This window comes from Ambystoma mexicanum, chromosome 4p (genome assembly GCF_040938575.1).
Source record: "Ambystoma mexicanum isolate Mex_15411 chromosome 4p, UKY_AmexF1_1, whole genome shotgun sequence".
NCBI lineage: Eukaryota > Metazoa > Chordata > Amphibia > Caudata > Ambystomatidae > Ambystoma > Ambystoma mexicanum.
In genome coordinates, this window is record NC_090927.1 from 755700617 (window position 1) to 755988974 (window position 288358).

Sequence of the window (288358 nt, forward strand, 5' to 3'; positions counted from 1 at the left end):
ATGAACAAAGTTGGCAGGGCTTTTGGCGGTGCGATCAGAGGGCTGAGGGGACCCAGGTTAGCGGAGAGGAGAGAATTATCTGACCAAGAGAGTGGTGTGACCAGTGGGAGGAAGAGAAGAGGGTTAGAAAGTATGGAGTGCGTCCAGCCGAGGGAGTTGGACCAGTAGGGAGAATGGAGAGGGATAGAAAGTGTCGAGGTCAAGGAAGAGAGTAGATGCTGTTACAGGGGAGTCCAACTGGATGCTGAAATCTCCCAAGCAGAGGAGTATGGAGGTGGTTGAGGAGAGAGGAAAAGAAGTCAGTCCATTCAAAGAATAACAGGATGGTAGTGCCGGGGGAGGAGGGGCCTGTAGATAGTGGCAATGGTCAGAGAGAAGAAGAGAGAGATGACCAACTTGCAGACCATGCTCTCAAAGGAAGGGTAGGACTGGGTGGGTTTGATGGTGGAAGGAACCCACTCAGGGATGATTAAGGCAATCCCACCACCAGCATGGTGAGGTCGTGGCTTTGAAATGATCTTGAAGCCATCTGGGAGAAGGCAGTCAAAAGCAGTGACTGAGCTGGCATTGAACCATGTCTCTGTAACAGCGAAAATGTCAAGGTCAGTTTCTTCAAGAAGGAGGCATATGTCGGCAGAGTGTTTGTTGGCTTAGAGGGAGCTAAGAGTAGGCAGGTGAAGGAGGTCTCCGCCTTTGATGGTTTTCTGAGGTGGAGTACAGGGACGTGGTACACCAGTCAGAGGGGGAGGCAGGTGAAGGAAGGAAGTTAATGAGGGATGGCAGGTGCCGGTCAAAGGGAAGGAGATTGGGTTAAAGGACCCTGAACCAAGATAGCGCCTGTGTGATAGACAATAATGATGCAGCGTGATGAGGAGAAGCCAGTCAAGAGGACTTGCCACTTGGTGTCACCATTAATGGGAGAGGATGTTAGAGGGAGAGGGTGGAGATGAGTTGAGGAGTCCATAGATCTGGGGAGGGGACAGAGAAGAGGATATCAGTGTAGACCTGTCTGGAGGTTGCGCTGACATAGGTATCTGTGATGGTAGGCCAGGGTTGGCACTCAGGATGTCTTTTGTGTACTGTTTTCTTCCAGACTTCATAAGAGATGGATGGTAGGTAATAGAGTAGCAATTAGAGAAGATAGGAGAGATGATGAGTGCCATCAGGGTGGCAGAGGATAGATGAAGGAAAGAGGAGTGTTTGCATTGCACAGTCGTAGCCCAAGCTACCAGGTGGCCTAGATTACAGGGGACACAACATGCAATGCAACAGTAGGGTGCAAGATGTTACAAGCACACACCCAAATTCGAAATTTAAAAACAGGGTACAGAATGCAGATGCAGCAGTGGGGTGCAAGATGATATAGGCAGACACCCAAATTCAAATTAAAAAACAGGGCACAAAATTCTGATGCAGCAGTGGGGTGCAAGATGTTACAAGCACACACCCATATTTGAAAATGAAAAACAGGGCACATAGTGCAGATGCAGCTGTGGGGTGCCAGATGATATAGGCAGACACCCACATTCGAAATTCAAAAAACAGGGCACATAATGGAGATGCAGCAGTGGGTGCAAGATGTTACAAGCACACACCCAAATTCGAGATTCAAATAGGGCACAGAATGTAGATGCAGCAGTAGGGTGCAAGATGATACAAGCACACACCCAAATTTGAAATTCAAAAACAGGGCGCAGAACAAGCACACGCCCAGGTTCGAGATTCGAAAACAGGGCACAGACAGCAGTGAAGGAAGGGAGAGGTTGAATTTGCGAGCCAGGGAAGGCAGATTGAGGAAGGCACATTATGAGTCAGATTGTGAATTAAGAAGGCAGACAAGTTTGCACATTGCTCACAGGTCAAGGTGCAGGGGCCCAGGGTTGTGTGCAATGTCCATCTGCATCATGTGGCTGCATCATTGTTTTGCAAGACAAGGGAGGGTGGGGGCCTTCTGGCTCTACTCGTCCCATAAAGGAACAGACAGAGCATTAGAAAACAGGACATTCGAGATGCAGGGGCAGGCTACCGCCTCTCTGTGAAAGCGAATGACTCTTGAAGAAAGTAGGCAGCCAATCACTGAGGAGCAGCCCAAAGGTGTTGGTCTGCTCGCTAGGGCAAGGAGGTGTCGGCTAATGTAAAGCTGATGTAAAACCCAAGTCGATCCTGTAGTTGTTGCGCAATTGCCGGTCACCAGCATCCCAATTGCGCTGCAGTGAGGTGAAATACCACCTCGCTGTGGTGAGCATTCGATCAGCTCGCTTTTACAAAAATACATATTTTTCTTTGTTAATGACCCGACGAAGCCCACAGGACTTACCTTGTCTCCTTCTCTGTCAATGCGAGTAGCACGCTGCTCCTGCAGTGATCAATCCAGTGAGGAGCTCCTGCCCTCTCTGAGTCTGGATGTGAGCATGTGGATGGAGTGGGATGAAGGCCAGTACCTAACAGAACACAAATAACAACTAAAATACATTTACCCACATACATGTTGCTTTTGCAAGTGCACCACACGTCAGCAAAATTGTTCTGTTATGCAGCCTAACATTGTATTTGGAGGGTGCAGGACAAAACTTCTGAAAAAGTCAATCAGCAGTTTTCAGCATGTCTGATCCATTCTCATCAGATAGCCAACATGGTGGAACGATCCCAAAATAGAGACAGCGCTATGCACGCTGTACCAAATACACAAGCGGTCTGTGAGTGGATCACATTTTGATCCCTTTGCCTGGTGTTATTTTCTACAGATTATAAACCATTGTTATGCGCCATTATAGAGCAGACTCAATCCTTTGGTATTAAATACGGTGGCTGCCATTGCTGATCTCTACCATTAATGCAAGTGAGAATGGAAGAGATCAGTATGATTTCATTGCACACAGGGGTCAAATGCATGAGGGCCTACAGTCTGCCTGATTTCTTTTGCATTTCACTGCTGCATTCAGAAAAGGATGAGAGGCAGATGTGCTAGTGGTTCGGGTCTCAATGATGTCCACACTGGCCTCTACAAAATAACATCATAATGGGTGGAAGGGTAATAAAAGGGCTGTATTCAATGATCCTGTGGAGGTTGTCATTATGTGTGAGATGTAAATGGTTAAAGTGGGCATTTTGTGATGCACTTTCAATGGTTACCTTCCCAAAAAGTAATAGTTTTAAAATAAACCCTTCCATATGATAAATGTATGTCCTGAAGATCTGCATGTAACATCGCTGGCTGGCTTACAACATGTGTGTTTGTTATTTTATGTTAAAATAATTGGTAAAGCATATTTTCAAACAATGGCCTCTGCTCAATGGCGCCTGTTAGTGAGTTGAAGTAGAATGATATTTAGAGAGGAAGAGATCCCGTTTTCAACTAATGTCTTGCAGATAATGTGTAGCTGTGGGCAGTACACAACAAAAGTTGCATTCAACTAGGTTGCAAAAATGAGCACTAGGTCAATTGTCAACCCTAGGTATTTTACCCACAGGCAGGAGAGGGAAGGTTCGTCATCTTGGGATGTCAAAATAAAGTATCCCACAAGCTTGTGCCTAACCTGACTTAGAAAAATGACTTTCTTTTTAGTTGGGATTGCAGACAATGTTGTCCCATCCACTCCATTTGATTCATTAGGCAGTTCCAATAGATGGTAACCAATGACATTCTTCTCAATCCAGATGAAGTAAGATTAGAGAGTCATCAACATAGGCATACATCCAGGGTTGAAATGAATAGATGAAACTGGCCAATTAATAAGGTAATTATTGAATAGAATGGAGGATATGACATGCCCAATTGGATATTGTATCTGTGTGGTATGGGGTCTGATACAAAGTTAGAAATCATATCCACCTGGCATCATTGAGTCTGCGCAGACCTAATGAATGTTCAATACTATTAAATGTGACCAACGGATTCAGAAGTATCAAAGCCAAGACGCATCCATTTGCTAGTAGTCTTGTAACAATGCCAGAATGGATTCAACTCCACGGTCAAGGAGGAATACAGTTTTATGGAAAATTAGAAGATTTGATAAACTGCTGAATGTGCGTTCAATTTGCATCTTGACTCCCTTTCTGCAACTTAGGCAAAATAGGGAAAAAGCAAGATCAGCAAAGATTGGCAGGGTACACTGCATCTAGGGTGGAATTCTTCAAAAGGGGGGCTACTTGAAATTGTTAAAAAGCGGGCATATTGAATAAGATCAAAGGGATAGCTTTAAAACCTAATAATTGCTAGGATCAATATATGCAACTTTTCTATTAAGATTTTGGCTGGGCTTGGCTTTAGTGGGGGGTTCCATTCTAGGTCTGTATGACAAGTACTGGTGTCCCTCATTCTGATGAAGGGTTAAACCTGTATTTTAGATTTGAATAGTGCACACTATCAGATTGCGGGAGAGTAATGGGAGATTGAACAAGCCATACAATGTTGAAATAGTCCTGTATTGACTGGATGTTTGCATTAAAGGAGGCTGCTGTTTTAGAAGAAATATGTGAGGAAGGAGACGCATTTTCAAGTGCTGTAGAACAGGTTGGTTCGTACATAATGCAGAAGACTTCCTTGTTGAACTCCTCAGCCTTGAATATATGTTATATCCCTTTTTGCTTGGAGTATGGGATGTTAATAACTAAGAAACATTGTTATTATAAGCATTAACCTCAATTTCATAATGCAGTTGATAATTTGCACTTTCAAGAGTGGGTAGAAGTCTTCTTATGTTTGAGGAGTGGTGTGCACAATTCAGAACTCATTTGGGAGTCTTGAATGCACTCTGGGCTTAGTCATTACAGAGATAATATCCAAACTGAGTGGTGCATTGCGTTATCCAAATCCAGGACAGATGGGAGTGCAGTGGCCAGCATGGATACAAATATGGTGAAGTGTGCCACACAATGTTCGGACCACATGGAGGAGGATGTGTACACAGAATCTCCCCTGGGTCCCCCCTAATTTCGTTCCTGACCAATGTGGTTTTCACCTCCATTCAAATCACACATAATTAGATGTCTTTTTCCAACTTTGCTCGCATGTGATTCTCCTCCTTAGTCACGTATCTTAGTTCATCCTGTTAATATATAAGATATATAAGACATCCCATAGATCTAGTAGGTGTGCTAGGGGGGACATGGGTAGGCTGAGCGAGAGAGGTGACCAAGGTAATGGAGATTACTATGTGTAATCTAGAAGTAACCACAGCAATCCCCTCATGCCCTTACTCACAAATGAGGAAGTATATCATGATATGAAAAATGAAGGCAACTGGGCCTCCAACCCCGCAGAAACCGCAATATCATTTTAAAAGCAACAAAGGTGTTTTATTTACTTTCACAGGCAAATTCAGCTAGCATTCTGAGACAAAATGATAACTGAACCCATATTCACTTCTGGCAGAATGCTTACTTGCATTTTTGAATGAGTCATGGAAGTACTTGTGAAGCCTTAACAGTGGCATGGCAAACATCAATGAGTGGGGCGGACACATCTTCTGCACATGCAGCATCAATATCCTGTGTCGACTAATGCTTAACAATCTGCGGAAGAGGCACACCTGCCAATTTATACATTTTAGCAGTGTGCTATCATGTCCCACAATCTAAGGTAGCCACAGAAAGGTTCTCCTGCATATGCTGTTCTCTCAGTGTAAATGAGAACCACCCTCTTTGCATCCAAAGGGCATACATTGAGATCCTATGTCCAAAATATTGTTGTCATCAGATCGTTTAACTCTACATCCTGATTTAGATGAAATAGTGAACAAAACTTTGGAAGGAATTGAGGCCCCACCTTTAGTACCGGTGCAGCCAGGAAAATGATCAAATAAGAAGGGCAATATGACAAGGCAGCTAAATCACTAAAACATCTGACAGGTTACATTACCACCAAAAACAAAGGTTTGTAGAAGAGAATGTTCATATCAAATGCCTGCATGAGTTAAAACTAAAGCTCATGCGGGGCATCCAGTAACAGATTATGGTCATGCATAGGAAGCTATGTCTTCAAAGGAAAGTTGAGCAGTAAAAACCCCTGTAGGGACTTGAGTCCTCCAATTCACCCAATGGTTGCAGAAAACCTTTCATAGTTTCCCACTGAACTTTTATAGTTGCCACAGACAATCCTTTCTTTTAACCATGCAATGGAAAATCAAGTATCAGGGATCAAATGATTATTGATTTAAACCCATGGCTCATACCAAGACTGGAAGGGAGACCAGTGATGGGACTGGGCCTTAGATATAGCTGGTCTCATTGAACTCTGAACGTCTCAAAAGATAGATCCAACTGTTGGAGGCCAAACCTTTCAACAGCCAACTCGTTAGGCAAAATCTGACCGCTCCCAAAGAGATAACTGTGAAAACTCTGGGAGAAAAGAATAATAAGGAAGCCTCAACACTGGGGCTACAGCCAACTGCTGTACCACTAGGAACCCACATCCCCTTAGTGAAATGGGCGCCTCCAGTATAATATCCAGTGTAAGAGATTGTCTTCTCCACCATTCACAAAATGAGTGGGAACGGGAGAACATTATAAAGGAGACCTGATGTCCAAATCGGATTTGGCATCTTAATCAGTTTCCTGGTGCAGCAGCAAGGGTACAAGGTGTTGAAACTGTCTGGAAAAGGAGTCCTAAAGAGAAATGTTCATGATGGCTTCTATTGATAGGCCCATGTTCACAGAGTAAGGGAATGCCATGCTCAGGCAATATGTTTCCACTTTCAAGGTGCCTTATCTAATAGTCACGTTAGGGTCTCATTAATGATTCAAAGCTCATGCACACATTTGATTTAGTACAAGTGCTAAAGAGCTGGACCTTACTTCTCCCTGGCGATTCCCATAGGCCTTTGCTGTGGGGTTGTCTGTCTGAATTATTACATTCTTTTACAGGATTTAATAAGAACATGTAGTACAACAAGGTACATAGCATGTCATTCTTTGCAGTTGGATGATGTCTTACGTTCCTTTTTTGTCCATTTCGCTTGGGTGGCCAGGTTCCTTCAAAATACTGCCCAACCCCCCATTCAGTGTGGCTTGCTTCTACAGCAATCATTTATGGGTTGTCTAGACTGAATTATGCTCCCCTTTCCAGATTGTCCTTCTTGATCCACCATCAGAGTTCCTCCCTAGCATGATATATTGGTATACTTGTCTACAAAAGCACAGAATGATGACTCCAATGGTGGTTCAGAACATGAACAATTAGAGGGGTGTGTATGTTATTTTCTCTATGAACCAGGAATATTATGGTCACCATGTCCCACTGGACTTTGAGTCATTCCTATGCACTGGAGTGATAATGTTGCAGCAAAGCTTATAGTCTCTTCTTCGGCATAGCATTTCTCAAAGGAGGCAGGGAGACTGTACCAGCTTCTGCGGCAAGTCATGCAAATGAAATCCAGAGATTGAAAAGCGATGACGGTGGCTTGCAGTGATTTATCAGGAACCTCATATGCTTTATAAATTCACAGACTCTGATAACTGTCTGATGAAATAACACTGCTGAGTAATTTGAGAGGCCACCAAGATATAGCCAATTGTTGTGTTAAGGGTGAATGCTTATGCCACTGGATCGATTTCCTGCCACAGCAAACTGATGAATGGAGAAGTGGTGAAAGGCAACCTGTAGACATGTATAGTCTTTTCTACAACCACTGGACAACCTTCTGCAAAGTCTCCATCATGAACCATGTTGTTTAGATATTTAAATTCAATGCGGGGCAAGTTTCCACTGATGACTTGGGATGCAAGAACACTGTGGGCCTCATCACGAGTTTGGCGGTAGCCGGGCGCATGTACTGCTGAGCGGTATTTTCGTAAATGCTGTGTTTTGTGGCACAAACAATACCCCATCAGGAGTTGGCGGGCACGCGCACATGGACCTGGCCTTAATGCAAATAGCATCTGGCGGTAACAGCAGCCGTGAATTCGAAAATGCAGCGTAGATTACGTTACCATGGGCGTCCCACGCTATTAGCGTCGCAGCAACTGCGTCACCACCGGAACGGGAAAGAAAGCGGCAGCCATTTGGGAAATCATAATCCACCAAAAATCACAGCCCCTGGAAGCCATCCACACCAAAAAAGCCAGGAAAATGCATCAGGAGCGTTTCAGGGGCAGGTCTGCCTGGACAGGGTGTGTTAACCCAAGTTTTCAGACTCTGAACTGGGAATACTGGTGGAGAAGGTAATTGCCCACCAGGATGAGCTCTATGGCCCACAGCAGAAAAAGACAGGCTCAGAGTGATGCACATCCATCCGTGTCCCCAGGGATGGAGAGGACTGCCACAAGGGATTCAATGACCTGCGGGTTATGGGACTCCTGGCCCAGCACAGGAGTGAGTCCGTGGCGACTAGCAGAAGGCCACCACCACCACCACCACCACCGTTGCTGACACCATGGTAGGAGCAGTGCACCACCCTCATCGACATGTCTTCGATTGAGGGAGTGGGAGGAGAGGAGGCAGGCACAGCACCCAGGAGGTTGTAGGTCAGTCACCCCCCCCTTCCAAATAGCATTGTGACTGGTCCACCTGTCCATTCCTGGTGTAAATGTCTGACACCCAGGCACTGTGAGTGGGTGCAGTGAGTGTGACGTACCACTGCCACCCATGACTGGACTCTTGTACCAGTGCACCTAAGCGACCCCAGGTATCCAGACTAGTCAGTAGTACATCCAATTTACCAATGTAAGAACCATGGCACACACATCCATGGCCTGGGCACAGCAACCTCGGGTGTGCATGTGTATTACCAACCACCCCTCACTGACAGCATCATGCCAGAGGTGCATTCACATCCGACACATGAAAATGCCATCCAAAAAAGTCAGAAATGTGCCCCCCCCACATAGTATGCCCCGGCAATCCCAACATTGTGAATACCAAACAGGTTATGTCAAAGCATGATAGAAACTGTCCACTCACCCCCAGTAAACCTTACAATGAATTAAACTAATTTGAGTTGGCATGTCCTCATACCATACCCTATACCCTATGTATCCCACAGGCACACAGGCATTATTGGAGGGCAACATGGATGAAGAGGAGGCAGGCCCATCCTGACGTCCGCCCAGACGCGCCTCCATGAGCACCACCACCCCACAAAGGGCCCGGCACGATAGGCCAAGGCGGAGGACACACCCCACACCACCCCACCGGAGCACGGCCTCACCACCTCAACGGCCTCAAGCCACCAGGAGTTCACCACCGCAATGACAACAAGCCAACAGGGGGGTCACAGGATGAAGAGGTTGCCACCAGTGCAACCATCCCAGATGACGGCAACTCATCCTGTGATGAGCAGCATGGTGTACCTGTGTTGTCACCCATTCACAGTCCAGAGCACCAAATGGCCACACCCCAAGGGACCCTGGAGCATGTGCTTAGTCCAAGACACAGTCCACATGCTTCTACGTGCCGCTGTCATGCACACACACTAGTGGTGGATTGGGACACACCCTCACATGGGTCACCCGCTGGCAGCCCCTCCATCCACGGCAGCCCCACCAGACAGGCCACCACGACAAGCAACAGCACCCCCATCACCCTGCGTAGACCTGCCAGGCCAATCAGCCCGACACATAACAGAACCAGAGCTCCGGGCACAGCAGTCATGGGATGCCTGGACATGATTGAGGCACATCAGATGCGTATAGAGGGCATGGCGGTCGATCACAATCGCCACATCAAGGCAATCAGAGCTGCGATTCGGGGGGCAGCAAAAACCATGGTGCGGAACAATGCCTGCAACCGCAAAGTGGTGGAGGGATGTACTGCGGCTCTCACAGGGATTGGGCAGAGAGTCTGCGAACTATGTGATGTGCAATCTGCGCATGCAGAGCAAATGCGTGGCCAACAACCTCCTGTGCCAGCAGCAGCAGTTGGCTGCATCGCTGCCATCAACCTGTATAACCCCCACCGAGGGATCCCTACAGGGTTCACCCAGGCATTGCTACCTGCACCATTCCCAACAACGCTCACCTGGGGGTGGTGGACGTGGAAAGCGACAACATCCTTCCTAGATGGACTTTACATTGTTGGCCTGAGTGCCGGGCACATGGACACAAATGCACCGTGTTGGGCGGGGGGGGTTGGATGTGTGCTGGGGAGTTGGTGGGGGAGGGTGGAATGTGTGCTGGGGTTGGTGGTGGAGGGGGGAATGTGTACTAGGGGTTTGGTGGGGGAGGGGGGAATGTGTGCTGGGGAGTTCATGGGGGTAGGGGGGAATGTGTGCTGGGGAGTTGATGGGGGAGGGGGTTTGTTCCACGCTAATTAAAGCCTGTTGAAAATAGACAGAAAGCTTAATCTTTCATGATTGTGTTCAAGTCCAGTTTATTTGACAAGTGATCTTCGTGACATGTAACCATCCACCAAATCAAAAGAAATTGTCAATCAACGCCTGTCTGGCCAGCCTCCCCTCCCTCACCCCATCCCTGTGTGCATTAGCCCCGGCAACGTGCACATGGTCATCATCACTCCCATTTCCTGCCTGTTGGGCGTCAGCATCAGGGGGCAGTGGCACATGCCTAGGGTAGCAGATGTTGTGCAGCATGGCATAGGTGAGTACAATTTCCCCTACTTTATCTGGCGCATACATCGGTGCCCCTCCAGTACGGTGTAGGCACCGAAAACGTGCCTTCAACAAACCAAATGTCCTTTCCACGCATATGCAGGTACGACTGTAGGTATTGTTATATGCCAGCTCTTCAGGAGTTTGTGGATTCTGCACAATGGTCATCAGCCATGTGAACTGTGGGTATCCAGAATCACCTGGAGGGGATGAAAGGTGTACATTAGGCCTAGGTTGATTCACTGGGTGTGCAAGGGATACGCATCAATTCACTATGTACTATGGTCCTCAATGTGTTCAATGGGTACATGTTATGTCATTGGTATATTGGTATACATCGATCATGTTTGGGGACATGCATGATCAGAACCCTACATGCAGCCTGAGTCCATGAGTAAGGTGTTCTGAGGCAGGTTACATGTGCATGCACTTGGTGTGAATGGACTTGCAGCAGCGTATGATGGAATATGTGTATGGAGATGTGTTTAACACTAATGCTGAACAAGTAACGTCATGTTTCCACTTGGACTTGGATTATGGTGTCTTCATGTGCACCGGGATTACTCTTCAATGTGCACCATGCCCCTGTGGACATCTATCAACATGCAACACCCTCAGCGTTTGTTTGGGAAAGTGCTGCATCCGTAATGTCAGGATGAGGCTGTCGTCATGTCTGCCTGTTCACAGACAATGTTTACTGATAATGGGTTGTGGCTGTCATCAAATGTCTGCCTGTTCACAGACAATGTTTACTGGTAATGGGTTGTGGCTGTCATTGTGGCTGGTGTGCCATTTGCAACATCACACATTATTTTGGATGTAGCATGCTTGACAATTGACATTCGGAGATCACTGTAACTGGGATGTTCATGGGCGTGTATTTTTCAGCACATCTGCAGTGGTTTTGTGGATGACTTTTGCATTGATCTCACTTAGCATTCCTGTGTGGTGCCCTGGGTGAGGTTGCTCTTGGGTGTCCGGGTAAGAAGCAGCATGGCAACACAGACAAGTTGCATTGTGGTTGTTGTGTTTCCATATGTAATGGTGAATTCACAAGTGTGTGCACATCACCTTCTGTGGGTTCTGGTGTGGGGGACGTGTGCAGATGTCCATGTGTGCCACACATGCAAGTGACTTTTGCTGTGATGGTTCATGGTACATTTGGTGTACTTTGGCATGCATTTCTGGCAGGATTTGTACTCACCCACTAGCCATGTGCGTTGGCCTCGGTGCCTCTCCTTGTAGGCTGGCAGTGTGCTGTTGCACAGCACCATGGAATCGTGGGTGGATCCTAGGTAGCAGGCACATCAGTGGGTGATAGGTCAGGGCTACAGGTCATCTGCACATTGAGAGACAGGAAATGCTTCCAATTCCTGTCGGCTGCCTCATGGTCCCGGGGTGCTACCAGTGCAACATGTGTGCAGTCTAGGGCTGCAATCACGTTCAGGACTTGGGCAATGGCATAGAACTGTGACTGCAAGTCTTTCACCTGGGCCTGGGTGGCAGGCAATGCTATGTGTTCATTCACATGGCACAGCAGCATCCAGCTACTGTCCCAGCACGGCACTGAATGTGGACCATACCATGCATCATAGCAAATGTTTGTTGAAGCTGCCAGCACTGTAGGACTGACACAAGCTTCATGATTGGGGGCACAGCGGTGCTGATGGCAATTCTGATAGCTATGTCTCCTTGGATTGTGTCCAGCAAGTGGGTAATGGTTGTCATGTCCAGCCTGTACTCAGATACCAACTGAAACAAAGGAAAACTGTGTCCACGGTTTGTGGAACAGTCATGTCCCTTGCACTCTCAGAGTTTTTGTCTACAGACAAACAAAAGCCATGAAAATATATTTACCATATGGAGAATGTAAATTTAGTGTACAGTGGAATACCCACATATGTTATATGTAAGCTAAAAAACACTTACAAGTATTACTTCTTCAATATTTACTTAAAACTTCTATTGTGTTAATGCTAGTCCACAATATTATGTTTATATTGTACAATATAGTATTCTGTAATTAGTTGTATAATTGTGCTTCAGATACAAAAAGGTCATCCAAATAGACACAACAATATTTCAAGAAATCTTTCAAAAGGAGGGGTGCTTTTCCAAAAAGAAAAGGGTGTTTGTACAAAGGCTCAACACATTTCGGGATCGTTATTCCTTCTTCAGGAGCAGGATTTCATATTAATCTGATTGTCTTTTTCTTATTATACACAATGTGTTAGATGTAAGCAAACAACAAAAATAATGTCTGTTGGCTGGAGTCTTGTATCATAATATCTTTGTAATTCAAATTGCCTCCTTATTCATACCTCGTGGGTGCCGACTGGCAATCACCAAGGGTATCTAACAAGTAGAGTAGTAGTCCTTTAACAAACTTCTCAGGGCGTATCATATGTTGCCCTATGTATAGGAAACCTGGAGAAATTATTGAGTCCCATTTAGTTGATGCATTCTATTTATCAGATGTAACATTAAATTTGGACAATCATGTACGGAAGTAGCGATCCTACCTGTCTTTAGGTGGTTGGACTTCAAAACCCTCCGATAATATCGCTTGTTCACAATACGTGTATTGCAACACGGCCCAAGGATACAATAGTCCCCCTGTCCATAATATTCTGTGTGGGGAACAAGAAATACACTCAGTATAGGGGCAATGTTTAACTGATTAATGTAATTTGTAAGTCCTGTGCCAATATGTCTTTATATGAATTCAAAAAGAAATTATCCTACCTGGTTACAGGCAGGTTGTGAATTGTCACGTGCGGGTAAAGGTAAAAAAAACTTTTTGGCTCTCGATGCTGATCAGAAGCTTCTAACAGGAATATGGTTCAGTGCTGTGATCTGTCCCTGATAACAAGTCAGAAAATGTGTAATTACTTAAACACTGTCAACAACTAAGTCTGACAACGTGTCTGACAACTTGTCTCGCATTCCATCCTAGCCTACCGCTGTGGATAGCAGAATCAGAATCTTCGTGAGCGGCGTCCTACATCCGCCTAATTGAGCGCCGTTTTTAAGCAAGAAGAGCCATCAGACTCGACCGAAGTTATATGGCTTCTCTAGTAACTGGTATCAAGGAAGCGTCTCTCAGCGTGGTGACGGTGCATGTGTACATGCAACGTCATCACGCGGAAGCTGCGCAATTCATTGGTAGTATGTCCTAATGCATTTCTGAGAGGGATACGTGTCAGATAAATATTAGCATATCGATTTAAAACACCGTTATTTTAATCTACTTAGCATGTTTAATCATCACTAAGTATGTAAATTTCATCACCGCTAATTTAAACTACTTGGTGTGTTCAATAATCACTACATATGACGAATGAGATTTAGTAGATCACTAATCCCAAGATCTATGTGTAAGTTAACAGATGATGCCAGCCGCCACCCACGTTCACAATCTAAATGCATGAGGGTGTAAAACATTTGAATGTTACATTATTGCAACCGTTCTCTCCTAGTAGAGAAAAATTAACCTCACATAATTAGTCAGTCACATTTTCTGTCACAATAAATCCTTTATCGCTTTCACTCATGGTTCTAGACTCAAGTTTTCAGCACGTGCAGATTTACTTGTATCCAAACACAACTTAGAGTGGTGATCTCATTGTCTCATTGCATTTATGAGATCCATTCATTTGTGTATTGAGCTCAATGTATTCAATTATTCATAACGTAGTATCTGTATACATAGAGTGAGTCCTCACCGATACTGATTGTTCCTCAGAAACCAACTGACCATCAGCCAGGGCCGAGGGTGTTGGCCTGACCCTGGGGGTGGCTTGTCGCCTTGCTGGAGCTGGTCTCTTCCTCCTCTTCCTCACCCTCCCCTGTGCTCCCTGTGCCCTGGGTAGGTTGTCAGGCCCTGTGACTCCTTGTGCAGCATATAGAGGTCCACATCAAGGCTCCCAGCTGCAAATGGCAACATGGTGTTGGGAAGGGCGTGTGGAGCGTGGGTGGGTCTTTTGTAGGCCTCTTGCGTGCATTGTTTTGAAGAAGCCGTCTGCCTGGGTCTGAAACTGATGGCAGTCGCAGTAGGGAAGGATATACCTGTTTTGAAAACATAAAAATTATAATTAGTCTCGCCAGCCAATCTTTATTAATATTATTCATTTTATTTATTACGGCCGAGCTGAAACTATTTGCTTTCAAGGATAATGCAATGGAGTATGTTCGGCTCTAAAATCAATGCGAAAAGTAACGAAATAAATCGAGGTTAACACACAATGAGAAACGACTGTTTGCCTACATGCGAGTGGAATGTGGACCTGCATGCCCATGTGCCCACTACAAGGACGATCCCACTAACGTTTTCCTAGCTCTTCATTCATTCATTTATTCATGTATCCATTCATTAATTCTTCATTCCGGTATAAAAGCGTCTAAAGAGTTACTTAGATTATATTTGCAATTTCCATTGTGTCTCTGCGTAATGCAGTCTGTAAATCCCACTGTGCTCTTGACAACGATTTTTCGTATACTGAACTAACATGAAACTCGGTCTAGTTTCAGAATTTTCTGCCTTATCGTCTCTTACGTTATTGCACCCCCCCTTCAAATGAAGTTCTTTCGGCATGGTCCCTGTCTCTCAAGGTCAAAAAACAATAGAACCTTATACTGTCAGTGCGAGTTGTGGGCCTCTTCAGGCCGCGAGCTGAAAATCAAAGCCGCTGACCTTCACTAGAAATGAGTATACATTCTTTCTTTGCAACATCCCGTAGTAAAGCCATCTGTGAGAACTTGAAGTTTTGAATCCATCTATGCACTGCGCTTCAATGTGCAAATGCAAACTGGCTTCTCTCCCATCTGCAACGGCTCGCTTGGCGCGTTCTAAGGCCCCCAATTTTGTCCTTGTTGTCTGCGAGCTTTGCAGCCCCAAAGAACCATAACTATTGAGACTTTTAATTTTTTGGGGAAGGTCAGGGAAAGTATAAAGTACCCGAGGAGTTGAGTTGAAAGAGAGATTTATTGTTTGTTTGTTTTATTATTTTCAACATGCAAGCCTCCCCTCGGTTAACAGTGCGCAGCATTTATATGAGATTGCGAAAATTAGTTACATCAACAAAAATATATACATACACATATAGACAAGGTCAGCAATATGAGGTGAATAGAGAGAGAATTCAAAGATGACACCGAGGTTGTTCGCCACCCAGGATGGTGAAGGTAGGGGTTAGGGTTAGCATACTTTGTATGTACACTGTACAATAACATTTATTTACAAAATGACAATCGTATTACAATTATTTAAACCGGGATTTGTACTTCACAACCAGCTCTCCTTTGGGTGGACATGGCACAGTGGCAATGTTTGGTGGCAATGGATCAGTGCTCTGCACAGAAACGTTCAAAATTCCATATCTGTGCTTCTCTAATACAGCAACAATAAGGCTTTTGACAAAGGCGAACTCCATTTCCTCATAGACTGGTTTGATCACCCATTGCTTACTTCTTTTTGAAAAGGCCTTAGTGTAGCGAGGCATCCTTACATTACCCGTAGTCCTAGATTGTTCACGGCCGAGATTCTCGTTATGGGCCAAGACGGCAAGTAGAGTCCTATGCTTATGCTCTGTATGCTGAAATGCAAGCGCTTTGGCCTGTACTTTAGGCACATATTGTGGAACACCTCCAAACCTCCAGTGTGACAGAATTCTGTCAGTCCCCTCAAATCTCTTGATAGAGTTTTATCGAAAACAATCTTCTCAATGGCTTTGTGTGTCGGTGAAGATGGAATCAACCACTTCTTCTTCCGTGCCTCCACTGGGGACAAAGGGCCATGTTCACATTGGTGGAAATGTAAGTTTTCTGACCAGCGGTGCACGTTGGTACAGTCGTGCATCAGTGACCGCCATTTTTCAAGTAGTATTTCCACTGACCCTTCACAAGTTTTGGAGCTCCACCAAAGATGGTTGCTGATAGACTGGGACCACTCTGAAATACTTTCCAAACCTTTTTTTTCCCTGCAGCCGAGATTTTCTTATTGATTGATTTAGCAAGATGCCATACGTCAAATTGATGTTTAATATGTGAGAACTGCTCTCTCATTGTCTTGGCAATTGAAACGTGTCTGTCCGTGGCTATGTGGTCGATGTGCATTCCCCTCGATTGTAGATATTCCAGTGATTTTATAAATCCTAGTTTCTCCATGGCCACTGAGGATGTACATTGTGTTACCTGCACGACCACCGAACTCACAATTTTCTTACTGTCCATGTCCTGAAAGTGGTAGGTGTAGTACTTGGCAGAAAATCCAGGGCTGTCGCACTGTCCATCGCCAGCTATCCTGAATTGTTTGCCTTCGAATGTACTTGCTAGAGACAATTGTTAAATTTTCCAAGCATCACTAATGACCGGAAACAGATAATCATGTTGGTATTTGTAGTACTGCGTTTTTTAAATGAAATGGAGTCCCACAAACTAAAAGAAAGACTCTAACTTTCTAAAACTGGACCCACTAAAAAGTGATGCAGCTGCACACAGTAGATTGCCTGCTGGCAGTTTCCCCAGCATCGGTTGTGCAGACCATGAGAACGTATGATTTAATCTACAGGCAGCATTTATTTTGACGTTACTGCCTTTTTTTTGACGAGTGACATGAATCAATGGCTTCCCACATACTTTCCCTCTAACGGAATGCCCACATTTCAGCTTACTTATAATATTCATCAAACAACTGTCGAATACTATGTATTTGCCCTCTTTTATTAGACTGTCATACGGAGTCAAAGTTGTTTCGGCCTGTGACGTTGAGAACATATCACCACATTTGAAAGAAATATTGCTGCTATCAAGTTCTGATGCATCGGTGAATGCTGCTGCTGGTTCATTCTCTGTCATTTCAACATCTGCTACTTCAACATTGATGGGAGAACACAACAATGTCGACAGCTTTTTTGGTGGCAATTTTTTGGCGGGTGTAGATTGTGTGAATTGATCTGCGACTACTTCAGAGCTATCTTCAATACATCCAGTATCATGTTGTTGTGGTGGTGCGGTCGCACTGTAGCAATGGTCCAATACAACTTTGCTGGATTGTCCTGACACATTCATTTCATGTTCTGGCCATTGGACATGAGCATCTCTAGTCTCAACACGCTTCGTCTGAATTAATAGTTCCTCCATAGTGTAAATGGTCTGGCAAGCAACATCTCTCATTCGCTTCACTGTCTGTGTATGTATAGTTCGGACACCCACAGGTAACTAGAGGAGAGATTGGAAAAGTGATGTTCAGTTTAAACACAAGATAAAGTATAGTACAATTGACTGGAAAAAAACATAAAATAGTCCCCAGCTCAAAAAAATTTCTAAAGTTATGAACTGTTTGTAACTAACCTTATTTTTGTTTCTTTTCTTTGCAACTTTTTTGACTCGACCTTCAACATCTGCACGCTGTTGCTCCGATGCGTATCCGCATGTCTCCCCTTCCTCTTACGCTGCAACGACTATATTTTCTGTATCCGCATAGACAGCACGGAATGAGGCTCCATCGACTCCCTGAAACATAGTATTTTCATTACTGTGTATCAAAATATTGTTAGCATAAAACACATGTGAGAACGAACACACAGGTACATCTCAATAGCCAAACATGATTTAAACATTGTGTGGAACAATATAACGACAAGTATTCGAGCTCTGATGACCTAGTTCGATGGAGCTGTCAGTATCCATACCTCTGGCTCTGCGTGGACTGCCACAAATGATTGTATTGAAGAGGAGGCATCAGCAACTCCCTGAAACACAGTACTTGCGTTAGTATGGTTTTCAATATTGTAAACATAACACACACTTGGGGTCGACGGCACAGGTACATATAAAGATATAACCACAAATGTTGCATTGTCTAAAAGAATCAAGGAATATTTAAATATGATCAGATTCAATCGACTTATTTCTCCGATTTCTTTACATCTGCATCATCTAAATGGGATCTTGTGATTGTAGTGGACGCTCCATCGTCTCCCTGAAACACAGTACTTGCGTTAATAGGGAAGAAATTATAGCAAATGCAATCACGTTATATGATCACGCTCGATGGAGCTGTCATTATCCATACCTCGTGCTGCTGAAGAATATCTATGGATGTTGTAAATGTGGTGCACACTTCCGAAAGCTGTTGCGCCGATTCGTATCCGCATGATCCCGCTTCCCCTGGAATTACTTGAATGTCAGGCTCTGCATCAAGTGCGTGGGTTGATGCTTCAACAACTGCCTGAAACATAGTATTTGCATTAGTAAGGATTACAATATTGAAAACACAACACACACTTGGGGTCGACCGCACTGGTACAAATCAATGGCTAACCACGAATGAAACATGGTGTAGAACAATCAAACAACAAGTGTTCCAGTCCTGATGATCATGGTCGATGGAACTGTCAGTAGCCATACCTCGTGCTGCTGAAGAACATCTAAGGCTGTTGTCAATGTGGTGGATGCTTCAGAATCTCCCTGAAAGACAATTCTTGCATTAGTACGGATAACACTAATTATAACTGAAAACAAACACCAGGGGACGACAACTAACCAAACAATTGGTAATGTAATCACACGATACATAAAAACTATTACTTGACATGCATAAAACAAGTCTATAGTGGAATAGCCAAGTATGATTACCTGATACGCGCTAGAAGTGGTTGATAACTGCCGGCACGTCACAGATGTAGAATGTTCTTGCTTCAGATTCAGTGGATAGTCAAGCAGTTGTAAAGGTAAATTATTGTTTGATGATGAAATGCAAATATTAAAAAATTGCCATGTAAACCGACAGAATACTTGAGAATAATGCTATTGAAAATGCACAATATAGTACAGTTCCCTGTGCCCATAAATAGATTTCCTTTGGGGGTTATAAAATCGAAAAATAATTTATTGATAAATGTCATTATTCAAAAAGCTATACACTCATATCAATATCGAAAGTATTACAAGGGAGTATTACAAGGGACACAACACCTAAAATATCAATTAATCCATTTGGCTACCTACACACTACCGCAAGGCCTAAAGCTAAATCCGGACACTTGACTCACCAGTGGTGGAATGTGGACGAATAGAGTTGGAATAGTGTTTGCGAGCAATTTTCGTGTCGTTCGTCGTTTATTCTTCTTAGTTACCCAAGTTGTGGCGTACATGTTCGAGGAAAAGTGCCGGCTGCAGATGCAGTATCGATCACCCCTCTTGTCCTCTAAGACTTGTTGGACTCTACCTTCCAGCTCATCCAGTGAATATCCGCAATGTCTGACCCATTCTCTTAGTCGATCAACAATTTTCGGGAAAACATGCATTGTAGTGCCTTCAGATTTAGCATGGGTCTTCGAAGGGCAACTGCTAATCGAACAGGCAGGCATTGTTGGAAATTCTGAAAAGTAAATATCAAGATTATTATAAAACCTTGATGAATAAAAATGTCATAAAAAAGTAAATGAACCATACCATGCTCAATGCAAGGTTTGTTTTGGTCACCGGAACTATACCAGTTCATCATGTGCGGCTTAGTATTTGCATAAGTTACAGAATTATTTTTAATTATGTGACTCGTCCCTTGGATGTTCTGTCTTGCACGAAAAGGAAACATGCTTACATTATAGACTGGACCCCCAAAGGATGCAATTCGATGACAATTGACACATATGAAAATAAATAGATCTATTGATAGCATAACAATTGAAACTCAAGTCAATAGCAATGAGACCAATGACCATAGCTCTACTGGGTATTGGAATCGCAAATAGATAGAAATGTAAAAATGACCGAAATATGACTAGGATACATGGCCTTACCTTGACCAACAAACAGTTGGATTCAGCAGGCCGAGCAGTATGTTGCAGGAGAACAGGTAGATGGCCACAGGTAGCACACTGACGAGTTTGCTCGAAGTGGTCACAGATAGCACAACGACGAGCAGATTAGCATAGATCTCAGTGCTTCTCAGGTAGAAGGTTCAGGAGTTGACTTGCAAAGCACAAAGATGTTCTCATGAGACATATCAAGTGGTTTATAAAGTATTAGAAACAGGGGTGTGTTTGTGAACGAATGACGTCTGTATGTCGTGGTATTATGTGGATTGCAGGGGGGCGGCCTGCCTCAGGGGAGGCCTGCCTGGAGACACGGGGTCTGAGGAGGCCATGTGAGCGATGGCCCCTGCGCGTGGGATACCTTTTGAAGTGTACATGCTGTTTGGCACCTTGGCCGTTTGCGCCCGTGACAGCCCCCTATGCCAGCGCTCATTCCCGGGTGCGAACCGCCTTTGATAGAGGGGGGTGAGATGGATGGGCCGGTGGGCGTGCAGATAAGGCACAGGAAGACTGCTGAATGGAGACACACTTATGTGGATTGCAGGGGGCGGCCTGCCTCAGGGGAGGCCTGCCTGGAGACACGGGGTCTGAGGAGGCCATGTGAGCGATGGCCCCTGGGCGTGGGATACCTTTTGAAGTGTACATGCTGTTTGGCACCTTGGCCGTTTGTGCCCGTGACAGCCCCCCATGCCAGCGCTCATTCCCGGATGCGAACCGCCTTTGATAGAGGGGGGTGGGATGGATGGGCCGGTGGTCATGCAGGCAAGTGTGTGGGAGGGAGGGACCATCAGGCCCCTCTCATCCTTTACTTCTCAGTAGAAACTCGGACCAAGTGCCTCCAGTAGTGGGTTCGCCGGTTGGCCTTATGTGATGTTAACTTTGGTTGACATTCGCGTAGATGGGACCACTGAGCAGGACACGGGGCATCCATTTTTGTACCACCTTTCCAATCCATCTTGGTGACCAGGCCTCACTGCGCACAGCACATGGCCCCCACCCTCGTTCCCACTCTGACTGGAAAACTGCAGTGGTATTTGCAACAGCTAATAAATGTAACACATCACTCTTCCTCTTCGATCACTGACTTGCATGTGAACCAGCCTGAGCTAAGCACATAGCTCGTTCATCTCCACAAACGTGTCCTCAATACCTGCATGCAATATTGAGAATATATTATTAGCTTAGATAGTGACCACCATGCTTCACAGCGACCTGACCTTCACCCATTCGGAGCACAGATGTCTGACGTCCATCCTTGAATGGAGACACACTTGATTCATTTAAAAAATTGAAACAACCATTGTTAAAATATATGTGGTGTTTTATTTTGTATCTTATTTTGATGACACAAAAATACAAGACTTTACACATAGTACAGGTCAGGTTGCAGCACAGTGAGAGAAAATCCCCTGTACTGACCGCTGTCACTCAGGAACATTTCTCTTATGGCACGAACGGCACAGGCGGGTATTACTCTTCGAACGCTGTGTCCAAGCCTCCCGTGAAGCCACCATGTAAAGGAACGATAGGCCACCAGCCTGTACCACCTGTGAAAAGGAATGAAACAAACTGTTTTTAAATGACCAAGATAAGTTTAATAAACGTTTGTTGTCAATGACAATTCTTGTAACTAATGGCATTATGCTCGGACAAATGCTATCTAGACACTGCACACTATTGAACGACTTTCATGCGTTACAATGATATGTATATGTAATTTTGGATATAGTAGAAGACCATGAAATAGGAGTGGCATTACAAGCAGAGTATACTTACTCGTTACTCGGATCACGAGGACGAACAGTTGCACGAAGATTGTACATAAGCACCATCATTATCCTCAACACAGACCGTGTGAGGCAGGCTGCCCTGAAGTCTGGCTGCTCGGTGATGCATTGCGGTCGTGGCTCGCCTTCCGAAATGTAGGCCATGCATCCCGAGTTTTCACAGCAGCAGCAGTTCTCATCCTCGGTTGGCATTAGCTCGCACCGATTGCATGTGCACCAGGTGGAAACACCGTCCATGCGACTAGGTCCAGGCTCTTCAGCTGTTGAATCGTCCTCCCAAATGCCGTCCGAAGCCCCATCGTTTTCGCGTGTTTCCCTTTCCAGTAGTTCCTCCTCGGTATACTCGGGCTCGTAGGAATGGAATCGAAAATCTGCTGCTGTGTGTTGTGAAACGGTCTGTTTATACTTATTGAGGAAAGAGGCGTCCTGCCATTTCCATGGCGACACGTCATTAGCTGAAGCGCAGGGAATGTTGACACGAGACGTGCTATGGCGTTGTGAAATGGGCGGTACGCGTCTGCTGATGACAGGCTCAGGGGCGGGGGATATGATTTAGTGCCGCAAAAGCAGGTCAGCCAGGGCGATGGGGGAAATGATAGGATTATCACAAAATGGCAGCTCCCTGATGCCTGTTTTCGTGTGCGTTTAATGGATGCAAACTCGGGTAAGGTCCATAGGAAATCTTTCTAAAATCGAGCGACTTAAGCTTAAAAACACATGGCCGACCCGTAGGGGCAATAAAAATTTTTTACCGAACCATTCCTTTAATACTAAACTCTTGTGTTGCTTGTGTTGTCAGGTGCCCTCCGGCACCATGAAGTGACGTACATGCAATAGTAGTCATTGATGTAGGACTACGTTTCAGGTCGCTTCATGACTTCTGTTCCATAGGTTACTGTTGCTGCATATCATTGTAAATGGAAGCAGCAGTGCCCTCTTTGTGTTGTTTCTCTCATTTGATCGCGCATGTATACAGTCTAACTAATGGGTAACCACTGGAATGGCCACTTCTATGCCATGCATTAAGGGAATATTGTTGTAATCACTATAGATTGTAGCTGTTTCCACAGTCCACCAAAAACATCATGTTATATGAATTTGTTTTCCATTCTCTTCAATGAGATATACATGTTGCCATTACCTTGACAGTCAGTAAGAGTGTGATATGCACATTTCAAGCTGTACAGGTGAATACATCTCATTCATACATGATTTAGAGATCCCAATGTGGATCCCAGTATTGAGGTGGGTGTAACCATCCCCACTACGATGTCTTGATCAATTCTCCCTGAAAATCAAAATGCAATTATATTCATTTATGACATTTACAACAATCATTTGCTTGAACCTATGAAGTGCTCATTCTGAATTAATATTGATAAATTCAAGCATGGCACAGAAATCTTATAATTTGGATATTCATATAGAAAGATGATTTTCAATGGATTGTATTGAGAATACAGGAATGCACTCAACTCTCGTTGCAGAGCCTATGCTTTACACTTGTTTTAGATGTATTACTTGTCATGCACATGTTATACTCGATCTTCCGACTGTGAGTTCAGTTCTGAATATATCTCTATTAGCTCAATCATTGATGTCATGTCTCCTGGGTACATCTATACAAATTGAACATTTTGGTCTATGATGTGTCTCACAATATAAGTTTACTAGGTCTGACTCTGTGATATGCCTATGAATAAGATACTGGGCCTCATTACGAGTTTGGAGGTAGCCATGGTGCTACCTCCAAACTACTGCTTAGTCCAAGGTCGTCCAGTCCAGGGGCTGTAGGAGGATGTCAAGCTCTGGGGTCCACCCTTGGGACTGTTGCATGTCAGTGCCACAATGACTGTAAGCGCTGGAATATTTTGACCCTGCTTATGGTGGCCCCTTGCTGAGGGATCCCAGCATTAAGGCCTGACTGGTCAAGCAGTCATGGACATTGCCAAAAGGGGGGGGGGCTGGAATCTGTTCTCTCTTTTGCTGTGCATGCTGTTTTGCTGTGCTTGCAATTGGGTTCCCATTGGATCGGGGAGTTACCTGGGGAGGGACTACACCAGGGGTAACCTGAAGCCCAGCTGTAGTTGGAGGGACTTTGGGCTTCTCTGGTAGAGGGTTATGTTTGTGGAGGATTCTTTGGGTTGGTTTTGGTTGAGTTTTATTTGTTTGTGATTTTTGTTTTTGTGTAATGGCGGGCTTGCGGAACTAGGTTTCAGAGAGAGGGGGAGAAGGATTTTTATTTGTTTATTATAAGGTTAATCACCCAGGGGTGGATTTGTAGTTTCATCCCTCTTTTGGCAGGTTTCACTGACCATGGCAGAACGATTTAAAATAACTTCCCTCAATGTGCAGGGTCTGAACTCTCTGGTCAAGAGTAGCTCCATGTCGAGTAGGCTCCAGATAACCGAGATCCACATGGCTATGCTTCAGTAAACTCATCTGCTGCATCAGAATGAAAGTAGGGTATGTAGTGGTCATTATCAAGGCAGTATTATGCTTCAGATGTGGTTAAGAGGAGGGGTGGCATTATTACTGCTAGGGACATTCGGTTTGTTGGTGGGAGAGTCCTAAGAGTTCCAGAGGGTCAGGTCCTTTTCCTGAAAGGCACCCTACTTGGCCATCTCATGACTATGGCTTGCCTGTAATTTGCTGAGGGGAACTGTTGATCAGCGTGACTTTCAATCTGATTCCACGATCCCGCTGGATATGATGCTTCCCCTCCACAGCAGACTGCAGGAACAGCTTGTCCTTGATGTGGTTCTTGCGTGAATTTGGTTTGGTGGATGTCTGAAGGCTCCCCCATGAGAAGACAGGGAATAATGATTTTATTTGCATGTACACAAGGGCTTCTCTCGCATTGAACTTTTCCTGCTCTCGCCTTCTTTGTTTACTTATATCTTGGATTCTGAGATCAGCCCCAGGATGTCTTTGGGCCACTCTATGATCTCACTGCGATTGAGAGTTGACAGGCAACAGCCGCTGTCCATCTAAGCCTTGGAGCTTTATGATTCATTACTCCAAAATGTGGCAATGTGTGCTGATATTGCTGCGGCTATCGATCAGTGCGGCGAGGGGTCAGAAATATGAGAAGGACACGAAAGTATAATTTTCTCAGAATTTGCCATTTATTAAACAATAAAAGGTGAGATAAACTCTTATCTTTCCCTATCCTAATGAAAATGCCCATCCCTGGCAAACTAAACTAAAGAAGGATGACCTAATGTCCAAAGGTTGCTGACCCTCACACTAAAACAACCAACTAAATAATACAAGGAGTAATTGGCAATCTTCATTTTAACACCCCAGAGCAAAAGAGCAAACATTTAAGTTTCAAAGAGCATTCCTTATGATCAGAGTTGTGTTCCCTTCACCAGGCTCAATACAGGAACACTCAAAGACCAGCTCTGATTCTACAAATTTCCTTTTTAACTCAACACAAAAGTTCCTTATCTCCCGATAGGACTTTCTCTTTGCTAATGAAAAATGTCTTTTCATGAACATTTCATTCCACAAACAAAATACTTGTTATTCTTCCTGCTTTTCTTTTCATCAAGGCAACTGTCTTTCCTTAACAATCTTCTTCCACTTTAAAGTATTTAATATCTTCCACAATATCATTATCATCCAGATCAATGGCAGTTTATAACTCAAGAAAATGTTTCTCTTCAGGACATATAACAATTCTTGACATATCACACTGTTCTTCCACCTGAAAACTTATGTCAAGATAGCAAAACAAAGTCTTCTTGTAAAGCAACAGTTTGTAAAGAAGTGATTATTGAGATAACACTTTCTTTCTGCAACACCTTTTGCCACCAACACCATGTTTCACCACATTTTTCTCTTCTTTCCTGGCCCACTCCCCTGCCAGGACTAACTACTATAAATCCACTTCCTGGTTTATGCGCCTGCCAGGATAAAACTACTACTACAATTGATCTCGGTGGCAATGTTTGTTCCTCAGACTCTCCACACCTACATCATATGAGAAGAGAGTTGAACAATGATTACTTTCCTTACAGTCTCTTGACTCTTAACAATTTGGGTTGCAAACTTTCCTCCTTTGTTATCCCAACAAAGAGGAGGGAAACACTTGTTTCTCATATGCTGCTTCTGTACAGTCTCTTGGCTGTGGGTAATGCAGGTGTTACCTTTCACCTAATTTGTATCCTACAAAAGAGGAATTAAACCCAGGTTTCTGATATACTGCTTTAGCACAGCCTTTTGGCTGTTGGCAATGTGGGTTACAAATTTCCTCTACTTGGTATCTCATATAAGAGGAATTATACCCATCTTGCCGTAATGTCACTTTCTTGGTTCGATATTCAAAATTGCGTATTTCAGCTTCAAAGGGCCTCATTCAAAGATTGGTGGTAGTCATGGCGCTATTTGAGGCATGACTGCCTCCAATAATGGGTCCGGCACCGGTGTTGTTCAATGGAGTCCACATTGAACAAACCATTCCCCATTCCCATTGAGCCCTCATAGGGCTCAATGGGAATGGGGAGGGCGCTAATAACGGGCTCGTGACTTACAAGCCCGTTATTAGTGCCCTGGTCCCTTAGCGGGACCCGTAAGGGACGTGTGGTCAGACCACACGTTCCTTATGGTCCCTGCCAAGGGACCTTGGAATAGGGCAGTAAGGGATTACCGGCACCGGTCTCCTTACCGGTGCCCGGTATCCCTTAGCGCCCAGGTCGTAATGACCCCCAAAGTCTTTTTGGAGTGCCCCAGGGTCACCTACACATTTAGACCAACTCTGCATCTCCTCTGCCTAAATAGTGGAGGCTGCATACCTCTCGTGGTCTGCCCGCACTCCTGCCAGCGTCCGTTTTTCTTCAGTGGACCACTCCTTCTGATTCTGATGCTCCAGTGTTTCTCTGCTACGCGGCACACTTTAGAATAACGCCTGCCTGAATGGGAGAATGTCTCCCTGTCAGTCAGCATCCCTCTTTGGATGCCGGTTCCTGCTGCTGACACTGTGCATGTTCCTTTGGCTTCCCAGTTTGCATCAGCATCATCAGGGCTTGTTTCTGTGCTCACAGCAACCTCTGAACACTGGTCTGCTACATCCATGCCATTCTCACCTTCTTCTCTCAGCGGCATTTCATTTCTCCATTTAAATAACCCACTCTAGTGTTTTCCTTTGTAGCAACTAGACCGCTCATTTGTATTAGTTGTACTTTGAATCTTTACTACCTCTCAGACCATCTTCCTTGTTCTGGTACAAGAGGCATTCTGGTCCTGAAACACTTGGTGGTATTAACACAATCTTCTTTTTTACGATAAGCCATACAGTAAGCCATCACAATTGTAGGGAGATTGGGGAAATCTAGGTTTAAGTGTTTCACCATGTTATCTCTGGCATTAGTCCCCTCGCACAAAATAAAACCCCCAGGGTCAGGATCAGGTAGCAGCTGCCTTTCCCTGGCCATGTCAGAGGAAGCCAATACCAAGTTTTCAAGACGAACTCGCTAGATGAATCACATTACTTTGCTGAAAACGACAGGGAAGGGGTGTCCCTGGGTATACTGTGGGACACGATGAAGGCAGTCCTAACTGGGGAATTTTTCAGCCACTCCATGGCCTCATTTAAGTCTGGGAACTCAGTTAGAATGGATCTTGAATCCTGAGTGCATGACTCTGAGAAGGCCCACATGCAGACACGCTTGATGAAGGCTCTCAGGGAATTACGTTTGGCCGGGTCCAAGTTGGAGGTGCCAATGGCATCTGATACGTCCAACTCTTAGTTGCATATGAAGCAGTATAATTACACTTGAGGAAACAAGGCTAATCAGCTTCTGGTCTATAAGTTCATGAAACTGAAAACTCCTAACTATGTCACTGGCATCAGGAACGGGGAAGGTGTTCTCCAATGTACTGATGTCTCAAAATTGAGGTATTTTCTGACTTCTATGAAGATTTGAGGCGCAGAACTCCTACCTCGATCTGTCCACACTCCCTTTGTTCTCCCAGGAGCCTCAGCACCGTCTTGAACTTCTGATTACGCAGGGCAAGATGGACCGCCTCCCTTTTCAATCAAAAGACTAAGGGCCTGAATGGTTTCACACATTTTATTTTATCAAACTCACCTCAGGGACCCCTTCAAGACCCTTCTTAATTCTTTCCTTGATTCCAGCAGAGTGGCCGGCTCCATGGAGCAGTCTCTGCTGACACTCATTCTGAAGTCTGGGAAAGACACCACTCATTGTGGCTGTTACCCTGCAACCTCCCTTCTCAATACAGATGTGAAGATTTACTCTAAAGTCCTGGCCTCTAGATTGATGGAAGCACTTTTTTGAAAATGTGTTTGTTATTGATGTGGTTGAAAAGTACAACCTTTCAATTCATATAAAAGAAAAACGTGAAAACAAATTACGATTAGTGAAAAAATGGATGAGTAATAGCAATGAAAGGAAAAAGGTGAGAAGAAACACAAAATTGGCTAAAATTCACTTAGGTATGAGCATATGAGGATTCAGGACCTGCCAAAGGATATGGAAAACAATGTCATTTACAATTGAACTTAGTTAATTTCAATGTGGCACATTTGCGCTAGCATGTTTGTTCACCTTAATATGAAAATAACCTTAAGGAGAAGAGAAGGGAACATGTTGCAGTTAAAACATGAACACTCATGGGGGTATAGTTTAAGAATCATCCATTGGTTATTGAAGACACATTAGAATTAAAGGAAGTTAAAACATCTGTTGAAACAGTGATATGTATAAAAAATATGAATAAAAATACATTGACTATCCCAAGTTTAATGATAAAAGAAACTTCATAGTTGCAACGCTGATGCATACTCGCTCACCATTAAAAACGCTGTACCATAATTCTTCACAGGTCAAATTTAAGTATTCTCTGAAAAATAATTGTAGAAAGAGAGTTTTCCTATGAGATAAATAGGGACAGAATGCCAGCACGTGCTTGAGTGTTTCAGGTTCCTCTGAATTCTGACAGAATCTGCACAGTTGGTCCACTTTGGCAATTCATTTTCGACAAGACAAGACCTCTTTTGTAAGCCATAAATTCAGTCAAACTCGAAGGAATAGATTGCTATACAATCGATAAGGGAATTTGACAAGATAGGGTTCTGGCTCAAATAGTCTTTTTTAATTGTGTAGTAGCCGCATACAAAGTGTTGATAGGACATACATTGCTGCATGTTGAAATCAAGTCAAAGCACCATCATTTCCGTTTGGCGCAATCCGGGTTAGTTGCAAGGAGCAAGATTGAGATGTCCGCTCCCTTTAAGACTTCTACAAGGTGTTGTTTCCAAAGTCTCATGAAATTATCCTTACTAGTTTGTACATAGAAGGCCAGATTGAACAACAGTGAATCTAGGTCATGGGACATGAAACACTTTCTTAGCATATTGCATAGTTTCCAGAAATGTGAAATGCCAAGTGAGAGCAACCACAACTCATGTCTGACTATGCACATGGGTTGGATGGCAGGCAAACAAAGCACCTGCTTCCAAAAGGGGAACTATAGTCTTTTCCAGTGTCTCGTCTCAGCACCATAAACAATGATTGGCACGTCTTTCTGTCTATATTATGCAATTAAGGGTAAGGAAGAACATTTGCTGTACTTCCTATGGATGATGCGAGCCTGATGCAACAGATGTCTGAAGTTTCTTCCTTAACACCAAGCGCTAAATCAGATGGATGGTTATTAGAATTGAGACCCAAATATTGATATTCACTCACCACTTTTAGACAAGTACTATATAGATGCCATTTGTAGGAGTAGTGTCTAGTCTGATGAGCGGTCGCACAAATCATGATCTTTGTTTTTGTCTAAGTTTATTGTTAACTTATTTATGTTAGTGCATTCTTGTAGAGCTTTTAGTAGTCTTTGGAGGCCGTTTGGCGTCTAGCATAGCAGCACCAGATCATCTGCATATAGCAGCCAGGGCACAGCACAGTCTAAGGGGGTTAGAGACAATCTTTGTGAAATGACGGTGCATATCAGATTTAAAAAGTTGCATAGGGCAGAGGCCAAGATACAGCCTTGTTTTAGGCCCCCATAGGTTGGGATTGGCACTGATAACTGTCCGTCCAAGGATAGACAAATTTGGGCAGATGTATGAGAATACAGCTGAGAGACTAGAGTCTGGATATGAAGAGGGCAAGCTGATCCAGCCAATTTACTATCAACATTTCACGAGAGACAGAGTCAAACACTGAAGTCCACGAAGGCTATGTATATTGGTTGTTTCATTTTCTTCCCATGCATTTTAATTGTGGTCATGATCAATACATTGATAGCAGTGCCTAGCCCTGGCACAAAACCTGTCTGAAATCGATCATTTAGGCATTGATTTGGCATCCAAAGGTTAAAATCCCACAGGATTAGGTGGGCAAATAGTTTTCCAGGGGAATCTAAGAGGGCAATCGGCCGAGAATTCTCTGGAAGCTCACGGTTGCCTTTTTTTAAAATGGAGACTATGATGGATTTTTGTCAAAATGGTTGGACCTGTTTGTATTGGACCACATCTGAGAAAATGCTTTGTAAGATTACAGACCAAGCCTCTGGATGGGACTTTAGCATGATATTGATATTGGATCCCTAGAAGAACTTAATTAGGACATTCAGTATAGTATATCACTTTTGTCAAATTGAATGGTGGTGTCTGCAGGCATGCTGTTCTGTGATGTGGCACATTGAGATTTGGGAGCTTGGGCATTCAAGAAGTCTGATAATATTGAATCCATGCTTGCTCTTGTACTGCATTAATTTGTATGAGAGCTTGGAGTCATGACTTACGCGACTTGAAGCTCAAGGGGCAACCTGGTCAGGTTTCTAAGATTATAGCATAATTCAGCTTTCCTGTTGGGAAGATCATGATCATAGATGTGCTTATGCTTATAAATGGGTTTGGCAGAGATGGACTGTTGTAATTTCATTTGAATATTTATAGGCTGCTACATAGATTCCACCGGACTTGACCAAATCAAGGGTAAGCAAGTTTTGATGATTTTGAAGAAGATTATTAAAATGGGGTAATGATTTTGGTGTCCATCTGAATCTATTCCTGCCACCAGTGATGGTAACAATTGGCCTGACCTGTCTGGGAGATAAGTCATCATCCTGCTCACCCTCTGGATGGAAATCAGAAGGTGGAGGTGGCACAGTACCCTGACCACGCCTATGCGCATCTTGCCCCTCAATGGCAGCAAGTCTGCAGGGCTGGTAAGCCCGGTCCTGTGTGGCGATGGCACGTAGGTCAGCATGCAGCACCTCACCTGATACGTGTGCTTCCTCTTGCAAGGTAGCACGTGTAACACAGAGTTCTGCCTGCATGGCCTCGCATGACATCTGGAGCACCTCCCAGCATGCACCTAGCTCAGCCGAGATGGTATTCTCAAACTGCTCCAACCTCTCCTCTGACCACTTCCTCTGTAGCTCTGAGGGATTGATGCTCATCCCTCAGGGCTTCCATGTGTGCCTCTGCGTGAGCAGCAAGTGCTTGATGCAGAGATAACATTTCAGCACAGCGTGTCCTGCTGAGGCCGCCATGCCCAGCTTGAGTGAGCGGGCCGTGGACTGCGCCGCCCGCTGCTGGAGCTGTACCTGCCTAGCAGGGGGGAGCACGGATTGGGCCACACATTCCGTGCTCTGAGCGATCTTATCAATAGCTGTCCCCTGTTGTTCTGAATTGGAATACATGTATTGCTCCCACTCAGTATACCCCGGTAGCGCACGGCCACCGCATTGCTGGACATGACACCCGTGGGGCCCAAGGAGCCGTGGTCCTCGCTTGATTGACACCGCCTGCGGCTGCAGGATTACATCCCTCCGCTGACATGATGTCCCAGGTACATCAGCAACTGGTGTGGAGTGTGACCGTGCGTCCCGTTCCACCACAGGCAGAGGTTCCAACACTGTCTGGCCCCTCAGTGCAGGTGTCACAGACAGAAGATCGTCCACATGAAGATCACTCACCGTCGACGAATGGACATGACGCGCATCCAACTCAAAATTGTGCTCAGAGTCATCATCAGAGCTCGACTGATTGCCAGCCCTGGACACGATGGTCTGGAGCACAAGTGGATTCTCGTGATCTACCACCCCACAACCCCCACTTGTGCCGGGTTGCTGATGTAATAGCAACCCCATGTCTGGAATGACATCACCATCCTCTGGCTTCATTGCGTCATCATCTGTAATGTGAAAAAAACAAATATGTGTACACATGTCAGAAGCACATAACCCACACACATAGACATCACATTGACAGCCAAAACATGAAGCAGACATGTCACACACAACTGAAATTCTGGCATGCATCCAGTGGCATTGATTTGCAAACACACCCCAAAAGCAGGAATGGATGTGTGCAAATTGCAAAGCCTACACATGTACTGAATGTAGTATATCACCTCCATCACACACCACCTCTGTCAGGCACATGTCACAGGCAGAAATGACAGAAAGCAACAAAGAGATGACACATACCATAAGCATGTCTGAACAGCCAAATGGCCACAGCTTCAAGTGAATCCAAACACACCATGACACACGTAATATGCATGTACACCTGCATCACTAAATCATTATCACCAATATAGCTTCATCCATCTGCAGCTCGGCCCGTACCGGGCGTCATGGGCCATGGAGACATAGTGAATGTCCCGAGCAAAGCAAGGGCCTGCAACCAGGCATGAGGGACCATAACGCCCAGTACGATCCGAGCTTCCGGTCCATGAAGCCTCCAGAACACCGCTGAGGCCCTGATTGAGCACATTGTGCATTGATTGTGCCCTAAAAAATTATTCAGTGTGTCAAATCATCACGGCCAGGCCCCACCAGATTAGCTAAGTGGGTCTAGGCATACACATACTGCACAACAGTGCACCTTCAGGATTGTGCCAGTTGAACATAACGGGAGCAATGCTGAAATCTCAGCAGCATTAACGTTAATCAACTACATATTAGTCATTCAAAAAAAAAGCTGCAGACAACTTTTCTGGCTACCCTCGGCCTCCTCCTCCTCCTCTCCTTCCCTCATCTCTGACTGTCTGTCTGCCATCCAGGATTGGTGTGCTGCTGATGACCTCTGCCTTAATGCCAGTAAGACTGAGATTCTACTCATCAGCACACCCACTCCCTCCTTCCCTGCAGCTCTCTGGCCGGCCTCTCTTTGCCCTCCTCCCTCTCCCATCTGCAAGGCAAAAAACCTCGGGTCTTCTCCGACTCTGCACTCTCCTTCTCCCCTCACATCTCTGACCTCTCGAAGAGGTCACACTACCAGCTGCACCTCCTTAAAGGTATTCTTCCTTTCCTATCCTTCCCCCAGAAGCTCACTGCCTCCAGAGCCCTGGTCCTCTCCAAGCTGGACTACTGTAACAGCCTCTATCTAAATCTTCCTGCCTCCACTCTCCGCCCACTGCAACTTATCCAGAACAGGACTGCGAGAATTGTCCTTGGCCTCAAGCCCAGGGATCGTATCCCTCCAGGACTGAAATCACTGCACTGGCTCCCAGTGGCTGCGAGGATTAAATTCAAAACCCTCTGCATTGTACACAAGGCCTTCTGGGGTCTGGGGCCGCAATACCTTCAACTCTCTCTTCCTAAATGTCTTCCTTCTCAAGCTCTTCGCTCATCTGCCTCCAACTCCCTCAGGGTCAGTCACTTCTCCAAGCAACGAGTTGGTGGCAGATCACTCTCTTCGGCAGGTGCCTCTCCCTGGAACAGCTTTCCTGCCTCTTTGAAACTTGAGGAGAACCACCTCCGGTTCTGGAAACCCCTCAAAATCTTCCTCTTTGCTTCTGCTTTCTCTCCTCTCCTCCCTTGCTGAATTCCTGACTGAAATTGCACTGGTTACCTGGCCACCATTTCTGATCTCTGGCCCAGGCCCTGTCAACTGCCCACCTGCACTGCCTCCCTGGCAACCTCTGCACTTGGGGACCGTTTTCTGTATCCCTTCAGTCCCCTTTCCAGCAATTTTTCTGCACTTCCTTTCACTTGCCTATTTTATGTGTTTTCTTAATCTTATTTATTCCACTTCCCATGTACTGCACTTTCCCCTCTCCCTTCCCCCTTGCACTTTTCCTCCCCCCCTTCCCATGCACTTGCGCGATCTGAATGATACATGGCCTAGTAGGATCACTGTCTGTCCTCCCTTTGTTCCCCCCGTTGCCTCGTCGCACCTTGAAAGACTTGTGTATAGGCGCTTTATAAATGCCATATCATGTCATATCATATCATAACACATGTAAATGAACACTTTCACACACACACATAAGTGAGTAGCTGCAATGTTGCACTACACAACGTTGAAGCTGCTTGCATATGTACATGTGAAAGTGTTCAAAAACACCTGTGTTCATATACACCCGTATGGTGATAATGAACATCATCCTATACGGCAAATCAAGCAGCTACAATGCTGCTTGCTATTATGTATGTGAAAGTGTACACATACACACATGCAGGCACCTCCACAGTCATTACAACCCGATTGGCAGGCTATAATCAATCTGCGACCTATACCAGATGCAGCGTTGACTGATGAAGAGGGCGGAGACGGTACTGTGGAGCACAGCGGCAGGGATCCCACCGTCAGATGGAAACGCAAGGCCCAGCTCCCCTCCCAGGTAGTTATATCTTCCGGGAGTGAGGGGTCTGGTGCCGTGTCCATGGCCGCAGCTGCCGAGGGAAGGTCCATGAGGCGGAGGTTGGAGGTGGACTCCTCGGCAGCAGTAGGGGCAGCTGAGCCCCTACAGGGGCCTACAGAGGGAGATGGCACGGAGTCAACCAAGTTGGTGGGGGGTTTGGTTGAGGAGGAGGCCGTGGAAGCCCCACGCACAGGGCCTGGAAGGGGGGATTGCACTGGTGCTAGTGGTGCAGTCCAGGGGCAGGGACAGGAGGCAGCACAGGCCACCGTGGAGGTGCCTGTGTGTAATCCTGTCCCCGATCCTGTGACTACATCATCCAGCACCAGCATGGATGCCTCTGTCCAGACCCGTTTTCAGGGAGGGGATGCGCAAACAACAACTGGCCTTCCTCTCCCTGCGGACTTTGCAATCCGTGACCGGATTCAGCCTATCCTAGCTGGGGTGGCGTTGCACCAACATGTTATTCGGGATGACGTGCAGGATTCTCGCCTGGACAATGCACGTCATTTTGAATACCTCCTTGGCCGCATCAACCTACTAGGACAGGTCATCGGCACTGGGTTCATCCATGTGCTGGATTGTCTTGTGACCCCCTCCTCAACTGAACCCCCTATGCGCCAGTCATCCCCCGTGCCATCTTCCCACCCAAGTATCACATGGGCCCCCTGTTGAGCTGCCTCAGAGCCAGCAGCCAGGCTGGTAGAGGACACATCACTGCCACAGTCGGGAGTCGGAGGTCCAGCAGGGCTGGCCACCCCACCAGCTGGACCCCAGCAAAAGGAGGATGTGCAGGCATCAACAGGCAGGGCACATGCACAGCAGCAGCAGGCTCAGGGTGGGAGCGATCATGGCTTTGGGCCATCAACATCCCAGGGGCAGGCATCGACCGGCGGGCAGGAGGACACAGGATTGGGAGTGTTTTCTATGTGGTAGTGGTTGGGCCAGCGAATACATGTGGAGCGGCAGCAGGCGGAGAGGGCACGGCTCACAATGGTCAGGGTGGAGAACTCCATGCACCGGGCGTTGAGGCAGGCTGAGTGCCTCGGGGCAACTCGCAGGGAGTTGGAGGAGGCCATGGCTCCCTACTTGCGAGACCTCTAGGCCAGGGAAGAGGCCCTCCTCTGGGATATTGAAGTGGAGTTCGATGATGCTCTGGCCCGGGACATCAACGAGTGAGTCGTCGGACTAGCCCGCCGCCTTTGTATATATTTATTTAGGTTTAGGTTTCATTTGGTTTTTATTATGATTTGGAGTCCACGGACTTTGCTCCACTTTTTGCATATAGTTGTATTTTAGATATGGTTTTTGGTAGGTTTCAATTCAATTTTACGGACATGTACATACTTTCTTTTTTTGATATTCACATGGAGTAATGTTTTTTTATGCTTTTCATCTTCGGATTTTTCATGTTTTGGATTTTTATTTTTCCTTGGGTTACACTTTCTTTTTCATATGGCAATCATTATTTCTTCATTTGCATGTGTGGTTTTCATTTTGAAATTTGTTTTAATTTTTAATACATTTCATTATTCTTCATCATTGGTGCAGTGTACTATGATATCTTTTGTGCATGTCTCCATGAGCATTGGCTCAGTCATGTGTTGCCACTGTGTGGCTCTGTACGACATTTGTTGATAGGCATGCTGGTTATTTTCAGACTCTCATGGCATGGGTAATTTACTAAGGAGTGGGTGCAGTGGATCGATGGGTGTTTTTACTGGGGGTTTGGGGGTGGGATTTGGGTTGGCATTAGGGCCATGGGTCTGTATAGTTATGACGTGGTGTTTGGGGGGACATGAGCGGGGGCCTGCTGGTAGGTTGCCGTCAATGGGGGAGACGTGAGGGGACATGAGTCGGGGCCTGCTGGCAGGTTGCCGTCAATGGGGGTGGAGTGGGGGGAAATTAGTCGGGGCCTGCTGGCAGGTTGCCGTCAATGGGGGTGGGGGGACATGAGTCAGGGCCTGCTGGCAGGTTGCCGTTACTGGTGGGGGGGACTTGTGTTGGGGCTCACAAGTGCATACTGCTATGTGGGCTGCCTGTGGGGCATGGGGAGGGCACACCCGGGAGGGCACACACTGCCAAATCGTGAGTAATTCTCAATCGCGTACCCCGGAATACACGTACCCCGCTCGTGCAAACATAATCGCGTGTTATTCTCACTCGCGTACCCCGGAATACATGTACCCCGCTCACACCAGCGGAATCGCGTGTAATTCTCACTCCCGTACCCCCAGATTCACGCAGCAGTGTGGTCAGGAGCCACATGCACCCCTTGCAGCCAGACCACACCACAGGGGTCCACCCTACACCCCTGCACAGGCCCATCAGGCAGCCCATCACCCCTGCACATGCCCTGCAGGCAGCCCATCACCCTGCACATGGACCACAGGCAGCCCATCACCCCTGCACATGCCCCGCAGGCAGCCCATCACCCCTGCCATGCCCCAGAGGCAGCCCGCACCACAGGCCCCCCACCCCTCACCATGCCCTGCAGCCAGCCCATCACCCCTGCACATGTCCCGCAACCAGCACACACCCACGGGGGGACTTTTTTCATGCTATTTGCATGGCGCGAACAGGGTACACGTATTCTGAGGGGTTCGCGGGTAGTTTTACACACAATAGGCCGGGCGCGAGCGGGGTACGCGTATTCCGAGGGGTGCGCATAGAGTTTTGCACGCGATTCCCCTGGTGCGAGCGGCGTACGCATATTCCGAGGGGTGCGCGGGGAGTTTTACACATGAATGGGTTCTCACGTGTGGGCTGTGGCGTATTTAGCACGTTTTCGTTGTTGGGGGGCTGTATGCTGGTCCACTGGCCTTTGCGTCATGTAGGGGATTTGTGCGGATGTTTTTGGTGCACAGAACGGGGTTGGGGGCGTAACTGGCGCTGCTGCAGGTTCCCTGCACCACGCTGCACCACGGCTGGTTATGGATGTAAGTATCCATGAATGGGTTTTGGCGCACGCAGCTGGCGCAAGCTGGTGCACGCTCCCTATGTGCGCCAGCTGTGTAAGCCACTTCTGCGCTTGATTCCATGAATTAGTTTCCTAAATTGTTTTTTAATTTTCAATGCTCTATTGCAGTAACTAGCAACTGCAAATAAAGATCCATTCAGTAGCCTACTATTTATATGTTCATCAATTGTGGATGCGTCATGTGGTCCTGCTGAATGTACAATAGTAGTAACATACAATTGAGTACAATTATCATCAATTTAGTACTACTTTACTGCATAAGACATTATAATAGATAAATATATAATACCTTTATAAATGTACTGATCATATTTTTCATGTTATTACCTTAACATTATAAATTCTAATGTTTAAACACTTTAATTATTAGTTGGCTTAAACTTAACTCTTTTTTACTTAGTTTTTCAAATATATATGTGGAGAATAGTCCATTTAAGCCAAGTCACACATTCCACAATGCCACTTAGTAGCCATCCCTGGAAGTTCTCCTCCAGTTCCGGGCCACATCAGCTAGACATTTTTGGTATACAAATTAACCTGGCATATCCAGTGTAAAGAAATATAAACCAAGACAAGTAGAATATTCACCCCAACAATAACAATTCTACAATAAAGAGCTAAAGTGAAAGTGGTGCATAATTATTGTACAATTTAAAAACGTTTGCATACAAAAAAATAAATCGCAATCAAATTCAAAGGCATAGAGACAAAATCCAGTGGATCACACAATAGTTCAGACATGAAAGATATTGAGTATATTACTCAACTCACTTATAATACTGAATATTAAATGTTCAAAATGGATCTCGGTAGGAACATCCTTCTTTTACAGAAGAAAACGAGTCGTACATATACATTTCAATTGCAATATAGATGAAACATGCAATTCTTCATCCCCATTCAATCTTTTAAGATTCAAAGGGCCTCATCACAGGTTGGGTGGTATCCTGATGGTAATACCGCTGGGATACTGCCGGGGCTATTAGCGTTACCACCAAACCCACCGGCGCTATTAGCGCCTGATCATCGGTTTAGCGGACCGGTAATTTCCCATTCCTCATTGGGCCCATTCAGGAATTTCCCCATTCCCCATTGGGCCCAATGATTTGGCGGACCCTTAAATGCAGTGGTAATAGCGTTACCGCCGCATTTAAGGGTTACCACCAAACCCGTGATGAGACAGAAAGTATTTCATTTCACAATTAATTTGGATTCTAGTTGTTGTAACTGAAGCTCCTGATCCCCTTTCCTGGCATGCTAAAGTAGATGAGTTGAAGCCAAAAACCTCATGGTATCTACATTACCATCATGGCATTCTGCAAAATGCAATGCTAATGGATATGCTATGGCTTGATTCTTAATAGCCCTATAATGCAGATGAATACACAGTTTTAGTTGGCATATAGTAAAGTCTATGTATAACAAATAATAAGGACATAGGATGCCATATACTAGAAACTTGCTAGTGCATGTTAACATGTGATTATCTTCCACACTTTCTTGTCATCATTATAGATCAGAGGATCAGTAGCAATAGCATATTGACATATTTTACATTTAGAACAATTGTAAAAAAAAACATTTGAACTCTTATGACCTGAAAGCCAATTGGGATCTGATTTAATTGGTGTAAGGGCACTAGGAGATATCTTGTCTTTAATAGACAGAGCTTTGGAAAAGGTGATCTTGTGATGGTTGCCCATAATTTTGGCCAGATCAGGGTCACTTTTAAGAAGAGGACCATTTTTGGTGAGAATATTTCTAATGTTCTTCTCCTGGTTGTCATAAGTGGTGATACATCTTATTGATGAGTCATCCACTCTATCACATGTCTTTAACAGGTCTATTCAACAGTAGTGCCGTACAATTTCAGTAAAATTATCATCAATTTAGTACTACGTTACTACATAAAACATTAAAATAGATAAATATATTATACTTTTCATAAATGTACTGATAATATTTTTCATGTAGTTGCCTTAACTTTATTATTTCTAAAGTTTGAAGACTTTAAATATTTATCAGTTTAACCTTAACTCCATTGTTATTTGTTTTTTAAATATAAATGTGTGTAGAATAGTCCATTTAAGCGAAGTTACACATGCCATCCCTGGATTTTCACCTCCCGTTCCGAGCCACATCAGAAAGGCATTTTGGGTATGCCAATTAGCCCAAATGCAACTACTGGATGGAATATACCCAGACCACACCCCGAAATTGAGTCAACGCTTCATGCCCAAGTTGCTTCGTACCTGATCCAGTCCCATCCAGCAGTTTTGCAGTGCACTGCACTGAAATGTGGACTTTTTCTCTATGGGGAAATTAAGGCTAGAAGGCCGGAAACAGTGTTGTATTACTTTCTTAATAGCTTTTTCATTTATTACCAAATCTTTCCCAGAATATCCTGTCTGTGAGGGTGGGTGTGACAGACTTCTTGTTTGCACAATATCATCCAGTGATCATAAGACACAGAGTTGTATTTAAAAGGGAATCATTGGCTGGCACAGGGTGATACACCAGGCAAGTGCCAGTTGGTGCAGCAGAGGGTGAAGGGGTTAAAGAGTCTCCAAGTGGATTCCAGACACATTATTTAGAAGTTATAGTATAGGGGGGGTACAAAGTCTACATAACCAAAAACTCTCCAATGAAAGCAATGAAGCAAAGGCTTTAGGGCGTTCACGTGAGCATAATCTCTGGTACCAGTTTGAAGTGTGACAAAGGATGTTTTACCTTAGAGTGTTTCCCACCTTTGGAAAAAAAGTGACAATAAAATGTGTTTCCTTCCTACAGTTTAGACACAAAAAAATGAATTTGGAAAGCTCAATCCAGAAAGTTTCTATATGAAATGGAAACTGTTTATTTTGAATTCAATAGAAGTTAATGGGGGAGCTCGTGCAAACATGGCAAGCTCTTAAAAGAGTTACACATAATAACATATTTCTCACACGGAAAGATTAATTAATTAACAAAGTCATTGTCAAACAGCTGATGTAACGTTACGATTGCTGAGACAGAGAGGACTTTTGAAATTAAAGAGCATGTGTTAAAATGGAAGTGTGCTTCAATGTACACTGGCCAACAGAACTCGTGTACACTTTTGAACACCTTCCTTACCTTTTTACACAAGATGGAGAGCATGGAAAAGCGGATAAATCAACAATCTTCAAACATCGATCAGTGTGAAATTTGATAATTGACTGCTTTGCACGACGACCTTTCTGGGTAAAGGATAGTGTACTAGCAAGTTAAAAACGTCATCTCTCTCTTGAACGTTTGAATAAAGGTTTCACTTGTCCAATAGAGAGTGAACGAAACAGGGTTTGGACTCTGTGCAAAACAGTTTTTTGCCTCAGATTTCTGGTTGAGTCAGATGTTGGACTAGCCCGGTTGTCCAACTCCATGACTTGAGGGCCGGATCCATGTTGGGGTTTCGGGATACCCCTCATTAATACTCATGAGATACGTTTGCATAAAATGATTCTAAATGTATGCACACTTTTTCTCATGAATATTAATGAGTGATATGCTGAAAACCTGTCATGATCCCAGCAGTTGAGGACTGGAGTTGGACAACCCTGGGGCATACAGAAGTCATGGGTTCAAAAGAGACCATTCTGTAAATGTTTGAGAATCGATTGTCTGTCTTTTAGTCTCTTGCAGTGAAAAGCCAAATAATGCCTATGTGTCTTATCGTTGCACATTCTATAGCTACAGAAAATGGACATTACAGGGAAAGTTCATGATGAAAAGGAAGATGCAAGGAAAGCAATGTTCCTCTACATGCTAATGGAGAATTGCCTTGCAACAATGTTCAAGTACTGTTTTATTAGCTTAAAAAAAGACTAAATGCTTCCTAGAAAAATGTTAAATAATGGTTTTGAAATATTACATTGCAAACAATTGATACATTTCAGATTATAGTGAGTCTTGAAACACAGTCTTCCACGCTACCCTGTAAATAGCTTGTGCATGAAGTGAAGGGAAACATGGTATATTTAACACTTGATATGAAAGAACATATTCTGAATCTGGGTGTCAACCGACAGCTTCAAGATTTCATTGTTAGTAATAGCAAACAGTGCTTCTACAAAAGGAAGAACAAATGACAACAGTGTCAAAGAAAAATAGGCTCACATTTCCATCTGAATAGATGGCAAACAGGTGCTTTTTTGGTTGGCTTGCAGGTCAAGCAGCAGAGCATCCCAACCCAGACCAACCCACCTAACTACCTTATACTGCCAAACACCAAACTTTGGAACAATTCATAAAAATAGACAGTCCTGTCTTGATGTTCATAAACAGAAGTGACGTTCTCTGGCGTAGTTCTGGTGAAATATAACCTAGAGATGGGTGGAGACTACTTCTCGGGGAGTCCTTCTAATACTGCCAAAATGGCCGAAGGCATACATCCTCCACCACCATGACGTTCATTGACAAGCAACTGTCCATTGTTGGTACCAATTATGGCTGTCCGCCGGATACACTGAACAAGGGACCTCGGCCCTGCTCTGATAACCCCAGAGAGAAAGGAACATGTCTGTCTTTCAATATTGTGCATGTGCCCATTATCAAGATTTGCATTCAGCCAACAAGGGAACAGGATACGTAAGTCCACTAAGAGAAAAAAAACTAAGGACATAAAGGGAAAAATATCATAGGACTGCACATATTTGCTAAAGTTTATACAGAGCAGTCCCGATCACTCCTGCAATTGAACCAGCCCCCCATCATTTATCTCAGTGTGAACATTTATATATATATATATATATTTATTTATTAAAATCCAGATCCCCCCCAACACTATTGCCCTTAGAAAAGTAAACACAGCACTGGAATATTTGACAAAAGAGAATATACAGTAAGCTGGTGTTCAAGTTGCAGAAGACCTTCCAGTTATTATATGATATGATATGATGTGCTATTTATAACGCGCCTGTACACAAGTGTTTCTAGGTGCGACGAAACAGGGAGGGGGCCCAGAGGGAGGGCACAATAAGGATCTTACTAGGCCTTGTGACATTCAGATTGCACAAGTACAGGGAAGAGTGAAGGGGAGAAGTGCCAGGGGGGAGGGGAAGGGGTAAGTGCAGATAACCCACAAGTGCCGCCAGCGGGTGGTTCATATGTGCAGAGAGAAGAGGCTGTAGGTTTCATATACAGACCCGTACCAAGAGACCCAGGGCTGGCCCATAAAGTCAGGGTTTGCTCTTCAGCACTTTAAAATGAGATAGCTGTACCTGGCGATGGATGGGGATGCAGGGTCTCTTACTCCAACACCAATCAATAAGGACAACTCAATGGTTTGGCAAAGGGGAGTCCATTTAATGACAAGTACAAAAAATGGGGAAACATGGAAATCGACAGCAGTGTGACAGCCCATCTCGCTTCAACTCCCTCGAATTTCATACAAAACATAACTTTTATACTCAAAACGTGTCATAATCTGACGTGTAACAATCAAAAGTTAACATGTAATTCTATTGGTTGGAAAAAGGGAACTTTAATATAGGTGCTATATCTGTATATGGTAACAGAGTGAGGGGATTGGGTAAATACTGTCAGGGGGGCATCTAAACCCTTCCTTCATAAATGACTACTGTAAACGTCACTAAAAGTACAACGTCTCATTGGTTCTCCTAACTATAGGACCCTAGATTATTTGGTCCACTGTGATTGGGTTGGCATCAACCCCATGCATAACTCTCCACTTTGCCTAGCAGTACACAGAATGGTGAACCAGGTGCCCGGCTTTCCTCCATTTAAAGTTGCAATCAATCATAACTTCAACAACTATGTGTCAATTATGTTACTGTGGTTGGCCTCGAAACTGCATCTTCTGTCTGGAAAGTTTTGATATCTCTGTCTGGACGGATGCCAAGCATAGGTGTGAACTCGTGCCACCTCTCGCTCAGCTGGTCACGTGCTAGTACACCATGAATTTGCCTTGTTTCTCTCCATTTGTGCATTTGATTTTTGCTTCACCCTGCCACCTACCTTCGCTTTCTTATCTCTATTCTTCTGAGAGAGCATATTCTCTTCTTTGCTTTAATTAAAGTAGCTACTGTCTACAGCTTCTATCTGTGTGACCTCGGCTTCGCTGGCACGAGCTGCCTCTGCCGAGTTTCGATTCAGCCTTTTTCCTCTTGATGCTAGAATATGGAATTTCTTGCGTTTGGCCTGTAATAACTGAGTTGGTTCTGCTTCTTATGCAAAGTGGACCCGCACTTATAATATTGTGCTTCATTTTTTAGGCAGATTATATACAATGGCGCTTGCTGCTCTATTCTTCTACTTAGCATAGCAAGCCGCACTGTTCTCTTTAGCTTCTAACGGTTCCAAGCATATGTACAGGCGTAAACAGATTGACTGTCTTTATTTTGCTTACAGCTCAACTCTCTTTCACTTTGATAGTTTTATGTCACTTTAAGCTCACAATCTCTTTTCTCAGGGCGTTTTGTCTCTTTGTGTCATTCTTGGTTCGTCATTTGTTCTATCTGTGAGTCCGTCCGGGCTCTCGTGATGTCACCATTCACCCTCCATTAAGGATTTTCTGGTTTCTTCCTGTACAGTACTTAAACAATTTTCATTTTGTTTCATTTGCTAGTAGGGTTTTCCCAATGGGTACCTTACTGCCCATAGTTGTCTTGTTATTGGTACTTCAATAGGTATTGTTCTTCTAATAGGTACTGGGCAAAGCCCACTGCGGTTCTCTGCTGGATTATTTGCTCATCATACGTCACATATCTCGGTGTGAAAGTTCCTGGTACTTCAAAATGGCCGACTGGAGTGCAGGCTATATTTGGGACCTCTTCTACACTCTCCCCTCTGGTCGATTCATCAACCACTTCCTCTTTTGGATTCATCTTATTTGATTCCTCTGTATTCATCTTCATTTCATCTTCTGGGCTCATTCCCTCTTCATCTTCTGATTCTAGACATGATGGCTTGAAGAAGTGTCTTTTTGGTGTCCATATCTTTATCACTCCTCTTAGATTTCCTACTGTCTTTACATGTTCATCTTTGTTCCATGTCATCAGCTGACATTGTCCATTTGGGTTGCAAGAAATCCATCTTCCCACACAATTTCTGTGCTTCCTGGGATAGAGAAACTTTGTACCTTCTGGTGCGTGCTTGCTAGCCTTCACAAAGTCTCTTATTTCTTCATGAGTAAGGTCTCTGGGCTTCCATCCTGGTTTGACATCAATCATAATCTTCATCCCTATGGCTTTCTTCGCAGTTTTATGGTATTGTGAGATTATTATCTTGATAACACAAAATCCTAATAATATCATCACTAGTAGGGCTCCCAAGAATTTGAATGCATCCGTCATCCATTTTGGAACACATGAAAACAGTGATCCAAACCAGCTGTCATCATCAACTTCGTCGGTTTCATTGATCATCTGGTTCTGCAGGTTTGTCAGCATACCTATGGCTATCGTTAAAGTTCAATTTGATTTGTTGTGAGAAGGTATAAATGTGCAACATGATTCTCCTATTTTTGCACAAACTCCTCCATCCATAGCTGTGATCATGTCAAGTACATATCTATTCTGGAGAGTCAACAGTCGGATGGCTCTTAGCTCTTCCTTGATTGCATTGAATCCTTTTATGGCCGTGTTGATCATCTGCAGTAACTCCCATCTGGTTATCTACAACCATTTAGTATTTGCTCCAACTTGAATCTTGCCATGAAGATTGTTGTGAACACTGATGAGGTGAGGCTGAACAGCCTGTGTTCATATGGGATTGCATGAAATGCTTCTTCTGATTTAGCAGAGAAGTAATTCTCTCTCTTTAGTCGAGTTATCAGTTCCACAGATCTCTTCTTCCTCAGGTGTGCATCTGCTTTCGGGAAACTATCAATGTTCAGATCACTTTTCGGGATTACTAATGCTGTAACGTGGACATTCACAATTGTACATATGCCTCCCCAGTCTCTTGGCAGTCTAATATATGCTTTGGATCCGCATGCCCAATAATGATCCATAATTCATCCACCATCAGATGCAGTTCCATGAACCATTCCTGGAGCATCAAAAACTCGTCCACAGTTCTGATTCTCTCCCATCTTTCTTGTGCCATTGTTTCTGAAGCAGAAGTTTGGGCTTTCCAGTGGTACAATCTGCAAGGGTCCTCCTCTGTATTCAACCCATGTCAGTAGTTTTGCAAGTTTTGGCCATAATGGCTTGCAGCCTTTTTGCACAATATCAACAGTTTCTTTGTAGAGTCCAGTGATCACCCATGCTCTGCAAATCACCACTCCTTTTTCCCATCCGTCGGGTGAAAGCACTGTTCCCCAAATCTGCATCTGAGCTCTGTTCTTCCACTTTTGAGCTTCCTCTGGAGTTCTTCCTTGGACATTTAGTCTCAAATTTACTTCCCATCTTATTCCTGCTCCTTTAACTCCAGGCTTCTCGTACCTGATCACATGATTCCTTGTATGAGCTCTGTTTCTTGTCTTAATGTCTTGGACATAATCATTTTCATCGGGATAGGCTGTGTCAGTTGCCCATATTAGGGAAGTGTCACTTCCCATAAATTGGCCTCTAGTTCTGCACATGGCTACATGTGAAAGACAGTGTGCTGTCTAGACATCAATTTCTACAGCTACGAAGATCTTGGACTTTCCTATGCTGTATGGTAGGAGAGCACAAACATAGCATTCCCCTTCGGAATTTCGTCTCCCAACTTCCTTCATGTGCTGGTACCAAATGCTGTTACCTAAGTGTGCTGTGCTATCCAGGTAATTGTTCAGTTCATTGTCATCTTCATGCATACTTCTCTTAATTCTTGGTGTTTTCATGTAGTTTGCTATTACTACATCTCTCAATGCGTCCGTTTGGCTCTTTCTTGATGGAGGGTTCTCAGGTATCCTGGTCCAAGGTGCAGGCCTTCTCATCTGCGCCATTTGGGTGGACAGGATTCTGGCATCTCTTCCTTTTCCTTCATGCCAACCAGCCTAACACTGGTTCGGTATATGGCTGTACTGTGGAACTGGTAATTGTCCCTTGTGTTGGAACATGTATGCTTGGTGATACAGTCTCTGCGGTTTTATATTTCGGCTCCTCATGCAGTTTCCTTGCTCTGGCTATGTGCGGGAATAGCAAGTCTACTAACATTTGCGTCCTTGCGGAGAGTTTTTCTGAGGCCACTTCTGTTTTCTTAACGGTTTCTGATATGACTGCTTCTCTTGGTCTTTGTAAGGTTTTTGTGGTAGGCAGGCTCTTTCTTTCTGCTGCTTTAGTTTGTGGTTCTGCAGTCATGGATGCTAGGCCTGTTTCGTGTACATTCAGTGTTTGTGTGCGTGGAGTTGTCAGTAATTTTTCTTCATTTAGTTTGTGCCGACCCTGTCTCCGGATTTCCTGTCCATTTGTTACCACAAGAGTGTGAGTATCATTGCTAGTCACATCCATTTCAAGTTCACTCACTCCACCATCAGATCTTCTGGGGACTGGAATTACTATGTAGGGCCTGGGTGCCTTTGTGGGTTTCATGCGTATATCATCAGGTGAGTGTACTGAATTAGGAACGCTTTGTGCACCAATGACAGTAAAAATGGTGATAAATACAATGCATAAGTACATTATGGTTTGATATGTAAGGCGACAGCATTTCCTTTCAGAGAAGCTGGGGTGCCACTCTTCTTGTGGGAGGTCCAGGTTGCTGCTCTGGGCCCCCATCTCGATCATTAGCTGACTGTCGATGTTATTGTTTCCTTATCTAATATCGTCTTTCAAGTTCTGAGTCTATGAGTGTCTGGTGTTTAAAGGTGCTCCCCTTCTCCTTTTTGCAAGTGGCAATTGTCTTTTAATTCAAGATACAGTTCTGTTGCTAGACTATGGAAAAGAAATCAAATTAAGTAATACTTCAATGTGTCCTTTTGATGTGCATGTTCAGAGTACGTGAGTTCCCAATCCACCCCCCGAATCTGCTTCAGTCCTGAGGACATGCTGGTCACTGACTGGTATGAAGAAATAGGGAAAAATAACAACAAATGTAACAAATGGAGTTTTGGTCTCTGCTTCTTCGATCTGTCCCTCGGCAGAAGGTTTCACGATCTTCTCAGAAAACTCCTCTGATAATTGGAAAGTTACAGTTGCAGCATAATTCCGTGCAGTAGCGTTCCCATTTGTGCAATATTAGCTGGATCTCTGATGAATGTGAGAACATCAACATCGATTGGTCTCCCCACTAGCTCTGGAAAGTCAGTGACTAGACAAAACAGAACATTATGCACCAGCCTGCTGTCCTCTGGTGATAGAGACATCAGTCCAGTCTGTGCTGAGATTCAGGATCATATGTTTTTTCCTTGATGTAAACAATGTCTGCACTGTCCATTTGCGTGAAGTGCAACCAAAAAGATTAGGTTGTTCAGGAGACGACTCAGATTTTCTGTATTCGTTGGATCTTGAAGGAATGTTAACTTGTCTGTTGTTCTCCCGACAATAGATGGACAGTCTTCAATTATACGAAAGAACAGTGTGTTGATGAGCTCATCTTGGGAACATTTGCTTCTTTCTCACTATACTCAGGGAGTACAATGAATTGTTCTGCACTGACAGTAAGCAGTTGCCTTATTATTTTTTTGTTTTCAGGATCTTAGAGAAAGTCTGCGACACTTGTGATCCTTCTTACTAATGACGGGTATGATCTTAGCACTAGGTTGAAGTAGGTAACTATGTCCTTTGTGATGTCCCTACTGCGGGACACCATAAGTGACTTCAAATAGGGTTCCGGTGTGGAACGAATCGCAATACTGTATTTGCTTTCAATTAAAATATCCTCGGTTAAAATTTGTCACAGTTTATTTCTTATCAAGGCTTGAGTGTGCCTCCGTTCCAAGTTCAAATCAACAGAGTTTGTTGTGGCTTATACGTGCAATTTTCTTCTTCACCCTGCTACTAGGATGCAGAGAGTGTCCGTTTTTATGTCCTTATCCCCTTTTTTGCTTAGAGGAATGTCCAAAATGAAGCCACAACTTGTAAAAAGTTATTTGTCTTTATTTTGCTGGTCATGCGTGCTTCCTCATCAACATGGATCTCGTCTGCACATGCTGTGGTTCTTCCCTGTTGCTCGTCAATTCCTCTCGTTGGGGTGCAGGCAGGGGGCTTCTCCGATGTAAGGTTTAATGTCACCGAGAAAAATCCAAGCTCTCCTGCCCTGTAGCTTCACAGTGGACAGAGTGCAGTCCTCTATGATAAAAGGACCATTGAATCTTCGTTCGTCCCACTTTTTCTTTGTATTATTCCTCACCAAGACGGCATCACCAGGGAAGACGAGTGGAACACATAGACCTTGAACTGAGTCTGATGCAGTGTCTCCTTCTGTGTTCTGTGCTACTCTGCACCCTGTTTGTCGTCGCTGCAGCTGGTCTGAAATTACAGTAAGGCAAGATGTCGTACAGTTCAGATAGTTTTGCATTTCGGATCCGAAAACCTCTCCTGTTGACAGGGGATCACATCTAGCTATGTCTCGGGGTGTGAGGGGAGTTCTCATTCTTCTTCCTGTGGCTATTTCATGTGGCGTAAAATGATGGTCGGAGCCAGGTTGGTTCCGAAGAGCATACAATGCCAGGGGAAGGCAGTACAACCATCCCTTCTTTAGAGTAAGCTTCAACTTGGCTATCCTTTCCTTTAACAAGCCGTTGAGCCTCTCACAGATCCCATTACCTTCTGAATGATACGCCGACGAGAACTTGTGCTTTATACCAAGCAGCAAGCTAATCTTCTCAAACTAATGACAAAGTGAGCCCAATTATCCGATTTCATGACTTCACACCCCCCCCACCTGGGGAACATTTCCCTCACTAGAAATTTGGCCGCACTGGTAGAGTCTGGGTACGTACATGGACCTGCTTCTATCCATCTAGAGAATGTACACACCACAACAATTAAGTATCGGTACCCGTTCCATACTTGAATCATGTCGATGTAATTGACATGCAAGTGCTCAAAAGGCCCATTTGGCCTGGGGATGACTCCTCTCATTACTTTAAATGTGTGCCCATCGGTGAATTGCTGACAGATTATGCATTTCACCATAAAAAATGCAACGTGCTCTGCTAAATTCGGTATGAACCCGTCTTCCACAAGCGTTGCTGCTAGATTCTCTTTTGTCATGTGCGCTGGGTAATGCAACTGCTCCAGAGCTATTTTTAATAGGGCTACAGGCATTACTGGTTACTAGTGCTGTCTTGTCGCCACAAGCTGTCAGAGGGGTTTAAAGAAAACCCTCGACGTTTCCGTAAGTTCTTCTCTTCCTGTGGTGCCTCCCCTTGGAGCTCCATCAATTGTGTTTGCCGAAGATCGTTATAGGCTTCCGATGTCGCCCATGCAACCATCATCCTTTCATTGGTGCACGCCACTTCCATAATCGTCTCACGTTTGGATGCCATACGTTTGGCTTCTGTGTCCGCTGCTTGGTTCTTGCATGAGGCAAAGTCTGTCCCCTTGGTGTGGGCGGTGCATTTCATGACCGCTATACCCACTGGGAGCTGTAGTGCCTTAATCAGCCTGTCCAATAAGGCTGCGTGCTGCACTGGCGTGCCGTCTGCTCGGAGGCATCCCCTCCTTTTCCAGCGTGCTAAGCCTGCATGCACTCTTGACGTCACATAGGCAGAGTCACTGTACACCGTTACTTCCTGGTCTGCGTGATTCTCAATGGCGAGTATCAATGCCAATAATTCTGCAGCCTGCGCTGAATAGTGAGATGGTATTCGTGTACTAAGAAGTACTTGAAACTCTCCATTTGCAGTGTGCTTTATCACAGCAACTCCTGTGTATCTCTGCCCATCACTTTGTTCGATTCTTGATGACCCGTCAATAAAGACGATCTCTCCTCCTGCCAAGGCATTTTCTTTCACCTTGGGAATTTCATCATAGAATTCTACATAGTTCGTACAGTCATGTATCGGTCCTGCCTCAGTCACTGGTTCTGCGATGAACATGGCTGGGTTTACTATCTTACATCGGACTATCTTAATCGCTTGGTTTGATATGATCACTTCATAAGCAAAAGCTCTCTGAGATGTCAATGTGCCCTTTGGTTTCTCTAGAATAGCAAATAGTGAGTGCTCGACGTACAACGTCATGGAGCAGCCCATCACAATGGTTGTATCTTTCTCTATGGCGAACGCTGCGGCAGCTAAACTTTGTTCGCATGGGAAATGGCCTCTCATTAATGGGTCCAGATTCCCACTGTAGTATGCTAGGGGTTTGTACCCCAAAGAGGTTCTTTGAGCGAGTACTGCTGTTATAACGCTGCCATTTGTGTGTGAAAACAGGTAAAATTCCTCTGCATAATTGGGAATTCCGAGAACTGGAGCTGTACAGATTGCTCTCTTGAGTTCAGTAAACCCTTCCTCCATGGCTTCAGACCATTCAATCCTTTCTTTTGTCACTTGGGCCTTCTTTACAGCCTGAAGTAAAGGCTTAGTATAAGAGCTGTAATCGAAAACCCATGCTCTTACATAATTGCATAGGCCTAGAAAGCTCTGCATGTGCTTTATCGCGTGCGGCTTAGCCGTGTTCATTATGGCTTCAGCCATTTCTGGGGTCACTTTCTTGGGGTCACTTTCTTCCCTTCATGTGAGATCAACTGGCCTATTTACAGCACTTCTTGCTGACAATATTGTAACTTTTCCTTGTCAACTTTATATCCTTTCTCAGCCAATATAGTCAATATCTGAACAGAATCGTGCCTGCATTGTTCTTCTGTGGTGCTGCAAATCAGGATGTCCACATATTGTAAGACAACACTTTCTAGTGCAATGTTGCTTAAATCCATTTACAGGACTCTGTTAAAAATAGACAGAGACTCACAGTACCCTGTGCTTTTCAGATGCATTTGCCTGAATGTGAATGACATCAGATCTTGTGAGTCACGGTGCAAAGGGATTGAGAAAAATGCATTTTTCAAGTCAATCACCGTGAACTATTTTGCCTCAACGGGTATATTACAAAGAATTGTAGACGGGTTAGGGACTAAAGGGAGCTTGGCCTCAACAATGTAGTTTATCGGTCTAAGATCTTGAATTAGCCTCCAAGACCCCCCCCTTTGATTTCTTGACAGGATAAAATGACATATTACATGGTGACTCTGACGTCACTTAGATGCCCTGGTCCATAATGGCAGAGATTGTCTTAGAAATCCCTTCATCTGCCTCTCTGGACATGGGATATTGTCGGGCTCTTGGTAGGATTGCTCCTGGTTTCAATTTCATTCTTAATTCTCCCACCCCTTTCAGGAGACCCACTTCATAGGGTCTGGTAGTCCACACTGAGATAGGCACTTTAACTATATCATCATCAAAATATTCAGGACGTTTTAGTGCCAACATCATTTTCTGAGGTACTTCTCTTTTAATCATCTTTAACCAAAAGGTGAGACTCACTTCCATTATTGTCTCTCCTATATCCAGTTGTTCTTCAAACAGATCATCATTGGTGACGCCAGTCACTCGATATCCTTCTTTGATGGCGATAATCGCACACCATTGTCTTCCCTCCTCATCGTAACCGTCAACCAAAACCACTTTCCCTCGCACTGCAGCTGTGTGTATCATCAAGGGAAATACTTGTCCCTCCTCCTCATGTATAGGTATTCTTGGTCTGAATAAAAACTTATCAGGGGTTCTCATGATTGTGTCTGCAAGGCCTGGTAATCCCGCCATAAGAACACGCATGCCATATGCGAAAATGTCTGGCTCTAATGGTATGGCCATCATGTCTATGTGTCCTGAATATGCCCTAATCATGTCACATATATTTGAGTGGTGCATTCCTGGAGTGGAGCATACTATGTCCTCCTCCGTGAATGAAATTGTCATGTTCAATTTTGTCATTAGGTCTCGACCCAAAATGTTTACTGGGATCTTACGTGAATACAATAAAGGTACATTCATTTCGCACTCTCCTAGGAGACTTGGAGTGCATTTGTAAAGGGAACTCGACTGTGAGCTCCTGTAAAACTCTGAGCATCTGTGGCCTCTCCGGACAAGGGAAACTTGCCTTCACGTATGCATGAGCGTGTTGCACCTGTGTCCACTAGGAAGGAATAATCCTTGCCCCCTGTAATGACATGCACCCTAGGTTCCCTATGAGGGTCCAGTGTCACTGATAGGATAGAGCACATCAGGGTTCCCAGTGAGTTGTCCTAGTTCATATACAATTTTGGCCCACTGTGCACTTGTAGATTTTCCCCATTCCCATTGTTGCTTCCCCTTCCAGGGTTCTGGGTCTGTCCTGGGTCTGTCCTGTGCTCATTGTCTGTGACACTTGACTCTTGCAATGGTGCCTGTTGGATTAGTCCTTGCAGAAAACTTCCCCTGCTCTGAGGTTGCGCTCCATGCTGCGCTCCTGGCGCCTGTTGTTGCACCGTGTGATTCTGTGCAACGCCCTGTTGTACACCTGCAGGTGGATTCACCATGCCTGCTCCCATCCCTTGGCCGTTGTGCATCATGCCTTGATTTCTGCTGGGGGTCGGATTATTTGCCCATTTGACATATCTGGGTTTCCATTTTACACGTTTTGAAAGCCTCCATGATTATTTTGGAAGTCTCTCTGACTGCTGTGCCATCCTCTTCCCCTAAATCCTCTCCCCCGTGGGTAAAATCCTAGGTTACCCTGATTATTCTGTTGTGGACTAGCCACCTGCTGCATGCTTTTTTCAGCTGCGTTAGTTAGCATGGCTCCTGCAGGAGCGTACTTTGATAGTTTCTTCTGCACCAGTTTCGCTTCCTCACCCTTTTGAGTTGCTTCCTTCTGTCAATTCTTTTCCTGTAATAGTTTGCAATAGTGTGCGATAGTCAACTGTATTTCAGCCCAAGGTTTAGCCTCAACTCCCACCAATTTCTTGAGTTGTTTCTGTACTGGTTCTGGCAATCCTTGGCACAATATATGGTAAAACACAGGTATGGATTTTGTACAAGATTCATGCGTTTCGAGCACCCACGCTTCTTGGAAATTCTGTATATAAATTAACGGATCTTCAGAATCCTTCATTTTCGAGTCATTATAGCTCCCATATCAGAAGTGTCTGGGTAAAGTACTCATAGCGCTTTCCATACTGCTGCTCTGCAATTGTTAAATGCCGCTCTGTCATGTGCGGTATTGATTGTGGTTACACCAGGGTACCCTGCCCATGCCCAGACGTCGTCTGCTCTCTCACCAAGCATGGCGATTAGGAGACCCTTAATGTCCCCTATGGCTAACGTATTTCCCCTTGTCATTTTTTCTAACTCATGTATCAATTTTCCGTTCCCAATGTCAGCATTGGAAGCTTGTTTTTCAAGTTTTCCGATCCATGTGTGGCCATGGAATATATTGTGGTCTTACTCCCCCCTTCTCTAGTAGCGGAAACTGGAATGCGTAGCCCTCTTTATCTTCTCTCATTGTTCTCCTGTCTATTGCAGGGGTAATATTCTTGCATCGCCGTCTACCTGTCAATGTCCTTAGTCTGTCCACACAGGGCGGTGAAGACACCCCCCTCTGACCGCGAGACACTACTTCTTGTCGGTCAGACCACGTGGCTGACTCAGATGCCCTCGGTGCGGACTCGCTAGTATCTGACCATCGTATCCCTTTTTCTCTTCGGAGTCGGACATTGTGTGTTCCCAATTTATGCAACTTCTTGTATCTTCTTTATTCCTACATATTTCTAGTCTATCCAGGGATAGGTCTTTATTCCTGCTACTCCGGGTGACATCCTCAGTGTCATACAGTTGAGTGCTCTCCAGATGCTCGTTTCCCCCTCTCATTGGGGTATTTGTTCTAAACCCATTTCATCATATATTCTATTGATCGTTTCTCCAATTCTTCTGGTGTCGAAGTCATTGTCATTATTTGCCCTAGACGTGCCTGGTGCTGAATCGTACACAGGAAAAAATTCTTCAATGTCTTCCCAGTCTACAACTGGATCAGGTTTTTTAACCTCCCTTTCCAAATATTCAAGATCGCGTGCTCTCTGTCTTCGCTTACGTTCGATATCGTCATCAAATTCCTTGCGCTTCCTCGCCTCTTCTCTGACCCTACTAATTTCTACATTCATCTGCCCTTTGTATTGCCTCATCTTTTCATCTTTATATTCTTTTCTCACGTATTCTTTGCTCTTCTTCTAACCTTTGCTGTTCCTGTCTGTCTCAATCGTAGGCTGCTCTTGGGTTTCGATCAAGCAGTTTTTGTTGCTCCTTGCGATATAGCTGTTCTCGCCTTTGTCTGTCTTTCCTTCTTATCCTTTCATCTCTTAATTCCTTTTCTTTCCCCTTTCTCTCTGTTTCATCTAACCTCTCCTTTTGTTTTGCGTCATCAATTCCCTTACCATCAAATTTCAATAAAATGTGTCCTCCCATCCTTTCGTCCTTTGCGAATGCTATCTCATCAGTTCTGTCTCCACTCCCTTTCCATTTCTTCCCTTCTCTCTCCTTGTTGAGCGATGAACTTGTCTGTGCCTGGTCTTTCCTTTCATCATCGCGCCTCCCCTTGTCCTTGTACCTTGGGACTGTGGAGGTGATATTCTTGTCCTTATCCTTCCCTGGATTTTCGTCACTACTATGTGTAGTTGACTCATATGCAGGGTTGCTGTACCCCATGGCTGCTTTAAGTTCCCTCAACGGGTATCATCCCTTGACCTTACTTCCTTCATCTTTCGTTTCGGGTGGAGCAGATGGTGCAGTAGGCGTCTCACCCCCTCAGTGCATACATTAAGTGCCCAATCTGTTGGCGGCTCTTCCTCCTTTACCTGTTCGTACATTTTCCACAATTCAAGAATATCAAGGCGTTTTTCTAACTTTGTGGCATGCAAGTATGTTGTCATATGTTGTCATATGTTGTAAGACGGCTTTAGATAAAGACCCATATTGTGGCCATGGCATAGATATCTTATGGGCAGTACCTTTGACCCACTCGGTGCTATACTTCTTTAGCTTGGGTGCGTGTTTTGGCAAATGCTTGCATAAGTGTGCTACTGGAGTTAAGTCTTCCATGATTAAATCTGTTCCCTTTCCTTTTATATAACACTTGCCAATGCTTTTGTGTGGCTTAAACAACTCGTGACAATATGAGTGAGCATCAAACACTGCAAGCTCCAATCCAGATTTTCATGAAAAAATATTTATATTACCAATTTGCTCAAAAGCCATAAATTCATAGGCGATTCTGTCTCAGCTATTGAATCGCGCAAACATTTTTAAATCAGTTCTCTTAAAAAATGTCACATGTGACGTCACGACAGAAAACATGTAAGACAGACGCTTAATAGACTAGACAGACACCAGCTGGACACAGATATCTCTGCCTCTAATAATTACCCCTTCATGGAGTGTGAACAACGTCTTTAAATGTTGTGGTAGTCTCTTTGTTCCCCATTATGTGGGACACTGGGAACACGTTTCTTCAAGCCGCTATATTTAAGCGCAGGAATAAGGCGAATCCTCTCACTTCTCAGGTGTCCGCTCTGGTAACCTCTCTCTTCTCGGGTGTCCACCTAGAGTCATTATCCCCTTCAGGCCCTGACTGCAGTTTTCTTGCTTATTCTACCATTGTCTACCGGGAGCTTCACGGTCTATTCAGCCGAATGGCAAAGGACTCGTGATATTGCCGAAGGCCTAGAGTTACTTTATGTCGACGGTCAATAGGTGTCTTACTTCCATCAATAATCGATAGTCGATAAACCATCAGATCTTTGCTACCAATTATACTGTCATGACCACTGTGAGGGGGCACACGTTGTGCCACAAGCAGGCTCCCATCAGAACCGTGAAGGCCTTAAAACCACTGCAAAAGGGCTCCTGCAGCTAGTCCTGGCACCTTTGGCACCAGGCTCATATGTAGGAAGGAATGGCTGTTCAAACTAAGTCCCATTCATGTACATGGGCCTTTAAATCCAACATGGAAGCACCTACACAGTCTAGTTCTAAGAGCCAAGCCATGCGGTCTAGTGTTTTGGGTGTGGCAGGCCTGGAACTACTTTCCCTGGTACTACTTTACCTGGGCTATATAAACCACAACCTGACTGCAGAACATGCTTTGTGTTATTCTGCAACCAGCAGCCTAACGCTCAACGTGTCCAGCTCCTGGTCTTCAGCATCTTCCTGTAATCCTGCAAGAAAAACAAGATTATTCTGTTTTACCTGAGAAAACACCATCCGGCACTCAGCATCTCAACTGGGCTGCAATCTGTGGAAACAGAGAGAAGAAGAAACATCACTCACCTGTGAGTACTAGCTTAAGGACTTCCGGCGAACCGCTACCACAGCTGCTGTTCGAACATTGCGACTTGCAAAAACGATAAAGGGAAAAACAATATTAGAACGCGCGGTTCCAAAACATCAAATTCCATAGTCTTAACTGAATTCCATCACGCTACGCCACGCTTCCATCCGGAGCACCACAGCAATATCTGCAAAGGAAAAGAGACATATTCAGGTTTGCTTTCAATATTAAACAACTGCACAGCGCTGTACTTACCTTAACAGATTTCGGGGGCCTGTTTTTCATTGCGTTCTCATTCACTTGCAGCACCACAGCGGCTTATGAGGAGAAGAAGAAGAAAACACAGGTAAGCTTTAAAAGACAATAAAGGCGCTGCACTTCGCACTTTCTCTCACCTAGAAACGTTCCTCTCCATTCGGCACGCCTGTATCAAGACCTTCGCACCTGAAAAGAAGGAGATAAAGACATTAACGAATCCCACCATAAACAGAGCAAAGACTTACAATTAACAAACCTATCTGCCTACCAGCAGATTCGAGGTCACAGAAGGCCTGGGCCCAAGGAAGGCGTACTGCACCAGTGAAGCAACTCGTGCAGCTCGCCAACAAACGTCAAGCATCCCTGCACAAGAAAAGCAGGACGGGTAGCTCACCCTACAAATAACTAAGATTCATTATTCAGCACTAGCCCCCGGGGATATCAGCTGAGCGTAACACCAAGAGACCCCCGGCCGGTCCATAGAGTCGGGGTTTGCTCTTCAGCACTTTGACGAGATAGCTGCACCTCGAGATGGATTGGGGTGCAGGGTCTCTTACTCCAACACCAATCAATAAGGACAACTCAATGGTTTGGCAAAGGGGAGTCCGTTTAATGACAAGTACAAAAAACAGGGAAACATGGAAATCGACAGCAGTGCGACAGCCCGTCTCGCTTCAACTCCAGCAAATTTCATACAAAACATAACTTTTATACTCAAAACGCATCATAATCTGACGTGTAACAATCAAAAGTTAAGATGTCATTTGTATTGGTTGGAAAAAGGTAATTTTTATATCAGTGCTATATCTGTATATGGTAACAGAGTGAGGGGATTGGGTAAATACTGTCAGGTGGGCATCTAAGCCCTTCCTTCATAAATGACTAGTGTAAACGTCACTAAAAGTATGATGTCTCGTTGGTTCTATTAACTATAGGACCCCAGATTATTTGGTCTACTGTGATTGGGTTGGCATCACCCCCAAGCATAACTCTCCACTTTGCCTAGCAGCACGCAGAATGGTCATCCAGGTGCAGGGTTCCCCCTCAGCTATCTGGCCTTCCTCCAATTCAAGTTGCAATCAATCATCACTTCAACAACTGTGTGTCAATTATGTTACTGTGGTTGGCCTCGAAACTGCATCTTCTGTCTGGAAAGTTTTGATATCTCTGTCTGGGCGGATGCCAAGAGTAGGTGTGAACTCGTGCCTCCTCTCGCTCGGCTGGTCACATGCTAGTACACCATGGATTTGCCTCATTTCTCTCCATTTGTTTTTTTGCTTGTTTGTTTGTTTTATTCATTTATAATGCGCACCAGACCCGACGGTAAGAGAGCACAGCAGTAAAGGATACGCGAGGCATAGGTTACATAGTTGCATAGTTACACACACTGCTAGAAATATATATAGGACGTAGCAGTGATACAGTAGATTATACAGTTTAGGTTACATGGTTACAAAATTACACATGATGCTAGAGATATATACAGGTTGTAGCATTGATACAGTAAACGATATACATAATATTCTACAGTTTACAGGTATTATATCAGCAAAGGTGAGGGGGAAGGAGGTATTGGCTAGTTGATCGATTGCTTCAGATGGTTGATGTAGTAAGATCTGAATTTAAGGTAGGATTTCTCCTCACGTATATTGTGGGGCAGTGAGTTCCAAGCTTGGGCCGCCTAGACGGGGAAGCTAGCGCCTCCAACCTTGGTCAATTTGAATCTAGGGATGATAAATGTGTTGGCATTGGAAATTCTACAGGGTCTGGAGGATCTTCTTTCTACAAATCTATCTGTTAGATAGGGAGGAGCCATGTTGTTCACGGCTTTGTGTGTAAGGGAGTCAACTTTCAATAGGATTTTGTCTTGGCTGTTGCAAACAGCCAATTGTTATTTCACCTTATCATCGTAATGTGTGATCGTCTAGGGATACCAAGAGCTGCTCTCAAGGCATTATTTTGTAGAATTTGGAGTTTGTGTAGGATGCGTTTGTTGGCTCCAATATATAAGGCATTACAGTAATCGAGTCTAGATAGAACGGGGGCTCTAGCTAGAATCATGCAATTGTCATTAGAGATAAAGTGTTTACCTGCTCTGATGAGCTTACATGTGTAAGCTGTGGCTGAGGCCAGTGAGTTCACCTGTTTGTTGAAGGAGAGGGTGGCATCTAGATGGAAACCTAGAGTCTTCACTTCCTTGGCTACCTTAATAGAGTTCCCATCGATCTCAAAAGCAGAGTAATCCTGGCCTAGTTTTTTGAGATTGGAGTGTGTGCCCAGGATAATTAGCTCTGTTTTGTCATCCTTCAGGCATAGACCGTGAGTAGCCATCCATGCCTGGATGATGAAATACACCCTATTCACCAAGGCCAAATCCTTGTTGCAATCCCCAGAAAGCGTGAGGAGAATCTGGGTATCATCTGTGTAGTTGGTGTAGGTGATACCAAGAAGGTCCAGATCATCAAAAAGGAGTTAGTTAATATGTTGTATAATGTCGGAGATACACAAGAGCCCTGGGGAACGCTGCATGAAATGGGGATCTGGTCCGCTGCGTTTGAGTGGGAGAACACCCTCATGGTCCTTTCACTAAGGAAAAATTCAACCCATTTGATGGCTTCTTTGGAGAAATGTGCAGCGCAGGTAAGGTGGTTACAGAAGGCTTTGTTATCTACATGGTCGAATGCGGCCGAGAGATCTAAGAATAAGAGAGCTGTTTGACCTTTGTCAAACAGCTTTGTCAAATGCACCTTTGTGCATTTGATTTTCGTTTCACCCTGCCACCTGCCTTCGCTTTCTTATCTCGATTCTTCAGAGGCAGAATATTCTGTTCATTGCTTTAATTAAAGTAGCTACGGTCTACAGGTTCTAGCTATGTGACCTCGGCTTCCCTGGCACTAGCTGCCTCTGCCGAGTTTCGATTCAGCCTTTTTCCTCTTGATGCCAGAATATGAAACTTCTTGCGTTTGGCCTGTAATAACCTAAGTTGGTTCTGCTTCTTATGAAAAGTGGACCCGCACTTATAATATTGTGCTTCATTTTGAGGCAGATTATATACAATTGTGCTTGCCGCTCTATTCTTCTACTTAGCATAGCAAGCCGCACTGTTCTTTTTAGCTTCTTGCAGTTCCAAGCATATGTACAGGCGTAAACTGATCGAATGTCTTTATTTTGCTTTCAGCTCAACTCTCTTACGCTTTGATAGTTTTCTAGTACTTTAAGCTTACCATCTCTTTTCTCAGGGCATTTCGTCTGTTTGTGTCATTCTTGGTTCGTCATTTGTTCTATCTGTGAGTCCGTCCGGGCTCTCATGACGTCACCATTCACCCTCCATTAAGGATTTTCTGGTTTCTTTCTGTACAGTACTTAAACAATCTTCATTTCGTTTCATTTGCTGGTAGGGTTTTCTCAATGGGTACCTTACTGCACATGGTTGTCTGGTTATTGGTACTTCAATAGGTATTGTTCTTCTAATAGGTACTGGGCAGAGCCCCACTACACCTCTCTGCTGGTTTATTTGCTCATCATAAGTCACATATCTTGGTGTGGATGTTCCTGGCACTTCAAAATGGGCGACTGGTGTGTATGCTATATTTGGGACCTCCTCTGCAAAACCTTAAGTGCTGGGGTGACCGGAGGCAGTGCAAGGGCAACTGGACATACAGGAGCTTGGGCCCACGTTCAGAGGGTGACCAGGTGACCATTGCGCAGAGCAGTCAGGTGTATCAGCAGGGGAGAGGAGGAGAGGAAGAGAGAAAGCGGAAGCAAAAAGGAAGGTCTTGAGTTGCTTCTGGAGGCGTAGGTGGTTCTACTCAAGTTTGAAAGAGGTAGGGAGGATGTTCCGGAGGGAGGCCCCAGCCGAGGAAAAAGATTTGGCATAAACTCTCTGCTTGGAGAAGCATCTGACCCTCAGAGAGTTGGAGGTGGATGAGCGCAGAGCTCGAGAAGGAAGATGTTTTGGAAGGGAAAGATGGAGGTGTAGCTGTCTTAGGCCCCAGAAAGCCTTGTGGATGATGCAGAGGGTCTTGAACTTGATCCTTGCAGCCACAGGGAGCCAGTGAAGAGATTTCAGAGCTGGAGACATATGATACCTGGGCTTGAGGCCAAGGACAAGTCTTTCAGCCCTGTTCTGGATAAGTTGTAAAGGTCAAAGAAAAGAGGCAGGAAGATTTAGAAATAGGGTGTTGCAATAATCCAGCCTAGAGAGGACCAGAGCCCGAGAGACAGTGAGCTTCTGGGGGAAAATGAGAAAGGGAAGAATACCTCTGAAGAGGTGCAGCTGATAGTTGGACTTCTTACAAATGTCAGAGATGTGAGTAGAGAAGGAGAGGGTGGAGTCAAAGATGACCACGTGGTTCTTATCCTCACAGGAAGGAGCAGGAAGAGAGCTAAGAGTGGGCAGCCAGAGAGAGAGGGGAAAGGAGGGAGCAGGTGTCCCAATGTGGAGTATCTCAGTCTTACTGGCATTAAGGCAGAGATCATTGGTGGCACGCCATTCCTGAATTGCGGCCAGACAGTCTGCTATGAGAGAAGAAGCAGACGTGACTGAGGGGAGCCTGAAAGAGAGCTGAGTGTCATCCACATACCATTGAAAATTGGAGCAGAAAGTAGCGATGCAGTTGGCAAGAAGTGCCAGGTACTGGTTGAAGAGCCGGGGAGAGAGGTTAGACCCCTGGGGAACACCACAAGTAAAGAGAGAGATAGAAGAGAGGAAAGATGCCAGTTGGACCTGAGAGAATCAATCAGTTGGAAAGGAGGTCATCTGGGCCAGGGCCTGATTAGTAATACCAAGGTTGTTGTGGAGGAGATTGAGTAGGATGACGTGGTTGACTCTGTCAAAAGCAGAGGATAGATCAAGGAAAATGAGAACAGAAGGGAGATTAGAGTTAAGATTGGTGAGCAAGTCTTCACAGGTGTTCAGGAGAGCAGTTTCTGTGCTTCTGGCAGCTATGAAGCCAGACTGGTGGTCATGGAGGCAACCAACAGGTTCAGTTTGCAGATTAAGCTGGGAGATGGCCAGCTTTTCCAAGAGTTTGCTCAGGCAAGGAGTGATGACTCGGGCGATAGTTAGCCGGAGAGGACGGATTGGCCGAGGGCTTCTTTAGAAGCGGGTGCACAAGCGAGTGCTTAACGGGGAGGGAACGTTTCGGTGGCAAAGGAGTGATTGCATAAATTGGCCAAGGCTGGTGCAAGGTTGTCAATGTGGTCCTTGATTGTTCTGTATGAGCAGGGTAGAACCTGCTTTGACAAGATTTTCATAGATCTACTTGTCTAGAAACATTGTCAGGGGTGAACAGGGGAAAGGAGGAGAAAGGAGAATGAGAGATGGCCTTAGACTGGCCAGGAGTGGTAGAAGAGGAGGAAGAGGAGGTGGAGGAAGAGAGGGTGTACAGAGGTTTTAGTACTGAAATGAGAGGCCAAGGCCGTGCAGAGAGCCTGGGAGGGAACAGGAGAGGTAGAGACTGCAGCAGGATTGGCCATCTCCTTGCACATTTTGAAATGTTTGGCCAAGTTGTGTGATGCCGCAGAGATGCAGACTTGGATGTAGGCTCTCTTCTTAGAGAGGACAGAGAGTCTGTACTGTCTTTGGAGCAGGCGGCAGCCCAGTTTGTCAGGGGGTGCACCTGATGCCTTCCACTTCCTCTCCACCACCCACACTTGAGTATAAGTAAGGGCAGTGAGGTTGGAATTGTACCAAGAGTTGCATTTGTATTTGGGCTTCAAGCAGATCCTCATGACGGGAGTAAGGACATCCAGAGTGTTAGAGGCAGAGAGATAAACGTTAGAGAGGGATGTGGCAGGGTGTGAGTCAGCAAAGGTGCAGGAGGAAAGAAAGTAGCGGTGAAAGCCTCAACTGTCTGACGATTCATGGGTCGGATGAGCGAGAAGGTATGTGGCAGTGCTGGAGTCAGCTTGACCTGCGGGGAAGAAAGAGAGAGGTGGGAAGAAAAGAGAAAGGGATCACTCCAAAGGAAAGGAGTGGTGAGAGGGTTAGAGAAGGGGAGGTCTGAGGAGGTCAGAACATCCAGGGTGTACCCTGCAGAGTGAGTCAGGCCGGAGAGAAGAATAGAGAGAGAATCACAGAGGTTGAGAGAGAGTCCTGAAGAATGGCTGGAAGCATCCAGATGGATGTTCAAGTTTCTGAGGAGGAGAAATTGAGAAGTATAGGCAAGGAGCGAGGAGGAGAGGCCTGCCCACTCAGGGAGGAAGGCTTGGCGGCCTGTAGATAGTGGCCATAGTGAGAGAGAAGCCAGGAAAGATAGATAGCCTGCAGACCAGGCATTCAAAGGAGGAGTAGTGCTGCATTGGAATGATAGAAGCAGGGATGCACTCCAGGCAACTTAAGGCTACAACCCCACCGGAACATGTTGTTCTGGGTTCGGAGAGGATCTTGAAGCCATTGGGAAGGAGAGTGTCAAAACTCGTGACATAGTTGGCCAAGAACATCCAAATCAAGCTCTTCCAGGAGACAGCAGATGTCAGAGGAGTGTTTGACAGCTGAACGAGAGTTGAGAGTATCGATGTGGAGCAGCTTGCCACATTTGAAGGACTTCCGGAGAGGGGTACAGGCCAGAGGTGCACCCTGCGGAAGCTTTGGAGGTGCCAGTGGATGGGCAGAGGAGGAAGGAAGAGCAGGCAGGGTTGTCAGAGAGGGAGAAGAGAGTGCCAGAGGGGTGGCAGAGGAGGAAGGTGACAGGGTGTCCAGAGAAGCAGCAGGAGAGGAGAGGAATTGATAAGGCGCATGAAGCATCTATGATATGATATGATAAGATATTATATGATAGTTTATTTATTTAGAACCTACCCTACACACAATGTGTTTCAAAGCGCTTCAAGGCAAGGGAGGGAACACAGGAAAATACAATGACATTCTTAAATTAACTATCGTACTCGGCCTAGTGACATTTCAGATAGTACAAGTGCTAAGGAAATGGGAAAGAGAAAGGCGACTACCGTACTGGGCCTGATGACATTTCTGGTAGAGCCAGAATATAAAAAAGATTTGAGGGAGAGGGGAGGAGAAAGGAGGGAGAGGAACAAAACAAGCGACTATCGTACTAGGCCTGATGCCATTTCAGATAGTACTGGATGGGGGGAGAACAAGTATGGGAGAGGGGAGGAGACAAACAATTGCTGCTATTGTACTAGGTCCAAGGACAAGTCTAATAGAGTAAGTGCAAAGAAAAAAGTAGGAGAGGGAGAAGGGTGAGGAGGAGAGAACAGAGAATAAAACAGTGAAAAAGACCAGGGAAGCAGAGGGGAGAGCGAAATACAGTTGCAGAGGTCAATAAAACACAAAATGTTGCCAGGAACAAAAAAATGAAGGCTGGGATTCAAGCAGACGATGGGCACAGCATGAATCAGGGCCAACCTGAGTATGAGATCCAGGGAGGTCCAGCATGAGAGTCGAGAAGCACCAAAGTCAATGTGTCCATAAAGTCAAATCCAAGCGTAGGCAACAGGTCGGAGATGGTAAAACCATAGTGAGTAAAGACAGCTCCTGCAGTGAATAGGTGATGAGGGTGGAGGTGGTGGAAGATGGTAAGAGGGGGGGAAGCAGGAAAGAAGAGAGCTGGAAAGCATGGGGGGAAGGACATAGGGGTAATAGAGGGGGGCACAATGACATCACAGGAGGTCCGGGGGGCACAGAGAGACATCACAAGGGACCACAGAGAGACATCAAGGGGGACCAGAGGGGGTGGGGGGCACAGAGAGACACGTGGCAGACTAGTGGGGGGCACATAGAGACATCACAGGGGACCACAGAGAGACATCATGGGGGACCACAGAGAGACATCAAGGGGGACCAGAGGGTGTGGGAGGCACAGAGAGACATCACAGTGGACTAGTGGGGGGCACAGAGAGACATCACAGGGGACCAGAGGGAGTGATGGGGAGCACAGGGAGACATCACAGGGGACCTGAGGAGGGGCGGGGGGGCATAGAGAGATATCTTAGGGGATCCGAGGGGTGGGGACACAGAGAGACACCAGGGGGGACTAGAGGGGGCTGGGGGCACAGAGAAACATCACAGGGGACCAGAGCGGGGTGGGGGGCACCAGAATACATCACAGGGGACCAGAGGCAGTGGGGGTACAAAAAGACATCACAGGTGACCAGAGAGGGTTGGGGGCACAGAGAGACACGAAACCAGAGGGGGGTGGAGATTGGCCTGAGGGCCCTAATCCAAGACAGTGCCATTTAAGTAGACATTAATGATGGTCTTAGAGGAGTGGAAGGGGGCCAGTAGGGCCTCCCACCGGGTGCTACCATTAAAGGGAGAAGAGGAAAATGAGAAAGAACAGAGACCATGTAGGTGTCCATAGGCCTGGAGAGGGAACGACAAAGAGTATGTCAGTAAGGGTCTGTCTGGAGGAAGTACTGGTATAGGTGTCAGCAATAGGGAGGTCTGGGTTGGAGACCAGGATGTCCCTTTGAGTTTCTTCCTGTCAGACTTAGTGTGAGGGATAGGATTGTCCATAGAAAAGCAGTTAGAAATGATAGGTGAGACAGAGAGCACCATAGGTGTTTCGGTGAGGATAGAGGCGATATGGAGAGGGGATCCGAGGCGCATGAGGGCGAGGAGAGGTCACACGGGGGGCAGACAGGAAGGAGGCACAGGGGGGACACGAAAAGGGAGGGGGCACAACAAAGAACAAGAACAACAGACCTACAAATCAGATGCAGTACAGAACCATCAGCAAAGAAAAGAGCACAACAGGGAGCCTAGAAGTAGAGAATGTAGGTGTAGTACAGAACCAGGGCAAAGCACAAAGCACAACAGGGAACCTGGAAGTAAAGAATGCAGATGCAATACAGGACCAGAAGCAAAACACAGAGGTCAGCAGGGAACCTAGAAGTGAAGAATGCAGGCAATTGCAATGTGATGCACAAACCGTGGCTATAAACACAATAACTGTAAAGAGCTAACACAAAGTCAATACAGTCAACAAGGCACAGAACACAACAGGAACCTAGAAGAAGAATGCAGGCAATGCAAAGTAATACCAGCAAAAAGGGGGAGCGCAAGACAGTGTCAGAATAGTACACAATAGATCGAAGAGGGAAGGGCTGAGATGTGAGAAGAAGGAAGGGAAGACAGGAGGGGGGCATGGAACAAGATGCGAGGACCTACGATGTGAGGGAGCGCACGCAGCTAGAGAAGCAATGGAGCGCACGCAGCCAAGCTGTGAGGAAGCACACACGCAAGAACAGGATGAGGGGACCTACGATGCGAGGGAGCGCACGCAGCTAGGGAAGCAAGTGAGCACACATGGCCGAGTTGCCCAGGAGCACGCACGCAAATAGTATGAAGGGACCTACGATGTGAGGGAGAACACGTGGCTATGGAAACAAGGGAGCGCACGTGGCCTGTAGTTTTGGGGGAACGCACGTGGCCTGAGTTGAAGGTGTGCAAGAAGAGGGGGGATGCAAGCTTGTCGGGGTGGCAGTATTGGTTGCAGAGGGAGCAACGCGTATGCAAGAGGGGATGGGGTGCAAGGTCAGGGGGCAGCGTGGAGTGAAGCGGAGCTAACACTCCCAAACCTTGTTACCTTGCGGCCGCAGACAGAAGGGTGATGTTGTCTGCGCTCACAGTCTGCACTGCTAGCCTATCATTACTAAACACCTGCATCGCTCAACAATGTGGCCTTGTCCTGCGAGGGCTTTGCCACAGAGGGTCCATACCTCGGTTCTTATTGGCAGTGAAGCGTGCTACGTATATTCGGGCAGCATCTCCTGTGCACTTGCATCGCTCAACACTGCGGCCTTGTCCTGTGAAGGCTTTGCCACAGAGGGTGTCAAAACACCCAGATTCGACTTTCCCATAATGGGAAAAAAGGCACATTTTTTAGCAAAGCACAATATAACACACCCAGATTCGACTTTCCTAGAAAAGGAAAAAGGTTATGTTTTCGAGCACAGCACAAAACAACACACCTAGATTCGACTTACCTGATCAGTCGCAGCAGGTCGATGGCTGCAGGCTATGTGCTACCACGGCGGACATCGGCAGACACCACTGGAGCTGTCCTTAGCCTCTGGTCCTTGGCTGAGGGGGATAGCATGGGGTTCCTAATTTAAAGGGCCGCCAACCAATGGTAGCATGGTGGGAGGGAAGCAGGGAGGGGGATGGCCAAACAACAAGGAAGAAACCAGGACAAAGGTAGGGGGAGCGGGCACACATGTTTAGGGTACTTAAGAAGGTCCTCCCAATGATCCCAGAAGCTATGCGCCCTCCTGTGGTAGCCGCACTAGTCCTCTCACGATTGGACTATTGTAACTCCCTGTATCTCGCTCAGCCAGTGGGCCTTCTTGAGCATCTCCAACGCATGCAAAACCTGGCAGCTAGACTGGCCACAGGCTCTCTTTATGGAGCACATATTTCGCGAGTGCTTTGCCAACTTCACTGGCTCCCAGTGGCTCAGCGAGTTGAATTCAAATCACTGTGTATTGTCCACCGGGCAATGCAGGGCGTAGGAGCAGAGTTTCTTCAAACCAAATTTGTCTGATATATCCTGGAACGCAATCTCCGCTCCTCGACCACCAACCTGTTGGTGGTTCCTAGGTACAACCGGGAAAGACTCGGTGGCAGAGATTTTTCCATCTCTGCGGCCAGGTTGTGGAACACCCTCCCACCGTCACTCAAGTCTACCTCTAACCACCTGGCTTTCAGGAAAGCCCTGAAAACAACTCTTTTTTAGCTCCCTGCCTACTATTGTTCTCCCTGCTCGGTAGCTTCCTCATCAGCGCCATGATGCCTTCGGGAGACCGTGCGCTTTATAAGTGAAGGTAACATAACATGTACTGCGGCATGAGAATACAACTTTTACAAATGCACATCTTTATGTGCCAAGGAGCACCTGTCCTCACCCCAGCACCGGAGAAGTTGATGTTGACATTGCCTGATGATGGTGGGGATGGCCTGTGGGGATAGAGGGAGAAATAACATGTTTGTGCATGCTTACCTGAGCAGGGGTTCGGGCCCTGGGTCCACCTGGTCCGAATAGGTCCAAACAGCAATTGCCTTTTTTTCATCGGCACTTTGCTTCGGATGCCCGGGCGAGAGATGCCCTTGATCTAAGAGTTAAGAGCAGAAAGGAAGAGGCAGGTGTCAAGAAGCTCAGGTGTAAGCAACATCAACAAATCATAGCCACAGAGCACATGCAGAAACTGTGTCTGTTTACCAAAGTACACATTCTTGGAAAAACGTAATTCACTTTGTGCTCCCTAAAACAAAAGTAATTCAGGAGAGATTTTCTCAATTGGTATACTGTCACATGCCACGTGCATTGAATGGCCTGACTGAAATCATTAGTGGCAAATGTGATGTTTGTTGGGAGACAGTTGAAAATCAAAGTGTTTTGAGTGAAAACCATGCAGATTTACTTTAGGGTGAGTGATCAAAAAGTATTGTGAGTATTTTGCTTGCAATACATGTGTGTGATTGTTCAGTGCAGTAATTAAAAATCAGATTGATTCAAACACATTTTTTGGGAACAAATTATTATATAAAAACACAATATTTGTTAATTCTCGGTAATTTACTTTTAGTAAAATTAGTTTTTTATCAATTGCATAATTATTCTGAAGAAAAAGAAGTCAAATCAGAAATTGCTAAAAAGCGCTTTTATGCCTTTCAGTCACATCATGTCCCATTTTCACGTATTTGTATGGCTGAGAGAAGGGGTAGATCATAATTTACGATTTCATCGCCACTTTCTTCTCCACAATACAAATTCTGTAGCGTTCGCGCTGGCATGGGTTTTTCTGCTTGCGCAAATGCTGTGGATTCCTATGGAGTCCGCTGGCTCCCAGCCAAAACAGGCGGCTTCATAGGAATCCATTGTAAACACTGCCTGCCATGCTTACACGGCAGGCAGCATTTACTTAATGTTTGAACATCAGAGTGCAAAGGGGTAGCATATAAACGTCTACACTACGTTTTGTCACAGCTGTCACCTGACATGGTGTGTAGTGTCTCACTGTGTCCTTGACAATGGTGTCCATATATGGGAACCACACTTAATTGCATACGATCTTTTTCGTATTTGCTATGCACATGTGTCCTTCATGCGCAATGATGTCTAGTGCTTTCCTGAGACTCTTGGGGGCTACCAGCCGATTTCCTCTCAGCAGTGTCCCTTGTTCTGTTGTGGACAGTTCTCTCTGTATCTTTGCCTTTCTCTGCAGGCCTCCCCTGTCCACCTCCCCCCTTTCAAAGCATTCCGTGGTCACATGACGACATCTGTTGGTGTTCGTGAGATGGATGGCTGCCTGAATGGTGGGGTCAGTTCTGCATTTCTCGGCAAATTGCTCCTTTGTGATGGTAGTGGGTAGGGCATTTAGGGATAGATATGCAATGTATGATTCTGCCTCTAGCTGCATATCAGTGTCTAGGGCACTGCCGGGGTGTCGAGATAAGTAGTCTGCGGGGTTGGCTTCGCTGCCCGGCTTATGGACTATGGTGTAGTCATACTCCTGGAGGAAAATGCCCCACCGTTCTATACGTGGGGGCATCTTGATTTTGGGATTCCCGAAAACTGGCAGGAGTGCTTGGGGGCCAGTTATGAGTACAAAATTTCTCCCGATTATGAAATGGTGACATTTTCCGCACGCACAGACCGCAGCCAGGCTCTCATCTTGTGCTTGGGAGCAGGCCTGCTCGATGCGCATTTCTGTCTTCTGGTGTGGGTTGGTCTGGATAAGGATGTTGCCTAGTCCGACTGGGCAGGCGTCCACTGTAATTTCGGTATCCCACTCCGGGCTGAAATATGTGAGCAGGCGGTTGTTCGCTAGTTCCCTTTTGATTGCGTAGAAGACGTCTTGACACTGTTCGTCCCATGTGAAGGGGTGGACTTTCTTGAGGAGCTGTCTGAGCGGGCTGGATAGTGTTGCGTAGTGAGGTAGGTATCGGACACAGTAACCCGCCATCCCCAGAAAGCATCGTAATTCAGACACCTCCTTTGGGGAATCCAGATCGCCAATGGCACTGGTTTTGTCTGGGTTCGCCCTGATGCTTTGCTCTGAGAAGATATGTCCAAAGAAGCACAAGCTGTGCTTGTTAATGGTGCATTTTGGACTGTTAAGGGTGAGACCTGCCTCGTGGAGAATAGTGCACACCTGTCTTAGTGCGTTGTCATGGTGTTCTTGAGTGACTCCAAACACTAAGATACCGTCACTATAGTTGAAAGCGTTGGCGACTGTTGCTATCAACCTGTGTATCGTCTCCTGGAATATCTCGGTTGCCGAGGATATTCCGAAGTTAAGCCGCTTATAGCAGAATAGGCCTTCGTGTGTCGTGAAGGTTATCGGTCTTGAGGCGGAGTCGATGACCAGCTGCTGGTTACCTTGGTTCAGGTCCAACTTTGAGAACCGGGTAGCCTGGTTGTGTTTTACCAGCATGCCCTCGATGTTAGGTCCTGGATGTCTCTCCCTCTGTTTTGTGGTATTTGGGATCCTCATAGCGACGCAAAGGCAGAGGTGTCCATCTGGCTTGGGAACCACCAACAGGGGGGATACCCAGGGGGTGTGTCCTTCGACTCTCTCGATGATGTCGTTGTTCATCAGAAGTTGTAGCTCGTGTGTCTCTTTGGCTTGTAAATGGAACCCTATACTCCGCGGGTGTTGTGGGATGGGCCGTACCATGGGATCAATGTGCAGTTGGATGACCGTATCCTTCAGCATGCATACACCCTTGAATAAGTTGGGGAACACCATTTTCAGCTCATCTATGTCCAATGCTTTCTCGGCCGGGGTTTGTCTTGTTTCAGACCGTGGTGGGAGGCCTTGGATCATCTCAGACTGGTCGTACTGAATGTTGATGAGTTGTAGGGAGGTGGCCGTCTTGTATCTCAGGAGACATCTCCAAGTCACTAGGCTCTAAATGACATGAATCATGACAGGGACTTGTCGGCACCTGTGTACTAGGTCACAGAAGAATTGTCCTTTGGATTGTAGCGGTAGGGGCACTCCCCACTGGAAAATGTGAGCTTGAGATGGTTGAAGTGGGTATGTGCCTGCCATGGTCTCATATGTTTTCTCATTCATCACATTGAGGATGTTGCCTGTGTCGATGAGGAATGGTGTGTGGAGTCCTTCTATGTGCATTGTAACCTTTGGGGCTGTGCTATCGTCGGATGTGTAAGATATGAGCCGGACTTATTCCTTACTGTACCAGTCATATTCATAATATGGTTCTGCGCCTTGTGGCTCTTGCTCTGTTGGAGGGTTCTCATAGGGGTCCTCTGTGGAGAATTATCATCAATGGTCTTCCCCTTGGCTTAGTTGTGTGTGAAAGGGGAGCTCCGGGCTGTCAAAAACTTGGTTGGGCATGTCAACATGTAAGTTCTTCACTGCTCGGATGAATCCAGGTTGTGTCGCATATGGTGCAGTGTTTCTGTTGAAGCCGGTCCTTGCACTGTCTCTTTCAGGCTATGGCCGTGGTTTGGGTGGCCACATCAGGTCATATCTCCTGGAGGGAGTCGATTGTGGTAGTGGCCTGTATGCCGGCAGTAGTCGGACCCTCTCCCGGCACATGATTTGAAAATGGTTCTCCTGGCTGTACCTCATGCACATTTGGCCGATGTCGGGGCATTGGCCCTTATGTGGGAATTCGAACCCGCATCTATAGCATTGTCTTTCGGGCTGAGCTTGACGGGTGGTGTTCCAAGTGTCTTGGCGGGATGGTGTGCCCATCTGTTGTGCCTGCTTTGAAGGGTTGTTGATGATGGCGGCAACTGTGTCTGATTTCTTCGGGTTCTCTGTGTGTGCCGCCTTTACATTGACTTGTTCGTAGACCCTTGCCAGTTGGCTATTTCCTGCAGCGGAGGAGGTTTCTTTAGCAGGTGTTTCTTAAATTGCGAGGATACACACCCATCTATCACCCTCAGTTTCATCATCATTAAAGTTCTCAAAGTCACAATACATCATTTTTCTCTGGAGACGTAGAATGATCTGTCCGATTGTCTTATGGGGTGCCTGGGTGCACTGATTGAACGTGTATCGTTCATAGTCTTGGTTGGGCAGGACTACCAATTGTCCATTGATTGCGGTGATGAGATGTGGGTAGGTAGACTTCTCTTGGGCAGGATGGTCTTGATGACGCCTTTCATCTCCTTCCCTACCAGGTTGGTGAAGATGTCTAATTTGTTGGGTGCGTCTTGATTCCCTACCGCCCTCATGAATTCCTCGAACTCGTCCATTCACTGCTGCCATCTTTGGCCTTGGTCTTCTTGTGGCTCCAAGGTGAAGGGGTTTGGACGGCATAGGAAGTACACTGGGTCGGTGGGGGCTACTCCTGCCTAGATTTGTGCAGCTGCATCCGCTGCTCCTGCTCGGGACATATTTGCCTCTTTTCGTCATACATATTGGTTGCTGTGCTGGGGTTACCCTTCCTTGGGTGCTGGGACGTCTTTGGTGCCCTTATTCTCTTCACGACGTTTCGGTATGTTCCTGAGCACGTGCTGATGCGCAGTGGGATTTGTGCACGTGGTATCACTGGCTGGTGCTGCACCCGTGGTGCTGTGCAGGCTATTTTGGCCTTTGGGCCACTCTGTGGTGTCCTATCTGTGGACTCCAAGTGTGTTGGAGGTGCCGGTTTTGGCGCTTTGCAATCCTCGCTTTCTAATGGGTTTATATTGGTGTAGTGCACATGCAGTGTGTGCGGCATATTTATGATGTTGTAATCCTCGCTTTCTAGTGGGTTTTAGTAAAACGTTTGTCCGTATCATAAGTGGCACTGTGATCGCAATACAATCCTCGAGTTCTAGTGGTTTTAACTGTGCCGTCTCCACGTGTTACTTGTACGGCGTTGTTCTGATGCGAGATCTCCTCTGCTGTGCTGTGGCTGGCTTCTCCACCCTCGTGGCCTCGTTCCTCCCTGTGCACACTGAATGGGGGTGTCTGGGCTCACTTCTCACTGCCTGCTGAGTTCCTCTTCTCAACGCTGCTGTCTCTGTGCGCCTCTGACGCAACGACCTTTGTGTACTGGCCATTGCTCTTCCAGTCTCCTCCACTGTCAGCGAACATTGGCGTCGGCCCCCTCCGCAGGCCACACTGGTTCCAGCCTCCTCTGTCACCGGCAGCACGGCACCCATGTCTGTTGGCGAGCTGCCGTCCTCCTTCTCCTCCACGCCTCTTCCTCCTAGAAAAAACGGGCGTGGGCATCTGGCTTGTCGCCAGTTGTATTCTGCATACGGGCCTATGATCAAGAAAGCATGGAGAAATGCTTCACATCTTACTTTCTTTATTTACATACACTCACTGGTCCCCCCCCCCCCCGTTTGTTCCCTCCCCTTCCTTCCCCCAGTCCCTCCCCTTGTTCCCCTTAAAGGGGGACAGTGTCCAATTAGCCCGTAACACCTTTTGCACTTTGATGTGCCAATGTGGAAAATGTGGCCCAGACCTGTGGACGCAAAAGTGCAAATGCGTCCACAGATCCGTGCTGCCGGATTACGGGGATTTAAAAAATAAGCCCATAAATGTAAACAGAAAATGCACTTAGCAGGACAGATCATTTCTGGATCACTGCTCATTACGCTATAACAATCATTTTTGGATTACTACTACTGCTATCAAATAGTTTACGACCACCGACGACATGTATTATCAGTATCATTTGTTTATAGCTGAACACAGTGAGTACAGCCAACATTCGCTCTACGCCAACAAAATTACATTTTCTGAGATGGTTCGACTCCTTTGTATATGAATGTATTTACTGCTAGCATTGTAGTGATGTTATATTTGTCCACACCTGTGCATTGCCCTGCACATCAATGCTCTCAGTCAATGTTCAGTTGTAGCAACTACTGTAACTGTGGCAGACGCCAGCACAATAACCTGCATTCCTTCCTGTCTACCTCCTTCACCCTCTCCAGCCAACAGACCGACACAGAACCCAGCGCTTGCCCAGAGTCAAGGAAAATAAACACAAGCTCCCGGTTCTCGGAAACCGAGGAAACCCCAGTCCAGCCAATTACCGTAATCAAATGTAGAGGGAAAAGTCATGTCAAGCAAAAGCGCATTTCTGTCAGAGGAAATAATCATTTATTTTTCCTTTGAAATGTTACTTGTTCATTGAACTCGTCACTTATACCGAGCGGTCCATTTAAACGACAGTCAGTGGGAGGTCGTCTACGTACAGACACACAGTGTTAGCACACTATGCTGTGTCTAAAGTGAAAAGGCATATTACTAAGGTTAAAAATCCATTTGACACATGGCTCATGCAAACCGTTTTCATAACATTGGGGGCATATTTCCTCATAAAAAGGTCTATCGTACCTCAACTTTGTGTTGGCTATTTTGCAACACAATGGGGTTCAAATCAACTGAAATGATTCAAACCATCTGGCGTTCAAACTTGAAAAGGCTCAAACCCTTTATTATGCATTGCACTGAAAACCCATGAAACCTGCTCATACCTGTTCAGACCGCTGTATTCAAAGAAACATGTGGAAGAAGCTAGAGGGGCAGGTGTTTTGAAGAGAGGAGCTAAGACCAGAGTCATACCCACCCCTGTCTTCCTACAGTGACATACAACGTTAGCTGAAGATCCTTCTGGTTATGAAGGCCATATTGCACTGGCCTGTGGAGCAGGAGAGGAGCAAGTGAGGTACCAGCTGGTAAGCTAGCTCAGCAGGTTGAACGTGTGTTGCTGTGATTTGTGTTTAGTCTGTAGGTCGCAGGTTCAAATCCCAGCACGGTCTACTCAACCTTTCATCTTTCCGAGGTTGACAAAGTGAGTACCAATTTCGATTTGGTTATAACAATGTGTAACTATGTTCTATGTAAAGGACATTGGATAAAAGCACTATATAAATGACCTATTATTACTACCAGGGTTCTCGAAGCTCTGGGATCAATAATGGGGGATGCTGTGGGATGAACTATGCCTAGCAACGCTGATTTACTAAACAAGGCACTGGGTAGCAGCATGACATAGGGGAGTAACACTGTGGTTACCATATGCCAACAGCCCCACAGTAACTGAGGAACACAATCTCCCTACACAGGGTAACTCGGAGCTGAAGAGAAATAGTAGCCCTGCTCCTCATAATCCATCTCCAAAGCCCCCAGCACAAGCTGATTGATCTATTCCTCAATGCAGTGCAAATCAGTGTAACTGCCACATGCCTATAGGGCGTTCTATCCACAATGTTTCACCAACATATGTTCTCCTACTGCAGACCACACATGTGGTGCTCCGATAAAAAGAATGCTGCCTCAGGGAGAGGTGCACCACTGATCTTAGAACACCGGTGGAACATCCTACAAACCTACCCACGCCTCAGCAGTGCATCAGCTGGATCTCATCGCTTTCCTTTCCCCGACAGACTCCTGGAGGACTGCCAATCATCTCAAATGTAACCGGCAATTCTAGACCATTTATTATACGGAAGAAATGAGAGCCAGGACAACCCCTCAGCTTGGAACCACAATTTAAAACAATAGCCAGTGGGTTTTTATTCCATCTAAAATCCCTTAAGCACATCATGCCACACCATTCTTTCCTTATTAGAACCCGGGCCCTCATTGGACTAGTGGTCCCATGAATGGACTACCCCAACAACCTTTTCCCAAGATTTCCAGGCAACTTATTAAAGTGTCTACAGAGAGTAGAGAATTCAACAGACCCAGGCTGATACTGGACAGGAGGGACACACCACCTCTTAACTCCTGGCCCTTCAATGCCTCTCAGCTAAATGGGTAATCCGTTAAAAACCTGCTGCATCATACGTACAGCTTTTCATGACAGGGGCCTAGAAGCTGCTGGAAGGATCTTTTCCCACCATGCACGTGGTAGGATGCTTCGGTCCAGCTAGGGGGCCTTTGCCATAGTTCCAATCTAACAGGAAACACCCGTGGGGGATTTCCTTTGGATAGCTAGCCACCAACCTGTGGGATTTTACAACCAGGTGACTCTGCACACTGGCTGACCATCTCCCATTCCAGTAAAAACGAAAAACATGTCTGTTCACTGGGCTGCAGGAAGTTCAATTAATCCATATCCTCCTAATATAACTTGAATTTACAGACATAGTTTGGTTTTTGCCCGTGCACAACTTCCAGTGGCGTTGGGATAAGAAGACTACCTTTAAACTCCAGGGCATGACACTACACAATTAACCTTATCCTGTACCTCCAGCTCGGCAGTAAGGTTAATTTCAGGAGCTGTTTCACAGGATGCAGAGAGTTGATTATTTCCACTATCAAACACAATGAATCAGGGAAAACAAGACTCTTCCCCTGGAACTAGGTTATAACCCAATTTCTACAAATCCTGACACAACCAGTTCAGAGATAAACAGGATCCACTAGCTTTCTGCAGTCCTGGAAGTGCCCACAACAGACATCAGCAGAGCAAACACAAAACCATGGCTGAGAACATCCGGCCTGGAAAGTTTTGGTGCCTGACACCTGTGCTCTACTCTGCCACTTCTCATTAACCTTCCCACCACTCTTCGTTAACCTTACTCTACTCCTATCAGCCCCACACTGTCACATATTGCCTGCAAATACTCCATAATGCTGCTGGCATCAACTATATGCAAATTCTACTCCTCTTCCACTTATCACCACACCCATTCCTGCAACAAGCCTAGCCACACTCACTCTCAGTTAGACTTCTGTGGTATCGATGTGAACAGGATGTCTAAACCTATCGCTTCCCACACCCCAAGTGCCGTTAGCACAACCCACTAGAAACTAACAGCACAAAGAAAATGCTGATCACCAGTTATCAACATTTCAGTTTGCTTTGTTTCTTCCACTACTCCCCCTAACTTCCCCTCCTCCTCTCTTATGTAGCCGGCACATAGAAGCCACCAAAAATGGTGTTATGTGTACAACATAAGACGGAATTATACAAAAATGTTGCCCCGAAAATTGCGATATGTTAATTACTGCGCCTACTTCCATCCTTGGCTCACGTGACAGGACACCACAATTTGGCTCATTTTATAGCATTTAATTGTCTTGTATTAATAAACTTGGCACTCATGGTGTTCCTTCTTTGCATCACGACGAGGGATAATTCAGCTTCTCACGTTCACTCTTCTTTGAGGATAGATAACCAGTTCTTGGCTGCCTTTAGTCTTGCCACCAGGCCAGGCAACCCTTCTCACTTCAAGTATTTAGTTTAGGTGCAAGCTCCTCCATGAACATGTCATACAAATCAATGGGTAGCCCTTTCGATCCGGGCACCTTGTTAGCATGCAAATGGCCTCTGTTATTTCAGCTATAGATAGATCACGTTCTGCAACCTCAAACACCCCCTGGGGGATGTGTGCCTTCCGTGGGTGGGAAGTGCTGAGCAAATAGTCACCAATCAGTGTAAGAGTAGGGGTGGCATCTGGGGTGTAAAGAAATTCGTTGAATTTTGGAAACTCCCATGCAAAATCAATGTCCTTGCACAGCATACCCGCTACTAAGGCTGAAATCTTATTATTTTGGCTTTACCGTAACTTGCCAGCAAGGTTTCTGCCTTATTAGCACCTCCAAAGAATTTGGAATTGCACTTTAAGAGTACCCCAGATGGCCTATCTGTACTAGCTTTATTGTAAGTACATTTCTCTTTAATTAGCTCCCTTAGTGCTTGTTCCGAGGGAGCCGTTGCATATTGGAGTTCTAATGCTTCTAATCACTCTAAGTGCATCCAAGTAGCCCTTTTCACCAACCTATTTTTCCCTGCAACATACCCAATAATACATCCCCTAAGTGTGGCCTTGTATGTATCTCATATTATGCTAGGTTTTGACCCCCATCTCAATTGAGCTGGAAGAACTACCTTGTAAATTGGTTTATGGAATCTCTAAATTCTGGAGAGCACAGCAGATCCATTTTGAGCCGCCACTTCCCATTCCCAGATATGCTCTCCCCCATTCCAAGGCAGTCAGCAATGGAGTGTGATCTGATATTACTGTGGCCAGTATTTCCACCCTGAACACTCTCTTCACTAGAGCCTTACTTAAACACACATAGGCCCTCATTATAAGTTTTGCAGTGTGGGAAAAGTGCCAGTAAACGTGGTGGTAATTCTGTGACTGCCACTTTTCCTACAATGCAAAACTACAAGTTTGCTGGTGGGGGTTACCTGATTTACCTCCAGCCAAGAGCTGGAGGTAAATCAGGCCCTCACTGGCAAAACAAGAACAGGTATTTCCAGCACTGCTAATACCAGTGCTGGAAATACCAGCAATTCCCCCCATGGAATCTAATGGGACACCATGGAATGGGGAATGACTGCCGTTGCTGGCACCAGGAATATCTTGGAATTACCGGGATATCAGACACTGGTAACAATAGGACTGTTTCCCAGCATCCCACCGGAAATACTGGTGGGTTATCAGGAAATGTATAATGAGGGCCTAGTCATTGATTGAGTGAGAAATCTGCATAGGTGAATAAAATGTATACTCCAGCCCGAAGGATTATAGAGCCTCCACATATCTTCTAAGTTATTGCACTGGATAAACTGTTGAAATGCCTTGTGCATGGTGTAGGGTTTAAAGCCGCATTGTGATTTTTTATCCATGTTTGGATAAGATGGGAGGTTACAATCCCCCCCAATTATTATAAACAGGGAATTCAACCTTTGGAACATTGCATTCACGTAATGGCAAAATTCAGGATCTGCTTGATTAGGGGCATATATGTTCAGTATAACTACAGGACCCTTATCGACTACCCTTAACCTTCTGCCATCTTCTTCAGTTCTGGTTCTCTGAATGCAAACTGAGTGGCAACTCCACCTTTTCGGATAGCAGCTGCCAAAACACATACCTATCCGACCCATTGCTTCTTCAGTCTCTCTGCTTCTTTTTTTGGAAGATACATCTCTTGAATATAAACTATATGCGCTTCCAGTCTCCTCAGGTGGAGGAGCACTTGCTGCCTTTTAATGGGGGCCCGAAGGCCTTTTACATTTCATACGACACCGTTAATCACGGTACCGAGCCAGCGTTGCTGGAAAGCCCTTGCTAAATCCTGCTGCCACCAGATAAGTGGTGGGCAGCCAGACTGTTCACCTGAGGAGTGCGTAGTTTGAAACCCCCGACCACACACTGATCCTACATCACCAGCTAAGGTGTTCCACTACAAGAGATAGGAATGACACACACAGACACAAAAGAAGAAAAAAACAGAAAAACCAAACAAGTGAATCCATACAAAGTAATCACGATCTCTCTTCCCAATTCCCATCACCCAGCACTTCACCTCTGCACAACCCAAACGCCCTCTGCTGTGCGAGGCCAATCGCAACTACAAACCAAATACAATCCCATATCGCCTAGAGCCGTCAGCTCACTAGATACACTGTGGTGACCCGAGGAACAGGGGTAGCACACAAGAGCAGTGAGGTTTATGCTGCAGATTTCCCTGCTTTTAGATGAAGCCCAAATTAAGCATGATAGTACTTGCTTGGCTCCTGCTCCAACTCCTTTGCGAATTTCACTGGAGACCAGGTTTTATCCAGTGTTTCGCAATCAGCGAGCAGTGTGGTAGCATTATCAAGTGGTCCAGACTCAGACCTGCCCATGGGGCCTTTTTGGTATCTATAGAAAACCCAATCTAGCTTTTGGCTCATGTGGGGGACCTGGAAGTCACACTGATGCAGACCAGGAAGAAAGACCACGAAGAAGGTCTGGTGCCCTGGTCAGCATACAGAGGAGGAACAGTGTCCATGGAGTGTTCCTCCGTCTTCTCTAGAAAGCACCACAGGTCTTGAGGAACATCAAAGAACTTTGTGGCCCGAGTTCGGTAGTAATCACTATTTTGGCTGGTGCCAAAAGACCATAGGGCAACACCCTAAAATGTAGCTCTGGGTAAATTGCAAGGAACTGTTTTCATGTGCTCACTGTTCGTTGTAAAAAGTCTTGGGGTATGCACACTTGATGCCCTTCATAGGTCAACTTGTCTGGCTTTTTCTGCACTGCCTCAAATATCTGGATCGCCTGGTTTGACAAAGTAGGATTGCTATTAAGGGTCTTGGTTTCTTGCCTCTGTAGTTCTCTTCAGTACCTACTCTGTGGGCTTGAATTTCAAGGATGGAGAAAAATTAAGCATGAGTGTAGGGCCAGCCACTTCTCCATCCACTGAATCGGGTCATCTCCCTCTACGTTTTCTGGAATCCCGAAAACCTGATGTTCTTCTGTCAGTTCCAGTTGCGAAACAGCTGACTCAAGTTCTCCAACCTTACCCTGAATATGCTCAAGCCCTTTTAATCTATCCTCCAATGAGAATATGCCTTCTTCAACATGGTCCAAGCGCCCCACAAAATTCCCCATGTCCTTTCTTATGGACTTTATCTTGTCCAGTACATCCCGGGTATGCTTGTCAATAGAGGACATTGTTTTTTTTTTGGATGCCATTCCGTCATTATATAAGTGAATTCCCCCTGTAGCGGCTCCATCTACATGTTACATGGTGCTGTGTGGTGTACTTGGTGGTGATCTCATGACGGCCTCAAATTTCAGGGCTTTCTTGGACGACATAGCACTTGTAAATTGGTCGATTTCCACTGCGTACGTAAATTGAGGACTGCTTGCCAACCCACACTGCTTGCATTCAGTGCTGATACTTTAAGTAAAGACTTGATAAAGCAGATGCAGCCTCCAGTCCAATGGATAACAACAAATAAGCTATACTATAGACGAATGAGCCAGTCCTTAAAGAGGGACACTTCGAGCCGAGGCCTCGCCTCCATACTTATCCCCATGTGAGACGCTGACATTCGGTCAGCGAGATGTGATCCACAACTCGTTGCCCCCGCGAAATCCTCCCTCATCTTGCTCCATGCACCAGCTTCACCAGCCCCTGTTTATCAATCAGCAGTCATGGCTTAGTTCTCTGCGCCAGCTGGCCAACTGCCACTTAATATGTACTGTAGCTCTCTCCATCCGGACCTCCTTAATCTACTTTACCTGCCCTCCCACTGGGACACCGCCAGCCCTGCGCGACCCCAGAAATCAGTAGATCAGGAATTTGGAGAGCAGGTAAGAGAAAATAGTGTTTGCCCTCGTGTTATTTAGGTGTAGTGGACATGAGGCCAAGAGCTTCTCAGTTAGGTGGGCCTCTTGCACATGCCTTGCCTCCAGTAATGCCTTTTTCAGATTATTTACCTTATTAGTAGGTGTAATTATTGTGTGGGAGGGCATTGTAGATTAAAGAAGAACATCATTTGGATCTAAAATTTGACTGTGAGGTGCAGACATCAACAATTTCTCACCTCCTAAACGATTGTCCAGGGTGAGTGGGTTACATATTAGTACTTGAGATGCATGGTGGGCATGCAGGAAAACATAGAAAGTCAAATAAGATTGGTTATAATATTAGGGCAAACCAGCAGCTAAACTACAGACTAAGGGAGACCTCTATTAATATCGTAATGCCTACCTCGCAAATCTCTTCCTTAGAGAATCCCAGCAGTCCACAAGCATGTAAGGAAAACAATAATCTAAATCAGAGTTGTTACTTTGGTTATTGCTGGCTTTCTATTAAATAGCACTTTCGTTTGCATTGTTCAGTGTTTCAGACACTTTCTTCTAATATATGATTTATTAAGGACGAGGTCCAGACTTCAATGATTGCTATCAGGTTAAACAAATATTGGTTAGGCGAATTTGAGTTCCCTTGTGATTACATCACACATAGCAAAGCAGGGATTCCATAGGTGTCAGCCATTGTGCAGTACACTTTGGTGAGTGTTTGTGTGATTACTTAATCCATATGGGGACTGACAGGTAAATGAAAGAAGATTCATTTTTTAAGTATTGATGTTGTTTAGCTTCGCTAATTAAGCAGAATCTACTCCTGGTACATCACACTAGACCCATCATTTGCAAGCTGGACCGTTACACTCTGGATTTTCTGGCAGATGAGGTGCACCAGATTCTGTGCTTCCCATGTTATTATCTATAAACCTCATCTTGCGATGGGAATGGAGGAGGAGTCACTGAGTTTGATAAGAAGTGTAGGGCTATGGATAGCCCTGGCAAGCACACACTGAAAACTGCACCACCACCAAGGAACACACTGAATGCACCTTCAGAATGCCTCATTCAGATCCATTGTCACATAATCCATAAGGCTCTAAAGTTGTGGCAGCAGTAGTGAGCATGTACAGTCCATGGGAACAGACCAATTAAATGTCTGAGCTGGCCAAACTCATTGCACTTGATGATGGACATGTCCCATTGAGTCAATGCTAGTATAATTTCATCCAGTGAGTGTGCACCTTTAGTGATTCATGTCTTCATCCTGCTACTTTAAGACATAAATGGCTTTGATCCACTGTGTTCACTTAATTTATTTGTACATACCTTTAAAAACCTTTTTGTTTGTTTTTATTTAAATTGTTTGATTTAAATACAATATTAGGTCTTTGTTCAGATGAGCATATATGCCAACTGATTTGAACCAATAGGAGCCTACTGTTTGCAATAATTTGAACCAATTTGGGCCTCAATGAGGTAAATGGACCTCAATGAGGTAAATACGATTATAAGGATCCACTCTAATCCCTGCCAATTCAGCTCTGAAATTGTTGACTACTTTACATGATTCAAACAATGATTGTAATTATTCAGGCCATGATTTGCATTGTCATCAGCATCCACATCTACGGTAGGAAAATGTCACTGTTACATCCCAGGCTTTCGGAAGGTTGATTTTACAAAGAGCTCAGATTTCCTTGACACCTCAGTCAGATTGTCCACTCTGTAGAATTGTGCAGGCTGTGTGTAAATGATTAAAAGATGTTGTGTGAAAATTATGTGATTTTTGAGTGTTGTTTTAACAGTGGTGGCTGGTGAATTTAACTGGAGGAGCATAGCGAGGCAGCCGGAACCAAACAATGAGTATTCGGGGGCAATGGAGGCCTTCTGTCGCTGAAAAATTCTTTTAAAGCATGGATTAAAATGGGACATTTTACAGCCCTTTCTGTGGAAAGTTGGATAGAAACACCACACAATTTGCAATCCGTTTTGTATCATAGCACAAGACAATAGACGCAAGTCACCAGTTGTGCACAGGAACATTTTCCAATGCCTTTTCATGATGCCTTTGACCACCAGTAAATAAAACAGTAAATCCAGTAAATAAAACATTTTTATGCTTGCTGTGCCCATACAGGTGCATGCATGCTGCATCAATATATGCCAGTATTACCATATACGGACTCACAGCGAGTAAAACACTCTATGCCAAAGAAAGAAAGTATATCCAGACTGGCCAATCCCAAGATAGGCCAGTATAGCAAGTAATTACACTTATGTTTGCTTTTACCCTTGATGCAAAGTAGAAAAATTCCATGACACACAAAGAATGTATAGCTAATTACCCTTGATGCCAAGGAAAAAGTAATAAATGCTATGCCACAGTAAGAAAATAAGTGCACACTGATACCATAAACCAAGCTAGCGACCTAATAACATTTACCATGTTTTCTTTACCCTGATGCCAAGTACAAATGTCAGTCAACATTAACAAAGTAAATGCTAAGTATAATGACAAGTATTATTATGTGGCTAGACTGGCCTAGAGTAAATGTAGGACAGTCTATCCATGTAATCAACAACATCATAAAAATGTTATTTTGGTGTAGCCATAAATGACTGAAACATACAGTTTCTGTTCCAAAGATTGCAAATCATTTACACATGTTTTAAAATGATATCAGGTTCATAACTGATCATGCAGTCATACAAATATCAACTAGTGTCATACTTCAGCCTCAAAACTTAAAGCACATGTGCCTAACAAAGACAAGTATGGCAATATCCCCTTAAACAAAGGTCGGGTACATTACAAAGTCACATCATGAATACAAAAATTAATTGGACCAATGCCAAGCGATAAAGTACATATATTATATAATCATACAATCAATCATTTTAAAATGACACTACACTGTTTTATAAGATGAAAATGCTTAATTATTATTCCTGTGAATTGAGACCATGCCCCAAAAACAATTGTTTAAGTGTGAGTGCTGTAAAAAGGGGAAACCCCATTTATAATAATAAATATTATTGTACGCGATTAAGACATTTATAACCAGGATATACCAGGGCCGGTGCTGGACAGCAGACATATATGTTGTATGAACCATTAACCTAGAATTACCTTTTTCCAGTTTACTACTTATAAAATGTAGATTCCCCTCCCAACATACTTCACTGTGGAAGATCCCAAGAAAATTGTTATTAAATGGCTAGACTGGAGACTGTGATATAGGGCAGTCTAGCCACTTGTCGTTTTTGCTTTACCCTTGATGCACAGTAACTGTGCATGAAGTATCAAGCTAACATGACAAGTGTTGTCACTCGCCTACAATGAATGTAAGCCAGTATATCCAGGAAATAACACTTATCATAATTACTGTACACTTGATGAACAGTTATGAGATCGATTCACAAAGATTTCAGCTGGAGCGAATCACAAATGCCTCTGAGCATCTCTGATTTGCTCCTACTACCTTGCACTATATTTCCAATGTATAAAAGTGGAACAAATTTGGAGAGCCTTTGGGCATCTTTGAGATGCACTTGAACAAACATCGTTGTGAATCACATTTGCAGTTGAGCATTGCAGAGATGATCCACTCATCTCCTGATGTGTTCTCGTTTTAGGCTTTGTCAATCGTGTGCAAGGTAGCAGTGCAGCAAATCAGAGATGGGCATAGGCAACTCTGATTTGTTATACTATACATTTTTGAGGATTGGGCCAAACATTTTGTCACTGGCATACATTGAATGTAGGCCCGTCGAGCCAGGTAATACCACTTAGCATGTTTGCTTCACCCTTGATGCACAGTAACTGTGCATCAAGAGTAAAGCAAACATGACATGCAGTATTACCTGGCTAGACTGTCCAACATCCATACATGCATACATAGATACATACACATTACATTAAAAAACATACCTTACCTCCAAATGAACCTGTGCCATTGCGCAAAGGACAGGATAGCCCTCCTCTTCATTATGTAAGCACGCTGACTGATGGGAGGGTTGTCCTCTCATTTCAGTCAGCCTGTTCACATTGTGGGTCTCCAGGAGAGTATTTGTCTCCTGTCAGTTAGTGCATCTATATTGCTAGTGTAATAATGAGATGCAGCAAGTCCAGTCTTACGACACCCCACCACCTGCCATTATTATGCCAGAAGGGCTCCACAACAAACAAAAGAATTGTAGTGAACCTGCTTTGAGGCCTACAGCACAGTCCTCTGTTCCAATAAAACGCACAGGGGACTGTTTCGCCTGTAACTCATGCAAGGGCGTGGCCTGCTACTCAGCCAAGTGGGTGTATTTTGTATTTGTATTTACTGAATTGGTATAGTGCTTTTGCCAAAGTGCTGAACAAAACGAGACAGTACAATAAAAGGTGACAAAATTAATGCAATTAGAAGAACATTAGGAACATATCAGGTGAGTTTTGTTGGGAAGAGCAGGAGGGGGCCAGAGAAGTAGAAGAGCGTATAGTGAGAGGTCAAGCATTCCAGTACGAGCAGAGAGAATGAGCAAAAATGGGAAGATGAATAAAAGGGTCCTGGGGGACGGTAAGAAGGAAATGAGATTGAGAATTAAGTGACCAAATGAGAACATAGAAAGAGATAAGGGCAGAGGTGTATGGGGAAGCAAAGCCAAGTGTGCATTTAAAAACAATGCACAAGAAGTGAAAGAGTAAATGTGATTGAAAGGGAAGCCAAGAGATGGAACGAAGGGAGCTCGAATTAGATGTGCGACGAAAGAGCATGAAGAGGGTGCGAATATCGGAATTGAAGATTGAACGTAGAGTTGCCAAATGGTAAGCAAGGAGACCAATCAAGAGAGCAGAACAGGAATCAAGACAAGAGGATCGGAGTAGTGATGAGGAGTTTAGTGGCTTCAAAATAATAAAATGGGAGGGCTTTGCAAATGTTACAGAGCTGACGCTGGAAAGAATGAGCAACCTGGGAAATGGGAGTGGAGAAAGAGAGAGAAGAGGCAAAGGGGGCTTAGAGGTTACAAGCGTGTTGTGAGAAAGGAATAAGTGAAGGGGTAAAAGAGATTAGCAGAGGGGTCTGGGGTGGAAAACTAGAGGAAGAAGGAAAGAAAATGATGTAGAAAGCAAGGGTTCATCCAAGATTCAATGGAGAGTAAGCAAGCAGTAATCGTAGCATGATTAGCATCAGTAAAAGAAGAAAAAGAGAATGGTCAGCATGGAAACAGCAGGACAACACCACAAAAGTGAGATGGTATAGAGTGAGAACAGTAGGGGGCCATGGAATAGTTCGAAAGTGGAAGAGGAGTTGCAAACCCAAGTAACAGAAATAGAACGATTAGGGAGATAAGATTCAAACCAGTTCAGAGCAGAACCAGATATAGCTATGGAAGCTAGAGAAAAAAGAACAAGTGAGTGATCCACTGTGACGAAAGCAGTAGGTATATCAAGGAGGATCAAAATCGAATATTGCTTAAAGTGATGTGCCGATAGACAGGAGCTGGAGACACTAATTAGAGCAGTTTTGGTGAAGTGGGGAGGTCGGACTGCACATTGAAGCAGAGAAAGGAGGGAGTTATGATCACAGGGTGTTTTGACCAGTTGAGCTGAGATTTGAACAACTTTTGAAGTTCTAGTAGATAGCTGTTGTTTTTTTGCATAGCTTTTTGTGGAGTTTTAATCCAGGCTGGTAGAAATTTTGGTAATATGGGAAGACAGAATAGGCACGGAATAGGATCTAAGGGAGGGACGGAGGGATGAGCACCAGAAAGGGAACAGACATTGTCAGAGGCAGAGAGAAGTGAGAAGGCGGGGATGGTCAAGGGAATAGGAGAAGGAGAAGGCAGGCCTTATCGGCAAAGAAATGAGCCAGTCAGATGGTATAAGAGAGGATGGCAGTGATGGATCAGGAGGGGGAGAGGTGAGAATACAACCCAGCATCTAATAAAGCTGACATGGGGAGGAGAGAGAGAAATAGAGAGGGAGAGGGAGAGGAAGAGAGAGAGAGAGAGAGAGAGAGGAGAGAGAGAGAGAGAGAGAGAGAGAAGAGAGAGAGAGAGAAAGAGAGAGAGAGAGAGGGAGAGAGAGAGAGAAAATCAGGGACATCATTTCACCAAAATGCCAGGGGCAGCGGAAGTGACAACCCACAAACCGTGACCTTGGATGACATCAAAGGAAGTGATGTCATTTGACTTGACCCTGAAGTGACATCATGGGAAGCGACGGAACACAACCTTTCACCCACTGACAAAACAGGAGGTGGCATCATATAGCATTGTTCCTAAGTATCTACGAAAGATATGGTTACGATATCACTCAAATGTGATATACATGTCATACAAGAATGGAACACCGTATGTATCGTTAATACCAGTGCGCATAGGCCCATATTACCAAATCACTGTGAATGCAAGCAGACGTTCAAGGCCACATGATAATTATGTGTTATTATATGCCACTTGCACTTAAGCACTTTATATAGAACACATAAGCATACAATATCACCCAACCTGTGTTGGTACTCATTTATCAACCTCAGAAAAAGGAAAGGCTGAGTTGGCATTAAGAGGATTCGAACCTGAAAATCATACACACATTGCAGCAGCGAGCACTTTATGCACTGTGCTATGTTCCGACTGTAGCAAAAAGAGCAATTACATGTCTGAAGGTGTTCAAAGTCAAAGTCAGAAAGCAAATTACGCTCTGTAGTGGATACCATTAAACTGGTAACTGAGATTTAACAGCAAGCCAGTTCATCTGCAGGTCCGGTGCAAGGTTGGCCACATGTCAAGCCTGCGTGCATCTACTTTTCAGGCTTCAGATGTTGTCCAAATACATCTCACTCACACGCCATCCCATACTTGTTACCTCATACATGCAAATAAATATCCTGAACAGCATGCCATGGAGATAGGAAAGATAGACACATTACAACAAAGCATTAATTGTGGCACAATTAAATCAAGGCTAACTGTATGTGCTATGTTCAAACATTCCTTCACTGTACACAAGCTTTTAGGCACAAGGATTTTGTCAAGTGACCGAAACCGAGATGGAATGTCTTGTGATGATCGTAGCAGAGACAACGGCAGAAAAGAACATGCTATAACTTCAACTTGCAAAAAGGGAAATACATAGGGGTCATTACGACCTTGGCGGTAAGGGGTTAACGGCACCTGTAAAGGTGCTGGTGCCATTAACCCCTTACTGCCACATTACGAGGTCTTTTAGTGGGTCCCGTTAAGGGCGGCTGGTTTTACCAGGCACCCTTAGTGGGAGCTGCTAAAGGACCAGGATGCTAATAACGGGCCCGTTAATAACGAGCCCCTTATTAGCATGGTCCCCATTCCCCTAGAGCCCTATGAGGGCTTGAATGGGAATGGGGAAGTTCCGGGTCTGGGTTCCCTGAATGAGGAAATACCAGGTCCTCCAAGGTTGGAATGGCCTGGCAATTCCCTATTCAGGGAACCCAGACGTGGTATGCGGGTAGCCATGGTGCTAATAGCACCATGGCTGCCTCCAACTTCGTAATGAACCCTATAGTCCAAAATGGATGCTTATTCTACTCTAAATGCTTTTTGGAAGTTTTTGTCGGCATTGTGAATCTGAGGTGTTTAAGAACAGACTAAATCATTGACTCACCCCCTGAAGTGTGCCTGAATAAACCTTTAATGTGTCTAGCAATTATTGTATAGAATTCCAGAAAGACACATTATTTTTTGTTATTCCTATTGTTTCTTATTTAGGGTCACTGCTCAAAGTGTTACACTTTGTGGAACCCCCCGTTTTTTAAGAGGCCTGAACAAGAAATACAGCCACTCCAGAAACAAAGATTTTAAAACAAAGAAGTTGTGTTTTTTTAGGGGTAGCAAGGGAGTCCACAGGGGTAGCAACGAAGACTCCAGGGACACAGGTGCGACCCCCTGGTGATCCCCATATGACGTCCCTGGAGAGAATGTGATTAGAGTAGTAGAGCCTTTTTGAGTTCAGTAAGGAAGAATCACAGGAGGAGTGAAGGGATGACTGCAGAGAAGGCGGGTGGAGGATTGGAATTTTCTTCCTGTGATGTTTTGTGCGACAAAGTGAGGAACGGAGCAACAAGAGATCAGGTGTCAGCCAAAGTTGAGGGGGACATGAAGGATGGAGAACACCAAGGGTGTTGAGAAGAGCAGTGTTAAGAGAAGAGGCGGCAGAAGCTACAGGCTACAGAGATGCTAGAGAAATTGGGTAAAGAAAGAAGGAAATTAGAAAGAGTTTTAATGAAATTAGGGGCATTGAAGAGATGGAGGTCCTGATGGAGGAAAGTGGGGGAAGGGATAGGAGGGGTTGCAACCTCTTACACAAAGTGGTGGGGCACCACTGCTCCTGCATGGGTTCTTTTTTTAATCCTGTATATTTATGTATTGGTTAAACTAATAACCTTATACATTAAATATACAATTAATATTATAATCCATTATATAATTACACATGGGATTAAAAACAAACATTATACATTCTTTTAGCTTCTATAGAAATAGTAAAAAAATACATCATTTCAGATTCATTCAAAGTTAAAAAGTTCAGAATACAATTCAACAATCATACTTTTAGGTTCATCTAGTTAATCTTCATAAATAAAGCAGAATGTATGCATGGGTGTATGTTTGTCCGGCTATACAAATACACACCGTTGAACTCACGTCTACCAAATTTAGCATGGATTCCTCTTTTATCTGGTGCAAGATCATAGTCTATGTTTGGATGCAAAAATCTTATATGCAAACAAAACTTTGGAGGTGTGCCTGTATGTTAGTCCGGCTATACAAATCCACACCGTTGAACCCACGTTTACCACATTTTGCATGGATTCCTCATATGTCTTGGGCAAGATTGTAGTCTATGTTTGGATGCAAATAATTCACTCTGTAGACACCCTCATTTACTTATACTCACCGCGATTCACTGCAGTAGGTACTAGGAGGCAATATTTTGAAAAGTGTCTGAAGCAAAATGTTAATGTGTTGGTTATTTCTTTGAAATGTATTACTACTGTATACATCTAGAAAGTGTCTACTAAAGCAATTTTAAAGGGAATTAAAAAATTATGTTTTTTTTATCACGCCACTCAATTACTTAAGTACATTCACGAGAAGAGAGCACAATCAATCAATCAATATTGGACATTTTCTCAAATGCGCTGAACCCATTGAGTGACTGAAACATGCCGCACAAAAAACAAACATCCCTTGGAAAAGCTCCATCTGATGCAAAGCAAAAATCAATATCAGGAGATTTTGAAACACAACAAAAAACAGCATGACGACTTGATGACCAAAGGACAAGAGCAACTTTTTCCAGGGCAAATGAGATGCCAGAGCAAACTGAAGCAAGACTTGCTGACTAGGGGACAAGAGCAACATCCTCCAGGGCACATGAGACACCACTCGATCAGGATACGGGCAATGCCGGGTATCCCAGCTAGTAGCCCCTAAAAACTTTAAAACAGCAATGGTCAATGCATTTTAATTTCTGCTTGTTATTCTAGACCAATGGTCCTGAGTACTGGGCCAATTAACAATATGCACGTGTTGTCCATACAACTGCTCTATCAAGCTTATGTAACACAGAACAATACATTGATAAGTGTTCGAAAGATTGTATTACATTATCATTATATACCATACAGAATTTTGGGATGGTAGTCAATTGATCCCTTATATAACAAATTTGACCAGTGGGGATTATATTTGATCTAAATCTAAGGAATAGCCCCCTACAATAGGAATTAGGGGATTTTACAAATAATGGGGGCAAGCACCCAGTGGTTTATCAAAGATTGATAAACTGTAATGAACTCTTAAATACTGCATCTGAGTAAAAGTATATATTTTATTTATATTAACGGATCCTCAGACAGTGCTACCTTTGTCTGTTCAATCTTAACTAGAATAAATGTGGCTCTTCTTAGGAAATTATTAATAGTGGTATTAGAATTATTCAGCATTCCATCTTTTATATCCATATATAAAGATGAATTTGTTGGTACCAGTGTGTTCCTGTAAAACACCAAAACCTTCCACTCATGCAATCCTTTCTTGGATGTCAATCACAATTCATGTCTTAGTGAAGCCATTGGTAGTGAACAGAGCATATTTAACACCTTCTTCCAAATAGCTGATTCAATGACTTCCCAATTAATTTTATTCAAAGTGTTGAATATTTCCTGACAATATAGTAGAGCAGGAATTACTATAGCCTTATAAAAAATAGTCAATGGAGGTATTGTGAATTGACAATCTCTAGAATGAATCCTCTTTATCTGCGCAGCTTTATCTTTTAGTTTTGCAAACCAAAGTTTAAAGGACATACCAGTGTCAATGCTAAACCCCAAATAAGTTATTATTGTTGACAACACAGTCAGTACCTTATGCAACTTCTATGTGTATCCATATGGCCTTCTTCAATTCGAGGTGAATCTCATAACATTGAATTTAGTGGGTTCGATCTTCAACTCATTTAGCCAGGCATACCGCCCAATTACATCTATCAAAGATTGCAAACCACGAGGAGTGTGGACTAAAAGGACAAAATCATCCACATATGACATCCAAGTTATGTATAACCTTCCAATGTTTGGCTTAGTGAATGAAACTGGAAGTAAACTTTCATTGAGATCCCCAAGATACAGATTGAAAAGGCAGGGAGCGAGGACACATCCCTGTCTGAGTCCTCTATGTACTTCAAATCTATCGGTTAATCTACTCTGCCTATTCAATCTGACTTATAAATATGTATAATTATGCAGGTGGATCAATATTTCTAGCAAATAATCTGGAATGCTCTAGGCTTTCAATTCTTTCCACATTAGGGCCAGACATACCGTAACAATAGCCTGTAAAAAATGGATGGATGCTATGTATACAGAGAGGCCGTCATTAGCCAAGGATTTTTCCTGCAGGCAATTTATAAGAAAACAATTAAATCGGGGTCCATAAGTTTCCTAAAACCGAGTTGATATTTATTTAGTCTGCCGTGTCCATCGCCAAAACTCCATACATCGCAAGACAAAGGCCACAAAGATGTTACTCTTGGCGCTGATAAGTGCGATTGGCCGATAATGAAGAGGGTTAAGAAAATCACCTTTTTTGTGGATTGGGACGATTATTGAGCATTTCCAAGAGGTCAGAGTAGAATTAGCTTCTAAAACATTGTCAAATAGGATTGCCAATTATCTTGCTCATAAGGAGGGATCAGCATTAATAACATGATTACTCAGGTCATTCAGACCACGGGCTCTAGAGTTAGCAAGTTTTATTTTCTGGTCTTCCATCTGAGGTATTTACATTTTTAGGGACGGCACAGCTGTAATCACAGGGACAGACTAGTTTCTTTCGGAAGGATGATATATACTCAAAAAATGTAATTTTCAACTATACTAAGCAATCAGATTGGATGGTAATTAGTATTGCTCTTGTTAAGATTATTAGTGATATCCCAAAATCATAGGAATTGTTTTAGATAACAATCTGCATTATATGCTTGCTATCTTCTTTTTTCACAAGGTAGCAATACCCTCTGTGCCACATTTTATATGTCTGTCTCAGTTATGGCCATTTTGTATTCCTCTCTTCTTCCGGGAGGAATTGTTTTTGAAGTTGTCTTAGATTCCAGCTCAGAAGTGATTTTTTTTCTCTTGCACTATTTCATCAAAATTGTAAATGTTTTGCCTTTGATTGTAGTAAAACTGTTGCCTCCATATGTTGATGTTCAATAATGGAGCTCACAAAACCCTCTATTGACTTAGTGGATAATTTCTATTCCAAATGACTTTTTTCAAATAAATGAGCGAATCTCTCATTAAACACTCAAGCATTAGTGACTCTCTTATCAATCCGGTTACCAGAAATCAAAAGATGCAGCCAACAAATTGTGATCACTAGTATTGTTTTCTACCACAGAAACCCTAATACTGATATTAAATAATTCCCTTGTTAATACTAGATAATCAATACACGTAGAGAGCTGCCCATTTTTCCCGGTACATTTAGCAGGGATGTCACCCATAACACAACCCTTCACCACCTGTAGATGCCAATTGTCAAAGCAGGGTCTCCAAATTCTGCAATTTTTGTCACTATTGGAACTGCAAATTGTTATACTGTCATTTCAATGGTGGCGCCGACAGTCCAAATTAAAGTCGCCACCTATCACCAGGTGTTTCACATCAGCCTTATCCATATAGTTAATAAGAATTTTGTTATGAAGTGATCCTGAAGATCTTCGAGTTTACACACAGCTGGATACCAATATAAATTAACTAGTCATGTGGGCGAGTATGATGCTTTGTCCTTAAGGGAGACCTTTTACGGCAAATAAACCACAATAAGCGTTAGAATACATTTCATATTTTTATATGACATTTGACTTTATGACTTTTATTAGTCCTTCAGAAGGCCTTCCACGTTTAGATGGCAACTCGCCCTGTTGGATTATAATATACCCATCCAAGATAAGTGGATACTTCACAAAAGTTTATTGTAAGCGAATTATACTGTGAAAATCGAACATTGTTGCAGCTTCATTATTACTTAAGGAACTGTTGTAGCCTCTCGAGTTCCATGAGAGGACTTGAGATGCGTCACTGGCTTGCAGTAGGTTAAAGGCCCGTTCCGACTTCACCCAGCCTCCTAAACTATTAAATAGAGTTCTTGATGGCCAAGTTCAATCATCTTCGGGTTCCACTTGGAGGCCCAAAGAAGAATCTCCTATGAGCTTAATTTTTATAGTCTCTCCCATACGAAATGTATTTGACTTGAGTTGCAACAAGGTTTTGTAGTGCTCTTTTGGAAATGATCCATCATCGTGGGGCAAAGGGTTCATAGTCCATTTGATTAATAGTGTCCAATTCATACATTAACACAGTGCAGACAATTCGCAAGCTAATTGAGAGTCGACTATATCACTTTGAATGTCTAATTGGAAGAAAATTTGGACTATATCACCTGAGGTTAGCAGGCGAAGACGAGGTATTTGATGAAATAGTGCCAGCACATTTGCATGAATCAGGCCAATTTTTGGTTCTGTTTCCAGCAAAAGTTCTGAAAACAGATGCTGAATGCCATTATTTTTTGTGATAAAATTCTGGTCAGGATTAGATGGTCCCTGCAAGCTGCAATGGCAGTAATTAGGTTTGAACTGGGTCTGTTGTTTAGTTACACCAGACGCAGTTATGTTCTCCATCTGTTGAGCTTGAACTGAGGAAATTGAAGGTGGTAACTGGATTTCTGAATGATGCAATATATGCGCTTGTCTCGCAGGAAGAAAGGAGGTGGAGGATGAAGCAGCCAGGATTAAAGGCTCTTTCTACTCAGTATAGACTTGAGTTTGAGTGTGTTATCTACCATAAGTACTAATGTGGCCTGGAAAAGGCCACCAGCTTCCTTTGGCAGATTTGATGACACGTCAGTGCATGTTATCAATGGAGTTGTCCCCATCACACTTTTACCAGTCCCCAATGTAGTTTGCACTGTCTCCATGGACGTTTTGTTAGAAGATATACTGAACAGGGCTTGATTTTATTGTCTAGCTGGCGGAACGTATCATGTAAAATATGTGAGGATGCTGATCTTACCAAAAAAAGCAAGTCCAGCCCCCCCTTCTTGCTATGTTAAAAAGGAAAGTACTTAGTCATCATTTATATTTAGAATGCACTACTTTTCCATGACTTTTCCATGCGGTTGAGTGTCCAAGCTAGTGCTTGCCCTTGGGTAGAAGTCAATAATCATCTTACAAGGACTATTTATATTCGGGGGTTTTGCCGTTGGACCTTTTATTATTGGTGTTTTAGCTTCTGTTGCCTCGCTCGCGTGTAGTATGAGGACGCTGTTAAAGTTTGAGAATTTACTGATTGAAACTCCTGTTCCGGTAACGAACAACATCATCTGAGGCAGGTAAGTTACCCCTAAACCTTGCGAGCAGGAGCCACCACCCCCATATCCTTTAGATCACACTGAGGACCGGATGCAGTCAAGAGGCAGTACTCTGAGAGTGATTTACTACCAAGTTGTACATCGTGCACAACACAGTATGTTAAGGAGATATTTAATACAGGCATTACCATGCATAGTCCAAGAAGGCAGAAGTAGTTATAAAAAAGCCATTTTGCCTCGAACTGCCTCGGACTCACGACTTGAAACAATTATGTATAGGCTTGATATAAATAAAATATCATATCATATCATAACTGTGTTGTCACTCTGCACTGCTCCACTCTTGGAGCAGGGATTTTAAAGGAGCCAGTGTTACTGCCAAGTACTCCCTCCTTGAAACTGCAACCATAGAAGTGAAACATTCTGCTCCAATGTAACTGCTGAGAATGCTGTAACTTCCGTGACTCTCGCAAACTGTGCTGTCACTCTGCACACTTCACCTACATAGGTCCTCCACATTCTCCACATTCCCTTTCCCACCTTGCCACATACGTCAATCTTTCCCACCCCACCTAGAATACATTCCAATCACACTAACCAACTCCCACCAGAACAATCTGCAGCTCTAATTTCTGTTTAGGAGTAATTTTCCTTCCCTCTTCCTCCATCTCATCTTTTCTCCAAACTGACTTTACATTGAAACACTTGAATACCAAAACTAGTTTTAACAAGACCTGCTTTATGGTTTTAGTTGTTTCCCTTCCCTTTTAATGTTTATGTGTTTTTAACATTTATCAGCTTATGTAACAATGATTTGATGGAACATATGTTTAGTTTTTGGAGCTGTGTCATTAAGGACTGTATACTGTATATTATTTTATGTTATGATGATTTTTGATGGATTTCTAATTGTAAATCTAAATTAATTACTGCTACAACTGACATTACAGCTGCTTCTAAAAGTAGCAAAGCCCTTTTTGTAGCAGTCAACCACTGATCAGATCGCACACCAGACTCAGAGGTTAGGATAGTTGTGACTTTATCAATGGCTACTTTATCAACAAAATCAATCCCATCAGGCTCCACGTCAAGGAATCCAAATTCTCTGACCCTTCCTGATTAAATCCCCCTAAATGCCATTCAGCCACAGACCGACTTCTCCCCCCTCTCTCGCAAGGACTGACCTCTTACACCAATAACATCTTCCTGGCCACCATCCTTAGAAAATGTACCGGTCAAGCCTTTACTGCTCTTCCTAGGATAGTCAACACCTCCCTCAGAAAGAGTATATTCCGAGACACCCTAAAAGTAGGGCTTATATGCCCGCTCATGAAAAAGCCAACCCATGTCCGGGAAGACTTAGCAAACAACTGGCTGATTACAAGCCTCCCATTTCTGAGGAAATTAATTGATAACATAGTTGCTACCCAACTACTTACAAGCATTGAGCAGCTCGATCTGCTCCGAGAAGACCAATCTGGGTTCTGGTCCAAATGCAGCACTGAAACAGTCACCATCCAGGTGATCGACAATGCCCTTCAGGTTATCAGCAAAGGGGGTTCATGACTGCTAGCGCTCCTCGTCCTCTGTGCTGCATTCGACACAGTCGACTATCACACACTACTCACCCTTCTTGAAACACATGATGGGCTTTTCTGGTACCACCCTGAAAAGGTTCACATTCTACCTGTCTGGCAGAAACCACACCTCTCATGCCTTGCAACCATTCAAATGTGGATGAATAGTGGATGCTTAAAGCTTGACCGCACCAAGACTGAATTTGTATTCCTGCAGCAATCCACCTAGCAGAACCAACTCGAAGGTGGCTAGACAAAATGTACCTCCATGGGTTCTACCTTCAACTCACCCTCTCAGCAAAATCTTTATGCTTCATTGAGGATAGCATTCTATTCTTTCAACAACACACCACGAAAAAGGCTAAATCAAGCCATTCCTCCTATCACATGGCTTCAGAATGGTGGTGCAGGCACTCAAGGTTTCAAATATCAATGAGGGGAAATGGTGTCCTTAAAAGGCATCCTTGAAAAGCGCCCAGCTGCTCACCTCAATTCCTGAAAGTGCCCAACATGCCCTGGCTCATCTCATCCGTGGCGCTAGGAAATATCCACGTCACTGCCACCTTGTGCAAATTAAAATGGCTCACCATTCTAAATTTGTATTTGTATTTTTAATGATTTTTATAGCACGTGACCATTAAGTGCTTTACAAAATAGACAGAAACGGTACAAAAAAGCAAAGATAGCAATTGAACCAACAAATCAGTGAGACATAAGATACGCACTAAGTCAAGTTTTGAAGAGTGAAAAAGATGTTTTATAACATAGAGGGAGGCAGAAGGAGTTCCAAAGTTGAGGGGCCTGCAGAGAAAAGGAACAAAAACAAAAAAGACCATAAAGACATTTAAAGACAAGGCAGAGGAAGTTGATAAGAGGTGAGATTCAAAAGAAATCTAATGTAGGAAAAGCAAAGCAGAAGAAATAGAGTCACAAGTAGATAAAAGAAAGAGGACATGAGCAGAAGAATGAAAGACAGACTTAAGGGGAGCAAAATGTGAAGAAGGGAGGCCGAAAAGAAGAGAGGAACAGTAGAAAAGATGAGAAAAAAACAAAGATGAAATGAGAAGTTTAAAGGCAGAGAAAGTAAGATATCGATGGGATAAGCAGATGTTGAATAACTGATAGCGACAGGAATGAGAAATAGATTGAATATAGAGAGAGAAGGAAAGTAAAGAGTCAAAGATAACACCCAGATTACAAGCAGAAGAGAAATAGGCAGCATAGAAGGAGGAAAGGAGATTGAGGGAGGACCGAGTGGAGAGGGGTTTGTATTAGCATGAAAAACTATACCTTAGCTTTTGTGGGGTTAAGGTGAAGAAAATAAGAGGACATCCAGGTTTTCATTTCAAGAAGACAAGTCAACAGGGTGGAGTGAATAGAGTCAGTAAAGGAGGGAAATGACGAAATGATTTGCAAGTCATCAGCATATAGAAAACCCAAAAGAAGAAATAACAGAACCAAAAGAGGAGGTGTAGAGGGAGAAGAGAAGGGGGCCGATGACTGAGCCTGGGGAAACCCATGAAAAAGAGGAAAGATAGGGAAAGAATGGCCATCCCAAGAAACTGAGGTGTGGCCAGAAAGATAAGAGTTGAAACAATTCAGAACAGAGTACCGAAAACCAACATCAGAAAGAAAGTATAAAAGAATAGCGTGGTCTACTGTATCAAAAGCAGCCAATAGATCTAAAAGAAAAATAAGAAAAGAAAGTTTAGAATAGCAAGAAGAGAGAAGATAGTTAGTGACTAATAGAAGAGCCAATTCTGTAGAGTGGTGAGGCCTAAAAACAGATTGGATTGGAGGAAGAAGAGAATTTAGATTAATGTAGGAAGAGATCTGAGTGTATACAATCCATTCTAAAAGCTCTGTCTAGAATTTAGTTCAAAACTGCATGCCTCACCTACTGTGAGGAATTGCCATGTGGCAAGGGTGTAGAAGCCCTGGCTTTTTTGATTTATATTAGCTAACAAAATGATAATTCCATCTCACAAAGGGTGACCTGCAAACCAGGTCCACCTTTCCCAAAGCTCCATGCCTAAAGCATGTTGTACACCTGCACTCTGCTGGATCAGTAGCCTGATCTGCAGTGCCTGCTGTACCGTAGGCACCTTGACAGAAAAGTGGGGATTGAAAGCCCCAATGGGTCCTTACCTATGTGGGAATTGCAAATGTTACCAACAGACTAAGAAAACAGCAGAAATTGATCTAGGGCTGGAGTCAAAATGGAAACAAGGGAGATACACGAATGTAATTCAACATTCGTGATACATTGCATTTGGTGCCCGTGCAAGATGCTCTGTGGGGGAAACACAGAAAGAAAGGTGAAAACAAGAATAACAGAGCACAAGAGTTGCATTAAGAACTGTGTCCATACAGCACCATTAGTAGGACGCTTTGTAGAAAAAACACGCAGAGCAGAAGAATTGACATGGTGAGTTATTTTCCAATTGAAGGTAAGTATTGATATTAACATGGATCGCAAGAGACTCCTTAAAAAAGAACATTTTTCTCACAAGAAGCGTGGAAATCGGCCCAAATGAAAGATCTGAGTAACTTAGGAAACAACAAAACATTTTTAGTTTCTTTCATAACGAACAACACATGGATATATCAAACATTGTGGAACTTACAGATCACTTCTTTGAGGTCAGGGAGAATGTGTGTTGTATGGAAATCAGTTTGGCGGCTTGATCCACTATGCAGCAGAGAGGAAAAAGAAAATGAATGCAGGTGCTCAGGCAATGTCAAGCTTCGGATAGTAACCGAGGAAACAAGAAAAACATAGAACAGACTTCGAAAAAGGACCCAAAAAAATGTAAACATGACATGATGATGCCATTGTAGACATAAACCATGCGAGAATACGGACAGAATAGATACAAGGCCTGGAATACAGACGTCAACAGGCAGCGGAAGGGAAGGCGGAAGAAGGACCCAAACGAAGATGTCGCCTCCTCCAACACAGACTCCAGTGAATAGGCAACAACAGGAAAATGGGACGCTCAGGACAAGATAAACGCCAAAAAGAAGAGGGCGGACGAGAGGAGAAGTACGCAGGAGGGGAAATTCCCAACTACGGGACACAGTTCAGGAAGAGGATGTGAACCATCAGTACAGCTACTGAAGGTAACAGAAATAAATAATCTGACCAGAAGTAGCCAGTAGACTAGGATGACCGAATGTGCATTAGAGTTAGAAATATCAAATAAATCTGAATATCTCGCCACTACAGGGGATATAAAACCTATCCGCAGACCCACTGAAAAGTTACTAAAGAACCGCTGCAACCCAAAACGAATAGTTACTAGATGAGAAACATAAGAACTACTATACAACCACCGAATCAAGTGCCGCGAGAAAGGGCCACTTATAACGAGGTACAGGAGAAATGATGAGAAAACAGGGGATACTGGTTAATTGTATGAATAGTAGACTAGGATGATAGATGACACCCTGTTCTTTCTACTGGTACACAGACAAAAGAAAAAGTGGAATACCCCAAGAAAAGCTTCAGAGCAATAGAAAGCCTATCCAAGAATAATAACTTGCAGACATATGAGTGGAAAAAGAAATTCACAGTGAAAATATCCCACAGGTAATTATGAGAATTAAAAGAACTGGAACAATAAGAAAACAATTTAATGAGAGTGAGGAGGACATTTAGGAGAGAGTTGTGCCAGTAACATGCTGTGACAGTTTGACAAACAAGATTGAAAAGGATGCAATAGTGAAAAAGAAATATGATAGGGACTAACAAACCCATCAGAAATGTAATTAAGATATTTAAAAAGATGTAGAAATTGAACTACATTGAAAGACTGGTCACTAAAAGAACCGTCTTTTTACCTTCCCTGATTTTCACAGACTATCATCCGGAGGTTGACCCAGAGCTATAATTGAATGGACAAGAAAGGAAACCTAGAGACCAGGCGAATATTGAGGACAAGCAGCAATTTGGAAACAAAAAATTGTTTTTTCTTATTGTGTTTTCTTTCCCTGAAGAATTTCCTGAAAACAAGTATGAGAGTTGAGATGAGGAATGAAACAAGTCGGTATGTTTTTTTGAATGATGAAAGAATGGATGAGTGAAAGGCAATCTATGTGAAAGCAATAGTGAGACTATCAGTCAGTATCAGATAGCATATGAGACTGACAGAGAAGATCCCTTTGTGTGATAAAAATCAAGAGCACAATAGATTGAAAATGAATTGCTTCTTAATGATTTGCCCCAGAGATTGGTTGTTAGAATAGAAAAATGCTGTACCATAACATGAAAAGATAGTGAGAAAAACAAATGTTTTTTTTTCAATGAAGTGTGTGTCTTTTAAAAAAAAAGATGTTATATATAGTTTTACATGAAAATAAAATTGTTTTTGATACAAAATTGAATTGTGGTATGTCTAAATTTAATTGGTAAAGGCATGCGTCTATGGTCAAAAACTGGATGAAGATGGAAAAACAAGGGACCCTTTGCACATATGATACCATATAGTAGGCTGTGTACCGAAGAGGGCTGTTGCAAAGAAGTCCAAGACAAAAATAAACGTCACCATCCTCTAGTCTCTCATAGGTGTGAGTGTACCGTAGGCACAGAACAGATTCAGAGGTCACAGGTGCCCTCTTGACAGATGCAGTGGCTGTCACGTCTCGGTAGCATAGCGGTTGCATTTAAGATATGCGTCCCTGGTCCAAAAAAATACATAAATATGTGAAGGCTGTCCTAGTGGCAAACTAAACTGTAAATATAACCCTAACTATGATTAGGATATGGTGGTCAGCATATCTCATATTTATCCAAGCCACATCGAATTGATATCACACGTATGTCAGCCATATGAGCCCTGTTCAGCTGTGAGATGGGCATGTGCATTATCCACAGACAGGCTTCCTTGCTGCTGCTAGTAGGACTGTAGATTTAGGGGATTGTCACGCTTTATTACTTTGTGAGGGCATGTAATATCCTCGCAAAACAGACAGCCACTACACAGGAAACTGTCTTGGGAAGAGGAATCACAGGGCACACCCATTCTGAAAAGGATTAGCCTCATACCAGAGTGCTGCATACCAAAAGGCCTTTGATTCTATTGAGAAAGGAAGGGGGTGGGGTTGGTGTAGACAGAAGGGGCTCTTTACAGATGGAGAAAGCTTACACCATTTTGTTTCACTCTGCCTCTATCTTTCCTTCCTTTCTCTTCCACGTCCTGTAGAAAAAAGCACTTTGGGTGTGACAGGGATTGGACCCTTAAAGAAGGCATGATTTAAAAGAAGGGGACGCATCTTTGGACTTCAAACCCTGAAGAAGATTTTGTTGGACCCTGTTGGGAAAGCCGTTCTTTCCAAAATCCTGCAATTGTATAGTGAAGGCAGGTGTTCCAAGGCAGAGGCATGCTCTGTCCCCTAACCATCACCAGGGAACATTGTCAGTGAATCTGCTGCTGGATTAAGACCTGCATTTCTGCCAGCCACAATACTTCCCAGGGCCTCACTGTGCCCCCATGTCTGGAAGCCCAATAAAAGGATTCATCCTGTCCTTGAGTCCCTGGAGTGGAATCTCACAGCTCATAAGAGCCAAGGTAGCCGGGATCCCTTCCATTTCATTGTTGAACCGCTGCAAGACATGCTGTTTGACTCAATCCGAACCAACAGGACCCTCCAGAGCTGCCTTTGGCATTCTAAGACACTCAAACCACAACTCCGCCCAGTTGAACCAGTTTGCCATTATACCACGCAAGCTGAAGCACATTGTGGCCTTGGCTTGAACAAAAAAGTTTTGCTGCACTTGCATTACTCCAAACTGCTGTTCGAACTGTCAGCCTCTTCAATGACAATTGAATCAATGACCAAAGTGACCCTGCTGTTCCCTTTGGACTGCATCTTTCGGGCGTTCGCATCAAACTGACTCACCTGTTCATCCCGTCTCCAGTTCACCCGGAACCGGACCTCGACCTCCAGATCTGTGTACCTCTATTATCTGCATCGCTGGAGTAACGCTTCGAAATGCAGCCTTCATCAGTTCGACCCCGTGTCAACATTTGCCGGCTGCTGGACCACTGCGACTGTCACATCTTTTAACCCAACCAAAACATTGCTCAGTAGCCTGGTTTGCAGTTATCGAAAAGTCAAGATGCTGCTAAATGTATTATTGCCCAATAACTGTCCTTCCCGTGTCTAGTTTAGACCCCAGAGATTTGGTAGGTCACTTCAAACATTTTGCGCGTCTCAAGAACTTATCCTTTTTGAACATTGTGATTTTTAATGCCCTTTCTCACCCTGTGTCATTGCCCAGAGTGATGCATCTTGATATACTGCATATTCTGTGTTCTTTCTACAGGGGTGGGTTTTTGTAATGTTTTCTATTTAGTTATTATTGTACATGTTGTGTTTAATTAAATTACATATATTTGTATAGAACCTTGATTGGACATGTCTTTATTATGGACTGGTATGGGTTGCTACTGTACTATATCATACCCCTCTTGAGGGTATAGACTTGCCTTGAACCACGTTACCACAAATGGTGTAGTGGGTATTTATCTTAAATGTGCCTGGTTTACATTTATGATTGTGTTGGCTGCTGGTTTGTAGAAGTGTGAGGGCTGAATAGGCACTTAAGTCCTACTCGTTTTTGTGCTCCTGCATGGCAGAAGTCAATTTGTCACACCTACCAAGCACCACCAAGGCATGTAGCCAGCCTACCAAAAGGTCAGAATAAAAACAGGGGGTGGCACATGGTCATCCCACAGTAAGACCATCTCCACACTTGACTCTAGACAGACTTGCAAGGGGAAAACTCGGAAACTGTGTTTCCCATGCTACTCTCTACTCCTCTGGAATTCCATTCCAGTGGCAATGCAGACTGCTCCAAGGCTCCTTTAGGGAAGGGAATAAATAACTAAAGATCTGGCTCTTCAAACACGGTGGCGTAACCTAGATGCTGGATCTCTTGTGCACACCCTCATACATATATCGCACTGTGATCATTACTAATGTTTACAGAATGGCTTGTGAAATATTCACTACCAATGTTTTGAACTTTGACCTGAGCAGTGATCCCTTGCTCCCAAGCTAGCTTAGCGCTATGACAATGCATAATTATAATACTAATAATAAAAATAATGACTCTGTGTTTCAGGAACTGCTCCTCATATGTATGTTAAAATCTGCTGAATGCGCCCAGAGTCTTTTTTTTTTTTTTTTTACAACCCTGTACAAGAGTTATCAGTGGTGCCAATGAGCAGTGGTTGTCGGTCACTCAACCGTAGCACTAAATTGTATATAGGTTCACCCATTTATTACAGCACAACTTCTACATTATATTAGAATAAGCACTTTGAATTACCTGAGGGTCCAGCCATCTATATAGAGATTTTGCGGTTTCGTCGAATCTGCATCCCAAAGACAGTGACATACCGTGTTCCGCACCGCGTATCTAAATTCACAGAAACAAAAAACGGACGCCTAGGTCTCCTTGCTACCTGTATTCATTTCATCCAGGAAGCGCAGTGACTTTGAATTCAATATCTGTAACCACTTACATGCCAAACATGCTCATATAGATTGCCATTATTTTGAGAGAAAATTCCTGCTTCTCCACCTAACCAGATATTCAAGGCTTATTTGGAGCAGGTTCTGAACAAAAGACAAAGGGAGGATTTGGAGTATATTTTCATAGCCCAGGGCGAGAAAGTGCTGGCACAGCTAATACATTCACGAATTATGAACAGAACAAATTAGGAAATACAATACAATAATGTGTCTGGCTGATGTTACATGTAATTGCTATAATTATCGAATGTGTGTGTGCCTAAAGGAAACATGAACGACGTTTGCCAGCTATTCTGCAATCAAAAGTAATTATGTGATATTAAGCCAAAACACTTACCAAGGATGTCAAAATAATTATTGCTGTCATTTATACAAACAGTGCATTATTTCACTAATCTAAATAGGTATTATCTTCCCGAGTGATTTAATGTTGGTTTTTCAATAGAGAGTATGGGTGCTCAGAAGGGGTGGGGGGATGCTCAGGGGCAACGCATTTGGCTTGGAAACAAAACAAGCAGTGTAACACAGGCGGGAATACTGATCCCGCGCTTAAAAACACTCTCTGGTTATAAAAAAAAAAAGGAATTAGAATGGGTAAAACGTAGAGCCATCCGTGTAATTGAATCGTGCATAGTTAAGGAAGTACATCATCACACCTTTGATGTTTGTTGTCAAATGCCTGCAGATCTGAAGCAAGTGTTGAAGTAACATCCAGCCTCTAATTAATGCATCACCTTTATATTAGTAAACAGAGGCATGCATTCAGGGTTATATTTTTCAAACTCAAAATTTGAAATGATATCGCAATCAATGTCTACCCTTACATAATGCATCCAGGCCTAGGAAACATACTCTGAAACGTTGCTGCAGGGCAGCACTTGTTCTTTAGGGTGCTGGGCAAGAACCACAATGATCTTTAAAAACACTGGTGTGGAAAAAATTAAACACTATTTAAAATCTATTAAAATGAAAAACTCACTTAAAAATCGATCACACTGTTATTGCACAAAGAAAGATTGTTGAAAAGTAGTGCATGTTTGACTGATAACAACACTGAAAACCTAAAGTGGTTTAAACAGGACATTGATATTTTCTTCCAAGGAACTTGACATACGGAAACATATCAAATAATTCCATTTAAAAAACATGTTTTTGAAATCACAAACACCAAGCTTCAAAGAAGTTTGCTTTAAAGATGGTCACTTTAAATGAGGGTGGGAGTGATGCTGCAGCAACATTAGACAGCTTTTTAATTTGAAATGGCGAAATCACATGCTCAAACTTTGGGGGTCATTTTCATTAAAGGCCTATGCTCTTTAGTGGGGGCAAATACCACGATACACGTTTCTGTGTTGCTCTGCTGCTCCACTGAAGTGGGAAAATGGGAAAACACACTTCCCCCATTCTCATCCAGACCCTGGCCTAGAGGATCACGGCTCAAGCACCCCCCGCGAGAGGAGTTTGACCCGCTCACCTCCTTACCAGACAACAAGGTACCATGTGTTCGTGGCCCACATGCACGAGGGGCATGCCCACTACCATGCCCTGGTCAAGCCGACGCCTAACTACTCAACCTGACTTTTTCACCTGTCAGAACCGCAGGCGAATTCCACAGTCTTCACAGAAGATGATGCTTGCAACGCGTTATTTGCAGGCAGCATTCACATTTTTCCACCACGGATTGGAAAAGTGAAGAGTAATTGGCGATTTCACATGTGTTTTAGTCTTGACATGACATCTCCGTTCTGCAAATGTACTCGATTGCATGAGAAGGAAATCTTCCCCTGCAATGAAGGAGGGTTGTAAAGTGACCACCCTTGTATTGCTCGCCAGATACAGGGATGAATCAGAAAGTCGCTTCATATGCGAATTGTATGCAAAACAGGGATGTTCAGACCATGACAGGCCGATGAAATGAGATTTACAGACACAAAGGACAACATTCGGTGGGTCAAGTAATAGCACATGTTGTGCTCCTGTTTAGGCTAGCTTGTGTTGTCCACTTAAAACTGTGTGGGCCTAATTCATGGAACGTTTACAGTGGAGCAAAGAGTACTTTTGCAGTGCAAAGTGACTTTTCGCCGCTAAAAAATACACTTTGCACCGCTGTGTGAATTAGCCCCGTAGGAATGTGTTTGTTGGCACTGCAAAGTCACTTTAATCCGCTCAAAACTTTCCATGAATTAGGCCCCTGAAGTTAGAAAATGAACTCAGGTAAATGGAAAGAAACTATACGCCTCCATGCATAAGCAAGGACCAGGCAAAGCGTATGTGGTTTTGTGATGTGCTGGTGTAATGCAATATTTAAATGAATGTGTTATAGTTCCAAGGACCTTTCACATATAAGTACATCATAACATATAAAATTCATTCAAACAAATTATAACACTTAAATCTGCAAAAGTAATCCACATCCATTATTTAACTTTCACAAATAACGAATACAAAACACTATAAAATTAAATTTGATATCAATAAAAAATGTAAAATCTAATAACGTGCAATACCGCCACTTTCTCTTAATCATTTTTGGACTGTTTGAAGATGTGAGATTCAATTAGGCTTCCGCCACCCTTCTCACAGCAAGAGTGCTTGGACATGTGTGTTTGTTATATGTGTATTAAATCCTTCATCTGTTGACCTTGACATGGACCTTGCGGAAGGACTATAAAAAATGTTTTTTTAAATCAAATCATATCTCTAATAAAATTTGACTTTTCAGCATAAAAATTCATTTTAGCTAAGTAGCAAACAAACTGGATATTTTGCTGCAAATCCACCCAGTAGTTCAGGGGCCTAATTTACAGGAAAAAGCGTTAAGTTCACCCAATGTAGTTAGCGCGAGCGTGAATATTGCGCACAGCTAAAGTAATGTGCATGGAGAAGATTCACAAAATGAAGTGCCTTCAGAGAACTGAAGCACAAAAAACAAATATTAGCACCTGGCACGCCCACAACAGGACCATAATGCAAAACAAGCAATTGCTGCGCGCAAACCGAATCGTGAATAGGGCGTAGCGTGGGGCAATCTCTGAAAAGTAATTGAGGCACACTTACTGATAATACCCATTTCTTCTGCTCCCAATCATCATTGTGGCCGGTCGCTTAACATTGAAGAACCCTAAATACGCATTAAGCCGACACCCACTTTTCTTGGTCACAGTACCTGCACTGAATGCAGATTTTGGGTGCCATTGTAAGTTCAAGTACTGTAACCATTAAAAATGGGTGTTGGAGGCATGAAGAACTGGGGGTGGGCAGATTGGTAGTGTAATGATGTCCTGAAAAACCCAAGATTGTGCACTAGGTGTGCAACCAGTAAAACTCAGACTCAATGACGGAAACAGTCAAAGTGGAAGGCAAGACCTAGCTTTATTGACATCCAAAATAAAGCTGGGACAGCATACAAGCAGTAGACTCACAGCTCTCAAAGGTTCTCATACAAAACACCAGATTATAAACCAAAAACACATCATGATGATGACATAATATTAAAAAACATATTGGACGACGGGATAGGTTAGGGGAATTGACAATATATGGACCCTATATGTGTTAAACATTTGAATGGGTTATATATATCTGATTGCTCCACCTGAGAACACCCCTAAATTGGTGATAGTGAATATATGTGATCTCTAATGAACTGGATAACCCAGCCCTTTAAGATGAGTAGCAACTACCCTATAGATGGATGGGATGCAGATTTGTATTCATACATCAATAATCGAAACGACTCAGGTAGTTGGCAAAAGGAAAGCTGTTTTAATATCAATGATCTAAAACAGGAAGTACAATGAACATCAACGCACTTGCTTGATCCTCTTACTCAATGCATGTTAGTAAAAGCTGAGATCTTATACACAAACCTCGTCATTAATGACGTTAATCCATGTTTTACTAACGTCATCCTTGGTGGCAAACTACAAAAACCCATAATTATAGGTGATTGGCTCTCAGTGAACATTTAAGTATACGATCTATACTAGTGTATGAAAGTGAAAGAAAGTGATAGGCTTCTTAACATCAGGTGGGGAAACTAAGCCCTCCCCAAAAAATGACTACTATGTACGTCACTAAATACACAACGTCCATGGTTACACAACTATAGCACCGTTAATTAAACAGTCCTCTATCATTGGTTGGCACTCTAACCTTCATCAGTACATTTCCACCTACATCGAGCAGCATGCAGGCTGGCCATCCAGGTGCTGGTGAGCTCGCCTTAACCATTGCTTCCCACCAATTAGCGTATCAATCCATCATCACCTCAGTGGTCTACTGTCAATTAGACATTGAAGCTCGGCCTTGAGTGTGTTCTTAGCTCTGAGAAATTCAAGGAGTTAAGGCACGGTCTGCCCTCATGCATAGGTGTGACCATCTCGCTTGTCGAACTTCATTCTTTCACATGACTGGAGACCATGAAATCGAGCTTTTTGTGTATTTAAAATGCTGTTTTATAATGAACCTCTGACATCTTACTTGTTTTGTTCATGCTTTCTGAACAAGAGTTCTCTTCTTTCACACGATTTATATCCAATGTCAGTTTACTCCAGTTTGATAAGACCTTGGCTTCTTGGCTCATCCAACCCTGTCTGCTGAGATTCACTTTGTAATCCCGTTGTTTTTTAACTGTGACATACTAGAAATTAGGCCTTCTTGCTACTGTCCTCTGCATCTCTTCTATGCACGTCAGTTCAGCTCTGTGTGACGTATACTGGTAATGGTTGGTGACGTTACCACTCTTCTCTGCCATTTAGTTGCTCTGCTTTTTCGGGAATCTCATTTAAACAACTATCATATTTCATTGTGTGCAGATATGGTTTTCTAAATGAGAACCTTGCCCCAATGATTCCCTTTGGCCTTTGTTGTTCCAACTGATCTGTGTATGTCACATACTCTGGTTTCCAACAAACTAGAGTGAGAGAGGTCCTCAAACTGCTTTCCTTCAATTGAAAAAGATACCATCTCTTATTCCTAGGTCATGAGCCAGATTTATTCCTCTGTAGATGGCCTTGCATGGCAGCTGGTGTCTGGGAATGTGCACAAAGAGTGAGACAGATGTCCTATCTGTGTCTATGGCTAATGAATGTACTTTGTTCTTCAAGCTGGGTCCCATGTGATGAGACTGTGTATTTCAGTGAATTCAGCAGTTTGATGGCTTCACATTAATGACACGTTTCTATGTTAGCGAGCTATATATGTGTGTAGTTCATGTGGCATTCAACTTATACATTGCTTATGTTAATCTTCTTCATGTCTAAATGGATACCATCGATATTCTTTGTGTATAAAGGGATAGGTGACAAAACGTTTGTGCTTCTTCGTTGTGAGTGCATATTTGCTTCGTGTCTATTGCATGCACGTGTGTTATTTCACTGTATGTTTGATTATTCTCACCATTGTTAGTTACATTATGTCCATTTCTTGCTGTACCTGCCTGGAATAAGGGTGTCGCCTTAGTGAGTAAGGGTTTTTTTCTCATCTGTGTGATATTGGGGTGAGGGAGGCTCAGTAGCTATGGGTGATATATTCATCTGCCTCTCAACAGTAGGAAGCACTGTGACTATGGGCTGTATGTCAGAGGCATGAGGTTTCGGGGGTAATTTTCATACCTCCGACACCCCCTTTCATGGTCACAGTACTTCCTACCAATCTGTGCACCCCCAAACTTTCATGCCTCCAACACCCCCATTCATGGTCACAGTAGTAACTACCAATCTGCTCATCAACAAATCCACATGCCTCTGACACCCATTCTTCATGGTCATAGCACTAGCCCTAACACGGTGTAACAATCACCTTGTTAGAGCTTATAAATGCATCCCAAATACACATTACCCCAATGGCCACTCTTCTTTTGTACATTACCTACACCAGGAGTTGGATGAAATGTCAAAAGTCTGAGTAAAGTCCTTTTGAATCAGCTCGCTGCAGAGGTCCATTATGAAGCTCCAGCCCACCTTAGTAGGCCTCTTCCACTCCCATGGCATTTGTACAACAGTTTACTGGATATCCCCTCCTTACCCTTTGCACTTAGGAACACAATCATTGGATTCCCACTGCCATAATAATCATCCTGTTGGCTGGTGAAAACACAGAACTGTATGCTGGCCCTCACTCAGGATCTGTTGTCAAAAGTGTAATCTCACATACCCAACAGTAATGGATCTCAACACCTAGTCACAGACACTAGAAAGTGCAGAACAGCTGGGGGTCTTGCTCTGCACGACAGAGGTGTCAGACTTACAATGTCTGAAAATGCAAGGACACTTGCCAGTTATGCACCTGTTCACCCATGGCCCAGTTTAGTGTTAACCATTTAACTTTCCCAACCCCTACCCTTGTGGCCTGCGTCTTCCATGAACTAGACCTGCCCTATTTCATCCGCTTGCATGATCAAGTGGAAGCAGTGCTGGTGGTTTGAGCGCAATCACATCTTTCACGGCTTCCCCTTGGATCACACTCAGCTGCACAGCAGCTGCTTAGCACATGGTTTGTGACGCTACACTGTGGTAATTTTCCCTTCAGGTGATATAGTCCTTAAAGGAGATGTAAAGGCTATTGAATTAAAGGGATCCAACACCAATTTTTATCATCTAGAATGCTTCTAATCTAGCAAACAACCACATAAACTGCTGTGGCTGAATAAGGGAACACTCTGTAGAAGAAATAGCAATCTGTAGAAGTGAATGTGAACGTGCAGAGCAGAATGAGCTGTCTCCAGAATCCTCAAATATATCGGCTCTGGAGAACACCCCACCAGACAAATAAACAACTCAACAAGTGTGTACCGGTCTTCAAAAAGGGACACAAAAACTCCATAAAAATGTATGCTTGTACAAAATGGCTACCCACATCGGCCCTGTAAGAAACCTGACGGTGTCTCACCCGTTAGACGCCGGAGATCTGTTGTCCAGGACACGGCCATCGCTATTGGATCCAGTTTCTGGAGGTGGAACAGTGGGGGAGGATCACCTGGATGCAGGTCTTCGGGGAATGAAAGTGGGAAGTGGGAAGTGAGACGCAGTACCCCCTTGCTTGTAACACCCTTTCCCCATCCTATCCCATAGGATAATTAGAAGCTCTACACCCCATTTTCCAACATGAACACTTTCTTACACCGTGAAAGACAATGGACTAACACCAGAGCCGTTTACCTGATATGTCCCAACAAAAGGGTCAGGCAGAGTGAGGCAAATGACAATAACTACACACACCCGATGGCCCTTTCCCTTCCCCACAGGGATAAAAGGTGGAGCACAAGAGCAGACTTTGAGCAAGGCCAAACGCACAAAGAAGCAGTTATTCCACGGCGGCAGTTCAAACGGAGGAGAAAGGTGGCGAAACCTGAAAGGATGACAAGGAGGGAAGTGCCCTTGCCCTTTCAAACCCATACCTGCGAAGCCTCCGTAAAAGTAATCATAAGACCAGGAACTACAGCTGGCGTGTGGTGTGACAGATGTAAGCGGTGAACGGGACCCTCATGCACTGATAGCCAAGGCAGGGAGACACGCTTGCTACCGGGGTACCGTCTTTGAATCCAGAGGCAAGAAACGCCAACAAGTTCAGCACAGCCGGGGAGTCAGGGAGAGCTGATAGTAAGCTGGACTTTGTTGATCCCAAGGTTGCAAAGAGCAACATTATACGAGGAAAGATCTTATGAACAAAGAACTTGTGTGTGTTTGAACTTTTGAAGAAAGCCCAGTGAAGGACCAGTTGCAGTGGCTCATTCGAAGGACTCAGGCTGGTCCCCTTTGTTGAAACTACAAATACCAGAAGGTCCTAGGAGGGGCCAGCAAGGTGTCAGAGTGGTCATACAAAGGGCGAGTCAAACCCCTTGTACAATCGAAAGTCTCTGACACGTATTAAAGAGGAAAGCTAAGGGAAGTGAGTCGCACATTGTGATAAAGCAAACCGTACTGTGCATTTGGCAAATGTGAACCCAACTGAGGGATGACTGCGAATTAGGTTGAAGCATAATACACCCGTGAACATTGTATCGACAAGAGTGAACCCGACCGAGGGATGTCCACAGTGAATGATTGTTTAAACAGATATTGAGACTGTTGAATGTTACAAACTGCTGATATTTTGAATTAAAGACCATAGTGAACTCGACTGAGGGAGGCCCATGTTGCAAGAAGGATCAGAGCACTGCTGAGGGGGATCCAAGGGCAAAGAGCAATCACCCAATGTAAAATATTGCCAAAGTAACTTTTTGTTTATTTGTTGTTTATGGTCCAGCAGGCCTTCTAAGGTAAGAGACTTTGCAGAAAAGAGATTTGGCCCCAGAAGGTTCTGATATCATTGAAAGGAACTGTAACCTCATGCTGGAGTGGCCCAAGAGTGTGCTGTGATCAGGAGTCCTGCCTTGTCTCATGCTAAAAACCATGGGGAAGGGAGACACCAGCTATACCATCCTGACTTATCATTTTGTGAATCCTTCTTTTTTTTCTTGTGACCATTATCCAACACTACTTTATAACATGGAGGTAAGGATTGGCAATCATTTTTTTTTTAGTGTAGGTCCTTTTTCATTTGACAAGACACCACTAGGACTGCCTTATTATTATTTGATGGTTTTCGCTTGCTCTCATCTTAGATTTAGATTTAGATTTAAATTAGGCGTTTATCTCACCCATTTATACAGTTTAATAAACACCCTTGAACTGTGATCACTTGTGTCTGTCTTTACTGTTACCACCATGAGTTTGTTACACCCCCCAGTAGACACACAATGTTACAACCTACTCATCCGTGACTAACACATCTAAAGCAAACATGCAATGACCTAGCAACGAAAATGCCATTAATCAACCATAGCTTTCTACCGACACCCTTGCAATGATCCCTTCTCTACTAAAAAATGTTCTACTTCAATAATAGTCTGTTAAAGGCAAGAAACATTTCTCATCCTCATAATACTTTCATCAGGATGGCAAATAAATGTGTTTCCCACAACACTGGTTGGAATACAGCAAAGGAAATTTTCTCCTAATTTTCCGGTTGACCAAAATGTTCATTTTGAAACACAGTTTTATATGACGAAGTTTCTCTTTATCAGCGTCAGTTCACAATGGGTTTCAAAGTGTACTCTGCTGCTAGGAAGCTTCTCAATTAAATCTCTAGATATCCTGGTTTACCCCCCTGCCAGGAATATCTCCCTTTTGGCTCATGCAAGTCTCTTGGTGTACTCTCCTGCCAAGTTTCTCTTCCAAAAACATTCACTACCTGATGTGTATCTCTCAACACGTCTTTCTGTAACATTCACATTCCTCTTAGGTATAACACAATTGCACTTCTTAAATAGTAATGCTCTGTCTGCCATCCTTTCTCTTTATATCTCTTGGCTCTTGGCAATGCTTGTTCCAGTTTTCCCCAAATTGACATCTCATATTAGGAGAAATGTACACATTTTGCATTATATTTTCTTCTGTAATTTCTTTTGGCTTATGGCAAAGCTGGTTTCAGGTTTCCCCAATTGACATTTTGTATCAAGAAAATTGTACCATGTTTACCTTTGCTTCTCAATTCTTTTTGGTCAGTATTCAAAAATGCTTCCCAAATGTTCAGGGCCCCCTACTCTTTTAGCTTGGCTCACCGGTGTAACGGGAAGCTGCGGCAAAGAGTTTCTGTTTGGCAAGCTTCTAATCCTTTCCGATGAAACCATTGCCGCTCTATAGGAGCGTATCTCCTCTGGTCCTCTGCGCACAGTTCACATTCAGCAGTCCTTTCAGGGCACCCACTTCGACTTCACCAGAGTTCCTTTTCTCCGGTCCTGAATGCTTTCAGTCCGCAACCGACAAATGTTTCTCCCTCTCCCCATTGGCTCTTCTCTGCGAGTATGCATCTGCCTCTGGACCTGCTTCCCGCTCACTCACTTTGCATCCTTTCTCTTCTCTCCATCTTTGATCTGATACTTGCAGGTGATGTCCAAGTTTAAATGTCCTGCACAGCTGACTTTGATCTGGGCAACTAGACTGCTCGTTAAACTTGGAGTCACATTTCCTCCACAGTGACTCCTGGCTTGGAGTCCAAGGCAGTTTCAGATGATTTCAAGATACATTGGTGGGCAGTTCTAGTTAAATTACAATCATCATAAACATTATATGTTAGTTATGTTCTAGACTTATCATGGACACATGAAGGATGAATAGAGTTTTCTTTGAAAAAAAGTAGGTTTCAGGTTTTTATAATTAAATGGCCCTGAATAATGACAACATGCCATCAACAACTCTGGAATTAAAGCATCTTCCTTGCAAGAAAGGGAAGAATACCGCTCTTCTCCGGCTGGAGTCACCACTCTCCCTTGACGGTCATCTCCTCCTATGTGATCCACCCTCAGAAGACCAACCCCAGGGTTAAGATCAGGTATCAGCTGCCTTCCCCCGGCCACAACAGAGGAGACGTTAGGCTGGGGATCAGTGATGACTCCACAGGATTCATCACACCTGCAAGACTCCTCCATAATAAGAGCCCACGCCTGCACCATCCTTTTTCGCAGCCTCCTCCCTGGCAATTGCTGTCTCACGTGCCTCCTGCCTCTCCTCATTCTGCTGCCTTAGGAAGTGTACATGGAATGAAACCATGACATGCACCCACTGTCTTGTCTCCCGCCTTGCTTGCTGGATGTTGAATCCATGTTGCCTTCTCCTGGAAACAATCCTTACAAGGATTTGCCTCCTCAGCACCAACATCTCCTGCTGCTTATCAATGTGTCTCCTGTTCAGGTAATCCCTATGATTGGATGACTGCCTGCATTGGGGTAGTAATACACCAGAACTGAGTTCAATTACCTGGCATTTCTCCACCAACTGTTCTTCTGTTGGTTCCTGGGCAGGCTCTGGGACCACCTCATTTCCCTGTTTAGTGACATCCACCTTCACCAGTGACACAGTCACATCCAGACTCTCTAATGGTGGGACAGAGGCAGAGGAGGCCATGGTGTTGGCTTACATTGAGGCCTTAGTTGAGATTGACCGAGGCACAGATGAGGAGGAGGATAAGGCCTGCAGTGGCCTGTACAGAGAGGCCACAGCCAAGCAGTGCTGTTGGCAGTTGTGCAACGAGGACCACCTGACAATGATGCAGTTGAAGCAGCTTATGAGCTGTTTGAACAGGATCGCAGAGAGATGTCTGTCACCTCAATCCACCCACCAGCACTGCATGGCAGCATTGCATCCGGATGGCCTCATTGAATGGAAGTGTTGTACCTCGCTGGATGGAGGATGGCCCTGGGACAGGGGAATGTGCTGACTCCTCCACGGTGACCTGCTCAGCCTCCTGTCTCATGACCAGGTGGGCAGCCTGCAGACCCCCCTCTGTAACCCCACCTGACACAGTGGGCAGTCCTGCAATGGCCTACATTAATCATAGCACATCAACTGAGGTCTTCATGCTGCAGGGCCCTTCCATGCTGTTGTCACCAGATCCCTGTCCCTCGTCTGCTGCTGCACAACAATGGTACCCAGGTCCTCTCCTCAGCAGCAGTGCCATTGGATGTTGAGACTCCCTGAGGCACATGCTCCTCCGAGGAGTTGGATGATAGTGGGTGCGCCTGGGATCTGCAATGGTGCTTCATGGCCATTTCTGAGGATCAAGCAGCAATACTGCTGATCCTAATGCAAAAACATTTTTGCATGACGTACCATGTATGCCCTCTCATTCAGTGGCCTCACTGACCCAGATGGTAAACCACAGTGTCATTGGGCATGTCAAGAAAATCCTACAAATGTGTTAGTCCTCTTTGCTGAGCAGACATGATGGAATATGTATTCCCTAAATGTACATCAAATAGAGGATCTGTATAAAGAACAATTATGCAGTGCTGTGAGTCACAAATGGGCAGTAGGATGCACCCCTCAACTGAATGACATAAAGTCTCACATACTGGACGAGAACATGAGGACAATAGTGATGTGATGATGTGAACATGGACTAGTCCATCAGTCCGCATCAGCTGGAGCCATGGCCTTGTTGTGATAGGAATAGGATAAGGGGATGCTTAAAAGTCCTTAATATTGATTGTCAACATTGACACATGAGGGTGTATGGGTTGCATTGCAGGCTCAATGACGGTGTTGTTGTGGAAGTGTCTCAGACTGCCAGCTCTGATATCTAACCATCAGGATTTGCACATTGCAAAGGATTCCTACTGGTGACATGCATGTCTCATTTGTGACATATGTGGCGCATTCTGGTCAATAGTTCAGGGGAGTGGTTGACCATACATTGCAAAATGGATACAGTCACGTGATCTTGCAAAACACAGGTGTCTATATACCCATCGGTCTGGTTTGCTCATCAATCACCCATGACATCAATTGTACATTTGCCCATATCAGTTACAAATAGCTCACATGTTTGTGGGATGGAATTTTCAAAACATTTGTGATTTTGGTCATGTCTGATGTGATTCATATCACCAACAGTAGCATTGGCGTTCAATGAGCTTACACTAAATGGCCTCATACTTACAATCTATATTGTGTCTGTGTACATGGGCTTGCAGTATGCATTTGTCATTGCATGCACACAAGGCTTCTTTGTCACCCAAAGCTGCCTGTCATGACTTCTTCACTTAGCACTACACATATGTATGCCATAACATAGTTCCACTGAGTGAATGTGGCTACATGCTAATCACCACTTTTGCCACACACTCGCAGTGGAAAGCATTGTCTTGCTTACTTCATGCATTATCATCCAGGACATTGTAATTCAGTGGTTCTGTTCACCCCCTTGACAACTGACCAGCGCTTGGATGCAGGCCTGCAGGTCAGGCACCTGGGCATGCAGCACTGGAGTTTCCCTCTCCAGGATCCAGATCTGGTGTCACTCGATGGCAGCCTGCAGAGTACACCTCAATGGAGGCTCCTAACTCAATTGCTCCCCTCACCTTCTTCTGGCTCTTGATTCTGTCATCACAGCACTTCTTGGTGCTGTTGATAGTATGGACTGCCATCCCCTTGGCGTTGATGGCAGCCGTGATATCTTTCCAGATTCTTTGATGACCACAGGTCCCAAGCTGCTTCTGCGGATCGAAGAGGGATTCATAATGGGTCAGGACCTTTTCACCCAGGATGCCAACTTCTGCAACAGAGAAGTTGATAGCCCCGAGCCTTGCCACTTTGTGGGTGCTACAAGATGGTGCTGATATGGAGCATCTGAGGCTGGTGGGGTGAATCTGGGTCCTGACCTTTCTAGAACTGTAGAGCTGTAATGGTACTAGGGAGGGGTTGAAGTCTTAATAAGGCAGATGAGGTTGTCACAGATCCTGCCAGGAAGCCCACAAAAGAACTGGCTATGGAAGACAATCAGGCATTTCACAGTAGTGCAAGTGGTCAGCAACCAGTGACACACTACCAGGCAGCAGGAGATGTTGATGAGAGAAGGCAATGTATAGCAGGAGGAGGCACAAAATGGCAGAAGGCAGCAGGACAAGCAAGACACAGGTGTCTCCAGTATCTCCGCAAGGCAGCGGATGGAGTGAATCAGAGAAATGGCCCTATGCACGTAAATTCTGCGCTGCACACACATCAGGTGCCTTGCATGTGCAAATCCACTGTGTAATGCTACAAATAGTGTGCATTATCCAAACAGACATGGAGTAATTTAGGGCTAAGCAGCGGAAACACACCTTATTTTGGACTCTTTGCTAAGTTGTTTGAGTGAGAGGGATTCACAGAGAGGATTGGGAATGAGGGCACAAGAAGGGGCCACCTGAAAAATGTAGTAGTAAGGTTGCAGGAGACCCAGTACCACTAAGGCCCAATAGGGCAAAGAGGGGCCAGTCTACAGATCAGGCACTGGCAGGAGCCCAGGAACAACCACAGGTAGGGGAGAAGGGGCCATCCAGAAAGAATCACTTCCCAGAAGAGGAATTGCAGATCCTTAATTATGTCGACAAACATCAAGTCAACCTATACCCTGGGACTGGCAGTACTCCTTCTGTGACATAGCAGGGGGAGGCTGTGAAAGGAGGTCACAGATATAATACATGCCTGTGGGGTGTCGAGCAACACAGAGGAAAAGGTGCAGAAAAGGATGAGAGATCTCACTAGGTGCACTAGGTGCCAGTGGCCTCATCACAAGTGAGCAGGTGATTGGCGTTGGAGGCATGGACACCTATGCGGCCACATCAGGTGAGTGACACGTGTGAATGATATATATACTTTCCTCATCACATGACATGGGACCAAATGTTGCAGTACTGGCCTTCTCTTGCAGGCCTGATTACTCCAGTAAAATATCCATGGTAATTTTGATTAAATGGTGTGCAGTGTTTAAGGTGGATGCTTTATCTCTGGTTTCATTTCACATCCATATTATGGCACTCATTACTGTGCACTGACATTTCTGTAAAGCCAATACACCAATATATGCCATGGCCAATCAGGCAAAGAGGGTGATGGAGATATTGGTAACACATGTTCCTGCATGCATAATGTTTCAGTAGAAGAAGACCTGATACTTTCATATTTTACAAGTTTGCATGAATGATGTGTAGAATGGGCTCAGCAATTAAGTACAGAATTCAATTTGTCTCCTATAATGTCTTCCACTCACATGTATGTATGTGTGGTCACCTACTCCTACAATCCCTGACCTGATGGAGGACCTAATGTCCACTGATATTATAGCACTGACTATTAAATGTTGAGTACCAGTGCATCCCACATGTGTAGCTTACATGTGTCCCTGCATTTTATGTTGGGAAGAACATTCACACACACACATCCGTACTGCCTTACTGTGCACTGCACATATGAAGTCATGGTCAGTCCTTTCAGGCTGTACAGTGGTAGCAGCAAATGAAAGTCACTGTCTATTAATTGATGTGTCCACAGTCAGTGCAGGCCTTTCACATGGCTTAGTGTGTCAACTCCCGTATGGAAATACCACAGCAAAAACAGTGCCAAGGCGGTGTGCAGCATATGTATTGAGTGCTGTGAGTACACAGCCATGAGCTTCTTGTAGTGCACATGAGTGGCCAGTGCTCACTGTACCACACACCTACTTAGCAGTGCCAAAGGGACTGACAGGAAATGTTATATGGAAGGTACCAAAGAACAGTATGTGACATCCAATACATATTGTGTAGCCTTTCCTGTCATGCTCAAGTGCAATAAATAACTAATTGCATTAACAGCAGGATTGCATGAACAACAGGAACGTTAAATGTAGTGTATTTAAGCTGGCATTGTGCAAACATTGACATTGATGTGGACATTACTGAATGGCCAGTTTGATTGTCTGATGCATGTCTACCAGCCCATTGTGTCTGTATTCAATTGATATTAATATGCATGTTTAGCTGTGTAGGCCTCTGAATATTTTTTTCTGACTTTGTACATGTAAGGACACAGTGGATGAGGAGGAGTCACAACCATTCATCAGTGCAGCCCTGGGTGCTGTGTCTGGTGAAAATCCCCTCTTGTTGCCAGGCCATCATCAGCAGGGCTGCCGACTCGTTATCAGATGATGCTGCTGAATCTGATGTAGAAGATATACTGAGGGACATGGTGGAGAGACCAGCACTCAGTAGTCCGGATGCTATTGCGCTACTTGAGTTTTTTGAGGGTTGATGAGTGTGTGGAACAGAGCCAGGAGGCCCTGGGCCTGGCATTGGAGAGTCCTGCATCATTGGTATCTTCTATGTCTGCAGCATTGCCTCCTACTATCATGTAGGCAGCAGCGGAGGCTGATGGCAGTGGGAGGGATGTAGACTGCCATCCGATGACAGTGCGCTCACTATGACATGACTTGTCACATCATGGCTTGGTAGGTCACACACACTTGTGGAAAATGTTCTTGCTGAACAATTGGATTGGGAGGAAGAATTGCTGCGTGCAAGTGCCCAACAGGGTGAGGTCCAGCAGGAGTTGGCCAGGGACATCAATCACCTCGCCGAAAATGCCCTCATCCTCAAACGCTACAGCTATTATAACAGGAGAGGAGAGAGATAATGCAAAAACAGAGTCAGGCGATTTACAAGGAGGCCCCGCCTTGAGGCAATCTCTGCGTGATAAGATGGTGGCCTCAAGGGGCATCCACCGGCAAGAGAATGACACCTTGAGGCAATCCCGGCATGAGGAGATGTTGGCCTCAAGGGACATCCATCAACAAGACAGGGAGGTTTTGAGGCAATCTCTGCATGACGATATGTTGCCTCAAGGAACATCCACCGCCAAGAGATGCCCGCCTTGATGGAAAATCTCAGTGTGCAGATACCGGCCTCAAGCATCAGCTTGCATGCTGACATGCTTTCTATTCACAATAACAATCATCAGGTCCTGGTGGCCATTGGAGCACTGATGCATGCATCCCTCTCACAAGTGGCTCTGACCAATGAGGACAGGCTTTGACCATGTGTGGTCAGAGTGCTCCATACCTAGATCCTCTACAGGATGGGGGTTCCAACTGAACCAAGCGGGTAATGCCATTGTCAATACCCCACACACCCGTCTCCTGTTGTCATTACCCCCCACTTCTTTAAAGACGTTGGTGTCTATAAGCCCATTGATAGAGCATGGAGTTTATTTTTCTGTCCGTGGTGGAATGTATTTTCTTCCTCCTGACACAGCCATGGTGCTGTATAGGGCAGTGAGTTAACTGCCTATGCTACTGTGCACATGATTCAGTTTGGTAACTGTACATTCTGACATGTTCAGTGAAGGCAACTGATGTGGTCATCTTGATTGCAAATGGCTCCCAAATACTGACATTTCTGTAAGGCCAATACACCATCTGCTAGATGCTTTTTCTGCGTATAGCAGAGCCGCCACTGCCTGTAGTTTGGAATCTGGTGGTGCCAGAACTTTGAAAGGTCAGCACAAGTTAAGGGCTGTAGACCGACCTAGGAGGAAGCTGCATTGATCAGGATGTATAAACGGGGAGATAAATAATATCAGACGGTCAGAAAGTATATTGACGAGAATGTTTGTGTCTATATTTAACAGTGAAATGGGCCTACAGGAGGCATAAAGCATGGGATCCTTATTAGGTTTGGGTATCACCGTAATTATTGCCTCCCTCATGGGGGCTGGTGAGCATGCTTTTGACTGGACTTTCTGCCAGACTTCCAGCAACCACAGGGTGAGCAATGGGGCATATTCCCTATAAAATTCAGCTATGAGGCCCTCAGATCCAGGTTTGAAGGCTGAGAGAGCCATAATGATGTGAAGGATATCAGTCAGGGAAATTGGAAATTGGGGTGTTAAAATAATCAAAACCTACCTGACCTATTCTGGGAACTTGAATATTACTAAGGTACTCCTGTTTGACTTGCAAAGAACTGGACTATACCGGAGCATAGAGATTTGTATAGAATGAATGAAACTCATTGAGGATTCCCTCTGAGGAAGAAACAAGTGCACCCTCTGCTGTTTTTTATGCCCGGAATGTCTATACTATCCCTCTCCCAATGTAACATATGTGCTAAAAGTTGGCATGGCCGGCCTTCTTCCCCATACCTTCTGACCCGAGTGGGTTTGGCAAGAAATGTGACCTCTCAGTTTGCAAGGGAATGGAATTGCGCTCATTTAATTTTCATGGGATGAAGTATTGTTTTATCATTGTCAGCTCCATTTCCCTTTCAAGGTGCCTTAGTTCAGCTTCAATCTGTCCTATCTTTCATCTAATGGTTCTAAGTATCCCATTTTCAATACCCATACAGAAGCCACGGATATTGACCATAAATGCCTCCTTGACTGTGGAAACCAGTGGCATTGATCCTATATTGTTAGCAAATTCCCTAGGTCTGAGGTAATATTGTCCCCACCAAAAATATCGCCGTATATATGGTCGTTGGGAATGTAATAGGTGATCATTTTGGGGGGAATAATTTGTGGGAGCGGAGGTTACGGGGGTGTCCCCCGCACAATTAAAAATAATGCAGGTGTTGCTGGTGTGTCCCCCGCAGGGTCCATGCCTCAATATCGCCGGAAAAATATGGCAACATTTTTGTAGCGCAATATTTTTGCAGGGATATTAACATATGGGACCATTCCCTATTCAATTCAGCCATGAGAAGCTCTGATCCAGGTGTGAATGCTGAGAGAGCTGTAATGATGTTAAGGATATCCGTCAAGGAAATTGGGGTGTTCAAACAGTCAAACCCTTCCTGGCATATGCTGGGTACTTGAATATTACTAAGGTACTCCTGTTTGTCTTGCAAAGAACTGTACTCTTACAGAGCATAGAGATCTGTATAGAATGAATTAAACTCACTAAGGATTCCCTCTGAGGAAGAAACAAGTACGCCCTCTGCTGTTTTTATGCCCGGAATGTCTATAGTCTCCTGCTCCTGATTTAACATATGCACTAAACGCCGGCCTCACCTGCCTTCTTCCCCGTACCTCCTCGCCTGTGTGGGTTTAGCAAGAAATGTGACCATCATCAAAGTCAAAAGACCAAATAATTGTCAAGTGATCCGAAAATATACGTAATAACAGGTTGCACCTTTTTATTGTGTGCACCAAAGAGATCAGGGCATAAATATAGTCTATTCCAGACCACATATCGTGGGGCAATAAGTAGAATGTGTACTCATAAGAGTGGGGCTGGCGTGACTTCCATATATCCACTAGCCCCAGTTGCTCCACACCTTTTTGAATGTTCACTGCTGAAAGTGATAGGTGTCGTGGTGAACATATCTGTTTCAACAGCTAAAATATTATTAAAATCCCCTGTCCAAACAATACAGGCCTCAATTTATTTCAGGCACATATCAAATAGAGATAGATCAAAATGTGGATCATTTATGCTTGGTGAATACACATTTACAATCGTCACTTTAGATCGGAGGAGAATCCTGAGTAATGACATATCTAACACCAGGGTCGCATTCACATGCGACATGTTTAAACATAAGAGATTTGTGAATCAGCGCCACAACGCTGCAGGAGTTGGTGGAAAACAAAGTGTACCAACTTGATGGAGCACGGATGACGGAGTATCTAAGATCACACAGTGCACCCAATGGGCTAATTATCACATAGAACCAAGGATTTGTTTTAAACCAAGCACAATTCAGAAAGGAATGGAGCCATAAAGCCAACAAATCCACTTGTGATTGGCTAATACTTATTATTAACAAGGCAAAAAAGGAGTCGGAAGATGAATTTACCAACAAATCGTTTCTTGAAAATTACAAAGAGTAGGTCTGATGAACTAGAAACAAAATGTAAGAATTTAAAGAATTTAACCTAAGCAAAAAGATCATAGAAATTAAAAAAAGATATAGCATCCTTCTTTCATAAAAAAATCTATCCATATATTTTGGATTCCTACAACTTGAATCTTATTCCCAGGGACAGAACACACAATTGCAACTACAAGGACAACATTTCCCCAAAAATAAAAATGGAAACACTTGCAAAAATGCAAGACCATATAATTATAGATGTCCCATCAACAGCTTTGACGAAGAAGATAGACCAGGTCCCTCGAACAGTGAGGGCTCAGTATCAATCTCCCGCAATCAGGACAGGATTGTGATTTTCCAGGAAGCCCCTACCACATCCAACAGTGCACCCATTTATTATGACAGAGGGCATGAGGCAGAGGGAGGTGGCGGGACATTTCTCCACAAGTTACACACAGCAGGGATTGGGGCAGAGTCGCATTGCAAAATTTGTAGCAGTCAATGGGCCTCATTATGAGTGTGCCAGTCTGGTAAAATTGTTGGAAGAAATGCTGGTAATAACGTCTCTGGCATTTTTACTCGACCGGCACACTCTGAGTTTGCTGGTAGGGTCAGGGAAGTACCAGCAGGTCTCTCCTGCTGGGAGTTCAGGCCCCTACCAGCAAATAATTGCTGCAATCACTGGCGCCGGCACATCAGGTGCCGGTGATTGTGGCAATCCCATTCCATGGAGTCCTGATGGACTCCATGGAATGGCAGCTTACCGCCATTGCTGGCACCCGTAATATCCCAGTAACACTGGGATACCGGGTGCCGGTAACGGTAAGGTGGGTTTGCCAGTCCACCATGATTACAGACGGGTTAAAGGCAAACCAGTAATGACCCTCAATCTCTCCAACTACCAGCTGACCCAGGAAGAACAATCACTAATTCAGAAGGGTTCATCTTTTGTTACTACAGCCATGCTTGATCCTTTTACAACAAGAATTGAACTTTCCCAACTGATAAGGAAAATCAGGCTTAAACAATATTTTGCTGCTTCAGATGAGAACTACAATGAAGATGTAACAAGGTTACGGAAACCCTCTACATTCTATCCACCATCTGCAAGTATCTCGCCTGAATCTATCACCTTTGAGAAAGCTCTTGTCAAAGGATTGGGGGAACTAAAAGTCAATATCAACTTTCCTTACAACACTTGTACAAAAGCTGACCAAATGGCAATCCACAAATTGGCAAAGAACAACGCCATTATCTCTGACAAAGGTGGAGTCATAGTATTAATCAATGCATCAGACTATCTCAAAATAGCTCACACACTATTAAGTGATAGATCTAGCTAAAGCCCATTGTTGGTGGATGCAACACAATCATTGACAAGTCTCATAGATCCGATTGTAGAAGAAGCTTTATCTGAAGGCTTCAACAGCATAAAGGAAGCAGAATTGCTGATGCCAAAACATACCAGGTCATAATTTGTATGTGTTACCTAAAATACAGAAGGGCCTTTTTCCACCTCCTGGGCATCCCATAGTTCCAGGACTAGGGTCCATTCTTGAACCACTATCTCAATTTGTAGACTGTTTTCTCAAAAATTAAATACCCAAGATGAAGTGATACATAAAAGATTCAACTGCAATGCTGAACTTTTGTCAACAATAGTCCTTTTGATGACAACGCAAAGTATTTGGTAACACTTCACATCAAATCTTTGTATACGAAGATTCTGCAGCAGCAAACGCCTTTGGTGATACACAAAGTTCTGGAGGAACATCATACAGATTCAGACAACCCTCATTATTTCATCTTACAATTAGCTGAAGTGGCACTCACCAAAAACATATTTTCCTTTTAAAATAAATGTTATGAACGTGTCATGAATATAATGATGCATAAGAACAGAAGCAATTATGTGCTACAAGAGCAGTTGGATAGGTAGATATGTGTAGTTAGATTAGGGAAAAGCATTTTGCGTAAGAGTATTTTGTTGTATGAATGAACGTTTAGAGATTGAATGTTGGTTTGGCACTGGTGATTATGATTTAAAACAGTACACATAGTGTGTTCCTGATTACTAATGTGGTAGAGTAGTTCGGATTTTGATCCTAATGTGTAATCCCTGAAGACGTTTCCGTATTAACAAGAAAGTAACAGAAGCAGTCGTTATTTTTGCTTTGTGAGGATTTGAACACGTTAGGGTTTGACCATTCTTTATATATGTGTTTTCTTATCATTTATGGTGCTGAAGATTACACACGTGTAAATGACGACTGTTTAATGGCATGCTGCACTTACATTGTTGATTATCTGTATGATTAATTCAACATTTGCAATAAAATAATATTTTTATTTGAGGAAACATTGAGTGGACCGATAAATGTAATGACAGCCTACAGGTTGAGCATTGTAGAGTGAGACTATAGATTAAGTTTAGTGACTTTTTGGGGAGTGTCTCACTCCATAATTTCCCCCTTTGTCCCTTTAGAGTATTGATTAATCTTCACTAAATTTGCCAGATGTCAGTAGGCCCAGTTCTAGGCCTGCCTTTCTCCTCCAAAGGCATTAAGGCACTTGCAGTCTTGTCCCACTTCACTGGAATGTATAGGATGCAAATAAAAGCAAGACACAGGCCTGTAATATTGTGTATCCAGCAAGGAATATCATAGGATGAACTGCAGTAAAGGAGCTGTCTACTGTAACTTGCCATCTCTTTTGAATATAGTGCTTAACTGACAGTATGTCTTTAAAAGCTTAAGAGTAACTTCAGCCACCACTTTGTTAACTTAGAGGATCCGACAATGGTGCATGCAGCCCAGAAAAGACAGCCAATGCTTTTATTTTATTTTGTGTATCTCTATGAATCTGTTGAAAAATACTGTAACTCATTTCAGCCTGTAACACCATACCCAATATTGAGTATTTGTCATGTATATATCATTGTTATTTAAATGACTAGTGCCATGCTGTAAAAAAATATGTTTCTCGTTCTAATGTGGCCACCAATTTTTATCAATCTGCTGAAAATGCTCACTTTGGGATTTTCTATGTCGCCCACAGTGCATAACAGAATGTTAGAGATGTTATGTGTTTTTTAAACGTTTAATACTAATGAAAATGTAAAAAAAACATAATATGTAATGCAGTAAATATATTATCCAGGATAATCACCCATATCATTGAGTATTGTGAAAACTGCTTTTTTGTTGCAAGAACCTGTACTACTCCCATATGTGATACCAGACCTTCCTAAAAAAAAGTCACAGAATCCTATACTAACATTCCCATCGCACAACATCTGCTGTTAATTCTTATTTGATGCTGAAACCCTGTGTCAAGTAATATCTCCCATTTCAGCATGTCTTCTCACTCTGTTCCCTCACAAATTCAGAAAGCATAACAGACCCATTTTGCTCACTGACAACTGGTGGGGCCTTTTCCACATGTGGGCAGTAGGGGCCTGAGCAAGTAGCTCTGCTTTGTTCTTGGTGTGGTGGCCCCATTTCTAATTTCACTTTAGGCACCTAGAGGCCATCTTGATGAGGTTCATGTCCATCGGCTTAAGCAAAATATGCACCCAATTTAACCCCTACTTTCAACGAATGGTGCAGCTGATTAATCCGTTGAATCACACTCCATATTCTTTTTGTTTTTGTTTTATTGGTTAAACATATTTAAACCTTAAACATTAGTTCATTACTCCATTATTTCATTATTTAGTTAATTTCCATTCAGTAGAACCATATCCATAGTTTGTTCCCTCAACTGCACCTTGTCCCATCAATTGGCCAGAGGTAGTTAATGTAGGAGTTATTTAAATAGTTATTTAAGTAGATCTAGTTTGCCTCCTTAGAATTAGAATTATCTCTAGGTCCAATATCCTCTTCCTCCTGGTCCAAGTTTAATAGTTCAACAAATTTTAATGTGTCAAGGGTTCTGCCGACCTTATCAACAGTCAGGAGCCGTTCCCAGTATTCTTCTTCCGTCTCCTCAGTGATGTTGCTCGTGTAATTACCCAAGTAGTTCTCTCTTTTCGATTTCAAGGCCGGGCAGGATAACATTACATGTCTGATAGTTTCAAGTTGGTCTTTAGTTTTGAAGAATCTGCAGTATGCAGTTGATTTTTCAATGTGCCTTCTTTTCCATTTTACCTCTCTGCAGTGCCAGATGTTAAGTCTGCAGCGCATCAACAGATCTCGGTAATGGTGAGAGGGGAATTTCAGCAGGTAGGATGGTAGCATATTCAAATCTTTTATTTCCCAGACAATATTATGACATTGATTTCTTTTCAATCTTTACTCCTGTGTTTCCTCCCAGTCCTTTTCCCGGATGGATCTTTTGGCTTTACCTGGGTTTTCCTTTAGGGTGTCTTCCGAAAGGTTTGCCTGTTTCAAGCTAGTTTTGCATCTTCTTTTCCAATTTCGAATCATAGTATCCTCATTTGGTACTTCCCTCTGCATTAAGATTTCAAACGGCTTGGATGGGTTGTCGAGGATACACTTTCTATACAAGGATAGGGTTCCAAAGAGCAATTGAAGCCACAGACTGAAGCCTGAGCTCTGTTCTTATGAGCTCCACCGGTAATGTCGGAAGGCGCAGGATCTTTCACCAAAAGTAGGCCTCACATATGTTCCAGACTTCCCATCTCAAGGTTAAGAGTGCTTCAGCACCATACGTGATGACCGCCACCACTTTTTGCTTGAAAAAGGTTACTATTGGAGCTAGGGAAAATTTGCCATACCTGCGATGTAAGCAGATTCCTTGATTTGTCAGGGGCGTTAGTTTTTCCCGAATCAATATATAATGTGCTTGTTCATTACAATTTCTATTTATCATTATCCCAAGATACATTGTGGTTTCCACGTCCTTCAGTTTTTCATTTTCCAGAGACCACGTCTGGGATTTTTCTGCAGATTTTCTTCCCTTGCCAGATCTCATGGTTAGGATCATAGATTTCTTGATGTTGATCTTCATGCTGTTATCTTTTAGATATTTATTGAATGACTCAATCCGTCTTTGCAGGCCTATTGGCGTCTGGTCTACGAATACCGCGTCATCCGCCTATAGCATCCACGGTATCTCTCTTTCGTTTACCTTCGGCGGGAATGCACGAATCTGCTCTTGGGTAGTCTTCATGTCGGCCATATACAATACAAAGAGGAAGGGAGCTAACGCACATCCCTGTTTAATTCCCTTGGAGGTTTTAATCTTCCTAGTTAGCCCTCCGTTTCCTGTAATTTGGACCTTGATTGAGGTATCAGTATATAGGGCTTGGATGGCTTCCAACAGGTCCTTTGAACATCCCCACATCTTCAATTTTGACCACAGACGTTCTCTATTTATTCCATCGAAAGCTTGTTCGAGGTCGATGAAAGCTAAATAGAGTTTTTTTTTCCCTGCTAAAGTCTTGGCCTTCAGCAGGTTAATCAAAAACAAATTCAGAGCGGTACCTACTCCACTAACGAAGGCTGTTTGCCTTCTATCCAAGATTTTAGCCTGGGTGGCCCATTATTTTAGATCCCTTAATAGAAGTGATGCAAATAGCTTGCCAATTGAATCTAGGAGCGCTATTGGCCTGTAATTCCTGTGGTTTCCCTGATCTCCCTTCTTGTAGATCGGTACGATGTAAGCCTCCGTCCACGTGGTTGGTATTTGTCTAGCTATTTTAATTTGTTGGAATAGAGTATATATTAGATCAGCCCAGTCCTCACAATTTTCTTTCAGCAGCTTGTTGGAGATACCATCTGGGCCTGCTGCTCTGGAAGTACTGAGTTTCTTAATTAGAATTACAATGTCATCTCTATCAAATTCCAGTGCCCATGGTGTGTTGTCGGGTCTCTCATTTATGATTTGTCCCTGGGTTTCTCCTTCATATAGTGCAGTATAGTGTTGGAACCAATTTTCCTCCGAGACTTGGTTAATTCCTATAGCCGATTGGTTACGTTCCCTGTTGTTAAGTAACTCCCATGTACTTCTAGCATTATTCGTTGATATTGCGGCTAACATTTTCTCGGCATCCCTTTGCATTCTTAGATGACGAGTTACACGCAGCCAATTTTTTATAGTTTAGGCAACACTTCTTCAGTAGTTCAGGTTTCTCTATACGATTATCCTTTTTTATACATCTGAGCTCTGCTCTATATTGTTATATTGTTTTCGCCTAGCCACTAGCTGTTCATCATATGCATGCTTTTTTTTGATTTGCTTACTTTTGGTAGGGTCATACTTGACCTCGTAGGCTTCCAGTAGCCATTTATACTCGACCACCTCCTCATCTTTGGCTATTGCATCTTTATAACCCTGCACCAATTTTGGGATTATCTGTTTTTTTAGTCTCAATCGGTTTCTTCCCCATGACACCTCAGTTTCCATTGATCTTTCACTCGCTATGGTAGACCTTATTTCCCAGGCGAGTTCAATGACTAGCAGACAGTGGTCACTACTTGTTTGTTTAATTATTGTGAAGGAATTTATCCACTCCAACATGTTTCCTCCAACAAAACAGTAGTCAAGACATGCTCCTGATTTTCCACTGTGCCATGTATTTGCTCCCAACAAGTCTCCTTTTGTCTGGCCGTTTAACATCTTCATCTCACGAATTCTCATTTCCTTCATACATGTTTTTTCCTTTCCTAGTAGATGTTCTATTTCTTTAATTTTACCCTCTTTGTCCAGCAATTTGATGTTTAGGTCACCATTTAATAGTATCAGCTGATCTTTCTCCTCCGACATGGATTTATCAATTACATTCATAATTGATTTTAAGTAGCTCACTGGACCTGTCATATTTTCACTCCAATAGGTATTTATCAGAATCATTTGTATCGCAGTTTTCATGTCATCTGCTTCAAGTCTTATTTTGAGTATTTGCACGTGTGGATTTGGTGTGTGGTGTTCTAACACTTTTAGTGGACTATCCAGTTTCTTTAGTATCATGAGGCCTCGAAATGGTCTTCCCTTTGGTCCCTTTCTGGCCGGGTTTATGTACACTTCATAGCCCTCACACGTTGGAGGTTCTCGTAGCCATGATTCTTGAATTGAAATGAGATCATATTTGGCCAAAAAGGAACTGTCTTTAGAGAGCAGATGTTTAAATCCTCTAGTGTTCCCTGAGGCACAGAGGACTGGCTTCTGCTGGCTTTCCTTACTCTATTTTTCTTCTTAGAGATCAAGGCAGTTGCCATCCATGACCAATCCTTTTCGTTGTTGTCTACTTAATTTGGCTTACTTTTTATCCTCTTTGGGTTTTCCGAATTATCCACTGTGAACCTCAAGGTTTTCATTGCCTCATAGCTTTTTTTGGTTGTTGCAGGGTTTCCTTTGTGATTTTTCACCCCTTCTTTTCCTTTTTTCGACCTTTTGCATTGGTGTCTCAGCAACTGATTTAATTTTTGTGTGCTTTTTTTCTGTCGATTTGTCTTTGTTATATACTGGAATCACGTCTTTCACGTCTTTTCTTTGTTCTGTTGCTGATTTTTCTTCCTTTTGCCTAAAGTCATCGTCCAGATCCTCCAACCGAAATCCCCTTTTTTTAGGGTGTCACTCGCCGCCAGGAATTTCTGTTTGGTCTTATTGGAAGACAGATGTAGAATGACTTGGTCCATCCTCTGTTCCTTTGGGAATTCAACTATTTTTATATCTTCAGTTGATAACGTATGAAGCTGCGAAACTTGATTGCAGAGCTCCATCACGTAGCTCCTATTTAGCACCACCCTTTTGGTTCCATTTGCTGCGGTTTCTAGTTTCAGAAAGCACCCTTTAAATAGAATGGATTTCTTTGGAGGTGGTAGAGGCAACACTTCATTTTTCTTAGCTTCTATATGCTTATTATCTTTTGTGTTGTTTTTTGGTTTTGGACTGGGGCTATCCTGTCTCTTTCGTTCTTTCATCCCTTTGTTGTCCTGTTTTTTTCTTTTTTGTTCCAGGGTTCTGAATTTGACAGGTTCCTTTTCTGTGTCAAGTTCTCTTATCAATGGCTTCGATCTTCTTCCTGGATTCCCGATGTTTTTCGGGACAGTCTCTCATTGAGGCTTCAATTTCTTATGATCCTTAGAATTTGAGATTGTATCTGTGGTATCCCAGTTGTCTATGGTTTGCCATTCTGATAGACTGATACTTTCCCAATCTTCTTCGTCGCTGTTATTATCCATCAGCTCAATTAAATCACTCAGATTTGCTGGCTGTTCCTGATCATCCCATTTCTCTTCTGTTATTGCATTTTTGGGATCTTTTAGCTCGCTCACCTCAATATAGTCTAGCTCACTCATCATCAGTTCTCTTCTAGGCTTCTTTGCGCATTGAACATTTTCTCTTCTCGGTGGCGTTCTTAAATTCCTCAGAAATGCCCTTGATCCATTGACTTTGCGTTTGAGGGCTTCATTTTTAGATTTTTTCCCCTTTCGTTCGGTTTTCTTATTGCCTCTTTTTCCTTTGGCTGGACATGATCTTTAGGAGTGGCCCCTGCAAAGATCTCAAAGGAAGATCGTTCCGGTTGGGTTAAGGTCGACTGGTTATTTGCGCTCCCCACTCCCTTTTTCCCAGAGGGGATCAGAATCACATCGTCCAATTGTGACTCCTTTTGTTTGGAGAGGGCATTTGCGCCCTGTTTCAATTTCATTGGACCTTTCCCTTCTTTGAGTTTTGTTTCTGACAGCTCTCCATCGTTCCTCTGTTTATGGACACGTCTCATCCATTTGCAGTCCTCTAAGACTGCTTCCATCTCTTCCTGCTAGATCGCTGAGGCGACTCTGCCAAAGTTGGGTTAGTTCTGCTTCCTTGTTTATTCGTATACTTATACTCTGCAGAGAGGACACCATTAGGACGTGTGTCTCTTTTATTTGGATATTGCTATTAGTCACCTCTTGTACAGAGTCTTTAATTGCCTCATATAATTTTAAGAAGGGGGCCAATGTAATATTTAACAAAGCCATGATCACTTTTTCGATATGCTCCATATCCTTTTCTCTTCCAAGTTTACAGGCTTCAGTTATTGTCCGTAGGATTTGATCATTTCCTGATTCTCTTTAGATCATATAGGCGTCTTCCGAGGTTAAAGATCTGGTCATAGGCCTTGCTGTCTGTTCCTCACCAGCTGCTCCTTTTGGAGTTAAATCTTTCACGGTATCACCTGGTAAGAGTATGTTTCTCTCCTCGGAGATTAGTGTTTGGGTCTCTTTCGTTGCTGTTTTATTTTCTTGCCACTTAATCGATGATGTAATCGAATCCTCGGGCAGAAATGATCTCCCTGCTGCTTGTTCTTTGTCCAAAGCTGCCATTTTCTCATTTATCAGGCAAAAACTCTTTCTTTTCTCTCTCTCTATTTTTCCCGTCAGTATAGTTAAGTATTGCATGATTTTATTTGCAAGACTTGAATTACTCAGATTCGCAGGTATTGGGTCTGAGATTTCCTTGGTAATACTTTTTCCTAAAGAAGTCGTCCTCTCCAATTGGGTCCCGGCATAGTCTCCGTCATACCCAAAGGTATGACCTGTTTTATTTATTTCATTAGGAGGCTTTGCAGTTGTTAGAGCTTCCTCAATTTGAGTACAATCTTGATTTCTTTTTTCCAAGAGACCGTAGCTTGCATAATCTTCCCTATAAGGTTGAAAGATATCAAGTGGTCATCGGGCTGTCTCTCTGAGGGCAGTATGTTGTGTCTTTTTTCTCTGGATGGTGGACTCCTGTAGGGCTTCTTCCATTTGCCCCAAATCTATCGCGTCCCATTGACCTCCATGTTCCCATGATACATCTAATGGTTGATGTTCGGTTGTGGGACTTTCCGTAACGCAGCTGAATTCTTGTATAGCTAGCTTTAGCATTTTTTTTTATCTCGAATCTGTTGTCACCTCAGGTGGGTGTTCATGTAGGGCGGCCCATTCCCCATCATGGGAGGGTATGGTCGATTTTGAATTTCCAGTTAAGTCACCATCATTCTTATTAGGGGGGTGCTGCTCTTCGCTAGGGCTAGCCATGGTTGAATCCGGGCTATGCAGATTCTCCCTCGCCCCAGATTCTGATCTTGTCTCCATGGCCTCACCTTCAGTGACTGTTCTCTGATTATTTAGAGTTTTTCCAAGTATGTTTGCTGACAATAAACTCGGCTTCATTGGTCGACCTTCAGACTCTTTCGCTGGGATAGGATCGTCTCTTATTACAATTACATTTGATTCACTGACTGTTCAGCTGCTTCCTCCTAGCAAGTGTCTTCTACGGCCGACTCAGGTATTATAGGTACTGAGGGTGATTGTTTTGAGATTTCTATTACCGTAGGGCTGGTACAAGCCATGGGTAGCTCAGGCGAGTTAGGGGCCAACCGCAAATTGCCGCAGTTGATTTGTCATTTCCGTGTCCATCTGGCTAACTCCCACTGATAAACTCTTTCGCTTTTTTGTACAAAAGGGTAAACGGCTCTGTTTTAACGTTGCTGTTTTCAGTATAGGATCCGGGCTCCCATTTACCTCTGGGAGGGATATGAATCTTTGCCTTACCTGCAAACGGGTTTGCAAGCCAGTTTCTTGTAGATCCATGATGGCAGGAACTGACTTCATTTTATCAGGGGCCTCCTCGTTGTACTTTGTATCAAACGTTATTGGCAGCCAACTGGGTAAGGTTCCCCGCAAGCTCACAGCAAGCAGCCAAACAGCTTAACAGCTGATTCACTCCACCAAAACGATGCCCTTTGTGCGCTGGGCTTAGCGCCGCAAGGGTGCCTGGCTGCAGAATTTGTATCACTTCCTGTAGGCGTCACTGGGGGCGGGCAGGGGGCGGAGCCAACTAGCGCTACAGCGCTCTCTCCTGTTCCGCATCCTCCAAGCTGCCAGTCGTGTGTCCCACACCACCTCCAAAGTCCTCCAGATGCTAGCAGAGGGCAGGTGAGGGGGGTCGCAGCCACAGCTTAACAGCTGATTCACTCCACCAAAATGATGCCCTTTGCGCGCCGGGTTTAGCACTCCATATTGGTGCAATGGTTCTAAATGTCCCGGTGTCTAGGTGTCAAGTGTATAGATGGTTTTTCATGCAACATCTGCTCCACACAGGAAATGTTCATTTTTCAGTGATAACCTTTAGCACTTAAAGGGCCAGATTACTGAAACTTTGCACCGGTGCAAGTGCAAAGTTGCACAGTATTAGCACTAGGGTAATGTTTGCCCTATGTCTAAATCATTGCACGATGACATGTGTAGTTTGTCATATTTCACGCACCAAGGCTAAAATTGCCCTAGTGCAAAAAAGATACATTTTCACAGCATGTTTGCACCAGGGCAAAGTTTTCCCTAGTGATAATATGCAGTGGTATTAGTACTAGGGCAGACTTTGCCGTGTTGCAAAAAGGCATCAAAAAATGATGTTTTTTGCACAAGGGCAATTTTTTCCCTGGTGGTCATAACCATGCCAAACTGCACTTGTCATGGTGCAGTGGTTTTCTAATGTGTCCCGGTGTTTTTAAAAATAGGGCCAACTTTTCCCTATTGCTAATACAGTGCAACTTTGCACTTGCACCAATTGAAAGTTTCTGTAATCTGGCCCCAGGTTTTTTTGGGGGGGAGTGTACTTTCTTCTGAGAAACCATCCTGCCAAAACACTCAAGTGTTTTGCAATTTCATCAATGTACATTGTGACTGTGAAGTCCTTGCATATGTTGATCCATTCTTTTGTGTGATCCACTGGGGTTGCATAGCCTCATAAAGTACATTCTATGTACCTTGTGTTATAAATTGCTCATGTAACCCAAAATCATAGGTATGTGTTATTTAAAAAGTAGAAGGTGTTGAAAATATCATGGAACAGAAAGGGAAACCTGGATACTTTGTCTTAGTTTTGTATATTGAATAATATATTGTCCACACAATCTTGTATTTGAAGTGCTATTTTTGTAGCACGGTTGGTTTAATTTCTTAGGTTGTCAACACTTTTGGTGGGTACAAGTAAAAAGGGGTTCTAGTTGCCCCATGTGGTCAGCCGACACGTGTTTCGACCCGTAGGTCCTTTTGAAGGCTGATACATGTTCAAAATAATTTGTGTGACAGTTGGTGTTTGGTGTATAAACCAAGTGACAAGTTAAACATTTGTGCATTGTGAATAGTGTGCCGTGACAAAGTGGGTAGTATACATATATCCAATAATTGCACATAATTACATATAAACATGTGGATCCCATTTTGTTGGTGGGATTGGCCGAGTGAATAATAGCCACAACGCCAATCACGGGTGACAATGACTAGTCTCAAGCACACTTTGCTTGGGCTGACACCACACAAGGAACCTCCCCCCAGGATCCTGGGCATGCACCGAGGCCAAACACACAGCACGGGCCCCCATTTGGCATCATCAACTGCATGACCAGTACTATTACCACCAAACCAAGTAAACCTATTACCAGAGCTCAGCAAGGTAGGTTCCAACCTAGAGCCCGTGTTCTTTTCCCACCGTTCCAAATACTAGGGAACCACCACTGCTCCAGCTCTTGGAACAATACCAAAATATATTACTAAAATGGCAGAATACATGATGTCAAGAAATGAAGAGATCAGAGCAGCACTTTTTGCCCCAAGGGGCTTGACGGAAAATGCTTTCAGAGATTCAAACCCACAAGAGGACTTAAACCAAAAGTTTATGAGACTTGAGAAACTCTCAAGAAAAGAAATTAATACATTTTGGGAGAAAACCACTATGCAAGAATATGCTGAACAAAAGAAAATACCAAGAGGCCTAAGAATACTCATGTTCCCAGATGTTGATGACCCATTGGATTCAGATCTAGCTGACAACTGGGAAACCAACCTTATACAGGGCCTCAACTGTAATGATCGAACTACTAATAGAACACACAAAACGCAAACATGCAAGAGTTGTTATTCTTATCGAAGAATTAAAGAAAGAAATTGAAGAATATGATGCACCAAAAACAACCAAGGAAAAAAAACTTCAAAACCATGTACAGAATACTCAAAACCCACCAGGACAAAATGAGAAAATTACACAAATTCTTCAGAGATGACAAAGATTACAGGGAAGACAGGGTCTTCACATGCCAAGCAAAATATGACCAGAATAAGCCGAATTCAAAGGAAAGCACACCAAACAGCTCACCATGAAGCTCTGAAATCGACAGCGACCTGGAAGAAGCAACAGAAACAACCAAAAAAACAACAGATGAACCACCAACTGAGCTCTCTTTTTTAGAGCAAATAAAAAGACACAAGAAATCAAATCGCAACAAACCTCTAATAAAGAAAACGGTACGATTTGCAGTACCACTAACAGATAGAAGAACCCAACGAGAAGAGAGAGAGGCGGAAGACATGATAGAAAACGCAAGAGAACAGGAGGAAGAAATAGAAAAAAGGCAAACAAGATCACAGTTCCAGAAGTCTATGGGCCAGGCGAACAACAAAATTTAGTCATGAACTTATCTAATAAAGAACTAACACCTCTCGAGATCAAAGTACTCAACAAAGGTCTATCCTTTTCACCTTCAAGTAACAACAACTTTGTAGATATACAAATTGACCTCTTTAAATTCCCTCGACGACTAAAACTGACCAAATTCTTTGCAACTAAACCAAAAATCTACAAACCTCAAGAAGAACCAATAACACCAAGCGCAGTCACAATAGGAGACCTAGAAGACATACATCTATTAAGCACATTAGAAGAAGATACCATGAGCAAAAAAAGACTGCATGAGAGAGCATGGAATTGAAAACGTGGCAATGAACATCCCGGATCTGAAAAACAAATCCAAATTTACACCTCAACGTTTCCCTGAAAACTATATAGATACTTTCCGGCAGGCAGTCACCAATGACCTCCATAGGCTAGAAGATCAGAGAACCCACAAACAAACTAACAAAGAGAACCTCTCCAAGACAGAAGTCAACACCCTCAAACAACTACAGAGTGAAGATAACATCATAATAAAGGAGGCGGATAAAGGTGGGAACATTGTTATTATGAACAAATTGGACTACATCAAAATGGCCCAAAACCACCTAAAGACACCAGGCAGCTATGAAAAACGAGCAACCAATCCTCAGCAAAGAATCCTAATAGAACATCAGGAACTACTGAAACATTACCAAACCAAAGGACTGATCAAGGTTGAGGAACACGATTTCCTAAAAACGGACTTCCAATCATGCCCACCTTATACTTCCTACCAAAGATACATAAACATGTTGATGAAATCCCAGACGGACGACCCATCATGAGTGGAATAGGAGGCCTAACAGAAACACTTGCAAGATACATCAACAATGTCATACAACCACTGTTCATGGAGATACCTACTTACCTCAGTGTCATGACGCACCTGCCATGGAAACTGTGGTGGAAATGTCAGTAGAGAGAATGCAGCGGTCTAGTGTTTCCGATGCACTGGGGACGCGTACAAGTATCTAGTGCCCCTTCTCTCTCTGATTTCCCCCCCTTGTTCCTGTTTTCCCCACGATCTGCCATCCTGGTCTGTTATTTTTACCACTTGTTCCTCGCTCCTATTTCTTCCGCGGGCTCTAGTTCGGTGTCTTTCCTTGCCTTTGTTTCTCTCTGCGTTCCGTCCGGAGCGCATCGGCTATTTCCTCCATTCAGTATTCCGTCTCAGGGGCCGTGTCCTCCGAGGTGCACCTCATCCCAGAGCACCTAGGAATACTGTTTCTTCACAAGCTTCTGAACCTTTGTGTGTTTTAAGCCTCTTCCGGAGCATCCCTACCATCACCATCCAGAAGAACACGTTGGCAGGCATTCAGAGAATCCCGGAGCTTACTGGGAGTTGAAGTCCGCATTCCAAGCAATACTTCCTATCAACCTCAAAGCATGCGACTTAATCAACATCTCCAGGGTTTTTCAGCTACGCTTTTCCCTTGTTGTTGGGGTGAGCCTCCTGGGGGTCCCACTGCCGAGCATCTAGCTAGTAGGCAAGGGGGCCTGGAGTAGGGCTCGTCCTCAGGTCCACAAAAAAAAAGCCAGACATCACCTGGAGAGAGAAAGGAGAGCGATATCGTCCGAAGACTCTTCTGAAGACACCAATACAGGTGAGGAGGAGGAGGAGGCAGGTCCTAAGGACATTGATTGGGTCAGTCCCTCATCTATTCCTGAGACTCAGGGACTCCATGCATGCCTTGGCCATACTCTCCAAAATACAATGGGAGCCAACATTTCTATTGGCAACACTGGATGTAAAGGCACTGTATACATCCATTGACCATGAACTAGCTATCACCAGCCTGGAGTACTTACTCAGCAATGAATCAGCATCACATTGGTACCAAGCAGAAATGACGAAAACATGTCTTAAATTCTCGCTGAGTAACAACATATTTGTTTACAATGGCGAATACTACAAACAAACAAGGGGGATCACGATGAGTGCAAGCTATGCACCAGCGTTAGCCAAATGCTTTATGCATGCATATGAACAACAACATGCTATGCGAGAGGCAAGATTCACGATCCTAATTGTGCAATGGTCACGCTATATAGACAACGTAATACTCATCTGGAGAGGGAAATCAGAAGAACTAAAACAATATGTTGAGTATCTCAATCAAAACATCTATGGAATAGAACTAACTAGTCACATGAGCCCTGACCAAATCAATTTCTTAGACCTGAGAATCACAATCCAAGAAAACAAAATCATCACAAGAACCTTAAGGAAACCAACAGAAGTCAACTCAGTCCTACATGTGAACAGTTGACACAGGAAAAGTGTAATTTAGAACATCCCACAAGGCGAATACATCAGAGCCAAAAGAAACTGCAACACCCAGGAACTCTTCAAAGAAGAATGTGAACTACTAGATAGAAGATTCCGGGGCAGAGGCTATTCCGACAAAAACCTTGCAGAAGCCAAATCAAAAACATTGGCGATACCAAGAGAAACACTATTGATTCCAAAAAAGAAATGCATGTCTACAGAAACAAATATCAGATTTGTGACCAGATACAATATGGACAGCTATAAAATTCAAAGAATGTTGGCCAAACACTGGAATCTATTATTGATGGATGAGCACATCAGACCATGTCTGAAACCATACCCAAGCATGTCCTTCAGCAGAGCCCCAACATTACGCAACATGCTGAGCCCATCATTCCTATCACAAAAAAACATCACAGCAAAAGACTGGCTCAGCCAACAAAAAACAATTGGATTCACAAAATGGGGCACATGCTCCATGTGCAAATATGCAGCACCAACTAAATGTGCAACTTTTAAAGGCTGTCCACCGTTCAAAATCACTGAACACCTGAACAGTAAAAGCAAATATGTGATTTATGCCTTAATATGTGTATGCAACAAAATCTATATAGGAAGCACCATCCGAGAGGTTCGGCTCAGAATAAGAGAACATGTGAACAAAATCCACCCTCAGGATCCGAAACTGCCCCTGGCCAATCACTGGCAGAAAAACCACCAAATGGAGGACAAAAACGAAATACGATTCATCGGACTACGAACAGTGAAGATGGGAGCAAGAGGAGGAAACAAAATGCTCAAACTACGACAAGAAGAAGCAAGAATGATATGTCATTATAGATGTGTGGAAAATGGCTTAAACAGTGAAAATGATTTCAATGTGTTTTTATAAAACTGTACTAATGTCACAGCCTCTTCAATTAATTCTGGACTCCTCCTGCCCATACAACACTGAGCCACAGGAGATGAATAACATCCCGGCGCAACCCCAGTGCCCCACTGGCTTTACAGTGGGGCCCGCTGCACTACTCCAACCTGCCAGACCATCACTAGCGCACCACCAGCCCATCCGTGGCTCACTCACCCTCTTGGGTCATCAGATCTTCGACCTAAGGACACAAAGTTGCCCTCCTCAACAGCAATAGCTTTGCTCAAGCGAACACACCCTTAACCAGGGGCCCAACATCTCACCCTCACTAGCAAACTAGACCACTGCCATATAAATGCACCCAGACCAGTGTGCTATCTCAACAGCTACACCCCTAACCCAAGCACCCCTGCTGCCTCAGGAAATCAGCCTTGTTTCCCTATAAGCATGCATCATGTGCCGAGACGACATAACCCTATTGCACTACACTTTGTGCAATGATTACTCCTAAAGATTCATCAACAGTGCGAAACACTAGCCATAGAAGCAAGACTTCCTATAATAATTGGCCTGGATCCCCTAGCATGCAATCCCCTTGCGAACAGGGTGGTCCCCACCACCCCTGCCCACGTAGCACCCCCCAGTCCAATGCTTGGCCACCAAGCGTTTTACTCAATATACATCCAGCAGTGCACACATACCATTTAAAAAAATTATATTTTAAAAAATATATTTTCATCAAGGACACATTAGTAAGGAATACCATTGTTAATTCCTAGTATTATACACAAACGCAGCATACCTTTATGCCCAACACGTGCAACACTGCACGGACTGACACATCCACCAATAGCAGGACAAGACTTGGATCAGGAACCACTAACTATAATCAAGTCATACTACAGTGCAAAATACCACACTGCATATCCCAGCCGACACCTGGAAAACACCCAACAGAATTGGAACATTTTTGGTCAATGCTGGCGGACGCACGCATGCGCAGTAAGACTTGAAGAACTATTCACTTCCCACGCATGCATGCATCCGCCAGTACGTACAGCTTTAAACAAGCTGTTACACCCAGGAACCTCGCACAGCTACCGAACGCGGACAAGGAGGAACTCCCCGGACAATAGGTAAGTGCGGACAGACACGGTCTAATCCAAATGCTCCCCGGGTCCACTGGAAACGGGCCCCCTTTCACCAACCCTCAGCCCCCACCAGGGCCCCCCCACCAACTGGCTCACAGATTTGTAACATGTACCAGCCACCCCATATCGGCACGGGGCTAGAAGCGGGCGCACTATTTTGACAGCCACATCCCTCTTAACGGGTGCCAGAGGCCATCCCCCAGCATGCCTTGCTCAGGCTGGCAATTGGGCCAGCATGCCTGGCTCTGGCTGGCAATTGGCAACCCAGAACCAGCACCATGCTATGTGCGGGCTAGAATAATAGCCACAACTCCAATCACCGGTGACAATGACCAGTCTCAAGCAAACTTTGCTTGGGCTGGCACTTAGGCACCACACAAGGAAGCTCCCCCCAGGCTCCTGGGCATGCACTGAGGCCAAACACACAGCATGGGCCCCCAATTGGCATCATCAACTGCATGACCAGTACTATTACCACCCAAATATAATGCCCAGAACAGTTAATTCAAACTGTAAACACCAACACTCACCCTAGGCATCTTGTTCTTAATTACAGGGCCCAACAGAGCCACTGTATACACAGGACCAATTGCAACCAAGACCCCACGGGGGGCACAGGACCGAACCACTTAGGTAAAAACCAGACATCCCCATTACTGCTCCCAATAAACTAGGGTTCTTTAGCTAACCTCTGCCTCTCCCTTTTCTCCCTCTCTCCTTCTCCTTTTTTTCTAAATCCCACCAACAAAATGGGATCCACATGTTTATATATAATTATGTGCGATTATTGGATATATGTATACTACCCACTTTGTCACGGCACACTATGCATAATGTACAAATGTTTAACTTGTCACTTGGTTTATACACCAAACACCAACTGTCACACAAATTATTTTGAACATGTATCAGCGTTGAAAAGGACCTACGGGTCAAAAGACGTGTCGGCTGACCACATGGGGCAACTAGAACCCCTTTTTACTTGTACCCACCAAAAGTGTTGACAACCTAAGAAAATAAACCAACCGTGCTACAAAGATAGCCCTTCAAATACAAGATTTTGTGGACAATATATTATTCCATATACAAAACTAAAACAAGGTATCCAGGTTTCCCTTTCTTTTCCTACCAACCAAACGAGCTGTGGGCTGCACCTCAATCCTAACCTGTGATCTTGCCGCAACATTAATAATTAAGGAATAACCAAGTAAACCTATTGCCAGAGCTCAGCAAGGTAGGTTCCAACCTAGAGCCTGTGTTCTTTTCCCACTGTTTAAAATATCATAAAACGTATTTTCCTAGCACCACCAAACATCATACAGATCAATGTTCTTAAAATCAAATAATACGTCACAAAGCAATATTGACAACAGAAGACAAAAAAAAAAAAGGAAGCTCAGAAACATTATCCCAGGTCTCCCTGTGGTCATATGTCAGTTAGACTCATTAGACCATTTCTTGACCAAACTCAAAATGTGAACCTGTCACATTTCTTAAGTGTAAAGCACACTAACATTAAAGAGAAAATACCTAACAAGGCGCGCGCTTCCTTTTACTTCCATTTAACAGTTCAGTCAAGCAGGTAGATACCATTCTGTGATAATTGGCTAACCTCCATCTTGAACCTGAACCCTTGCAACAACTATAACTATGACGCTAGTGGATGCTCAAAAAAGCAAGAAACCATGAAATCAATTCATTTAAATAGCCTGCACATTTGCAAAATGTCCATAGTTCAGCAGATGATGATCCAATATTTTTCAGTCGTTTTTTAGCATTAATCCTGAAGCAGACACTGGACCAACACTGCACAAGAATTTGGCAACTGTGCATACAATTATTTTAAATATACTGTGCTTCACATTGCTGTATTAATAGCTCGTGTTTATCTAGAACTTGATGCCATATATCGTGTAATGTTGTACTACTGCAAATAACATATATAACAATTAACTAAATAAATTGCACTTCATAAATTGACCAAAGCGAAAATGAGAAGGGTACTTCATTGATTGAGCAAAAGGGTGAATTCCTATTGTGACTCTTTCAAAAGATGAACTTGATTTGAGGATAACACAGAGAAGAAAGCAGCTCATGTGTAAGTCTTAGTCAGAAGCAATCATTATTCTTAAGCTCCTGGCCTTTGTCTAGAAGTGACCAAATCAGGAGACCCAATAATATGTTGGGCAGATCGGTAGGGTACTGGCATTTTCAAGCTGTTCATCGCTAAAAATAAGGTACTATTGGTTCTAATGAAGCATTCACACTTCAGGTCACAAACACATACAAACATTATGCCAGAAAGGTAAAAAAAGATGTTTGTAATTAGCATAGAGATGAAAGGGTGGATCTTTGGATTAGAGTGTCTGAACGAGCAGCGTTGGGAAGTAGGTGAAAGGAAAAACAGCTGGGGTAGAATGCGGTCACATTAACAGGTGACAACATTTGGCATATCACCTGTTCTGCCACATCATGCTGTCTGTTTAACTAACAATAGCATAGCAGCAGAAATAAATCCTAATAAGAAATTAAATTAATGTTTCCACATTTCGTATCGTTCCATTTCAGCCTAGTGCCAGCATAATGCCATGAGAACCTCTAGGTTTTCGCTCCACACGTTACAGGTACCTGCCAAGAAGAAACGCAAGACCCAGATCACAAAAAATAAGTCTGGACGCTGTGAAATGAATGTATGCATGCTGGAAATATTTTACTCATTTTAACAGATCTTCCATAGGGATTACTCATGCCAAAAACAAAGCTGCACACTTTGAATGATTGTAAATGCTGAATACAAGCTGTCCAAAATGTGGGTAGCAACTTCAACGTGTGCATTTATATTTACCTGTAGTTTCTGCTTCATACTAAACGCGATTCAAATAACCTTCTGTGTGCCACAACTTTGTAATCTGCAAAAATGTTATTTCAAACAGATCACACAGGATTAGAGTAATCAACATGTAACTATCAATTCACCACCAAATCAAACATAAACAGCTGTAGAGATTTAAAGTGGTTAAGGACCACTGTGATCTGAATTTTACGAGAGGAGTTTGAGTTTTGTTTGTTCAACTTTATTCGACCAAAAAAAGACCATCAAAGTGCATCCTAAAGAACAATTCTAATACATAATTACAAAAAAGAAACTACTAAGCCGTGCAAAAGGATGCACCCTCCAAGAGTGCCCCTAAACAGTTTATTTGGTCTTGGATCAGGCACTACAGTCCCCTTGCCTCTGGTGACTCCACAGCACCTCCGGCCCAAGGCAATCAAATTGGCCCCTGAGATGGGACTGTTGCTAGATGGGCAGGCATAAAGGGTGCGCTGACTTTGATGCCACTTTTCTTTCTCCGCCAGTGGCCATTACATTTTTCACAAACGTCTATCGTCATAAGGGCGTACCTGAAAACCAGTTTGACAGTATCCATTTTAGCTGGACATTTCGACAGTCTAGTGCACTTCAGCAAAGAACCGCTAGACACAAACCCACAGTCCCCAACAGCCCTCAACCAGTGAAGACATTTGTTCCAAAGGGCGTCCCTTGGTTCTCTTGTGTTAGGCAATAGTTTTGGGACACCATGGAGAAGCACCGTAGAGCTACTACGGCCTTCAAGTGTCTTGTACCACAACGGGGATCTCCCCTGACCGCGGATTAGAACACTATCCCCCCTCCCCACTGGACGCAAGGTGTCCTGGGCCCTCCCCACAGGGTTCCACAAAGATGGGTGCTCGACCCAGTGGACTCCTTCAGTGGGGGAGGAACTAGGGGAAGAACCACCACTGATCAGCTCCTCGTGGGTGGGAGAGTCCTGACCACAGAAGCAGGGGACGGACATGGGTTCAAAGAATCAGTCCCTTTGGAGGACTCTAGGTTAGATTCCTCTGACCCCCCTGGACCAGCCCCTGCTGAATGCTCACCACCTCTCCCCACACCACCTTCCCCCCTGACCCCCAACAACGCCCTTGATCAAGACCAGTAGGAGGTTTTTGAACTCAGCCATCTCAGTGAGCAGGAGGCGACAGGGATAGCTTGGCAATTTTACAGATTCAGAGGAAGGTGGGGCTGATGGACAGTTGTAGTATTGCAGTGCTCATACATTTTACAGTCTCACGAGAGCTAGGCACGAGAAGGACACTGATAGCGTCTTGTAGAATGCAGAAGATGCGCCCGTGAGCAAGTGGAGCGAGCAGTTTGATTATCAACACTAACGTCTGCCAGCTAGTGGAGCTCGACGTAACGTCCTGACTTCCCCTCTTTAATATATATATGTTACAGTCAATAAATATAATTCCCATACCTCCTTGCCAGCGTCGTGCCATCTATAACACTTCAACAGTGGTCTCCTTTGGGTGAGGGGGGTTGATGGCCCAGAGAGGGCTAAAACAGAGGAAGGAACTGACCACCGAAGGGACATCAAGCGTGGACTCGCTCACAATGTTGGACGGGACACTGGACTTCTCTTCCCCGCCGAGACCAGCTGAACCTTCGCCCCCGGAATCCAGAGACATGGGCACAGAAAAAACAGGGGAATGTGCTTGGGGGTGTACTTCGGCTTCAAGGAAAACCAATGGCAGCTGCAGGACTGTGACACCTGAATTTGGGTCACAAATGTGGCTGGCCAAGAGGAGCCAGTCCCAGGGAAGGGGCCAAAGGGGGGGCCAGTAGCACATTAACACCAGTCATCTTCGATATGCCCGTTGAAATCCTCTCACAGCCATTGGCTAGGGTGTCCAGGAGCATGGCAGTGGCTGCACAGTCAAAGCCCCCTCCAGGAGTTGACAAATTAACAGAGGGCACAGATTCATCCAGAAAGGGGCTTGCCAGGCCGGATGTAGGGGGAGGAGACGAAGCAAGACCATAAATGGACCCATAGGGCCGAATTGGGCCCCCCGTGGGCTGGAAGTGCAGAGTAGCTTGAATGTGGAGTCTCCCTTTTTGACACAAACACAGAGGCAGGACACAGTTGGACAGAAGCTCCATTCATGCAGAGGCTCCCAATACCAACTCCCATTCCATGCATGGCTCGTATTGTTACCCCAGGGCTTTGGTTGCCATGCCCCCCTCAGTCTTCTGCTGATAATTGACTTCCGTTGTTGCAGTGGGGCCTGCGATCCCTTCAGGCTTCATAAAAGTGAGGACGTGGAGTGGTAGAGGGGGAAAAGGGGAGGAGATGTCTCCTACTGCCATAGCTTCAAAGGGAGCACCCTGGGTTGGGCCAAACATCATGTGGTCTTAGTGGAAAGAGGCCTTGGAACAGTTCCAGAAACAAGAAGGGGTATCACTTCTCCACACCACGTGTGCTGTTTTTATTGCAGTACCTATTGTAGAAAGTTCCAAAATCCCCCCTCCCACCACTGTCCAGCAATATCAGGCTCACCTCACAGGCCGTAATTGGACTCAGTCACCTCCTTGGACCCCACAAGGTGCACAGGGTCCTAACTCCATTTTGGGCTGGACTGAATTTGCGCCTCTCCCTCCAGGCGCCAAACACCCTATGGGCGCACAACACCCGTGCCCTTAATCCCCCGCGGGGTTAAGGCCCTGTGGGGAGATGCAGTCGAATATTTGGGGAGGGGGCGTGGCCTCCCCTCAAATGCTACAGTGGCCCTCCTGGGCATTTCAGAGCGGGCCGCAACACCCGTGACCTTGAACCCCTGCAGGATTCAGGCCGTGCAGGGAGATGCCAGTGAATATATGGGGAGGGTGTGTGGCCTCCCTCAACTGCTACGGTGGCAGTTGTGTATTTTGGGGGCAGGAAATGTAGTGCACTTAGATGTATTTTAGACACTGGAAATGTGTTGCACTCACATTTATTTTGGGGTGGTAAAAGTGTTATAATAGACAGAACTGTGAAGATTAGCCATGGTTCTCACTTAGAAGAATTGTGAAGATTGGCCATGCTTCACATTACATAGAATTTTGAAGATTAGCCATACCGTCACATTAGATAGACTTGTGAAGATTAGCCATGCGTCTCATTAGCTAGAATCAGGAAGATTAGCCATGCATCACATCAACTAGAAATGTGAAGGTCAAGCCATGCATCACACTAAGTAGAATTGTGACGATTAGCCATGCATCACATTAGATAGAATTGTGAAGATTAGCCACAAGTCACATTAGATAGACTTTTGAAGATTAGCCATACCGTCACATTAGATAGACTTGTGAAGATTAGCCATGCGTCTCATTAGCTAGAATCAGGAAGATTAGCCATGCATCACATCAGATAGAAATGTGAAGGTCAAGCCATGCATCACACTAAGTAGAATTGTGACGATTAGCCATGCATCACATTAGATAGAATTGTGAAGATTAGCCACAAGTCACATTAGCTGTTTATTATTGCTGCACTCTGGAGGAAACTTTGGATCTGGTCATTCCTGCTGCTCAGAGAGGGGCTACGGAGTGTATTAATGTAATGCACTTAGAGGAATCTGTGAGAGTAGCTAATGTGTTGAGCTTGGACAGGTGGTGAAGGGGGCCAGTGTTTTGAACTTGGACAAATTGGAGGGTACCATTTAGTTTCAGCTGGATGAGCTCTGAGGACAAACCTGTACTAACTTTGAGAGAAGCTAATGTACTAACCACCACACTCCTGCTCCCTTCCACTATACCTCCCAAATACTACACACACCTATGGGCTAGCCAAACTACACACAAACACACACTCAACATAACTAATACTTGCACACAACAAACAACCCATCCACTGGACCTTACCATTATGGATACAAGCCATTGTGCACAGCCATAACTACCAGCCAAATTACACATGAAACACACAATAATACACACCCAACATAACAAATAACCTCATACAACAAACAGCCCAGACACTAGACCTTCACCTTACGAAAACAACAAGCGAGTGTGCACGATCAAAACTACCAGACACTATACAAATGTGCTTTTTCCAAAGCAGGGCGCAGGCATCTATCTGCGCCAGAATGTTATTTCTTAAACATACTGTCACCATAAATCCAGGTTTTTGGATGACCATATATTTAAAGAAAACACTACGCCTCAGTAAATGGAGCTATTCTTGAACTTAACGCACCATTTACATATTTCTTGATGTGTCTCGCATGTCGCAAACATCGGGACACATCAACTAAACTGTAAATGGAGCGTTCACATAAAGAACAGCTCCATTTACTAAGTTTGTAGTGTTTTCCTTAACTATACTGTCATACAAAATACTCCATGTATTAGTTCTAAGGTAGACAAAACCTTTAAGGAAACAGCATACTGACATGGATAGGTCCATTCACCCTGCTGGCCGAATGAGGGTATTCCATGCCTATTCACGTGTAAGTTCTTGATGGCTAGCAGGAAGGATGCACCCACACTCTCACAGAGGAAGCAAAACTCTCTCTGTGCAGGATCTGGAGCTCCTGATAACATTAATTTACAGATAAAAGGAGATCCACAGGAAGACACCAGGCTGCAACTGCACCCCGAGCCAGGACAGCACATATGTATCCTGACTGACAGCTATGTGACACCCACCACTGTGTCCCTTGCACTATTCAAGCACCTGTGTCGCTATGCCAGCTACAAAAACAATTACCCAGACCCACACATAAACGCATAAGTTAAACATAATGGGGCTGATTCATGGAATTATTTGCGCCGAAAACGGGGATTTGTGCGCCATTCTGCCCGAAAATCCCCATTTGTTAAACAGGGATTTGCGGGCAGAATGGCGCACAAATCCCTGTTTTTCGGCGCAAATAATTCCATGAATCAGCCCCAATATTGTGGAAAAGGGTCTCATAATGGCCTCACAAATGTCTGTGCAGCATGCAGTACACACAAACCATTGTACCCCATCTACTGTGTTAGGTTACACATACACTGCAATGACACCAAATCAAACAGAAGATAAACAGATGATACATACCCGAACCTTTCCAACTGTCTATCCAAAGGCCTATTTACTCTAATGATAGGACATAGATATAATGTTGATCATAAAGGAAGCTATTTACACATCAGCAACATCACACAGGTTTTGGTTATAGGTGTTCTCAATGTGCCCATGTTAAACTAAATAACCAGGCACCACAACGCCTGAGGGTAGCTGATGTATAAGGGGCAATATAATACAAGGAACAGAACAGTGCCACACTGGTATCCCTATTACAAATGCTGCACCATGTACTCTGTCTCCCATTGCACCAAGCCTCAACAGCTATCCCTCAGTACACCGAGGATCAACTTCATATATGCCAGTAATAATACAATAAGGGAACATTTCCATGCTGTTTTTGCCAATCTATGCCAGGATCGCCACATAAAGACATATGTCTATTGACTTCGCCATTTAAAATGCCATGCCACAATATGAAAACGTGTCCAAACTGGCTGCACAACGTAGACCAGCCTAGAAAGGTAATTACACTTATGTATTTTTTATCGTTGATGATGTCCCGTAAGAAATGCTATGCCACAGTAAGAAATAGCTAACTGACTGCACCAAAGTGCCACTCTAGCCACATAATAACACTTAGCATGCTTGCCGTATCAGAAATGCCCAGTAAGAAATGTCCAGTCAGAGAAAAAAATGGCTAAACTGGCTGCACCAAAATGCGAGTCTAGCCACAAAATAACATTTATCATGCTAACTTCATTATAGATGTCCAGTAAAAAATGTCATGCCACACTTACAATTGGCTAGACTGGCTGCACCAAAATGTTTTCTCCCATTCACAGTACACTTGCTCATACACATAGACACCCAGCCACCCATACATCACATACTCACTCATTCACAGACAAATTACATAATGCATACACATGCCCTTACAAGCATGCATACATACATCATAAACGTGCAAAAACCTTGCATGCACGCATGCACACACATTTATAACGAATACATTTTTTTCTTACCTTTTTTCCGCAAATCTGTTGCAATGACTGAATCCTCTCCAGGCAAGCCTCTGGTTCCCATGCTCCACACAGAAATGATACCGAAAAGTAGTGATTGTTTCCTGGTCACTGTCATGTGCAGATGAGCTGGAGTGCCTCCATCTCGTGCCAGCCAGCACATAAACAATTTCGTTCTGAAGTCACCCTGACTTCACAAAGGACGTTTTTCCATTCTGGTTTACAAAGAAATGTTTGAATTCTGAAAGAAATAATGTATTTCTGAAGTCCAAGGAGGACCAACCTAGGACATGGGATGGTGGGCAGCCCGCACTGCAGTGACTGTGGATGCCCCTGCTACACCGATGCTTAAGGCAGTCTCAGCCTTGAATTACATGATCACAATCAACAATCAGGCTGTGTCATTAGCAAGAGCGCTACATGACTGGTCAACTATCTATCCAAATGGGCTGCTTGTTTCACAGTTGAAAACAAATCCCACCAGTCATGCTCAATTGTAGGCTCTAATTTAGATCCCTAAGAAACAACAGGCCCCCTCAGGATTGCTATCCAACATGCAACTAACAGTGCCTATTGAAGTGCCCTTGGAATCCCCATACAATGCTCCACTCACATCTACTCACCTGTCTGCCACATGTCGCATAAAGACAACTGTCCCTATGTGGTTGTTAGGAGAGTTTTCCTAATGTCCTATGGGAAGTAAGACTTTAGTAAGCTATCCCATTGGTTTGTAGATCTCCAACTCTTAGTATGAGTCTTTACTAACTCACGACCTTGGTAGAGTGGCAGCGCAGTCAGGCGTATCTTAAGAGCGAGATGTGAGCTGTAAGTAAGTACACTGAACCTAGTTAGCACGTACACCAAAGAAACTCTTACACTTATAATTAATATACACTTATATATGTATTATATAAACACCAGCATCACTTTAAATTCTTTAGACGTTACCACTATACCACTTCCGAATACTTGATAATACACTTCAAAGTACACTTTCACATTTATTTATTTATTTATTGTGCATTCAGATTTAAAAACCAAATGAAGACCTTACACAAATCCATCGACATATAATTACAGTCCATTTCATTCCTTACAACATACTGGCTTTAAAACATGAATTTTCTTTAAAACACATTTCCAAAAATGTATATTAATAAAAGCAAAAAACAAGAAAAATGTAATAAAATGAAACACACACCATCAAACCTTCATCACCATTGTTTCAAATTTTGCCATAACCATGGCCAAACTCCCCACTCCAAATCTAATAACTTGATCATGGACAAATATTGAAACAAGGACTTACTCAGCTGGTACAGCATCCTATACCAGCACAAGTCCCAAATGACTTTCCCTGTGTTATGCGCATAAAGATCTGTACACTTTCTGAAGCAGGCTATTCATTGACTTGTTAGCGCTTCACAGTACAGTAGCAAATGTTGAAGAGATTTGTCATCCTGACATTCTGTTTCCTTCCATTTGAAGTATTTAACCATGGTTGGCAGAATATTAAGCCTGAACCGCAGTAAGGTATAACCAATTTTCCACAAGGGGAATTTTGCAAAGGTATGGTGTAGAAACTCCCAGTTTTTTGTGACCCAGTGTCAACTTCGAATACCTTACATATCTACACACTTTATCTCTTGTTCTACACCAGTCAGTACTTTATAACCTATGTTTTTTTTTCATTTTTACATTTCATTGCGGAGGTCCCCCTCCAAACCGCATTGGCACATTTTTTCTGCAGTTCTAACTACTCAAATATTAGCTAACCGATCCAAAATGTTTGCTAAAGGAAACTTACATTTGTGACACAATAAAATTCTCTTCCCTAAAATGAGTGCTTCGAGAGCTAAAAGTCCCAATTCAAATTTGATGACACTGATTGGGGTGGCCTGAGGTAATTGTAAGACTCTCTTCTAAAGGTACCCTTCTAAATGACAAAGATCCTGGTCCAGCAAGCTATGATGAATTCCAAGGCCATAGATCAACATCGCCACAATTTTAACTTTATAAACTTTTACGAGCGTGATCATTGAAAACTTTCCACATTTACAATTCAAATGTTTAATTTGGGCACTTGCCTTCAAAGCTTTGCTCCATAAACACTTTTTCCCCCGGAGTGCTAGATATCTCCAAACCCAAATATTTCATATTATCAACTTGGGAAATCCTTCCCCACCCAACCCATAGGCAATCCCTCTTCTTCCGTTTACCAGCTGTACATTTTAAAAGGTTGTTTTCCCAATATTCAGCACTAGATCGTTATTAGTGCAATATTCAAAGACGCCGCACACAATCTTTGGATTCCAATCCTACAAAATGATGTCATCAGCATAAATTATCCAGAAAATGGGTGTTCCCAAGACTTTAGGTGGAACCAACAAATCATTCTTAAGGCATTCCCCCAGATCTGACATGTATGCATTCAATAAAAATGGGGCCAATATACATTCTTGACGGAGACCACTATTAGTAATAATGCTAGTTGACAAAGCTCCCTCTAGGCTCAGTCTGATCTTTAGTTCAAAATGTTCATGCATGTGAATTAATTGCCAGAAGCCCTTTCGGGATACCCCAATTAGATTGTTTTTTCCAAAAAATGTTCCTATTGACACGATCAAAAGTCAAAGATAAATCTGTTGATTCAATATACACTTCCCTATAGACTCCTTCCCAAGCTAGTCGTTGCATATGGTTTATGACCCAACCGGCCACGTTGGTACTTGTGCCTACCCTAAATCCTAACTGATTAGGTTTCAAGATACCCTGTTTAGTAGCCCATCCAGTCAGGTGGGAAAGCACTATTATTGCAAATATTTTGGAGTCAGCGTCAAGAAACGCAATTGCTCTGTAATTTGTGGGAGCATCCTGTGCCCCTTTCTTAAAAATGGGAACAGGTTGTGCCTAATTCCATGTCACTGGGGTTTGCTTTAAGTGGGCGATAAATAGAAAAAGATTATTCAAGACCTCAACCCACAAGGTCGGTTCTGCTTTAAACACCATATTGCAAAGGCCACTCGGGACCGGGGCCCTAGACTTAGTTCTTGGATAATAGATTCATAGAATCAGAAATGATAGAACATACTTTGAAGTTTTTGCATGAACACCCACTTTAATGGATAATCAGGGTCACACACTGATAAAAACAGATGAAAACAGAACAAAACGGACAATGCATTTCAGATACTCAGCTATGCTTCATCAGAGCCTGTTTTGGAAAGGGGGCAGTCCCCCCCGTAGGTGCTTTAAAGTAAGGCAAGATGCAATTGAGGTGCTGTGATGAGCCAGGGGGGAGAGGGGTCAGTGAAAGGGGTGCCTTCCGGTCCAGCAGGACCGAATGCTAATCTAACCAATTATAGTGTAACCAGTGTAACCATATGGAGTGGCCCAAGCCACGGGCGGCATCGCTATTTTTTGTAGATTTTAACAATCATAGGTGGAGAAAAAGCTTGCACGGTAAAGGTGGCATTGCATGCGCTAGGCACAAATCCACGAGGCAACAAAAAACTCCAGTCATGGCCGAGCTCCCATGAGGACAGTTTGCATCCCCACCGGCCACACTGTTTGTTCATTATTCTTAAAAAGTGTTGTCAAGATGTGTCTTTCACCCAAGAGGAATGTGCCCCGGAAGGCCAAGATCAGTGGCCAACACCTGGTGTGCATGTTATCTCACTTTGGCCAAAGCATGACCCGGCCCATTCCTGAGTGGCCATGGTTTTAGCCCATATAACTGACTGAACCCTAATATCCCCGAATTCCATGACACCAGGTACCCTTTGACCACCAACCCCAAAGTACCAAGTCCTAAAATGTTCAGAGGGATGGACAGGGTGTATCTTTGAAGCAACAATCGTGTGATTTGTATTGCGAAGTGCTGCGACAGATAAATTAAGAGTTCAAAATGAGAGCTGAGGCCTTGGAGCCGGATGACTCTGAGGGAGTGAGTGAAACGTGTGAGTGAAGTGTCTGTTTTGAAGCCTGCCAAGTGCACGGTATGAGTGACAAACAAGCTGTATAGTAGCAGTATGATTAATTTGTTGTCTGACCTTCCAAGTGAGAAGAAATTGAGCCCCGCCACGTGGTGGAAGATGGACAGACTGTCCTGGGACCAATAAACTGCCAGCCCATATGTATAAAGGCAGCACCTGTATAGGGTCCATCCAATCAGCCATGCAGCTTTTTACTGCATGTATTGCGTCACTTATGACAATGTTTTGCTTTAAAAGTTTATGCTTGTACTTGTACTTCTCTTCGGAAGAACGTTCTTTGCTATTGCTCTCATCTGCATATGTGATTAAACTTGTTATCCTTACTTAACGACTTGGACCTGTCTTTCCTGGCGGGTTGTATTCTCTCTTGTTGAGCATTCAGGGGCTTGCTTTCACCTGTCTGAAATAGAGAAGACTAAATCAGAATACCAAAGAAATGAAAATGGTGCCACGATACACCTTAACAGACATGCCATGTCAAGTAAAATCACAAAAAAAGACTGAAAACTTGAAGGCATTATATCAACAAACACTTTTTAACAGTTCGAAAGCATGTTAGAGGACATTCAAAAGAATTACTACACTAAGGCACAGCGTAAAAAACAGAATCATAATGATGCGTGCAAAAGTACTTGTTTCCTAACAACTATATTGTTAGATGACATAGTAAACCACTGTGGAAATAAAAATGTGAGAAAGATGAATTTAGTCAAAGGTGGTAAAAAAGAAAAAACACGACTAACTGTCAAAAATATGGGACAGTGCTGTTGTACCTGTACCTGGTCCAGATTGTAGCAGGACGCGAATCACAAAATCAAACAAAGAAAAAAACAGACAATGAAGAACAGAGTCAGTCCATCAAAAGGAAACTAAAGAATATCACAAGTAGCAGAGTAAAGCTGTTGCAGAGAGGCTAACGGGCTGCGCACAAGACGTTGAACAGAGTAGTGGGTCAAAGCAGAACTGCTGTAAAATATACAAAGATACAAAAAGGAAGTAGGGGTAACATGTTAACAATATGGCGTCACATGGTTCATCTAGAGTAATAGAAATAGAAGAAGATCACGACTAAGGAATACAAAGTAACAAGGATATTGTCTTAACAAAGTCAATGGAAAAATATCTATTCTGTGTCAAGTCAACCACAGATAAGCGATGAGTGTAAGAAAAAAGATTAAAAAAAAGAACTAGCTTACAAAGATGGGTGAACACAAATAGGGAGTCAAAAACAATGTTGAAGACCATCCAAGCCAACAAATGGCCTGAGTAAGAGGAGTACACTTACAAACGAAAATATATCAACAAACCTAAAAAGCCACTGTAGTGGATTGGCACGTTAGGCACTATCAATACAACCATTACTATGCACATACAATGATAGGTAAGAGGCATGAAACAATACATCAAGCATATACAATCTGTAAATGAGAAACACAGAAACATATCTGTAACACTAGAACCCCCTTCCACTGCCCCACTTTCCTGACTGTTGTGATGGCTGCGCCTGCCGCCGCCACAGCATCTTCAAGGGCTCACTTTTTTTCCGTCCGCCATGGTAATGGAAGAGGCGCTCCGTAAGGAGCCCCACCTTCTACAACCATGGTGGCCATCCTAGCAAATACTGTTCATTCATTGAACGTAACGCATGCAGCATCGCATTCAATTAATAAAAATCCTTTTTTTTAACACACCAGATTACTGCTTTGGTAACCCAGGGTGCTAATCATGTATGCATTTTCTACAATGAAAAAATGGGGAGTAACAACCCAGGGGGGTTTTTAAGAAGGGCTGCATGAGAATATCCAGCTTCACGACTTCCAAATTAATTGCTGCAAGCGGTAGTTTAATTTCAATATCTAATTTGTCCAAGTGGTACTGCCAGCTAAGCTTGGGGCATGAATATCGTGTCACCTGTTCAAGCATACTTCCCTGCAACCACCAGCTGGATATTCCATTGCTGGAATGTGCCTTTTTGCAATCAAACACCATGATCTTAGCTTTGGTAATATTAATACATAGATCATGTAAGACTGAAAAAACAAATAGTTGATTAAGGAGACCTTGCAAGAACCTACAGGTAATATTCAATGGGACAGAATCATCTGAATAACCTAGCCAGGCAATTTTAACATCACCTAGGTTTGGTGGAAAGAGTTCACTGCTTCCAGATATTTAGATAGATGTGCCAAAATGCACCCCTGATAAGACCTGTCATGGTCTTAATTATATAGGTGATTATATCGGTGTATCCACCCCACAAGTTTAAAAGGACAGAGACTAATGTAACCATAGCAAGGAGCTCCAAAGGTATACATTAGGCTTCAAGTTTCTTCCAGAGAGTAGTGTGATTTACTGCGTAGAAGGCAGCACTGAAGTCCACATAAGCTATGTATAGTGGTTGCTGTCTAATGCTCCATGTGCTCTCAATGATAGTTGTTAAAATCATTTTGTTATGAATCGTGGAACAGTTTTTCCAGAAGCATAGCTGATTCAGTGGTAGTACCTGGCTGTTATTTACCCAGCTTATTATTTCTTCCAGCAAAGCCTTGGCAAGGATCTCGGTGGGAACATCCATCATTGCTAGAATGTGATAGCTATTGGGAACATTCCGGCCTCTTTTATATACTGGGACGACTATGCTCTGTGTCCAAGTCAGGGATATTATCCCTGTAAGACTAATGGATGTCAACAGTAGATGGAGTACAGCACCCCATTTTTCTGGATTTAGTTACATCAAGCAGTTGCAAACTCCTCCTGGGCCCGGTGCTGTCAAATCTTGTCAATGCGAATAATGAGTGCAAGGTCTACAGCAGTGAGAAGATACTGCCAGTTAACATCCTCCCAATTCTCTGCATTATCATTATTCATGGTAGCTCCCAAGGTATTGTGTATATGTGATTCCCCCTCATCTTTGGGGGTGCCCACTATCAGGCCAGGAATAACTGGTCGATTATTGACAACCCTCCAGTGAGCTCTCTCATCCCGTTTGCCCACAATGTCAATGAGGTTCCTCCACTGTTCTTGTTTTAAGCCATTTTGGTAGGCACATAACCGGTGCTTATAGCAACTGTTTAACTGGTTACAACATGCCTTAATCAAAAAAAGGATAATTATTAATGGGAAAGGAGGGTTTAACTACTGCACTAACCTTAGATTGATAGTTATCCCTATACTTTAGTAGGGCTAGTAGGAAGCCTGATACCTGTCCGGGCTACTGGTGGGTCCAAGATGCCTTTCAGTTTCTGCCTGGGCCAATAAGCTGTACGCAGCCAGTATGAAGTTATTATTCTCCAGTTTGATCTTAGATGGTTTGCATAGTATATGGTTACGGCCGTTATTAATGTCATCTCAACCAGACCTCGATCAATAGGGGAGGCCAAGCTGACATCTTTACCTGCTGTACATCTAAATATTAGTGGCAGGTGATCACTTTCTTCTCTGCTTAAAATTAACAGGTCTGTAATCAGGGCAAAGTGACAGAATTGTATTCAAATATATTCCAGAGATTATACAATTCAAGCTGACACCCTAATGTAACCCCCCGGAATAGCTCCTGTGACTCTCACATTCAACATGTAAAGACCATATGCCTTCATAAATGAATGCCATATGAACCCTTTAGTAGTATAGCTCTGTTCTTTAAGTAAGGGCTCGGGAATCTCTAGGGCAATTTCCACATCATCTTGTATGTGGGTAGGAATCTTTGCATTAATATTGCCTAGTATAATAATAGTGAGTGGACCAAGTTTAAGTGTCAAGTTTCAGGGGTTGAATCATATTCATATTTGCTTGACTAATGCCCATCCCTGAAGGGTCATAAATATTAACTAGTCGGACCCCATGATAGAGTCCCAGCAACTCCCCCATAATATATGCTGTCAGTGGTAGGTCTGTTTGAAGTTCAACCTTACGGATGTCTAGTAGGTTGGGGACACTTATCAAGAGGCCTCCTATAGGTCTACCCCAGGGCCCTTGTGTGGCCAGGCTTTCTATATGATTACGGCCATCACATATCAAAGAATCAATAGCTCATGTTTCCAACAGGGCCATGACAGCAAATGTATCAATGGCCCTCATTACATGTTTGCCGGTACGGAATTAAAAGTGCTGGTAAACCCGTACCGGCATCGTTTTCCGGACCGGCAAACTACGAGTTCTGCGGGCAGGTGCCGTACCAACCGCCAGGTCTGACCTGGCGGCCGGAAGGGCACCCGGCCACAGAGATGCACAGAAACACCAGCACCATTATGACATTAGGGCAACCACATATCAGATTAACCACAAGCACACTCACATGCACAACCTCCGCCCACCCCCATTTTAGCAGGGATTGTAGGGATGATAGATTCATTATTATTGAATAATGAATCAATGCCCTCCAAATTGAGCAATTCATCTTGATGTGGTTGATCACTTTGACTATTTACAGGCTGTGCAGAATGCAAGTCGTCTCTAATGATGTTCTTCCTCTTCAGTGGAGTGGTTCTCTTGCCACTTTCCCTGGTTAGTGGAAAGCTTGGGGGAGAATTAACATGACTACCCGGCGAGGGTCAATGAGCTTGTTACCTGCCCGACAAGGCTTAGATGCTGCGGCGTCCCAGAGTTCTTTCCCACGAGTGGTGCCCATGGAAAGGGAGAATGGTCTACGTGTAGTCCCTTCTCCCCGATCCCTGGTGGCCATTTTGTTTTTCTTCTTTTTCTCGAGTCGAGAAACGGTCAAAGCGTCGTTTCTCAACTCGAGAAAAATTGCTCTTGGTACCCCATTATGATGTGCTGGGGTACTAATGGCAATGTAACCCTCAGGGGGGAGGGGCATTACCAGCAGGGTGATGTCCCCCTCCTCGGGTTATATTACCTAAATAAAGCACTCCCTCACCAAGTTCCCTTGAGGTCTAGAATATAAACATTTGGTATTAAGAGCATGCTTCTTTCTTCTTTTGAACTTCTTGACAATACAATATAGGCCCTCTTGATTCATCAATAACTCAGTTCTAGAGGCATCCAAAATTATGATCTCTTTTGTCCGGCACTTAGCTTTCTGTGATCTTCGACCAATATTCCTTTTCCTCTGCTTCTTTTTAGAGTTACCTCGAGTGGAGACCCTAAGAGCTTGATCTTTCTGCAAATACGTCTGACTGGTATTATTTGCAGGCATCAGAGATTCCTCCATGTGAATGACAGTCAGTGGTATTTCAATGACTGATATATTCCCCAGACTTACCATCCGCCAATGCCTACGTGTTATTAATATTGTCACCACTAATGCTTTCAGGAAAAATACAAGTCACATTTGAGATAATAGGTTTACTGCTTAAGTGGCACTGTACATTTTCTTCTCAGGCTACTCTTCTTTACAGCTAGGCTTACAGTACTTCACTAAGGATGTTAAGAAAAGACAAAAGCTTGCAGTAGAGGATAAAGAGTTATGTGAGATAGAATTATCTTCACAGCCCCAAAAAGGTTGAGGTGCATTAACATCTCTGATAGTTTACCTGAAGTCTCGGTGGCTATGGGAAGTATCACTGAGTCAAATTCCTCACCTGCTCCTTTGCAAGCTGGGGCAAAGACTCCTGCAAAACATGGGACGACCCCCTAGTGGTTGAATTAAGCAAGGGTGGGGTGGGGAATCTAATATGCTGGAATCTAGAATATGTCCAGTATCAAGATGAACCTGTATAAGGGAACTTTTGCCCGATACCCATTATTACTAATTATCACCTTTCAACTATCAACTGTGCCAGAAGGAAATAATTCTGGGCTTACCATGCTTTCAATCCCCAGTGAAGATAATGCAACAATCATATTAAGTCAATCATATGTTTCTGCCTGGAGACTGTTCAGTATCAACTCTGTCATTTTGGAGCCCAGACAAGCCAGGGACGTGTTCACTTGATTAATGAACGCTACCAATGCATCAGATCCGGATAACATTTTTTTTTAAAAGTCTGATCTTAGTATTCATGGATGGATCTATGACTTGCCCCCCAGTGGAGTTAGCTGTACATTTGGGTTTCCAAGTAATTCCCCTTATCTCATAAGTATGTGCTTAGGCCGGAATTGTCCTCTCACCAGAGTCCAGGGCACTTGCTAGCAAATCGGCAGGAGATCCTTCACACCGGTCATCAAATATCTCCAGCACAGGCCGTGAAACAGCACATGATCAACCACTTGGATGGATCAGTCTCTGTGCTGCATTTGGGACAAACGGACTGGTAATAATGAAAGCTGCCAATCTATTCAACTTTTGTAAAGAGTTGGGTTACAACTCCTTTTTTTTAATATGCTTCCTTATGAACAGGAGGTTTGTGATGGTTTATCGTTGGCTAAGTCCGCTGGCTCAAGCAATGTTATTTTGAAAAGTGTCCATAAGAGACCAGTCTTCAATGTGTTGCCTCTACTGTGTATATCAGAACATTCTTAAAGGAGTAGCACTCAATCAAAGGGTTTTATTGTGGCCTTTGTGGGGCGGATTTGTATCTGATATGAGAAGGAGGATTCCAGCATTTTTGGTCCAGTTGAGTCAATGGGGTTCAAGCTTGAAAGGAGCAGAAAGGAGATGATGCTGATGTTGGGCGTGTGCCCTTTACAATTTCTGTGAGAGAATGCAATCTTTTTAAGGTCCATTGTGTAAGTCAGAGATCTAAGATAGCCTTATATCCTTTATGACCGTCCGTCTTCCCGTCATGGAATAAGGCCATAACCTGCCTCTGAAGAGACCCCTGGGGAAGGACCATTTGCTTTTCTTGAGAAAAAAAAATGTTCGGTCGTAGTGAAGGGCTGCAGTGGACTACTAGCCATAATGTCTGAGGATGCTTTCTTTACTTCTTGGCGGAAGGATGTCACAGTATATATGATCTTGTTCCTAGGAGAAATCGGTTCTGCTCTGGCAGGGGTTGAAGATTCCCAATGAAAGCTATGTTATAGACCATCAGCTACCCTATTCTCAGAGCCGGGAATGTATGTGACCATAAAGTCAAATTGCATGAAGAAATCAGCCCAGCGAGCCTGACAGGCGTTGATACAATCCATCAGCTGGACTACGCGCAAGTTGCCGTGATCAGATCAGATTTCAAAAGGGCAAGTCTTGCAGCCCCTTGCAACAAATGTCGCCATTCGGTACAAATGTGCTTCATGGCCTACAGCTCCTTCACAATGACCGAATAGTTGCGTTTGCTTGGGTGTTTCATTCTGTTAGTTGTTTGAAAACAGCTCCTAAAGCGCCCGCTGATGCATTAGTTTCCACAGTGAATGGAACGCCTTGGTCGGGTTGCTTAAGTATGGGTGCTGTACCAAACTAGTCCTTTAGTTGTTGAAACACATCTTTAGCGTCTGGTTCGCTGGTTGACTACGCAATGGAGTCACTTCAGCATAAGATCTTTAACAGTAATGCAGTATCAGGTTCAAAGGGCAAAAGCCCAGCAGTCATCCACCACAGAGTGCTGGTAGTTGGGTATATAGTGATTTTACCGGAAAACAATTCCAATGGTTTGTTTACCAAAATAAATCCATTGACAAACACCAATTTATTTTGTATGATATATATGGGGGTAAGGGGTTAAAATGGGTGGGACGGGTTTGGGGGATTAAACACATAGGAAATGAGGTGGGGTTTGGGGGATCTCCCCAAATAAACATAAATACAAAATTAGGAGATTTTTTCAATTGATTTGTTCTGATAAAAAATCCATCGAAAAATGTGTTTTCAGTAAAATCATATAGAACCTGGTAGTTGTAGTTTACAACAGCATTCAGAGCAGCAATATTCAAATGCACTCGTTCAGAGAAAAGCAAAGCTACCCTTCAGTGTGAATCCCTTAATAGTATTGCAGTGGCAGGCTCAAAGGGCACACGCCCAGCAGTCGCCAACCACAGATTGCAGGTAGCTGTAGTTTCATTCAGCGTCCAGGGCAGCAGTATTCAAATGCACTTTTTCAGAGAAAAGCAAAGTTACCCTTCAGCCTGAGCTATTTAATAGTATTGCAGTGGTAGGTTCAAAGGGCACAATCCTAGCAGCCCTCCACCACAGAGTGGTGGTGTTGGTAGTAACTAACAGCGTCCAGGAGCAGCACTATTTAAATGCACTTGTTCAAAGAAAAACCAAACAGCAAGATCCTACATTTATTCAACTTTACAACAACTGGAAAACCTATTGCATCTGAGCGAGCACGAAATCAAGTGTAAAAGATGATGTAACCACATATGATGAGAAATAAAGTACACATTCTGGGTCTCATTACGACCTAGGCGCTAAGTGGTTAACGGCGCCGTAGAAGGCTGAGGCGCCGTAAACCACTTAGCGCCTTACTACGAGGTCCCTTTGCGGGACCCAACCTGAACGGCTGGTCTGGACCAGCCGTTAAAGTAGAGACCCGCAAAGAGACCTCGCAGGTAATTACGGTACCGCAATTTGCGGTACCTTAATTTCTGCCTTCCCCATTCCCATTGAGCCCTATGGGGCAAAAATGGGAATGGGAGGGGCCATGGTGAAATGGGTAAATACCGCCCTGCCAACCTTGGAATGGGGTGGTATTTCCCCATTTCACCATGGCGGACTTGTTACAACACCGGCACCAACTATGGTGCTAATAGCGCCATGGTTTAGCGCCGGTGTAATGAGGGCCATGTATGTTATAAGGTATAATAGGTCAGTTCAGAGGCCCGTGACCTTATAAGGCAATTCAGCCTTCAGCCTTGTTCCTCTTTGGTGACTTTCAACAGTCTTATAACATACAGTAGGGGGCACTTTATCACATACATTATGGTATGTAAGCGACATCAATTCAACACTACAGCTAAGTCAATGCCTAGTCTGGGATGATGAGGGAAACCCTTATTGATATATTTTTATGTCCAGTTCGTTTACTCTGGATGACAACCTTTATATAACACCCCTCTCTTAGAATTCCCCTGACCCCACTGAGCCAAGAAGTAGGTTTGTTTGGCAAATTAAAAGGTTTATTTGAAAATTAAACAATATATATATATCGCACTTTTATAGTAAATGAATATTTGATAGCACACTTGTGAAGATGATAGTGATCAACAATGGATAATGTTACAGTGGTACACTCTTTTTGATGGCTTAGAAGTGATATAGGGAGGATAAAGTAGCTGAGAATGTTTTTATGGCTTCAAGGACAATGCAATGATGAATGAAAATGCAGTACAGAAAATAAACTTGATATGACTTCAACAAAAGATACTGTAATCACTTTTCTTTGACAATTCACCCCCCCCCCCTTTATGCAAGGTAAAGAGATGGAAGGAAAGCACACAGTTCTCAGGAATGCAATCAAATATAATTCAGTTCCCCCCCTAGCAAGCTTAGAGGAAAAGGGATGATTTTAACACAGGCAAAGTACTTTAAAGGTGGTATGCAAAGAAGTGAAAAATATGCTAACATTGTTTTAATTCCCTATAGGAGGTTCAGGGTGAGTGAGAGATCCTTTAAATTAATTCAGGATCACTTTAGCAATGCTCTATGAATGATTGTCAGGTTGCAAACGAATTTTAGCAAAGGAAAGCAAGGACTAATATTTTTACACGTGGCTGAAATTAAGCAAAATGTCAAATTGCGGCAAATTTAGACTTGTGCGTCGAGCGCAATTACGGAGGCACTATAATCTTAGCTTTAAGATGACCGTTAAAACTCGCTCCTAACACAAACGGTTCTGGAGATACGGCCGATTTAGTAAAGGTAGTTTTTCACATTTGAAATTTTAAAGCTCAGAATGACAGATGACAGTTTTCAGTTTTAAAGATGACAGAATGACATGATTCTAGGAGGCAGTTCTAATAGGCTAAAATAGTTTGGATTAGATTATTTTAAACTAAGAGATTGGTTTTGGCACAGTGCTAGCTGGGTACTCACACTAGATTTTGGACAGGAATGTGACTTCGGCACCCATCGGGTCAGGATTGGCTGGACTTCTGCTAGCCGTTTTTCATAGCAATCTGGTCTCTGGTTCTCTCTGGTTCCGGATACAGCACTGCTTTCTGGATACTGCTACAGGTTCTTGCAAAAGTTCTTGGCAAAGAATTCAAACAGCTCGCCCGGCTGTTGAATAGTTTGGTTGGTTTTGAGGCCTGCTGAAGAGGATTCAGCTTGTGGATTCAGGCCCCTCTGCTACAAATTCTGGAGTTAATTTCTGGTCTCTGGAGATTGATGGATTTGAAGTCCGGATCTCTGGATGTGAAGTCTGAAGTCTCCCGGCAAAGCGTCCTGCAAGAAAGTGGAAAGTGAATGTCTCTACCTGGGTTTCATTGTTCCTTTTATGTGTTTTGAAAATGGGCGTGTGCCTGGGCCTAGCTAAACCTGCCCCTCTCACTTATCATTGGCCAAGCTTTCCTCTCTCCCTTTATTGGGGGAAAGAAATGGAGTGTCAGAGTGATGCTGTAGGTTTTATTGTCAGAGGAACCTCCCCTTGTCAAATTGCACACAAATCTATTTCTGACCCAAATACATATTTATCTATGTACCATTGTTCTAATATTATAGGTCCAGTTAACATATTTTCTGGAGCACCAAACCATCCGATCCCTGTCTTTATACGATGTTGTGTCCACTTGTGACAGAATTCTCCCCTTTTCATCCAGATAACAACCTCTAAACCTTTCCAGATTTTACACAAATATGCCCCAGGGATATGGGTTTCAGATGATAAAGTGTCAGATTTTTAACATGCATACATTTGGAGTAACAACCTTTTTTCCGCTACTATCCCCAAGAACATCCCACAGGGTCTTAACACCTCTTAAAATGTGCACAGAAAAATCACAAAAATGATGATGTTATTTATATAATTTTGACAAGTCCGCACTGTGAATTATCCATCTTTGTAAAATCATGCTCTGGCCCCAAAGGGGTGTGGTTTTCCAAAGCACATGGTGGAATTTCTGGTTTATCCACTTCCCCCAAGCTCATCTGGCTCTCCTCACAGGCACTGCCCCTCCCAGTTTCTCCCAAGAGGAACCCATTTTACGACCTCCCCAATATAACATTTGCCTGAGACCAGGAGAGGGCTTTGTTCAACTTCCTGCAGTCCCAGGTGCTCCACCCCTAATTCAATCAGAGAGGTGTCATCTCCTTTTGGCAGGGGCAGCATGATGTAGCTAGGCCTGGGAAGAGTGGCTGAGCAGGTTTCTCCTGTCGGGGATAGTTGTCAGGCAGAATTCAGCTAAATGACACTTTAGTTCCCAGTTTTCTACATTCAAATCCAACTTACAATTTTTGCACATGCAGCTAGAATGCTGATTCTAAGTTCAAAACTATGACATTTAAACAATTGCAACCTATGTGACACTCACAAGTAGGTCACTCATTTAATCTAAACATTTCGATTTTAGTGGCTTTAAACCCAAATTCACTTAAGCTGCTGACATCCCCAGCTATTTTTTATATATACATTAAATAATTACTTCCTTCAAGTCATTTCAGAATATAGTTTTACATTGTATCCACCTCTTAGCAAGTCTTTCCTTGGCCTGGTTTGGGTTCATTTGTTCAGTTTTACACAAATGTCTGGTGGTTTTAAAACGTTGGCTTTCTGATAGTGGTGAGCACCAGTATTGCATCCATTTTTGACATTAAGAAAATGAATTCCCCACAGTTCTGGGTTGCTTTTGGCAATCAGCATTGCCATTCCCAATGGTTTCAGGCCACTCTCTGTGTAGCCCAATGGTGGTTTTAGGCAGTGCCCTCCTGTGCTCACAACATAGGCAAAAATGGGTGGCAGCCTATTCTTCATGTTTTCCCTGTGCACTCTCTGGGGAGTTCTGGCCATCATGATGTTTCCAATGCCAGTAATGCACAGTTTTATGGTAGGGCTTGGATGCATGGGTAAAAACATCCCAAAGGTATGAACAGCCACTTGTTTTGAACTACAACTCCCATAGGTCGTAGTTAGTATAGTCAATGGTGAGAGATCCTGGAGTCATGGTCCAAGTCATCTGGCAAGCCACAAGCTGCAGACCCCTGTATTACATGATAGTTGCAGTATCACAGCGTGATGTACTTGGAACAAGGGATAACAACCCACTTTTAATGGCTTATTAGAGTACAGTTTTGATGACACAATGCCTGCTACCCGAGCAATCACAGCACAGAAACACTTAATTGAACATGTGACTAGATGTATTAGGTCCCTTACCCCTAACATAACTTTGCATTACAATTCACAATCATTAAGTGATTTGCAGATTTGAAGAACTGTAGAGAAGCGTGTTTATTTAAAGCTCTGCTGGGGCGAAAGAATAGGAATCTATCTGTATCTCATCACTTACCACAAACACTGTTTAAAGTGCATTTTATTAAATTGCTTAACACGTGTTTACAACAAATTAAAAGCTGCACATTGTTTTTTTTTAAACCATATAGATTCTACGTACATCACCCTTTACAGCAATTGGAATATCCCTTCCATCAGAGCGAATAAGGAAAGAGATTATGATGTGACCATCTATGCCCACTAATGGATGTAAAACCTATATTGAAAGTCTGCCTAGACACATTTCTGCTATTGAAAGTAACAGGCCTGTCTAGATGTTAGGCAGAAACCTGTGCAGTTCCCTTAGGAAACACTGCAAAAGATATAGGACTACAGGTGTTAGCAGTAAACCCACTTGGTAGCAGTCTGTACCACCCAAATTTACCTGCTAGCTGTGGCTGAGCAGTCAGACTTCTCTCAAGAAGAGTTAGGCAGTATGCAAAGTATACACAATAGGCACTCAGTCACACCAATACAAGCAAACACTGACCAGAGCTTTGGTATCAAAGTATATCATTATTTATTTAAAAACACACTGTTTGAAACATTCCAGCACTCTTGTTGTAAAATATTCTAAACACAGTTACTATTGTAATATATACACTCCTTTTTCCTTATCAGATAAGTCTCAGTAAAACACCACTTATTTTCATACAGAGGTGAGCGCTTAACTAGATGGCACTCCAATAAGTTTGTGAGAAAGGGAGGGAAAAAGACAGAATATGGAAAGTTACACCACTCTAAGATTTAGGAACTCTGTTAGCAAGGCAGAAGAGCAAAAGTCACTGGTGAGCCAAAGTCCAAAGGCTGGGCCCACTCTTAGAGAGAGCAGAGCACAAATGCGCCCAAGATCACACAGTTACACTAGACTTAGAAAGTCTTGCAGAGAGTTCAAAAAGAGTTTAGAGAGGCTTAGGAAAGTTTAGCCAGGGTGTCCCAGGCTAACCCAGATTCGAAAGCCGGGGGCTAAATCTACCCTGTACAGTCGGTAGCAAGGGAAGGTAGGCAGGACACGGTACCTTAAGTGGGAAGGATCCTCCAGCGGTGGCAGTTGTTCCTGGCAGTGGGTGCAAGTCACGTCGTCATCCAGGGGAAGAGAAGATCTCGAATTGGAGGAAAGATGAAGGTCGTTGCACTGCCAGGGAAGAAACCAGCCGCGGAGGTTTCCGGTTAAAGGTGGTATCTTTGTTCACGGTCGTGGTAAAACGTGGTATCCCGGTTGCTGGGGTGCTTGGCACAGGCAAGGCGGCCACAAGGTACGTCGGGAAGGCGAAAAGACGGTGAAACTGGTTATCCCCACCAGTCAAAGGAAGAAGACTCTCCGGCGGGAGATCTCCTCTGTCGTTGGGAAAAGTGGTGAGACAGTCCAGCAGGGCTCCACCGGTGGTGGCGTCGTGGCAGGTCGGCTCAGCTTCTCCCTTGTCAGATTCTTAGGTCTTGTGGCGACTTCTGAAGTTCCAGTCCCCAAAGCCCTGCTTTTATGCAGAAAACCCCCATTCACTCAGCCTAGCTGTCACTCAAACATGCTAAGTGGTGAGCCGGCCGGCTCACCACTTGGGCCAATCAGGACGGAGTGCGACTTGAGTTGCCTAGGCAACTCAGTCCAGGGTGCCTAAATCCCCCTCCACCCCTCCTAAGTACCCCAGAGAGAGTGGCACCACTTTGGAGGGCTTCTGTGGAGAAGCCCACCAAAAAGTGGAACAAAGGGCTCGACTTGGGTTGGAGTCACAGAAGAGAACACAAACGCCATTTTAGAATCAAGTTTTGGCAAAAAATACCAACCGGAGAATTAATATTAATTAAATAAACCGGCAGTATGTTCGAGGCTACCGTAAATAATTAAATAAAGATAGTAGCCTAAAACAATGGGAAATCCCATAGGAAAATATTTGTGTTTGAATATAAAAAGTAGTATTCGCTACCACCAGCCAAAACTCTATCAGGGGGGACGGAGACATGCCCCCTCGACTAACAGACCCCGGGGCAATTGAATTGCCCCAGCCAGTACGTCTACAATATGATGGTTTGTACTGGTTCTGTTCAGAATTTAAGACTAGTAAAGTCAATGGTGACTTTACATGCCCTGGGAGATAGTAGTCAGTCCCAGGGTATGGAGTCTATACTGGGGGGTCACTATGACACCCCTGTGTTACTGCACTGAGGGTGCTGTGTAACACACATCACAAAAACACATGAAGCCCTATGGAGTAAAAGACCCCATAGCCCATTAAACACAACTAGATTCAAAGAAACACACTCAAATCATGCCCAAGAGTGAGGGTAAAAGAGTATCACTCTTGGCAGGAGAAAAAAATAAACCCCAAAAATCCAGCAAAGCTGCTGGGGGACTCACTAGGTTAGGAAATTCAGCCTAAACAGAGAATTCTCCCTAACACTCGCCCCCCCCCCCCCCCACCAGACTAAGGGACAGGAGGATTTAATCCACTCCTGGATGAACCTCATACCTCTAGTCGATGACATACATCCTAGAGAGTCCATCAGCATTTTGATGGTGACACCTTGACCTATGTTCTATGGCCCAAGCAAAGGTTTTCCTTTGTAAGCTATATGAGCTACAAATCCTTTGAGGAACATCAGTCTTTTTAAAGTTATAGGGGACCTGGTTGACCAGTCCCTCAGAAGTTGTTACAACTTCTGAACCTGTGTTAGGCTTTTTCAAGGGGTCCCTTAGATCTAGAGGGGTCTCCAAGGTTCCTCACCACCTCTCTTGGGGGAGCAGGTTGGGTCTTAGGCCTCTTGGTTGTAGGGGTTGGGGTTAGGCAATGTACGTGCTTCCCCTTCCTCTTAGATCCAACCTTACCTACTTTAGGAGTTTCCCCCCTAATATTAGGATTTGAGTTGGGGTCTGCAGTAGACGGTCCAACAGTCTGAAGGTTTTTGGCCTTAGACTTTTCTTTCCTGGTTTTCCACCAGCATTGAGAATTACCAGTTCTCTCAGGCCTAGGTAGGGGCCCAGTAGGTCTATCCACCGCTTCCTCAGAAGCAGGGGGAGTCACAGACTCTGAATGGTGGCCTCTCTAGCCAATTTGGTTAGGTTCTGGTTCTCCATACTGGGAGGCCTGGGGGTATGTGACACTACTCCTAGAGTTCTCAGGCCATTCCCCAACAGGACTTTCCCAGGCACCTCTGTCTGCACACTGACAGGTATCCTCACTGTCATGTTGTTACACTGAATGAGGGCTGGTAGAATAGGAACCATTTGGTCAGGGCCTCCAGACATCTTAGTGGGACCTTTGGGTGCTTTTGCCACATCCTCAGGTTGAAAGAAGCTTTCATCCACTACTGTTCTGCTGGCCCCAGTGTCTCTCCTGGCAGGAGTATCCTGGCCATTGACAAGAACACTGTCCACATAATACGCCTTAGAGTTAACAGGTAGGGAGTTATACACAACCCTATTCTGGGGACTAACCAGACCCAAAGCCTCTAAGTTTACAGTTGCTTGATGACCCAAGGGTTCTTCAGCAAAGAGTTCAAAGTGGGCACTAGCCATCTGTACTTCATCCTCAGGAGTGAAGGCTAAGGAGACTGTGCTGATCCCTGCAGGTTTACCCTTGCATCTGGGATCCCCTTTGATATGGTCAGTAGCCTTACAGATATAGCATTGTCCAAATGCTCTCTGAAAGGGTGGCTTGTTCTGACCTCCTTCTGGTTGTTGACCAGAAGGTACACTAGCCTGGTTGTGTTTACCCTGGGGCTTACCCTGGTTATTTTGTTGTTTGTGGCCCTCTTTGGTATGGGAGGTATTAGAATTCTCTGGATTCACTTTGGGTGGCTGCTTTCCCTCATCCTTTTTCTGAGTTACCCCAGAATCCTTGTAAGTGGCCCTGTTGGCAACCCATAAGTCAGTAGCCTTAGCTAGTTTTCTGGAATCTAATTCCTTTGAATCAGCCAAGTGCTGTCTGAGCTCAGGAGAGCAGGCATCATAAATTGACTCCAACATAAAAAGATTTTTCATACCTTCATAAGTGTTCACCTTGTAACCCTTTATCCATCCCTCTAAGTTTTTCAAACATTCACTCACCCAGGTAGCCCAAGGGGTACCATCATGCTTTTTGAGGTCCTAAACCTCTTAAAATACTGGGAAGGGGTCTTCCCAAATCTAGCTATCAGAGCTAGTTTCACACATTCATACTCTTTCCTATCCTCCTCCCCCAACTCCATAACCACATCAGTTGCAACAGGGGGAAGCCTAGAGAACAACCAGGTGAGTAAGTCATTTCCTGTGATGTTCTGGAGCCCATGATTATATTCAAACAGAGACAACCAATCCAACACATCCAATTTAGGCTCATACATACCAACCAATTGTTTAGGCATCTGGGGTCTTTTAGGACTGGAACTTCTAGAGGAGCCAGAGAGAGAAGCATTTTCAACAGATAATTTCTTCATTTCTAGCTCGTTCTTGAGCTCCATTTCCCTTAGCCTTAGTTCTTGATTCAGTTCCTGATGTCTCTGTTCAGCCTGAGTATTCAGTCTCTTGAACTCTAGTTCAAGTTTCATTTTCTCTAATTCAAGATATTGAGGACTAAGTGTGGGACTTGGCAAAGGCCCAGTAGGTACATCAGCTAGAGCAAACAGAGGCCTAGGGGGGACAGTCACAGCAGCCCCACCCTCCTCTTCTGTCTCGTCCTCAAGATTATCAACATTTTGATCAATATCAATTTCTATACTGTTATCTACATTTTCTGGCATGGTAGGTTTCTCTGAGCCATCATCCAGACTTTGGTTAGCTAACAACCTTTCTTTCAATTCCATTTTCTTGCCTTTAGTCAGGAGATTCTTATGCTTACATAGAACTCTTAAACAATCAGCAGTTTTTGTAGCAAGGGACTCTTGACTATAAGTTTCCATAGTTGACATGTTAGAAAGATTACTTTTTCAGTGCTAAGCTTTGTGGTTAGTTGTACTAAGGTATCCTGAAGCACTCTAAAATGTATACTCAATACAAATCTCACCGCTGTACACCAGTGTTAGGCAGAAACGTGTGCAGTTCCCTTAGGGAACACTGCAAAAGATTTAGGACTACAGGTGTTAGCAGTAAACCCACTTCTTGGTAGCAGTCTGTACCACCCAGATTTACCTGGTAGCTGTGGCTGAGCAGGCAGACTTCTCTCAAGAAGAGTTAGGCAGTATGCAAAGTATACACAATAGGCACTCAGACACACCAATACAAGCTAACATTGACCAGAGCTTTGGTATCAAAGTATATAATTATTTATTTAAAAACACACTGTTTGAAACACTCCAGCACTCTTGTTGTAAAATATTCTAAACACAGTTACTATTGTAATATATACACTCCTTTTTCCTTATCAGATAAGTCTCAGTAAAACACCACTTATTTTCATACAGAGGTGAGCACTTAACTAGATGGCACTCCAATAAGTTTGTGAGAAAGGGAGGGAAAAAGACAGAATATGGAAAGGTGCACCACTCTATTTAGGAACACTATTAGCAAGGCAGAAGAGCCAAAGTCACTGGTGAGCCAAAGTCCAAAGGCTGGGCCCACTCTTAGAGAGAGCAGAGCACAAATGCGGCCAAGATCACAGAGTTACACTAGGCGTAGAAAGACTTGCAGAGAGTTCAAAAAGAGTTTAGAGAGGCTAAGGAAAGTTTAGCCAGTGTGTCCCAGGCTAACCCAGATTCGAAAGCCGGCAGCTAAATCTACACCGTACAGTCGGTAGCAGGGGAAGCCAGGCAGGACACGGTACCTTAAGTGGGAAGGATCCACCAGCGGTAGCAGTTGTTCCTGGCAGTGGGTGCAAGTCGCGTCGTCGTCCAGGGGAAGAGAAGATCTCGACTTGGAGGAAAGATGAAGTTCGTTGCACTGCCAGGGAAGAAACCAGCCGTGGAGTTTTCAGGTTAAAGGTGGTATCTTTGTTCGCGGTCGTGGTAAAATGTGGTATCCCGGTTGCCGGGGTGCTTGGCACAGGCAAGGCGGCCACAAGGTACGTTGGGAAGGCGAAAAGACGGTGAAACTGGTTATCCCCACCAGTCAAAGGAAGAAGACTCTCCTCTGTCGTTGGGAAAAGTGGTGAGACGGTCCAGCAGGGCTCCACGAGTGGTGGCGTCGTGGCAGGTCGGCACAGCTTCTCCCACGTCATATTCTTAGGTCCTGTGGCGACTTCTGAAGTTCCAGTCCCCAAAGCCCTGCTTTTATGCAGAAAACCCCCATTCACTCAGCCTAGCTGTCACTCAAACATGCTAAGTGGTTAGCCGGCCGGCTCACCACTTGGGCCAATCAGGACGGAGTGCGACTTGAGTTGCCTAGGCAACTCAGTCCAGGGTGCCTAAATCCCCCTCCACCCCTCCTAAGTACCCCAGAGAGAGTGGCACCACTTTGGAGGGCTTCTGTGGAGAAGCCCACCAAAAAGTGGAACAAAGGGCTCGACTTGGGTTGGAGTCACAGAAGAGAACACAAACGCCATTTTAGAATCAAGTTTTGGCAAAAAATACCAACCGGAGAATTAATATTAATTAAATAAACCAGCAGTATGTTTGAGGCTACCGTAAATAATTAAATAAAGATAGTAGCCTAAAACAATGGGAAATCCCATAGGAAAATATTTGCGTTTGAATATAAAAAGTAGTATCCACTGCCACCAGCCAAAACTCGATCAGGGGGGACGGAGACGTGCCCCCTCGACTAACAGACCCCGGGGCAATTGAATTGCCCCAGCCAGTATGTCTACAATATGATGGTTTGTACTGGTTCTGTTCAGAATTTAAGACTAGTAAAGTCAATGGTGACTTTACATGCTCTGGGAGACAGTAGTCAGTCCCAGGGTATGGAGTCTATACTGCGGGGTCACTATGACACCCCTGTGTCACTGCACTGAGGGTGCTGTGTAACACACATCACAAAAACACAAGAACCATATGGAGTAAAATACCCCATAGCCCATTAAACACATCTAGATTCAAAGAAACACACTCAAATCATGCCCAAGAGTGAGGGTAAAAGAGTCTCACTCTTGGCAGGAGAAAAGAATAAACCCCAAAAATCCAGCAAAGCTGCTGGGGGACTCACTAGGTTAGGAAATTCAGCCTAAACAGAGAATTCTCCCTAACACTAGACCTTAAATTGATCCCCCATTACCTTCCACCACCACATTATCAAAAAAGATTTGGGACATTACACTTCCTGATGTGGGCTACTTTGACCCACTCAGCAGAATCCCCATCCGTAACCAAGCTGCGCCTCTGCAATTAACAGCAAAATGGTTGTGCTGGGTCCTTGGAACCCCATTGTATAAATACTGCATTTGTCAGCGACAAAAGGATGGCTGCACCATCTTGCCATCTTCCCTATTGGGCGAGTTGGAACAGGGAGCACACCGAGAAAGGTGACAGTGTGTGTTCTTGTATGCACCAAATGAAGCAAATTGAAAAGCAGTGCTGTTTTGCTGCTTGCTAAAAACTTCCCATTGAAAAATGAATATTTTAAGTGAAAAAGGATGCTTCCCTGACGCTATTTTCATCTGCTCATCATCACACTACTTTTATCATTAAGACACAACCATGCCCATCCATATTCACGGTGTGCTCCAGCAGAAGAGAGCATTATCCCTGAATGACAGGCTGTGTCAGCCAAATCTGAGAAATGAAAAGAAACTCACTTTCAGCCGTGCGGGAAAACGCTTAACTTTTGGACTACAAAATATCAAAAATCAATGCTTCAAAGAGGCCCTGGCTGTCGGGGCCAATGTCAGTTTCAGTGGATCTGTGTCTTAAACGGATTGCTGCAAAAGAGAAACTGACTATGGCTGCAGAATAACGTTTGAAATACAGATGCAACAATTTGAAAGGAACATGCCGGCAGGCTTCACCACATGTTTAACCCCTAAGTGCCAAGGACGAGATATCTCGTCCTTGACATTACCTCCATAAAGGCAAGGATGAGATAGCTTGTCCTTTTTGGCACCTTGTTTTGTGTGATCCCTGTAAAGCAGAATCACGCAAAACTGTAATCCAACCCCAGGGCTGGGGGACTGGATTACCTTCAATTTCATGTAATCCAATGCCCCCCTCACTGCCAGGGGGCTGGATTACCTTCATTTTCATGTCGGCATGCGTAATGCGGTGAGTCTCCACCTTTCTCCCCCTCGATCTCCGGCTGTATTTCAAGCCCGAGATCGAGAGAGGTGTAGTTGGAAAGGGGATATTCTCCCCTTTCCAACAATACCTTGTGTGACAGCATTGCTGATCACGGATTGGGCGCAGAGCGCTCGACCCATGGGCAGCAATGCCACTAGACACCAGTGAGGTCTTTACAGTGTGGGGGGAGGTGGGGCTGCGTACTAGGTAAGCAGCCCCCTCCCCCGAGGCCCCACAGCATGGGGCAACATGTATGGAGACCCCAGGGGTGGATGGGTGGCCATCTGCCCCCAGGGGTAGGAGGCAAAAAAAAATGCTTGCAAAAATAGCTATGGGAACAGTGGTGGGGGTTGGGGACCCTAGACACCAGGGATTTTTGTTGTGATGTGTCGATGGAAAAGAGAGATTCTCCCCTTTCCAACGACACCATTTTTGTAAGCATTGCTGCTCCCGGATCGGGCACAGGGTGCTCGATCCGTGGGCAGCAATGCCACTAGACACCAGAGATGTCTTTTGAAAGTGGGGGGAGGGGGCTGCATGCTAGGTAAGTGGCCCCATCCCCTCCGTGTCCCCAAAGCATGGGGCCACATGCATGGAGACCCCTGGGGGCAGATGGTTGACCATCTGCCCCCAGGGGTGGGGGCAAAAAAGGAACAGAATAGAAATAGCATACCAAAAAAAGCTATGGGAAGGGGGAGAGGGTTGGGGACCCTAGGCACCAGGGACATTTTTTGTGATGGTGTCGTTAGAAAGGGGAGATTCTCCTCTTTCCAACAACCTCATTTGTGTAAGCATTGCTGCTCCCAGATCGGGCACAGGGCGCTCGATCCATGGGCAGCAATGCCACTAGACACCAGGGATGTCTTTTGAAAGTGGGGGGGCTGCTTACTAGGTAACTGGCCCCTTCCCCCCGAGGCCCCAAAGCATAGGGCCACTTGTATGCCCCATCTCACTGGACCACAAGCTATTTTTTTTCTATGGAAAGGGGTTGTCCCCCCCACCCAAATGGACTTGGGTCATGTCATGCAACCCTACCTGGGGGCAGTTATCTGCTCTTAGGAAGGGGCATGTAACCCCAGGGAGGGCTGCATGAGAACCCCCCTCTCATCTGCCCCACGCAGGGCTGGATGAGATGCCCCCCTCCTGCATTTGGTGCGTGGGGAGAGGGTCACCCCCCATTAGACTAGAAAATTACCTGGCCATTTAGGGTGCCTCTCAGCCCCCCTAAAGGGCAGCCTCCCATTTTGATTTTTTTTCTTTCTTTACCAAACTTGCCTTGGTGCAGAGGGGCACATTGGTGTGCCAATCTGGCCCCAGATTGCCAAAACCTTACTGCCTCACCCACTGGGGGGCCTGTTTCACAATTTTTGGTGGCCCTCTCCCCCCTCACCCCAAATGGGTGGCTGGGGCACCTCATGCAGGCCTCCCTGAGCCTCCTACAAATGGCTGTTTGAGGTACACCCCCCCTCCATTTGGTGTGCGGGGAGATGGCCACCAGAAATGTGTGGACAGGCCCCCCAGTGGGTGGGGCAGTAAGATGTGGGCACCCTGGGGCCATATTGGCACACCAATGTGCCCCTCTGCACCAAGGAAAGTTTGGTAAACAAAGAAAAAAATTGAAAATGGCAGACTGCACTATAGGGAGGGCTGAGGGGCACCCTACACCATCGCATAATTTTGTAATGTGAAGGGGGGGTGCACTTCTCCACCCGAAATCCAATTGAAGGGGCGGTGCATCTCATGTAGGCCTCCCTGGGGATATATAAGGGTGGGGGCTGTCCTGCACTCCTCCCTGGGCTCAGGTGTCCCTTCCTAGGAGCAGATATCTGGCCCGAGGAGGGCTGCATGACATGGCCCCACTTCATTGTGGGTGGTGGGGAGCGGTCACCATCCGTCCCATTAGAAAATTCTCTGTTGGTTTGGGGTGCCCCACAGCCCCCCTAAAATGTGCTCCACCATTTTCACTTTTTTCCTTTGGTAACCCAACTCCCCTTGGCGCAGAGGGGCACATTGATGTGCCAATCTGGCCCCAGAGTGCCCAAACCCTACTGCCCTACCCACTGGGGGGCCTGTCCCACAATTTTTGGTGGCCCTCTCCCCCCTCACCCCAAATGGGTGGCTGGGGCACCTCATGCAGGCCTCCCTGAACCTCCTACAAATGGCTGCTTGAGGTACACCCCCCCTCCATTTGGTGTGGGGGGAGATGGCCACCAGAAATGTGTGGACAGGCCCCCCAGTGGGTGGGGCAGTAAGGTGTTGGCACCCTGGGGCCATATTGGCACACCAATGTGCCCCTCTGCACCAAGGAAAGCTTGGCAAAGAAAGAAAAAAATTGAAAATGGCAGACTGCACTATAGGGAGGACTGAGGGGCACCCTACACCACCGCATAATTTTGTAATGTGAAGGGGGGGTGCACTTCTCCACCCCAAATTCAATTGGAGGGGGGTGCATCCCATGTAGCCCTCCCTGGGGGCAGATAAGCGGGGGCTGTCCTGCACTCCTCCCTGGGCTCAGGTGTCCCTTCCTAGGAGCAGATTTCTGGCCCCCGGGAGGGCTACATGACATGTCCTCCACTCCATTGTAGGTGGGGGGAGGGGGTCACCACCCCTTCCCATTAGAAAATTCCACGTCAGTTTGGGGGCCCCACAGCCCCCCTAAAATACTGTCCACCATTTCCACTTTTTTCCTTTGGTAACCCAACTCCCCTTAGCGCAGAAGGGCACATTGGTGTGCCAATCTGGCCCCAGGGTGCCCAAACCTTACTGCCCCACCCACTGAGGGGCCTGTCCCACTATTTTTGGTGGCCCTCTCCCCCCTCACCATAAACGGGTGGCAGGGGCACCTCATACAGGCCTCCCTGGGCCTCCTACAAACGGCTGCTTGAGGTAAACCCCCCTCCATTTGGGGTGCGGGGGAGATGGCTACCAAAAATGTGTGGGACAGGCCCCCCAGTTGGTGGGCAGTAAGGTTTGGGAACCCTGGGGCCAGAATGGCACACCAATGTGCCCCTCTGCACCAAGGAAAGTTTGATAAACAAAGAAAACAATTGAAAATGGCAGACTGCACTTGAGGGAGGGCTGAGGGGCACCCTACACCATCGCATAATTTTGTAATGTGAAGGGGGGGTGCACTTCTCCACCCCAAATCCAATTGAAGGGGCGGTGCATCTCATGTAGGCCTCCCTGGGGACAGATAAGGGGGGGCTGTCCTGCACTCCTCCCTGGGCTCAGGTGTCCCTTCCTAGGAGCAGATATCTGGCCCCAGGGAGGGCTGCATGACATGGCCCCACTTCATTGTGGGTGGTGGGGGAGGGGTCACCATCCGTCCCATTAGAAAATTCTCTGTTGGTTTGGGGTGCCCCACAGCCCCCCCTAAAATGTGGTCCACCATTTTCATTTTTTTCCTTTGGTAACCCAACTCCCCTTGGCGCAGAGGGGAACATTGATGTGCCAATCTGGCCGCAGGGTGCCCAAACCTTACTGCCCTACCCACTGGGGGGCCTGTCCCACAATTTTTGGTGGCCCTCTCCCCCCTCACCCCAAATAGGTGGCTGGGGAACCTCATGCAGGCCTCTCTGAGCCTCCTACAAATGGCTGCTTGAGGTACACCCCCCCTCCATTTGGTGTGGGGGGAGACATAGCTCTCAACCATTTGTCTTGCAAAGGCGGGTGAAATCACCCGATTTTGTTTCTGGCGGGTGAGACGCCCATTGGAATGAATGGGCGTGCAGGAGGCCTGGCGGGTGAGTCAGCCCTTTGCAAGGCGGGTGACACCTGCCAAAAGCGGGTGAGTTGAGAGCTATGGGGGAGATGGCCACCAGAAATGTGTGGACAGCCCCCCCAGTGGGTGGGGCAGTAAGGTGTGGGCACCCTGGGGCCATATTGGCACACCAATGTGCCCCTCTGCACCAAGGAAAGTTTGGTAAACAAAGAAAAAAATTGAAAATGGCAGACTGCAATTTAGGGAGGGCTGAGGGGCACCCTACACCACCGCATAATTTTGTAATGTGAAGGGGGGGTGCACTTCTCCACCCCAAATTCAATTGGAGGGGGGTGCATCTCATGTAGCCCTCTCTGGGGGCAGATAAGCGGGGGTTGTCCTGCACTCCTCCCTGGGCTCAGGTGTCCCTTCCTAGGAGAAGATTTCTGGCCCCCGGGAGGGCTACATGACATGGCCTCCACTCCGTTGTGGGTGGGGGGAGGGGGTCACCACCCCTTCCCATTAGAAAATTCCACGTCAGTTTGGGGTGCCCCACAGCCCCCCTAAAATACCGTCCACCATTTTCACTTTTTTCCTTTGGTAACCCAACTCCCCTTGGCGCAGAAGGGCACATTGGTGTGCCAATCTGGCCCCAGGGTGCCCAAACCTTACTGCCCCACCCACTGAGGGGCCTGTCCCACTATTTTTGGTGGCCTTCTCCCCCCTCACCCCAAATGGGTGGCAGGGGCACCTCATGCAGGTCTCCCTGGGCCTCCTACAAACGGCTGCTTGAGGTAAACCCCCCTCCATTTGGGGGTGGGGGGAGATGGCTACCAGAAATGTGTGGGACACTCCCCCCAGTGGGTGGGCAGTAAGGTTTGGGAACCCTGCGGCCATAATAGCACACTAATGTGCCCCTCTGCGCCAAGGCAAGTTTGGTAAACAATGAAAAAAATATGTAAATGGCAGACTGCACGTTAGGGAGGGCTGAGGGGCACCCTACACCGCCGGGGAATTTTGTAATGTGAAGGGGGGTGCACCTCTCCACCTCCACCCCAATTGAAGGGGTGGCGCATCTCATGTAGGCCTCCCTGGGGACAGATAAGGGGGGGCTGTCCTGCACTCCTCCCTGGGCTCCGGTGTCCCTTCCTAGGAGCAGATATCTGGCCCCAGGGAGGGCTGCATGACATGGCCCCACTCCATTGTGGGTGGTGGGGGAGGGGTCACCATCCCATCCCATTTCCACCGGTGTCCTCTTTTCGGAAATGCATGGGGTTCCCTGTTTTCCTTGGTGGAGTTGACACCCGAGGCCCATATCTGTATGGTGTGCCCTTCTGGAAAAATCGTGAAATTCAGCTGTCGGAAAAGACTTGGGGTTAGGGGTGTTTTTAGCTTTCCCCTTGGCGCCCAGGTAGGTGCACACATATGAGTACCATTTTCATCGAGACACCTGTGGGAACGCAGGAAGGTAGGCCATGTGTTGTTGGTGGCGTGTTTCGGTGGGTGAGCCGAGTTAAATGTGCGGAAAATGGGGTTTTCTTTGCAACATTTCAGACTTTGCCAGGGTTTCTGGGTAATAAATTCTGGGCCGAATTGCACAAGTCAGACCTCTGCAGATTGCCACTGGTGTCCTCTTTTCGGTTATGTAAGGGGTTCCCTGTTTCAATTGTTTGCTTGGACACCCGAGGCCCATATCTGTATGGTGTGCCTGTCTGGAAAAATCGTGAAATTCAGCTGTTGGTAACAACTTGGGTTTAGGGGTCTTTTAGGCTTTTCCCTTGGCAGCCAGGTAGGTGCACCCACACATGTGAGGTACCGTTTTCATCGAGACACCGGTGGGAACGCAGGAGGGTAGGCTATGTGTTGTTGTCAGCGTTTTTCGGTGGATGAGCCGCGTGAAATATGCGAAAAATGTGTTTTTTCGCCACATTTCGGACTTTGCCGGGGTTTCTGGGTAATACATTCTCGGCTGATTTGTGCAAGCCAGACCTCTGCATATTCCCACAGGTGTCTTCTTTTCGGAAATGCATGGGGTTCGCCATTTTCCTTGGTGGTTTCGACACCCGAGGCCCATATCTGTATGGTGTGCCCGTCTGGAAAAATCAAGAAATTCAGCTGTCGGAAAAGACTTCGGGTTAGGGGTGTTTTCGGCTTTCCTCTTGGTGCCCAGGTAGGTGCACCCACACATGTGAGGTACCGTTTTCACCGGCACATATGTGGAAAAGCAGACGGTAGGCCATGTGTTGTTGGTGGCGTGTTTCGGTGGGTGAGCTGAGTGAAATGTTGGGAAAAGGGTTTTTTTCGCCACATTTCTGACTTTGCCAGGGTTTCTGGGTAATAAATTCTGGGCCGAATTGCGCAAGTCAGACATCTGCGGATTCCCACTGGTGTCCTCTTTTTGGTTATGCATGGGGTTCCCTGTTTCCCTTTTTTGCCTGGACACTCGAGACCCATATCTGTATGGTGTGCCTGTCTGGAAACATCGTGAAATTCAGCTGTCGGTAACAACTTGGGTTTAGGGGTCTTTTAGGCTTTTCCCTTGGCAGCCAGGTAGGTGCACCCAAACATGTGAGGTACCGTTTTCATCGAGACACCGGTGGGAACGCAGGAGGGTAGGCTATGTGTTGTTGTCAGCGTTTTTCGGTGGATGAGCCGAGTGAAATATGCGAAAAATGTGTTTTTTCGCCACATTTCGGACTTTGCCGGGGTTTCTGGGTAATACATTCTCGGCTGATTTGTGCAAGCCAGACCTCTGCATATTCCCACAGGTGTCTTCTTTTCGGAAATGCATGGGGTTCGCCATTTTCCTTGGTGGTTTCGACACCCGAGGCCCATATCTGTATGGTGTGCCCGTCTGGAAAAATCAAGAAATTCAGCTGTCGGAATAGACTTCGGGTTAGGGGTGTTTTCGGCTTTCCTCTTGGCGCGCAGGTAGGTGCACCCACACATGTGAGGTACCGTTTTCACCGGCACATATGTGGAAAAGCAGACGGTAGGCCATGTGTTGTTGGTGGCGTGTTTCGGTGGGTGAGCTGAGTGAAATGTTGGGAAAAGGGTTTTTTTCGCCACATTTCTGACTTTGCCAGGGTTTCTGGGTAATAAATTCTGGGCCGAATTCCGCAAGTCAGACATCTGCGGATTCCCACTGGTGTCCTCTTTTTGGTTATGCATGGGGTTCCCTGTTTCCCTTTTTTGCCTGGACACTCGAGACCCATATCTGTATGGTGTGCCTGTCTGGAAACATCGTGAAATTCAGCTGTCGGCAACGACTTGACTTTAGGGGTCTTTTAGGCTTTTCCCTTGGCACCCAGGTAGGTGCACCCACACATGAGATACCGTTTTCATCGAGACACGGGTGGGAACGCAGGAAAGTAGGCTATGTGTTGTTGGCGGCGTGTTTCGGTGGGTGAGCCGAGTGAAATGTGCGGAAAAAGGGTTTTTTCGCCACATTACGGACTTTGCCAGGGTTTCTGGGAAATACATTCTAGGCCGATTTGCTCAACACAGACCTCTGCCGAATACCACGTGTGTCTTCTTTTCGGAAATGCATGCGGTCCCCCATTTTCCTTGGTGGCTTTGACACCCGAGGCCCATATCTGTATGGTGTGCCCCTCTGGAAAAATCGTGAAATTCAGCTGTCGGAAAAGACTTGGAGTCAGGTGTGTTTTCGGCTTTCCCCTTGGCACCCAGGTAGGTGCACCCACACATCTGAGGTACTGTTTTCACCGGCATATCTGTGGGAAAGCGGGACGGTAGGCCATGTGCTGTTGGTGGCGTGTTTCGGTGGGTGAGCTGAGTGAAATGTCGGGAAAAGGGTTTTTTTTCGTGACACATTTCTGACTTTGCCGGGTTTTCTGGGTAATAAATACAGGGCTGAATTGCGCAAGTCAGACCTCTGCTGATTTCCACCGGTGTCCTCTTTTCGGAAATGCATGGGGTTCCCTGTTTTCCTTGGTGGAGTTGACACCCGAGGCCCATATCTGTATGGTGTGCCCTTCTGGAAAAATCGTGAAATTCAGCTGTCTGAAAAGACTTGGGGTTAGGGGTGTTTTCAGCTTTCCCCTTGGCGCCCAGGTAGGTGCAAACATATGAGTACCATTTTCATCGAGACACCTGTGGGAACGCAGGAAGGTAGGCCATGTGTTGTTGGTGGCGTGTTTTGGTGGGTGAGCCGAGTTAAATGTGCGGAAAATGGGGTTTTCTTTGTAACATTTCAGACTTTGCCAGGGTTTCTGGGTAATAAATTCTGGGCCGAATTGCGCAAGTCAGACCTCTGCGGATTCCCACTGGTTTCCTCTTTTCGATTATGCATGGATTTCCCTGTTTCCCCTGTTTGCTTGGGCACCCGAGGCCCATACCTGTATGGTGTGCCTGTCTGGAAAAATCATGAAATTCAGCGTTCGGAAACGACTTGGGTTTAGGGGTCTTTTAGGCTTTCCCCTTGGCACCCAGGTAGGTGCACCCATACATGTGAGGTACTGATTTCATCAGGACACCTTTGGGAATGCAGGACGGTAGGTCATTTGTTGTTGTTGGTGTGTTTTGCTGGGTGAGCTCAGTGAAATGTGTGGAAAATGTTTTTTTTGCCACATTTCGGACATTCCTGGGATTCCTGGGTAATTAACTCTGGTCCGATTTGCACAAGTCAGACCTCTGCGGATTCTCACGGGTTTCTTCTTTTCGGAAATGCATGGGGTTCTCTGTTTTCCTTGGTGGCTGGGCACCCGAGGGCCATATCTGTATGGTGTGCCCGTTTGGAAAAATCATAACATTCAGCTGTCGGAAAAGACTTGGGGTTAGGGGTGTTTTCGGTTTTCCCCTTGGCGCCCAGGTAGGTGCACCCACACCTGTGAGGTACCGTTTTCATCGAGACATCTGTGAGAATGCAGAACAGTAGGCCATGTGTTGTTGGCGGTGTGTTTCGGTGGGTGAGCCGAGTGAAATATGCAGAAAATTGTTTTTTTTGCAACATTTCAGACTTTTCCAGGGTTTCTGGGTAATATATTCTGGGCCAAATTGCACAAGTCAGACCTCTGCAGATTGCCACTGGTGTCCTCTTTTCTGTTATGTAAGGGGTTCCCTGTTTCAATTGTTTGCTTGGACACCCGAGGCCCATATCTGTATGTTGTGTCTGTCTGGAAAAATCGTGAAATTCAGCTGTCGGAAACGACTTGGGTTTAGGGGTCTTTTAGGCGTTTCCCTTGGCAGCCAGGTAAGTGCACCCACACATGTGAGGTACCGTTTTCATCGAGACACTGCTGGGAACGCAGGACGGTAGGCTATGTGTTGTTGGCAGCGTTTTTCGGTGGATGAGCCGAGTGAAATGTGCGAAAAATTTGTTTTTTCGCCACATTTCGGACTTTGCCGGGGTTTCTGGGTAATACATTCTCGGCTGATTTGTGCAAGTCAGACCTCTGCAGATTCCCACAGGTGTCTTCTTTTCGGAAATGCATGGGGTTCGCCATTTTCCTTGGTAGTTTGGACACCCGAGGCCCATATCTGTATGGTGTGCCCATCTGGAAAAATCATGAAATTCAGCTGTCGGAAAAGACTTCGGGTTAGGGATGTTTTCGGCTTTCCTCTTGGCGCCCAGGTAGGTGCACCCACACATGTGAGGTACCATTTTCACCGGCACATATGTGGAAAAGCGGAAGGTAGGCCATGTGTTGTTGGTGGCGTGTTTCGTTGGGTGAGCTGAGTGAAATGTTGGGAAAATGTTTTTTTTCGCCACATTTCTGACTTTGCCAGGGTTTCTGGGTAATAAATTCTGGGCCGAATTGCGCAAGTCAGACCTCTGCAGATTCCCACTGGTTTCCTCTTTTCGCTTATGCATGGATTTTCCTGTTTCCCATGTTTGCTTGGACACCCGAGGCCCATACCTGCATGGTGTGCCTGTCTGGAAAAATCGTAAAATTCAGCGGTCGGAAACAACTTGGGTTTAGGGGTCTTTTATACTTTCCCCTTGGCGCCCAGGTAGGTGCACCCATACATGTGAGGTACTGATTTCATCAGGACACCTTTGGGAATGCAGGACGGTAGGCCATTTGTTGTTGGTGGTGTGTTTTGCTGGGTGAGCTGAGTAAAATTTGTGGAAAATGTTTTTTTTACACATTTCGGACATTCCCGGGATTCCTGGGTAATTAATTCTGGCCCGATTTGCACAAGTCAGACGTCTGCGGATTCCCACGGGTTTCCTCTTTTCGGAAATGCATGGGGTTCTCTGTTTTCCTTGGTGGATTGGACACCCGAGGGCCATATCTGTATGGTGTGCCCCTCTGGAAAAATCGTGAAATTCAGCTGTCGGAAAAGACTTGGAGTCAGGTGTGTTTTCGGCTTTCCCCTTGGCACCCAGGTAGGTGCACCCACACATCTGAGGTACTGTTTTCACCGGCATATCTGTGGGAAAGCGGGACGGTAGGCCATGTGCTGTTGGTGGCGTGTTTCGGTGGGTGAGCTGAGTGAAATGTCGGGAAAAGGGTTTTTTTTCATGACACATTTCTGACTTTGCCGGGTTTTCTGGGTAATAAATACAGGGCTGAATTGCGCAAGTCAGACCTCTGCTGATTTCCACCGGTGTCCTCTTTTCGGAAATGCATGGGGTTCCCTGTTTTCCTTGGTGGAGTTGACACCCGAGGCCCATATCTGTATGGTGTGCCCTTCTGGAAAAATCGTGAAATTCAGCTGTCTGAAAAGACTTGGGGTTAGGGGTGTTTTCAGCTTTCCCCTTGGCGCCCAGGTAGGTGCAAACATATGAGTACCATTTTCATTGAGACACCTGTGGGAACGCAGGAAGGTAGGCCATGTGTTGTTGGTGGCGTGTTTTGGTGGGTGAGCCGAGTTAAATGTGCGGAAAATGGGGTTTTCTTTGTAACATTTCAGACTTTGCCAGGGTTTCTGGGTAATAAATTCTGGGCCGAATTGCGCAAGTCAGACCTCTGCGGATTCCCACTGGTTTCCTCTTTTCGATTATGCATGGATTTCCCTGTTTCCCCTGTTTGCTTGGGCACCCGAGGCCCATACCTGTATGGTGTGCCTGTCTGGAAAAATCATGAAATTCAGCGTTCGGAAACGACTTGGGTTTAGGGGTCTTTTAGGCTTTCCCCTTGGCACCCAGGTAGGTGCACCCATACATGTGAGGTACTGATTTCATCAGGACACCTTTGGGAATGCAGGACGGTAGGTCATTTGTTGTTGTTGGTGTGTTTTGCTGGGTGAGCTCAGTGAAATGTGTGGAAAATGTTTTTTTTGCCACATTTCGGACATTCCTGGGATTCCTGGGTAATTAACTCTGGTCCGATTTGCACAAGTCAGACCTCTGCGGATTCTCACGGGTTTCTTCTTTTCGGAAATGCATGGGGTTCTCTGTTTTCCTTGGTGGCTGGGCACCCGAGGGCCATATCTGTATGGTGTGCCCGTTTGGAAAAATCATAACATTCAGCTGTCGGAAAAGACTTGGGGTTAGGGGTGTTTTCGGTTTTCCCCTTGGCGCCCAGGTAGGTGCACCCACACCTGTGAGGTACCGTTTTCATCGAGACATCTGTGAGAATGCAGAACAGTAGGCCATGTGTTGTTGGCGGTGTGTTTCGGTGGGTGAGCCGAGTGAAATATGCAGAAAATTGTTTTTTTTGCAACATTTCAGACTTTTCCAGGGTTTCTGGGTAATATATTCTGGGCCAAATTGCACAAGTCAGACCTCTGCAGATTGCCACTGGTGTCCTCTTTTCTGTTATGTAAGGGGTTCCCTGTTTCAATTGTTTGCTTGGACACCCGAGGCCCATATCTGTATGTTGTGTCTGTCTGGAAAAATCGTGAAATTCAGCTGTCGGAAACGACTTGGGTTTAGGGGTCTTTTAGGCGTTTCCCTTGGCAGCCAGGTAAGTGCACCCACACATGTGAGGTACCGTTTTCATCGAGACACTGCTGGGAACGCAGGACGGTAGGCTATGTGTTGTTGGCAGCGTTTTTCGGTGGATGAGCCGAGTGAAATGTGCGAAAAATTTGTTTTTTCGCCACATTTCGGACTTTGCCGGGGTTTCTGGGTAATACATTCTCGGCTGATTTGTGCAAGTCAGACCTCTGCAGATTCCCACAGGTGTCTTCTTTTCGGAAATGCATGGGGTTCGCCATTTTCCTTGGTAGTTTGGACACCCGAGGCCCATATCTGTATGGTGTGCCCATCTGGAAAAATCATGAAATTCAGCTGTCGGAAAAGACTTCGGGTTAGGGATGTTTTCGGCTTTCCTCTTGGCGCCCAGGTAGGTGCACCCACACATGTGAGGTACCATTTTCACCGGCACATATGTGGAAAAGCGGAAGGTAGGCCATGTGTTGTTGGTGGCGTGTTTCGTTGGGTGAGCTGAGTGAAATGTTGGGAAAATGTTTTTTTTCGCCACATTTCTGACTTTGCCAGGGTTTCTGGGTAATAAATTCTGGGCCGAATTGCGCAAGTCAGACCTCTGCAGATTCCCACTGGTTTCCTCTTTTCGCTTATGCATGGATTTTCCTGTTTCCCATGTTTGCTTGGACACCCGAGGCCCATACCTGCATGGTGTGCCTGTCTGGAAAAATCGTAAAATTCAGCGGTCGGAAACAACTTGGGTTTAGGGGTCTTTTATACTTTCCCCTTGGCGCCCAGGTAGGTGCACCCATACATGTGAGGTACTGATTTCATCAGGACACCTTTGGGAATGCAGGACGGTAGGCCATTTGTTGTTGGTGGTGTGTTTTGCTGGGTGAGCTGAGTAAAATTTGTGGAAAATGTTTTTTTTACACATTTCGGACATTCCCGGGATTCCTGGGTAATTAATTCTGGCCCGATTTGCACAAGTCAGACGTCTGCGGATTCCCACGGGTTTCCTCTTTTCGGAAATGCATGGGGTTCTCTGTTTTCCTTGGTGGATTGGACACCCGAGGGCCATATATGTATGGTGTGCCCGTTTGGAAAAATCATAACATTCAGCTGTCGGAAAAGACTTGGGGTTAGGGGTATTTTCGGCTTTCCCCTTGGCGCCCAAGTAGGTGCACCCACACCTGTGAGGTACCGTTTTCATCAAGACATCTGTGAGAATGCAGAACGGTAGGCCATGTGTTGTTGGCGGTGTGTTTCGGTGGGTGAGCAGAGTGAAATATGCAGAATTTTTTTTTTTTTGCAATATTTCAGACTTTGCCAGGGTTTCTGGGTAATACATTCTTGGCCGAATTGCACAAGTCAGACCTCTGCGGATTGCCACTGGTGTCCTCTTTTCAGTTATGTATGGGGTTCCCTTTTTCAATTGTTTGCTTGGACACCCGAGGCCCATATCTATATGGTGTGCCTGTCTTGAAAAATCGTGAAATTCAGCTGTCGGAAACGACTTGGGTTTAGGGGCCTTTTAGGCTTTTCCCTTGGCAGCCAGGTAGGTGCACCGACACATGTGAGGTACCGTTTTCATCGAGACACTTCTGGGAACGCAGGACGGTAGGCTATGTGTTGTTGGCAGCGTTTTTCGGTGGATGAGCCGAGTGAAATGTGCGAAAAATGTATTTTTTCGCCACATTTCGGACTTTGCCAGGGTTTCTGGGTAATACATTTCCGGCTGATTTGTGCAAGTCAGACCTCTGCAGATTCCCACAGGTGTCTTCTTTTCGGAAATGCATGGGGTTCACCATTTTCCTTGGTGGTTTGGACACCCGAGGCCCATATCTCTATGGTTTGCCTGTCTGGAAAAATCGTGAAAATCAGCTGTCGGAAAAGACTTCGGGTTAGGGGTGTTTTTGGCTTTCCTCTTGGCGCCCAGGTAGGTGCACCCACACATGTGAGGTACCGTTTTCATCAAGACTCCTGTGGGAACGCAGGGCGGTAGGCTGTATGTTGTTGGCGGTGAGTTTCGGTGGGTGAGCCGAGAGAAGTTTGCGGAAAAAGGTGTTTTTTTGCCACATTTCAGAATTTGCCAGGGTTTCTGGGTAATACATTCTGGGCCGAATTGCGCAAGTCAGACCTCTGGGGATTCCCATGGGTGTCCTGTTTTCGGAAATACATGGGGTTCCCTGTTTCCCTTGTTTGCTTGGACACTCGAGACCCATATCTGTATGGTGTGCCTGTCTGGAAAAATCGTGAAATTCAGCTGTCGGAAACCACTTGGGTTTTAGGGTTTTTAGGCTTTCCCCTTGGCACCCAGGTAGGTGCACCGACACTTGTGAGGTACCGTTTTCATCGAGACACCAGTGGGAACGCAGGACGGCACGCTGGTTGTTGTTGGCGGCATGTTTCAGTGGTTGAGCCGAGATAAATTTGCAGAAAATTTATTTTTTGCCACATTTCAGACTTTGCCAGGGTTTCTGGGTAATACATTCCGGGCCGAATTGCGCAAGTCAGACCTCTGGGGATTCCCATGGGTGTCCTGTTTTCGGAAATACATGGGATTCCCTGTTTCCCTTGTTGGTTTGGACACCCGAGGCCCATATCTGTATGGTGTGCCCAACTAGAAAAATCGTGAAATTCAGCTGTCAGAAAAGACTTGGTTTTAGGGGTACTTTAGGCTTTCCCCTTGGCACCCAGGTAGGGGCCCCCACACATGTGAGGTACTGTTTTCATCTGGAAACCTGAGGGATCACGAGATGGTAGGCCATGTGTTCTTGGCAGCGTGTTTCGGTAGGTGAGCCGAGTGAAATAAGCGGAAAATTGTTTTTTTGCAACATTTCAGATTTTCCAGGGTTTCTGGTTAATACATTCTGGGCCGAATTGCGCAAGTCAGACCTCTGCGGATTCCCACTGGTGTCCTATTTTCAGTTATGCATGGAGTTCCTATTTCCCTTGCTTGGACACCCGAGGCCCATATCTGTATGCTGTGCCCGTCTGGAAAAATCGTGAAATTCAGCTGTCGGAAACGACTTGGGTTTAGGGGTCTTTTAGGCTTTTCCCTTGGCAGCCAGGTAGGTGCACCCACACATGTGAGGTACCGTTTTCATCGAGACACCGGTGGGAACGCAGGACGGTAGGCTATGTGTTGTTGGCAGCGTTTTTCGGTGGATGAGCCGAGTGAAATGTGCGAAAAATGTGTTTTTTCGCCACATTTCGGACTTTGCCGGGGTTTCTGGGTAATACATTCTTGGCTGATTTGTGCAAGTCAGACCTCTGCAGATTCCCACAGGTGTCTTCTTTTCGGAAATGCATGGGATTCACCATTTTCCTTGGTGGTTTGGACACCCGAGGCCCATATCTGTATGGTTTGCCCGTCTGGAAAAATCGTGAAATTCAGCTGTCGGAAAAGACTTCGGGTCAGGGGTGTTTTTGGCTTTCCTCTTGGCGCCCAGGTAGGTGCACCCACACATGTGAGGTACCGTTTTCATCGAGACTCCTGTGGGAACGCAGGGCGGTAGCCTATATGTTGTTGGCGGTGAGTTTCGGTGGGTGAGCCGAGAGAAGTTTGCAGAAAAAGGTGTTTTTTTGCCACATTTCAGAATTTGCCAGGGTTTCTGGGTAATACATTCTGGGCTGAATTGCGCAAGTCAGACCTCTGGGGATTCCATTGGGTGTACTGTTTTCAGAAATGCATGGTATTCTCTGTTTCCCTTGTTTGCTTGGACACCCGAGGCCCATATCTGTATGGTGTACCTGTCTGGAAAAATCGTGAAATTCAGCTGTCGGAAACCACTTGGGTTTTAGGGTTTTTAGGCTTTCCCCTTGGCACCCAGGTAGGTGCACCGATACATGTGAGGTACCGTTTTCATCGAGACACCAGTGGGAACGCAGGACGGTACGCTGGTTGTTGTTGGCGGCGTGTTTCAGTGGGTGAGCCGAGATAAATTTCCTGAAAAGTTTTTTTTTGCCACATTTCAGACTTTGCCATGGTTTCTGGGTAATACATTCCGGGCCGAATTGCGCAAGTCAGACCTCTGGGGATTCCCATGGGTGTCCTGTTTTCGGAAATGCATGGGATTCCCTGTTTCCCTTGTTGGTTTGGACACCCGAGGCCCATATCTGTATGGTGTGCCCATCTAGAAAAATCGTGAAATTCAGCTGTCGGAAAAGACTTGGTTTTAGGGGTATTTTAGGCTTTCCCATTGGCACCCAGGTAGGGACCCCCACACATGTGAGGTACTGTTTTCATCTGGAAACCTGAGGGATCACGAGACGGTAGGCCATGTGTTCTTGGCAGCGTGTTTCGGTAGGTGAGCCGAGTGAAATATGCGGAAAATTGTTTTTTTGCAACTTTTCAGATTTTCCAGGGTTTCTGGTTAATACATTCTGGGCCGAATTGCGCAAGTCAGACCTCTGCGGATTCCCACTGGTGTCCTATTTTCAGTTATGCATGGGGTTCCTGTTTCCCTTGCTTGGACACCCGAGGCCCATATCTGTATACTGAGCCCGTCTGGAAAAATCGTGATATTCAGCTGTCGGAAACAACTTGGGTTTAGGGGTCTTTTAGGCTTTTCCCTTAGCAGCCAGGTAGGTGCACCCACACATGTGAGGTACCGTTTTCATTGAGACACCGGTGGGAACGCAGGACGGTAGGCTATGTGTTGTTGGCAGCGTTTTTTGGTGGATGAGCCGAGTGAAATGTGCGAAAAATTTGTTTTTTCGCCACATTTCGGACTTTGCCGGGGTTTCTGGGTAATACATTCTCGGCTGATTTGTGCAAGTCAGACCTCTGCAGATTCCCACAGGTGTCTTCTTTTCGGAAATGCATGGGGTTCACCATTTTCCTTGGTGGTTTGGACACCGGAGGCCCATATCTGTATGGTTTGCCCGCTCTGGAAAAATCGTGAAATTCAGCTGTCGGAAAAGACTTCGGGTTAGGGGTGTTTTCGGCTTTCCTCTTGGCGCCCAGGTAGGTGCACCCACACATGTGAGGTACCGTTTTCATCGAGACTCCTGTGGGAACGCAGGGCGGTAGGCTGTATGTTGTTGGCGGTGAGTTTCGGTGGGTGAGCCGAGAGAAGTTTGCGGAAAAAGGTGTTTTTTTGCCACATTTCAGAATTTGCCAGGGTTTCTGGGTTATACATTCTGGGCCGAATTGCGCAAGTCAGACCTCTGGGGATTCCATTGTGTGTACTGTTTTCAGAAATGCATGGTATTCTTTGTTTCCCTTGTTTGCTTAGACACCCGAGGCCCATATCTGTATGGTGTGCCTGTCGGGAAAAATCGTGAAATTCAGCTGTCGGAAACCACTTGGGTTTTAGGGTTTTTAGGCTTTCCCCTTGGCACCCAGGTAGGGGCACCCACACGTGAGGTACCGTTTTCTTCAAGACACCGGTGGGAACGCAGGACGGTAGGCTATGTGTTGCTGGCGGCGTGTTTCGGTGGGTGAGCCGAGTGAAATGTGCGGAAAATGGGTTTTTTCGCAACATTTCAGACTTTGCCAGGGTTTCTGGGTAATACATTCTGGGCCGATTTGCGCAAGTCAGACCTCTGAGGAATACCACGGGTGTCTTCTTTTCGGAAATGCAAGCGGTCCCCCATTTTCCTTGGTGGCTTGGACACCTGAGTCCCATATCTGTATGGTGTGCCCCTCTGGAAAAATCGTGAAATTCAGCTGTCAGAAAAGACTTGGAGTCAGGGGTTTTTTCGGCTTTCCCCTTGGCACCCAGGTAGGTGCACCCACACATCTGAGGTACTGCTTTCACCGGCATATCTGTGGGAAAGCGGGACGGTAGGCCATGTGTTGTTGGTGGCGTGTTTCGGTGGGTGAGCTGAGTGAAATGTCGGGAAAAGGGGTTTTTTTTGTGACACATTTCTGACTTTGCCTGGTTTTCTGGGTAATAAATACAGGGCTGAATTGCACACGTCAGACCTCTGCGGATTTCCACCGGTGTCCTCTTTTCGGAAATGCATGGGGTTCCCTGTTTTCCTTGGTGGCGTTGACACCCGAGGCCCATATCTGTATGGTGTGCCCTTCTGGAAAAATCGTGAAATTCAGCTGTCGGAAAAGACTTGGTTTTAGGGGTATTTTAGGCTTTCCACTTGGCACCCAGGTAGGGGCCCCCACACATATGAGCTACTGTTTTCATCTGGAAACCTGAGGGATAACTAGACGGTAGGCCATGTGTTCTTGGCAGCGTTTTTCGGTAGGTGAGCCGAGTGAAATATGCGGAAAATAGTTTTTTTGCAACATTTCAGATTTTCCAGGGTTTCTGGTTAATACATTCTGGGCCGAATTGCGCAAGTCAGACCTCTGCGGATTCCCACTGGTGTCCTATTTTCAGTTATGCATGGGGTTCCTGTTTCCCTTGCTTGGACACCCGAGGCCCATATCTGTATGCTGTGCCCATCTGGAAAAATCGTGAAATTCAGCTGTCGGAAACGACTTGGGTTTAGGGGTCTTTTAGGCTTTTCCCTTGAAACCCAGGTAGGTGCACCCACACATGTGAGGTACCGTTTTCATCGAGACACCAGTGGGAACGCAGGACAGTAGGCTATGTGTTGTTAGTGGCGTGTTTCGGTGGGTGAGCCGAGTGAAATGTGCGCAAAATGGGTTTTTTTTGCCACATTTCAGACTTTGCCATGGTTTCTGGGTAATACATTCTGGGCCAAATTGCGCAAGTCAGACCTCTGGGGATTCCCATGGGTGTCCTGTTTTCGGAAATTCATGGGATTCCCTGTTTCCCTTGTTGGTTTGGACACCCGAGGCGCATATCTGTATGGTGTGCCCGTCTAGAAAAATCGTGAAATTCAGCTGTCGGAAAAGACTTGGTTTTAGGGGTATTTTAGGCTTTTCCCTTGGCACCCAGGTAGGTGCACCCACACGTGAGGTACCGTTTTCATCGAGACACAGGTGGGAACGGAGGACGGTAGGCTATGTGTTGCTGGCGGCGTGTTTCGGTGGGTGAGCCGAGTGAAATGTGCGGAAAATGGGTTTTTTTCGCAACATTTCAGACTTTGCCAGGGTTTCTGGGTAATACATTCTGGGCCGATTTGCGCAAGTCAGACCTCTGAGGAATACCACGGGTGTCTTCTTTTCGGAAATGCAAGCGGTGCCCCATTTTCCTTGGTGGCTTGGACACCTGAGTCCCATATCTGTATGGTGTGCCCCTCTGGAAAAATCGTGAAATTCAGCTGTCGGAAAAGACTTGGAGTCAGGGTTTTTTTCGGCTTTCCCCTTGGCACCCAGGTAGGTGCACCCACACATATGAGGTACTGTTTTCACCGGCATATCTGTGGGAAAGCGGGACGGTAGGCCATGTGTTGTTGGTGGCGTGTTTCGGTGGGTGAGCTGAGTGAAATGTCGGGAAAAGGTTTTTTTTTCGTAACACATTTCTGACTTTGCCTTGTTTTCTGGGTAATAAATACAGGGCTGAATTGCGCAAGTCAGACCGCTGCGGATTTCCACCGGTGTCCTCTTTTCGGAAATGCATGGGGTTCCCTGTTTTCCTTGGTGGCGTTGACACCCGAGGCCCATATCTGTATGCTGTGCCCGTCTGGAAAAATCATGAAATTCAGCTGTCGGAAACGACTTGGATTTAGGGGTCTTTTAGGCTTTGGCCTTGGCAGCCAGGTAGGTGCACCCACATATGTGAGGTACCGTTTTCATCGAGACACCGGTGGGAACGCAGGACGGTAGGCTATGTGTTGTTGGCAGTGTTTTTCGGTGGATGAACCGAGTGAAATGTGCAAAAAATAAGTTTTTTCGCCACATTTCGGACTTTGCCGGGGTTTCTGGGTAATACATTCTCGGCTGATTTGTGCAAGTCAGACCCCTGCAGATTCCCACAGGTGTCTTCTTTTCGGAAATGCATGGGGTTCACCATTTTCCTTGGTGGTTTGGACACCTGAGGCCCATATCTGTATGGTTTGCCCGTCTGGAAAAATTGTGAAATTCAGCTGTCGGAAAAGACTTCGGGTTAGGGGTTTTTTCGGCTTTCCTCTTGGCGCCCAGGTAGGTGCACCCACACATGTGAGGTACCGTTTTCATCGAGACTCCTGTGGGAACGCAGGGCGGTAGGCTGTATGTTGTTGGCGGTGAGTTTCGGTGGGTGAGCCGAGAGAAGTTTGCGGAAAAAGGTGTTTTTTTGCCACATTTCAGAATTTGCCAGGGTTTCTGGGTAATACATTCTGGGCCGAATTGCGCAAGTCAGACCTCTGGGGATTCCATTGGGTGTACTGTTTTCAGAAATGCACGGTATTCTCTGTTTCCCTTGTTTGCTTAGACACCCGAGGCCCATATCTGTATGGTGTGCCTGTCTGGAAAAATCGTGAAATTCAGCTGTCGGAAACCACTTGGGTTTTAGGGTTTTTAGGCTTTCCCCTTGGCACCCAGGTAGGTGCACCGACACATGTGAGGTACCATTTTCATCGAGACACCAGTCGGAATGCAGGACGGTAGGCTATGTGTTGTTAGCGGCGTGTTTCGGTGGGTGAGCCGAGTGAAATGTGCGCAAAATGGTTTTTCTAGCCACATTTCAGACTTTGCCATGGTTTCTGGATAATACATTCTGGGCCGAATTGCGCAAGTCAGACCTCTGGGGATTCCCATGCGTGTCCTGTTTTCGGAAATTCAAGGGATTCCCTGTTTCCCTTGTTGGTTTGGACACCCGAGGCCCATATCTGTATGGTGTGCCCATCTAGAAAAATCGTGAAATTCAGCTGTCGGAAAAGACTTGGTTTTAGGGGTATTTTAGGCTTTTCCCTTGGCACCCAGGTAGGTGCACCCACACGTGAGGTACCGTTTTCTTCGAGACACCGGTGGGAACGCAGGACGGTAGGCTATGTGTTGCTGGCGGCGTGTTTCGGTGGGTGAGCCGAGTGAAATGTGCGGAAAATGGGTTTTTTCGCAACATTTCAAACTTTGCCAGGGTTTCTGGGTAATACATTCTGGGCCGATTTGCGCAAGTCAGACCTCTGAGGAATACCACGGGTGTCTTCTTTTCGGAAATGCAAGCGGTCCCCCATTTTCCTTGGTGGCTTGGACACCTGAGTCCCATATCTGTATGGTGTGCCCCACTGGAAAAATCGTGAAATTCAGCTGTCAGAAAAGACTTGGAGTCAGGGGTATTTTCGGCTTTCCCCTTGGCACCCAGGTAGGTGCACCCACACATCTGAGGTACTGCTTTCACCGGCATATCTGTGGGAAAGCGGGACGGTAGGCCATGTGTTGTTGGTGGCGTGTTTTGGTGGGTGAGCTGAGTGAAATGTCGGGAAAAGGGTTTTTTTCGTGACACATTTCTGACTTTGCCTGGTTTTCTGGGTAATAAATACAGGGCTGAATTGCACAAGTCAGACCTCTGCGGATTTCCACCGGTGTCCTCTTTTCGGAAATGCATGGGGTTCCCTGTTTTCCTTGGTGGCGTTGACACCCGAGGCCCATATCTGTATGGTGTGCCCTTCTGGAAAAATCGTGAAATTCAGCTGTCGGAAAAGACTTGGTTTTAGGGGTATTTTAGGCTTTCCACTTGGCACCCAGGTAGGGGCCCCCACACATATGAGCTACTGTTTTCATCTGGAAACCTGAGGGATCACGAGACGGTAGGCCATGTGTTCTTGGCAGCGTTTTTCGGTAGGTGAGCCGAGTGAAATATGCGGAAAATAGTTTTTTTGCAACATTTCAGATTTTCCAGGGTTTCTGGTTAATACATTCTGGGCCGAATTGCGCAAGTCAGACCTCTGCGGATTCCCACTGGTGTCCTATTTTCAGTTATGCATGCGGTTCCTGTTTCCCTTGCTTGGACACCCGAGGCCCATATCTGTATGCTGTGCCCATCTGGAAAAATCGTGAAATTCAGCTGTCGGAAACGACTTGGGTTTAGGGGTCTTTTAGGCTTTTCCCTTGAAACCCAGGTAGGTGCACCCACACATGTGAGGTACCGTTTTCATCGAGACACCAGTGGGAACGCAGGACGGTAGGCTATGTGTTGTTAGTGGCGTGTTTCGGTGGGTGAGCCGAGTGAAATGTGCGCAAAATGGTTTTTTTTGCCACATTTCAGACTTTGCCATGGTTTCTGGGTAATACATTCTGGGCCAAATTGCGCAAGTCAGACCTCTGGGGATTTCCATGGGTGTCCTGTTTTCGGAAATTCATGGGATTCCCTGTTTCCCTTGTTGGTTTGGACACCCGAGGCGCATATCTGTATGGTGTGCCCGTCTAGAAAAATCGTGAAATTCAGCTGTCGGAAAAGACTTGGTTTTAGGGGTATTTTAGGCTTTTCCCTTGGCACCCAGGTAGGTGCACCCACACGTGAGGTACCGTTTTCATCGAGACACAGGCGGGAACGGAGGACGGTAGGCTATGTGTTGCTGGCGGCGTGTTTCGGTGGGTGAGCCGAGTGAAATGTGCGGAAAATGGGGTTTTTTCGCAACATTTCAGACTTTGCCAGGGTTTCTGGGTAATACATTCTGGGCCGATTTGCGCAAGTCAGTCCTCTGAGGAATACCACGGGTGTCTTATTTTCGGAAATGCAAGCGGTGCCTCATTTTCCTTGGTGGCTTGGACACCTGAGTCCCATATCTGTATGGTGTGCCCCTCTGGAAAAATCGTGAAATTCAGCTGTCGGAAAAGACTTGGAGTCAGGGTTTTTTTCGGCTTTCCCCTTGGCACCCAGGTAGGTGCACCCACACATCTAAGGTACTGTTTTCACCGGCATATCTGTGGGAAAGCGGGACGGTAGGCCATGTGTTGTTGGTGGCGTGTTTCGGTGGGTGAGCTGAGTGAAATCTCGGGAAAAGGTTTTTTTTTCGTAACACATTTCTGACTTTGCCTGGTTTTCTGGGTAATAAATACAGGGCTGAATTGCGCAAGTCAGACCTCTGCGGATTTCCACCGGTGTCCTCTTTTCGGAAATGCATGGGGTTCCCTGTTTTCCTTGGTGGCGTTGACACCCGAGGCCCATATCTGTATGCTGTGCCCGTCTGGAAAAATCGTGAAATTCAGCTGTCGGAAACGACTTGGATTTAGGGGTCTTTTAGGCTTTGGCCTTGGCAGCCAGGTAGGTGCACCCACATATGTGAGGTACCGTTTTCATCGAGACACCGGTGGGAACGCAGGACGGTAGGCTATGTGTTGTTGGCAGCGTTTTTCGGTGGATGAACCGAGTGAAATGTGCGAAAAATGAGTTTTTTCGCCACATTTCGGACTTTGCCGGGGTTTCTGGGTAATACATTCTCGGCTGATTTGTGCAAGTCAGACCTCTGCAGATTCCCACAGGTGTCTTCTTTTCGGAAATGCATGGGGTTCACCATTTTCCTTGGTGGTTTGGACACCTGAGGCCCATATCTGTATGGTTTGCCCGTCTGGAAAAATCGTAAAATTCAGCTGTCGGAAAAGACTTCGGGTTAGGGGTGTTTTCGGCTTTCCTCTTGGCGCCCAGGTAGGTGCACCCACACATGTGAGGTACCGTTTTCATCGAGACTCCTGTGGGAACGCAGGGCGGTAGGCTGTATGTTGTTGGCGGTGAGTTTCGGTGGGTGAGCCGAGAGAAGTTTGCGGAAAAAGGTGTTTTTTTGCCACATTTGAGAATTTGCCAGGGTTTCTGGGTAATACATTCTGGGCCGAATTGCGCAAGTCAGACCTCTGGGGATTCCATTGGGTGTACTGTTTTCAGAAATGCATGGTTTTCTCTGTTTCCCTTGTTTGCTTAGACACCCGAGGCCCATATCTGTATGGTGTGCCTGTCTGGAAAAATCGTGAAATTCAGCTGTCGGAAACCACTTGGGTTTTAGGGTTTTTAGGCTTTCTCCTTGGCACCCAGGTAGGTGCACCGACACATGTGAGGTACCATTTTCACCGAGACACCAGTCGGAATCAGGACGGTAGGCTATGTGTTGTTAGCGGCGTGTTTCGGTGGGTGAGCCGAGTGAAATGTGCACAAAATGGTTTTTCTTGCCACATTTCAGACTTTGCCATGGTTTCTGGGTAATACATTCTGGGCCGAATTGCGCAGGTCAGACCTCTGGGGATTCCCATGGGTGTCCTGTTTTCGGAAATGCATGGAATTCCCCGTTTCCCTTGTTGGTTTGGACACCTGAGGCCCATATCTGTATGCTGTGCCCGTCTGGAAAAATTGTGAAATTCAGCTGTCGGAAAAGACTTGGTTTTAGGGGTATTTTAGGCTTTCCCATTGGCACCCAGGTAGGGGCCCCCACACATGTGAGGTACTGTTTTCATCTGGAAACCTGAGGGATCACGAGACGGTAGGCCATGTGTTCTTGGCAGCGTGTTTCGGTAGGTGAGCCGAGTGAAATATGCGGAAAATTGTTTTTTTGCAACATTTCAGATTTTCATGGGTTTCTGGTTAATACATTCTGGGCCGAATTGCGCAAGTCAGACCTCTGCGGATTCCCACTGGTGTCCTATTTTCAGTTATGCATGGGGTTCCTGTTTCCCTTGCTTGGACACCCGAGGCCCATATCTGTATGCTGTGCCCGTCTGGAAAAATCGTGAAATTCAGCTGTCGGAAACGACTTGGGTTTAGGGGTCTTTTAGGCTTTTCCCTTGAAACCCAGGTAGGTGCACCCACACATGTGAGGTAACGTTTTCATCGAGACACCAGTGGGAACGCAGGACGGTAGGCTATGTGTTGTTAGCGGCGTGTTTCGGTGGGTGAGCCGAGTGAAATGTGCGCAAAATGGTTTTTTTCACCACATTTCAGACTTTGCCATGGTTTCTGGGTAATACATTCTGGGCCAAATTGCGCAAGTCAGACCTCTGGAGATTCCCATGGGTGTCCTGTTTTCGGAAATTCATGGGATTCCCTGTTTCCCTTGTTGGTTTGGACACCCGAGGCCCATATCTGTATGGTGTGCCCGTCTAGAAAAATCGTGAAATTCAGCTGTCGGAAAAGACTTGGTTTTAGGGGTATTTTAGGGTTTTCCCTTGGCATCCAGGTAGGTGCACCCACACGTGAGGTACCGTTTTCATCGAAACACCGGTGGGAACGCAGGACGGTAGGCTATGTGTTGCTGGCGGCGTGTTTCGGTGGGTGAGCCGAGTGAAATGTGCGGAAAATGGGTTTTTTCGCAACATTTCAGACTTTGCCAGGGTTTCTGGGTAATACATTCTGGGCCGATTTGCGCAAGTCAGACCTCTGAGGAATACCACGGGTGTCTTCTTTTCGGAAATGCAAGTGGTCCCCCATTTTCCTAGGTGGCTTGGACACCTGAGTCCCATATCTGTATGGTGCGCCCCTGTGGAAAAATCGTGAAATTCAGCTGTCGGAAAAGACTTGGAGTCAGGGGTTTTTTAGGCTTTCCCCTTGGCACCCAGGTAGGTGCACCCACACATCTGAGGTACTGTTTTCACCGGCATATCTGTGGGAAAGCGGGACGGTAGGCCATGTGTTGTTGGTGGCGTGTTTCGGTGGGTGAGCTGAGTGAAATGTCATAAAAAGGGTTTTTTTTCGTTACACATTTCTGACTTTGCCTGATTTTCTGGGTAATAAATACAGGGCTGAATTGCGCAAGTCAGACCTCTGCAGATTTCCACCGGTGTCCTCTTTTCGGAAATGCATGGGGTTCCCTGTTTTCCTTGGTGGCGTTGACACCCGAGGCCCATATCTGTATGCTGTGCCCGTCTGGAAAAATCGTGAAATTCAGCTGTCGGAAACGACTTGGATTTAGGGGTCTTTTAGGCTTTGGCCTTGGCAGCCAGGTAGGTGCACCCACACATGTGAGGTACCGTTTTCATCGAGACACCGGTGTGAACGCAGGACGGTAGGCTATGTGTTGTTGGCAGCGTTTTTCGGTGGATGAACCGAGTGAAATGTGCGAAAAATGTGTTTTTTCGCCACATTTCGGACTTTGCCGGGGTTTCTGGGTAATACATTCTTGGCTGATTTGTGCAAGTCAGACCTCTGCAGATTCCCACAGGTGTCTTCTTTTCGGAAATGCATGGGGTTCACCATTTTCCTTGGTGGTTTGGACACCCGAGGCCCATATCTGTATGGTTTGTCCGTCTGGAAAAATCGTGAAATTCAGCTGTCGGAAAAGACTTCGGATTAGGGGTGTTTTCGGCTTTCCTCTTGGCGCCCAGGTAGGTGCACCCACACATGTGAGGTACCGTTTTCATCGAGACTCCTGTGTGAACACAGGGCGGTAGGCTGTATGTTGTTGGCGGTGAGTTTCGGTGGGTGAGCCGAGAGAAGTTTGCGGAAAAAGGTGTTTTTTTGCCACATTTCAGAATTTGCCAGGGTTTCTGGGTAATACATTCTGGGCCGAATTGCGCAAGTCAGACCTCTGGGGATTCCATTGGGTGTACTGTTTTCCGAAATGCATGGTATTCTCTGTTTCCCTTGTTTGCTTAGATACCCGAGGCCCATATCTGTATGGTGTGCCTGTCTGGAAAAATCGTGAAATTCAGCTGTCGGAAACCACTTGGGTTTTAGGGTTTTTAGGCTTTCCCCTTGGCACCCAGGTAGGTGCACCGACACATGTGAGGTACCGTTTTCATCGAGACACCTGTGGGAACGCAGGACGGTATGCTGGTTGTTGTTGGCGGCGTGTTTCAGTGGGTGAGCCGAGATAAATTTGCGGAAAAGTTTTTTTTTGCCACATTTCAGACTTTGCCTGGGTTTCTGGGTAATACATTCTGGGCCGAATTGCGCAAGTCAGACCTCTGGAGATTCCCATTGGTGTCCTGTTTTCGGAAATGCATGGGATTCCCTGTTTGCCTTGTTGGTTTGGACACCCGAGGCCCATATCTGTATGGTGTGCCCGTCTAGAAAAATCGTGAAATTCAGCTGTCGGAAAAGACTTGGTTTTAGGGGTATTTTAGGCTTTCCCCTTGGAACCCAGGTAGGGGCCCCCACACATGTGAGGTACTGTTTTCATCTGGAAACCTGAGGGATCACGAGACGGTAGGCCATGTGTTCTTGGCAGCGTGTTTCGGTAGGTGAGCCGAGTGAAATATGCGGAAAATTGTTTTTTTGCAACATTGCAGATTTGCCAAGGTTTCTGGTTGATACATTCTGGGCCGAATTGCGCAAGTCAGACCTCTGCTGAATCCCACTGGTGTCCTATTTTCAGTTATGCATGGGGTTCATGTTTCCCTTGATTGGACAACCGAGACCCATATCTGTATGCTGTGCCCGTCTGGAAAAATCGTGAAATTCAGCTGTCGGAAACGACTTGGGTTTAGGGGTCTTTTAGGCTTTTCCCTTGACACCCAGGTAGGTGCACCCACACATGTGAGGTACCGTTTTCATCGAGACACCAGTTGGAACGCAGGACGGTAGGCTATGTGTTGTTAGCGGCGTGTTTCGGTGGGTGAGCCGAGTGAAATGGGCGCAAAATGGTTTTTTTCGCCACATTTCAGACTTTGCCATGGTTTCTGGGTAATACATTCTGGGCCGAATTGCGCAAGTCAGACCTCTGGGGATTCCCATGGGTGTCCTGTTTTCGGAAATGCATGGGATTCCCTGTTTCCCTTGTTGGTTTGGACACCCGAGGCCCATATCTGTATGGTGTGCCCATCTAGAAAAATCGTGAAATTCAGCTGTTGGAAAAGACTTGCTTTTAGGGGTATTTTAGGCTTTCCCCTTGGCACCCAGGTAGGGGCCCCCACACATGTGAGGTACTGTTTTCATCTGGAAACCTGAGGGATCACGAGACGGTAGGCCATGTGTTTTTGGCAGCGTGTTTTCGGTAGGTGAGCCGAGTGAAGTATGCGGAAAATTGTTTTTTTGCAACATTTCAGATTTTCCAGGGTTTCTGGTTAATACATTCTGGGCCGAATTGCGCAAGTCAGACCTCTGCGGATTCCCACTGGTGTCCTATTTTCAGTTATGCATGGGGTTCCTGTTTCCCTTGCTTGGACACCCAAGGCCCATATCTGTATGCTGTGCCCGTCTGGAAAAATCGTGAAATTCAGCTGTCGGAAACGACTTGGGTTTAGAGGTCTTTTAGGCTTTTCCCTTGAAACCCAGGTAGGTGCACCCACACATGTGAGGTACTTTTTTCATCTGGAAACCTGAGGGATCACGAGACGGTAGGCCATGTGTTCTTGGCAGCGTGTTTCGGTAGGTAAGCCGAGTGAAATATGCGGAAAATTGGTTTTTTGCAACATTTCAGATTTTCCAGGGTTTCTGGTTAATACTTTCTGGGCCGAATTGCGCAAGTCAGACCTCTGCGGATTCCCACTGGTGTCCTATTTTCAGTTATGCATGGGGTTCCTGTTTCCCTTGCTTGGACACCCGAGGCCCATATCTGTATGCTGTGCCCGTCTGGAAAAATTGTGAAATTCAGCTGTCGGAAACAACTTGGGTTTAGGGGTCTTTTAGGCTTTTCCCTTGAACCCAGGTAGGTGCACCCACACATGTGAGGTACCGTTTTCATCGAGACACCGGTGTGAACGCAGGACGGTAGGCTATGTGTTGTTGGCAGCGTTTTTCGGTGGATGAACCGAGTGAAATGTGCGAAAAATGTGTTTTTTCGCCACATTTCGGACTTTGCCGGGGTTTCTGGGTAATACATTCTTGGCTGATTTGTGCAAGTCAGACCTCTGCAGATTCCCACAGGTGTCTTCTTTTCGGAAATGCATGGGGTTCACCATTTTCCTTGGTGGTTTGGACACCCGAGGCCCATATCTGTATGGTTTGTCCGTCTGGAAAAATCGTGAAATTCAGCTGTCGGAAAAGACTTCGGATTAGGGGTGTTTTCGGCTTTCCTCTTGGCGCCCAGGTAGGTGCACCCACACATGTGAGGTACCGTTTTCATCGAGACTCCTGTGTGAACACAGGGCGGTAGGCTGTATGTTGTTGGCGGTGAGTTTCGGTGGGTGAGCCGAGAGAAGTTTGCGGAAAAAGGTGTTTTTTTGCCACATTTCAGAATTTGCCAGGGTTTCTGGGTAATACATTCTGGGCCGAATTGCGCAAGTCAGACCTCTGGGGATTCCATTGGGTGTACTGTTTTCCGAAATGCATGGTATTCTCTGTTTCCCTTGTTTGCTTAGATACCCGAGGCCCATATCTGTATGGTGTGCCTGTCTGGAAAAATCGTGAAATTCAGCTGTCGGAAACCACTTGGGTTTTAGGGTTTTTAGGCTTTCCCCTTGGCACCCAGGTAGGTGCACCGACACATGTGAGGTACCGTTTTCATCGAGACACCTGTGGGAACGCAGGACGGTATGCTGGTTGTTGTTGGCGGCGTGTTTCAGTGGGTGAGCCGAGATAAATTTGCGGAAAAGTTTTTTTTTGCCACATTTCAGACTTTGCCTGGGTTTCTGGGTAATACATTCTGGGCCGAATTGCGCAAGTCAGACCTCTGGAGATTCCCATTGGTGTCCTGTTTTCGGAAATGCATGGGATTCCCTGTTTGCCTTGTTGGTTTGGACACCCGAGGCCCATATCTGTATGGTGTGCCCGTCTAGAAAAATCGTGAAATTCAGCTGTCGGAAAAGACTTGGTTTTAGGGGTATTTTAGGCTTTCCCCTTGGCACCCAGGTAGGGGCCCCCACACATGTGAGGTACTGTTTTCATCTGGAAACCTGAGGGATCACGAGACGGTAGGCCATGTGTTCTTGGCAGCGTGTTTCGGTAGGTGAGCCGAGTGAAATATGCGGAAAATTGTTTTTTTGCAACATTGCAGATTTGCCAAGGTTTCTGGTTGATACATTCTGGGCCGAATTGCGCAAGTCAGACCTCTGCTGATTCCCACTGGTGTCCTATTTTCAGTTATGCATGGGGTTCATGTTTCCCTTGCTTGGACAACCGAGGCCCATATCTGTATGCTGTGCCCGTCTGGAAAAATCGTGAAATTCAGCTGTCGGAAACGACTTGGGTTTAGGGGTCTTTTAGGCTTTTCCCTTGACACCCAGGTAGGTGCACCCACACATGTGAGGTACCGTTTTCATCGAGACACCAGTTGGAACGCAGGACGGTAGGCTATGTGTTGTTAGCGGCGTGTTTCGGTGGGTGAGCCGAGTGAAATGGGCGCAAAATGGTTTTTTTCGCCACATTTCAGACTTTGCCATGGTTTCTGGGTAATACATTCTGGGCCGAATTGCGCAAGTCAGACCTCTGGGGATTCCCATGGGTGTCCTGTTTTCGGAAATGCATGGGATTCCCTGTTTCCCTTGTTGGTTTGGACACCCGAGGCCCATATCTGTATGGTGTGCCCATCTAGAAAAATCGTGAAATTCAGCTGTCGGAAAAGACTTGCTTTTAGGGGTATTTTATGGCTTTCCCCTTGGCACCCAGGTAGGGGCCCCCACACATGTGAGGTACTGTTTTCATCTGGAAACCTGAGGGATCACGAGACGGTAGGCCATGTGTTTTTGGCAGCGTGTTTTCGGTAGGTGAGCCGAGTGAAGTATGCGGAAAATTGTTTTTTTGCAACATTTCAGATTTTCCAGGGTTTCTGGTTAATACATTCTGGGCCGAATTGCGCAAGTCAGACCTCTGCGGATTCCCACTGGTGTCCTATTTTCAGTTATGCATGGGGTTCCTGTTTCCCTTGCTTGGACACCCAAGGCCCATATCTGTATGCTGTGCCCGTCTGGAAAAATCGTGAAATTCAGCTGTCGGAAACGACTTGGGTTTAGAGGTCTTTTAGGCTTTTCCCTTGAAACCCAGGTAGGTGCACCCACACATGTGAGGTACTTTTTTCATCTGGAAACCTGAGGGATCACGAGACGGTAGGCCATGTGTTCTTGGCAGCGTGTTTCGGTAGGTAAGCCGAGTGAAATATGCGGAAAATTGGTTTTTTGCAACATTTCAGATTTTCCAGGGTTTCTGGTTAATACTTTCTGGGCCGAATTGCGCAAGTCAGACCTCTGCGGATTCCCACTGGTGTCCTATTTTCAGTTATGCATGGGGTTCCTGTTTCCCTTGCTTGGACACCCGAGGCCCATATCTGTATGCTGTGCCCGTCTGGAAAAATTGTGAAATTCAGCTGTCGGAAACAACTTGGGTTTAGGGGTCTTTTAGGCTTTTCCCTTGAACCCAGGTAGGTGCACCCACACATGTGAGGTACCGTTTTCATCGAGACACCAGTGGGAATGCAGGACGGTAGGCTTTGTGTTGTTAGCGGCGTGTTTCGGTGGGTGAGCCGAGTGAAATGTGCGCAAAATGTTTTTTTTCGCCACATTTCAGATTTTGCCAGGGTTTCTGGGTAATACATTCTGGGCCGATTTGCGCAAGTCAGACCTCTGGGGATTCCCATGGGTGTCCTATTTTCGGAAATTCATGGGATTCCCTGTTTCCCTTGTTGGTTTGGACACCCGAGGCCCATATCTGTATAGTGTGCCCGTCTAGAAAAATCGTGAAATTCAGCTGTCGGAAAAGGCTTGGAGTCAGGGGTTTTTTCTACTTTCCCCTTGGCACCCAGGTAGGTGCACCCACACATCTGAGGTACTGTTTTCACCGGCATATCTGTGGGAAAGCGGGACGGTAGGCCATGTGTTGTTGGTGGCGTGTTTTGGTGGGTGAGCTGAGTGAAATGTCGGGAAAAGGGTTTTTTTTCGTGACACATTTCTGACTTTGCCTGGTTTTCTGGGTAATAAATACAGGGCTGAATTGCGCAAGTTTGACCTCTGCGGATTTCCACCGGTGTCCTCTTTTTGGAAATGCATGGGGTTCCCTGTTTTCCTTGGTGGAGTTGACACCCGAGGCCCATATCTGTATGGTGTGCCCTTCTGGAAAAATCGTGAAATTCAGCTGTCGGAAAAGACTTGGTTTTAGGGGTATTTTAGGCTTTCCACTTGGCACCCAGGTAGGGGCCCCCACACATATGAGGTACTGTTTTCATCTGGAAACCTGAGGGATCACGAGACGGTAGGCCATGTGTTCTTGGCAGCGTGTTTCGGTAGGTGAGCCGAGTGAAATATTCGGAAAATTGTTCTTTTGCAACATTTCAGATTTTCCAGGGTTTCTGGTTAATACATTCTGGGCCGAATTGCGCAAGTCAGACCTCTGCGGAATCCCACTGGTGTCCTATTTTCAGTTATGCATGGGGTTCCTGTTTCCCTTGCTTGGACACCCGAGGCCCATATCTGTATGCTGTGCCCGTCTGGAAAAATCGTGAAATTCAGCTGTCGGAAACGACTTGGGTTTAGGGGTCTTTTAGGCTTTTCCCTTGAAACCCAGGTAGGTGCACCCACACATGTGAGGTACCGTTTTCATCGAGACACCAGTGGGAACGCAGGACGGTAGGCTTTGTGTTGTTAGCGGCGTGTTTCGGAGGGTGAGCCGAGTGAAATGTGCGCAAAATGTTTTTTTTCGCCACATTTCAGATTTTGCCAGGGTTTCTGGGTAATACATTCTGGGCCGATTTGCGCAAGTCAGACCTCTGGGGATTCCCATGGGTGTCCTATTTTCGGAAATTCATGGGATTCCCTGTTTCCCTTGTTGGTTTGGACACCCGAGGCCCATATCTGTATAGTGTGCCTGTCTAGAAAAATCGTGAAATTCAGCTGTCGGAAAAGGCTTGGAGTCAGGGGTTTTTTCTACTTTCCCCTTGGCACCCAGGTAGGTGCACCCACACATCTGAGGTACTGTTTTCACCGGCATATCTGTGGGAAAGCGGGACGGTAGGCCATGTGTTGTTGGTGGCGTGTTTTGGTGGGTGAGCTGAGTGAAATGTCGGGAAAAGGGTTTTTTTTCGTGACACATTTCTGACTTTGCCTGGTTTTCTGGGTAATAAATACAGGGCTGAATTGCGCAAGTTTGACCTCTGCGGATTTCCACCGGTGTCCTCTTTTTGGAAATGCATGGGGTTCCCTGTTTTCCTTGGTGGAGTTGACACCCGAGGCCCATATCTGTATGGTGTGCCCTTCTGGAAAAATCGTGAAATTTAGCTGTCGGAAAAGACTTGGTTTTAGGGGTATTTTAGGCTTTCCACTTGGCACCCAGGTAGGGGCCCCCACACATATGAGGTACTGTTTTCATCTGGAAACCTGAGGGATCACGAGACGGTAGGCCATGTGTTCTTGGCAGCGTGTTTCGGTAGGTGAGCCGAGTGAAATATTCGGAAAATTGTTCTTTTGCAACATTTCAGATTTTCCAGGGTTTCTGGTTAATACATTCTGGGCCGAATTGCGCAAGTCAGACCTCTGCGGAATCCCACTGGTGTCCTATTTTCAGTTATGCATGGGGTTCCTGTTTCCCTTGCTTGGACACCCGAGGCCCATATCTGTATGCTGTGCCCGTCTGGAAAAATCGTGAAATTCAGCTGTCGGAAACGACTTGGGTTTAGGGGTCTTTTAGGCTTTTCCCTTGAAACCCAGGTAGGTGCACCCACACATGTGAGGTACCGTTTTCATCGAGACACCAGTGGGAACGCAGGACGGTAGGCTATGTGTTGTTAACGGCGTGTTTCGGAGGGTGAGCCGAGTGAAATGTGCGCAAAATGTTTTTTTTCGCCACATTTCAGACTTTGCCATGGTTTCTGGGTAATACATTCTGGGCCAAATTGCGCAAGTCAGACCTCTGGGGATTCCCATGGGTGTACTGTTTTCGGAAATTCATGGGATTCCCTGTTTCCCTTGTTGGTTTGGACACCCAAGGCCCATATCTGTATGGTGTGCCCGTCTAGAAAAATCGTGAAATTCAGCTGTCGGAAAAGTCTTGGTTTTAGGGGTATTTTAGGCTTTTCCCTTGGCACCCAGGTAGGTGCACCCACACGTGAGGTACCGTTTTCATCGAGACACCGGTGGGAACGCAGGACTGTAGGCTATGTGTTGCTGGCGGCGTGTTTCGGTGGGTGAGCCGAGTGAAATGTGCGGAAAATGGGTTTTTTCGCAACATTTCAGACTTTGCCAGGGTTTCTGGGTAATACATTCTGGGCCGATTTGCGCAAGTCAGACCTCTGAGGAATACCACGGGTGTCTTCTTTTCGGAAATACAAGCGGTCCCTCATTTTCCTTGGTGGCTTGGACACCTGAGTCCCATATCTGTATGGTGTGCCCATCTGGAAAAATCGTGAAATTCAGCTGTCGGAAAAGACTTGGAGTCAGGGGTTTTTTCGGCTTTCCCCTTGGCACCCAGGTAGGTGCACCCACACATCTGAGGTACTGTTTTCACCGGCATATCTGTGTGAAAGCGGGATGGTAGGCCATGTGTTGTTGGTGGCGTGTTTCGGTGGGTGAGCTGAGTGAAATGTCGGGAAAAGGGTTTTTTTTCGTGACACATTTCTGACTTTGCCTGGTTTTCTGGGTAATAAATACAGGGCTGAATTGCACAAGTCAGACCTCTGTGGATTTCCACCGGTATCCTCTTTTCGGAAATGCATGGGGTTCCCTGTTTTCCTTGGTGGCGCTGACACCCGAGGCCCATATCTGTATGGTGTGCCCTTCTGGAAAAATCGTGAAATTCAGCTGTCGGAAAAGACTTGGGGTTAGGGGTGTTTTCAGCTTTCCCCTTGGCGCCCAGGTAGGTGCACACATGTGAGTACCGTTTGCATCGAGACACCTGTGGGAACGCAGGAAGGTAGTCTATGTGTTGTTGGCGGCGTGTTTCGGTGGGTGAGCCGAGTTAAATGTGCGGAAAATGGGGTTTTCTTTGAAACATTTCAGACTTTGCCAGGGTTTCTGGGTAATAAATTCTGGGCCGAATTGCGCAAGTCAGACCTCTGCGGATTCCCAATGGTTTCCTCTTTTCGGTTATGCATGGATTTCCCTGTTTCCCTTGTTTGCTTGGACACCCGAGGCCCATACCTGTATTTTGTGCCTGTCTGGAAAAATCGTAAAATTCAGTGGTCGGAAACAACTTGGGTTTAGGGGTCTTTTAGGCTTTCCCCTTGGCGCCCTGGTAGGTGCACCCATACATGTGAGGTACTTATTTCATCAGGACACCTTTGGGAATGCAGGACAGTAGGCCATTTGTTGTTGGTGGTGTGTTTTGCTGTGTGAGCTGAGTAAAATGTGTGGAAAATGTTTTTTTTGTGCCACATTTCCGACATTCCCGGGATTCCTGCGTAATTAATTCTGGCCCGGTTTGCACAAGTCAGACGTCTGCGGATTCCCACAGGTTTCCTCTTTTCGGAAACAGATGGGGTTCTCTGTTTTCCCTGGTGGATTGGACACCCGAGGGCCATATCTGTATGGTGTGCCAGTTTGGAAAAATCGTAAAATTCAGCTGTCGGAAAAGACTTGGGGTTAGGGGTGTTTTCGGCTTTCCCCTTGGGGCTCAGGTAGGTGCACCCACACCTGTGAGGTACCGTTTTCATCGAGACATCTGTGAGAATGCAGAACGGTAGCCATGTGTTGTTGGCGGTGTGTTTCGGTGGGTGAGCAGAGTGAAATATGCAGAAAATTGTTTTTTTTGCAATATTTCAGGCTTTGCCAGGATTTCTGGGTAATAAATTCTCGGCCGAATTGCACAAGTCAGACCTCTGCCGATTGCCACTGGTGTCCTCTTTTCGGTTATGCATGGGGTTCCTGTTTCCCTTGCTTGGACACCCGAGGCCCATATCTGTATGCTGTGCCCATCTGGAAAAATCGTGAAATTCAGCTGTCGGAAACGACTTGGGTTTAGGGGTCTTTTAGGCTTTTCCCTTGACACCCAGGTAGGTGCACCCACACATGTGAGGTACCGTTTTCATCGAGACACCGGTGGGAATGCAGGACGGTAGGCTATGTGTTGCTGGCGGCGTGTTTCGGTGGGTGAGCCGAGTGAAATGTGCAGAAAATGGGTTTTTTCGCAACATTTCAGACTTTGCCAGGGTTTCTGGGTCATACATTCTGGGCCAAATTGCGCAAGTCAGACCTCTGGGGATTCCCATGGGTGTCCTGTTTTCGGAAATTCATGGGATTCCCTGTTTCCCTTGTTGGTTTGAACACCCGAGGCCCATATCTGTATGGTGTGCCTGTCTAGAAAAATCGTGAAATTCAGCTGTTGGAAAAGACTTGGTTTTAGGGGTATTTTAGGCTTTTCCCTTGGCACCCAGTTAGGTGCACCCACACGTGAGGTACCGTTTTCATCGAGACACCGGTGGGAACGCAGGACGGTAGGCTATGTGTTGCTGGCGGCGTGTTTCAGTGGGTGAGCCGAGTGAAATGTGCAGAAAATGGGTGTTTTCGCAACATTTCAGACTTTGCCAGGGTTTCTGGGTAATACATTCTGGGCCGATTTGCGCAAGTCAGACCTCTGAGATATACCATGGGTGTCTTCTTTTCGGAAATGCAAGCGGTCCCCCATTTTCCTTGGTGGCTTGGACACCTGAGTCCCATATCTGTATGGTGTGCCCCTCTGGAAAAAATGTGAAATTCAGCTGTCGGAAAAGACTTGGAGTCAGGGTTTTTTTCGGCTTTCCTCTTGGCACCCAGGTAGGTGCACCCACACATCTGAGGTACTATTTTCACCGGCATATCTGTGGGAAAGCGGGACGGTAGGCCATGTGTTGTTGGTGGCGTGTTTCGGTGGGTGAGCTGAGTGAAATGTCGGGAAAAGGTTTTTTTTTCGTGACACATTTCTGACTTTGCCTGGTTTTCTGGGTAATAAATACAGGGCTGAATTGCGCAAGTCAGACCTCTGCAGATTTCCGTCGGTGTCCTCTTTTCGGAAATGCATGGGGTTCCCTGTTTTCCTTGGTGGCGTTGACACCCGAGGCCCATATCTGTATGGTGTGCCCTTCTGGAAAAATCGTGAAATTCAGCTGTCGGAAAAGACTTGGGGTTAGGGGTGTTTTCAGCTTTCCCCTTGGCGCCCAGGTAGGTGCACACATGTGAGTACCGTTTGCATCGAGACACCTGTGGGAATGCAGGAAGGTAGTCTATGTGTTGTTGGCGGCGTGTTTCGGTGGGTGAGCCAAGTTAAATGTGCGGAAAATGGGGTTTTCTTTGAAACATTTCAGACCTTGCCAGGGTTTCTGGGGAATAAATTCTGGGCCGAATTGCGCAAATCAGACCTCTGCGGATTCCCACTGGTTTTCTCTTTTCGGTTATGCATGGATTTTCCTGGTTCCCTTGTTTGCTTGGACACCCGAGGCCCATACCTGTATGGTGTGCCTGTCTGGAAAAATCGTAAAATTCAGCGGTCGGAAACAACTTGGGCTTAGGGGTCTTTTAGGCTTTCCCCTTGGCGCCCAGGTAGGTGCACCCATACATGTGAGGTACTTATTCCATCAGGACACCTTTGGGAATGCAGGACGGTAGGCTATTTGTTGTTGGTGGTGTGTTTTGCTGGGTGAGCTGAGTAAAATGTGTGGAAAATGTTTTTTTTGCCACATTTTGGACATTCCCAGGATTCCTGGGTAATTATTTCTGGCCCGATTTGCACAAGTCAGACGTCTGCAGATTCCCACGGGTTTCCTCTTTTCGGAAATGCATGGGGTTCTCTGTTTCCCTTGTTTGCTTGGACACCCAAGGCCCATACCTGTATGGTGTGCCTGTCTGGAAAAATCGTAAAATTCAGCGGTCGGAAACAACTTGGGTTTAGGGGTGTTTTCGGCTTTCCCCTTGGCACCCAGGTAGGTGCACCCACACCTGTGAGGTACCGTTTTCATCGAGACATCTGTGAGAATGCAGAACGGTAGGCCATGTGTTGTTGGCGGTGTGTTTCGGTGGGTGAGCAGAGTGAAATATGCAGAAAATTTTTTTTTTTTGCAATATTTCAGACTTTGCCAGGATTTCTGGGTAATAAATTCTGGGCCGAATTGCACAAGTCAGACCTCTGCGGATTGCCACTGGTGTCCTCTTTTCGGTTATGTATGGGGTTCCCATTTTCAATTGTTTGCTTGGACACCCGAGGCCCATATTTATATGGTGTGCCTGTATGGAAAAATCGCGAAATTCAGCTGTCGGAAACGACTTGGGTTTAGGGGTCTTTTAGGCTTTTCCATTGGCAGCCAGGTAGGTGCACCCACACATGTGAGGTACCGTTTTCATCGAGACACCGCTGGGAACGCAGGACGGTAGGCTATGTGTTGTTGGCAGCATTTTTCGGTGTATGAGCCGAGTGAAATGTGCGAAAGATTTGTTTTTTCGCCATTTTTCGGATTTTGCCGGGGTTTCTGGGTAATACCTTCTCGGCTGATTTGTGCAAGTCAGACCTCTGCAGATTCCCACAGGTGTCTTCTTTTCGGAAATGCATGGGTTCACCATTTTCCTTGGTGGTTTGGACACCCGAGGCCCATATCTGTATGGTTTGCCCGTCTGGAAAAATTGTAAAATTCAGCTGTCGGAAAAGACTTCGGGTTAGGGGTGTTTTCGGCTTTCCTCTTGGCGCCCAGGTAGGTGCACCCACACATGTGAGGTACCATTTTCATCAAGACTCCTGTGGGAATGCAGGGCGGTAGGCTGTATGTTGTTGGCGGTGAGTTTCGGTGGGTGTGCCGAGAGAAGTTTGCGGAAAAAGGTGTTTTTTTGCCACATTTCAGAATTGGCTAGGGTTTCTGGGTAATACATTCTGGGCCGAATTGCGCAAGTCAGACCTCAGGGGATTCCATTGGGTGTACTGTTTTCAGAAATGCATGGTATTTTCTGTTTCCCTTGTTTGCTTGGACACCCGAGGCCCATATCTGTATGGTGTGCCTGTCTGGAAAAATAGTGAAATTCAGCTGTCGGAAACCACTTGGGTTTTATGGTTTTTAGGCTTTCCCCTTGGCACCCAGGTAGGTGCACCGACACATGTGAGGTACCGTTTTCATCGAGACACCAGTGGGAATGCAGGACGGTATGCTGGTTGTTGTTGGCGGCGTGTTTCAGTGGGTGAGCCGAGATAAATTTGCAGAAAAGTTTTTTTTTGCCACATTTCAGACTTGTCCAGGGTTTCTGGGTAATACATTCTGGGCCAAATTGCGCAAGTCAGACCTCTGGGGATTCCCATGGGTGTCCTGTTTTCGGAAATGCATGGGATTCCCTGTTTCCCTTGTTGGTTTGGACACCCGAGGCCCATATCTGTATGGTGTGCCCATCTAGAAAAATCGTGAAATTCAGCTGTCGGAAAAGACTTGGTTTTAGGGGTATTTTAGGCTTTCCCCTTGGCACCCAGGTAGGGGCCCCCACACATGTGAGGTACTGTTTTCATCTTGAAACCTGAGGGTTCACGAGACGGAAGGCCATGTGTTCTTGGCAGCGTGTTTCAGTAGGTGAGCCGAGTGAAATATGCAGAAAATTGTTTTTTTGCAACATTTCAGATTTTCCAGGGTTTCTGGTTAATACATTCTGGGCCGAATTGCACAAGTCAGACCTCTGCGGATTCTCACTGGTGTCCTATTTTCAGTTATGCATGGGGTTCCTGTTTCCCTTGCTTGGACACCCGAGGCCCATATCTGTATGCTGTGCCCGTCTGGAAAAATCGTGAAATTCAGCTGTGGGAAACGACTTGGGTTTAGGGGTCTTTTAGGCTTTTCCCTTGGCAGCCAGGTAGGTGCACCCACACATGTGAGGTACCGTTTTCATCGAGACACCGGTGGGAATGCAGGAAGGTAGGCTATGTGTTGTTGGCAGCGTTTTTCCGTGGATGAGCCGAGTGAAATGTGCGAAAAATGTGTTTTTTTGCCACATTTCGTACTTTGCCGGGGTTTCTGGGTAATACATTCTCGACTGATTTGTGCAAGTCAGACCTCTGCAGATTCCCACAGGTGTCTTCTTTTTGCAAATGCATGGGGTTCACCATTTTCCTTGGTGGTTTGGACACCCGAGGCCCATATCTGTATGGTTTGCCCGTCTGGAAAAATCGTGAAATTCAGCTGTCGGAAAATACTTCGGGTTAGGGGTGTTTTCGGCTTTCCTCTTGGCGCCCAGGTAGGTGCACCCACACATGTGAGTTACCGTTTTCATCGAGACTCCTGTGGGAATGCAGGGCGGTCGGCTGTATGTTGTTGGCGGTGAGTTTTGGTGGGTGAGCCGAGAGAAGTTTGCGGAAAAAGGTGTTTTTTTGCCACATTTCAGAATTTGCCAGGGTTTCTGGGTAATACATTCTGGGCCGAATTGCGCAAGTCAGACCTCTGGGGATTCCATTGGGTGTACTGTTTTCAGAAATGCATGGTATTCTCTGTTTCCCTTGTTTGCTTAGACACCCGAGGCCTATATCTGTATCGTGTGCCTGTCTGGAAAAATCGTGAAATTCAGCTGTCGGAAACCACTTGGGTTTTAGGGGTTTTAGGCTTTCCCCTTGGCACCCAGGTAGGTGCACCGACACATGTGAGGTACCGTTTTCATCGAGACACCTGTGGGAACGCAGGACGGTACGCTGGTTGTTGTTGGCGGTGTGTTTCAGTGGGTGAGCCGAGATAAATTTGCGGAAAAGTTTTTTTTTGCCTCATTTCAGACTTTGCCAGGGTTTCTGAGTAATACATTCAGGGCCGAATTGCGCAAGTCAGACCTCTGGGGATTCCCATGGGTGTCCTGTTTTCGGAAATGCATGGGATTCACTGTTTCCCTTGTTGGTTTGGACACCCGAGGCCCATATCTGTATGGTGTGCCCATCTAGAAAAATCGTGAAATTCAGCTGTCGGAAAAAACTTGGTTTTAGGGGTATTTTAGGCTTTCCCCTTGGCACCCAGGTAGGGGCCCCCACACATGTGAGGTACTGTTTTCATCTGGAAACCTGAGGGATCACGAGACGGTAGGCCATGTGTTCCTGGCAGCGTGTTTCGGTAGGTGAGCCGAGTGAAATATGCGGGAAATTGTTTTTTTGCAACATTTCAGATTTGCCAGGGTTTCTGGTTAATACCTTCTGGGCCGAATTGCGCAAGTCAGACCTCTGCGGATTCCCACTCGTGTCCTATTTTCAGTTATGCATGGGGTTCCTGTTTCCCTTGCTTGGACACCCGAGGCCCATATCTGTATGCTGTGCCCGTCTGGAAAAATCGTGAAATTCAGCTGTCTGTAACGACTTGGGTTAGGGGTCTTTTAGGTTTTTCCCTTGACACCCAGGTAGGTGCACCCACACATGTGAGGTACCGTTTTCATCGAGACACCAGTGGGAACGCAGGACGGTAGGCTATGTGTTGTTAGCGGCATGTTTCGGTGGATGAGCCGAGTGAAATGTGCGCAAAATGGTTTTTTTCGCCACATTTCAGACTTTGCCATGGTTTCTGGGTAATACATTCTGGGCCAAATTGCGCAAGTCAGACCTCTGGGGATTCCCATGGGTGTCCTGTTTTCGGAAATTCATGGGATTCCCTGTTTCCCTTGTTGGTTTGGACACCCGAGGCCCATATCTGTATGGTGTGCCCGTCTAGAAAAATCGTGAAATTCAGCTGTCGGAAAAGACTTGGTTTTAGGGGTATTTTAGGCTTTTCCCTTGGCACCCAGGTAGGTGCACCCACACGTGAGGTACCGTTTTCATCGAGACACTGGTGGGAACGCAGGACTGTAGGCTATGTGTTGCTGGCGGCGTGTTTCGGTGGGTGAGCCGAGTGAAATGTGCGGAAAATGGGTTTTTTCGCAACATTTCAGACTTTGCCAGGGTTTCTGGGTAATACATTCTGGGCCGATTTGCGCAAGTCAGACCTCTGAGGAATAACACGGGTGTCTTCTTTTCGGAGATGCAAGCGGTCCCCCATTTTCCTTGGTGGCTTGGACACCTGAGTCCCATATCTGTATGGTGTGCCCCTCTGGAAAAATCGTGAAATTCAGCTGTCGGAAAAGACTTGGAGTCAGGGTTTTTTTCGGCTTTCCCCTTGGCACCCAGGTAGGTGCACCCACACATCTGAGGTACTGTTTTCACCGGCATATCTGTGGGAAAGCGGGACGGTAGGCCATGTGTTGTTGGTGGCGTGTTTCGGTGGGGAGCTGAGTGAAATGTCGGGAAAAGGGTTTTTTTTCGTGACACATTTCTGACTTTGCCTGGTTTTCTGGGTAATAAATACAGGGCTGAATTGCGCAAGTCAGACCTCTGCGGATTTCCACCGGTGTCCTCTTTTCGGAAATGCATGGGGTTCCCTGTTTTCCTTGGTGGCGTTGACACCCGAGGCCAATATCTGTATGGTGTGCCCTTCTGGAAAAATCGTGAAATTCAGCTGTGGGAAACGACTTGGGTTTAGGGGTCTTTTAGGCTTTTCCCTTGGCAGCCAGGTAGGTGCACCCACACATGTGAGGTACCGTTTTCATCGAGACACCGGTGGGAATGCAGGAAGGTAGGCTATGTGTTGTTGGCAGCGTTTTTCCGTGGATGAGCCGAGTGAAATGTGCGAAAAATGTGTTTTTTTGCCACATTTCGTACTTTGCCGGGGTTTCTGGGTAATACATTCTCGACTGATTTGTGCAAGTCAGACCTCTGCAGATTCCCACAGGTGTCTTCTTTTTGCAAATGCATGGGGTTCACCATTTTCCTTGGTGGTTTGGACACCCGAGGCCCATATCTGTATGGTTTGCCCCTCTGGAAAAATCGTGAAATTCAGCTGTCGGAAAATACTTCGGGTTAGGGGTGTTTTCGGCTTTCCTCTTGGCGCCCAGGTAGGTGCACCCACACATGTGAGTTACCGTTTTCATCGAGACTCCTGTGGGAATGCAGGGCGGTCGGCTGTATGTTGTTGGCGGTGAGTTTTGGTGGGTGAGCCGAGAGAAGTTTGCGGAAAAAGGTGTTTTTTTGCCACATTTCAGAATTTGACAGGGTTTCTGGGTAATACATTCTGGGCCGAATTGCGCAAGTCAGACCTCTGGGGATTCCATTGGGTGTACTGTTTTCAGAAATGCATGATATTCTCTGTTTCCCTTGTTTGCTTAGACACCCGAGGCCTATATCTGTATCGTGTGCCTGTCTGGAAAAATCGTGAAATTCAGCTGTCGGAAACCACTTGGGTTTTAGGGGTTTTAGGCTTTCCCCTTGGCACCCAGGTAGGTGCACCGACACATGTGAGGTACCGTTTTCATCGAGACACCTGTGGGAACGCAGGACGGTACGCTGGTTGTTGTTGGCGGTGTGTTTCAGTGGGTGAGCCGAGATAAATTTGCGGAAAAGTTTTTTTTTGCCTCATTTCAGACTTTGCCAGGGTTTCTGAGTAATACATTCAGGGCCGAATTGCGCAAGTCAGACCTCTGGGGATTCCCATGGGTGTCCTGTTTTCGGAAATGCATGGGATTCCCTGTTTCCCTTGTTGGTTTGGACACCCGAGGCCCATATCTGTATGGTGTGCCCATCTAGAAAAATCGTGAAATTCAGCTGTCGGAAAAAACTTGGTTTTAGGGGTATTTTAGGCTTTCCCCTTGGCACCCAGGTAGGGGCCCCCACACATGTGAGGTACTGTTTTCATCTGGAAACCTGAGGGATCACGAGACGGTAGGCCATGTGTTCCTGGCAGCGTGTTTCGGTAGGTGAGCCGAGTGAAATATGCGGGAAATTGTTTTTTTGCAACATTTCAGATTTGCCAGGGTTTCTGGTTAATACCTTCTGGGCCGAATTGCGCAAGTCAGACCTCTGCGGATTCCCACTCGTGTCCTATTTTCAGTTATGCATGGGGTTCCTGTTTCCCTTGCTTGGACACCCGAGGCCCATATCTGTATGCTGTGCCCGTCTGGAAAAATCGTGAAATTCAGCTGTCGGAAACGACTTGGGTTAGGGGTCTTTTAGGTTTTTCCCTTGACACCCAGGTAGGTGCACCCACACATGTGAGGTACCGTTTTCATCGAGACACCAGTGGGAACGCAGGACGGTAGGCTATGTGTTGTTAGCGGCATGTTTCGGTGGATGAGCCGAGTGAAATGTGCGCAAAATGGTTTTTTTCGACACATTTCAGACTTTGCCATGGTTTCTGGGTAATACATTCTGGGCCAAATTGCGCAAGTCAGACCTCTGGGGATTCCCATGGGTGTCCTGTTTTCGGAAATTCATGGGATTCCCTGTTTCCCTTGTTGGTTTGGACACCCGAGGCCCATATCTGTATGGTGTGCCCGTCTAGAAAAATCGTGAAATTCAGCTGTCGGAAAAGACTTGGTTTTAGGGGTATTTTAGGCTTTTCCCTTGGCACCCAGGTAGGTGCACCCACACGTGAGGTACCGTTTTCATCGAGACACTGGTGGGAACGCAGGACTGTAGGCTATGTGTTGCTGGCGGCGTGTTTCGGTGGGTGAGCCGAGTGAAATGTGCGGAAAATGGGTTTTTTCGCAACATTTCAGACTTTGCCAGGGTTTCTGGGTAATACATTCTGGGCCGATTTGCGCAAGTCAGACCTCTGAGGAATAACACGGGTGTCTTCTTTTCGGAGATGCAAGCGGTCCCCCATTTTCCTTGGTGGCTTGGACACCTGAGTCCCATATCTGTATGGTGTGCCCCTCTGGAAAAATCGTGAAATTCAGCTGTCGGAAAAGACTTGGAGTCAGGGTTTTTTTCGGCTTTCCCCTTGGCACCCAGGTAGGTGCACCCACACATCTGAGGTACTGTTTTCACCGGCATATCTGTGGGAAAGCGGGACGGTAGGCCATGTGTTGTTGGTGGCGTGTTTCGGTGGGGAGCTGAGTGAAATGTCGGGAAAAGGGTTTTTTTTCGTGACACATTTCTGACTTTGCCTGGTTTTCTGGGTAATAAATACAGGGCTGAATTGCGCAAGTCAGACCTCTGCGGATTTCCACCGGTGTCCTCTTTTCGGAAATGCATGGGGTTCCCTGTTTTCCTTGGTGGCGTTGACACCCGAGGCCAATATCTGTATGGTGTGCCCTTCTGGAAAAATCGTGAAATTCAACTGTCGGAAAAGACTTGGGGTTAGGGGTGTTTTCAGCTTTCCCCTTGGCGCCCAGGTAGGTGCACACATGTGAGTACCGTTTGCATCGAGACACCTGTGGGAACACAGGAAGGTAGTCTATGTGTTGTTGGCGGCGTGTTTAGGTGGGTGAGCCAAGTTAAATGTGCGGAAAATGGTGTTTTCTTTGAAACATTTCAGACTTTGCCAGGGTTTCTGGGTAATAAATTCTGGGCCGAATTGCGCAAGTCAGACCTCTGCGAATTCCCACTGGTTTCCTCTTTTCGGTTATGCATGGATTTCCCTGTTTCCCTTGTTTGCTTGGACACCCAAGGCCCATACCTGTATGGTGTGCCTGTCTGGAAAAATCGTAAAATTCAGCGGTCGGAAACAACTTGGGCTTAGGGGTCTTTTAGGCTTTCCCCTTGGTGCCCAGGTAGGTGCACCCATACATGTGAGGTACTTATTTCATCAGGACACCTTTGGGAATGCAGGACGGTAGGCCATTTGTTGTTGGTGGTGTGTTTTGCTGGGTGAGCTGAGTAAAATGTGTGGAAAATGTTTTTTTTGCCACATTTTGGACATTCCCGGGATTCCTGGGTAATTAATTCTGGCCCGATTTGCACAAGTTAGACGTCTGCGGATTCCCACGGGTTTGCTCTTTTCGGAAATGCATGGGGTTCTCTGTTTTCCTTGGTGGATTGGACACCCGAGGGCCATATCTGTATGGTGTGCCCGTTTGGAAAAATCGTAAAATTCAGCTGTCGGAAAAGACTTGGGGTTAGGGGTGTTTTCGGCTTTCCCCTTCGTGCCCAGGTAGGTGCACCCACACCTGTGAGGTACCGTTTTCATCGAGACATCTGTGAGAATGCAGAACGGTAGGCCATGTGTTGTTGGCGGTGTGTTTCGGTGGGTGAGCAGAGTGAAATATGCAGAAATTTTTTTTCTTTGCAATATTTCAGACTTTGCCAGGGTTTCTGGGTAATAAATTCTGGGCCGAATTGCACAAGTCAGACCTCTGCGGATTGCCACTGGTGTCCTCTTTTCGGTTATGTATGGGGTTCCCTTTTTCAATTGTTTTCTTGGACATCCGAGGCCCATATCTATATGGTGTGCCTGTCTGGAAAAATCGTGAAATTAAGCTGTCGGAAACGACTTGGGTTTAGGGGTCTTTTAGGCTTTTCCCTTGGCAGCCAGGTAGGTGCACCCACACATGTGAGGTACCGTTTTCATCGAGACACCGCTGGGAACGCAGGACGGTAGGCTATGTGTTGTTGGCAGCGTTTTTGGGTGGATGAGCCGAGTGAAATGTGCGAAAAATGTGTTTTTTCACCACATTTCGGACTTTGCCAGGGTTTCTGGGTAATACATTCTCGGCTGATTTGTGCAAGTCAGACCTCTGCAGATTCCCACAGGTGTCTTCTTTTCGGAAATGCCTGGGGTTCACCATTTTCCTTGGTGGTTTGGACACCCGAGGCCCATATCTGTATGGTTTGCCCGTCTGGAAAAATCGTGAAATTCAGCTGTCGGAAAAGACTTCGGGTTAGGGGTGTTTTCGGCTTTCCTCTTGGCACCCAGGTAGGTGCACCCTCACATGTGAGGTACCGTTTTCATCGAGACTCCTGTGGGAACGCAGGGCGGTAGGCTGTATGTTGTTGGCTGTGAGTTTCGGTGGGTGAGCCGAGAGAAGTTTGCGGAAAAAGGTGTTTTTTTGCCACATTTCAGAATTTGCCAGGGTTTCTGGGTAATACATTCTGGGCCGAATTGCGCAAGTCAGACCTCTGGGGATTCCATTGGGTGTACTGTTTTCAGAAATGCATGGTATTTTCTGTTTCCCTTGTTTGCTTGGACACCCGAGGCCCATATCTGTATGGTGTGCCTGTCTGGAAAAATCGTGAAATTCAGCTCTCGGAAACCACTTGGGTTTTAGGGTTTTTAGGCTTTCCCCTTGGCACCCAGGTAGGTGCACCGACACATGTGAGGTACCGTTTTCATCGAAACACCAGTGGGAACGCAGGACAGTACGCTGGTTGTTGTTGGCGGTGTGTTTCAGTGGGTGAGCCGAGATAAAATTGCGGAAAAGTTTTTTTTTGCCACATTTCAGACTTCGCCATGGTTTCTGGGTAATACCTTCCGGGCCGAATTGCGCAAGTCAGACCTCTGGGGATTCCCATGGGTGTCCTGTTTTCAGAAATGCATGGGATTCCCTGTTTCCCTTGTTGGTTTGGACACCCGAGGCCCATATCTGTATGGTGTTCCCAACTAGAAAAATCGTGAAATTCAGCTGTCGTAAAAGACTTGGTTTTAGGGGTATTTCAGGCTTTCCCCTTGCCACCCAGCTAGGGTCCCCACACATGTGAGGTACTGTTTTCATCTGGAAACCTGAGGAATCACAAGACGGTAGGCCATGTGTTCTTGGCAGTGTGTTTCGGTAGGTGAGCCGAGTGAAATATGCGGAAAATTGTTTTTTTGCAACATTTCAGATTTTCCAGGGTTTCTGGTTAATACATTCTGGGCCGAATTGCGCAAGTCAGACCTCTGGGGATTCCCATGGGTGTCCTGTTTTTGGAAATTCATGGGATTCCCTGTTTCCCTTGTTGGTTTGGACATCCGAGGCCCACATCTGTATGCTGTGCCCGTCTGGAAAAATCGTGAAATTCAGCTGTCGGAAACGACTTGGGTTTAGGGGTCATTTAGGCTTTTCCCTTGAAACCCAGGTAGGTGCACCCACACATGTGAGGTACCGTTTTCATCGAGACACCAGTGGGAACGCAGGACGGTAGGCTATGTGCTGTTAGCGGCGTGTTTCGGTGGGTGAGCCGAGTGAAATGTGCACAAACTGTTTTTTTTTGCCACATTTCAGATTTTGCCATGGTTTCTGGGTAATACATTCTGGGCCAAATTGCGCAAGTCAGACCTCTGGGGATTCCCATGGGTGTCCTGTTTTCGGAAATTCATGGGATTCCCTGTTTCCCTTGATGGTTTGGACACCCGAGGCCCATATCTGTATGGTGTGCCCCTCTGGAAAAATCGTGAAATTCAGCTGTCGGAAAAGACTTGGAGTCAGGGTTTTTTTCGGCTTTCCCCTTGGCACCCAGGTAGGTGCACCCACACATCTGAAGTACTGCTTTCACCGGCATATCTGTGGGAAAGCGGGACGGTAGGCCATGTGTTGTTGGTGGCGTGTTTCGGTGGGTGAGCTGAGTGAAATGTCGGGAAAAGGGTTTTTTTTCGTGACACATTTCTGACTTTACCTGGTTTTCTGGGTAATAAATACAGGGCTGAATTGCACAAGTCAGACCTCTGCGGATTTCCTACGGTGTCCTCTTTTCGGAAATGCATGGAGTTCCCTGTTTTCCCTGGTGGCGTTGACACCCGAGGCCCATATCTGTATGGTGTGCCCTTCTGGAAAAATCGTGAAATTCAGCTGTCGTAAAAGACTTGGGGTTAGGGGTGTTTTCAGCTTTCCCCTTGGCGCCCAGGTAGGTGCACACATGTGAGTACCATTTGCATCGAGACACCTGTGGGAACGCAGGAAGGTAGTCTATGTGTTGTTGGCGGCGTGTTTCGGTGGGTGAGCCGAGTTAAATGTGCGGAAAATGGGGTTTTCTTTGAAACATTTCAGACTTTGCCAGGGTTTCTGGGTAATAAATTCTGGGCCGAATTGCGCAAGTCAGACCTCTGCGGATTCCCACTGGTTTCCTCTTTTCGCTTATGCATGGATGTCCCTGTTTCCCTTGTTTGCTTGGACACCCGAGGCCCATACCTGTATGGTGTGCCTGTCTGGAAAAATCATAAAATTCAGCGGTCGGAAACAACTTGGGTTTAGGGGTCTTTTAGGCTTTCCCCTTGGCGCCCAGGTAGGTGCACCCATACATGTGAGGTACTTATTTCATCAGGACACCTTTGGGAATGCAGTACGGTAGGCCATTTGTTGTTGGTGGTGTGTTTTGCTGGGTGAGCTGAGTAAAATGTGTGGAAAATGTTTTTTTTGCCACATTTTGGACATTCCCGGGATTCCTGGGTAATTAATTTTGGCCCGAATTGCACAAGTCAGACGTCTGCGGATTCCCATGGGTTTCCACTTTTCGGAAATGCATGGGGTTCTCTGTTTTCCTTGGTGGATTGGACACCTGAGGGCCATATCTGTATGGTGTGCCCGTTTGGAAAAATCGTAAAATTCAGCTGTCGGAAAAGACTTGGGGTTAGGGGTGTTTTCGGCTTTCCCCTTGGCGCCCAGGTAGGTGCACCCACACCTGTGAGGTACCGTTTTCATCGAGATATCTGTGAGAATGCAGAACGGTAGGCCATGTGTTGTTGGTGGTGTGTTTCGGTGGGTGAGCAGAGTGAAATATGCAGAAATGTTTTTTCTTTGCAATATTTCAGACTTTGCCAGGGTTTCTGGGTAATAAATTCTGGGCTGAATTGCACAAGTCAGACCTCTGCGGATTGCCACTGGTGTCCTCTTTTCGGTTATGTATGGAGTTCCCTTTTTCAATTGTTTGCTTGGACACCCGAGGCCCATATCTATATGGTGTGCCTTTCTGGAAAAATCGTGAAATTCAGCTGTCGGAAACGACTTGGGTTTAGGGGTTTTTTAGGCTTTTCCCTTGAAACCCAGGTAGGTGCACCCACTCATGTGAGGTACCATTTTCATCGATACACCGCTGGGAACGCAGGACGGTAGCCTATGTGTTGTTGGCAGCGTTTTTCGGCAGATGAGCCGAGTGAAATGTGCGAAAAACTTGTTTTTTCGCCACATTTCGGAGTTTGCCGGGGTTTCTGGGTAATACATTCTCGGCTCATTTGTGCAAGTCAGACCTCTGCAGATTCCCACAGGTGTCTTCTTTTCGGAAATGCATGGGGTTTACCATTTTCCTTGGTGGTTTGGACACCCGAGGCCCATATCTGTATGGTTTGCCCGTCTGGAAAAATCGTGAAATTCAGCTGTTGGAAAAGACTTCGGGTTAGGGGTGATTTCGGCTTTCCTCTTGGCGCCCAGGTAGGTGCACCCACACATGTGAGGTACCGTTTTCATCGAGACCCCTGTGGGAACGCAGGGTGGTAGGCTGTATGTTGTTGGCGGTGAGTTTCGGTGGTTGAGCCGAGAGAAGTTTGTGGAAAAAGGTGTTTTTTTGCCACATTTCAGAATTTGCCAGGGTTTCTGGGTGGGTAATACATTCTGGGCCGAATTGCGCAAGTCAGACCTCTGGGGATTCCATTGGGTGTACTGTTTTCAGAAATGCATGGTATTTTCTGTTTCCCTTGTTTGCTTGGACACCCGAGGACCATATCTGTATGGTGTGCCCATCTAGAAAAATCGTGAAATTCAGCTGTCGGAAAAGACTTGGTTTTAGGGGTATTTTAGGCTTTCCCCTTGGCACGCAGGTAGGGGCCCCCACACATGTGAGGTACTGTTTTCATCTGGAAACCTGAGGAATCACGAGACGGTAGGCCATGTTTTCTTGGCAGCGTGTTTCGGTAGGTGAGCCGAGTGAAATATGCAGAAAATTGTTTTTTTGCAACATTTCAGATTTTCCAGGGTTTCTGGTTAATACATTCTGGGCCGAATTGCGCAAGTCAGACCTCTGCGGATTCCCACTGGTGTCCTATTTTCAGTTATGCGTGGGGTTCCTGTTTCCCTTGCTTGGACACCCGAGGCCCATATCTGTATGCTGTGCCCGTCTGGAAAAATTGTGAAATTCAGCTGTCGGAAACGACTTGGGTTAAGGGGTCTTTTAGTTTTTTCCCTTGAAACCCAGGTAGGTGCACCCACACATGTGAGGTACCGTTTTCATCGAGACACCTGTGGGAACGTAGGACGGTAGGCTGTGTGTTGTTGGCGGCGTGTTTCTGTGGGTGAGCCAAGATAAATGTGCGGAAAAAGGGGTTTTTTTTGCCACATTTCAGACTTTGCCTGGGTTTCTGGGTAATGAATTCTGGGCCGAATTGCACAAGCCAGACCTCTGCCGATTCCCATGCGTGTCCTGTTTTTGGAAATTCATGGGATTCCCTGTTTCCCTTGTTGGTTTGTACACCCGTGGTCCATATCTGTATGGTGTGCCCATCTAGAAAAATCGTGAAATTCAGCTGTCGAAAAAGACTTGGTTTTAGGGGTATTTTAGGCTTTCCCCTTGGCACCCAGGTAGGTGCACCCACACATGTGAGGTAATGTTTTGATCTGGACACCTGAAGGATCACGCAACGGTAGGCTATGTGTTCTTGGTGGCGTGTTTCGGTGGTTGAGCGAGTGAAATATGCGGAAAATTGTTTTTTTTGCAACATTTCAGACTTTGCTAGGGTTTCTGGGTAATACATTCTGGGCCGAATTGCACAAGTCAGACTTCTGCGGAATCCCACTGGTGTCCTCTTTTCAGTTATGCATGGGTTTCCCTGTTTCCCTTGTTCGCTTGGACACTCGATGCCCATATCGGTATGGTGTGCCCGTCTGGAAAAATCGTGAAATTCAGCTGTCGGAATAGACTTGGTTTTAGGGGTCTTTTAGGCTTTCCCCTTGGCGCCCAGATAGGTGCACCGACACATGTGAGGTACCGTTTTCATTGAGACACCTGTGGAAACATGGGACAGTAGGCCATGTGTTCCTGGCGGCGTGTTTTGGTGGGTGAGCCAAGTTAAATGTGCGGAAAAAGGGTTTTTTTTGCAACATTTCAGACTTTGCCGGGGTTTCTGGGTAATACATTCTGCGCCGAATTGCGCAAGTGGGACCTCTGTGTATTCCCACTGGTGTCCTCTTTTCAGTTATGCATGGGGTTGCCTGTTTCCCTTGGTTGCTTGGACACCCGAGGCCCATATCTGTATGGCGTGCCCATCTGGAAAAATTATGAAATTCAGCTGACTTGGGTTTAGGGGTCTTTTAGGCTTTCCCCTTGGTGCCCAGGTAGATGCACCCACACATGTGAGGTACCGTTTTCATCGAGACACCGATGGGAATGCAGGACGGTAGGCTGTGTGTTGGTGGCGGTGTGTTTTGGTGGGTGAACCAAGAGAAATGTGCAGAAAAAGTTTTTTTTTCGCCACATTTCGGACTTTGCCAGGGTTTCTGGGTAATAAATTCTGGGCCGAATTGCGCAAGTCAGACCTCTGCGGATTCGCATGGGTGTACTCTTAATGGAAATGCATGGGGTTCCCTGTTTCCCTTGTTGGCTTGGACACCCAAGGCCGATATCTGTATGGTGTACCTGTCTGGAAAAATCGTGAATTTCAGCTGTCGGAAAAGACTTGGTTTTAGGGGTTTTTAGGCTTTCCCCTTGGTGCCCAGATAGTGCACCCACACATGTGAGGTACCGTTTTCATCTGGACAACTGTGGGATCACGGGACGGTAGGCCATGTGTTGTTGGCAGCGTGTTTCGGTGGGTGAGCTGAGTGAAATGTGCAGAAAATGGGTTTTTTCCCCACATTTTGGACTTTGATGGGGTTTCTGGGTAATACATTCTAGGCCGATGTGCCAAGTCTGATCTCTGTGGAATCCCACAGGTGTCATATTTTTGGAAATGCATGGGGTTCCCTGTTTTCCTTAGTGGATTGGACACCCTAGGCCCAAATCTGTAGGGTGTGCGCGTGAGCAGAATTCCTGAAATGATGCTGTGTCGAAATACTTGCGGTTACCCATGTTTTAGGCTTTCCCCTTGGCGCCCAGGTAGGTGCACCCACACATGTGAGGTATCGTTTTCATTGAGACACCTGTGGGAACATGGGACAGTAGGCCATGTGTTCCTGGCGGCGTGTTTTGGTGGCTGAGCCAAGTTAAATGTGCGGAAAAAGGGTTTTTTTTGCACTATTTCAGACTTTGCCAGGGTTTCTGGGAAATACATTCTGGGCCGAATTGTGCAAGTCTGACCTCTGTGTATTCCCACTGGTGTCCTCTTTTCAGTTATGCATGGGGTTGCCTGTTTCCCTTGGTTGCTTGGACACCCGAGGCCCATATCTGTATGGCGTGCCCATCTGGAAAAATTATGAAAATCAGCTAACTTGGGTTTAGGGGTCTTTTAGGCTTTCCCCTTGGTGCCCAGGTAGATGCACCCACACATGTGAGGTACCGTTTTCATCAAGACACCGATGGGAACGCAGGACGTTAGGCTGTGTGTTGGTGGCGGTGTGTTTTGGTGGGTGAACCAAGAGAAATGTGCATAAAAAGGTTTTTTTTTTGCCACATTTCGGACTTTGCCAGGGTTTCTGGGTAATAAATTCTCGGCCGAATTGCGCAAGTCAGACCTCTGCGGATTTGCATGGGTGTACTCTTATTGGAAATGCATGGGGTTCCCTGTTTCCCTTGTTGGCTTGGACACCCAAGGCCGATATCTGTATGGTGTACCTGTCTGGAAAAATCGTGAATTTCAGCTGTCGGAAAAGACTTGGTTTTAGGGGTTTTTAGGCTTTCCCCTTGGTTCCCAGGTAGTGCACCCACACATGTGTGTTACCATTTTCATCTGGACACCTGTGGGATCACGGGACGGTAGGCCATGTGTTGTTGGCAGCGTGTTTCGGTGGGTGAGCTGAGTGAAATGTGCAGAAAATGGGTTTTTTCCCCACATTTTGGACTTTGATGGGGTTTCTCGGTAATACATTCTAGGCCGATGTGCCAAGTCCGACCTCTGTGGAATCCCACAGGTGTCATATTTTTGGAAATGCATGGGGTTCCCTGTTTTCCTTAGTGGATTGGACACCCTAGGCCCAAATCTGTAGGGTGTGTGCGTGAGCAGAATTCCTGAAATGATGCTGTGCCGAAATACTTGCGGTTACCCATGTTTTAGGCTTTCCCCTTGGCGCCCAGGTAGGTGCACCCACACATGTGAGGTATCGTTTTCATTGGGACACCTGTGGGAACGTGGGACGGTCGGCCATGTGTTGTTAGCGGCATGTTTCAGTGGGTGAGCCGAGTGAATTTTGTGGAAAATTGTTTTTTTGCCACATTTCGGACTTTGCCAGGGTTTCTGGGTAATAATTTCTGGGCTGATTTGCGTAAGTCAGACCCCTGCGGATTCCCACGGGTGTCCTCTTTTCAGAAATGCTTGGGGTTCCCTGATTTCCTTGGTAGCTTGGACACCCAAGGCCTATATCTGTATAGTGTGCCCTTCTGGAAAAATCGTGAAATTCAGCTGTCGGAAAAGACTTGGGGTTAGGGGTGTTTTCGGCTTTGCCCTTCTTTCCCAGGTAGGTGCACCCACCCATGTGAGGTACCATTTTCATCGGGACACCTGTAGGAATGCGGGAACGTAGACCACGTGTTGGCGGCGTGTTTCAGTGGGTGACCCGAGTGAAATGTGCAGAAATGTGTTTTTTTTTGCCACATTTTGGACTTTGCCAGGGTTTCTGGGTAATAAATTCTGGGCCGATTTTCACAAGTCAGCCCTATGTGGGTTCCCACTGATGTCCTCTTTTCGGAAATGCATGGGGTTCCCTGTTTTCCCTTGGTGGCTTGGACACCCAAAGCCCATATTTTTATGGTGTGCCTGTCTGGAAAAATTATGAAATTCAGATGTCGGAAAAATGTTGGGATTAGGGGTGTTTTCGGCTTTCCCCGTGGTGCCCAGGTAGGTGCACCCATACATGTGAGGTTCTGTTTTCATCAGGACACCTTTGGGAACGCAGGAAGGTAGGTCATTTGTTGATGGCGGTGTGTTTCGGTGGGTGAGCTGAGTGAAATGTGTGGAAAAAGTTTTTTTTTTGCCACATTTCGGACTTTGCCAAGATTCCTGGGTAATCAATTCTGGCCCGATTTGCACAAGTCAGACCTCTCCGGATTCCCACGGGTGTCCTCTTTTCAGAAATGCATTGGGTTCCCTGTTTGCCTTGGTGGATTTGACACCCGAGGCCCATATCTGTATGGTGTGCCCGTCTGGAAAAATCTGAAATTCAGCTGTCGGAAAAGACTTGGCGTTAGTGGTGTTTTTGACTTTTCCCTTGGTGCCCAGGTAGGTACACCCACACATGTTAGGTACCATTTTCATTGGGACACCTGTGGGAATGCAGGATGGTAGGACATGTGTTGTTGGCGGTGATTTTTGGTGCGTGAGCCGAATGAAATGTGTGGAAAATGGGTGTTTTTTGCCACATTTTGGACTTTGCCAGGGTTTCTGGGTAATACATTCTGGGCCGATTTGTGAAAGTCAGACCTCTGCGGATTCCCATGGGTGTCCTCGTTTTTGAAATGCATGGGGTTCACTGTTTTGCTTGGTGGCTTGGACACCCGAGGCCCATATCTGTATGGTGTGCCCGTCTGGAAAAAGCGTGAACTTCAGGTGTCGGAAAGACTTGGGGTTAGGGATGTTTTTGGCTTTTCCCTTGGCGCCCAGGTAGGTTCACCCACACATGTGAGGTCCTGTTTTCATCGGGACACCTGTGGGAACGTAGGACAGTAGTCCATGTGTTGTTGGTGGCTTGTTTCGGTGGGTGAGCCGAGTGAAATGTGCGGAAAATGGGATTTTTTGCCACATTTCTGACTTTGCCAGAGTTTCTGGGTAATACATTCTGGGTCGATTTGCGCAAGTCAGACCTCTGTGGATTCCCATGGGTGTCTTCTTTTTGGAAATGCATGGGGTTCCCCATTTTCCTTGGTGGCTTGGACACCCGAGGCCCATATATGTATGGTGTGCTTGTCTGGAAAAATTGGGAAATTCAGCTGTCGGAAAAGACTTGGGGTTAGGGGTGTATTCGGCTATCCCTTTGGCGCCCGGGTAGGTGCACCCACACATGTGAGGTACCATTTTCACCGGCACATCAGTGGGAGGGCGAGACGGTAGGCCATGTGTTGTTGGTGGCGTGTTTCGGTTGGTGAGCTGAGTGAAATTTCGGGAAAAGGGTTTTTTTAGCCACATTTCTGACTTTCCCAGGTTTTCTGGGTAATAAATTTGGGGACGATTTGCGCAAGTCAGACCTCTGCAGATTCCCACTGGTGTCCTCTTTTCGGTTATGTATGGGGTTCCCTGTGTCCCTTGTTTGCTTGGACACCTGAGGCTCATATCTGTATGGTGTGCCTGTCTGGAAAAATCGTGAAATTCAGCGGTCGGAAACAACTTGGGTTTAGGGGTTTTTAGGCTTTCCCCTTGGCGCCTAGGTATGTGCACCGACACATGTGAGGTTACATTTTCATCGAGACACCTGTGGGAATGTAGGACGGTAGGCTGTGTGTTGTTGGCGGCCTGTTTCGGTGGGTGAGCCAAGAGAAATGTGCGGAAAAAGGGTTTTTTTTGCCACATTTCAGACTTTGCCTGGGTTTCTGGGTAATAGATTCTGGCCCGAATTTCGCAAGCCAGACCTCTGCGGATTCCCATGGGTGTCCTTTTTTAGGAAATGCATGGGATTCCCTGTTTCCCTTGTTGGCCTGGACACCCAAGGCCCATATCAGTATGGTGTGCTTGTCTAGAAAAATCATGAAATTCAGCTGTCGGAAAAGACTTGGTTTTAGGGGTCTTTTAGGCTTTCCCTTTGGCGCCCAGGTAGGTGCACCCACACATGTGAGGTACCATTTTCATCTGGACACCTGAGGGTTCATGGGACAGTAGGCCATGTGTTCATGGCGGCGTGTTTTGGTGGGTGAGCCAAGTTAAATATGCGGAAAATGTTTTTTTTTTGCAACATTTCAGACGTTGCTGGGGTTTCTGGGTAATACATTCTGGGCTGAATTGCACAAGTCTGACCTCTGTGGATTCCCATTGGTGCCCTCTTTTCAGTTATGCATGGGGTTCCCTGTTTCACTTGGTTGCTTGGACACCCGAGGCCCATATCTGTATGGCGTGCCAATCTGGAAAAATTATGAAATTCAGCTGTCGGATACGAAATGGGTTTAGGGGTCTTTTAGGCTTTCCCCTTGGCACCCAGGTAGATGCATCCACACATGTGAGCTACCGTTTTCATCGAAACACCTGTGAGAACGCAGGACGGTACGCCGTGTGTTGGTGGGGGCGTGTTTCGGTGGGTGAACCAAGAGAAATGTGCGGAAAAAGGGGGCTTTTTTGCCACATTTTGGACTATGCCAGGGTTTCTGGGTAATAAATTCTGGCTGAATTGCGCAAGTCAGACCTCTGCGGATTCCCATGGGTGTCCTATTTTTGGGAATGCATAGGGTTCCCTGTTTCCCTTGTTGGCTTGGACACCCAAGGCCGATATCTGTATGGTGTGCCCGTCTGGAAAAATCGTGAAATTCACCTGTCGGAAAAGACTTGGTTTTAGGGGTTTTTAGGCTTTCCCCTTGGCGCCCAGGTAGTGCACCCTCACATGTGAGGTACCGTTTTCATCTGGACACCTGTGGGATCACAGGACGGTAGGCCATGTTTTGTTGGCGGCTTGTTTCGGTGGGTGAGCCGAGTGAAATGTGCAGAAAATGGGTTTTTTCCCCACATTTTGGACTTTGATGGGGTTTCTGGGTAATATATTCTGGGCCGATTTGCCAAGTCAGACCTCTGTGGAATCCCACAGGTGTCCTATTTTTGGAAATGCATGGGGTTCCCTGTTTTCCTTAGTGGATTGGACACCCTAGGCCTAAATCTTTAGGGTGTGCGCATGAGCAGAATTCTTGAAATGATGCTGTGCCGAAATACTTGCGGTTACCCATGTTTTAGGCTTTCCCCTTGGCACCCAGGTAGGTGCACCCACATCTGTATGGTGTGCCCGTCTGGAAAAATCGTGAAATTCAGCTGTCGGAAAAGACTTTGGGTTAGGGGTGTTTTCGGCTTTGCCCTTCTTGCCCAGGTAGGTGCACCCACAAATGTGAGGTACCATTTTCATCGGGACACCTGTCGGAACGTGGGACGGTAGGCAATGTGTTGTTGGCAGTGTGTTCACTGGGTGAGCCCAGTGAAATATGCAGAAAATTGTTTTTTTTCGCCTCATTTCAGACTTTGCCAGAGTCTGGGAAATAAATTCTGGGCCGATTTGAGCAAGTCAGACCTATGCTGATTCCCACTGATGTCCTATTTTCGAAAATGCATGGGGTTCCCTGTTTTCCCTTGGTGGCTTGGACACCCAAGGCCCATATTTGTATGGTGTGCCCGTCTGGAAAAATCGTGAAATTCAGCTGTCAGAAAAGACTTGGGGTTAGTGGTGTTTTCGGCTTTTCCCTTGGTGCCCAGGTAGGTGCACCCACACATGTGAGGTACCTTTTTCATCAGGACACCAGTGGGAATGCAGGACGGTAGTCCATGTGTTGTTGATGGCGTGTTTTGGTCCGTGACCCGAATGAAATGTGCTGAAAATGTTTTTTTTTCCACATTTTGGACTTTGCCGGGGTTTCTGGGTAATCAATTCTGGCCCGAATTGCGCAAGTCAGACCTCTGCAGATTCCCAAGGGTGTCCTCTTTTTTGAGATGCATGGGATTCCCTGTTTCCCTTGGTGGCTTGGATTCCCGAGGCCCATATCTGTGAAAATATTGTGAACTTCATCTATTGGAAAAGACTTGGGGTTAGGGGTGTTTTCGGCTTTCCCCTTGGTGCCCTGGTAGGGGCACCCATACATGTGAGGTACCGTTTTCATCGGGACACATGGTGGAACGCGGGAAGTTATGACATTTGTTGTGTTTGTGTGGTTTCCATAACGTTTCGATCCATTTACTTATGCTCTTTGTCACACACCCCTTTCATTTCCCAAATGTGCCCTATATTTAGTTGCTGCTTTAGGCACCATACACTTTTGTAACCTGCACAAGTCACCTACACTTGAAAAGGTCTGCCTGTGCTCTTTCAAGAAATGTATGTTTGCTGTTCCTCACCACATTGGTTTTCCTGATTTACACATGGTAAGTACGTCTGTTCAGGCCGTAAGCATAAAACTCCTGTGTACCATGGCTCAGTGTTTGGCTAGTGGTTTTGCTTGTTTTGTGAAATACTACAAACAATGTGTGCTTTCCTAACTGCAAGAGTCGGGGGAATGTAGTGGAGCATTGTTTTTCTCAAAATTCATAGAAGCCATTGCTGTACCAAGCCAACCATGTCCACCACATACCTTTTTGTTGGGTCATTTACCCACTTTTTTCCCAAACTATGGCATTTTCCCCTACCTAGTTGTTGCCCGACCTGCGCAAATCACCCCTTCGTAAATTTGGAATTTTGTCTACTTTTCAGAAATGCATCCCCTTCTGTCCTCCAATTCGGCTTTCTTACCCTTTTCTTCCAATCCATCCATGCATGTCCAATTGGCAAAAATGGCCAAAATCGCCTACCTCTCACAAAACGGTTGATTCTTGAAAGCCAGGAAATTGGAGAATTCAGCACAGCAAACCATTTGTTCCTAGCTCTTACAAGGAAAAAAACCACAGTCTTCTTGGTACATCATTTTATTGGCATTTTTTGAAAAAACACAACAGTTTTGCTCTTTTTGGTTATTTTCTCTCACCCCGTACAGAAACCTAGGATTCCTGGGTGGCGTTACGACCGCCTACATGTGAGAAAAAAAGGGGCCAAATTTGGCTGAGATATCTCATGTAACAAAAAAGGTACAAGACATTGAATGGCGACATACCGAAATCACCAAAAAAGGCCTTGGCACTGGGGGGAAAAACCCATGGCACTTAAAGGGTTAAATGTGTTTTTCCAAAATAAGAAAAATACCTGTTTTAAAAGTGTATTGCCTAGCAATGTAAAGGGGTTTGTTGCTGGGAAACATATATGGGATGTTTTATTTAACAGGCGTGCTTCTGATTCAGAACACAAATAAAATAAAATAAGAAATAAAGACATGGGCTGCCTTCTGAAAACTAGCCAAACAGGTTTTCTGCCATGTCTCAAGGGACATTTGGCTGACAACAGGAGTGGCCTAACCCCCGAAAGAAGGAGCCACCATAGATTCTAGGACACTTGGGTGATAATTGCTACCTTGGAATTCTTTGAATGGACAAAAGCACTAAACAGCCCAGGCTAATCTGACTTTTGTCTGAGCTGAGGCCTCTTACACTAGAGCTTCTGGGACATGGACATGTGAAATAGGAAATCACACATCCCACAACTTCTACTAGGAGCTTCAAAGCCAACCCAAGAGAAGCCTTGGAACTATGCCTAATATGATGACCAATGCTGACAATTTTGTCTCTACAGACTATTTTATTAATAAACTTTTAAGACTTTTATCTTTGCAAAAGGACTTTGCAGGAATGTAAAAAGTTAACAGTTTAAATGTAATTTTGTGGTTTTGGTTTTTAATTTGAGACATGGTAGCCTTCACTGCCATATTGGGGACAGTCTGAGGAAAGTGTACATGATGCCACTGTAAAGTTCAATACTTACATGCCTTATGATAATCTATACCCATGTATAAAGTTATAGAATTGGAGGTCGAATATTTATCACTGAAAATTGTGAATAATATTAGACAGGCAAATCAAAGTTCTACAGACATGAGGGTGGGATTGCCATGCTCTGCATAAAATATGTAATCTGCCTATGTAATTTGTTAAAATGCCACAACTGTACAAATGTGTAATTTATGTTAAGGTTGATTTTTGGTGAAAAGAACTGTGAGAAGGCTTTGCACATCATAAAGTACAACCCCATAAACTGAGTCACCTCATAGAGGAGGCAACTAACATTGGCTGACCTATGTGGGTCTTGGGGGTCGGTCTAGCTCAGTTCTGCCCAACAATAAACTGGTGATGTCATTTAAATGTGATGTTTATTTAACAGGTGGGAGCACACAAGGTCAACACTCTCTCCTGAATTTCTAGCACCTGCGTATCCTGACATTCCAGATCCACCTTTGCAAGATTCCAGACTCCACTGCAAGGCCAAAGCATTGCTGACCCTATCCCAGCATGGCCATTGATCCAGAAAACCCCACTAAAATCCCAATAACCAAAGGGAAAAGCTGTGGCCAGACCAGCTTTTTGCCTAATACCCGAATGCCCGCTGTATCCTGGCCATCATCTAGAGACCATATTTGCCCAGCTATTTGCTGTTGAGACTGTTCGCCTGCTATCCTGTGACCAGAATCTTTTGAGTCCAGAATCCGGCTGGCTGCCCAAATTCCAAATTCAAGTGTGTATAGCCACACATAGTCTACCCCACCTTGATGCTTTGTCTTTGCTCTACTTTTTAAGTAACCCTATCCATACCCTGATTCCTTGTTTAAGAATGTTAGAATTCTCTGTGCATCTTGTCCTTGACCTCCAAGCATTAGTGCCACTATTCTCTTGATTTCTGTCTTGCATAGATCATACTTCCTTAGCAATATTTTGATTAAATAAATACATTTTCCCTGAAGAAAAGGGGTACACTGCTTGAAGGGTTACAACTGAAGCGTAACTTTTATATTCACAGATGGCGTTCCTCTTTTCTAGACACTAAATCTAGTGTAAGTAAAACCTTTCTTTTCTTTCAAAACCGAATTTCTCATCTCAAACTGCTTCTATTTTCCTAAAATCGAACCACATTCCACCTTGAAAATCTCATTCAATTTTTCAGCTATAGTCACCCTTTTACTTCAGTATTGTCCTTGTGATGAGTATATATCCCCCAGCCTAAAAATGACATTCCTATTCTATGTTTTTCACCCATTATTTTAAAAAACCTTTGACATTTAAAACTGCAAATGTGTAAAATGCAACTTTACCATGTTTGATTTGACTGCATTGTGTTTTCAATTTCAATCTACTTTCTGAACTGTATGCCTTTTGTGATAACTTGCCTTATAGTTGCTAGTGGTTTATCATTCCTGATACTGTGATAAAACATATGTACATCATTATTTAATTACACAGATAATTAATTATTTGTTAAAATTAGAGTTTCATTTTAGGCCATTGAAAAGGGTTTAAAATCCGTTTTTTGCCTCTTATTTTGTAAGGATTTTGATTCTGTTTGCTGCCTCATATCCCAGACTTCCTGCTGCTACTTTTCATCCACTCAGAATTCGAGTAATTGTGGGTTGAGGGAACATTGCAGGGGGAATCCTTAAGTTGGGTGCAATCTATCCTAATTCAACAAGTGCTCCTATTCATTTGTGCTTTCGACATGTTCTTGTAGAAGATTACCCAAGTGTATTTCAGTGGTTTTCATTGTAATTATCACCCCAGTGTTGATTGCTGCCCCATATAAAGATTGTGTGATTTCCTTTGAGATTAAAATAAATAAATATTGTATTTCCACCAACCAGCCTGTTTCATGGTCCATTTTGACCCGGGGTATTTGGAAAAGGATATGTGAGACGGATTGGGTATTGGCTCAATTTGAATTAGTTGAAAATAAAGAAAAAGTATTCTAATTGAGCGCTACACCCTAGGCTAAGGGCGAGAGTCCTGGTCCAGTGTGTGACGCCCGGTTAGAATCCTTCACACTGAAATAACTAGCAATGAGTTTTCAGTTAACCTTTTGCTAATAACAGAGGATCTTGAAACATTTTAAATCATTAATTTAAATTGTGTCTTTCATTAATCTTCAGGAAAACAGCTGGTGAGGATGATAGTACGGGTGTTATAAATGTTTCTGTGTAAAATCGAATCTGTTAGATCTCATCAGTTAGAAGCTTTCAATTATCACACATGTATAAAATAAACTTAAAATGAATGGGCACATCATATTATAAATGCACAAAACGTATAGGCTGTTCAAGTGGCACAAGTGGATCTAGGTCACGTGCCCTTTGTCCCACCAATCTTACTATTCTGCTAATCTGTTGGTGCCTATTTGGTTTGTTGCTCTTTTTTCACTTGTTAATCAGCCTTCTAGTCTCTTTTGTTTTGCAGTTGGCTAGGTGATGCAGGTGGACCTAGGTCACATGACATTTGCCCCACCCATCTTCTTACCCCACATGTTCCTTTCTTTTATTAACTGATAGATCACAAGGTGTCTCTTGCCCATCGAAGCTAAGGACAGACAAACAAAAGGGGAAATCCTGCCGACATCACTATGGGTCTACTCTTCACCCAACCCATTCCCATCCTCTCCATGGAACACACAGCCAAACACACAAAGGAGCCTCAGACAGCTGCCCTGGAGAAACTCAACAATATACCCTGTATGCCCCTGCAAAATGCGCTACTCCTGGCACCCTTTTTCAGTTTAGTTTAGTTTATCTATTTATATGGCGCTCCTAGCCCGTGGGCATCTGGGCACGTTTCTTCCATAGAAGGTTACAGATGGTACAGTGAAAACAATAAAGTTTACACAGATAGCACAAAATACATATGCGCAAGAAGAAAAAAAAATACAGGATTTATAGGTAGAGGATTACAAAATTGCAGAAGTACATTTCTTGAAAATTACCAGATATACATTTGACTGATAAACAAATGTACTTAGTTTACAGGAAGATTACTTAGTTAAGGGAGTATATTTATTACATATCGCACAGTTTGTAGAGCAGGCGACAGTTAGGGTCGTGATGCTGAGGGGTATCAATGATTTTTGGGCTTGGAGCCAAGTTTTGGCTTTCCTCCTGAATGGGTGGTAGGCATGTTCAGTTGTTAGTGGTAGGGGTAGAGTGTTCCATAATTTGGCTGCGAGGACGAGGACACTACTCCTTCCTGCCTTGTGTAGCTTGAAGCGAGGGATTTTAAGGCAGTGTGCCTGCGCCGATCTCATCGGGCGGTCTGAGGTATTACGTGCAAAGTTCTTGGTCAGGTATCTTGGTGCTAGGTTAATGAGATATTTGTGGGTAGCTAAAAGGGTTTTTTGCTTAATCGATAGCCAGTTCACGTCAAGTCTTACCTCAGATATATGTAGAGATCTGGGCATATTCAGTGCTGCCCTAATGGCATTGTTTTGCAGAACTTTTTCAAGTTCTGTTGATTGCTTCCAAGGTAAAGAGCGTTACAGTAGTCTAGCTTGGAAAGTACTAGAGCTCTAGCTATGTAGATGCCGTTAGACGTAAAGGGATGCGGTCTGCTGGCCGTGATTAACTTGCAGGTGTATGCTGCAGAGGAGGCCAATGCGTTAACCTGTCTTGATAGGTTTAGAGATGAGTCGATGTAGATGCCAGGAGTTTTCACATCTTTGGAGACCTTGATAGAGTTACCGTCAACATTGAATGCGTCGAATTGTTTGTCTGGTCTGTTCATTTTAGGCTTCGAGCCTAAGAGGAGAAGCTTGGTCTTCTCGTCATTGAGACAGAGTCCATGTTTAGCCATCCAAGCTTGAATGATACTATAGATGTTGGTAAGTACTTCGTTGTCAGTGTCATAGTCTCCGGTGACAGGCATGAGTATCGGGTGTCACCTGCGTAATTAGTTTAGGTGACACCCAGATGGTCCAGGTCATTGAACAGAGGCTTTGTAAATACATTGTATAGGGTGGGAGACATGCAGGAGCCTTGTGGAACACTGCACGTGACTGGTGCATGATTGGCCGAGGCTGATTGAGAAAACACTCTCATTGATCAATTGTCGATGAAGGACTGGATCCACGTGGTGGCTTTATCAGAAAAGAGAGCTGCTGAAGTTAGGTGCGAGCAGAGGACTTTGTGTTCTACTAAGTAGAAAGCAGCTGACAAATCTACTAGTATGAGGGGGGCAAGTTTGCCTTTGTCTTTTAACCCCTCAATTTGCATCTTTAAGTCAATTAAAGCCGTTTCGGTACCGTGCCTCGGACTGAATCCTGATTGTCTGAAGCCAGGGAGGTTGTTCGTTTCTAAGTGCTCTTGAATCTGCAGATAATCTGCTCTATCAATAATTTTCAGAAGAAATGGGACTGTAGTGATAGGTCTATTGTTCGTGGGGATATTGGGGTCTAGTGTTGGCTTCTTAAGTAGCGGGAGGACCCAGGCGTCTTTGAGGTTGTTGGGCTCTATGCCTGATTCAAATGAATTGTTGATTAGGGAGGTGATGAAGGGCACCAATTCTTTGGCTGCCTCCTTAATGATAGGCGCAGGGCAGATGTCTCCCTGGCATTTTGAGGGTTTTAACTTAGAGATTATGCCCTCTACCTTCTTAGTAGTGAGAGGAGAGAAGTTGAAGAGTTTCATAGTTTTTGAGAGGGGCGTAAAGGTGGTAGGTTTGCAGGCTGTATCTAAGATTAAGAGTTTTTTTGACTCAATTTTATTTTGTAACATTGTTATTTTGTTCAGTAATGCTGCCTGTATGTTGGAGCACCATGTGGTATCTTTAGTGCAAGTAAATGGCGGTGGTGCCGGGGATTCCAGCTCTCTGAGTACATTAAAGAGTTCTTTGGTATTTGATTTAGCTTGTATGATAAGGGTATTGTAGGTTTCTTTTTTAGATAATAGGATTGCTTCTTCTTAATTAAGGGAGGCTATTAGAAAGTTATCTTTGTTAGAGGCTGTTGGATGACTCCTCCAAAGTGCTTCTGTGTTTCTTTTAGATTTGCGCAGTGATCTAAGGTGTGGGGTGAACCACAAGTTTAGATGCACGAGGGGGTTGGCTTTGCGCAGTATGAGAGGGCGATTGTGTTTATGGCGTTGAATACAGTATGGTTAAAAAAGTCCACTAGGACCGTGGGGTCTGTGTGTTTAGTATTGCTGGAATTGATAATTGGTTGCAATAGTGGAAGCAACTTTTCCACTGTTATATTGCAAGTGTTCCTAGTTTAGGTGGAGGGGGTGAGGCTGTGAGAGTTGTTTTGATTGCCTTCATCTTTATCGTGAATGATATCAAGTGATGGCCTGTCCAGGCACATGGTGAATTGGATAGGATGTTAATGTTGCAGTTGAGGTCGGCTAGCCAGTCTAGAGTCCTACCTTTGTTGTGAGTGTGTTCTGAGATTCGGTGTGTGAAGCCTAGTTCAGTGATTGAGCTAGCAAGGGTTGAGGCCTTAGTGTCTTTTATATCTTGGAACCCGAGGTTGAGGTCCCCTGGTAAGATAATTTGTGAGCCAGGCTTGGTGTTGTTTTTAGAGGAGAAGTGTAATATCTTCTTCAAATGTGGATACAGGCCCAGGTGGTCTGTATACAAGGTGGATGGTAGTAGTTTGGGAGGCAGAGATAGGTAGTTTGATGGACAAATGTTCGGCTGATGGGAGTGATTGGTTAGATATAGGCCGGAGGCCTAGTGCAGTTATTGAGATGAAGGCGATGCCTCCACCTTTTGATTGGAATACATGTCTGGGATGGCGAGTGAGAGAGACGGCCCTGCTGCAGCATGAAGCCATGTCTCAGAGACTGCTAGGATGTCAAGGTTGAGCAATGTTATAGTATTGGCAATGTCGCAGGGGATTGGCGGGTAGAGATCTGGCATTGATCAATGCACCATTAATAAGGGTTGTGGTATTGTTAGGAGTATTTTTGGTTCTGGTGGGGGGGCCCTGCCAGGGTCATAGAGGTTAGGTTTTTAGGTGAAGACTGAGCAAGCGCAAGTCTAGAGCCTACCCTTTCATTTCTTGTTTTCAATGAGCAAGGTTGGTTTGGTGTAGGTTTCTTGGTAAATTGTTTAATCCATAGGTCAGGTGAGTTGAGATATGGATTGTTTAGGCACTCTGATATATTGGGAGAAAGTTTAGAGACTACTCGAAGGTACTGGGGCAGGAATGGGGTGGGCGGTATGCAATCTGGCACAGGTAACTTCTTAGGCATAGCTAGAAGAGTGTTGGAGATACTGAGAATTACACTCTTATTGATAGAGGGCAGTGGGTGGTGGTAGCTAGTATTGCTAGGGGTCATGGTGGAGTGAACAAGTGAGCTCAGCAGAATGTCAAGGTAAGTGGTAGTGAAGTGAAGCATAAGCATGGTTTAGTCTCTAGGAGGTTCACCAATCAAGGCACAACGATTGGCCCTGACAAAAAGGCGGTGGCATCCGCCGAAACACGTGTCTTCACAAAGGGCAACTGTACACAAATACCAAAACACCATTTATTATCACAACAATTGTGTGGAGTGCACTTTTTTGCATGGCACATGAATTTATTAAGAAGTAACATCCACTATTGCAATTTAAGTCACATATTCCTATTAAATTCATATTAGAGCACATTCAAATGTCATGTGACCTATATCTTCGTGTCTTCCTTTATGATTTTTCTCCAAAATTGGATAATCGTATATGTCACTTTCTTGTTGTTTCCTAACAGAATCTGGCCCCATCTTTCTTTTACATACATCTGTAACATGGGTCTCAAGTACATTCCTCTATAGAGGTTTCTCTTATCCGTCAGTTCCTTACATTCCATTATTACATGGAACGGTGATTCAGTGGTTTCTGTATACTTACAAAATCTGCAAAATGCCTTTGTGGTTGGTATTTGCTTAATTGTAGACAATTGTTCTTGTGTAGGCAGCAAATTTAGTAATAATCGCAGAAATATGTTTTGTATATCTTTGTCTGGGAACAATTTCAGATAATTAGGGAGCTGATTAACTGACCTAGTTTCTGCATCACAATTGAGATCATGTGGTATTGTGTCTTAACTTGCATCGTATAGATCAAATCATTTAACATTATCCTTTTTTTCGCATGCTGTGGACGTTTGATCAACATTTCCATTGAAATGTCTGACTTCTCAAGTTGACCCTCCATTTTATTTTTCCAGTTATCCAACACATTTTTACTGGTTGCCACGAAATGTTTACAGAGGATCTCCACGGCTGGAACATGATCTTCGTTCTGCATTTTGCGATACATGTCAAGGTTTATCCACTCTATGATAGATTGCAATGACTGAGTTGTGGTCTCATAGCGGATCTGTACCATGGGTAACGTAGATGTTAATGATAACACCTTATGCCAGAATAAGGCTTCTAAATGTTGCCATGTATCAGCATTGGGCCTGATGCAAGTTTCCCAAATGGAACACAATTTGGTAAAAATTAGACAATAAGCATTGGTTATGCCTGGTGCAATTTCCCAGTTGGGGCAACATTCAGTAAGTGTAGCATTTGCATTAGCACTGCGTTATGCCAAAAAAGTAGCATTCAACATTAGTATAACTATAGGCCAGATGCAGCTTTCTCAGTTGGGACAAAGTTATTTAAAAACCTGTATGCAGCGTTACCGCAGAGTTTAGGGAAATGCACTATTCCGTGGTGGGCGTGGAGAGAGAGTTAATTAAGGAGACCTGTGCCTGCATTGGTAAGATGATGCTGACCACAATCAATTAGTGGGAACAATAGCAGATCAGGGAGGAGGCAGCGCGATCCTGTGAGACAAGTTGGGTAGGTGTGCTAGGCCGTTGCTGCATGCGAGGATCAAGTGTGCTTGCGACCTGTTGGAGGTGGTTTGGTTAGTGAAGGGGTTTGGATGGGGCGGTGTGAGTGGGTGGCTTGTGTGATGTCCCAGTTTGTGGTAGCGCGCATGCGCGGGCCTCATTGTGACCCGCGCATGCGCAGTAGGAATAAACTGCGTCCGTGCGGCAGTTGCCGCCGGGACGCGTAGCGAGCAACATCGTGTCCGGTGTCCTCTTTGTATGCATGCGTGTATGTGTGCCTGCAAGGGCTGTGGGGCCACACACAACAACTGGCGACGAGGCGGGATCGCCGCCATAGCGTTCGCCCAACACACGTGGGCGTATAATCCGTATCGCTACGCGATGGCACGACGCGGACCTAGCGTGAACGTTCTTTTCTCCTCAGAGCAGTAGCGGCCTGAAAAGGTGCTCGTGCGCTGCTACCCAGACAGGACACAGTCAATTTTTGGAACCTTTGACTGTCCCCAACAACCTGGGGACAATCTGAAAACACAGACACAGGGGTGAAAGAGACGAAAGACAAGCCAAGGGGAAGAGGCGACAGACAACAACCGGAGGTACGTGTAGCCCCTACCCCAGCCAGGTTTGCGGCCTCTAACACACCCAGAGGTGCCTGTGTGACCTATGAAGATGGCTGATAGCGACAGAGAAACAGAAGCAGCGACAAGAGCGGTGAGGACGCAACAGGGGTCGCTGTTACCAATGCAGGAGTTCGATACGTCAGGCCCCCCGTCCAAACTAGGCCCCAGGTGGCTACTATGGGTGAAGAAACTCGAGATGTACTTCACAGCGACTGGAACCACCAACGATGATGCAAAAAGGGCGACCCTTCTGTATTCGGCTGGGCTGGACGTAATGCGCATCTATGAATCACTCAACTTGCAAGTGGTTACTTACACCACTGTCAAGACTGCGCTAGAAAACCACTTCATTCCACAGTCGAATGTTGACTATGAAAGATTTTTATTCTGCAAAGAGAAGCAAAGGGAGGAAGAATCCCTCGATCAATTCTGTGCCAGACTGAGGCTGATGGCCAGCACATGTCGCTGGGACAACGAGGAGTTGATGATAAGAAACCAGGTCCTCCAGGGCTGCAGCTCAGGTAAATTGCGGCGACAAGTGCTGAGAGAGCCGGGGTGGACACTACAGCAGATACTAGATAGCGGCCGGACGTACGAGCTGGCAGAATCCAGAGGAGTGAGCATGGACGCAGCGGTTAGGCCAAGCGCGCGGGAGGAAGCTTTTGCCATGAACAAACGGACCAAGCTGAAGGATAAGTGGGTCCCGAAGACAAGTGAGAACCGGCATCTTGCAGCGCCCGGATCACTCTGCCAAGACTGCGGGTATGACCTGCCACATGTAGAGGAATGTCCTGCCAAAACAAGATCCTGTGGACGGTGCAATAGACAGGGACACTATGCCCGCATGTGCCGCCCCCCGCTCCTGTGCCTACACAGAGAGGCCCAGCGAGAGCACGGGGCAGCAGTTTCAGAAGGCAGTGCAGCATCGCAACTCTCGAACAAGAGATACAGAGGTTGCAGCTTGCAGAGGAAGAGGAAGAAGAGGAGGAGGACGAAGACGAAGTATTTTTCATTTCAAACATTGCCTCAGGAAGCAAACGGAAGAGACAACCCAAGTGTGTGGTGAACATACTGGGCGTGCCGACACAGATCCTCATCGACACCGGAGCATCCGTGTGCGTGCTGGCGGAGGAACACTATCAAAGACTCCCAGGCCCCCCGGCACTGGACAAATCCATGGTGAAGATTTCACTTTTGGAGGGGACACCCCGTTGCCACTCAAGGGAGTGTTCGTGTCACCGGTATCGAGAGGTGAGAATACCATCAAGGCAAGGTTTTTTGTCACGGACGTTAGCCCTCACTCGCTACTCAGCTGTGCTGCATCAGAGGCCCTCAATTTGGTTCATTTTGCATATGAAGTCTACCAGATTGACATCGAAACACTGCTGGACAAGTTCTCAGGCATCTTCGAGGGAATAGGGAAGCTGAAAGCACCCCCGGTGCGCCTACATATTGATGAGTCCATCAGACCCACAGCCCTTAAGCACCGAAGGATACCATTCCACCTCAGGGAGAAGGTGGAGGAGGAGCTCCGATCACTTGTCAGCATGGATATTATTGAGAGAGTGAAGGGGCCGACACCCTGGGTGTCACCGATTGTGGTGGCACCCAAGCCGAAACAGCCCGGCGCGGTGAGAATTTGCGTAGACATGCGCCTTCCAAACGCCGCAATAAAGAGGGAGAGGCACATTACTCCAACTCTAGACAACATCATCGGAGAGCTACAAGGTGCAAGAGTATTTTCAAAACTAGACCTACGGGTGGGCTACCACCAGCTTGAGCTGCACCCGGACTACAGATTCATAACGACCTTCACGACGCATGACGGTCTATACCAATTTAAACGCCTGAGCTTCGGAGTTTCGTCGGCTGCCGAAGTATTTCAGAACACCATCAGGGGGGCCTTGGCAGGCCTAAAAGGTGTATTGAACATGAGCGATGACATCTTAGTATTCACGGATTCGGAAAGAGAGCACATGAAGAGACTTGAGAGCACGATCCAGAGGCTGAAGGATTTAGGCCTCACCCTACATCGGCAAAAGTGCGAATTCTTCAAATACCGCATTGGTTTCTTCGGTTTCGGGACAAAGTCAAGGACATTAAGGAAGCCGCCGCCCCACAGTCCCCCACGGAAGTAAGGAGTTTCCTGGGGATGGTAACATACTGCGGGCGTTTCATCAAAGGGCTGGCGTCGCTGGCAGAACCGCTCAGGGTGCTAACAAGAAACAACGCAGTGTGGAAATGGGGTGCCAGTGAACAATAAGCATTTCAGGCCCTGAAGAACGCCCTCTCCGATGGGGACACCATGGCATATTTCAACCCCAAGGTGGAGTCGGAGGTGGTGGTCGATGCGAGTCCGGTGGGAGTAGGTGCTGTGCTGCTGCAACCCGATGAACGCGGGGACATGCGTCCCATTGCCTACGCAAGTAAGGCCCTTTCAAACACGGAAATGAAATACTTGCAGATCGAACGGGAGGCGTTGGTCATCCTGTGGGGCTGTCGCCATTTCCGTTTATACATCCTGGGCAAACCCGTCGTGGTGGTGACAGACCACAAACCGCTACTGCCCATACTTGCAGGCGTGTCATCCAAGCCGCCCCCCAGGATCGAAAGGTGGATGTTGGCCCTGATGGAGTATGGTGTGCGACTAATCTATAGACCAGGAACAAACAACCCGGCCGACTATTTGTCGCGCCACCCCAACAGGGAAAGCACAGTCACTGACATTGGTGCGAGCGAATGCCATGGGCTGCTGTGTCAAGTGGTGGAAGGGTCCCTTCCAATGGCACTCTCGAGAATTTCAATAGCGACGGAATGCTCCAACAACGAAGTTTTTAGCGTTATCAAAACCGCAGTGAGGAGCGGTGATTGGAGGGAGGTGCTGCACAACAACTCGCGCCGACAAGAGGAGGCCCAGAGAGACCTCCAGACACTCTGGAAAGTGAGAGATGAACTCTCCGTCTCAGACGATGGGCTGATACTCAGAGGGCGACAAATCGTCATTCCACGGGCACTGAGGACAAGGGTGCTCGAACTGGCCCATATTGGTCATCAGGGGGTCGTCAAAACGAAGGCACGGCTAAGACCCAAAGTCTGGTTCCCGGATTTGGAGAGGAGAGTGGAGAGCTTTGTGAGGAGATGTTTAGCTTGCCAGGCGGCGACCCCAGGAGACAGAGCCCCACCGATAAGATCGATGGAGCGCAGTAACAAGCCATGGGGGACCGTTCACGTGGACTTCGGTTCGACTGGTCGTGGCAAGTCCTTTCTGGTAGCCGTCGACCAATGGTCCAGATACCCCAAGGTGGAAGTGGTGGAGTTGACGGCGACGGAGTTCACGACAAAGGCGTTGGACAAAATGTTCGCCACACACGGATTCCCAGACCTACTGTGCTCAGACAACGGGCCGCCGTTCACAGGCAGCCAGTTCGCAATCTACCTCCGAGAAAGGGGGATCCAGCATCGCAGAGTGTCCCCACTCTGGCCGCGGGCCAACGGTGAGGCGGAAAGAATGATGCAGACCCTCAACAAGGTTCTAAGGATTTCCACCAGTGGCGGTGAAGACCTGGAGAGAAAACTAGTGGAATTTCTACGAGAATATCGCACGACACCCCACCAGTCCAGGGGAGTGGCTCCCGCCGAAGCACGGTTTGGACGATGCCCGAGGGGAATGTTACCGGAAGAGGAGGGCCGTCTGCCAGGAATGATCAATGACGAGGGAGTCCAGGAAGAACGGGCCAGGTGCAACAAGAAAGAAAGTGAACAGAGGGGTCTCCAGGAAAAGGAGGTGCGAGTAGGGGACGCGGTGCTGGTCAGGAACCGGCACCGCGAAGGGAAGCTGTCCCTACCATTTGAGCCGCGCCCGTGGAAGGTAACCCATGTGAAAGGCACGATGGTGACGGCGTCCTGCGACCGAGGAACAGTCACGTGCAACCGATCTTTCTTCAAAAGACTCGAGATGCCTGCTGAGAACGGGGCTCCGGAGGAATCCGTGAGTCGGGAAGAGCCACCTGGAGATCAGGGGGGTGAGCAAGCCAGGGCCCCCACAGACTCTGAACCGGGGTGTCCCACACCACCCACTACCTCGCCAAGGTACCCGGTCCGCCGTGAGCAGAGGCTACCGGGGCATCTCAAGGACTACGTCCTGGACTCAGGTGACTGAGCTGAGAATGTGAGGTGAGACTTAAAGTTGATAATGCGACCGCTCATACGTTCACAAGTTGTGCAGGGGTATGCACACCCCGAAGGTTTACACTGTTTTGGTTAAAGTTAAAAAGGGATGTGACGTCCCAGTTTGTGATAGCGCACATGTGCGGGCCTCGTTGTGTCATGCGCAGTAGGAATAAACTGCGTCCGTGCGGCAGTTGCCGCCGGGACGCGTAGCGAGCAACATCGCGTCCCGTGTCCTCTTTGTATGCATGCGTGTGCGTGTGCCTGCAAGGGCCGTGGGGCCACACACAACAGCTTGTACAGGAATGGAAAACTCTGCAGGGTGGAGTAGCACGGTGCGATGTGCGGAGAACACTATAAGTAGGTTAATGCAACTATGGGGGACGGGTTAGTGGTATTGGGAGAGGATTGAAGGATTTGCAGATATGAGTACAGGCGTTTTTGGGAATGACAATGTTTAGGTAGGTGAGACAGGAGCAATTAGATGTGAGTGTTCCAGGTGATGAGAGCAATAGTCAGTGGCAAGGAAGTAAGTATCAAACATGTGCATTCGATGAGGCAGTTTGCATACTGCTGGAGGTTTCCAGTGTTTGGTGAGCGAGAATGGAGTCTGCCAGGCACGATAAAGTAAGCTCACCTCTTGGGATGGAGCCGGGCAGATATGAGGTTGTGAAATGAATTAGGGGGTAGTTGGATGAGTTGAGCATACAACCTGATGGTGATGCTCGTAGCTCGTGCCACTCGGTCATGCTCAGTAAGGAGCCTTATTTGGGTGCCTTCGTTGGGGGCTGGCTAAAGTCTGCCGGTGCCCCATGATAGGCTAAAAGGAATTATCTGCCCAATCAGATGCCAAGTGCATCTGCTGCTTCAGAAGTGCCGATTTAGATGGTTAACTCCCACTCAGAGATCCCACACACCACCAACATTGCCAATCTCATAACCAACAATGATCTTGAAGCCCTTTTCATTACGAAAGCATGGCTTACACCATCCACTTAACACAGTTTGGGTGTGTTTGACAAAAAAAAAATGTATTGCTGCAAACTGACCACACTTTATCTGCTTGGGCACAATTTAAATGAACATGCATTTCTTTTTTTGTTCCCCCGCCTCCAATTTTAGGAAAGCAGGGGACACCCTTGCACTACCAAAATTGCAAAATATCAGACATGGAGAGCGGGGAACACCCCCAAAATCCTGGCTCTGCAGGGTTGGTATTTTTCAACATGTACGACCAAATTACCCCAAAGGCCAAATCACCCATGCAAAATTTGATCAAGCTGGTCATTAAGTCAATTGTATTAGGTCAAATAGGCTAATACCCGTAACACATCTTTGGCGTCAGCCTACCCCACAGCTACAGTATCCAACATACTGACCACACGGAAAAACTGGAGGTGGGGTGTCAGTCATATTCAACATTGACTGGCCCTGTATAGTAATTTCAACTCCCAAACACAGCTCCAACTAATCCCTCTCATGCAAGTTCCCCATCTCAACCAATGACTTCATTGCATTCCATCAGAATAACAGGCCATCCCATGCGAGTAGTAACTTCATTGATTGTATCTCCAACCTTTGCGCCTTGGCAAATGACTCCCACTCTAACAACATCCTCCTCTGAGAATTCAGCGTCCCTGAGTTCCCACCAGCAAACCACCTATGTAACTGTCTGTTCTCCCTGACTGACACAATGGACCTTAAAAAATTGCAATGTCTCGCAGAATGTGTAAAGGGCACACGCCCGACATCGGCATCATCTCCTTTCTGTGCCTCTCATACCTTAACCCCATTGCCTCAACTGGACCAACAATGCTGGAATCCTCCTTCTCATATCAGATACAAATTTGCCCCACAGAGGCCAGCCTAAACACCCTATGATTGAGTTCTACTCCTTTAAGAATGTTCTGCTAGACACAGTAGAGGCAACACATTGAAGACGGGTCTCATACGACCCCTTTTAAAAAAAAAAACATTGGTTGACCCAGAGGAGTTAGCAAATGATAGACCATCACAAACCTCCTGTTCATGGAGAAGCATATCAAATACGGAGTTGTGGCCCAACTATTTACAAAAATTGAACACATTGACAGCATTCATGATTACCAGTCCGGTTTCCGCCCCAAATGCAGCACAGAGACTGATCCATTCAAGTGGTTGACCATGTGATGTGAATCACTGTCACATTGGGACTCATGCAGCTCAGTCTTCTTAGACCTATCAGCAGCCTTCAACACAGTCAACCACCTAACACTCCTCTCACTCCTCATGGACTGGTTGGGCTTCTCTGGAACTGTCATAAAAAACGTGGCATCCTACATACTCAGCAGACAAGAGGTCACACAGATGGCCTCATTTATATCCAACATACTCCCTGTGAGGTGTGGGTCCCCAAAGGTTGCACCCCCCAGTCATAATCAATCTATATATGGAACCCTTTTGAACTTTGCTAAATGACTCCAGCATAGCCATCCATCAATACTCTGATGACACCCAGTTGTACTTTAAGATCTGTGGCCCCCAGGGCATCACTCACTTCGGTGAATGCCTTGACACAATCCAAATATGGATGCCAAACACCTACCTAAAACTGAACCCCACCAAGATTGAATTCTCCCTCGTTGGCCCCATCCCCAAATAACAAATCGTGCAACAATGGCTGGACTACATGCAGTGGAGGGATCCACATCGCAGCTGCCAAACTCAGCCAAATCTCTGGTCTTCATTGTTTACAGTAGTCTTTCTTGAACAAAGCAAATAGCCAAAAAAGGTGCAAGCTGCTTGGTGCCAGAGCTTCGCTGTCTGCTAAATCAAACACTTCATCCCCCACATGACTTCCGTATGGAGGTCCAAGCCCATATGTTCACACACATCTTCGGGGGAAAAGCCCTTCTTACTGGACTTCTAGTTGCTCACCTATCCCCCCTTAATGAAGCCAACTTTACTGCAGCCCGTCTCATTACAGGCAACCACAAGCTTAACTGTTTCTCCCCTATGTTGCAAAAAGTTTGTTGGCAGCCCATCCCTGCCAGGATGATATTATAAACTACATGTATTACTTACAAAGCAGTCTCAAATTGAGCACCAACATACTTCATATCTAAACTCCACAACTCGGGAGGCTCTGCCATCTCACAGAGCAAAACGATCAATATGGTTGTAGTCTAAGCTAACCCAAGGAGAGAAGACACTCAAGCAGTCTTTCTCCTACCACGCCCCAACCATCACAATCATGACAGAGTCTTGAAATGACCCGCCATTCCCCAGTTCCAAAAAACACTAAATACATGGCTCTTTAAACAATACATGTTGGATGATTAAAGATCCTGTAACGTCCTCTCTCTATGCCCACTCCGCTGTAGGACATAGAGGACTGGCTCCCACCTGTCCCCTTTCCATTGTTGTTGTGGGTTGCATCCCACCCTGTATGTTTTGTGGCGGGGTTATCGCTTTGCGCGCCAGTATCGAGTTCATTATTAAAGGAGTTACATCTACGTCCCTGGCTCTCGTGTTTAATTACTGTGTCACCAGTGTTGCTGTTGTATATCATTATATTGGCAATTGTGGATTTAACATATCCCTCCCTTTCCCCACTGTTAGGCAGAATCCCCTGCAGTACCCTTGGGGAACACTACAGGCAATTAGGACTACAAGTGTAAGCACAATTTCACCTTTGGTACAGGCCTGTATTACACAGTAAAGTGGTAGCGATGGCTGAGCAGCCAGATTTATCTCAAGAGTTTCAGTGAGCAGTAGAACAAGTTACACAAAAGACCAACCAATACAGTGATTCAAGTAAACACTTACTCAAGGTTTCTTGATAAAAGAATATACATTTATTTACTCAATCATTTATAAAACATTACTCTAGCATAAGCAGATCAATATCACACACTAATACACCACAAAAATCCAACCGGTAAGTAAATGAACAAATTTAGCTCCAAAATAAAGTGGGAGCAAAATGCCACTTCAGATACTTAATAAAGGAGGGAAAAGACAAGGTTATAAGAATATACAGCCCAAATACATTCATAGGCAGGGCAAAGGGTTTCAGTTAAATACAACCATCAATTCTTCTCAATAGGCCTGGGCCAAAGTCAATGGTTCAGAGTCTTTTGCATAGGATAGCACAGTTCTGGTAAGTAACGGTTAAGTCTTTGCCAAAGATTTTTAAAGTATTTGGCTAGGCGAAAGGTTTGACAAATGTTTAGGGAAGGACAAGCCTTCATAGTTGAGTTTCACGTACTTTCTCGATGGCTGAAAAGATTTCCAGACCACGTTTGCACAGTAGCTTGTCAATGAAGAAAGCTGTAGCTGAGGCAGTTGTTCCTGGCAGTTCAAGCAGATCTTGCTGTTCCTGAACTTCAGTCGTGGGGACAAGACGGAAGACGTCTGGAGGTTCCTGCACTGCCCAGAGAAGAGGCCAAAAGCTGTAGCAAGACGTTGGTTGAAGGTGTGAGCCCCTTAAAGTCCACAAGCTGGTTTCCTTCTCTCTGGCTATCTGGTTTTCAACAGCACTCTGATGAAAATTCGACCAGAATTGGACGGTGTCCAGGTGGCTTGCGAGTTGGTTGTTCCCACCAAACTCAAGGGAAGAAGTTAACCTTGATGGGCTTCTCTGTCGTCAGAGTTTCAGGCAATTCAGACCTGCAGCAGGGCTTCACCAGTCGTCCACGAGTTCCGGCAGTCCTCTTCCTTCCTCTTCTCTTCGGTTCTTCCGTTCCAGCAGTCGAATCTGCTTTCCAAGTCCCAGAGACCTGGTTTTAAACAGTTTTCACCCATTCATTCCAGCCTGGCTGTCACTCACTCAGCACTCACTCAGCGGGGTGGCTGTCCTTGCCGGCCAGTCACGCCAGAGTGCATTCAGGTCTCCTAGGAGACTAAGGACAGGGAGTTTCGGGCACCTCCCTCAAATCCTGTCCACCCCAGACACTCAGGCACCAGAGGAGGGCTTCAGCACTGAAGCCCACCAAAGGCCAACGAACAAAGGGACCAAACCTGGTTTGGCGCACAGAGACAAACACAAGAAGGACCTTGCCTAAAAGAAATGGTGAAAAAAGATCACCGGAGACTGTTTTTACAGATAGGTCTTGGGCACCATATTGAAAAACATGACTGACCCTATTTTTTAGCTACCGTTGTTTGCGGTCGGGAAAATCACAGTAGTTGATCTAAGCCACTGCCGCTAGCCATTTAAAGCAGGAAAGGGTATCATTTTACTGTTACATGAGTGTTTTGACTCGGGGGAAGCCAAGCAACCCCTCTTGCACTCTAGAGGAAGATAGTGTGTGCTGGGTCAGTAAATTTAAAGAGACTAGTAAAGTCAATTTAACTTTACATGCCCTGGGAGACAGTAGTCAGTCCCCGGGAAGGTATTTAAACCTTGGGGAGTCTGAAGGACATCCCTGTGCCACTACACTGAAGGTGCTGTGTGACTCACAGAAAAAGATGATGCCACCGGAGTTGTTTTAAATCTCCATACCCAAAGAACACAAAAATAAAACACACATCAAAATATATGAAAGAGTGGGAAAAAAGGCTCACACTCCTTCCAGGTTAAAAATCAAATCCTAGAAATCCAGCAAAGTTGCTGGGGTATCAAAAGGTAAGGGAAATTAGCAAATATTGAGAATTTTCCCTAACACTCGTCCCCCCCAGACCAAGGGACAGGAGGATTTAATACACTCCTGGATGAATCTCCTTACTCCAGTCAGTCAAATATCCTGGAGAGACCATCAGCATTTTGGTGGTGACACCCTGACCTGTGTTCAATGGTAAATCAGACCCTTGCAGGCTGATTGACCATTGTAGTAGTTTTGGGTTTTCCCCTTTAATTTGCATCAACCATCTCAAGGGTTGTAGGTCAGTTTGAATCACAAAAGTAGATCCATACAAGTATGGTCTAAACTTCTTCAATGACCACACAATAGCAAAGCATTCACGCTCTGTGGTTGTCCACCTTGTTTCTGGTTCCTTCAGCTTCCTGCTGTTGAAGCAAATGGGGTGCTCCCTACCTTTCTCATCCAGTTGACTAAGGACCTATATCTGTATTTGAAGCATCTGTCTGCACAATGAAGGTTTGGTTATAGTCAGGAGCTCTTAGGACTGGAGCTTGACAAGGGGCTTTCTTTAGGCCTTCAAATGCTTGTGTGCACTCCTCATTTCACCTGACCTTTTTAGGGAATTTGCAAGAGGAGATCACATTCATGGGAGAAGCTATGGTCCCATAGTTCTCAATGAAGTTCCTATAGTACCCAGTGAGGCCTAGGAAGGTTCTCACTTTGGTTTGAGTAGTAGGGGTGGCCCAGTTTTGTACAGCTTGTATTTTGCAAGGCAATGGCCTGATTTCACCTCCTCCTACCTCATGTCCAAGGTAGACCACTTTCCTCTGACCAACTAGCCTTTATGGTCAGATGGGCCTGCTGAAGAGCCTGCAAAACATATCCTAAGTGGTCAACATGTTCTTTCCAAGAAGGGCTGAACACTGCATTGTCATCCAAGTATGCCATGCAGAAGTCCTCCATCCCATTCAGAACTTGATTAACCATCCTTTGGAATGTGGCAGGTGCATTATTTAGTCTAAAAGGCATTACCTTAAACTGGTAGAGGCCTGCTGGGGTTGAGAATGCAGTTCTCGCCTTGGCATGGTCTGTCAGTGCTATTTGCCAATAGCCTGAAGGGAGATCAAATGTACTAAGGTACTTGGCTGAACCAAGTTTATCCACCAGTTCATCTCTCCTTGGTAAACGGTGGGCATTAGTCTTGGTGACTGCATTAAGAGCTTTATAGTCCACTTAGAATCCCAACTCATTGGATCCTGCCTTTGGTACTAGAACAACTGGACTAGACCATGGACTGGAGAAGGCTCTATTACCACGAGTTCAAGCATCTTGTTGACCTCCTCCTTTATGTGGGATCTTACATGATCTGACATCCTGTAACCTCTGTGTTTGACAGGTAAACAGTCACCAGTTTGAATATCATGCTGGCCCCAAGGGGTCAAGCCTGGTGATAGTGAAAACAGGGAGGCAAACTGATTTAACAGAAACTTGCACTCCACCTGTTGTTCAGGTGTCAAATTAGAAGCAAGATTAACTCCTTCTATTTTCTCATCTAAAGGCTGGCCTCTGAGTAGGTCAGGTAGAGTTTCACTCTCCTCCTCCTCTTGGGCTGGAGCTAGAAGCAATGCTTCCACTTCTGGTCTTGAGGCATAGGCCTTTAAACGGTTGGTGTGAATGACTCTGGCAGCCTCCTTAGTATTGCCTAAGTCCACCAGATAGTTGACCTCTCCAAGTTTTCCCACAACCTTGAAGGGTCCTATCCACTTGTCCTGTAAGTTCCTCTGCCTTGTAGGTACCATAACTAAAACTTGCTGGTTTTGAGTAAACTCAACCATGTTGGCCTTCTTCTCATGTCAATGTTTGACCAGAGCTTGACCTGCTTTTAAGTTATCAGATGCTTCTGCCATCATGTGTGACATTCTCCTCCGAAGACCTATCACATTGTCAGTGACTGTCACTGACTTGGGGGAAGGAGCACTCTCCAACACCCCCTTAATTAGGACCAAGGGACCTCTAACTGGATGCCATAAAGAAGATCAAAGGAACTAAATCCAACTCCCTCCTGGGGGACGTCTCTATAAGTAAAGGGAAGGCATGGCAGAAGAAGGCCCTACTTTCTTCTAAGGGGTTCCTCTAAAGCACCTATCATGCTCTTCATTGTACAGTTGAACCTCTCAACCAATCCATTCTTCTGAGGATGGTAGGCAGTTGAGAGCTTGTAAGTTACTCCACAGTTTTTCCATATGGCCTGCATGTAGTGGGACATAAAATTGGATCCCCTGTCAGAGATAACTTTCTTAGGAAAACCTACTCTGGTAAAAATACCAAGTAGGGCTTTAGCAACTGCCTGAACTGTAACAGTCCTCATAGGTATAGCTTCAGGATACCTAGTAGCATGGTCTACTACAACCAGGATAAACCTGTTTCCTGAAGATGTGGGGAGGTCTAAGGGATCAACAATGTCGATTCCTACCCTCTCAAAAGGAACTCCCACCACTGGGAGGGGCACCAAAGGTACCACATTCTTGACTCCACTCTTGCCAGAGGTTTTTCAAGTGTGACAGCTCCTACAGAATGTATCTACATCAGACCCCAACCTAGGCCAGTAGAAATATAAAGAGAGCCTTGCCTTGGTCTTCTTAAAGCTAAAGTGACCAGCCAAAGGTATCTCATGGGCTAACTATAGGAACTGGAATCTGCTTTCAAGAGGCACTAAAAGTCTTCTGTAGTCCCCTGGGATAGACTCAGTCGGTTCACTGTAGAAGAGGCCATGTTCCCAGTATAACCTATGCTTCCCTGGCTTTTGCCCATCCAGCTGGGAAGCTGCCTGTTGGTGGAGACCTTCAAGAGTAGGACACTCTCTTTGACCCCTGATGAAGTCTGACTTACAGGGTCCACCTTCTGCCAGTGAAGACTGTAGCTCAGGATGGTCTGCAGGATCCAGATCTCCAACAGGATCAATGTCCTCTTCCAGCTCTGATTCCTCAGCAGCTGATTCAACCACACAAGGTTTTCCCACACACTCAGCCTCAGCTGGTTTAGGAGTCACAGGAGTGACTTTGGAAAGTCCTCTCTGGGATGTCCTTGTTGGTAGCACATGAGTGCTGGCTGCTTTCTTCCTGGAGGTTTTAGGTTGCCCCTTTTCCTCTTTCTTCTTAGAAATTGCAGTCAGTACGTCCTGTGGACTGGGAGTTATAGTTTCCTCTATAATCTCCTCTGGAGAGCCCCTTAAGGTACTCTCTCTGGCCTTTCTAGTCTGTTCCTGTTTCCTTTTGCTGGGGGGCCTGGGTGCTTGATACAACTCCAAGAGTGTGTAAGTCATTCCCCAACAGGACTCTCGCAGGTACTTCACTCTGCACACTTATAGGTATCTTGACAGTCACATCATTACACTGGATGAGAGTTGGTAACTGTGGAAGAATTTGGACAGGGCCTCCAGCAAGCTTAGTTAGGAACTTGGGTGCCTTAGCAACATCCTCTCCCTTGAAAAAAGATTCATCAACTACAGTTATGCTGGTCCCAGTGTCTCGAATGGCAAGGGTCTCATTGACAAGAGCACTGTCTTTGTAATACTCTTTAGTATTGTCTGGAATAGAATTGTGCACATCTAAATTCTGTTGTTCCCACAGACCCAGGGATACTAAAGAAACACTGGCTGAGACATTCATTGGTTCCTAAGCCATTAAGGGAAAGTTTCCACTTGACATTGGTACTTCATCCACTGGGTAAAAGGCTAAGGAGACAGTGTGGACCCCTGAAGGTTTACCCTTACATCTGGGATCCCCTTTCACATGGTCAGCTGACCAACAAGCATAACATTTACCAAATGTTTTTATGAAAGGGGGTTTGTTCTGACCTCCTTCTGGTTTGTCCCCAGAAGGTACACTAGCCTGATTCGGTTTCCCTTGAGGCTTACCCTTGTTATGTTTGTGGCCCTCTTTTGGAGTGGAAGTATTTGAATTCTCTTTGGTATCTTTCTTGTGCTGCTTCCACTCATCCTTCTTCTGAGTTACCCCAGAATCCTTGTGAGTAGCCCTGTTGGAAACCCACAAGTCAGCAGCCTTGCTAACTTCTTTGGATCAATTTCCTTAGGGTCAGCCAAGTGCTGTCTCAGCTCAGGAGAGAAGGCATCATAAATAGATTCCAACATAACCAGATTTCTCATACCTTCATAAGTGTTCACTCTGTAACCAGTGGTCGAAGTGTACAAAAAGAAGTAGTGGAACTATCTTCCCTGCAAGCCCGTACCCACTCCCCACAAACCCCATCACCATGCCCTTCCCACACACAATACAAACCCCCAAACACTTTCACCTGATGTTTAAGGGAACATTCAATGCAGTGCACTGAAAGTGCAAGCTGTAACCTCTTCCTACACTTTTATTTTAAAACAAAACCATTCCGGAACGGTTTCTTTTTAAAATAAATGTATAGAAGCTGGAAAATGTAATTCAAAAAGTAGAGGAGCACCGCTCCCAACCGCTCCTGCTCACTTCGACCACTGTCTGTAACCCTTAACCCATCCATCTAAGTTTTTCAAACTTTTAGTCACCCAGGTAGCCCAAGGGGTACCATCATGCTTTTGGAGGGTTCTAAACCTCTTAAGATACTGAGAAGGGGTCTTCCCAAATCTAGCTATCAAAGCTAGATTCACAGTTTCATACACCTTTCTGTCTGTATCCCCCAACTCCATTACCACATCAGTTGCAACATGGGGTAGCCTAGTAAAAAGCCAACAAATCAACTGATTCCCTGTAATGTCTTGAATCCCACGGTTATATTCAAAAGCAGCCAACCAATCCAAAATATCAAGCTTAAACTCATACATACTTACTGCATCTTTGGGCATGCAAGGCCTCTTAGAACTGGAAGACCTAGCGGACTCTGGGAGAGAACCTGCTTCAAGAGACCACTTTTTCATTTCAAGTGCATGATTCAATTCCATTTCTCTGAGTCTAAGCCCTTGATGCTTTGTTTCGTTTGAGCTTGGATTCTTTTCAATTATAACTCCAGTCTCATCTTTTCAAGTGAGACAACTTAAGGACATAGGTTTGGACCTGATGGGGTCCCCGTGGTCAATGGTTGAGGCCTATGAGCAGGTAAAGGTAAGACAAGGCCTACATTCTGAGACTCTACTGCCTCATATAACTCATCCACAATATTAAAGCTGGGCTCTGCCATATTATCATCCTCATCAACATTTTCCACATTTGCTGGAGGTGTGGGGGTTTCAGACCCACTCCTCAGACTTTGGTATTCTAACAACTTTTCTATCAATTCAACCTTTTTGCCTTTTACAGTGAGATTCCTAGCTTTACACATATCTCTAAATTGATCAACAGTTAAAGTCACTAGGGTCTCCTGTCTGTAGCTTTCCATATCAGTCAAGATAAAACAATTGCTTTACTAGTGTTGCTTTGCCTTGGGAGGATCACTTGAAAAAAGTAAAAGTAGCACTCTAAATGTAACAAGTATACTTTTATCCTCATCGCTTTACACCAGTGTTAGGCAGAATCCCCTGCAGTACCCTTGCAGAACACTACAGGCAATTAGGACCACAAGTGTAAGCACAATTTCACCTTTGGTAATAGCCTGTACTGCACAGTAAAGTGGTAACGATGGCTGAGCAGCCAGACTTATCTCAAGAGTTTCAGTGAGTAGTAGAACAAGTTACACAAAGGACCAAACAATACAGTGATTCAAGTAAACACTTACTCAAGGTTTCTTGGTAAAAGAATATACATTTATTTACTCAATCATTTATAAAACATTACTCTAGCATAAGCAGATCAATATCACACACTAATACACCACAAAAATCCAACCGGTAAGTAAATTAACAAATTTAGCTCCAAAATAAAGTGGGAGCAAAATGGCACTTCAGATACTTAATAAAAGAGGGAAAAGACAAGGTTATAAGAATAGACAGCCCAAATACATTCATAGGCAGGGCCAAGGGTTTCAGTTAAATACAACCATCTATTCTTCTGAATAGGCCTGGGCCAAAGTCAATGGTTATGAGTCTTTTGTATAGGATAGCACAGTTCTGGTAAGTAATGGTTAAGTCTTTGCCACAGATTTTTAAAGGGTTTGGCTAGGCGAAAAGTTTGACAAATGTTTAGGGAAGGACAATTCTTTGTAGTTGAGGAAAGTTTCACGCACTTTTTCAATGGCCGAAAAGATTTCCAGACCGAGTTTGCACAGTACCTTGTCAATGAAGAAAACTGTATTTGAGGCAGTTGTTCCTGGCAGTTCGAGCAGATGTCGCTGTTCCAGAGCTTCAGCTATGGGGACAAGAAGGAGGACACCAGGAAGTTCCCGCACTGCCCAGGGAAGAGGGCAAAAGCTGTAGCAGGATGTCGGTTTAAGGTGTGAGTGCCTTAAGGTCCATGAGCTGGTTTCCTTCCCTCTGGCTATCCGGTTTTCAACAGCACTCTGATGGAAATTCAACCAGAATAGGACGGTGTCCAGGTGGCTTGCGAGTTGGTTGTTCCCACCAGAGCCAAGGGAAGAAATTAACCTTGAAGGGCTTCTCTGTTGTCGGAGTTTCAGGCAATTTGGACTTGCAGCAAAGCTGCACCTGTTGTCCAGGAGTTGCAGTAGTCCTCTTCCTTCCTCTCCTCTTTGGTTCTTTTGTTCCAGTGGTCGACTCTGCTTTCCAAGTCCCAGAGACATGCTTTTAAACAGTTTTCCCCCATTCATTCCAGCCTGGCTGTCCTTCTCACAGCAGGGCGGCTGTCCTTGCCGGAAGGCCAGCCGGCCAATCATGCCACAGTGCATTCAGGTCTCCTAGGAGACCAAGCACAGGGAGTTCCAGGGACCTCCCTCACATCCTGTCCACCCCAGACACTCAGGCGCCAGAGGAGGGCTTCAGCACTGAAGCCCACCAAAGGCCAACGAACAAAGGGACCAAACCTGGTTTGGCGTGCAATGACAAACACAAGAAGGACCTTTCCTAAAAGAAATTGCGAAAAAAGATTACCAGAGTCTGTTTTTACACATAGGTCTTGGGCGCAAAATTGAAAAACATGGCTGACACGATTTTTTGCTACTGTTGTTAGTGGTCGGGAAAAATCATGGTAGTTGATCTAAACCACTGCAACCAGCCATTTAAAGTAGGAAAGGGTAGCATTTTAATGTTACATGTGTGTTTTGTCTCGGTGGAAGCTAAGCAACCCCTCCAGCACTCTATAGGAAGATAGTGGGCCTCATTACAACCCAGGCGTTAAGGGTTTAACGGCGCCGTCGGCGCCGTTAACCCTTAACACCTGATTACCATTTTAACGCCTGCTTTTAGCAGGCGTTAAAATGCAAGGCGCTAACCCGCCTTGGTGCTAATTACGGCACCGTGATTTACGGTACCGTAATTAGCACCTTCCCCACTCCCATTATGCCCTATGGGGCAACAATGGGAATGGGGAAGGGTAAATGGGGAATGGGGATTTACTGCCCCACTCACCTTGGAATGGGGCGGTAAATCCGCCATCCACCATGGTGTAAACAGAGTTTACACCATGGTGGTAAAGTAGGGAACTTACCGCCTGGCTTGTAATGAGGCCCAGTGTGTGCTGGGTCAGTAAATTTAAAGAGACTAGTAAAGTCAATTTAACTTTACATGCCCTGAGAGACAGTAGTCAGTCCCAGGGTAGCTATTTAAACCTTGGGGAGTCTGAAAGACAACCCTGTGCCACTGCACTGAAGGTGCTGTGTGACATACAGAAAAAGATGATGCCACTGGTTGTGTAAAACTCCATACCCAAAGAACACAAAAGTAAAACACACATCAAAATACATGAAAGAGTGGGGAATAAAGGCCCACACACTTTCCAGGTAAAAAATCAAACCTTAGCAATCCAGCAAAGTTGCTGGGGGTCTCAAAAGGTAAGGGAAATTAGCACATATTGAGAATTCTCCCTAACACCCACCAATAGTACTGGGCTACTACATGAAATGCCAAGTCCAAAGCTGCTGTGAAGTGCTCCACTGCTCTCGAGTTAGGTTTGCACTATAAGCAATAACATAATATAAAATAATCATTTGTATGTATGTGTTACATAAACTTTACACCCATATTTAATGCTGTCTCTCCATCCCTTTTAGAGAAAACCAATAGTTGCGCAGTCATTTGAGTGATTGGTTCTCACATTTTAAAGCAACATCGAAGAAACGTCTCGTCTGTCTGTAAATGACCGCCGAAACCACAAAACCCCGGTAATTAAAAATCAGCATGCAACCAATTTTAGTAAAACCTCTGTCTCGGGTGTTTATGTATGCACGAGATGGCAGTGTAGCATTCCATCCAGGAAAAGGGGCGATTTATCGGCAGCATGTTCCAATTGCCTTCCAATAACATGGGGTGATTATAAACTGGCCGCCTGCCCGCGCAATGAAAGGAAGGACTGTATAGGAAATCCCACTCCATCTTCAAGCATTAACACATTAGAAGGTGTTGATGCGCGCGCCGCCCGCTGCTGCTTTGGAACACATTGCTGCGCCCCCCATCTCTCCCACGACGGCTCTGCATTGCAGTATCCATGTCGGCCGCTGTGACCGCAAATACAATTTCCATTGCAAAAGCAGTGGCCCCTTTCGCATTGTGACATGTCAGCGCCTTTGCGCATGAGCAGAATCTTTCTATAATTAAAAGACATGTCTGATTCATGCCCCGTTTGTGTAAACGGATCTATGTGGGCATTAATGCCATTATCTAAACTTGTTAAGACCTCTGCTTCGTGTAAGGATCCTACATACCATCTGGTTGCCATAGGTTTGTTAATCCAAGAAGATCATGAAGAAGTATGGACGTTTCACTACCTCTTACACACACACACACTGTCCTGATTACAGGTAAAAAAAACTTGAAGGCATAATAATCCTTCACTGTGGGCGAGGATACAATCTAAGCCTTGTTTGAAAGGGAAGTCAGTACACAAGGATGTTCTGGGCTGATTCAAGCTGCCATCTTTAAAGTGCGCTAAATGTTTCAGACGCCTAAACAGGAATGTTTCCATACATTATATGTTTAGTGGTTTATGAAATTATATTTTCCTGTGTGACTGAGCCAGCCAGCGCTGCTATACAGATGAGCACAGCTGGAGGCAACCACAACGTCTGTCCAGAGAAACATTTGGGATCTGATGTGGGTTTAACCATTTCACAATGAATGAGATCACTGTTTTTAGTGATGCTAAAATTATTTCACAAACATCAATTCTCGACAGCATAGTTATGGTTTTTGTTGAGTTTGGCGTTCCTTGGAGAAGAGCCAACCGGCTTCTGACTCCCCCTGTGGCATTGCAAGCATTTGTCGTCCTTCCCAGTGTCAGCAGCAGGCACTCCCTCTTTCATGTCTCTCGCAGACCAAGTGTTCCTTCCTGACATTAGGCAGCACAGGCCAGTTAATTGTCCAGATATCTGAGTTGGTGGCAGCGATCTTGGGCCAATTCATGGAACAGTTAGGGTGGTGCAAAGTGACTTTGCACTGCCACCAAACACGTTTCATCGGGCCTAAGCAAAGCCACTTTGCACTGCAAACGAACTCTTTGCACTGCACTAAGTGGGCCTAATTCACAAAAACGCCCTAGATCTGGTACTTTTTTTAGGTTAAGGCCAATTTAGCGTGGCGCAAAGAGTACTTTTGCAGTGCAAAGTGACTTTGCTCCAGAAAAATACACTTTGCACAGCTCTGTGAATTAAATCGGTTCAACGTGCCAGTTGGCAGTGTTAAGTAACTTTGCACCAGGCTAAACGTTCCATGAATTAGGCCCGTTTTGGCGATATGCATACCTATGCTCATACTGTTGCAGCAAACCCATTAGCAGCTGGGCAGTGAACCTCACATTCATTACACTCACTGTGCAAGTGTGCTCTAGCACCTTGAAACGTCCCTTGTGCTAGATGGGATTACCAATAAAGAACTCGGACCAAAAAACCAGACAGACTCAAAGAATATGGTAAAACACTACTTTATTCTCAATTTAATAAAGTAGGACAAACTGGCAGACATCGGACTGATGCTTGCACACTCACACAAAAACTTGTTTACCCATAGGATTTAGACCCCAATATGCTTCATCTATGATGTCATCCTACGTGGCAAACTATAAATCTATTGACGGAAGGGATTGGTTAGGGGAACATATCTACTTATAGAATACATAGGGGTTAGTAGACCATTGGCTTCCTCTTATCTCTAAGGCATGCCTAAAACTACCTCTAAATACGTATAATACTGATTATAGCAGACAGAATGGCAGCGGATTGGTCTATGCAACATTATATAGCAGGTTGCCCCATAGACCCACAGATGGGTTGGCATTCACATCCAACCTTGCACTTTCGGCTCGGCCAGCAGCACATAAGCGAAAGGAAAACCAGGTGCTTGAGTCACATCAGATTGCTTCCCTGTCCCAATTAGTCGATCATCTCTCATCAATCTGACCATGAGCCAAACTTTCCCATCTGTAGTTGACCTTGTAGCTTGCTCTCTGTTCTGGGACATTCAAGGGAGTGCATACATATCACTATCTTCATCCACAGCTTAACCAAGCCCTTGTTCTTGACTTCTGAATCACATGTGAAGAGAACACAAATATGTCAATTTGAACCGCTTAATTACTGCTAATTGATTCAAATGTGCGCCCAGTTACCTGAGGGTTTGATGCGCGGTACAAATAAAGAAACAAAACTAAACGAAACAAAATATTCTCTGTATCATTGCTCCTCTTGGGCTCTAGAGACTTGCTCACTCCATCTTGTATAGACTTTATACACTTTTAATTGTCCAATAATTGGCTCTTGCAAATGTTTTCTTCTCCTTTAATCTAAGAGAAATATGTCTCACTGCCATGGCTTATCCATCTGCTGCCCTTTGTGCTTTACAGCTATTCTTCAAAATAGCCTCCTTGATCACAGGCCAACATAGACTCCACTTCGTTTTTCACACAAAGCTGTTTTCCAGCATCCCCTGACTCTGTAACCCTGGCCTGTCTCTGAGGTAGCTGAACTGAGTCTTAGCACGGGCCGGCGTCCAACTTTCAATTATGACCGCCCTAGCCATGTTATATATTCCTCTATACCAAGCTTCTATATGTCTTATTTACCATGCATGGCTGTGTATTTACACGTATTGGTCAGAAAATTACTTTATCTTCTTTTGCATATATGATTACTCTTTTATTTTGTACATGTTTCTTTTGTTACTTCAGTTGCATTGTCACTCTTAAGTATTTTCACATCGTTTCGGTATGTCTTCACACATCTTCTCCATGACATCACTCGGCCTTCATCAGATTTCACTTAGTGCTCCATGATGTCCAATGGTGCATGCTGACATCCTTCTACGTGATATCCTTCCTCTCTCTCAGTGCAATGATACATCTGATATGATTGACTGAGTGCATATTGTCTTTCAGTACAGTCAATGCAGTTTCGGGACAACACATGGAGTCCCACATAGGGCTCTTCTCCTACTGTTCCAATATGACAGTGGTAAGGGGGCAGGAGTTAGGGAAAAAAGCATTCACCTGCTCCCTTACATTCCCCAAACTCTCGTTGAGTCCTTGACCACATTCTCCTCTTCAATCTCCTTCATCTTCTCTTCATACTGTTGTTTATTTAGGATCCAGCTATCTGTCACCCACCTCAGGTGACCAGCACTATTTATATGTTCATCCACACTCCAGGTAATGTGACAGCATTCTCCAGAAGGTGGACAGAATATCCAATGTCCTACATATTTGTATATGATCCTTGGGGTAGTAGAACTTTGTTCCTGGTGGTTCAAGGTGCTTTTCTTTATATTCTTACAGGTAGTTTCCTAATTTTGTATCTGCTCACCAGTTCCAGTATCTATATCAATCGTTATCTTCATCCCAATAGCTTTCTTGGCTGTCTTCTGGCACTGTCCCAAGGTGATAGTTATGAGACAAAATCCTAGAAATACTAACCCTTGTATTTCTCCAAGTTTTTTTTAAAGCATTCGCCAGCCAGATTGGAATCCATGACAACAGAAATGAAAACCAGTCATCTGCTTTCTCATAAACTTCATCTTCCATCTTTGTATGCACAGTCCACAGCATAGTTATTGCTTCTGTCAGGGTTCCATTTTCTCCATCATGGGATGGTTGGAATGTACAGCAAGAAGGCACGACCTTGGCTCATACGCCTCCTCCCATTGCTGTAATTAAGTCCGGAACATACTTGTTCTGGAGAGTCATCAACCTGATGGCTCTCAATTATTCTCTGATTGCATTGAATCCTTTTTCTGTTGCATTAATCGTCTGTAACAGCTCCCATCTGGTAATCTGCAGCCACTTGGCATTTACTGCAGTATGGATTCCTGGCATAAATATAGATGTCATTATCATTGCCGTCTTGCTGAACAGTTTATGCTCATCTGGAATATCTTCCTAAACCATTATTGTTTTTGATGAGAAATGATTCTCCATTTTCAGCCGGCAGAGGTTGAACAACCTCTTCCTTCTCTGATGTCCATTCATTTTTGGAAATTCATCAATGTTAAGATCAGTTTGAGGAATCACTAATGCTGGAACATGTATTACTACAATAGAGCATATTCATACCCAATTCCTAGGCAACTGCATGTAAGCTGTGGATCCACATGCCCAATATTGGGCCATTAGTACAGCAATTCTTCTACTCATTCCTGGGACCTCGATTATCTGTCCACATCCTCTGTTTTCTCGAACCAGAACCAAGCCTTCATTTTTTAAGCATGTTGTTGCATTCTATAGTGGTATTATAGAAAATGGTCCTGCTTCGTTGTCGACCCATGTTAGTAACTTGGAGACCTTGGTCCATGATTCTAGGCATCTGGCATTCACTATTTGTACTATACTTACTGGTTCTTTCTTCAGTAAGTGTGCAGGGCAAGATAATAGTCCTTCTTTTTATCCAGTGCTGGTGGCAACATGCCCATATACCAATAGCTAAGGTCTCTCCCAGCATCCTGTTTCTCCTGATCTCTCAGTCATATCTGAGCAGTTCATCCTCTTCATCTCAACAATTTCTATTTGTTCTCCAATCTGAGATGGATAGATATGTTTGTTGCTTGTCCATCCCATTCTAATTTCCATCCTCCTTGTTTTCACATAGGTATCTTCATATGGAAATATTCCTCTTGATCGGCATTGTAAAGTTGCCCATTTTCCTTCGAATTGCCCTCTGATTGTACTTGCTGCTAGATGACTGAGACATATTGCATCATGTGCAGACATTTCTTTGACAATAAATGTCCTTGCTGCATTCATGGCATACGGTATTAAGGAACAGACACGGGCAGTGCAGCCCAAGCTGCCTGGTCACATCACTTCTGCACAAGACCACAAGCATCCCCAGCCATGTTTTGGCCTCGTTGGGCCTCATCAGTGAGGAGTAACTTGGGTCTCTAGGTCCAGCAGGCCCAAACCCACGTCTGGGCATGACTACAGCAAAACAAAAGAGGTAATGGCTGGAAGGCTTAGAATTGATCTTAACTTCTGTCATTGCTCTGGGCAACCCTCCAGACCATCGTTCTCTGGGCTCAGAAGCCACAGGACACACGTCTGGGCATACCCATCCTACTAGTGGTGACTATAGCAAAACAAAAGAAGTGATGGCTGGAAGGTTTAGAATGAATCTTAAACTCATAGAAAACCTGCAGTACTTTTGGATTACTGGATGTGTCATTTCCAAAATACTGATGTAACCCCCATGTAATTTTTCAGGTTCAGAATTCTGTTTTAATGGCAAGAATGTGATAAGCAGAGCTGCCTGGTGCTGCATTAGGTACGTGGTGAGCTCCATAGTGCCTTGAGTGATGTCATGCTGACTGTTTATTCGCTGGGTGGTCCTGAAATGCAGTGAGGGGTACTTGGCTGCAGTATGGTATCCATTGAGAAACTGAATGGGAGCAGACAAGGGCAGGCTGGAAAAGGGGTAGTGGAATGATATATGATATGACCTTTATAACGCGGCTATACACAAGTGTTTCACAGCGCGACGAGGCGTGGGAGGAGAAAAAGAGGGAAGACAAAGACAGCGCTCCTACTAGGCCAGGTGAGTTTGAGATTGCGCAAGTGCAGGGGAGGGGGGAAGAGGGAAAGTGCGGCAGGAAAGGGGAGGGGATAGTGCAGTACATAGGATATCAGTAATATAAATAAATAAATATATAAATAAATACAAGTGTGGCCAGAAGGTGGCAAGTGCAAGGGTAAGTGCAGCCATCAGGTGTCAAGTGCTAGTCGGGGGTGTAGGGATACAGAACATTCCCCGAGTGCAAGGGTTGCCAGGGGGCAGTGCAGGTGTACAACTGGTGGGGAGGGGACCTGGGCCTGAGATCAGAGTGTAGACAGGTAACCAGTGCAGTTTCAGATTCAGCCAGGAGATCAGCAGGGGAGAGGAGGAGAGAAAACAGAAACAAAGAGGAAGGTCTTGAGGTGCTTTTGGAACTGAAGATGGTTCTCCTCAAGTTTCAGAGGGGCCGGGAGGCTGTTCCAGAGGCAGGCCCCATCAGAAGAAAGAGATCTACCACCAACTTGCTGCTTGGAGAAGTGACCGACCCTGAGGGAGTTGGAGGTGGATGAGCGAAGAGCTCGAGAGGGAAGATATTTAGGAAGAGCAAGTTGAAGGTATTGAGGTCCCAGACCACAGAAGGCCTTGTGGACAATACAGAGGGTTTCAAACTTAATCCTCGCTGCCACTGGGAGCCAGGGCAGAGATTTCAGTCCTGGAGAAATACGATCCCTGGGTTTGATGCCAAGGACAAGTCTCGCACTCCTGTTTTGGATGAGTTGCTGAGGGTGGAGAGTAGAGGCAGGCAGATTGAGAAAGGGGCTGTTGCAGTAGTCCAGCCTAGAGAGAACCAGAGCTCTGGAAACATTGAGCTTTTGGGGGAAGGACAGGGAAGGAAGAAGAATACCTCTGAGGAGATGCAGCTGGTAGTGTGACTTCTTAGAGACATCAGAGACGTGAGGAGAGAAGGAAAGTGTGGAGTCAAAGATGACCCCAAGGTTTTTGGCCTCACATGTGGGAACGGGAAAATGGCCAAGGGAAGCTGGCCAGAGAGTGACAGGAAAGGAGGGAGCAGGTGAGCCGATGAGGTGAATCTCGGTCTTACTGCCATTAAGGCAGAGATCATTGGCAGCACACCACTCCTGGATAGCAGAAAGACAGTCAGAGATGGGAGAAGGAGAAGAAGTGGCAGAAGGGAGCCTGAAAATTATTTGGATGTCATCCGCATAGTACTGAAAGTTGGATCAGGGAGCGGCAATGTGATGGGAAAGAAGTGCCAGGTATTTGTTTAAAAGCCAGGGAGAGAGGCTAGACCCATGGGGAACACCACAGGTAGAGACAGAGATAGATGAGAGCAAAGACCCAAGTTGGATCTGGGAGGGTCGATCAGAGAGGTAGGAGGTCAGCCAAGCCAGGATCTGGCCGGTGATAACCAGGTTATCATGGAGACGGTTCAGCAGGATGGCATGGTTTCCCGTGTCAAAGGCAGAGGAGAGATCAAGTAAGATAAGGACACAGGGGGTGTTGGAGTCGAGGTTGGTCTTCACAGATGTTCAGGAGAACAGTTTCCGTGCTTCTGGCAGTTCTGAAGCCAGACTGATGGTCATGGAGACAACCAACAGATTCAGTGGGTGGTTAAGCTGAGAGATGGCCAGCTTTTCCAGGAGTTTGCCCAGGAAAGGAGTGATGGAAATTGTACTATAATTAGCCGGGCAGGAAGGGTCGGCATAGGGTTTCTTAAGAAGATGGTGCACAAGGGAGTGCTTCAGGGGGGAGGAGAAGACTGCAGTGGTGAAAGAGTGGTTGCAGAAATCAGCCAGAGCAGGAGCCAGGGTGTGAATGTGGGCCTTGATGGTTTTGGAGGAACAGGGATAGATCGGCCTTGTCTAGAAACCTTGTCATGGGAGAACAGGGGAAAGATAAAGAAGGAGGGAGGAGAGGTGGCTGCAGAAGGGCCAGAGGAAGAGCAGGGAGTAGAGGGAGGAAGAGGAGAGTAAGAGAGACAAGACAGGATGTCCTGAATTTTAAAGATGAAATTAGAAGCCTGAACCATGCAAAGGGCCTGGGAGGGGACGAGAGATAGAGACTGCAGCAGGATTAGCCAGCTCCTTGCAGATTTTAAAGAGTTCAGCCGAGTTCTTAGATGCCGCGGAGATGCAGGCTTGGATGTGGGCTCTCTTCTTGGTACGGACAAAGAGGCGGTATTGCCTTTGGAGCAGGTAGCAGGCCAGTTTGTCAGAGGATTTGCTGAAAGCACGCCAATTCCTCTCACCCACTCTGCACTTGCGTTTAAGGGTGACGAGGTCTGAGTCATACCAAGAGTTGCACTTGGCTTTGGGCTTAAGGCGGATCCTCATGAGAGGGGCTAGTACATCAAGAGTGTCAGATATAGCAGAGTGGAGCATGAAAGGGCTGTGTCAAGGTGTGAGTCCGCCAGAGGGGGATGGAGAGGGAGAAAGTGGTGGCGAAAGCCTCAACTGACACACGCTTCATGGGTCCGATAACCGATAAGGCAGGTGACAGTGCTGGAGTTGGCTTGGCCTGAGGGGTCGAGAGAGTGAGCTGGGAGGAAAGGATAAAGTGATCACTCCAGGAGAGAGGACTGGTGAGAGGGATAGAAAGGGGGAGGTCTAAAGAGATCAGAGCATCCAGAGTGTGCCCTGAAGAGTGAGTTGGGGCAGAGGGGAGAGTAGAGACTGAGAGAGAGTCACAGAGGTCCAGAAAGAGTCCAGTGGAAGGACACGAAGCATCCAGGTGGATGTTGAAGTCTCCAAGAAGGAGGAGTTGAGTGTCTGAGACCAGGAGGGAAGAGAAGAGGTCTGCCTATTCAGAGAGGAAGGCGGAGATTTGACCAGGTGGCCGATAGATGGTAGCCACAGTAAGGGAGTGTCCAGGAGAGAGAGAGAGAGTCTGCAGACGAGGCATTTGAAAGAGGAAAAGGCCTGCATAGAAATGACAGAGGCAGGAATCCACTCAGGGAAGATCAGGGCTACATCCCCTATGGTTGATCTGGGAGTGGATAGGATCTTGTAGCCATCAGGGAGGAGAGTGTTAAAGCTTGTGACAGAGCTGGCCATGAACCACGTCTCAGTTAGACCGGCACTACACAACAAAAGCAGAGAATTGGGGTGAATTTTATAACCACAGGAATTGTCCCTAACACACTAACTCAAGACCAAAAAAGTTCCAGTGGTTAAATGTCATTCCCTAACTAGTATCTTTACTAATTAGGACACTAGTTAGGACACTTACACTAGCCTACACCGGAGGCCACTCGTCTTTCTTGAAGTTATGTGTAAAAAAATACAAACATATTTTGATCATTGAAGTGAGTAGTATTGATGTTTTAATTTTAATGTTGTTATTTGTGATGTTGGCTCTGTGGTGATTACCACTATATTGAGATTTGGAGTGTTATGAATTTGGATTAGAATTTTTGAAAACTCTGTATAAAATTAATAAAATATGTTTGTATTTTTTTAAACATATTGGGCCTCATTACGAGTCTGGTGGTAACCAAGGCAGTAAAACTGCCTGGTTACCTCCGGACTCGTATTACCATTCCGCCTCCGTGATTCCCGGAATTACCGGGGCATTACAACCCCGGTTTTCCGGGAATCACGGAGGCGGAATGGTGTTAATCCCGATTCCCATTAAGTCCTATGGGACTCAATGGGAATGGGGATCATGGAAACACCGGCAGCATCTCGTAATGCTGCCGGTGTTTCCTCGTCCGCCTGCAGGCGGGCGGTGTTAAACCCGCCAGGTCAAACCTAGCGGGAACATCACCTCCCGCCTGCAGGAGTCGGGATCAGGCGGTCTGGAAACAACGGTGGCGGCGGGTTTACCGCCACCATTATTTCCGGACCGTCTGATTTGTAATGAGGCCCAATGTCTTTGTATTTCTTTGAGAAAGAGAGAGTGGCCTCCGGTGTAGGTTAGTGTGAGTGTCCTAACTAGTAATGATACTAGTTAGGGAATTAAATTTAACCACTGGAACATTTTTGGTCTAGAGTCAGTGAGACCGAGGACATCGAGTTTAAGTTCCTCCAGGAGGCGGCAGATGTCACAGTAGTGTTTGACAGCAGAGCAAGAGTTTAGAGGGGCAATATGGAGAAGGTTGCCGTCCTCGAGAGACTTTGGAGGAGGGGTACAAATCAGAGGTACGCCCTGCAGAGGTGTAGACTCAGCCTGAGCGGGGGGGCAGAAGAGGAAAGAGGAAAGAGGAGACAGCAAGGTAGTCAAGGAGGAGACAGCAGGTGGAGACGAGAAAGCCGTGGAGGTGCGAGAGGGGACAGCAGGAGAAGAAAGGAAATTGATGAGGCACGGGAAGCGTCTATCAAAGGGGGAAAGGTTAGCTTGAGGGCCTTGGACCAAGAAGGTGCCATTCAAGTAGTTATTAATGATTTCCTTGGAGAACTGGAAGGAGGCCAGGAGGGCCTCCCACCGGGTGCCACCATTAATGGGAGAGGAGGAGAAGGGAAAGAGCACAGCAACCATAAGAAGAGTCCATACGTCTGGAGAGGGAATGACAAAGAGGATGTCGGTGAAAGTTAGCCTGGAGGAGGCACTGGTATAGGTGTCAGCGATAGGGAGGCCTGGGTTGGATACCATGACTTCGTCATACCAGATTTAGCGAGGAAAGCAGGATAGTCGATAGAGAAGCATTTAGAAAAGATGGGAGAGACAGAGAGCACCATGGAGTAGGTAGGAAGAGGAGAGAAGAGAAGAGTAAAGGAGTGGGAAGGGGAGAACACTAGGGAAGGACACAGGGCAGGGTGCAAGCAAATGAGACAGATCAGACAAGACAAGTTGGCAATTGAGCAAGAAGACTGGCACATAGATTTAAAAAGGTACACAATGCAACTTTAAAAACAGGAGAAAACACACCTAAGTCTGAGAGTCCTGTATCATGGGGACAAAGGCCTAGGTTTAACAATGCAGTTTTTAAATACTTTTACAAGGCAATTTTAAATACCGGAGAAAAACACACCTAAGTCTGAGAGTCTGCTATGTGGCCAGGTTATTAGGGTAGAGTGAAGGCTCAATTCCTAACCCGGACCACACTTACCTTACTTACTCGCTACTGTTTGATGGCTGGCCACTGGCTTCCCCTGCTGACACCTGCAGACACAAGCTGGAGCCGCCTCCGTGGGAGCCGCCCTTTGCCTGGGGGCCCTTAGCCGCAGGGGCTGCACGTCAGAGTGCTGCCCTGGGAAGGTCAAGTAAGAATGGTGATCTGGCCTATCAGGGCAGGGGGTACGGGTACGTAGGAGGGAGGAGGGAACGGAAGGGAATCAAGGAAGGAGAGAGATGGGGGAAGCAACACTGCACGTGGCCTGGGGGGCCTCAAAAATATATTTTACAAGGTGTAAACAAGGCCCAGGAGGGTCCTTGCCACAAAACACTCACTTGGGAGGCTTGGGTGAAAGTGGCAGTCACAGGCAGTGCAGGCCACTTAGCCTGGCAACGGATACAGGAAGCAGCCTATCAGGGCAGGGGGCGAGCAGGGAGGAGGAAACAGAAGGGAATCAACGAAGGAGAGAGTTGGGGAAAAAGCAATACTGCACGTGGCCTGGGGGGGCCTCAAAAAGATATTTCACAATGTGCAAATAAGGCACAGGAGGGTTCTTGCAACAACACACTCACCTGGGACGCCTGAGTTACAATTGCCTCTCAGGATAACTGGACTGTTGTTTCTTGGGTCCAGGTCTGAAAAATGTACAAAATATATTGAAAAAGAGAAAATACTGCAGAACCCAACCTGCCTCAAAGGAACAAAGCATTGGAAGGCCTGCTCAGCTTATATGAGATGGAGTGAGGACATTGTGTTGATTTAAGCAATGTTTAGGATGTGCCTGGGTGGCCCAGACAGGGGAGCCTTCATCGTGAGAGAGACAGAGAAGAGTGGAGGCCACAAGTTCATGTTCATAACACCAAGCTGCAATGAACACATTTAAAGGATAGATTCTGTGAATGTGGATGGTAATGTTGGCATTGTTGTGACCCATACATCCTTGATCTGTTACAATCCTCAGTATCGTATCACAACTCAAACTGAAATAAGGGTCCATGGCAATGATTACAAGTGTTCCAGTGCGGTAATAACGTGTCAGTTTTACCATACAGTGGCACGTTACCATGCAGGCACACTCCAACTTTGCTGGTGGGGGGCCTGATTTACCTCCAGCCAAGAAATGGAGTTAAGTCAGGCATCCCACCTGCAAAAAACTGCTGGTTTGACCGGCACTGGTATTACCAGCACCAGTATTGCCACTGGTAATACCGGCTATCCCCCATGGAGTTGTTTGGGACTGCATGGAATGGAGATTAATTGCCCTTACCGGCACTTGGAATCTGCTGGTACTACCGGCACTCCAAGTGACGATAACGTTAATTCTGTCTGGTGGTATCCCACCAGGGTTCCCAGCAGAATACCACCAGACGTGTAACGAGGCCTGTATCTTCTTAGAGTTTGTCCTCGTTTTCATTGCATAAGAATACTTCACCTATGTTCTGATGAATTTCTTGATCATTGCTGAGTTAGTTACAAAAAGATTGTAATAGCACCCATGGGTAATACTATACTGGGGTTATAGAAATGACTGTTGGATTGTTTATGGTATTCACTTTTCGACACAGTTGAAAAACACGCGCAGAAAGATGTAACATTCAGGTATTCATTATTAGTGACTACCACCAGAGAAAGCTACCACCACCAGCAGCATCATTTCTAAGAATCCACACAATTCAGAGTTTGCCACCGGTGCAGGTGCTATTTTTTGAGTACTTCTGGAGGTATTGAAGAAGACACATGCCACCAACAAAAGACACACATAGAAATGGACAACACATGGACATAGTGCCTCCTTATGAGATGAGGAAGGACATAATTGATTGGTTTGAGGGATGTGAGCTCACCTTTCACAAGCAGGATGTGGAATAAGAGTTGTAGGGTGCATCCTTAATGACCCGTCTATCAACAGTTGGCACTGTTGTAATTGTTCAATTGCCTCCTGAGGAGAGGGCCATTTATAACACAATTCTAGACTGTCATCCTCAGGAAGTTCTACAAACCCCCCATGCAGTACCTCTGGATATTTAAAACATTCACCAGGAAAGGAGGACAACTCTTTGAAGCATTTGTACTTAAATCCTTGAAATATCTGAATGCATGCTTTACAGGTAAAAGTTGCCACATTTGCGGGCATGATCAATCAGATTGCATGTGAGAATGTCCTTAAGAATTGTGAAATAGAGTTGCACAATCATCTAGTGGACAAGAGTATCACAGACCCAAGGGAGCTTGTAAAGGCTGCTGACAGGTCCAGCACTTGAGTCCAAAAGAAGGCTGAGGCAACTACATCTAAGCCGAAGAAAAGGCTATTGCTAAAAGTAAACAGAAGGAGAACAAGAGCACAGGCCAGCCAAGAAAGGAGGGCGCGAAAAACAGATAATTTCTGGTCCTCCCAAGTTAGTGATGGGATTTTATGACCTTACTAGATGCCAACTGGCTATCGTGGAGTTTAGCTAGAGGGGTGACACCTCTCAGCACTGTTTCACTGTCGAAGACATAATTTAAGTGGACTGGCTGATATGGAGTGACAAGTCCAATGTCGTAATTATTGCCATCTTCACAAAATCTGAGGACAAAGAAGTAGCACTGTAAGCAACCCTCATGATCATGGGTCCAGGGGCATTACCAGCTGAAGACAGTGAAAGACCTGTGCCACTGGTGCTACTCAGTCCAAATCCAGAGTCCAAAGGGAGGCTTGCTCCTACCAGGAAGGACATAGTGACCACTGGCATGCCCACTGTACTAGCACCCAAGTCAGCCACCCCAGAGTTGCCTACAGCCGTATCCACAACCTTGGGTGGAGGACACAGTAGTCTCAGACCTCAAGGGCCTGCCAGAGCTAAGTGACTTGTCCTTAGCCGGAGGCCCCAGACAGGCTGACATTTGCAGGATGCAACATAACTGCGTAAGCAAGAAGAGAAACAGGCTCAGGGGAAAGCCCCTGGGTCTACAAAGGTGTACTAGGAGAATGTTTACATGTACTCTGATCTCATAATCCTGCAGCAGGGGCAAACCAGAGGTTGGTGGTGCCCCACTGTCACAGAAGCTTTCTACTGGGCTTGGCTCATTACATTCCTCTTGCATGTCATTTAATAAAGGCTAGGAAAGCTGACAGGTTGTCTGCCCATTTCTACTGGCCCCAGATGGGTGTAAAAATAAAGGATTTTGAAAGGTCATGTCAGATTTGCCAAACACCAGGTAAGTCTGGATGGGTGCCAAAGGCTCACTTAATCCACTAGCAGTGGTTAGGAATCCTTTCAAGAGAATTGGCATGGGCATTATGGGACCTTTGGATCCTCAGACCTCCTTAGCAAACTGATAAATCTTGGTTGTGGTAGATCATACCTATAGGTACCATGTGGTACCTATAGGCTAAAACCCTGAGAAACATCAAAGCCCCACTGGTGGGGAAAGATTTGATAGGTATATTCTCTCATGTCAGACTCCCAAAAGAAGTCATTTCTGACAGGGGATCCAACTTCATATCTGCTCACATGAAGTCTATTTGGAATGAGTGTGGGGTTACTTATAGGTTCTTCACAGTCTTTCACCCACAGACCAATCATTTTGTTGAGCAGTTCAATAAGACACTGAAAGGCGTGACAAGTGGCTTGGAAAAGCACCTGAGGAGAAAATGTATTATTCTCCTCTCCTACTATGTCATCTGTTTGCTTGCCCAGAGGTGCCCAAGAGTGGTTTAGGGTTCAGTCTCTTTGAGCTTCTGTTGGGCCATCATGTTAGGGGTTCACTACGCCTGATGTACGAATGATGGGAGGGCAATCCCCAAAGTCCTTCCTATGACATAGTGGATTATGTGCTTGGCTTCAGATCCAAGATGCCAAATACAGAGAACAGATTATTCAAAATCTGAAGGCCAGCCAGAAGCTCATGAAGCACTGGCTTGGCCAGAAGGCCACAGTGACAGATCATACTCCAGGACAGATGGTCTATATTATGGAACCTGTTATACTCAGCGCCCTTCATGACAAGTGGACTGGGCCTTCCGTGGTGCTTGAGAAAACCAGTGAGGCCAACTACCTCACTGATACAAAAATCCCAAAGCAGACACATAGGGTCCTTCATGTCAACTGGCTGAAGCTTCACTACAGCCGGGATGACTTGGTCATGGCTCTCGTGACTGATGATTAGACTGAGGAGGAGAGAGATCCCTGTACAGCCTTGTTGCACACAGAGTCCACTGATGAGTCTCTAGAGGGAGTCTAGATCTGACCCGACCTTAAGGAGTAGCAATTGAGGGACTCTCAGGAGCTGCTGGGCTGGCCAGTAAGTGAGTCTGTTCTCAATGGTTCCATGTAAAATTGATTGGTGCATCCATGCTACTGACACTGGAGACAGTAAGCTGTAAAACAGCAGAATTCACCGGATGTCCGATAAGGTAAAGGACACCATCAGGGAGGATCCAAGAAAGATGATGGAATTCGGGTGATTGAGACTTCCCACAGGCCTAGTCTAGCCCAGTGGTACTGCTTCCCAAAAGGTCCTGTAGTGGGAAAATTAAAGTCTGCTTTTGTGTGGACTAACGGGGGCTCAATTCTGTGACCAAGACAAATGCACAGGAAAGATGAGCTTATTGACAGATTAAGTGCTGACAGGTTTATGAATACCTTTGACCTCACAAACTGGCAGGTCGCCCAGATAGTGTATGGTACTGTTACTTACCTTGGACATCAAGTGGCTGGGGTATGAAACAGAATCTAAATGCCAAAGTCCAGACATTGGTGCATTGAGATATCTCTACTATCCAGACAGAGATGAGGGCCTTTCACTTGTTAATACAGGCCTTTCATTAATACGTATGGGTCATGTGCCCTTCCCTCAATGATATGACATCAAAGAAAATGCCAAAGAAGGTCACATGGACCGCTGACTGCCAAACCTCATTCCAGAGCTTGAAGCATGGTCTGTGCAATGTCCCAATTGTGAAGATCCCAAATTATGGGCAAAAGTTCATCATACAGACATAAGCTTGAGAGTTCAGAATTGGTGTGGTGTTAGCACAGAGAAACTCTGAGGGAGTGGAGCGACTGTGTGCGTATCATAGTAGGTGCTTGACCCAGCAAGAGTGCAACTGGGCCACAATTGAAAACAAGCTGTTTGTGGTCTTGTGGGTGGTAAGCCAAAAATCCTACATATCTGGTTTTCATGTTACCATCCAAGCAGTCCACAGACCTCTGAGGGGGCATATGGCTATGCAGGGTGAGAGCCCTATGTTTTTGCGCCGGGCCGTATCTCTGCAGCAAATCCAACACAAACTGGGCCATGGCACTATTCTGCAAATGGCCCCAGTAGATACTTTCAACTTGAGGATGAGCCAGACCCTTAGAAGGGTAAGTCTCAACCTTTTGGAGTGGGGGCATGTGAGGAATCAAGAGTATACAAGTCCTGTCTTTTTTGATTTGTATTCATTAATAAAATGATCTGTGTAATTCTATTGCTGAAAGGGAAGTCTGTTGATCAGATTCCCCTTTTATACACGCCATGCCAAAAGCATAGTGTGTACCTGTGCTGCATTAGTATCTTGATCTGGATGCCTGTTTTACCAGTGCCACAGAGCAGGTTTTGAGGTCACAGGTACCTTCTTGACAGTTGAAGTGACAGCCAAGTCTCTTCAACACAGAGGCTGCATTAAAGATATATGCCCCTGTTACAAAAGCTACACAATTCCGAGATTACGGTCCTGGTTGCAGATAATCTCTAAATATAACCAACACCTAAATGATGGTATTCTCATAATTATTACAAACACAGCAATTTGATCTCACACATGTGTCAGCTCGGTGAGCCCAATTCAGCTGTGGAAAGGTTATGTGTATTCTCCCAAGGACCATGCCACTGCTGGTAGATTTAGGGGATTGCTACTCTTTGTCCATTTGCGAAGGCAGGTAAGACCCTACACAAAGAGACAGCCACTCCAAAGGAAGCAGAAGTGAGGGTACACCCATACACAAAAGGAGTAGCCTCACACCAGTGTGCTACATATCTAAAGGCCTCGGATTCTATAGAGAAGGGAAGGGGGCAAGGTTTGCGTAGACAGAGATGGCTCTTTACAGCTGGACGAAGGTTCCACTGTCTAGTTTCTCTCTATCTTTCTGTCTCTATCTTTCTGCCTCTATCTATTTGCTTCAATCTTTCCTTCCTATCCTCTCTACTTCCTCTAGCACAAAGCACTTTGCATGTGATGCGGAAAGTCAAAGTCCACTTGTTCCATGAACAGGGATTGGACCCTCAAAACAGGCTAGTATTAGTCCAATCACATGTGTGCTTTTGCCTTTATACTAAAGGGTTGCCAGTCACTTCTTAGAATCATCCCTGGATTTCAAACATTCAATTAACTTTAGTTGGGCCCTGTTGTGAGAGCAGTACTTTCCAAAGTCCTCAAGTTGTGAGGCAAAGGCTGGAGTTCCACGATAGAGGCAAGCCATATCCCATAACCATTCCCAGGGACAAGTCGGGGTGAACTGCTGCCATAAAAAGACTTGCATCTCTGCCAGCCACTCCCTGTCTTGGACCTCACTTTATTGAAGGACCCCTGGAAGTGTGGCATCCTCCCCGAGATTTGGGAGACTGAAAAAAGGACCCATCATATCCTTGAGAACCTGGAGTAGGACAACCAGAATTCCTGCAATTTAGCTTTTCAACCACTGTGAGCCATGCTTTGTTGTGTTGGATACAGATCAAACCACCAAGACCCTCTGAGCTGACTTTTGCACTTGCTGGATCTTCAAAGTGCTGTCCTGCAAGTTCAAACCTGTTCACCATTGCATTGCGCCAACCAAAAGCAGATTGTAGCTTCCGCTCGAACAAAGCAGAGCGCTGCATCGGCACTGTTTGAATCACTGTTCATATTTCCAGCTTCTTCCTTGATTAACAAGTCCACGATTGAACTGACCCTGGTGTTCTTCCTGAACTGCAGCCTTCAAGCCCTCACATTGAACTAACTTGACTGCACATCCCGTCATGAGTATGTGCATCATCTAAACTCAACCTCTGAACCTGAACCTGGTGGCCTGCATGATACATCTCACTCAAATAATGTTTTTAGCCTCAGCCTTCTGCAGTTCGACCCTGCTTTCACACCTCCTTGTCGCTAGTGGACCACATCTGCAGCATTTCGTACAGCATTGAACTGCTGCACAGCAGCCAGAATCCCAGTTTAGCGTTGGCTAACATCTAAGGTGCTGCAAAGAAATTATTGATCAATACCTGCCCCCTTTGTCCATTTTGGGCCCTAGAGACTTGGTAGGTCATGTTAATTCCATTTTGCATCCAGGAACAGTTTCGTTTAAAAAATATTGTGGTTATTACTTGCCTTACCCCTCTGATTCATTACTCTGAATGCTGCGTCTTGCTTATTCTGTGTTCTTTCCTCAGGGGATGGTTTTGTGTAGTGTTTTTCTAGTGAGTTCTTATTTTAATGGTTTTGTTTAAAGTATATCTATAACTTAATTGGACATTCCATTATTTTGGATATTACACCTCTCAAGTTGAGAGTATAGCCTTTCCTTTGCCCACATTACCACAAAAGACGAAGGAGATATAGTTCTCGATGGTGCATATTTTACCTTTATGATTTTGTTGGGTCTTGGTTTGTATAAGTGTGAGGGCTAAGTGAGCTTATATTCATCCTTTTCGCCATTTCATCATATCCTTGTTCATTTGTTCAAAATAGATTTGCAGATATATTGGTACTGGACTCTCATGAAGGATTCGAGACTGATATACAAATGGCTATTTCTCATCTATTAAGTCACAGTGCGCTAAAACGTGATTGTATATCCTCCTGAGTCGGCACCTTCCCATGGAACAGGCTGTCAAGCATTGTTCATCCTCAGTAGAGTGGCTGTTACATTTTTAGTATTTGAAATACTGCCTATTTTTAATGCTACTACCAAACTCATTCTAACCATCTTAAAAGTATTTTGTTTAATTGACTCTCACTTCAGCAAAAAATCAGCACATCCTTAAAAGATTTAATTCACCGTTCAGCTTCACGCTAGGAAATATTTCCAAAGTTCAGTCAAAATGTCTAACGCAATCCTTTATTTTAAGTGGATTTCCTGGCACAATGAAAGGCAAATTGAAATTGTGAAAAGTCTGTCCCTGTGAGAAAGGATGTTTTTATATACAAATACCATTCCTTCATCTGAAATGTGTGTGTGTGTGTGGTGGGTGTCATTTAGAGGCAGCCAGGGGGACCACTTTGACCGTGTGTCAATTCTCCTGGAGTGCCTGACACTGCCATTCTGATCCCTGAATTAAAGACTGCAGAGGCATCAAATTAAACAATAAGGAAACAGTGATGTGAAAGAGCAGTGCTTACTTTCTGCATTACCCACCCTTTGTCCCACACACAGTCTCTCGGCAACTTTCTAACAACAGGACATGTTGAAGTGGTGTTAGTGGGAGGAGAGAGACCGGTAGGAGGATTAGCAGTTAAGTGTCTTTTGGCCTGCCTGTGGGTGGCCTCTACTTTTGAAGGTACACTATGGGTGTTTGAGAGTGACACTTATCATGATGACTATACCAGCCATAAGAGCTATTAACTGTTATTTAATGACAGAGTACAAGTGGACTGCCAGTAAAAGTAATCACAGTCACGAAAAACCAATCCAAAAAAGAGTGTACTTAAAGCAGGAAGTAACACAAATATATTGGATCCAAACAGTTGGGAAGCACAGTTCAGACAGCCATGTGGAACTGAACTGAATGAAATGAGCTGTCAACGCTGTCTACTGCGGCTACACTTTTTATCCCCACATTTCAGAATTATCATACCTTTTAGATACATTTTTTAAGGGCTCGACACAGAAGCTGATTGGTGGAGCTACATCAGTCCCCTATAAGAATATATATGTTAAGTGACCCTGATTAGGTGGATCATTTCTTGGCAGAATATCACATTAACACCCCTCGTGATGTCACAAACCTTCCCACACCACCTCTCTATTACAAAATTGGCTGATCAGTCAAAAGCACTTGTTCGCCATTGGTTGGCAGTGCCCAACATATACATGGATGAACTACTGCATACTGATGATTGATCATAAAATCTTGAGATGGCAAGTGGCAAGACATTCACAAAAAGTCTGACCAATGATGTGCCCCATGGACGTCAGTGAGGACACTGTACAATGTTGCATTCTAGGGACACCAAAACCTCTCCCTGCTGATTGGCTCCCTGTTGCACGCCCCATAAGCCAAACCCCAATGCTCTGGCCCCTCAGCTATCTTCTCACGCCTTGCTGCCAATTGTAGTCTGAAAAATCTACACCACACAGTGGCTGGATTTTAATTAACTGTATTTGATTTGTATTTCCCTGCCAATTCTCCATGTGCATGCAGGTTCCTAGCTCATTGGCCTCGAAAGTATCTCTTACAGTGACTTCGATAGGGCTGCATTCTCCTGGGAAACTTCAGCTGTGCAACATTGCTACACACTATTTCTGCTGAATGTTCAAAAAATACATACTTCTGTCACAAAATGGCCTGCAGCACTTTTACTATGAGCTGGCTGCGAGAAATAGTTTCCTAACATGGGCTTACAAGAAAATGCCTCCTTTACTGTTCACATATTGCTAAAAAGCTCCCCTACCACATTACCCCCAAAGGCCCCTTGCACCTTCACCTGGTGCCCGCGTTATTCGACTACTCGTTAATACGAGCAAATTACCCAGCCTTCATTGCGTTCCACGATGGAACTTCTCGCGCTGTGCCTGCTTCCGTGTCCCCATATGCAAGCTGCACCGGATTCAATGACATCCCTCACTCCCAATGTCACCCACCCCATCACTCTCAACGTCACCATGTTCCTTACATAACTGATACGTCTCCCCCTGCCCCCCTGACAGCGTTGGACCTGGACCTTTACAACAGCAGGATGGGGGCATTTAAGGCTGAAAATGGCATATAATGGTTAATCTGGACATGTGCAGATGTGCCTAACACATGATGACATTGGGTGACAATTCCTGAGAGGAATTAACTGGAAGTATGTGGCATCAAAGAGGCATTCTAGGTGAAACGAAGCAAAGGAGTACAGCACCTGAATGTGCAAGGATGTGATTTCCATATGGTGACTACAATGGACATGTAAGAAATTAGCAGGCATTAAATGAAGTGCAGAGGAGGGGCCAGATTCAGTTTCGCTCATCCCTGGGCCTGGAACAACATTCTACATGAACTAAGACTGCAGATGAACCACCTCCCATAAAGGAAAGAACTATCAGTAGGCCTACCCCACCTAATCCTTCGTTGTTTTTTATTTATTTATTTGTATTTGGTTTGTTACAAACCTTTAGAAATTATTTAAACATCAAAAACGTAATCAAAACAAAACAAAAGCTTCACTTAATACAACAATTCTACATATTAAAATATACAAAAAGCAGCATAATTACATCACATTTTAAATTGCATAGATTTAAAATCAGCTAAAACCCACGTAACTCTGCCCACTGGCCGGCACTCTAATCCTCCTTCTCATGTAGGTGCGGTCCCAGGCATTTCATAAATCATGACAGTACAAGGCCAACTGAGGTTGGGTGGGCCATTAGACATTTTTTCCAAATAAAATAATTGTTAATACAATTTAATCTAGTGCACATTTATGGTATCATAGGTTATTGATAACTCGCTTAATACCCAGAGATTTCTAAGCATGCACCCTGAGGATCAAACCCATGTTGCTCCATGTTGTCTTGCTTCCAAGCCAAGCACGGTGCCGCTGAGCTATCCTCCCGAGACTTAAATTTCCTAAATTAAACAATCTCAATAAGCAAAGTGTAGTGCAGTCGCTAAAAAGGTGTCTCAGTGTTCCTAAAGAGTCGTCCCTACAGCCACAGAAACAACAGAGAGCCTCCTTCACTTCAATATTTCTACACCTCAGAAGTAACTCCTTCGTATATAACATGTTCCATCGGAAGAAAATAATAATGTCTCTGTGGTAGCAGATTGGGGAATACATTTAAGTAATATGCAACAGTAGCTCTCTATTTTATGTTCCATGGATATATGAGCCAGCAAAGGAAAATTGCTGTATATATCTACTATATTTGAGTAGTCCCACTGCAACAACGCAATTTTCACTTTTGTTGGGTTAGACTCCAAATCTTTCAAATTACAACCAATTGCCTCCAGTATTTCATTGCAATGCACACATATTTTCTGAAGAAAGGTTTACTTACCAGTGATCACTTTCAAATTCTTCTGTATCTCACTATATATCAACCCCACACAAGGGAACATGATTTTCACATAAAGAGCCAGCAACCACCACTTCACCTTCACTTGTAGTTATGAAATGGCAAGATCCTTCTCCTTTGGATGCCAGCTACTACTGGACTCCCTCGTAGTAGGTGCTTTCCTTCCCAGATGCCTAACCACCAGCTGTTCTTTGTGCTTCTGGTTTATGAGAGAGTATCTGTCAGGTCGGCTAGGGCGATGCCTACCCTCCCGAATCTTCTCCTCACCTGAGGATTCTGAAGAGCTGTAGCGATGCTTGGGTGCTCGCGTGGAGGAAGTTCTCTTTGGATCCTGGAGCCTTCTTTCTTTAGGTTTCTTTTCTTTCTTGTGGTGTAAGTAAGGTCTGGCTCCCTCAGAGGCCACCTTGGCAGGATTAGGAAACTGTCCTCGGTGATCCCCGAGGAGCCAAACCCCAAACCAGGGAAAAAGCCGGTGGCACAAAAAACCACGGGTTGCAGAAGCGTGGTCCTTGGTGTTTGGATTGAAAGAAGTACAAGGTCTCCCTGGTTGGTCTCTGGAGGAGCAGTGCCTTCTGGAAGATGTAGTATTCAACTCTGATTCGAGGAGCAGTGCCTTCTGGAAGATGAAGTATCCAACACTGATTCGAGGAGCAGTGACTTCTGGAAGATGTAGTATCCAGTACCGATTCATGGAGCAGCGGCTTCTGGAAGCTGTAGTATCCAGTACTGAGAGATGAAAACAGGAGTCTCGAGGAGATATGGTGCAGAGCAGACCGCACTTTGGGAAAACAGGGCTGAAAGAAGAAAAAAAGAGGAGAGGGAGAGTAAGCCCCGATAGAACATCCGAGGCGAAAGGAATAGAATCCTTATGCTACAGAAATGTGCGGCAGCGTCAAGGAAAGGAGGTACGTAAGATACAGGTAAGCTCTCTATAACATAAAGAAATTAGACAGAATAAGTACAGAAGTTTAGGGAAAAAATAAAAGGTATGCCAACAGGGCGTGAAAAGACCACAGGAGAAAGAGTAAGAAAGAAACTCACTGATAGTGCCCGCGGTCCAACTAAGGACCGGAAGTAAAGAAACAGAACTCAATGTCCCAAAACAAGGAAGTGAACTATAGCTGGCTCACCTGAAAAACAAGAAACGAGCCAAAACACCAGCGCCAAGTCACCTGTGCACAGAGGTACCTTCTCCGAATAGAGCGAGAGAGAACACAGAAGGTACGGGAACAGGAGCAGGGAAAAGGCACAAGGAGGAACAATACAGTGCTAGCACAGCAGCGTTAAAGTGTCAAAATGACGATACAATACGCTGTTCTAAGGGGCGTGGTCTCCATATATAGCTGTGGCGGCCATGTTGGGGGAACACTAGAACGTTAAAACAATTCCTGTGATCTAATGTTTCCAACTCTGCCAGAGCTTCCAAGGACGGAGACTGATATTATCTCTTTACTCTGTTGTTTTTGTATTCCAACATAAAAAGCCTAGACAATAGCTTCATCACTCAGTCAAAAAAATATACATAAACACAATACATACATATTCAGATCATGTGCATGTAAACATAAATGCTGAATACAAAACGGAATAGGTGCGGTAACACTTATACACAGACAAAAAGGTTGCGACTGGGGGTTAGTGATTTCCCTACTATCTATCAGAACACATAGGTTTCCAAGCTGTCTTTTCTATTCTGAAGAGCACAGAATAAGTCTGATTTTCTTATTCCAAAAGTCAACACGTATTTCGGCTCTCAATATTTGTTGCACTGTACTCGGGTGTACACAGTTGGTTAGTTGGGGAGCCATCATCAGGACATACAGTTTATTTTAGTGAAGCAATTGTGAGAGTAACTTCCCCGTTACGTAGACAACCTACAATACATAAAAACAAGTGTTTGTCTCTAGTTACTTAAGGAAATAATGTTTGGCTTGTTTTGTGTTATGGCAATCCAAGAAAAGAAGACTACCTTACAACAAGGCAGACGTAGTAGGAAGATATGGGGTTGCTTTCCGGTCCTGGGTGCTCGGATTTCAGATTTCTTCTACGTTTCGGCAACAGTGTCTTATTACTGTGGATTAAACACATATGCATTGTCTGGATTTTTATGTTTTCAGGTACAGAACAAAATCATATTTGTTATTCAGGTGAGAAGTTTTTACCTCTAGTTGGGTACTATGGAGATACAGTGTCCGTGGACTGTGAGTTAATCCTGCTGGTGTGCTTGTTTTCCAGCAAATGCAGGGCTTTCTGCTCTACAATGACAGACAAAAGGAATTTCAATAGATTATCTTGTTTTACTGCATTGCGTACAAGATGTAAAAACGTGCTAAAGCCTACTACTCATAAGGCAGAAGACCATTTCTTTATTAGTCAAGATATTGCATCCTAGACAATGCAGTGTATCTTGGCAGTGAAATACGACAGATCATGCTTCTCATGCTTATTTGTGACTACAGCGTGGGGCTGCTGTTCACTTCTAGTCAAATACACAAAACGTGTGTGGATGTTATAGCTGTTTATGTTTCTTTTTTAGTCAAAAGTTTTCATCCAAGACAATGTAGGGTAGCTTTGGCAATGAGATGCAACAAAACCTACTTTTCATGATTTTTTAAGAATACAGCGTGGGTCTGCTGTTCACTTATCATCAAACATATGGTACGCATGTGAATGTTTTTAGTAGAACAGGGGTAACTGCATATGTGTCCATGACTCCCCGGAGCAGGCGTGGTGGGGTGCTAATGGCCGGTTGCCTGGACGGCCCATATTTAAGGCCGGCCCTGCACATTTTGTGAATCTCCGGGCCTTCTCAGTGGCGTAACACAAAGTGTGGGGGCCCCCCTGCAAGAAATGCTGTGGGCCTGGGCCCCCGCCCCCAACTCGGCAACAAATGGCAGGTCGTGCCATACTCTGGGCCGGCCTAGAGTATCACGCTTGAGCAATACGCACAAACGTGCTGCTGAAGGGGTATGCCGCACACTGCACTAGGAGAAAGATAGAAATATGTGTTTTAATGCAATATAAAGCACAATTTCTGAGAAAAATTGGCTAAAAAGACTGACAGGGTAATTCATAGAATTTCGCAGAAAAGTGTCGCAAGCGGCTGGCGCAGAGTGTCCGCGTGCGATTGTCTGCGCCAGGCACGTGCGCTAAAACTGATTTCCGCGCACAGCGTATTCATGGATTTTAGGCTCCCAAACCAGCCGTGGCGCAGAGAATCGCAGCGACCCTGCAGCAGCGCCAGTAACGCCCCGAAGAACGCCCTCGCGCAAGGTAAAGCCATCAAAATCGCTAAATCATCGCAAAGGGCTGCGCTAACCCTGGACCAGTTCACCGGGCTGGCAAACAGCAAACGCCAAGCGGGGAACGTGTATTTCAGGGGTGCGCGGGAAGTTCCACACGCGATTGGGCCAGTGCGAGCAAGGTATGTGAATTTCAGGGGTGCGCGGGAAGTTCCACACGCGATTTCAGCAGGGTACGTGTATTTCAGGGGTTCGCGTGAAGTTTCTCACGCGATCGGGCCTGGGGGAGCGTGCTAAGTGTATTACAGGGGTTCGCGTGAAGTTTTACACGCGATCGGGCCTGGTGGAGCGGGCTACGTGTATTACAGGGGTTCGCGTGAACTTTCTCACGTGATCGGGCCTGGGAGAGCGGGCTACGTGTATTACAGGGGTTCGCGTGAACTTTCTCACGCGATCGGGCCTGGGGGAGCGGGCTACGTGTATTACAGGGGTTCGCGTGAAGTTGCACACGCGATTGTCCCAGTGCGAGCAGGGTACGTGTATTTCAGGGGTGCGCGGGAAGTTCCACACGCGATAATCCCAGTGCAAGCAGGGTACGTGTATTTCAGGGGTGCGCGGGAAGTTCCACACGCAATACCAGCAGGGAATGTGTATTTCAGGGGTTCTGGGGAGTACTACACGTGAATTGGCCGTGTGGGTCCTCCCAGGTGTACGCTCCACAACCTCCACGGACCCTGCAGGCAGCCCACACCACGGGGGACTACCCTGCACCCCTGCCCATGTCCCGCAGGCAGCCCATTCACCATGGGCATGCCCCCCAGCCAACCCACATGTCACCTTGCACTACTGATCAACAATGCATGTCTCCCACCACCCCCACCCCCCAGCAGTGCAGGGGCAGCCTCCACCAGGCCCCCACTCATGTCCCCCTGCACCCCCACCCCCCAGCATCCAGGGTCACCCTCCACCAGGCCCACACTCATGTCTCCCACCACCCCCACCCCCCGGCAGTGCAGGGTCACCCTCCTCCAGGAGCCCCCACTCATGTTCCCCTGCACCCCCACCCCCCAGCATCCAGGGTCACCCTCCACCAGGCCCCCACTCATGTCTCCCACCACTCCCACCCCCCGGCAGTGCAGGGTCACCCTCCACCAGGCCCCCACTCATGTCTCCCACCACCCCCACTCCCCCCGGCAGTGCAGGGTCACCCTCCACCATGCCCCCACTCATGTCTCCCACCACCCCCACCCCCGGCAGTGCAGGGTCACCCTCCACCAGGCCCCCACTCATGTCCCCCTGCACCCCCACCCTCCAGCATCCAGGGTCACCCTCCACCAGGCCCCCACTCATGTCTCCCACCACCCCCACCCCCCTGCCACCATGGGCAGCCTCCACCAGGCCCCCACTCATGTCTACCACCACCCCCACCCCCCAGCCACCATGGGCAGCCTCCACCAGGCCCCCACTCATGTCTCCCACCACCCCCACCCCCCGGCAGTGCAGGGTCACCCTCCACCAGGTACCCACTCATGTCTCCCACCACCCCCACCCCCCAGCAGTGCAGGGTCACCCTCCACCAGGCCCCCACTCATGTCTCCCACCACCCCCACCCCCCGGCAGTGCAGGGTCACCCTCCACCAGGCCCCCACTCATGTCTCCCACCACCCCCACCCCCCTGCCACCATGGGCAGCCTCCACCAGGCCCCCACTCATGTCTACCACCACCCCCACCCCCCAGCCACTATGGGCAGCCTCCACCAGGCCCCCACTCATGTCTACCACCACCCCCACCCCCCTGCCACCATGGGCAGCCTCCACCAGGCCCCCACTCATGTCTACCACCACCCCCACCCCCCAGCCACCATGGGCAGCCCCCACCAGGCCCCCACTCATGTCTCCCACCACCCCCACCCCCCGGCAGTGCAGGGTCACCCTCCACCAGGCCCCCACTCATGTCTCCCACCACCCCCACCCCCCGGCAGTGCAGGGTCACCCTCCACCAGGCCCCCACTCATGTCTCCCACCACCCCCACCCCCCAGCCACCATGGGCAGCCTCCACCAGGCCCCCACTCATGTCTCCCACCACCCCCACCCCCAGCAGTGCAGGGGCAGCCTCCACCAGGCCCCCACTCATGTCTCCCACCACCCCCACCCCCCGGCAGTGCAGGGTCACCCTCCACCAGGCCCCCACTCATGTCACACACCACCCCCACCCCCCTGCCACCATGGGCAGCCTCCACCAGGCCCCCACTCATGTCTACCACCACCCCCACCCCCCAGCCACCATGGGCAGCCTCCACCAGGCCCCCACTCATGTCTCCCACCACCCCCACCCCCCGGCAGTGCAGGGTCACCCTCCACCAGGCCCCCACTCATGTCTCCCACCACCCCCACCCCCCAGCCACCATGGGCAGCCTCCACCAGGCCCCCACTCATGTCTCCCACCACCCCCACCCCCCAGCAGTGCAGGGGCAGCCTCCACCAGGCACCCACTCATGTCTCCCACCACCCCCACCCCCCAGCAGTGCAGGGTCACCCTCCACCAGGCCCCCACTCATGTCTCCCACCACCCCCACCCCCCGGCAGTGCAGGGTCACCCTCCACCAGGCCCCCACTCATGTCTCCCACCACCCCCACCCCCCAGCAGTGCAGGGGCAGCCTCCACCAGGTGCTCACAATCCCCAATCATGTGCATAATGGACAGCCTCCACATCCAAAAAGCCCTACCAAGTAACCCATTCACCCACATGGAAATGGAAATCACATGTTACACCCCCAATGTTCATGAAGCTAATGAACCCATGTCCGTCACACACAATGGTTTCAATAGAATGGGAAAACACACAACATGACATGCTTGAAACCAATGAGATGAT